The sequence below is a fragment of the Pelobates fuscus genome, chromosome 1, assembly GCF_036172605.1.
Source record: "Pelobates fuscus isolate aPelFus1 chromosome 1, aPelFus1.pri, whole genome shotgun sequence".
Taxonomy (NCBI): Eukaryota; Metazoa; Chordata; class Amphibia; order Anura; family Pelobatidae; genus Pelobates; species Pelobates fuscus.
In genome coordinates this window covers 381,800,860-382,075,787 of record NC_086317.1, presented here as the reverse complement: position 1 = coordinate 382,075,787, position 274,928 = coordinate 381,800,860, and the positions used below count along the sequence as shown (strand labels likewise).

At 41.6% G+C, this 274,928-nt stretch overlaps 3 protein-coding genes across 26 annotated transcripts in view; 1 reads left to right on the top strand and 2 right to left on the bottom strand.

Moving 5' to 3' along the window:
- Positions 1 to 21,439, bottom strand: part of TMBIM6 (transmembrane BAX inhibitor motif containing 6) — a 28,220-nt gene extending 6,781 nt beyond the window's left edge. The window contains exons 1-4 of one of the 4 annotated variants that reach the window (XM_063426044.1): positions 21,305 to 21,439; positions 5,560 to 5,665; positions 3,601 to 3,709; positions 679 to 799 (exon numbers count right to left, since the gene is read on the bottom strand). In XM_063426044.1, the coding sequence (XP_063282114.1) occupies positions 679 to 799; positions 3,601 to 3,709; positions 5,560 to 5,615 (286 nt within the window). In that variant the 5' untranslated portion in view covers positions 5,616 to 5,665; positions 21,305 to 21,439. Of the gene's footprint in view, positions 1 to 678; positions 800 to 3,600; positions 3,710 to 5,559; positions 5,666 to 5,830; positions 5,853 to 21,304 lie in introns of those variants that run through there. The other 3 variants (XM_063426043.1, XM_063426045.1, XM_063426046.1) reach the window with 3 other exon arrangements.
- A 22,231-nt stretch (positions 21,440 to 43,670) lies between these two features.
- LOC134567547 (formin-like protein 3) lies at positions 43,671 to 170,357 on the top strand. 5 transcript variants are annotated; one of them, XR_010084020.1, is made up of 28 exons: positions 43,671 to 43,912; positions 128,722 to 128,805; positions 133,003 to 133,083; positions 133,690 to 133,766; positions 143,172 to 143,255; positions 143,640 to 143,792; positions 144,180 to 144,291; positions 146,453 to 146,529; positions 147,615 to 147,708; positions 150,471 to 150,545; positions 150,970 to 151,080; positions 151,195 to 151,341; positions 152,654 to 152,755; positions 153,398 to 153,680; positions 154,710 to 154,778; positions 154,898 to 155,022; positions 155,289 to 155,491; positions 156,149 to 156,383; positions 156,696 to 156,764; positions 158,798 to 158,878; positions 159,135 to 159,264; positions 160,373 to 160,533; positions 162,579 to 162,680; positions 163,364 to 163,456; positions 165,024 to 165,147; positions 165,320 to 165,439; positions 166,201 to 166,248; positions 167,715 to 167,802. XR_010084020.1 is itself a non-coding variant. In XM_063426039.1 (27 exons), the coding sequence occupies exons 1-26, from the start codon at positions 43,805 to 43,807 to the stop codon at positions 165,409 to 165,411; spliced, it is 3,075 nt and encodes a 1,024-aa protein (XP_063282109.1). In that variant the 5' UTR covers positions 43,671 to 43,804; the 3' UTR covers positions 165,412 to 165,439; positions 167,715 to 167,797. The 5 variants fall into 5 exon arrangements, 2 of the variants coding, with proteins under 2 accessions (XP_063282109.1, XP_063282110.1); XR_010084019.1 differs by having other exon boundaries at positions 151,192 to 151,341; XR_010084021.1 differs by lacking the exon at positions 143,640 to 143,792 and having other exon boundaries at positions 151,192 to 151,341.
- Positions 170,358 to 178,301: 7,944 nt separating this feature from the next.
- LOC134567371 (pre-mRNA-processing factor 40 homolog B-like) lies at positions 178,302 to 272,798 on the bottom strand. 17 transcript variants are annotated; one of them, XM_063426028.1, is made up of 29 exons: positions 272,601 to 272,672; positions 270,990 to 271,070; positions 257,442 to 257,585; positions 251,921 to 251,989; positions 251,088 to 251,118; positions 250,635 to 250,660; positions 244,662 to 244,715; positions 241,348 to 241,458; positions 240,714 to 240,834; positions 230,428 to 230,455; positions 228,803 to 228,991; positions 227,656 to 227,767; positions 227,383 to 227,447; positions 224,859 to 225,023; positions 223,699 to 223,807; positions 221,347 to 221,497; positions 214,349 to 214,482; positions 207,078 to 207,192; positions 201,413 to 201,504; positions 198,055 to 198,171; positions 197,807 to 197,944; positions 194,179 to 194,274; positions 192,192 to 192,353; positions 188,653 to 188,679; positions 186,265 to 186,367; positions 185,997 to 186,058; positions 185,705 to 185,872; positions 183,359 to 183,449; positions 178,579 to 178,666 (listed from the first exon to the last, which is right to left on the bottom strand). In XM_063426028.1, the coding sequence occupies exons 1-28, from the start codon at positions 272,619 to 272,621 to the stop codon at positions 183,396 to 183,398; spliced, it is 2,745 nt and encodes a 914-aa protein (XP_063282098.1). In that variant the 5' UTR covers positions 272,622 to 272,672; the 3' UTR covers positions 178,579 to 178,666; positions 183,359 to 183,395. The 17 variants fall into 17 exon arrangements, with proteins under 17 accessions (XP_063282095.1, XP_063282092.1, XP_063282093.1 ...); XM_063426029.1 differs by having other exon boundaries at positions 178,600 to 178,662; XM_063426025.1 differs by lacking the exons at positions 183,359 to 183,449; positions 272,601 to 272,672 and adding an exon at positions 272,753 to 272,798 and having other exon boundaries at positions 178,302 to 178,666.
- Between the last annotated feature and the right edge of the window lie 2,130 nt (positions 272,799 to 274,928).

Genomic DNA, 274,928 nt, shown 5'->3' with positions numbered 1-274,928 from the left:
ATAGAACACCCGCCGACCTTAAGGCGTTAAAGAAGAACATTCCTTGATGTGTCTGGAATGAACTGGACTTTGATGCAATTTCCTAAAGCTTTAACATTTGAAAAGAAAACAGAGCATCATATGAAGTTACAGGTGATTTTTAATGTTTTATTCAATGGTCTAAATTCCAGAAGTAACAGTTCCCCTTTTAACCCTTATAAGAGTGGGTCTTTTATTAGAATATTTATGACAAATTAAAGAAGAATGCCAATTTGTCTTAAGATTCCACGAGCGCCATCATTTAAGTGAGCCTCAAACGGGAGCAGTCCCTTTCTAACCTAAGATCACTATGCTTTGCACAGCAGCTCATTTTCAACATATGCACACCCAACAATGACAGCCAATTTCATCACAATAAGAATGCACTGCCAGAGAGAGGTGAGTGCTTGCAATCAAGGACCTCCTAAATGGCAGTAAGATGTGGGTGGAATTTTTAAGTTACAACACGGGGTAAATTGATGCATTATGTGTCTCGTATTCCTACGTGTCAGATAAGCAGATTTTTACATTAGCCCAAAAAAGCTAAATGCATCTCATATGGTATTATGGTTTAGTTCACATCCAAGATCAGACAAATGCTAGTTCTGTAGAAACGCAGCAAGCTCAAGCTTTGTAATTTAGGTGAAGGATAATGCTCACCAGAAAAGAATGCAAATCCAGCAAGGATCCCCAGGCGTTTTTTCTCTGTCTCATTGCTGTGAGGAGTACACATGAGCCATATCATCATACCCAATGAGCCTGCAAAGGACAAGAAGCTGCCCTGTAGGAAAGGATATAAAAGATTAGGTCCTTGCCAATTCTGACAATCTACATTAACTTTCTTCTGCCTTCTAAACATTAGTTATATCTTTCAAGCTCAACATTTTCATGTGGCCTTACCACCCAATTGTTGTTTCTTAATTTATTAGACAATCTAATAAACAAACTCTTATTCATTTTCAGGTTTTTACAAAGGACTGATCAGCCTCCAGGAAAATGTTAATCTGCGGTCCCATAATTTTCTAGGGGAAGACTTGTGACTGAGACACAAATTATGGCGCCACCAATTGTCTAGCCTGATCAGTGGTCAGCTGAAAATATACAATCAGCTGGCAACACCATTTTAGAGAGAGAGTCAGTAATAACAGGCTTGTTTTAATAGCTACTAAAGCAACATATACATCAATTATCACAAAGATTTGACTTAGGAACAATTAGTCCACGCAGTGATGCTCACTGCACCATTGAGGACCCACCACAAAAAACTTTTCTCCTGCCATCTGCTTGTCATAAAGCATGGCAACCCTTCTTTACGACTACAACATGCTTTAATAAAAACACTGCATTAAAATGGAGCAATAGCAAAGTGTGCTGCCAGAGTAATGTCACGCCTCTGCAGTGCCTGCACAGTAGCTGTTGTAACAGAGCAGGAGAGCTGCATGTAGGAGGGTTTTTTTAATCACCTTTGTCACTCAGTTGTTGGCATAAAGGTCTATACGGACAACGGCCAGGTGAGGGAAGGGTGAATATTATTAAAAAGAAAAGAAACAGTAAATAATACACTTACTGGCAATTCTGCTGTGTGTGCTTTTATTTTAGTAAAAGTGGTGTATCCTAACCGTTGCCTATCAAAAAAGCAAAATCTAAACTGTTGGTTTATAATACCTTTTGACCCAAATCTAAAAAGTTGTGGACCACACTTATGCAGACTGAGACTTGGCTCTGTCTGAGGAGGAGAAAGCATGCGTGGGATAGGCATAGGCCAGGGGTTCTCAACCTTGTCCTCAAGGACCCCCTACCAGTCCAGGGTTTAGGGATTACCTGGGTGTGTCTAAGGTGTTTTTTTTCCCTTTTTCTAAACACCTTAGACACACCCAGGTAATCCCCAAATACTGGACTGGTAGGGGGTCCTGAGGACTGGGTTGAGAACCCCTGACATAGGCCATCTTAGACTTAAGATAAGTTCAGGGACTAATGAAAGTATTTTGAAAATTGGGCAGACTAGATGGGCCGAATGGTTCTGATCTGCTGTCACATTCCATGTTTCTAGATCCTTTCCTATTTGCGTGCAATGTTTAAAAGCTACATGAACAATCCTGAGAGTAGGTTATAATATCCCCGATTTGTACGTGTCTAAAGACGGTCAACAAGGCAGCCCAGAACCCTTGGTTCTGAGCTGCCTGTGTCCATTGGCACCAAATGCACAAAGGCAACCGAGAACCAAGAGCTCTGAGCTGTCTGACTGACAGTCCTAGCCTTATACAAATCAGGGCTATTATAACCTACTCTCAGGATACAGAGAGGAATGAGAATTATTTAAGCACCATGTATTTTGTAAGGATACAATGTGATAACGGTATTTAGACTAACCTATAAAAAAAAAAGTTTCATTTTACTTTTAAGTAAAACTCCTGCTCCCATTATGAGGGCAGTAGTCCCTTGTCACCTTCTTACCGTACTGGGTTAAATCATTTTCAAATAGTTTATCGTGAAAGGTACATACCGGGTGCTGATTTGTACAGTTACCATTGTCCTCTTGGTCACCACACTAATTTGGAAGGCATGGCTTGGGCATGCGTGGTACAAACTGTTGCTCACAATGGGCAGCCAGATATAGGCTAAGAACATCAGTTGACACACTCAACCGAATACCAGCACCCAAGCCAATAATCCTGATTAGTGCAGCGACTAGGAGGACAGGGGAAGCAGTGAAACAGGGTGCCATGACAACTTTGGTGTTAAACCAATCGAAAAGTTAACCTGTAAGGTAAAAAAATCCAGGGACCCCAGCCCTCATAGACTTCATTAAAATGAAGTTATGGAGTGGAGCGGCACTTTAAGGCCTATTGCTTTAGGCATTCCTTAACTGTTAGGAAAGAAGCAAAAAAATACTAGACCTCGTAAACCGATGATAAACATTCTATTTTTATATATTCAGAGTAGGGTAATTTCCCCTCATGCTAGAGGAACACTATAGGGTCAAGAATACAAAATGTGTATTCCTGACCCTACAGTGTTAAACTATTTAGGTGGCTGCCCCACTCCTTTATTCCCCTTACTTACCCATATTATAGTGTGGAACGGTTCTGCCGGAACTGGCCCTGTCCCTGATCCGCCTCCCTAGCTAACATCATCAGAATTGATCTCAGCCAATCACAATGTTTCCCTTAGCCAAACGACCCCTGGCCAATCAGCATCTCCTCATAGAGATGCATTGAATTAATGCATCTCTATGGGGAAAGTTCAGCCTTTCCATGCAGAGTGTGGAGATACTGAACGGCACCTCCAGTAGCATTCTGAGGAGAGGCCACTGGAGGTGTCCCTAGGCTGAAGTGTAAACACTGCTTTTTTCTCTGACATGGCAGTGTTTACATTTAAAAGCCTGCAGGGACTGACTATACTCACCAGAAAAACTACATTAAGCTGTACTTGTTCTGGTGACCATAGTGTTCCTTTAAGACCAGTATTTTTCCATCCATGACAGACTTAAATAGACATAACAGCTGCATACTGAAATAGAATGCCAGTGTGTGATTATACCCATCTCATAATAGTGCCAATTGTTGCTTTTTGGCTGCTCACCTGTAAGAGTCTGAGCACAACATTTACGTAGGCACCGACAGCTGCCACCAGCATGCAGATAGCAAAGCTAGAGTAGACTCTCTTCAAGTGCTGCTGTGTAGATTGTGAGCTGAAAAACAAGAAACAGACAGTGATTCAGGGGTTATAAACAGGACATTAATGGCTAACCAATAGGAGAGCTATTCTGTGTCTGTAACAGGTTTAGACAATTACATCTGCAAGCAAACAATAGTGACAGTATCATTATAAGAAGTTTTATATATAAACATTACAATAAAGACTAGAAGGATAAAGAAATACTAGCGGAAAGAACGTAAAGACTTTAAAGATGCCGTTTTGCCTGCTTATTTCAGCTGCAGATAGTAGAGTTTAATTTGAAACTGATTGTTCAAGAATAATAATAAAACACAAACGCATATCCACGTTTCCTCATATGTGCGGACCAAGCATAAACATTGATCAATTAGCAAATGAAGACAAAATTTCTATTCAATAATAAATAATTTAACAAGTCAACGGACAGCAGCTCCAAGTGTTTAAGACCGAGAGTTCAAATAGCCATGTTCAAGCCAAGCGGACATGATTTTCTCTAGATTTCCACTATTCAAAGACTACTACAATTGTCTGAATAGGACCAACAGAAAAAAAAAAAAAAAAAAAATGAAATAGAGATAATTAAAATGGACACCCAGCTCATGGTCAGAAAGCAAAATAGAATAAAGAGGAAAAGGAGTGTAAGGAATCACTGAAAGTGTATATGCAGATACACAGTTATGAAACCAGTTCTACAAATGAAAGATTTCCTATGCATATTGTACCAAGAATATACTGCGCGCGTGTATATATCAAAGATGTACAGTATGACCAGCACTCACGGTTTGTGTAGAGTAGATAAAAAGTATAGACTTTATTTAAACATGGTTAAAAATGGCAGCTCGACGTTTCAGTCCTCTTCTAGGACTTTCATCAGGACTGTTCCTGATGAAAGTCCTAGAAGAAGACTGAAACGTCGAGCTGCCATTTTTAACCATGTTTAAATAAAGTCTATACTTTTTATCTACTCTACACAAACCGTGAGTGCTGGTCATACTGTACATATTTGAGATTTAAACCTGCCCTGGATTTCAAAGCTACAGTCAGTGTGCAAGGAACTTGGAATATATATATACACACACATATATATACACACACACATACACACATACATATATACACACATACATATATACACACATACATATATACACACATACATATACACACATACATATACACACATACATATATACACACACATATATACACACACATATATACACACACATATATACACACATACATATACACACATACATATACACACATACATATACACACATACATATACACACATACATATATACACATACATATATACACATACATATATACACATACATATATACACATACACACACACACATAAACCTCAACAGGAATATAAACGAGAGATGCACATTAGACTGGAAAAAAAAAAAAAGTATATGTTTTCAACAGCAGATTTAGTTTATGTTTAACTGTATTAACACACCAAGGTGAATCAGACGGATAACAGACAGATCTTCTGAGAAGTCATATTTTATTACCATACTCAGAGATCAGAAAACTGAATCATCACAAAGAGACTGCCGACATAGGAACACATTATATACAGCACTGGAAGGGTGTGACTAAACCTAAAAAATTCAAATAAATAATAGGAGAGCAGCAAAATTTTGGATAAACTAAAAATGGGTTAATCTGGTAAGCCATGACATGATATCATATCTTCTTACAATTAATGGTAAAGATTTTACAATTGCAATAGTACTTGTCATTTATTTTAACAAAGGAAAAAAAGTGACATGCTTCAAATGTCACAGGTTAATAAGATTAATTGTGCCAAATTGGGAAGACATAAAATAGAAAAGAAACACTCACATGTGAGAGAACTTTAGAAGAGCATTAAAGTTGATATTCCGATCAAGAAAATCCATTTTGGAGAACTCTTCTTAGTTTTGCCGTCAATGAGTGGTCCAAGAATCTGCTGAGAAAGAGGAAAGCGTGATTATACAGCTGGTATTTATTTTAACCAGACTCCTCTACTGCACAACACCAATCGATACTGGTGTACTGGAGATTGTTTGTACATAGCACCAACAAGTACTGAAGATTTGTTATCAACTACATTGAGAATAAAATGTCAACCAACCCTTATTTTGTTCAGATCCAAAATGCCAATTTTTATGGTAGAAAAAAAAAAAAAAAAAAAAAAATCTGCAAAAGCTGTAAAAATGATCTTCCAAATCAGGACTTGGTTTAAAGATCGATTAACAGGCACCTCACTGCTACAAGTGTCACTGTAGAATGATGATTCTCAAGCTTTACTGGGGTTACAAGCGGACTCTCTCACCCCCTGGGACACCCTGATATAGATGGTGCAATTATTGCAGGCTCTTGCAAGGAAATAACAGGCTTTAGTGTTTTCCACAGAGACACGCACGGTGATCTCAGTACGTGGAGTCCCGCCTCTTGAGTCATTAACACCTTTAATGATTCCCCCCCTGGTAACACTAGTGATTATAGATATAGGAGTTCAGGAATGATAAATCTGTTCCGCAAACATATTTACCTTACTCTACCTTAAAATTTATGACATACCATTAGCTGTAAAGAAATTAAAAGTACAATACTTGTTTGACTAACCAGACTAAATCAAGGGAGCTTGAAAGAAGGAAGGAGAGAAAAAAAAAAAAAAAACCCACAACAAAACCTTTCAATTAAGAATGCAGAAATCGCTTTGGCTGTGTGCTAGTGACATCTAAATGTTTAGGGTGATCTACCAATAATTTAAAGGGTCACTAGACGCAGAATGCTGTTCAGTTGTCAGTCAACCAAACTGCAGCCAAATTAAAGCACACTGCAACAAAAACAGAGAATATGATAATGGACAAAAGGTTAGAGAAACTCAGTAGAGTGGTCTTCAGTTGGTCCCTGCTCAGGTCTAAAAAATGTTTTTGCTCACTTGTGCCATTACAAAGAGAACCTATACCAATTGTACATCAGACTTGTCCAATCACATACGGGTAGCCCAGAACCAAAATGCTGGCAAGTCCTCTATGCAGAAATGATACACCATAATTGGCCTTCTTTGGGCATTATCAGAGAGGTGTTACGGATAACCCTTTATGCACAGAGAAGAGCAATTTAATTTTGCGTTTTTCTGAATAGCTAGGTTAAATCAAGTGTCAAAATGCAGATTGCTATACACCCTAGGACAAGCATCTCGAACTCTGGCCCCCACAGATGTTGCTGAACAGAAAACATCCATTATATGGTCATCTACTGCACACAAAGGATTCTGGGAGTCGTAACCCAGCAACACCAATACCTTGATGGAGGATCTACGGTCTACAAATATATACTTTTCTGTAGCAAATTTTGGATAACATAACTGCTATAGTTTTTAACAAAACAATTGTACAATGTTTTGCCTTTCAAGACATAATTCACTACTTAAAATATTAACCCCATAACATTTGTTTGCTGCACTAGTTGAAAAGAAATCACAAGCAAACCTATGAGAAATATTATTTACATATAAGTTTGTGCTATGCATTAAATGACAGTGGAACACACAACGCAAACATGCCTTAGACACAAACGTAAAGAATTTCAGAAAAGGCTCATGAAAGGGTTAAGATAGATCGAGAGATAGAGAATGTAGAAAAATACCAGCACTCCTGGATTTGTAGATATTATAATTCTTTATTGTCACAAGTAGTCAACGTTTCAGTTCCTACCTTGGTGTCCTGATGCAAGTACCAAGGTAAGAACTGAAACGTTGACTACTCGTGACAAAGAATTATCTACAAATCCAGGAGTGCTGGTATTTTTCTACATACAAGTATGACTTGGCACCCGGTATCATTTCACACCAAGCAGGCCATAATACTTGCTTTTACCACAGAAATCTCTATTTAACAGTGCTCTCACTACTGCAAGGGATTCTGGGTAGGCATATGCAAATGAGCTAAAAATATTTTTTGCCTCATAATTCCACGGAGTATGTGTCTGCTGTATACAGCAGCTTTGAAACAACTCAGGAAGAGGTGCAATGCCAGTGAACCACTCATGGACACCTCTTCCTGAGTTGTGTTTCAAAGTTGTTGTATGCAGCAGACACATACTCCAAGGAATTCATGTATAAAGTGGAATTAGGAGGCAAAAAATATATATTTTTTTTAACCAGTTTTTTTTTACTTCAGAGCATGCATACAAATATAGGCAATTGTATACAATTATACATCAATATAAAAAAAAAAAAAAAAAAAAATACAAATGCAAACAGATGCAAGAAAAATGATTATTAAACTGCTTACATAATAGTAGCAAATCTTTAACTATAGCCTCAGTGAACAGGAATGAGAGGACCTTGTGCATCCACTGATTGAGATTGAAACTGCTGCAGTGGACCCCACATTCGAATGTGTGTGAGTGATAGGCTCAGATAACCTAGGCTACAGATGTAGAGCTGAACCAAATCTTTTCCACTTTATCTTTCTGGGACTTGGCCATTTCATAAGCATAATTGCTATAGTGTTGTGTGAGCAGTTCCTACAAAGTAGGGATTACTTGACCCTTCCATTTATGAGCTATAAGACTCTTAGCTGCTAGGATATTATGGATAGTTAGGACTCTATGGGGAAAAGAAATAGTAGAAGGAAGCCATACAGAAATATTGCCACAAAGGCAGGTTCAACTTGCATAGGGAGTTAATCAGTTTCCAAACCAGTGAACAAAAAAAAAAAAAAAAAACCCAAAGGCGGGAACTTTTTTTTTTTTTTTTTTAGAGCGGATGTCGATAATCTGTGAACTTTCAGGCAGATAACTTACCGATGCTCAGTTTAGCTTTAATCTACTATTAACTGAACATGTTTATTATTATTATTATTATTATGTTTGCACATTTTTTTTTATTAAGGTAAATGCACAAAATATACATGCCAGTCAGAATTTTTTTATGTTTTTAAGAATACGTGTGTGTAGTGGATGCAGTGAGAGTATTTGATTAGTGGATGCAGTGCGTGTTTGTTTAGCGTGTATATAATGAATGCAGTGCGTGTTTGTTTAGCGTGTATATAATGAATGCAGAGTGTGAGTTTGTGTAGTGTGTTGGTATTTAATGTGTGTAAAATTTGGGGGGGTGGGAAGAGATTTTTATACATATATACATATATATATATACATATATATACATATACATATACATATACATATACATATACATATACATATACATATACATATACATATACATATACATATACATATACATATACATATACATATACATATATATATATATATATATATATATATATATTTTAACATTTTTATCATTTAGTTTTAGTCCCCCCTCCCTTCTTCTTATCTGGCCAGGGAGGGTGGGATATGGCAGTCCCTGGTGGTCCGGTGGCATGGACTCTGCAAAGGGAGCCATGGTAACTAGTAACACTGACAGCTGCAGGACTCTCAAGATTTATACAGGGGAGTTGAAGGGAGCTACTGGGAAGGCAAGCAAGAGTGTGCTGCGGGCCCCCCAGCCCATGACAACCATCTCGGTTGTCATGCCCTGATGCGGCCCTAGTCTGCATTATCGGTATCTTTATAGCCCGATACTACCAAAAATTCAGAATATTGGTCGATAAGATCGGCCAGACCAATAATAGATGGATCCCTAGTATATATGATGGTCTTCTAATTGGTACATTTAAAGTAACACTATTGTGTCAAAAACACAAACGTGTATTCCTGACCCGATAATGTTAAAACGACCATTTAGGTGGTTTGCCCCCCCCTTAAAATAGAATAAGAATAAAAAATTAAAAAAAAAAGAATTACCTTATTTCCAGTAGCAGGCCCTGCCCCCAATCCACCTCCTTGCTGACACCATAGTTTATGATTTTTAGCCAATCCAATGCTTTCCCATAGCAAAAGCATTGGATTGGCTGAAATCAGCAAGGAGGCCAGGCCAAATGTCAGCATCTCCTCACAGACATGCATTGAATTAATGCATCTCTATGAGGAAAAGTCATTGTCTCCATGCAATGCGTTGAGACGCTGAACGGCAGTCCCAGGAAGCACCCCCAGTGGCCATGCCTGCAGGGAATGATTACACTCACCAGAACAACTAAATTAAGCTGTAGTTGTTCTGATGACTATATAGTGTCCCTTTAAAATATCTTTTAATCCATTAAGCAGGTTGATCCACTCAACACCTGTATTTTATTGTTAAATACATAAAAAAGACTAGAAGTATTAAACAGCGTTTTATGATAAACAAAACCAATTTGAAGGGGGGAGGAAAGAGATAAAACATGATAATACACATGTGAAATAGCAATTATGGGTAGAGTGCTGGCTAACCATCAGATGCCTGGGGAGGGGATCTTACAGAATGAGAAGTGACAAAATGGATGTAGGAAGCCAATTGCCTGACAAAAGAGGCACAACTTTCACCAATAGAAGCATTCAGCTCTTCCATACTTTTATTTTCCTAAATTTGGACAGGATGTCCTTAAAGGAAGATTTGCCTTGAAAATGTGGGTATTACCAATTTAAAAAAAAATATGAACACCAGTTTCTTTTATAGTTTGGTAAAAGGGGTAGAAAACGATTTTTCCTGTGACATCTTAGGTGTGTCAGTATAACACTTATGGATAGTAGAATTTGATGTCTACACCTGTGGCTTGATGGAATGTATAAGACAGTGCCTACAGCTTGGCTGTATCTCCAGCATGTTTTTTTTTTACACAAGCAGGAGTGCAGTACCACCTGGCCACAAATTTATATTGGGATTCTGGCCTGGATAAGCTGAATGAACCATGTTCCCATGGGGTTATGGAAAAGGTGCAATTCCAAGACTAGAAATTGATGAGAAAGATGGACAGACCCACACAGAAAATATTGAATAGTCATGCTGTGTTAATTGTGCAGCTGCAAGCTCTTAGCATATTGAAAGGAACACTCCAAGCACCATAACCATTACAGTGTGCTAGACTTTTGCATTACATCCAATAAAGTTCAATAATCCCCCATTATCAAAAAACAACTATGTAGCTGTATCTATTCCACAGTAAAACAAAGTATTTGACAGCATTTCATCATGTTGACGCACCATAGCTGGATAAGCAATTTACAAACTCATAGCAGGAAGTAATTTAATTTCAGTCGTATAGTATATTTGCCTGGCATTAAAAATACATTTTAGACAGGCCTCATCACCACAAACAGAATATCACACATACAATAATATTGTGTGCAAAGTTGAGATTTCTGTAGGAAAATCAAAACTTATGGCTTGACTGGTGTGTAGATCTGTGTTTAACAATGTAGTGTGTGAAAATAAATTGTCAGAGAGTGTATGCCCAACTGCATTTGATTGCAACATATATACACAATCACTAAGGCTCCCTTACAAGCTGCTTTTCAGTTAATTCTGACCCTTGCTCATTTTTGATATGGTCAAGTGAGTTGCAGAGGAGAGCTCAGTGTCTGGTACGAATAATAATAAAAACAAAGTAAGCACAGATGTCACGTGATGTCATTTACCAACTGGAATCTGGGCCTTTCTAGGTTCAGTGAACTCTGTGGTGGTAAAAAAGCAGAGCAAGGGATCACGCTACATACAGATAATGCATCTTTTAAAGCCAATGACCAACATACAACAAGAGATACAAATAATATAAGGTATATATGGTGCATAGACAATTTCTGATAACTGCAATTTTAATCATCAATCTTTACTGGCATCAAAGTAATAAAATCGATAAAAACATTCCACTATTTTTTCTTCAGAAGAACAAGCAGATAGTAAAATATAGCAGATGTTGGATGATCCCTGCATTTGTAAAGGCTGGTAGGATGTTAAGACACCCAGAGGAGAGATGTTAAAATAACGAAAAAAACAGTCACTTAAAGGGACACCTTTAGCTTAGTGCAGTGGTTCTACTGTATAGATTATAACCCTGCCATGTCAAGGCTCAAGCCCTTGCCATTTAGGAGTTAAAACTATTTGTTTATGCAGCCCAAGTCACACCTCTAGCTGAGACTCACACAGCCTTACTAAACACTTTCTGAAAAAAAAAAAAAAAAAAAAAAAAAAAAAAAAAAGAGGGTCACATCACAGCACGTTTTTTTTTTTTTTTTTAATTCTTTATTTTTGTAGTGCATAAGCTGATAACAGGTTGTTGCGAGGTACCCCAAAGGCATTCCTCCAACGCATAAAAGACACTTGAAACATACAGGTACATGCAGCATCAAGCACAATTTTTATATTTAGAGATTTTGCTTTGAGATGCAGAAGTTATAGGCTTAAGAACTTTCAACTTGTAAATATAGAAGAGATAAAAATAACTGTAAATATATAAAACTGACATTACATCCTCTGCGTGTCTGCGCTATATGATATCGGGTTGCATCTTGAGGATCTATGTTGCGCTACATGTGTGCCAAAGCGCTTTAATCAAAGCTGGCATGAGCTTAGTGTGTGTGGCTTTAGTAGGGATAAATGTGTAGGGGGGTTAGTTTGGCTTTGGTATGGCTTCGCAAGTTTGCCTACGGAGCCAGAGAAATAATTACAGAGCTTAATAAACAGATAAAACTTTCATAAATTCTATAACTGTCAGTTATGACATGAAGAAACTGTTCGTTCAGACTGTGTCAAGCTGGAGGATCCGCCGACCCCGCCAATGCCCGTCTTGGGACAAATGGAGGAATGTCCTCTACTGCCCGCATGCTTCTGTCCCGTGGAGGTAGGGTTCCCGTCGAGACTCCCAATGCTTGAAGGAAGGCAGGAGCGTCTTGGAGTTGCGAGAGTGGGAACTTCTTGCAGTTTTTCTCTGCCACTAGGTGGTGCGGGCCCCGTCTGTACGGGATTTCAGCCTCTCTCAGAAGCTTTGTAGTGGAGCGGAGTGATTGCCTCCAGTGCATGGTAGCTCTTGAAAGGTCCTTGTAAAAGGACAGCTGCGAGCCCTCAAAAGACAGTGAGGGGGATACTCTCGTAGTTTCCAGGACGGCTATCTTGTCAGAGTCCCTTTGAAATTGTAAGAGCACGTCTCTTGGGGCTTCTGGGGGTGCCTTGGCCAAACGGTGGCATCTGTCAGTTGCTGCTTGCTTAACTTGCCTAGGTGGTAGTAATGTGGCCATCATTCGCCGTAAATAGTGAGGCAGTTCCTCTGATGAGATGGATTCGGGTATGCCTCTTATCCGTATATTGCGGGCTCTAGCACTGTCTTCCAGACTTGCCAAACGCTGGCTCATGTCGCTACATTTCTTTTGTATAGCATGAAGTGCAGCATCTGTGCCTGATTGTGCCAAATGTGTGCCCCCTAGCTCCCCTTCCACTGCCTGGACACGGCCTGTCAGTGTGGCGACATCCTCCCTCACTACTGCTATGTCGGCTTAAAACATGGCCTTAAGGTCCTGCAATAAGGCTTTAATGTCTGTCTTAGTTGAGGGGGGCAGCACCCCCAAGTCCCACATACCGTGATTGTGTAGGCAGTGTGGCTGGTAGTGTGGCAGGGAAATCATCCTCCTGTGTGCTCTCAGCTTCCGACGAAGCCGTGGAGTAGGCCGCGGTTGGCGCCATCTTGGGCTGCACGGGGTGTTGCGGCTGCCTGAACAGGCTTCCTATATCTCGGCAACCGGTCCCCGGATCCGCCCGCTGTTTCTTGGAGCGGCGCCCCATTGTCTCCGGACCCTGTGGAGCTCGGCTTGGCGGATTTTGTGCCCAGCGGGTCTGTTTATCCGACGTTCAGGCGGACGGCGGCTCGGAGCTCGCTGAGGATGCGACCGTCTCGCATGGGCGCTGGCTCCGCCCCCATCACAGCATGTTTTAAAGACTACTCCAACCCAAAATAAACAGTTTTACTATATTGTGATACAACACCAGCTAGCAAATCATATCTACCTGCTCACTTTTTTTTTTAGTCTAAGCACTTTCTATTATTGTGAATGATGCTTAGAGCACCCTGAGCCCACTCTTATATCTGAAATAAATTAAAACGACAAAAAATTGCAAAAAAAAAATAAAAAAATTGCTACTGCTATAAGAAGGCTTACCAGAGCCATCCGCAAACTTTGTTCATAAAGTGTGCATACCACAGAAGATACTAAAGCAGAGCCCTCAATTCCTAACACTATAGTTTTCATGTACAGATCTATACAAGTTTTACTTACCCTGTTCCGCGGAGCATGCTCACCTCCCCACCTGCCATATCATCATTGAGCTGCAATGGTCCAATCCAATGTTCTCAATACAGGAGCTTTGGGGACCTGATGAGCAAGCATCGCACACATCCAAGTTTCCTCATTGGGGAAAAAAAAAAAATCCTTGTATGGACTTTGGTGTCAAGTGACCGAGTCAAGCACCTCTAGTGGCGATCAGGAAGACATCCACTAAAGGTAGAGTTAGCCCTGCGATGTAGACATCCAGTTTCCAGTTATCACAGCTGCTGTCAGTTTAATTAGCAGTTCCAACCATCCTATGCGATGACTGCTACTTAGTCTTTAGGGATAAAGTACTTATTACATAAACTGCTGCTGTACAGATAAGTATGGGATATGATCAGTTATCACAGACCAGAATGAGATACTTCTTGTCAGAATGCTTGGGAAAAAAATAAAAAAAAGGCAAGTACCCGTTCGGCAATATTTTTAACACCTTAACCCCTTAAGGACACACAACATGTGTGACACGTCATGATTCCCTTTTATTCCAGAAGTTTGGTCCTTAAGGGGTTAAAGGAACAGTCAAATTATATATATATATATATATATATATATATATATATATATATATATATATATATTCATGGGTGTGTGTCGCCTGCAGATCTATAGCTGTTTAAATTCTTCCCCCTCCCCCCCCCCCCCCTCTTATTTAAGCATTGTGGGCATATACATCAATTGCTGAGATTCATTAATCCAGTGATTCTGTATGTATATGTAATCAGCACATACTTCATGCGGACACTGGACATATAATAGATTGAATTATTTTAGTCAGAAGCCTCTAATGGCTGTCTAAATAACAGCCACTAGGGTGTTGGCATTGAAACAGCCCCTTTTCCAGCTGTGACAGTGCAGTTCTTGAGATCACTTCATTAAGATTAAAAAGTTTCTTGATTGCCCCCTTAAAAAAAAAAAAAAAGAATAAAAAAATACATTAACGCAAGTTTTCCTGCCACACAGCACGTTATCTAAACTTCTGTGAGAAGAATGGTTACTTCTTTGTGGGTAACAATGCCAGCCAATATCGAGACATATTAGTAAAGAGAAACGCACAGCAAAGAATAAACAGAACAGTTCTTTGGCACACAAACCTAGGGGCAGCTACCTTCTCCATTCACGCATGACACATAATATCATCATGTGACATTAGAAGACTTGCATAAGTGCTTGATAGGAGATAGAGATATATATATATATTATATATATATATATATATATATATATATATATATATATATATATATATATATATATATATATATATATATATATATATATATATTTTTTTTTTTAACTGAAAACAATAACACAAAAGAGGCTAAGCTTCTTGGAGGATTAAGGGAATAGAGCGAAACACTGCAATTTTCCCAATGAGCAGAGTATTTACCAATTATTACAACTAATTTAGTTAATCAAAACCAGGCTCAGAAAATATATAAAGGCAGCAGCAGAGGTACCATTAAAAAAGGGCAAATAGCTGTATATGCAGGCAAGTCTCATATGCAGGTGTAACAAGTTGTAGATTGGAAAATGGTGAGCAATATAGTGCGTAGAATTTTAACACTCAATCTAGATGTAACTATTATAACACTTCACACGAAACCGGAACACTCACTAAATAGAAAAATTAAATCATTGCCTTACACTTTAGGCTGAGGCACAAAGCAGTCAGGAAGGGTACTCTCACAATGGTCAACTCGGATACTTTAAAAAGGTGGTGATTTGAAATCTTGCATAAATTGAGAAGAGGGGACAGTTTGTTAACCCCTAAAGAAGATTTTGGAAGATGCCAGTAATGGTGAACCTTCATAGAATTAAAAATAAAATGACACAGATAAGTAAGATTTTTAGGAGCCATGTTTCCTGCAAATCACTTTTAAGAAATGACAAAAGACGTATGCAGACTCTACTTTAACTGATTACCCTAAACAAAAAACAACATCCCCCTGTTAGCAAAAAAAAAAATTACCTGCGATCCCACACCAAAGTCAAATTCTCCTTCAGTCTGATTCTCCTCTAGTGACATCACTGCCCCTTACTGGAGATAGATTATGTCACAAAGGAAGACTTGGGCAGCACATAAGGGGGGTCCATGCCACCAGAAATGGTCATTCTGGTCTGCCAGAGGTGCACTTAAACCCATGGAAGCGATGTGCTATATATCTGTATAGTGTACTATAGTGATGCACTGCATATATACACTCCAGTAAAGTGGTCATTGTTCTTGGAGTAACTTTTTGATATATCTTGCTGAGACAAACCACAAAGCAATAATTTGCATATTGTTATGCGGGTTTAAAAATGTCTTGTTTAACAAAAGTGATAAAAATCACAAGTTTCGGCTATAGATGTCAGGGTACAGGCCACAGAGAACGATGTTGCTAACATCAAACAGGGACTGACAACCATGCAGGACACAATACTGGCACTCCAGACTCAACAGCAAGCACTCTCCCTCCACTATATCGCCCTCGATGACAGGTCAAGGCGAAACCACATAAAAATAAGAGGAGTACCAGACGACGTCTCCTCAGACGAATTACCTCACTACCTGAGACGCCTCGTGGCCACCATCCTGCCACCCACACAGGCCAAGAAATTCAACACGGATGGGATATACCGCCTGCCACCTTCGGGCAGGACAGCCCCAAGCTTGGCCCGAGACGTGATTGTCCGCTGTGCCGCCTCCCAAGACAAAAGAATCCTGATGACCGCTCTCCGGGGCAAGACGCCACTCACATTTGAAGGCGCACAGCTTAACATCTATCAAGACCTCACCAGAGCCACGCTACAATGGCGCAGATCGCTGAACCAAGTCACCAGCACCCTCAGAGAAGCGGGGATAGAATACCACTGGAGGTCACCCAGATTCCTGGTAGTCACTAGACACGGAACTGTCCACAAACTCTCCACACTTGAAGAGTTCCCGACATTCTGCCACGCTTTGGGCATACCCGCACCTAACCAGGCCACTGACAAGTGACCTACTCCTGAGGCCTGACTCCAACAACAGAGACTTTACCACACATGTTTTACGTTGCACAGTTATGACTACACATATTCTGCTGACCTTGAACCACTCCTAGCTCACCTCATCCCCCCCCACTGACAAGAGGGAGCGACCGCTCCAAACCTACGTACCCCCCCCAGACCCCCCTGGGCTCTGGTTATACACTGTGTGCAGAATTATTAGGCAAATGAGTATTTTGACCACATCATCCTCTTTATGCATGTTGTCTTACTCCAAGCTGTATAGGCTCGAAAGCCTACTACCAATTAAGCATATTAGGTGATGTGCATCTCTGTAATGAGAAGGGCTGTGGTCTAATGACATCAACACCCTATATCAGGTGTGCATAATTATTAGGCAACTTCCTTTCCTTTGGCAAAATGGGTCAAAAGAAGGACTTGACAGGCTCAGAAAAGTCAAAAATAGTGAGATATCTTGCAGAGGGATGCAGCACTCTTAAAATTGCAAAGCTTCTGAAGCGTGATCATCGAACAATCAAGCGTTTCATTCAAAATAGTCAACAGGGTCGCAAGAAGCGTGTGGAGAAACCAAGGCGCAAAATAACTGCCCATGAACTGAGAAAAGTCAAGCGTGCAGCTGCCAAGATGCACTTGCCACCAGTTTGGCCATATTTCAGAGCTGCAACATCACTGGAGTGCCCAAAAGCACAAGGTGTGCAATACTCAGAGACATGGCCAAGGTAAGAAAGGCTGAAAAACGACCACCACGGAACAAGACACACAAGCTGAAACGTCAAGACTGGGCCAAGAAATATCTCAAGACTGATTTTTCTAATGTTTTATGGACTGATGAAATGAGAGTGAGTCTTGATGGGCCAGATGGATGGATTGGTAAAGGGCAGAGAGCTCCAGTCCGACTCAGACGCCAGCAAGGTGGAGGTGGAGTACTGGTTTGGGCTGGTATCATCAAAGATGAGCTTGTGGGGCCTTTTCGGGTTGAGGATGGAGTCAAGCTCAACTCCCAGTTTCTGGAAGACACCTTCTTCAAGCAGTGGTACAGGAAGAAGTCTGCATCCTTCAAGAAAACATGATTTTCATGCAGGACAATGCTCCATCACACGCATCCAAGTACTCCACAGCGTGGCTGGCAAGAAAGGGTATAAAAGAAGAAAATCTAATGACATGGCCTCCTTGTTCACCTGATCTGAACCCCATTGAGAACCTGTGGTCCATCATCAAATGTGAGATTTACAAGGAGGGAAAACGGTACACCTCTCTGAACAGTGTCTGGGAGGCTGTGGTTGCTGCTGCACGCAATGTTGATGGTGAACAGATCAAAACACTGACAGAATCCATGGATGGCAGGCTTTTGAGTGTCCTTGCAAAGAAAGGTGGCTATATTGGTCACTGATTTGTTTTTGTTATGTTTTTGAATGTCAGAAATGTATATTTGTGAATGTTGAGATGTTATATTGGTTTCACTGGTAAAAATAAATAATTGGAATGGGTATATATTTGTTTTTTGTTAAGTTGCCTAATAATTATGCACAGTAATAGTCACCTGCACACACAGATATCCCCCTAAAATAGCTATAACTAAAAACAAACTAAAAACTACTTCCAAAAATATTCAGCTTTGATATTAATGAGTTTTTTGGGTTCATTGAGAACATGGTTGTTGTTCAATAATAAAATTAATCCTCAAAAATACAACTTGCCTAATAATTCTGCACTCCCTGTACATAGAAGAAGGCCATAACTCAGAACCCGATAGGGTCACTACACACATACTATGGTTACACACCCATTCTCCCGAGGCAATTCACACACTCACGATAACATACCATTGCGGACCCACACTCTCTAGTACATGATTTTGTTTAAATGCTATTGTTCATGCCGTACTATGTTTTCATGATTATGTTTGATGTACAGTTCAAATATTCTTGACCCGCAAGGGTGTGAAAAAAAAACAAATTTCAATAAAAAGAGATTGACAATAAAATAAGTCTCATGGAAAAATGCAAAAAAAAAAAAAAAAAAAAAAATCACAAGTTTCATTTAAATAAGCATAACAGTAGAAATAAAAATATTGCAATAGAAACAGAAGTAACAAGCACTTGTGAACAGTTGAACTTGACGGACTTTATTATGTTGTTCAACCTGAATTACTTAAGGGTATATTTGCTTAGTAAGCGAGATATTTAGACTACACATTTTCACATTACTTTATTTATTTTTGCTTTATGCAATCATCACAACTTCTATCAAATAATGTCCCCTGACTTAGAGTTCATAAACTTCCATATGGAAGGAGGAATCATCCACTCTCATGCATCTTGGGAAGACTACCAGCACCAACATCCTGAAATGTTGCAGAGTACCTGCCTCTGTTGAACTAATCACTCCAGTAATCATATCAATAACTTTTCAAAATCAGAAAACTGACCATTCCCCATTAACAGTAACTTGTACTAAAATCCCATATACTAATATGAGCCACTATTTGCAAAGTATAACTGTCTATCTATAACAACCCCATCGCTTCGTTTTGTTTTTCTCCTGAATGCAGTGGTGGTCACTTAAAAGCTACTTTACTTGACACTTATGAACTAGAGAAAGTTTGGAATTGTTGCTATGTTTGTTTAATCTTGACTTTCCTTTTTTCTTATTTAGAACACAAACCAGTTCATTTAGAACATTCTGGGAAAAAGATTACCATTAAAATGGTTAATGTGTGTAGTACAGTATGCAGGGACAGAGACTTTAAAAAAGCCTTCAATCCCATTAAGATGGCATACCATACACACACATTACTCCTCGAGTAAATGTAGAAATACAAGTTGCAATTACCGGTCAGGTGACTTTTAAAGGTGACCAGTGTCTTGGTGACTTTCAATCCCCCTCAAGCACTAAAGTAGGGAAAAGTGTCGTTCAAAGGTCACATGCACAAGCTAATATCAGGTCAACACAATAATGTCTACAATCACCTAGTAACAAAATCATGAGGAATGAAGCAGCATGAATGAAGTTTGCCCCTATCATTAGACACCTTATTACAAAGCAGAGATAATCCTTTTTCAAATAAGAAGTCTTGTATAGGTTACGTTTGTAAATAATTTTATGTTTATTTTAACCCCTTAAGGACACATGACATGTGTGACATGTCATGATTCCCTTTTATTCCAGAAGTTTGGTCCTTAAGGGGTTAAGAACTGGTCTTATTTTACCGAGTTGAGTTTAGAGGAGTTAGTGCAAACGCCTAAAACTGACCTTATCAAACGAATAAGAAATTGACTAGTAGTAGCCCTGGGGTTTAATATATCAGTTGCCAGAGCATTCAGTTTCCCCAAGTGAGAAAACATTATAAGTGTGATGATTAAGAAAATACAAAACCTGCATATAGCACCAGACCTCACATGTCAAGACAAACAACCTGTGTTGGATTCACACTTACATCATACACTTTACCCAGGACCTGTTTACAGAAACCAGAGCCATGATGCAATATCACTGTGTACATGACGTCATACAGTAACTCCAGTCTGTATACTCCATGTTATGACGATAGAAGTCATTGTGTAACATGGAGTAACACTCACTGCGGACACAGGAAACCAGCCAGCCAGTCATAAAATCAGGGAGGTCAGCAATATGTATGGGTAGCTATGGAAATCCCTCAATCCGGACCCCTGAGGGCTGCCAGTCAGCAGTTGCCATGGGGGGAACCAGGGGTGTAATTAACCTGACACCCCCATAAATAACCCCATAGAGAGGGGTGGGGGGAGCCAGGGGTGTAATTAACCTGTCACCCCCATAAATAACCCCACGGAGTGAGCTCCTCTCCTGTCACAGCACTGTAACTCTCATCACCCTCAGGCAGGCAGTAAGTCTAATCACCCTCAGGCAGGCGGTCCTATAACTCTAGTCACCCTCAGACAGACAGTAACTCTAATCACCCGCAGGCAGGCGGTGCTGTAACTATAATCACTCTCAGGCAGGCGGTGCTGTAACTCTAATCACCCTCAGGCAGGCGGTGCTGTAACTCTCATCACCCTCAGGCAGGCAGTAAGTCTAATCACCCTCAGGCAGGCGGTCCTATAACTCTAGTCACCCTCAGACAGACAGTAACTCTAATCACCCGCAGGCAGGCGGTGCTGTAACTATAATCACTCTCAGGCAGGCGGTGCTGTAACTCTAATCACCCTCAGGCAGGCGGTGCTGTAACTCTAATCACCCTCAGGCAGGCGGTGCTGGCCGCAGAGACACGCCCCTGGTGAGGCCTATTGTTTTGTTAGAGCCTGCCGGTGGTGACTGTGGTGCTGGCGGCCGTGTAAAGCGATACATTCCCGGTGTAGACCAGGCTGACGTCCTCCCCGCCCCGGCTCTCTGTGTGTGACCCGCCGCTGCCGTTACTGACCTGCCTCTAGCCGCCGTATCGTTGTCTCTCTCCGCGTTCCCTCACAGCTTGTCCCTCCGCTTCCGCCGTACGTGTCACACCACCTAATCTCAGCGAGCGCAGCCCCGCCCACTGCCCGCGCTGATTGGTCCTCGCGGCATATAATCAAAACATCGGCGCGAGCGCGAGTATCGTTACAGTGGAGAGCTTTCAGTGTGTCACTGCGCCCCTAGCGGCTGTCACATTGTGTTCGTACTCCACTCGGCAATCTCCGGAACGCCGATTGCCCTCTCTGCGCCTTCCCTCCAGCATTGAACTCTGCATGCTAAACTCGGCCTGTAACCCCGCCCCGCCTACCACAATACGTAACTCCGCCCTCAGCCCTTGACATATTAACCCCGCCTCCCTAATGCGTAAGCACTAACTCCTCTGTCTCTCTCTGCCCCTCCTCCTCCCACAACCCCGCCCCCATTGGAGAAGCCCCGCCCCCATTGGAGAAGCCCCGCCCCCATTGCTGCGTACGCAGTGTCTGGGTGTCAGCTCTCCACCTCCCTCTTGCAGCACAACCTGTAACTATAGCAACCATTAGTGCCTACTGTGCCGTACCAGGGCCAGATTAAGAGCCCATTGGGCTTGGTGCTGACAATTGTGATGGGCCTAATTACAGAATCTTATCGACAAAAAACACAAACACTTTTATCTCCCAGGCGTCATGTATCTGGTGGAGGTGGTGCTGGAGCGAAACTCACAGAGTATAGCTATCACAAAGCACACACCCTGTGCCAGGGGTTCCCAATTATTTTTTCCCGTGGAACCCTTTGACATAATGCACTAACAACGTGGAACCCCCCTAATTTTTGGCGCCATAGCGCAGATAGTAAACAGATAGTAGTACTTAGGAGCAGGTGTGCTTTTGTGTGTACAGTTGGTGTTTGTATATAATGTTAGCGTTTTGATACAGCGGTGTGCTTGGATGTAGTGTTACCTTGTACATGCGGATGTACATTTGTGTGTAGTATTAGTGTTTGAGTGAAGGGTGTGTTTCAATGTTTGTATGTTAATTTTAAATTTGAATCCAGGGTTTTTGTATGTAATGTTTGTGTTTGCATGTTGTGTTTGTGTTTGATTGCTGGGATGTACGCACATATATGTGTTTTATTGCTGGGAATGACAGCTCCAAACACTACCTGCAATCGGAGCACTCCTACACTCCCTTAACCCCTAACACCCAGTCCTCATTCTCCTTACTTCTGCCCATTCTGCTTTTCTCAAAATACTCATCTGAGCAATATTCTATCTTCCCTTCTCCTTTTCTTTCCTCTCCCTCAGCATCAAAATATCTCCTTTCACCCACTCCCCTCAACAACACAATCACATCCACATTAATACATCTCCGCTACACTCCCCCTTCTCTCATCTCATGCCCTGCACTCATTTTCTATTCTTTCTCTCCTGCTCCAATCTCATCCTAGACCCCGCCCATATAAAACCCATTCACACCTCCTGTCACTATCTCTCCTCCTACTTCTAGCAGCTGGTGACATCTCTCACAACCCAGGGCCCTTCACCTCATCTGCTCACACTAAAACAACTAGAAACCACACAAACCTCATCCATATACCCTGCAGTTTATCCTCCTCCACCAGCGAACCCCAACTCTACCCATAACCTTTACCCCAACCTTCCTCTACCCCTAAGTCTAACCCTACCCTTAAGCCTAAACCTACCCCTAAGCCTACAGGGGCAGGGTTAGGGATTTCCAAAGTCTTGAATTCCCAAAGTCCCGAAATGCCGAAGTTCGGAATTTCGGAACTGACGAACTGAACCAAATTTTTTGCCCATGCACTTCCCTACTTTCCCTACTTGACATTATAGCACCTCCTATATTTAAACGCAGCAATCGTTCCCAATTACAACCCTGGCACACCAAGCTGACTCGATATCTCAAAAAACGTTCCAGAACTGCTGAATGCTGTTGGAGAAAGTCTCACTCTGCACCGAACTTCCTCCATTATAAATGTATGCTGCGCTCCTACACTCTGGCTCTTTCCTCTGCAAAAGTAAATTACTTCAACACCCTCATAAGCACACTGTCCTGCCAACCCAAATGCCTATTTCACACTTCCAATACTCTCCTTCGCCCTGTTGCTCCCCCTCCCCCTACCACCTTGTCCGCCACAAACTTTGCAACTCACCTCGCTGAGAAGATTTCTACAATCAGGGAAGAGATCTTTAACCTCTAACCCTCCCCTTCCAATACATCACCCAACCCCACTCACTCCACTGTTCTATGCTCATTCATACCTACTACAACGGAAGAGGTTTCTGCTATGCTCGGGTCCTCCAGCCCCACCACCCTTGATCCTAGTCCCTAATATCTCATCCGCACACTGTCTCACACATACAAACACACATACACTCTCAGTGACAAAAACACATACACACACACTGACAAGCACACATACACTCTCACTGACAAGCACACACACACACACGCCCACTGACAAACACACATACACTCTCAGTGACAAACACACATACACACACACTCACTGACAAACACACATATAAATTCCTTAACAGACACACACACAATTTATTTCTTTTTTTAAATTTCACTCCACCAAGCCTCCCTACCTTTGGGAGTGCTGGCATGGAGTCTCTATTTCTCTGGGGTCCAGTGGGGCTGCTGGGCTGAGCGGCTGACATGTGGTCTCTGGGGTCCAGTGGGGCTGCTTGGCTGAGCAGCTGGCGTGCGTTCCCTGGGGTCCAGTGGGGCTGAGCAGCTGGCGTGCAGTGCAGCGGCGAGGAAGCAGTGATCTTTCTGCTCACTGCTCAGCTTCCTCATGCGCCTCTTAGTGATGCCGGGGCCGGAGGAACATCATATTCCGGCTCTGGCATCACTGCAGTGCACCCGAGGGAGCTGAGCAGGGGAGAGTGCTCCATCGCCGCCCGTCTCAGTTATCAGCGGCGGTCATTTTGTTTCCCGATATTGCGGTGGAACCCCATTTGTGTTCTCGCGGAAATTGGGAAACGCTGCCTTATGCTAATCTTTCTTTTATCTTTCAAGTAAAGCCATGCCACACATCCCAACTCTCCCGGACGTTCAGGGAGTCTCCCACATTTTAATTGTGTCTCCTGGACGCCTGCGAGGTCTATATAATATCCCGTAACCAACTTTTTTAGAGAGCGCGTTAAATGGTCATTTCTAATAATTAGAAATGACCATTGAACTCTCTCACTATCACGAAAAATTGTTTACCGGGATATTATGCTGCGGCGGCTCCATAAAGGAACCGCACGCACTATCCCATGAGGGAACTCCGCCCCCTAAAGTTTTGCAGTCGAACAGCGTGCCCCCCGGCCACTGCCGCCAGGGATAGGATACCAAGCAGGTACCAACTTCAAGAAGCCCCCTCCCCTGCAATGACAGGTAAAACAGATGGCGGAGGCTCCAATCTTTGTGGTGCAAAGCTGGTGTTCTGGAAGACAGCTAACTGCTACTTGCACAGGAAGGAGGCAAGAAGAGGTATGAAAGGGAGGGGTGTGGAAGATATTGGGGGAAGCTATGAGGGGGTGGGAGATATTGGGGGAAGCTATGAGGGATTGGGAGATATTGAAGGAAGGTATGAGGGGCTGGGAGATATTGAGTGAAGCTATGAGGGGGTGGGAGATATTGAGGGAAGCAATGAGGGGGTGGGAGATATTGAGAGAAGATATAGATGGAATGGGAGGGAGATATTGGGGGACATATGGATGGAATGGAGGGGGGGTTACTGGTGCCCCTATCCCTCCTACTACAGCCTCTATCAGTCCTAGTACAGCCTCTAACCCCTCTTTTAGACCCCATACCCACCACTACAGTCAAAATTCCCTGAATACAGTCCGTACCCCCCACTACAGTCCATATTCCCTGACTACAGTCCATACCCCCCACTAAAGCCCCTTCCCCCAACTGCAGCCATTCACCTACTTTAGTCTTTAACCACCCTACTACAGCCCTTATCCCACACAACATTTCCTAGCCCATATCCTTCTTCACAGCCCCTATCGCCCCACTACCAGTGCCCCTCCCGAGAGTGGGTGGGCAAAGCAGCTGATAATACAGCCCCCTCTCTGAAATTTGTTTTTCCATGTTGAGATGTCTGCCATACCGCCTAACAACAGTGTCCGGTGAAGCAGGCTTTCGGTGGATGGGGTAAAAGAGTGGGCCACTGACCCGAATCATAGAACCAGAATCGTCCAAAGGGGCGAACATGCCAAAAAAGGGGGCGTGTCTGCCCAAAGAACTGGAAGGCCAGCCTGGTGTGAATACATGGTAGGCAGCCAGCCATAATGCAGGCTGGTCAACTAAGGGCATACTATGCAGACAGCATCCTGAGCATGGCATAAATGTGCATGATGCGCTTGCTCAATGCTTTCTAAGGACTGTCCCATCGCCAGGGCCGGAATGGGAAAAAAATTAGTCCCGGGCATTTTTTAATCACAGCGGCCCCCTGAGAAGGGGGCGGGGCCAAAGAGGGTGTGTTTTGTCATGACTCTCAAACTGAGCATGTTGGTTCAATGCACAGAGCCCCGCTGAAGAGCTGTAGCATGAGAAAAAGGCCCTGTATTTGTTCTGCGCAGCGCAAGCAAATTTGATAACATGCTTGCGCTGTGCTTGCTTTTAACTTGTCTCTGGTGTCTCCATAAGTGGGATACCAGAGGACAAAAGGGTCAGGAAAGCGTAATTTTGCATGTGTTTGGAGGCTGCTTGTGGGATTGTGTGTGTATAGAGTGAGCTGATTGTGGTGTGGTATTGTGTAACTAGGTCGACTTCATTCGAGTTTGTGGTGTAATATCTGTGGCTAGGGGCTGTAGATAGTGTGTGTGTATAGGGGATGTAGCGAGTATGTGTATACGGGCTGTAGTGTGTGTGTATATAGGTGATGTAGTGTGTGTAGGGGTTGTAGAGAGTGTGTGTTTACAGAATGTTGTATGTGCTTGCTTACAAGGAATGTAGTGTGTGCATAGGGGATCCAGAGTTTGTATGTCAGGAATGTAGTGTGTGTAGGTGGTCCAGTGTGTGTGTAGGAGATCTAGTGTGTAAAGGACCCAGAATGTGTATAGGAGATTGTGTCTGTGTGTGTTTTTGTGCGTGTGTAGAGGATTCAGAGTGTATATATTATATGTTTGGACATATGTGTGAGGGGCGCAGTGTGTGTGTGTGTAAGAGGAGTGCTGTGTGTGTGAGGGTGTTCTTATCTGCCGTCACATTCTATGTTTCTAATTGTCTTTGTCTGTTAACTCACTGAGGGTTTATTTATATATTATATATATATGTGTGTGTGTGCTGTGTGTGTGTGAGGGTGCAGTGTTGGTGTAAGGGTGTTGTGTGTGTAGGAGGGTGCTGTGTGTGTAGGAGGGTGCTGTGTGTGTGAGAGTGCTGTGTGTGTATGAGGGTGGTGTGTGTGTCTGAGGGTGATGTGTGTGTATGAGGGTGATGTGTGTGTATAAGGGTGCTGTGTGTATAGAGTGCTGTGTGTGTATGAGAGTGCTGTCTGTGTCTGAGGGTGCTGTGTGTGTCTGAGGGTGCTATGTGAGGGTCCCGTGTGTACGAGGTTGGTGTGTGTGTCGGAGGGTGATGTGTGTGTATGAGGGTGATGTGTGTGTATAAGGGTGCTGTGTGTGTAGAGTGCTGTGTGTGTATGAGAGTGCTATGTGTTTGTGAGTGTGCTGTGTGTGTTGAGGGTGATGTGATGTGTGTTTATGGGGTGCTGTTAGTGTGAGTGTGCTCTGTGTGTATGAGGGAGCTGTGTGCAGTGGCGGATCCAGAGCCTGAGCTCGGGAGGGGCACTTGCAGATTATTTAAAGAAATAATCCAGACACAATAACCACTACAGCTCAGTGTAGTGGTTATGGTGTCAATAGTGCCGGGACCCCCTCCCAGAGTAAGTAGTCAAACCGTTTAAGAACAGTTTGACAACTTACTTGAGGTCTGCTGGGAAATAGGGCTGTAGTAGGGCGTAGGAGCAGTGGTGTGTGTGAGTGGTGCAATGTGTAAGGGGTGCAGTGTGTGTGTGAGGGGGACAGTGTGTGAGCAGTGTGTGTGTGTGAAGGTTGTAGTGTGTGAGTGAGGGCGGCAGTGTATATCAGGGATGCAGTGTATATGTGGTACAGTATGTGTGTGTAACAGTTGCAGTGTGTGTGTGAGTATTGCAGTGTATGTGTGAGTGTGGGCAATGTGTGTGTATGGGGCGGCAGTGTATGGGGGCAGTGTGTGTGTGTATGGGGAGCAGTGTGTGTGTATGGGGGTAGTGTATGTATGTAGAGTGTGTGTATGGGGGCAGTATGTGTGTATGGGGGAGCAGTATGTGTGTATGGGGGCAGTATGTGTATGGGGGAAATGTGTGTATGGGGGCAGTGTGTGTGTATGGGGGCAGTGTGTGTATGGGGGCAGTATGTGTATGGGGAGCAGTGTATGTGTATGGGGAGCAGTGTATGTGTATGGGGGGCAGTATGTGTATGGGGGCAGTATGGGGGGCAATGTGTGTGCATGGGACAGTATGGGGGGCAATGTGTGTGTATGTGGGCAGTATGGGGGGCAATGTGTGTGTATAGGGGCAGTATGGGGGCAACGTGTGTATATGGGGGCAGTATGGGGGGCAATGTGTGTATATGGGGGCAGTATGGGGGGCAATGTGTGTATATGGGGGCAGTATGGGGAGCAATGTGTGTGTATGGGGGCAGTATGGGGGGCAATGTGTGTGTATGGGGGCAGTGTATGTGTGTAGAGTGTGTGTATGGGGGGCAGTGTATGTGTGTAGAGTGTGTGTGTGTGTGATAAGGGGAGGGTTTTTTTTTTAATAATAATAATATATATATATTTTTATTTTATGAAAATAAATATTGATGTCCCCCCTCCCTTCTTACCTTTACTGGGAGGAGGGGGGACATTTCTTGATCCCTGGTGGTCCCAGTGGGATTCCCTGGTGGTCTGGTGGGGATTCCCTGGTGGCCCAGTGGGGAGAGTGAACTCTAGCCCATAGCTCCAGGGCTAGAGTTCACTCTCGCGAGATTTGAAGCGTTGCCGTGGTTACCGCGGCAACGCTCCATGCTCGCTAGATGAGGACCTGGAGGAGCTGCAGGCAGAGCTCCCGGGTCCTCTCTCCCTCCCTCTCCTGCCGGCTGCGATCACAGTGCCTGCGGACTGGGGAGGGAGAGCTCTGATCTCCCCTCCGGTCCACAGGCACATTGCAGGGCTGGCAGGGGAGAGGGAGACCGTCGGTTTTCTCCACTGGCTGTGTGTTTGTGAGGGTGCTGTTAGTGTGAGTGTTCTGTGTGTGTGTGAGGGTGCTGTGTGTGTCTGAGGGTGCTGTGTGTTTGTGAAGGTGCTATTACTGTGAGTGTTCTGTGTACGTGTGTGAGGGTGCTTTTAGTGTGAGTGAATATGTTTATTTCAATATGTTTTTATTAAAAAAAAAATGTTTTATATCCCCCCTCCTGGGAGGGGGGGGAGCTGTGCTGCCATGGAGGGGGGCCGTGCTGCCATCCCTGGTGGTCTTAATGGTGAGAGTGAACTCTAGCCTGCAGGGCTAGAGTACACTCTCGCAAGATTTGAGCATTGCCGTGGTAACCGCGGCAACATTCCGACCTCACGAGAGGAACCAGACGGAGCTGCTCGCTAGAGCTCCCCGGGTCCTCTCCTGCCTCTCTCCAGCCGCATATCAGTGCCTGTAGGCAGGTGACGGAGATCTTTGATCTCCCCACCAGCCCATAAAGGCACACAGCAGGGCTGGGGCTCGGATAGCGCCAGCTCTGCATGGGCCGACAGGGGAGATCCTGTGATCTCCCCTGCTGGCCTCGGCCCACGGCCATCGCGGCCCACCAGGCATTTGCACGGTACAGGGACGGACTGGCCCACCGGGATACCGGGAAATTTCCCGGTGGGCCGCCGGCACCTGGGGCCGGACAGAGAGCTGGCTGACCTGCGGCCGCAGGGGGAGCTGGCTGTTTTGGCAGCCGCAGGGGGGAGCTGGCTGTGCTGGCTCTGCTCCCCGCCCGCGCTACTTAATGAGATCGGGGCCGGAATATCCAGTCTCATTAAGCTGCGCGCTGGGGAGCAGAGCCAGCACAGCCAGCTCCCCCCTGCAGCCGCCGGAAGAGCCAGCTCCCCCTGCGGCCGCCAGCACACCTAAACCAGGTGTCTGCCCTGCAAGACCCCTGTCCGGTCGCCCACAAGTAGCTATATTATGTGTCAGTCTGTCAGTGTGTGTATCTATGTCATGGTGTGTGTGTCATGGTGTGTGTCTTTCTGTCATGGTGTGTGTGTCATAGTGTTTGTCTGTCTGTGTGTGCATTTGTCTGTGTAATGGTTTGTGTGTGTCTGTCTGTGTAATGGTTTGTGTGTGTGTGTCTGTCTGTGTCAAGGTGTGTGTGTGTCATGTTCTGTGTGTGTCATGGTGTGTGTCTGTGTCATGGTGTGTGTGTGTGTCTGTCTGTGTCATGGTGTGTGTGTGTGTGTGTGTCTGTCTGTCTCAAGGTGTATGTGTCTGTATCATGTTCTGTCTGTGTCATGGTGTGTGTCTGTGTCAGGCTCTGTCTGTGTCATGGTGTGTGTCTGTCAAGGTAGGTGTATGTCTGTCATGGTGTGTGTGTCTGTCATGGTATGTGTGTGTCTGTCATGGTATGTGTGTGTCTGTCATGGTGTGTGTGTGTCTGTCAAGAAATGTGTGTGTGTGTCAAGGTGTGGGTGTGTCTGTTATGGTATGTGTGTGTCTGTCAAGGTGTGTGTGTGTCTGTGATGGTGTGTGTGTGCCTGTCAAAACGTGTGTGTCTGTCATGGTATGTGTGTGTCTGTCAAGGTGTGTGTGTCAAGGTGTGTGTGTGTCTGTCATCTGTCGTTGTATATGTGTGTGTCTGTGTCTGTCATGGTGTATGTGTGTGTCTGTGTGCATTTAAAAATAGTGTTTTTACTCACCTTTTTTTTCCCCCACGCTGTGCTGCGGGGCTGGCATAGATTTTTTTTCCAGGGCTGCTTTGTATCCCCAGTACGGCCCTGGCCCGGTATGCCCGATGGCCAGTCTGGGCCTGGCACTCGCTGGTCCACTCCTCTTCTAATCTTCTTACTAGCAGGCTGAAGCTCCTGGTATACAGTCTGGGACAGAAAAGGTGTATGTAGTGAGTGTAGAAGAAAGGGAACATGCAACAGTGTTAGAGAGACCGAAGCAGCAAGAGTATTTGCATAGTGCGCAAAGTCAGCTTTACCTTAACTAATTTAATTGTTGGCTAGTCCACACATGTTTTGTTCCCCAATATCCATCTTAAGTAATAAAGCTTCAGCAAGAGCATGTGAAGAGTAGTAAAAAAACAACAACACCTTTTTAATCAATGCGCCTATTCCATGGGCATGGGCCTGGAGCTGCAGCTCTATCAGCCCCTATGTTATTTTGGCCCTGTCAACATATAGGTTGTTTAAATGCACCTGCAATCAGTGTGCACTGTGTTGTACATATGGGTTGTATGAATCCATCAGCAATCAGTGTGTACTATGTCACTTTACACTGTGTGGGTTTAGCACAGTGAGAATTGAAGGTGAATTTAAAATGAATTGCAAATTTAAGGCCAGAGTAGCTAAATGGAAAGCATAGCTGACATAGGGAATATTTCCAGTTTGGCTATTTTTACTTTAAATTTGAAATTCACCTTGGATTCTCACTTTTGTGAATAACTCTAATATGTAATACAATGTTTGTGTTCTGTGTCCATATAAAATGCATTAATATTACATATAAAAATACAGATTCACACACACACACACACACACACACTGACAGACATAGATACATAGACGAACACACTGACAAATAAACAGACACACACATCGACAGACATAAAGATAGACACACACTTGCAGACATACACTTTAGATTTATACATACTGACAAACAGACAGACATACAGATACGCACACACACACACTGACATACAGATGCACACCACACATGAACAGGCATACAGACACACAGATATACAGATACACACACCACACATGGACATACAGACTGACAGACATACAGATACACACTGACAGACACACAGATTTATATATACTGACAGACAAACACACACACACATGCATATACACATGCAGGTCAAAATATACTATTTTATAGCCACCCTCCAGTTCCTACCTTTTGGGTATTGGAGAGTGTCTTCTCTGATGTCCAGTCTGCAGCTTGAGGAGGATAGGAATTAGGGGCTGGCTCTTACAGCCTGCACTCCCTCCTCTCTTGCCTTCTCCGGCTCCCTTCTCTCTCCCCATCTGGCCTCTTCCTCACAGCCACCTGCCACATGGTGACTCGAGGCACACACTTCCTTCCGGGATGCAGGGGCTGATCAAGAACCGAATCTCGGTTGAGGCACTTGGAGATTATTTACAGGGACAATTAAGGCACAATAACTAGTACAGCTCTCTGTAGTGGTTATGGTTCAAGGAGTGCCATGGTGCCCCCTCCCAGAGTAAGGAGTCAAACCGTTTAAGAACAGTTTGACAACTTACCTGGGGTCTGCAGGGATAGAGGCTGTAGTAAGGGATAGGGCAGTAATGGGTGTGCCCAAGGGGTGCAATGTGCATGTGTGAGTGTGTGAGGGGTGCAATGTGTGTGAGGGGTAAAATGAGTGTGAGGGGTATAGTGTGTGTGAGAGATGCAATGTGTGTGAGTGGTGAAGTGTGTGTGAGGGGTCCAGTGTGCGTGTGAGGGGTGCAGTGTCTATGTGTGAGGGATGCAGCGTCTGTGTGTGAAGGGTGCAGTCTCTGTGTGTGAGGGGTGCAGTGTCTGTGTGTGAGAGGTGCAGCGTCTGTGTGTGAAGGGTGCAGCGTCTGTGTGTGAAGGGTGCAGCGTCTGTGTTAGGGGTGCAGTGGGTGTGAAGGGTGCAGTATGTGTGTGTTTTTGAGGGGGACAGTATGTGTGTTTTTGAGAGGGGCGGTATGTGTGTGTGTGAGGGGGCACTGTGTGTGGGTAGCTTAAAGCAATTTTTTTTTTATTAAAAGAATACTAAAACTTTATACCCCACACCCTCCTTACCTTTACTCAGGGAGAGGGGATATTTCTTACAATCCCTGGTGGTTCGGTGGGGAGTGAACTCTAGCCTGCAGCTCCTGAGGCTAGAGTTCACTCTCGTGAGATCCAAAAATTTTGCCATGGTAACTGCGGCAACACTCTGTGCTCGCGAGAGGAGGACCTGGAGGAGCTGCTGGCTGAGCTCCCGGGTCTTCTCCAGCGCTGGCCTGGGAACTAAAAGCAGCCATGGAAAAAAAAATCTATACCGGCGAAATAATGCGTGAAAAAGATAACAATAAACAAAATAAACAAAAGAGCGCCTTTATTTTAACCCCTTAACCCCTTAAGGACTGAGCCAAATGTACACGTTGGGATCAAAACGTAAACAAAAACTTGAATTTGCACCATATGTCTGTTCAGGCGTAAATCGCCTCTTTCATATTATGTGCACCCACACTTATTATATATCATTTTATTCAGGGGAAACATGACTTTCATTTAACATAAAATATTTAGGTATGAAACATAATTTAATATGAAGAAAATATGTGAAAAAATATGAATTCAATTTTTTTTTTTTTAGTTCTACGTGACATTTTAATTTACTTTAGTAATTTTCATTCCTGGGCTACTGTACGGTCTCAAAGGCAACATAACCAACCTGGCGGATTTCAATGTGAAAAAACTGAAACGCAAGCCTTATATTTGACTCTGTAACTTTTGAAAACACCATAAAACCTGTACATGAGGTGTACTGTTATACTCGGGAGACTTCGCTGAACACAAATATTAGTGTTTTAAAACAGTAAAACGTATCACAAGAATTATATCGTCCGTGTAAGTGCCGTTTGTGTGTGAAAATTGCAAAAAATGTCACTTTCACTGACAATATCGTCGTTGTAATACATTTTACTGTTTTAAAACACTAATATTTGTGTTCAGTGAAGTCTTCCGAGCATGTACAGGTTTTATGGTGTCTTGGAAAGTTACAGGATTAAATATACTGCTAGAAAATTAAATTCCCTGAACTTTCAGCCTGGGTTGTCAGGCACGCCCCGCTAATTGTAATTAATAAAATGACCTAATAATGTAAAATTATTACATAAATATATACGTAGAATTATTATATATATATGTGTGTATATATATATATATGCATATAGATATATATGTATAGAATTATTTTGAATTATTTGTATTTATATATAGGTATATATATAGTTATACTTATGTATATAGATATATATATTATTTCGTTCCACATGTATTTTGATATCAATATATATATATTAATTTTAAAATACAGTTAGAACGAATTTACACTTATATATTTTTATTTATTTATTTTTTATAATTTTTTTAATTTTATTTTTTTAACGTATTTACATATTTATTTATTATTATATATAAATATATATATATATATAATAAAAATTATATATATATTTAATCAATATCATTGTACATGTATTTTGATATTAATATATATTTATATTATATATATATATTAATATTAAAATACACTTAGACAGTGTATGTATATTTATGTGTATGTGTAAATATGTATATATATATATATATACTTAGATCATATATATATTAAATATATATATGATCTAAGTATATATCATTTAATTTTACACTGTTTTAAACTGTTTTATTTTTTCCAGGCAGCAGGGAGAGTACGTGTCATTAAAGGCATTCCCCCTGCTGGCAATGCCTTGGACGGCTATGCCGTCCATGTGATCGCGAGTTCCTCGCAAGGACCTTGCGATCACATGGCCCAGTGGGGCCAAAGAGGACGGAGGGGGACTCCTTAGGCTCCCAGGTAAGTCCCCATACCGCGATCGCCGTCGTGGGATCACCGGCGACCGGGTAAGTAGAAAGGACGGTTTGGGCGTTCTATGCCGCCCTCCGGCATTTAGAGCCGGTTCCCTAAGGACGGCTTAGAACGCCCGCCCTCCTTAAGGACTGTGCCAAATGGACACGTTGTGATCAAAACAAACGTAAACAAAAACTTGAATTTGCGCTTTATGTTCAGGCGCAATTCGCCTCTATCATATTATGTGTACCCACACTTATTATATAGCATTTTATTCGGGGCTTTCATTTAACATCAAATAATTAGGTATGAAACATAAGTTCAGAGAAAAGGCAGTGTTTACATTGCTGCCTAGTTACACCTCAAGGTGCCATCACTGAGACGGTCACTAGAGGTGCTTCCTATTTCAGTGCTGTGAACGTCTCCAACAGAGATGCATTGAATCAATGCATCTCTACGAGGAGATGCAGATTGGTGCAGAGTGGCATTTTGTATGTCTGTGGGGAGCATTCAGAGTAGGTGCTTCACACAAGGCAGCGTTTTCTGCTAACCCTGCAGGGACATGCTAAAAAAACTAAAACCACTACATGCTGTAGAAACTATGGGGAAGCATTGGATTAGCTGAGATTGTCAAAATTGATAATCTCAACCATGGAAGCAGGGTCAGCCGTGGCGAGAACAGCGGGGTAATGGAGAAAAGGTAAAATACCTTTTTACGGACGGAGCCAACGGCGTTCAGGAGCAGACGCCATTTCACCCAGCTCCTCGACCATCGCCCGAAAATCGGCCAAAAAACGGCACAATACCGGGCAAGCAGAGCCAAAATTGACACCCTCGTACAGGGGTCACCATTCCGGACCTGTGGATGCCTTTTTTATGCGCGACGGGCGCAAAAATCCGGCGCAAGATACCTCGGGCCTACCGAGCGGGAATCCCGCGGCTGCACGCATCACCTCCTGGGACGGACACTACTGGGACGGAGACTTCTGGGACACGATCCCTCAGAAAGCGGACGAGACCGGGACTACACCAGAACCCCCGATGGGCCGCAAGTCTCAAAAAACCGACTCCGGCCGCTGCAGCCTCCAATCATGATATCAGCCAGATGCTGACCACAACACCCCGCACAAGGGAGCCTACATCCCCCAGACGGGAACCTACACCAGGCCCAGTGGTGGACACTATAACCGAGAAAGGTACTAAGGTAACACCCGACCCAGAACCGCCTGTTACAAAGCGGGACATTCACGACCTTTTGGCACACTTCCAGGACATGTTCTTTGCGGAACTTAACCTGGTGAAAGCTGAAATGCAGGCCATAACAGAACGCCTCCGAGCATCCGAGGAGGATTCTGCAGACACGAAACGAGACATTGCCACACAGGGGGAAGCACTAAAGCAGCTACAAACCTCTCACTCCCAAATCGCAGCTAGACTGGACGCACTGGAAGACAAAAGCAGACAAAACAATGTCAAAATCAGGGGAATAGAGGACACTGTACCAGCTGAAGAACTGCCTCACCTCATCAGGCGACTCATAACAGCTATTCTCCCAACCAAGCACGCTAAACTGTTTGCCCATGACGGACTTTACCGCATCGCGACGCCCCTGCAAACACCAAACTCCCAACCTAGGGACGTTATTTTATGCTGCAGATCCTTTGCGGATAAACAAAGATTGTTACAAGCACTACGGGGGAACACCCCATTCCAGTTTGAGAATCATTCACTAACATTCTATCAAGATCTTAGTAAAGCTACGCTACTGTGGCAGAAAACGATGCGCCCAACCACGCAGCAACTACAAAAGGCTGGCCTCCCTTACCGGTGGACTAACTCAAGAGCACTGATGTGCACGAAAGAAGGCAAAACCCACAAAGCTACAAACCCTTCCGAAGGCCTGCAACTCCTGAGAGACCTAGGCCTGCCAGGGCCGGATCCAGCGACGCAACCCCAAAGGATATGGGACGTTGACATACCTCCTTTTGTCCCCGGAGGGGAACGGGACACTGCCACTTGAAAGAAGCCTCACTTACACCAGGCTTCCCAAACAAGAAGGCTCAATGTTTTGTTTTAAACAGTTACGCTATTTGCGAACACGTTTGCAAACGACTTCAGTAGAAGCCACTTATTTTAAGTTCCAACTGATATTTTATTACACACGATGTCCACTCTACTCGGACACACAACTGCTCCTGACGCTACCATTCACACGACTTCAGCGGCCCTCACACCTGTTAAACCCAATACACACATATGGGTCCGCCTGATACCGACACACACCTGTCCTCCCCCCACATAATACCCAGCGAAGCGAGGGACACATAATCACTAAAGCTTTCTTTCCTAACGTGCCACTGCCCACCCGATACTCACGACCCAATTACACCGCGACTCAGTACACTGACATGGCCGACAGACCATCAATAAGTACAGCGTATAACCTACACAGCATGATCACCTACCTCCTATAGGCTCACACTCACTCAAGATACGACTCAGTACACACTCTAAACTACTCGAGTATAACCGAAGTTACGGTATTCTCAATATGTCCATGCTACTAAGAAAGGACCAAGCTTATTTGATTGTTGCCGGCGATATTGGTGTATATATCATAAAATGTGCAAAACCTAACCCATGCTTATGAAAGTACATAACTTGAACCTAACTGTTAACAACATCACTTTAAAAGAAATGTGCAGTATTATGATGCCAAATTGTGAATATTGATACATACATAATGCGTGCTGATGTGGCACTTTACTCTTGTTTGTTATCTCCATGCACAGAAAAATAAAGAATTAAAAAAAAAAAAAAAATACCTTTTTACTCCATTATGAGAGGGGCGAGTCCCCTAAATAGGTACTCCAGCACTATAGTGTTAGGAAAACATTTTTGTATTCTAAACACTACAGTGTTCCTTTAAGAAACAAAGAGCATAAGGAAAGGAATCCTCAAGAAAAAAATATGGTGGGTCCACTTTAATATGCATATTACTGAGCCGCTGAGAATACTTCAAGGTTAAAGATATTTTGGATACTAAGTGTACAATATGCACATGCATTGAGAAGATGTGAATACTTCATTATTCTGTTCTAGGAATATATTTAATAATTTTATTTTTCTGGGTTATGGTTATGATAATTATACATATATTTTAAATATTGTTTTAGGATTGTTTTGTTCCGACCAGCCCCCGGCCAGCAGTTTCTAAGGGAAGAATTGGCCTGAGTACAGTGGTCCTGTCAATTTAACCATTCAAAGTAAAATATTACCGCTTTGCTAAACACACCTCCAGTGGCTGACAGCAATTCGAGGGGGTTTCTGGTGCACTGACCAAGTAAAACTCTGTCAATTGATCTAGAGGTCCATATGAAAGAATTGATTCAATTCTATCTTATGGGAAGATGGGATGTGCATGTGTCACTCACCGCACTTGTGCATCAGTTCCTCTCTATGAAATTAAATGGTATAACATTAAGATTTAATTAATATATTTAAAACTTGATGACAGTGCTCCTGTAATAAATCTATAATCAATCTATCTATCAGTTTGTCGAGCAAATGTTATTATTAAGAAGTCTGAGAAGTCAAGGTTGTCTGAGGATTAAATAAACTTTTGCCAAAAATGAAAGGGTTACTCCAAGCACCAGGGATTTTAAGTGGGCATGGTGCTTGGAGTCTGTATGTACATAATTTCAATATGAAACTCTGCACATGTGGAGTTGTTGCCGTTGGTGTAGCTCCACCTCCAGCAGTGTCATTGGGGCATTATTAGCTACCCAGAGTTCCCTGCTGTCTAAGGTCAATTCTGTGCAAATTTTCATGCACTGAGACCGGTCAACTGAAGCTCTCAGTCAATGAATAGCAACTGGCTTCTGGCTTCCACAGCTCTGCATAAGCTGGAAACGCATCACCAGGCATAAATTAGTATCAGATTCTGGCAGGGACCCAGGTAAGACGACAAACCGAAAGGGACTCTTGACATCATAACCACTACTGTGGACTGTAGTACTTATGATGCTTGGAATAACCTTATGAGCAGGCTGGGTGATTCAGTAAAATAAGAATTGTTGGAAATTCATTGTGAAGTCAAAGTGAATTTTAAATGTAAGAGTCCTTTGTCCTTAAAGTTAAAATTCACAGTGAATTCACAATTCTCACTTTAGTAATTAGCGCTCTATATCACTCTTTGTCTAGAGCAGGGGTTCCCAACCCAGTCCTCAAGTACCCCCTATCAGTCCAGGATTTAGGGATTACCCTGTTGTGTCTAAAGTGTTTTTTTCCCCTTTTTCTAAAAACACCGTAAACACAGTTGGGCAATCCCTAAATCCTGGACTGTTAGGGGGTACTTGAGGACTGGGTTGGGAACCACTGGTCTAGAGGAACACTATAACTTTAGGAATACAAACCTAATATAGACCTCTGCTTACATCTCTGCATCCCGCAACATCATAGAGAAGCCATGACCTCCTCCTTTATGGTTCAATTCCATGCTCCTTGTAGAGGAGCATTGGGGACCAATGTGCATGTGCTGCAAGTGCCGAGTGCACATTCATGCTTGAATCAATGCTTTGCGTCATGTGACCAATTTTTACTCAAGCCGACAGCCACCAGAGGGGACATAGCTCTGCCATGTAAAAATTGCAGTTTCCAAAAAACTACTATATATTACAGGGTTAAAAGGATAGGCCACTGCACCCATGTCACTTAATTGACAGGGCCGGAATAACCTAAGGGCTAATGGAGCACAAGCTCCAGGCTCATTACCATGGAATAAGCCCATTGATTTGGTTTGTGCAAAGGGAATTAAAGGGGCATTTTAGTCACCAAAGGAACTTTAGCTTAATGAAGCAGTTTTGGTGTACAGATCATGCCAATCCAGTCTCACTGCCTAATTCTCTGACATTAAGGAGTTAAACCACTTTGTTTATGCAACCCTAGTCATACCTCTCTGCATGTGACTTACACAGTTTTCCTAAACACTTCCTGTAAAGAGTAATCTAATGTTTACACTTCCTTAATTGCAAACTCTGTTAAATTTAGAATGTATTATCTCCTGCTCTGTTAATAGTTTACTAGACCCTGCACGATCCTCCTGTAAGTAATATAAGTTCAATATACAGAGCAGAAGATAAAAACTTTTAAAGTCAGTAACATTTGATTGAAAATAAGAAAACATTTATTTTCATGCAGGCTGTGTGAGTTACAGCCAGAGGAGGTGTGGCTAAGACTGCATAAACAGAAACAAAGTAATTTAACTCCTGAATGGCAGAGAATTGAAAAGTGGGACTTCAGAGGCATGATCTCTACACAAAGAATGCTTCTTTAAGTAAAACATGTTTTGGTGACTATAATGGCCTTTTAAGTATGGGAACTTAGGATGGGTGCAGGGAAACAAAACTAGTGTGGACTGGCTGACTATAAATTAATTAACATAAAGCTTACTTTGCAAATGCTACTTTGTTCTCTATAACAGTGTGCCATGTCTGCTTTCTCCTACTCTCACTACAGCCATGATTGTCTCTGTCTGAGACTGCTTTCCAGGAGCTTCTGTCTGCTAGTAAGAAGGAAAGGAGGTAAGTGGACAAGTGAGTACTGGGGGTCACCACCAGGCCCGGACTGGCCATCGGGCACACCGGGCAAATGCCCGGTGGGCCGCGGTGGCCATGGGCCGAGGCCGGCAGGGGAAGGTCCCAGGATCTCCCCTGCCGGTCTATGCAGGGCCGGCACTATCCGAGCGCCGGCCCCGCTGTTTTCAATGAAGGGCCGGTGAGGAGATCAGAGATCTCCCTCACCGGCCCCCTTGGAGAGACATGCGGCTGGGGAGGGAGGTAGAGGACCCGGCGGAGCTCTATCTTGCAGCTCCGCCGGGTTCCTCTCGCGAGATCTGGCGCGTTGCCATGGCAACGACCGGATCTCGCGAGAGTGAACTCTAGCCCTCAGGCTAGAGTTCACTCACCACTGGACCACCAGGGATGGTGTCGGAGTGCCGGTCCCCCCCTCCCACTCACCAGCATGCCGGTCCCCCCTCCCAGGCTAAAGGTAAGAAGGGAGGGGGGGACATAATGCATACTCTTTTATTTTATTTTACCCCCCCAACACTCAATCCCTTCTAACATTCACACACATCATCCACAGCACTATCACACTCGGCACTCTCACACACATCACATTTAGGACTCACACACACATCACACTCAGCACTATCACAAAACACATCATACACAGCACTCTCACACACATCACCCTCAGCACTCACACACATCATCCACAGCACTATCACACTCGGCACTCTCACACACATCACATTTAGGACTCACACACACATCACACTCAGCACTATCACAAAACACATCATACACAGCACTCTCACACACATCACCCTCAGCACTCACACACATCATCCACAGCACTATCACATTCGGCACTCTCACACACATCACATTTAGGACTCACACACACATCACACTCAGCACTATCACAAAACACATCATACACAGCACTCTCACACACATCACACTCAGCACTCACGCACATCATCCACAGGACTATCACACTCGGCACTCTCACACACAGCACTCTCACACACATCACATTTAGGACTCACACACACATCACACTCAGCACTATCACAAAACACATCATACACAGCACTCTCACACACATCACACACAGCACTCTCACACATCATCCACAGCACTATCACACTCGGCACTCTCACACACAGCACCCTCACACACATCACCCTCAGCACTCACACACATCATCCACAGCACTATCACACTCAGCACTCTCACACACATCACACTCAGGACTCATACACATCACACTCAGCACTATCACAAAACACATCATACACAGCACTCTCACACACATCATACACAGCACCCTCATACACAGCACCCTCACACACATCACACACAGCATCCATCATACACACATACTGCACCCCTCACATACACACCGAACCTCCCCAACACACTGCACCACACACATACACAATACTTCCAAATATATATACACACGCACACACACACTACATTCCTGACATACACACTCTGGATACCCTATACACACACTAGATTCCTTGTAAGCAAACACATACTACACCCCTAAACACACACTCTCTACAAACACTACATCACATACACACACACACACACTATAGCCTGTATGCACACACTTGCTACATCCCCTATACACACATTCTTTACAGACCCTAGCCACATATGCATTACATTACACCACAAACACAACACGACTAAAACCGACCTTATTACACAATACCACACCACAATCAGCTCACTCTATACACACACACACACAATCCCACAAGCAGGCTCCAAACACAGCACAATACTCTTTCCTGGCATTTTTGTCTCCTGGTATCAATTTATAGAGACACCAGAGACAAGTTGCAAGGAAACACAGTGCAAGCATGTTATTAAATTTGCTTGAACTGTGCAGAACAAATACAGGGCTTTTTTCTCATGCTAGAGCTCTTTAGCAGAGCTCTGCGCATGGTCTGCCCTGGCCTGCACTTTGAGAAGGGTGCGTGTTTGTCGTTAGTGACGACAAAACACACCCTCTCTGCACCGCCCCTTCTTAGTGGGCCACTGTGATAAAAAAATGCCCGTGTGTGAAGAAGAGGGCCGAGCTGCACTCCGGTCCGCGGTCCCGGCCGGAGTGATAGGAAGGTGCTCAGTGTGCACCTTCCTGTCAGTCCGGCCGGGTACAGGAAACAGAAACTCCTGTTCCGCGCGGAACAGGAGTTTCTGTTTCCTGTACCCGGCCGGACTGACAGGAAGTGCACACTGAGTGTGCACCTTCCTATCACTCCGGCCGGGACCGCGGACCGGAGTGCAGCTCGGCCACCTACAGGGGAGGGGAGGGAGGGAAAAGCTGCTGCAGCCGTCTGAGCGCTCTTTACAGAGCGCTCGGCGGCTGCAGCATTTAAAGGGCCGGCCCGCCGCGGCCGGTCCTAAAAGAATTTCGGCCGGCCTGGGGGGCAATTGCCTCCCTGCCCCCCGGCCCAGCCCGCCCCTGCCTGTATTCTTCTTCATTCCCTCCTCCCCTACTATACCCTTCTTCAGTCCCTTCTTAGTGGGCCACTGTGATAAAAAAATGCCCGGGCCGAATTTTTATCCCAGTCCGGCCCTGGTCACCACAGAACTTTCCCCATAAAGCGTAGAGCAGAAATTCCCAAACTTTTCATGTTGGTGACACACTTTTTAGACATGCATCATTTTGCGACACGGCGGGGGTCGAAAAAGACGTTCTATTTCTTGAACACGTCACTTAAGCTGCGGCCACTTCTTCCTTCCCCCCCTTCTGTGCCCATATTCAGTCCCTGCTCCCCTCCTGTGCCAATTTTCAGTCTCCCTCCCCTCCTGTATTCTTCTTCATTCCCTCCTCCCCTACTATACCCTTCTTCAGTCCCTGCTCCCCTCCTGTGTCAATTTTCAGTCCCCCTCCCCTCCTGTATTCTTCTTCATTCCCTCCTCCCCTACTATGCCCTTCTTCTGTCCCCCCACCCCTCATGTGCCCTTCTTCATTCTCCCCTCCCCTACTGTGACCTTCTTCTGACCCCCTTCCCTTTTTGCCCTTCTTTGTCCCCTCTCCTGTGCCTGCTCGGCTCACCTTACTACCTGTAAAAAGCCAAGTCTGACAGGAAGTGCTCACTGAGAGTACAGAACTGCTTCCTGTCAGACTGGGTAGGGGAAACAGAAGCTTCTCTACCGGGGTCCGCCTGATACATGCAGTGACTGGCAGGAGGGGAGCGCTGTCCAATGAAGTCTGAGTGTGTTGCGCTACACAGTTTGGAAAGCTGTGGCGTAGAGCAAACGCATAATTAGTAGTGTTCTCAGCAAGCTCAGGGCCTGAAACAGCACTGTCTGCATAGTCTAACCTTAGACCTGTCCCTGGGGTCCAGTGGGGCTTCAGTGCAGTGGGCAGCAGAGTTCCTGTGACATGCAGCGAGGGAGCTGTGTTCTCTCTGATCTGCTTCCAGGCTGTCTATTGATGCCAGGAGCCGGAATATGATGCGACCCCTGCAACCATGGTAGATACTCCACTGGTTGTGGGTATGGATTTGGTTGAGACATGAAAGTGAGAGATTAGCATAGGGTATGTGTTTTCTGATAGCTGCATCATGTGAGTTTCGCTCGCACAACCTTCATAAGACACTGAGGAGGTATGACTATTTTACTGTTTTCTGTAAATACGATTCTGTAATTAGGCTCATCATAACTATCAGCACAAGAGCCCAATTGGCTCTTTATCCAGCCCTGTCACATGAGTAGTCTGGTAGACTAATGTCATAGCAGACTGCTGTCCTGGATGCTTCTCAAACTTTTACAATAAGTGCATGTTCTACTACTGCCGGCAGAGGGCGCTGCATGACCTGAATTCCAGAACAGTATTTGCACCAATTAAAGCAGGCAGTCGCTGACGGCGAGCCAATAGGAGCAGTTTTGTGGGCGTGGTTTGGACTGTGCGGCCGGAGTGAATGAAGCGATGCTCAGTGCTGGCTGCTAGGCGGGACTCGCAGCACAAAAGATGTCTCCGGAGCTCGGACTGCGGGACTGACGGGAGTAACGGGGCGCGCACCGTGCGGGGGGAAACCACGAGCGGATTACCGGGGCTCACACCATGGGCAACGCGGAGAGCGTGGGGGGGACCCCGGGGGCCACTCTGTTACCGCTCAAAGTCCCCATGCCGGATCAGGGAGAACTGGAGGAGAGATTCGCTCTGGTTCTGGTGAGTGAGAGAGAAAGGAGGTGGAAACGTTATCTGCGAGTGAGATACCCTGAATACAAGAACTAACTGTGTGATAGAGAGGGGAGGTGGACACGTTATCTGGGAGTGAGATACTGTGTGTGAGAGAGAGAGGAGGTGGAAACTTTTCTGGGAGCAATTAGTCCTACCCTGTATATAATAACCGTGCATAATATCCCTGTGTAAACTGACGGTGTGAGTTACCCTGTATAGGGGCACTAACGGTGTGAGGTACCCTGTATAGGGGCACTAACGGTGTGAGGTACCCTGTATAGGGGCACTAACGGTGTGAGGTACCCTGTATAGGGGCACTAACGGTGTGAGGTACCCTGTATAGGGGCACTAACGGTATGAGGTACCCTGTATAGGGGCACTAACGGTATGAGGTACCCTGTATAGGGGCACTAACTGTGTGAGGTACCCTGTATAGGGGCACTAACGGTATGAGGTACCCTGTATAGGGGCACTAACGGTATGAGGTACCCTGTATAGGGGCACTAACTGTGTGAGGTACCCTGTATAGGGGCACTAACGGTATGAGGTACCCTGTATAGGGGCACCAACTGTGTGAGGTACCCTGTATAGGGGCGCCAACTGTGTGAGGTACCCTGTATAGAGGCACCAACTGTGTGAGGTACCCTGTATAGAGGCACCAACTGTGTGAGGTACCCTGTATAGGGGCGCCAACTGTGTGAGGTACCCTGTATAGGGGCGCCAACTGTGTGAGGTACCCTGTATAGGGGCGCCAACTGTGTGAGGTACCCTGTATAGGGGCGCCAACTGTGTGAGGTACCCTGTATAGGGCGCCAACTGTGTGAGGTACCCTGTATAGGGGTGCCAACTGTGTGAGGTACCCTGTATAGGGGCGCCAACTGTGTGAGGTACCCTGTATAGGGGCGCCAACTGTGTGAGGTACCCTGGATAGGGGCGCCAACTGTGTGAGGTACCCTGTATAGGGGCGCCAACTGTGTGAGGTATCCTGGATAGGGGCGCCAACTGTGTGTGGTACCCTGGATAGGGGCGCCAACTGTGTGTGGTACCCTGGATAGGGGCGCCAACTGTGTGAGGTACCCTGGATAGGGGCGCCAACTGTGTGAGGTACCCTGGATAGGGGCGCCAACTGTGTGAGGTACCCTGGATAGGGGCGCCAACTGTGTGAGGTACCCTGGATAGGGGCGCCAACTGTGTGAGGTACCCTCTAAAATAGCAGTGCGGTACTTCATAAGATGAGGTGACAGTGGTATGGTACTTCATAAGATGAGGTGACAGTGGTATGGTACTTCATAAGATGAGGTGACAGTGGTATGGTACTTCATAAGATGAGGTGACAGTGGTATGGTACTTCATAAGATGAGGTGACAGCGGTATGGTACTTCATAAGATGAGGTGACAGCGGTATGGTACTTCATAAGATGAGGTGACAGCGGTATGGTACTTCATAAGATGAGGTGACAGCGGTATGGTACTTCATAAGATGAGGTGACAGTGGTAATGTACTCTATAAAGTGAATGGTGACATTGCTATGGTACGCCGTAGGGTTAGCGGGCATATTGTGGGGTGTTCCAAAAGATGTTGACAGTGGTGGGTTATTCCATAAGATGAATGTTGACAGTGGTGGGTTATTCCATAAGATGAATGTTGACAGTGGTGGGTTATTCCATAAGATGAATGGTGACAGTGGTGGGTTATTCCATAAGATGAATGGTGACAGTGGTGGGTTATTCCATAAGATGAATGTTGACAGTGGTGGGTTATTCCATAAGATGAATGTTGACAGTGGTGGGTTATTCCATAAGATGAATGGTGACAGTGGTGGGTTATTCCATAAGATGAATGGTGACAGTGGTGGGTTATTCCATAAGATGAATGGTGACAGTGGTGGGTTATTCCATAAGATGAATGGTGACAGTGGTGGGTTATTCCATAAGATGAATGGTGACAGTGGTGGGTTAATCCATAAGATGAATGGTGACAGTGGTGGGTTATTCCATAAGATGAATGGTGACAGTGGTGGGTTATTCCATAAGATGAATGGTGACAGTGGTGGGTTATTCCATAAGATGAATGGTGACAGTGGTGGGTTATTCCATAAGATGAATGGTGACAGTGGTGGGTTATTCCATAAGATGAATGGTGACAGTGGTGGGTTATTCCATAAGATGAATGGTGACAGTGGTGGGTTATTCCATAAGATGAATGGTGACAGTGGTGGGTTATTCCATTAGATGAATGGTGACAGTGGTGGGTTATTCCATCAGATGAATGGTGACAGTGGTGGGTTATTCCATAAGATGAATGGTGACAGTGGTGGGTTATTCCATAAGATGAATGAGGATATTGCATAGTTCATTAATATGTGTGAGGATATCGAGGGGTACTCAAGATGAACAGGGATATTGCGAAATACTCCAGAAGATGAGCAGTGACATTGTGGTTTTTTTTATTGTAAGTGCACTGCCACAAGGGAAGGGTAAAATGTGTTGTGAGTGTTAACCATTGAACGTGTTAATGTATTCTAGGGCTTTATCCCATTTAAAATACAGAGTTCTAAGTTAGATTCACTTTTATAAATTGCAAATCACTAACCTGACCTTACTGAAGTAAAAATGCTAAAATACATATTTACTGCACTTTTATATGATAGTGATTGTTAATATTTCAACATACTTCATGCTTGGGGTTAGGCAAACTGTCTTGAATTGTTTCTTGCATGAAGAAACTATTTTGCTGAATATTGAAGGGCAAAACATGAAGTTTCCTTTTAGAGCAGCTGTAAAGCCTGTATGTATTCACTTTAGAGTTATACATGATGTTCCTGGGGAGAATACAGTTGTATTCATGTTTGGGTTTATTAATCAATGGGCGAATGGTAAATCTAGGCCAAAAAAGTTGATTTGGAAAAATTCTCCAAATTGGCCATGATCACATTTTGACTTATTTAGCCTTCATTTTTCTATTTGCTACAATATTGAGTTTAATAACCCTGTGTATGTCTGTCTTGATTTGTTCCTCTGATATTTCCATTATTTTTGATTTCTAAATTGCCTGTCTAGGAAGTCCTGTAACTAAGCGACAAGACTGGGTTTGTGAAGTTCACTTACGTCCATAGTGTTATACGTTTGTCCCTGTGAAATTTGTAAGAAAGGCTAATCCAGTGAAGATGTCTGTGTGCTGTTGTCCTGTGAATGGTCTTGTTGGTGTTCTATATCTTCATCTTTCAATACAGTGTGTCTGGATTATATTTCCTCCTCTCCCTGTAGGGTCTGTCTGGAGCTTGCAGCATAGTTTTGTCTTTTTGGCTTCAGTTAATGCACTTTTTTTAGGGTCAAGCTTGAATATCTGTTTCCTTTTTTTTCCCTTTTTTTTTTTAATGTGTAGAATTCTCTGTGCAGAATGTTCATAAACTTTACAATTGTAAAAATTGTTTCCATTTTATTTACTTTTTTAGTTGTGGGGCTATATTTTTTTATTTTTTTTTCTCGCTCAACTCTGAAGTCTCTTTGGGATTTGAGGAATTTGCACATAACTCTATAGAGGGGGCGGGTTAGAGAGTTAGGAAACCACTGCAGTACGGAGTAGCTGCTTACAGAGCAAGAGCCATGTCTCTTGTTACAGTTGCTCTGTGTTTGTGTTGCCATCTCGGAGTCGGTACCTGTACTGTTAAATCATCTATCTGTGTGTATACATACAATGTATACATGGGTATAACATTTCTCTTAATATACTACTGCTCTCTGTGGTACAGGTGTTTCCAGGCATCTAAATTTAGCAATGTGCATAGTTATTGTAACCGGAATTCAATGATTTCACAGATTGATGTTGGAGTTTAACCCATTAAGAGCTACAGGAAGATGTGAAATCAACGTTTAATGGTGTATGCTGCTTAAGCACTCATAGAAGGTTACCTGACCTTTCAGTTTGAGTTTCTATATAAGGGATATGCCATCTTTGGGCAGATGTTGTCGACTACATCTCTTCAGATGCTTCTCCCACGATGCTCTTGGAGCATTATAGCTCCTAGAGCATTGTGGGAGATGAAGTCCCCAGCATCTGGAGGCTCCAAGGTTGTCTACTTGGCATGACCAAGATTTTATTTTTATTTTTTTGTGGAGGACAGCAGGATTCAATTCTAATTATGCAATGTTAGCTATACAGACTTAAAATTGGTACCTTTTACAAAGTAAGAAAGGGAAAACACTCTGATACCCCCTAGACCAGGCATAAGCAAACTTCTACACTGCAGATGTTTTGGACTACACCTCCCATTATGCTTTGCCAGCATTATGGGTGTAAGAGCATTATGGGGGATGTAGTCCACAACATCTGGAGTGCGGAAGGTTGCCTATCCCTGCCCTAGACTATTCCGCAAGCTGAAGTGCTTTAGAGGTTTAAGTATTTCTTCAAATAAAAGTGATCCTAAAATAACTGGTTATCTGGGTTACTGGATTCCTGTAACTGTCTATGTAAAGAAGGTTTACTGTTTCACAGAGCTAACGGTCTATAGATGAAGGAAAGAGATGCAGGATTTCAAAGTAATGCTGGTATAATTCAGTTTCTGGTATTGATGGCTAGAGATGCCCCTACCAAGTAAACATAAGTTGGGAATTTTCTTCATGGCTCTTAGTTAGCAATGTTTGACCAACTTGTAAACTAAATATCTTCATGTTTTTGTCTTTGTGTAACCTGACTGTTGTATATGTTGGCCCTTTTTCTTGGTGATGTATAACAAAATATTGAAATAGACTAAGTGGTGGATAAACCAAAACCAGTCAATAGGTGGAGCGCTCAAAGTGAGGTGACTCACCCCCTCTTGGGCTGTATAGATAACCTAGAGGTGGGGATAAAAGAAAAAATGGCAATATCGTGTGATAGGTTTAGATTAATAGTGAGGTGGTATTCAGAAAAATATGGCTCCACTCACATGGTTCTGAGCCTTAACAGGCTGAGAAAGCTAGTAACAAGCAAAATGCATAAGTCACGTGGTGCCTTTGATGTTGCAAGCGCAGAGTTCCGAAAGGAGAAGGATATAGACAGTCTAAGTGGATGGAGACCCCTGCCGCGTTTCCTACATAACCGAACAGCGTGACCTTCTTCTTGTGCAAGGTTCCGTGTTACCCTAAACACGCCTGCTAAAGCGATCTGAGCCTATCCTGTTAAGGCTCAGAACCATGTGAGTGGATCCATATTTTTCTGAATACCACCTCACTATTAATCTAAACCTATCACACGATATTGCCATTTTTTCTTTTATCCCCACCTCTAGGTTATCTATACAGCCCAAGAGGGGGGTGAGTTACCTCAATTTGAGCGCTCCACCTATTGACTGGTGTTGGTTTATCCACCACTTAGTCTATTTCTGTATATACTATATTTGTGCTAAGTTGTGAAGAGGATTGCACATTGGTGGTATCAGCACTACAAATCATTTTAAGCGCCTGAATACACAATAATACTCTTTGCTCCTATAACAAAATATTGTTCGAATAATTAAATGGAACTAGGATTGGTAAATCCTAAATTATCAGATGTATATTTTGAGAAATGTTAATACGCAACAGTTGTGGGCTGCAGGGGAAGAAAGGGGAGGGTGAAGAGCACTGAATACAGGAAAACTGCTCAACAATGGATATTGAACTTAACCAAAACCAAAGTAAATAGGAAAACAAAGGAAATGTGCTGTGAACACCCTGCTAAACCAGTTATAACAATTGAAATTCCACACACTGAAATGAACTGCTCGGGAATATCTACTATAAAGGAGTCTGAGACAACGGTGGCTCTCAGGCTAATCATCTACTCCCAGCATACTGTTTTTGGGCTGTCAATGAGATTTTCCAGGTAGCCCACTTAACATAATAACTATATCCTGCAATGTACTTGAGAGAGAGATTATATATATATATATATATTTTTTTTTCTTCTTTTGTCATTGAGCTTGTTTTGAGGTGTTATCAAACATAATTGAATACAGAAACACATCTCAGGAACTCATTCCCCTGCTGGAATCTATCTTTTTTTTGTGCATTTTTATGTTTATCTATATTAATGCGTATATACATTACAGTATTTTAAAACTGGTCTGTCTAATTAGTGAATCCTTTATTTCCTAGGAGGAAGCTGACATAGTACAGACATGCACTTCTCCTTGTTTGTGGAAATGCAATAAATTGTGAAGATAGGTTTGAATGGAAGAATTCAAGTCCAAGTTAATTATGTTCTTATTTATTTATATAGCGCCAACAAATCCCGCAGCGCTTTACAGTGGGTGGACGAACAAACATGTAGTTGTAACCAGACAAGTTCGACACACAGGAACAGAGGGGATTTTAACTAAGTCCACCTGTTCTTTGAGTGTGATTGTTGCTCAGTGCCAGCAAGAGGAATGTGTGTATTTTGGAGTTATTTAGAGCCTTTGATGGCCAATAGGATGTGTGAATAATTAAGATGGCGTAAGTGTATAAGTATTTATTCAACTTTTCAACAACAAGTGTTTGCAGCACAAGACTCATTCTTTGTATCCTGATTTTAGCAAGTAACATTCAAGGAGCACTATATTGTTGGTGATACAAACATGTATTCCTAACACTGTAGTGCTGGCATACCTATTTCGGGTCCTGGCCCCCTTCAGAGGGGAGATAAAAGGTAGTTCTAAGTACCTTTGCTCCTTCATCGTGGCTGGCCCTGCCTCCTTAGCTGATCAGTCTTGATGATCTCTGTCAATCCAAATATTTTCCATAGGAAAGCATTGGGAGGCTATTGCACGTGCGAGACAAAACGCCACGCTGCACCAATCCGCATTTCCTCATAGAGATTAATTGAATCAGTGCATCTCTATGCAGAGCGCTCTGTGTCTCCAAGTGGAGTGTGGAGACACTGAACTAAAGTCCTGCACACAGTGTAGCACTAAGCTAGGAAGCACCTCTAGTGGACACCTAAAAAAGGCATCGCTTACAGTGCTAAGCCTGCAGGGAAATGCTATACACACCAGAACCACTACATTAAGCTGTAGTGCTTCTGGTGACTATAGTGTCCCTTTCAGTAATATATATGTTTAGAATGGCAGTTTAGTTATAATTTTGGCAAGAATTGTCAGACATTTATATTTTTCATTTGTTACAGGGAACTGCTTAGAATATAATACATTATCAGTTCTAGGGAACAACCGATTATCGGTTTTACCAATATCGGCCGATATTCTGTATTTTCGGCAATATCGGTATCGGCCAATAGAGATACCGATATTGCCGCTAATACCTCTTAGGACCGCCGGGCTCATTACAAGCCCGGCGGTCCTGGAGGGGCCCGCAGCAAGTGCTTACTTACCTTTCCTTCAGCTCCCCAGTGTAAATCTGTGAGTCCCGCAGAGCGTTGCCACGGGTTACCATGGCAACGCTCCGCGCTGGACGCAAACCGCGAGATTTACACTGGGAGCTGGAGGAGCTGAAGGAAAGGTAAGTAAGCACTTGCTGTGGGCCCCCACTGCTCAGTACATACCACTGGACCACCAGGGACTGCTAAAGCCCCCCCCCCCCCCCCCACCCCTGGCCAAGTATGAAACGGGGAGTGGGGACAAAAAAAAAACATATAAGAAACGCCCCCCATTTTACACAAAATACATCCCTTCACAAACACACACACACACACACTGCATTCATTATATACAGAAAAATACAAACACACACTCTGCATTATAAACACACTACACACTCACACACACTGCATTATATATATACACACACACACACACACACACACACACACACTCTGCATTATACACACACACACACTCTGCATTATACACACACACACACTCTGCATTATACACACACACACTCTGCACTATATACAAACACAAACACACACACACACTCTCTGCATTTTATATACACACACACTCTGCATTATATATACATACTCTGCATTATATACACACACTTTGCATTCACCATATATACACACTACACACTCACTGCATTGACTATACATACTACACAAACACACACACACAGCTCCCCTGTCTAAACACACTGCATCCACTACATGTGGCATGTATATTTTGTGCATTTACCTTTAGAAATAGTTTATTTTTTCAAAATGGTAAATGTACAGAATATCAGCAAGGTATCGGCTCTAAAAAAAACAATATCGGTCGATCCCTAATCAGTTCTAATAAAGGCAATTCTAGATTTACAATGAAGTGGAAATCAATCAATAAATTGATTATTTTGTGTATCTGCCCATGGCCAAATTAAAGAAACTGTGCGTGCACGCTCCCTGAAGTAATTCACACCGGACACAAGTTTCAAGTTAATGAAAAACTTGAGGAATGTTTATTAGAGGGGGTGGCATACCCCTTATAAAGCAAAATTACATCATAAGCATTGTCAGAGATAACATTGATTTATACATCAATAATTGGTTAGGGGTTAGGTGGTTGATTCATTGCTCGTCCTACCGGGTGTGATGTCACTGGCATCTTGCGGGTCTCCCCCAGATTCCAGCGCCATCTTGTTAGCGAGGATGTTATTCGATGACTAAGGGAAACTCCCTGGCCCTAGCGGCCATTTTAGGTAAACTAAGTAAATCTTATTATGAAGTTGTAAATGCTGATTAAGAACTATATAAAGTAAATAGACATTTTACTAACTAGAAAAATTAGAGTAATATTTCATGTCCACAACATAGTTATCCTTTATGCCTGTATTATTATATACTATGTCTCGTTACATTGTGACCAACACAATGGTTTACACTGTGCTGCTTCTTACTACACTGCTTTCTAAGATACCTAGAATAACTCTTTAAAATTGGTTATTAGAGCATGGGTCACTTAATTGTTTCAATAAAAATCTGACTCTGCTTAATTTCTGTATAATTTCAAATGGTACAGCCCTTTTATGGGAAACTAACCTGATGTTCGTGTGTGTATATAATCTATGGTTATTCTTGGGACTTCCAGTTGCATCACATATTAGAAAGTTCTATTGCTTGCAATTCTGGATTTTCTAAATTTTGTAATGGGCATGTGACTGTGATCCTGATTGCCTTGGCAACATACTTATACATCGAAAGTATATATTCTCAAAAGCGGAGAGTTCTAAACCACAAAGAGGAAGTTCAAATATGTCATAGGAGTCCAAGGATTTTCTCCAATAACATGTTCAAAAAGAAAGTAAAACTAAACACAAAATGACTTATTCACTAAACAATTATTGAATTCTGAATTTCAAAACTTAAGTTTCCTCCATGCATCATAACCACTAAAGACCACTGTAGTGGTTCTGATGTTAGGAGTACTTTGGTGACAAACCATTTTGCAATGGTTTGCCCTCTTAACTAATCCTGCCAAGCGCAGAGCCTCCAGTAATGCCAGCTAAACATCCAATGGCAGCTAAACACTTGTAACATTTTATTATTATAAACCAACAATTACTCCAATTAACTTAGCCTTATCTTATTTTCGATACACAGTGGTACCTCAGTTTACAAACGCCTCGGTTAACATAATTTTCGGTTTACAAATGAAAATCCATTGAAAATAATGCCTCGGTTTACAAATAGTTTTTCGCAATATAAAGCAAGTTTCCCTAGGATGCATTGCGTCTGGGAGATTTATAGCACCGCCTTCGTGCATGCTGGAGTCTGTGGATAGCATGTGGCGTCGAGTGTGGAGGTGTTGGAGCGGCTTTTGCATCGCGTTTTGGAGCCGTTCTGGGAAAAAAATTTGCAGCGCTTTTGGGACTTTTTGAGTGCATTTCTCAAGCTGTGGAAAGGTAGGGAGCTGAGCTTCGTAGTTTGCATGCCTTTTATTGTGTGTTCTGCATTGTGGGTTGGTTTCCATGCCAGCTCATTTAGACTTTTTTTTTATTTTTTGGGGGGGTTTTCAATGCATTCTTATGGGAAATCGCGTTTCAGTTTACAAATTTTTCGCAATACAAAACGTTTTGGAGAACGCATTAAATTCGTAAACTGAGGTACCGCTGTAGTATCTATTTTTTAAATTGGTATAGCTCTATGCGACTTGTGGGATTCTGTTTTTTTTTTTTATTTATTTTTTTATTTATATATTGATATTATGCTTTGTTCACAATTCTTTGTTGCAGTGGTTATGTAGCTATATGTCTGCTCGTTCATTGGTCATATGATGACTCAGTCATCACAACAATCACAACGCAGTCTGGTTGTTACTGACTGCTCAGGCAGGAGTAGTGCAAGAGTTATTCCAGAGCAATTGGAAGTTGCATAATTATCTTACTTCCCTGAAAGTTAGTCAGTACTATTGGAAGGTAAGACATATTCCTCCTGCATTTGCCAGACACCCCCTTCTGAACCCACAATGAGGGTTATTCTCAGTCTCCCATGGTTGGGTTCAAAATTAGTTCTTGATATCCATGCCAAGGTACCTTTTTAGAGCCCTTTCCATCATATGCATGTAGTGCAAAATGCTAAGACCCTGATGTGGTTAACTAGTAGACTGAGATAAGCTCCACACACAGAGGTAAATGAAGCAGTTAGTCAAAATACAGTATTGTACAGATACTGTCACAGTTTAAATTTGGAAAACTATTTGTTGCTTCCTGTTTAAAAAGCAAAATAGTTAAAATAACGCTGGAGATTGCTTTTATATTTTAGAATTCCTCCTGCATGAATTTTCATACCTAAGATAGTCCTTTCAATCTTCTTATAATGGATCTTACTTAGATCTTTTAGACTTCTCATGACCCATCATATTGAAGTAATGATAGACTATACTCGCCAAGAAGTTCAAATTGGGATCCTTGTAAAATCATCTCTGTCATGTGTAGCATGACTGTTTAGTTTTCACTAAAAACTCTATGCTCTGTAGCCACTTCATCTTTTTGAGATTATTATGCTGTTAGGGTGCCATCCCTAAATTATATTGTTTAATTTTTAAATCCGACAAAATAGGGCTTTAATAGAGCGTGTATCCCTTGTCAGTAAAGATTACATTTATTCAGTCACAGACTTATTCATACCATCAAGTTAATAAGTCATTGTGAGATGGACTTACAGTTGCTGCTGCTAACTGAGAGTGAGTGCTTGCAAGTCCAGAGATTGTCTCTGTTAGGACTGCTGCTCCACATGGCCATGTGCACTCAGGAACTGTCATCACAGTGATGAGGACAGTCTTTGGATTTGCATGTGCTCACTGTCAGGGAGTATTGTCTGCAAATCCCTCCATGTGAGTTCCACTTTAAAGCCCTATTTTGCAAGTTTGAGAAAAGATTTAATCATATTACTGCAGGGATGGTACCTCAGCACCATAACCACTTCAACAAAATGAAGTTCTTATTGGGGCCAAGTGTGTTCCTTTCAATTATTAAATGCATCCAGTGATTGTGCTAGCCATATATGTGGTATTCACTTTACCTTTACAATATGTCCTCCTAAGTCCTTTGATTAAAATAATCTAGAATGTGAATCCTGTTTTATTTTTTCTCAAGTAGCTTATCAGAACTTTACTTATTTCCTGTGCGGGCAATCTCATCCATATCCCCCTTCACCCCACCTTACTTGTCCCAGCTTCCGCACATGACATACTGGATCTTAGTATAGACCGATTCCTGTCACATGAATTCCTCTTTATGTCATCCCTGCCCCCAGGTCATGGAGTTAGTGCTGTAGAGGGTATTTCCCTGAACCCCATGTCATCCCAACATCATACCATCACTGCTGTCACATGCAGGCTTGTTTATCTTTGGAGTGGGACTAAAGCAGTTAACCCTTTATCTGCTTGAATGGCCTACATCATAATGCGGAGGAGTGCGTTGCTGTTTTGCTGTGAAAGCAGAAATTGTGGTTTGCAGAAAAACCCTCAATGATTTATTTCAGCTCAGATTTGAGTATATAATAACCTTATTGAGTAAACAGGGACCAAATAGTCTGTCATGAGAAGGGGTGTGGCCAAGGGTGGGGCTGTTCTGAGAAGTTTTAGTTGATTTACTAATAAAAAACCAAAGTAAAATGAAAACCAAAGAAAAAAGTTTTTTTGCACGCTATCCTTTTCCCTATGCACATTCAAATACCTGGAGGTTTTTTTTTTATCATCACTCCAGTGGCCATTAAAGTGTAAGCTCACCTGCTACATCAAGGCAAAGCATCTTAGGTGAGATTGGGAGTTCGGGCTTAATTTTGTAAGTTTGGAAAATGTAATTTTAGAACAAGGACAATGTATCTTTTTTTGCACAGACTGATTTGCTAAACCCAGTTTAAAGACACATTACGATGAGAACTGCTAATTTACTGTCATACACTCTCACACGGCAATAAAATTAATTTCCTAGAATAAGGCAAGAAGGATAGAAAAGCGGGAAACATTTGTAATCAAAATAGTGACTCTCCATCCTATATAGGGACACTTGGGAGGTATGGTTAAATGCTGGTCATATCTGATCCTTTAAATTGCCAGACTAAACGCCAAGATTGCCATGGGTGAAAGAAAATAACTAGAAGCAAGTTTGAGCTACCAAGCAACCTGGTTAGTTAGTCCTAATAAATGCCAAGGGTCTGTGTAGACTACAAGCAAGTGCACACACGTGGTTTGTCATTACATGGGCAAAGCAAAAAACGGGGCGCAAGATAATACTGAGAACAGGCAGCAGCTGAAATAGCCTGCTCTTCGGTGGGTCCCCGTTCAGTTCGCAAGCTGGTTTTAGCTCATTTTGTGCCTTAACAGAGAGAACATCTCTGAAACATTTCAGACTGGTCCCACCCATACGGGCAGTCCATATCCGAAATGCCAGCAAGTTCCCTCTGCACGAGAGATACAGCAACCCCAGACGATCGTTTCAGCCTTGTTAGGCATCATCAGTGAGGCATAGCTGATATCTCTCTAGGCACATTGGCAAAGCCAGCCAATCACCACCCTCCTAGGTCTATTTAAACTCACTTTAGCTTTTCTACTGTGCTCTGTTGTGGATTGTATTTAGTGATTATCCGTGAGTGCATTTTATTGTTCTATTCATTAGCTTTTCTGACCTTGGCTTGTTTTGGATTATTCTCCATTCTGTTGTCCCTGACCTTTTGGGCTGTCTTCTCATATGTTACATTCTGTCTCCCTGACATTGGCTTGTCTCATACTGCTCTATTTAGCATGTCCAGCCATTCTAAGGTCCGGTAATACGCATTATACTCTTGTATCTATTGACTCTGTGTTTTAACTTCATTTAATCCTGACTCTAACAAATGGAGATCTTTCCTATTACAAAAGCCAGGATTGCCAGGATAGGCAGAATTTTGGCAACCTATGTCCTAAAGTGGTTAATTGATTAGCATAGGGTGCTTCCATTGATACGTGTGGAGATTACTACGTGTACAGATATTTTGGGTGTGAGATTTCAGAAGGAATGTTAAAAGCACCTTTCAGGAAGACTGATGACAACTCTAAACAATCAGTATACCGCGAGACTCGAGGGGCAATGGTGGGTATCGGAACAGCGATGATGTTAAAATAGAATATATTTTTACTGATTTGATCATGTGAGAACATTATGCTCTTTTATATTACTTTAATTTTCTATTGCTTTGTGTGCACATTGCAATAATATGGAGTGGAAAATACTAGCCTTAAAGGGGCAGCTTAATGAAGTTGTTCTGATGTCTATAGCCTATCCCTGCAGGCATTTTAACGTAACTGTTTTTTCAGAGAAAAAGATATGCTTCCTGGGTCAGTGCTGTTCAATGTGCACCACTGACAATGGAGATGCTTATTGGTGCAGCGTGACATTTTGGCATGTCTGCTCCAAAGTCTCCCATTGCTTTCATAAGGCTAGGCTAGAAAACAAGGTGAGTAAATCACCTGATACCTTCCTGACAGGGGGGCCTAAACCTAAACCGTGCTATTAGAGCTATAGTGTCAGGAATACACATTTCTATTCCTGACAATATAGTGTTCCTTTAAGGGTGAATATTTAGATTATTGCCTTGTGCTTTTAAAAGGAATGTTCTATATGTACAATGGATTTGGAACTCTCTTAATTTGAAGAAGGAAAAAAAAAAAAACCCCTACAGATAAATCATGTTCACTCCTTCACCTTTAGGTATTTGAGGGAGTTGGTTTGTGAGTTAAAACTCCTTTTACCATCTGATCAGTTTGTGTAGGAGCTTTCTCATTACTTTCTTCATAAATATGAGTGCCAGATAGGCATGTAGATCATTAAAAGTATTGCTGTTCGTGTGGATTTTTAAATAATAAATAAAAAAAAAAAAAGAAATTCTGAACTCTTACATTGCCCATTTTACAAAGGTATGCATTTGTGTGGCTTCACCAGTGTAAGTTATTTGTAGTGCTCATATCTATGTGGAGTATTAATGCAGTTTGATGTCAAACTGCTCTGTTCTGTTTTATTTACTACCGTGTTTCCCCGAAAATACACCCTACCCCGAAAATAAGCCCTAGCTGAATTTTCGGGGTGGGCTGCAATATAAGCCCTACCCCGAAAATAAGACCTAGGCATTGCACCTTTGCGGCCCGGCGGGACTTCCTTCTTCTATGAGGGGGAGGAGCGTTGCGGGCTGCCAGTCTGCCTTCACGGATCTTCAGCGGAAGGATCCATTTCTGGGCGGTGAGGCACCCAGTGGTCGCACTCGGCGGGCAAGGAAGGCATCTTTGAAATGTGAGTAGATATTTTATGTCTGGGACTGAATTAATTAAAGGGGGTGGTGAATTAATTAAAGGGGGTGGTGAATTAATTAGAGAGGGTGGTGGATTAATTAGAGGGGGTGGTGGATTAATTAGAGGGGGTGGTGTATTAATTAGAGGGGGTGGTGGATTAATTAGAGGGGGTGTTGGATTAATTAGAGGGGGTGGTGGATTAATTAGAGGGGGTGATGGATTAATTAGAGGGGGTGATGGATTAATTAGAGGGGGTGGTGGATTAATTAGAGGGGGTGGTGGATTAATTAGAGGGGGTGGTGGATTAATTAGAGGGGGTGGTGGATTAATTAGAGGGGGTGGTGGATTAATTAGAGGGGGTGGTGGATTAATTAGAGGGGGTGGTGGATTAATTAGAGGGGGTGGTGGATTAATTAGAGGGGGTGGTGGATTAATTAATGGGGGTGGTGGATTAATTAAATGGGGGTGGTGGATTAATTAAATGGGGGTGGTGGATTAATTAAATGGGGGTGGTGGATTAATTAAATGGGGGTGGTGGATTAATTAAATGGGGGTGGTGGATTTATTAAATGGGGGTGGTGGATTTATTAAATGGGGGGTGGATTAATTAAAGGGGGGGTTCAATGTACATACCGGTACCGTAAATAAATAAGCCCTACCCTGAAAATAAGCCCTAGTGTGTTTTTTGTGACTAAAATTAATATAAGACCCGGTCTTATTTTCGGAGAAACACGGTATATTCTGCTGTGCATGTATAGACTTCAGTGTACTGGTTCATGGATTGAAGGATAAAACTTACCAGGAAAGGTTAAATGATCTTAACATGTATAGCTTGGAGGAAAGACGAGACAGGGGGGATATGATAGAAACATTTAAATACATAAAGGGAATCAACACAGTAAAGGAGGAGACTATATTTAAAAGAAGGATAACTACCACAACAAGAGGACATAGTCTTAAATTAGAGGGACAAAGGTTTAAAAATAATATCAGGAAGTATTACTTTACTTAGAGGGTAGTGGAAGCATGAAATAGCCTTCCAGCTGAAGTGGTAGAGGTTAACAGAGTAAAGGAGTTTAAGCATACGTGGGATAGACATAAGGCTATCCTAACTATAAGATAAGGCCAGGGACTAATGAAAGTATTTTTAAAAATTGGGCAGACTAGATGGGCCGAATGGTTTTTATCTGGTGACACATTCTATGTTTCTAAGGGATTAGGAGGAGATTCCCACCAGTGACGGATTAATAAGACGAAACCCCTTGTCGGTATATTTGTGGATATGCCGTATTTATCACTAGTCTATGTTCAATACTATTGGAAAATGGGTAATGATGGAGTTGGTGGGGAAAAATAGAAAAACACTGAATAATATATAACTATATTATAGACTTATAACTGGATATTAATATATTGCATTGCCTATTCTTGTCAAACTGTTAATTGCCATTGTTGGTGTTTCATTTTTCAGTCATATGATAATGTTACTTAAACTAATTATAGACACTGTACCTTGTTAAATTATGTAATTATATTTAAAGAAAAAGGTGAGCTAATACTTGGCCCTGGGAAGGAGGTAATTTAATCATTTGGGCCATTGTGAGAGGCCTCCTGCCCTCTATTGGATCTGGCCCATTGTAATCTGCATCAACAGCAGAATCATTTTGGAAAAAGATTTCTGTAGCCTTTCTGACTCTTGAAAACACATCTTACAATGGGCTATAATTCTAGAACTTAGAATGGAACATGAACTCTCGCTGCCGTAAGTATTATTATAACCTTTTCTTTTCATTGGCATGTGAAATACTTTTATTTGTGCTGCACCAGTCAGTTTCTCATACTGTTTACACTCTGTTGTTGAAGGCATTTTACAACAAAGGGGCTGATTGGTTGGCTGAGTATTGTGAGAGTTTGTACTCCCAGGGTTTAAAATCTGCACTTATTCAACTCTTGTCACTTGTTTAATTGATCAAATATAACTCCGCCATTATGCTATGAGGACATTTCGATTGTTCGACAAGCATGTGCTAGTGTAGTGGAGAAGAAGCACATTCTTGTGGCTTTGTGTATTCATGGAAATAATGCATAAATGATGATTACTTAAAATGAACAGTGTTTTCCACCTCTTAGTCCAAATTTAGAGAATCACTTTTGTCTTATATTGTTTGTCTGTCTGTAATTTTAGTTTCATACCTGAGAGAGCACTAGTGACTTACAGGGAACATTTCAAGAAGGTATTTCTAACGTGTTGCTTGAATAAAATGGTAACTATACAATGCTTCAATGCTAATTTCTCCAAGCCTGGGCTGTAGTGAGGACTGGGCAGTGCCCTCTAACCCCCAATTCTCCGGCTGGCAGAATCACAGTCCCATGAGTCACATTTCACATCCCGAGGATGTGGATGACAAACTGGAAGAACTTTCAACTGGGTTCCTGGCCCACATATTTGCACAATATCCACAGTGGGACCTGATTATAGATCCTCAAATCTGATTATATGCAAAGGGAGAAATTTGACACATGTAAAATGACTTCTAAAATACTTTGATAATTCTCCCCCAATGTACATAGCATCATGTGCTGCGTGTAATTGTAGAGAAAATAGCCGCATTGATATAATTTAATTTTGGTGTTTGCAATGAAAATATTTTATTTAGTTAGATGCATTATAAGTTGCTGCATTAATGGAGTTCAAGATTGGGATACAGGAGAAAATAAGCAATAAATTAAACAAGCATTCGTGTATTATAATTCATACTCACTTTGAAAAGCAATTTTTAATTTTTTTTTACATGGCCCTTCAGTGTGATTTTGTTCTGATCTTCACAAATTTCTGTGGTTTTAACTGTTGCATTCTTGGGATCATGTTGTGGCATTTTTGGTTCCAGCCTACCCTCCCCTTCTGACTAAATTTCTCCTGCAGTTACTCTGGGTAACTGTTGGAAGAATAGTGGACTGTTCTGTTAGCGAATCGTCTGATTCTGTTTGCGAGGGCATTCTAGTATGTGGATCTGTTCAGGCTGTTAGATGACCCATGACGATTCTATACGATTTTGTTAGTATGATGTGAAAAAGAACTCTTGAAGCAACCTTCACTAAATAAGTTCCACTCCATGCCTTTTCAATTCTTTTCTATAATTATTTTTGCAAATGCATTTGTAGACTAATTTTGTCAAGGAGCTAATATATAGCATGGATAACAACTTATTGTAATGATAGAGGATGCAATCTCTGTATCTTTTACTTGTGTGTTTTTTGTTTTTGTTTTTCTTGTGAAGGAATTTTGTCTTACTCTTCTTTACAACGTTGCTTCAGTTTATTGAGGTTTGATGGCTTTTGTTTATGAACCGCTCTCTTAAGGTCCTGCCACAGCATTACAATCCGGTTGAGGTCTGGATTTTGACTTGGCCATTGCAACACTTTGATCCTTTATTTTTTAGCCATTCTGTTGTAGATATGCTGGTGCATTTTTGACTTTATTTTTGTTGGATAAATCATGACATGGTGTAATATGCCATGTCACTGTGTTGTTCATCTGATCTTGTAGTTACCTAATTTTAAGACCTGCTAAGGAACAGATGATTGTCATTATGATTTAATATGTAAAACCATAGAATTCAAATAGGGTGTACTTTATTTTCCCAACGATTATATATCGGTTTACACCTTTGTTAGGATGGAATCCATTGGTTGATGGCATGTTGTGCTTTACATATATCCGTAGAAGAGCCTGGACTGGAGGTGCCTGGGGGACCCAGTAAATGCCAAACCATTCAAATGCAAATGACTACTTACAATGGGATGGAGCTAGTGGACTCCTAGCCCCACAGCCACTACAGCAAGCTGCAGTAGTTATGCTGCTTAGACTGAACTTTTAATCGGTCGTCTGGGTGGTGCAAATATCCCTCACTACTATTGCAAATCAGCTGGAAAACTGTATTTTAGCTGGTTGTATAAAATGTTGAAGGAGTGTTCCCTATCTTATTAAAGGATCACTATAGGGCCAGGAACACAAACATGTATTCCTGACCCTATAGTGTTAAAACCACCATCTCGCCCCCCTGGGCCCCTCATGCCTCCATAAATATAGTAAAAATCTTATTGTATTCAAGCATGAAGCTGTAACTCTGCATGCTGTTTGCCTTAAAAAACAAGCAGTCTGCTGACATCATCAGAAGTGGTAGCCTGATCCAATCACAGTGTTTCCCCATAGGATTGTCTGAGACTGACAAAGAGGCAGATCAAGGGCAGAGCCAGCATGATTCAAACACAGCCCTGGCCAATCCACATCTCCTCATTGAGATGAATTGAATCAATTTATCTCTATGAGGAAAGTTCAGTGTCTGCATGCAGAGGGAGGAGATACTGAATGTTTGGATGCATTTTAGGCAGCCATGACCCAGGAATGATCTCTAAAAGCCATCTGAGGAGTAGCCAGTGAAGTTATCACTAGGCTGTAATGTAAACCCTGCATTTTCTCTGAAAAGACAGTGTTTACAGCAAAAAGCCCGAAGGTAATGATTCTACTCACCAGAACAAATTCAATAAGCTGTAGATGTTCTGGTGACTATAGTGTCCCTTTAACTATGCAACATTGTGTTCTCATAACGAGAAACAGACACATAATTTATAAGTAAACTCACACCCACAGTAATCCCATTATTCCTGAATTTAAAACGTGTTTTCACCATGCAAAGTTAGGGAAAAAAAAATGTGTTAAAATTAATAAAGTACAGAGCTTTGCTTCCTGTGTGGATGTATTAAAGCGGCACTGTCATGCCGAACTTACTTTTCCTCAATCTCTTCCTCTTCTCCCCCTCTCTCAGGATCTGTTCTTCTTTTCTTCCTGTCTTCTTTAGTTTTCTTTAAAATTATAAGACAAAGTGGGGACTCTTTGCCTTATGGAGGATTCCTCCGCTTGACCAGCTCTGACCAGCGGAGGAGCAAAGTGTGCTTCATTTCCGCTGGTCAGAGCAATTTTCCCATGATCCCTAGCTTTCCTCCCTGTTCCCACAATACTTCCTGTCAGTATTGCCGAACGTCCTGTCACTTAGACAGAACGCCGGCAAAACTGCCGAATTGCATCCTAACAGAATGAGAAGAGTTTCTCCATTGGTGTTAGGATGCAATTCGGTACTTTGTTCGTATCGGAATTTCATTCTAATGAATGAAACTCCGATCCTATTCATTGCCGCGGCTGCATCTTGCAGCCGCTTAGTAGATAACTCCCTAATTCCCACGGTATCAGGGAGCTATCTACTAAAAGGCTGAAAGACCTGAATTGGTCTTTCAGCCAAATGTACTAATACTAAGTAAAGATTACTTAGTATTAGTAAATAATATGCCCCTACTCGCTATACCGCGAGTAGGGGCATGTCTAGTAAGCAGTGAGCAGCCTGTGGCTGCTCACTGTAAAAAAAAAAAAAAAAAAAAAACACCTAATACCCCCCCTCCCCCCCGGCCCCCACCCCTGCGCGGTGGGTGGGGGCCCTAATAAAACAATAAGGGGGGGACCTACTGTCCTCCCCCCTGGCCCCCACCCCTGCGCGGTGGGTGGGGGCCCTAATAAAATAATAAGGGGGGGGACCTACTGTCCTCCCCCCCTGGCCCCCACCCCTGCGCTGTGGGTGGGGGCCCTAATAAAATAATAAGGAGGGGACCTACTGTCCTCCCCCCCGGCCCCCACCCCTGCGCGGTGGGTGGGGGCCCTAATAAAATAATTAGGGGGGGGACCTACTGTCCCCCACCCCTGAGCGGTGGGTGGGGGCCCTAAATGAACACCCCCCCCATCAAGGTGACTAGGGGTCCCAAGCCCCTAGTCACCCCCCCCCCCCACCCAAAACATTCTATCCCCTACCTACCCCCTTCACCCTAAAAATAGTGAGGGGGGAATAAAATAACTAACCTGTAAAAAAAAATAAATTAAACTTGCCATTTGACGTCTTCTTTTTTCTAAATTCTTCTTTCTTCAGCCCCCAAAAAAGCCAAACAAAAATCCATCATACCCGTCGCACTTTAAAAAAATAAAAAATAAATTAATCCATGTTCACCCATGGAGGGCACGCCGCGTACTGAGCTCCGCAGGGCGGGTCAAGGCTTATATAGCCTTGCCCCGCCCTGCAATTAGGCTTAGAACACACTGATTGGTTGGTTTAAGCCAATCAGAGTGCTCTGTGTCATTTTACACAGCGTGGGAAAATTCAAAAGAACTTTCCCACGCTGTGTAAAATGACAGATCACTGTGATTGGATGGTTTTCAAGCCATCCAATCACAGTGCTCTGTGTCATTTTACAAGCGTGGGAAAATTCCAAAGAACTTTCCCAAGCTTGTAAAATGACACAGAGCACTGTGATTGGATGGCTTGAAAACCATCCAATCACAGTGATCTGTCATTTTACACAGCGTGGGAAAGTTCTTTTGAATTTTCACACTCTGTGTAAAATGACACAGAGCACTCTGATTGGCTTAAACCAACCAATCAGTGTGTTCTAAGCCTAATTGCAGGGCGGGGCAAGGCTTTATAAGCCTTGACCTGCCCTGCGGAGCTCAGTACGCGGCGTGCCCTCCATGGGTGAACATGGATTAATTTTTTTTTTTTTTTTATGTGCGACGGGTATGATGGATTTTTATTTGGCCTTTTTGGGGGCTGAAGAAAGAAGAATTTAGAAAAAAGAAGACGTCAAATGGGAAGTTTAATTTTTTTTTTTTTTTTTACAGGTTAGTAATTTTATTCCCCCCTCACTATTTTTAGGGTGAGGGGGGTAGGTAGGGGTTAGAATGTTTTGGGGTGGGGGGGTGACTAGGGGCTTGGGACCCCTAGTCACCTTGATGGGGGTGGGGGGGTTCATTTAGGGCCCCCACCCACCGCTCAGGGGTGGGGGCCAGGGGGGGAGGACAGTAGGCCCCCCCCCTTATTGTTTTATTAGGGCCCCCACCCACCGCGCAGGGGTGGGGGCCAGGGGGGGAGGACAGTAGGTCCCCCCCCCATATCTTTATTTAGGGCCCCCACCCACCGCTCAGGTGTGGGGGCCAGGGGGGAGGACAGTAGGTCCCCCCCTTATTATTTTATTAGGGCCACAGGCTGCTCACCGTTTAGTGGACATGCCCCATACTCGCGGTATAGCGAGTAGGGGCATTGGGGAGATTGTAATCTCCCTTGTGCTATTATGGGGGTCATATTGACCCCCATAGAGTGAGGGGGGGACCTGGGGGGCTTATGAAGTGGTGGGGAGCACAGCTCCCCACCGCTTCTGTCTTTACATATTACAAGGAGGGAGCTGCACGCCGGTAGCTCACTCCTTGTAATAAACTGATCGAACAAACGAACACTGATACACAGTGTTAGTTTGTTCATCTGATTTTTTCTATTCATTCATTCGTCTGTCTAATGAATGAATAGATGAAATTCCCGTTCGCATGTCCAGGTGTTTTACTGGGCATGTGCGGGAATCTCACAGTCTGTGTAGTGTGGGTAGATGACGTGTCCCACAGGGACTTCACCTACCCACACAAAGATGGCGGCGCCCTGAATAAAGATCAGGGCAGAAAATACAGATTTAAAAATAGGTAATCTGGCGGGCTTAGGGGCATTTGGGGGTGACTAGGGGGTCAATTGGATGTAGTGGAGGCGGGAGGGGGGTTAATAAAAAAAAAAACGGGATTCGGCATGACAGTGCCGCTTTAAGGGCAATTGTCACACTTATTGGAAAATATAATTCTGGGGTCATTTTCTTAAGCCAGGGGGGAAGGCCGTGGGGGGAAAAAGGCATTTTCTCTATGATGATTATTATTTTTTTATTATTTATATAGCGCCAGCAAATTCCGTAGCGCTGTACAATGGGTGGACTAACAGACATGTAATTGTAACCAGACAACTGGATGCACAGGAACAGAGGTGTTGAGGGCCCTGCTCAATGAGCTTACATGCTAGAGGGAATGGGGTATAGTGACACAAAGGGTATAAGTAGGGGTCATAGGTTGCTAGAAACGTATTCACTGAGAACTTGGGTTATTTTTGACAGTTGCAGGAAAGGAGTCATGGGGTGGGGAAGGATAACCCGCTAACAGTTTAAATGATATTCTTTCCTGAAGAAATGTGTTTTGAAAGATTTTTTTTTTTGAAGCAGTGGAGACTGGGTGAAAGTCTTACGGAGAAGGGAAGGGAGTTCTACAGAAAAGGTGCAGTCTTGGAGGCGAACATCAGATGTGGGAGTACGGACAGAGGATAGACTTAGGTCTTCGGCAGAGCACAGGGGCCTCAACGGGACATACTTGTGTATTAGGGAGGATAGGTAGGTTGGAGCAGCATTATGTAGGGACTTGTAAGCAAGCACTAGAATCTTAAATTGAGCCCTATATCTAACTGGAAGCCAATGTAGGGACTGACAGAGGGGGAGGTGCGGGCAGACAGGAAAATGAACCTCGCCACCGCATTCATTATAGATTGCAGTGGTGCAATCTGGGAACACGTAAGACCACTGAGAAGGGGATTGCAGTAGTCAAGGTGAGAAAGAACAATGGCATGGACCAGCACCTTAGCCGCGTCCTGTTAAATAGGGGCGGATGCACGCTATGTTTTTAAGATGGAAGCGGCATGATTTGGCAATCGACTGAACATGAGGGGTGAAGATGAGGTCGGAGTCAAAGAGAACACCTAGACAGCGAGCCTGCGAGGTAGAGGTGATGGTGGCGCCGTTGACTTGGAGACAGACAGACACAGGAGTAGCACAGAACCTTGGGGAATGCCAGCAGAGAGGGGTTGGGGAGAAGAGGCAGAGCCAGAGACAGAAACACTGAAAAAGCGCAGGGAGAGGTAGGAGGAGCACCAGGAGAGAGCAGTATCTCATAGACCGACATTACGGAGAATGCGAAAAAGCTGTTGATGATAAAGTGTCAAAGGCAGCAGAAAGATCAAGGAGAATTGGGATAGAGTAATGGCTGTGAGATTTAGCAGCGATTAAATCGTTGGATACTTTGGTCACAGCTGTTTTTACAGAGTGACGAGCGCGGAATCCAGAATTAAGTGGGTCAAGCAGAGTTGGATTCGAGGAAGTCTTTCAATCTCGCATACACAACTCTCTCAAAGATCTTGGAGGCAAACTGCAGTAGCGATTTAGGGGAGTAGTTGGATGGGGAGTTTGGCTTTTTCAGAATTTGCGTTATGGTTGCATGCTTGAAGGGTGGCAATATCTATGGAGGCTCTAATGACTTTGCAGGATCCTCTGTAGACATTGATGTTGTACTCATGCGCAAGAGTGCAACACTTTATGCCCACGGCTCTGAGAGACTAAAAACATAGAATGTGCCAGCAGATAAGAACCGTTTGGCCCATCTAATCTGCCCAATAATATAGCTAAACTTGAGCCCTTCCACACCCTAGAAGAACTCAGATGGTCATCCCTAGGAAAGTTCAATAAATGTCATGACATGCCAGTTCTGGATAAATTTCATTGACCGTTGTGCCCTCCGCAGTGACCATAGGAGGGGGAAAGAGGGATGGAAACCTAGGTAAATTGGGAAGCCCACTTAGATGTGTACTTACCTCTGACCTGTATTGCCGGTGTCTCTGGGAGTGTGGTTGACTGTAACCCGAATTTTAACAGGTCTCCTCTAGTCACCTATACATGCATACCTTACAGTCACTCTCAAGTTTGAAATTATTGATCTGCGTATCATTACTGCATATATATGCACGGTTCTTTATTTTAATTATAATTGATTATCTGTTCCCTTTTGTTGTTGTAATTGTTCTCGGAGTGCCTAATCTTACATATGGATCTACACTATTGATAGCTTGGTGGATTTGTTACAATTTGATGCCTATCACACATGGTGGATTTTTTTTTTTTTTTTTTAATTCTTTATTTTTGCATGCACAAAGGATAACAGTCAGCTTACCGCGCCACAACAGCGTTTGGAAGCCGAAACACATCACAGTTAATATACAGTTATGGCATTAAAACAGTGCACAATTTTTTAAGTGAAAATAAGCTTATACGTTGTGAGGCAATATATGAGCATTATATGGTAAAGACATGCAAATTGCCAGTTGGTTAAGCTATGCTGGTATTACATTCTGGTTATGATTTATGAGAAAAGTTAGACCATACATTATGCCGAGAAAATCAGAGTATAAACACGCTAATATTAGATGGGGTTCTACGATTATTATATCACCCTGGCTGGTCTAGAGTCCATAAGTTGTTTTATGCTTTAGGGATTTTCGCCCGGTGGTCTCTAGGCCTTGCTGGTGGTCTTGGGCTTGTGTGTAATCGATGCTCGCTCTGTCAGGTATGAGTGCCTGCTGAGGTAAGGGCCCAGGCAGTGCCCCTCTGGGAGTGTCGCTGAGCTCGTCGTTAATGTCATGAGCAGCCTCCCCAGCCAGCCAGGAGTACCTTCTCCGCATGTTCAGAGGTGAGTGTCCGTTAGGGAGGCTGTTCGGGTGCTGTGTGAGGTGACTGGCTGCCAGGGGGGTCACTGTAAGATCCTCTGTTAGGCCGCCGTGCTACATGGTGTGCGCAGGGTGGGTGTGCAGTTGCTTGTGGGCTGCAGTTTGTGGCGTGGTGTACCTGGGCTCTCTCAGTTCCCTGAGTTCTCCTCTGGAGGCCTTGTTGGTCGCTCTGTACTCCGCCGGGGAGCTGTCTCTGCTGTCGTGCTCGGCGTACGTGGAATCCGCCATTTTGGAGTCACGACCAGGCCCTCGAGCGGCCCTGTCTTCGAGCCCTGGTTGCAAAGCCTCTGGGTGGGGGCCGGGATCACCCCCGCCGGCCCATAGGGGGGGGAACGGGGCCGGGTCCACCCGTGTCTCATCCTCCGGTTCGGCACCATTAGGCAGGATAGAGGGGCAGCGGCCGTCCGCCCCCCTCACCGCCGGCTTGGGCCCCCACTTGATCGTCGAGGGCTTCACCTCCCGGGGACTGAAGCTCCATGAACCAGCCTCTCCCAGGATCCGGTGTCTCCGTGGTTCGGACGACCCGTGCTGTCGGTTAGTTTGGGGTTTTTAACATATTTTAGGTGCTTGTTTGTGGATGGGTAGCAGGTGCTGAACTCGCTTGCGACCGTCCAGCTTGGCGGTCCGGCCCCGCCCCACACATGGTGGATTTTTAAATGTGTATAAACCGATGTTGTCGAAACTTTATACATTGACTTGGTATATTGCATTTTCCTCATGATCTCCAAGTCAATACTGTGACGGATCACCCTGTCCCTAGATTGTAAAACCCTTAATTTCATTCCCCTATGAGTTTGGGACACTGCCTTCTTTTTAGTTTATTTTTAATTTATTGCCCTACCGAACGACCAGACCACCTGTGTGTGGAGTGTGCCCCTCATTAACCTCTATCACCTCTTTAATATCTCGAAAACCACAAGCATTCTAAGCATTTGGCTGGGTGGCCGGCGGCGGCCATATTTAGCCGCAAACACATACAGTGGTATTTGGTCGTCGAGTGCATGGAACTATAATCGGACACTTGATGGCGCAAACACCTCTGGGACTTCCATACCTTCATACGTTCGTCTGGGTTCGTATGAAAAGAGCGGCGTTCAGTAGGATAAGCTCCCGAACCAGATACAGAGACTAAGTATCCATACGAACGCGTACATTCAGTATTTTGACTATTTCATGTATTCCCGAAATAGATCGACCGCACAACCTGATTTCATGGAACTCTTTTGGGCAGGAGCCTTGTGTGCGGTCGGTCAAAATGTGACTTCCATGGAAATCCTGAACCCCTGAACCGATCTGGGTGATCTTTGGATATGTTGGTCCCCCAGAGCTATCAGGGGATATAACTTTAGCAGGGTTTCCATGAGTTTTGAGGGCACTTTGGGGTACTGTTAAAAAGGTATATTTTTTTCTGTGTTTGGAGATAATTGGATTATGTGAGTACAATCCCTGATTCAATTATCTCCCACGCACAGAGGAGGGATTCCATTGTGTATGGCAGTGTCCTGGACCTGAGAGCCAATGTTATTGTATGATTGTCTTTCCTGTAGTCTCCTCTCAGGTCCAGAGGGGAGTGCCCCTTGCATGGGGATTGACATAAAAGGCCGTGTGTGGCTCCATTAAAACTAGTTATCGCACAGCATACAGCCTCGTCTCGTGTTTGTGGGAGTAAGCTATAACCGCTCTCTCTCTTCTGCATGGAGTGCTTAATCACTTGAAAGAGCTGTTCCTGCTCTGCTCTACTGCATCCCTCCCACTAGGGGGAAAATAACATCTCTGGTGGCGAAACCCCTCTTCCCATCGGGGAGGCCACCAGAAATACATCTATCTGAATGCACTGCTAGGAGTTACTCTCTTGCTCTACTATGGTTTTTTTTTTTGGACGGCATATGCCAGTTGACTTGTATCCATGTGTCTGAAACTCTAAGGAAAATAAATTGAGTTCAAAAAAATAAAATGTTAAGATGCAAATGGTTTTATAATTGTATTGATTATTTTAGTGTTTTACAAAGGTAATTCCAATAAAATAAAATAAAAAACGGTTAATTTTGTTCTTTTTGAAACATCTGACCCATTGACCGCATAGACTTTCACCTTTGCAATGTATATGTAGGTGAGGGATTTCTATAGCATGTGATGATCCAACAGGTAATAATAGTAAGCTTTGTGCCAAATGCAGATGTTCAAGATATTGCTTTCACTGTAATAGCTCTCACTATATTATCTTCCCTGCCTTGCCTTAAAGTAAAAGTGTGTAACATCTACAGCGCATAATCGTTTGACTTTCTAAGTTGAGTTCTGTCGGCCATCACTTTCTGCCTCCATTGCAGTCTCCTTTTAGTTGGGAACTCTCTGCTTGAGCTAAGCATGATGAGGTTTAGCTCAGTGGAGCTAACAGAATCCCCTAGCAGGAATGTCTGCCTCTCCTGCTAAACAGTTTGACATGGGGGAGTGGAGGGGGTTAGAATTGTGCCAGAGCACTCCTCTCATTACATCAACATTTAGGGACACAATTTTAGTGTTAAACCAGTCATTGGTTTAACCAGTCATTTTTTTTTTACTTTGAAGAACATTAAAGGGATAAGGCCATGGCGCCTTGACCACTTAATTAAGATAGCGTCCTTTCAATAAAAAGATTTGTTTGGTAAACCAGCCCTTTCTTAAATCCTTACCTGTAGTGTTTTCTCTTCTCCAATAATAGATGCGTGTAATCAAGAGGCACGGCAAATGTTTCTGTGTTGTAGTTTAGGTTAACTTTTTTATTTCGATTCTGGTTGAAGCAGTAGCAGGGATACACAGATCCTTGCACAACACCAAGTGTAGAGGTTCCAAAAAGCCAGATTTTAATGAGCTCTGACTGTCATCTCCCGTACCACTGAAACTGATATTCCAGGGTGGTGTTACAATTGTATAGCGCCAATATATTCCTCACCTTTGTTCAATAGGAGACAAGACAAACATTAAATTCTAACAAAACATGTATGATGTACAGTAACAGTTGATGAAGGGGTCCTTGCCCAAACGATCTCACAACCTAAAGAGAGATATAAACCTACATAAAAATATAGCTTCTACAACTTCTTGCATTTGCGGCTAGCGCTGTGCAGTCCTAAAGCATTCTTTTATAGGAATAGCAAATGTTTCTAGGAGTTTTAATTAAACTACCAGCTTTTTCCTGCTGAAATCAACATCAGAACGTACATCAGTATTTGTAGAAAACGTGGAAACTATGTATGGTAAGCTTACAAAAGAGCAAAGCTATTGGTAAAACAAAAAATTTAGTAAAAGGAACACACATCTATAACCTAACCTACACTTTGTGCAGTGTGTGTCCCACATATTGAGGTTTGGCAAGTAAATCGTTGTTGCAAGTCCCAGAAAGCTCAATAACTTGCATCGTTTTTTTGCCATAATATTGTTTTTTTTTTTTTTTTTTAAACAGGAGCTCTACTTTATGCTAAATCAAATCAATACACTTTTGTGTTAATACATTTAGTTTTAATCAGCCATACCCAATTAGCACTTGTCTAGTTATGATGTACTTGTCAATAATGAACTGATTCATACAAAGAAAATAGCTTGCTTTTATTATTAATCATAATTAAATACCAAATTAGATCACTTTCTTTTTCTCTACAGTTTTACTACTGCAAGTGGGTAATATAATATACTGTGTTTTGGTGTGTGTGTGTGTGTGTGTGTGTACACATGTCCTTTGTAGTCAAAGATTTGTTTGTCTGGTATCTTTAAATAACCACTGTCTAGGTTAAGCTACAAAACCGGTCTAACTCTGGGTTTAAGCATTTTATTTCTTTTAAACCCCTTAAGGACAGGCTATTTTAGGCTGAAGCCTTAAGTCTATCTTCTGTCCGTACTCCCACCTCTGATGCTCGCCTTCAAGATTTCTCGGGGGCTGCACCGTTCCTGTGGAACTCACTTCCCTCCTCCGTTAGATGCTCACCCAGTAGTCTCCACTCTTTCAAAAAAAAAAAAAATCATTAAAAACCCACTTCTTCATAAAAGCGTATCAAATAAACTGTTAATAGCTCCCAACTGATTCTTCTCTTGCAACTGTCATTAGTCTAATACTATCCTTTCCTTTTGTGTCACTTTACCCCACTCCCTCTAGCATGTAAGCTCATTGAGCAGGGCCCTCAACCCCTTTGTTCTGTGTGTCCAATGCATCTGGTTACAACTACATGTTTTGTTCATCCACCCACTGTAAAGCGCTGCAGAATATTTTGGCGCTATATAAATAATAACATAATACAGGTAATTGACTGTGCCATTGAGATTAAATTGTTATGGTCCATGGAGGCCCCTTAAAGTGTTCCTGTTTTTTTCTGAACAACCTTGTTTATAACTCTTATAATTCCCTTATATATTCTGAGCACTTAAGGCTGGAGATCACAAACTGTAGATTCCATTGCGCTACATATCTTAACAAGAGTAGACAATGGGATGCTTATGTGTCAGAATACTACAGAATAGTAAGCTGAACAACATCAAAACAAATGTTTTTTGGCTGCTGGAAGAGGTGTTGGAATCTCAAAATATCTACACTGTATGGAAACACTAAATACTATTTTGTATATTGTACGTATTATTATTTTATGAATTATAATGAATGCCATGTATACTTTGTGTTTTTGTTGCATTCTGTTAACTGGTTAACTGTTTTGTAGTCTAGAATAGAAAAATAACCAGTGGGCAGTAAAATTCTTAATACATTCTAATGTTGGATCCCACGAGTGGGAGGATCTAATCTTACCATGAGTCAATGGATCTTTGTGTTCAGAATCAACCTACAAACTCTGACATTTTGAAGGGATAGTATGTGTATATTTGTGTGTTTCTATGTGTATACACAAACACACACATATAGATATATTGATGAAATTATCATTTTCTAACACTGGAGCTTTTATTTTTTACTCTCTTTCTACACCCCTCCCCCCCCCTCCTCCGTCCACAGCTTCTCACCTCTGTTTTTCGTGGCCCTTGGAAATAGTCACTTATGATGATCTCCATGGCAATCTAATGCTACCCTATCAGGGTTATTTACTAATGTGAGAATTGTTTGGAATGCAAAGTGAATTTTAAATTTAATTTCAAAGTAGTCAGATTGATTGGAAATAGAGCTGACTGGGATATATATATATATTTTTTTTTTTTTTAAATGAATGGTCATGCTCACACACTGTATCATTATGATACATGTATAATCTATTCCTAGACGCAAAGACTAAAGGACCACTCCACACCCCAAAAAGTGCTTTATGGGTGTGGAGTATCCTATTTTAACTCCAGTATCTAAAAGTGACAATTTCTATGAGACATCAGCGCTTTAAAAAAAAAAAAAAAAAAAAGTGTGTTACACACCCCGTGCTGTAAATCAGACGGCCACAGAGATTTGCAGTCACCTTTGCTGTCACTCAGGAGAGCTGACAGAAGTGGCAGGAGTGCTCTTCTTCAGTGCACCTGCCTCCTCCAACAGACCTCCAATCAGCTCACCCAGCTACTTCAAACCTCAGATCAGTCATGCGTGCATGTGTCGGCGCATACACATGAAACTGTGCGTGTGCCTGCACAAGTGCAAGAATTCCAAGGCTTCTCCGTGAGAATTTACCTGTGAAGAGACTGAAAGTCTCTTCCAGGGGATAAAAGGGAAGGACTTGCAAAGGCTGCAGTTAATAATAACTGCAGATTTTGCAAGCTCTTTAAAAATATAACGAATACATGCATGTATATATTTAGGGTATATCTACTAAATGTTGCTCATTTGGGCAGTGGAGTGTCCCTTTAAGGAACCCTGAAACACCTTTTTCTTTTCAGTGAAATTGAGCGATATGACTGTTTTAATAAATCCAAAACTACAGAACTAAACAAAAAAAGTATAATCATTTTGTATAAATGTCTCTTCAAACGGATTTTAGTAGCTGTCCATTTGACTTCCTGTGTATAAATATGTTGGTCTTTCTGAGTACAAAAATATAGAAAGATCTGTTCTGGACCCCAGGGATTAGCCTGTGTAGAAGAGCCTTGAATGTTTTCTTCAGATTTGAGAGGAAGTCTTGGATAGAAGAGGAAATTCCAGCATCCGAGAGAGGAGTCTGTCCCAGATACCGAGCTACATGTGTCACAGGATGACAAGTCTGAATAAAAGCACAAGAAGTGATCACCGGCCTGGAGATTTAACATGTATTATTTATAGATCAAGCGCTGAACTCTTTCTGAGTTGTTTGTTAAGATGTTTAAGTGAGATTAGCCCTATTGTGTCCAGTGTTCAGCTGGTTTCATTGGGAAACTGTAACATGATAAAGATCTCAAGATTGAAAGATTTACACATAAGTTACATATTTTTTTTTTACCTGTGTGTCAATGTATGTCATAAAAATCATGTGAATTATTAATAAATGGAATAGCATGTAGTTGTAAAGTACGGTGCATGTTGGATTTTTATTTTTTTATTTATTTATTTTTTTAATTTTTTTAAAAATAAAATATAAACTGTTTATTTCTTATTTGTTTTGTGTATGGATGATTGTAATAGCCTATACCTTAAGTTATACTTTTAGGCAACTCCACCAGAGAATTCCAAACATTGGAATTACAAATATCTATATAGCGCCAACATAATCCGCAGTGCAGTAAAATAGGTAAACTAAGACAATTCTGACAAAACACTTTTGGCATACGGGATCAGTAGGCAAAGAGTGCCCTGCCCAAAGCGAACTTACATTCTAATTAAATTATAGTAATGAGTTTAACCATCATACAAAATTATGTTACCACTGTCAACACTTCATTTTAAATTTTAAAGACTGTCCGAATCCTACCCAATAGATCCCTATAGATAGAAAGATGACTGGCTCTATGGTTCCTGCTATGATGGATTTTGTTCAGCTTTTGGCAGCGAATAGCAGCTAGAGCAGGCCTATCTGTCTCTAAAGATATACTATGATATGGCATGCAAGTCCTCTAAAACCCAACTTGCCTGGCAGTATACTGGAAAGTCCCCGCAGTTCCCATCAGTTACTGTAGACATGAAAGCAGGTGCTAGAGTTGGAGCTGACTTCAGGCAGGAGGCACTAAGCTCCCTGCCCCCACTATGTGAAAGTCCAGAAAAGCTGGAAGTAACGTTGTGAAACCTCATTGGGCAGAGGATGACCTGCAATTGACTCTCATGATGCTCTGACTGGGATGCAAGGTGTCCACACGTGCGAAGACAGGCTGGTTTGGTGTGCTTTTGAGGACGGGCTGGGTGACTGAGAGTCTGCAGAGCCTTACCAGCTCTCTTTTGCTGTGGCATATAAAAACCTATCGACAAGTAGTAAGCTTCTTAGGACATTCTCATTGATCAAAGCCTTGTAATGTTTTTGTCTCTTGTTTCTTGCATATGTTGTGTTTTATTGCTATTTGTGACAAACGCTCCTTGACCTGGACGTTTGCCACAAATTCATGGAGGAGTGTAGAAGCTGGCCTACCGACTATGGGCCATATACAAATACTCTGTTGGGGAGTTAAATCTCCCCAACCGCCATTAGTACCTTGCCCTGGGTGACCCTGGTTCGGCACTTTCTCTTCATACGAATGGAACTGAAAGCTGGCTCTCTGGCGTCCGTTCGCGTGAACCAAACCCACAAATCGTCCCAGCAGTACTTGGCTGCGACAGCTATGGAACTAATTTTGGCATGAGGACTTCGTGGGTTCCCGGGTCACCTCAGTGGGACTTAGCCGCGAATGTTATGGAACTGTTTTCGGCATGAGGTGACCGTGCGGTTCCTGGACAACTTGGTTTGCGGTTTTGAACCACTTTGAAGTCCGCCAGGAAATCGCTTTTTATAGGGAAGGTGCCTGAGACTAAGAGAAACGAGCGCTACGTAGGAGCCAGCCGGAGCACTCTGTATTGCGGCCGCAGGAGCTCTCGGAAATTGACCGACAAAAGCACCAAACGCCCTGGAACTCTTTTGGGCATCGGACCATGTGTGCGGCCAGGCAGAACTTCCACACCGTGGCGTTTCCCCTACACTGCATGGATCTGAGCGCTATTTGGAGACCTTGGGCACTCAGATCAGGGCTATTTAACGATATATAATTTGTGGGGGTTCCTATTTGTTTTTTATGTATTTTTTTTTTTTTATGTGTGTTTTGATATTTTATGCAGAGTCACTCTGAGTCACATTTTGTGGGAGTGTTCTGGGCGTGTTTTACTGCATCCTTGTTTTATATATAAGTGGGCCATTTGGCCATGATTAAACACATTCATTTCTACCCTTCATCAAGTCTAGGCTGATGTTTAGGGAATTGGGAGCTATAATCACTGCTTCACTGGGGATTTGGGAGAACTACAGCAGATGTTCATAGCCGGAGTATAGGGGATCCGTTGCACTATTAGTTTGCTTTTATGCAATTTTTTTTCTTTCTTACTTACACCCGAGCGAATGCTAACTTATGTGATCATGTTATTTCCTCGCAGCCAACGTGACAAAGCTTAGCATAGTCTTACTCTCTTTTTCTATTTCTGTTGTAAAATTAGGTATTCTCTGTATGCATACATACTATTAATAATGGCTCTGACATGTTGTGTATTGTCTAATCAGGCTGTCGAGCATTTAGCTCAATAAAAAACCCTTGTTTGCCTTCTGTTGATGCCAAATGACATTGTTTGGCTGTGCTCTGGGCCCTTTTTTGTTCTGACTGTAGGTTGCCTCTTTGGGTGAATCAAATACTTCCTTTTATTTTTCCCTACCACTTTAATGCTGGTATCGCCCAGATCAGTCTCTTCTGACATCTCTCCTCCCCTCCTTATTTATCTTTGCTGTCAGCACCCCTACTCCCAAACTTGCTAACTTTGCAACCTCTTGGACTCCAAATCAAGTGCTTTTTATCCTAAAAACCTTGGTTTCACCTGCTTCACCTAAAACCCTTGTTCACACCCTTATTATGTCTTGCCTTGACTCATGCAACCTGCCCCTAATTCTCTGTGCTCTCGTAATGAATGCTGTTGCTAGAATTCTTCTTTAAGTCTCCCCTACTCTTCAGTCTTTTACAAATTACTTAGAAACCTACTTATTAATGGAGGTTTATCAACTAACTTTTTCAGATTTTAATCATGGTTGAGCAGAGCTCTCTCCACCACTTGTTCTTATAAGTAAAACTTTTTAAAATGTTTTTATTTTTTATTTTTTTTTATTTCTCATTAATACACTGTATAGTGGTGCAGAATATGTTGGCGCTCTATAAATAAAGCAAATATGTTTGTTATTATCTTAGACTGTAGTTTTCTATTTATATTAAACTTTATGTAAAAATAAGAAAAATTACTTGTAACCTTCTGTTGGTTACATTGATGACTATATTATCACTTTAAGGGTTGAACTGTGATTTTAATGCTGCATTAGATTTGTAAAAAAAAAAAGTGGCTAATGTCATTCCCTAGACTCACTTCAGTCTATTGCAAATCTTTTCTTCTCCGTCTGGCTATTATCTTTTATTTCTTTAAAAACAAATCTGTTATAAACATCCTCTTTAGAACAATCCAGCATGGAAGCAAAGTTCCTTCCACCGTCTTCAGTATAATTGTGCATGTCGTTTGTGACTTTGTTTTTTCTCTTGGTCATACTGCGTGACTAACTGATATAAAAAAAAATAATGGTCTCTTTTACTGATGATGTGTAAGGGGTGAATTGCAGCTGTGGTTTACAAGGTGTGGTCACTTTACCACTTGGGCTTTTTGGGAAAAGATGGCTCATATGGGTCTGGAAGGACATGTTCCTCATTATTTCTTTTAAAAAATATCTCTAACAGCATTGGCTGTCCTTCTCACAAACAGTTGTATATCTCTGTATGTGGGTTAATGTTCCCTCCACTGATAATGCTGTTGAGGGCGATGACAGGGTGTGCAGGACTGCAGGATACAAAATGTAGCAAACAAAGACCTCTTATGGTGCATTTTAATATTCCTTTGCACGTCCTATCTTACCTGCTCCATACCATTTAAAACATGAGATGCTTAACACGAAATCTAGAACATCTAAAGGTAATATTGCATTTGAATCTGTTGCTCAAGGATTTTTTTTATTCTCTAAAAACTGCTAGAGCTAGTTTTGCTGATTGTCAGAACTTTTTCTTTCATGATGAAATTCTGTATTCAGTCCTGTGCTTTTCTATTTTATGAGCAGTGTTCTTTTAACCCCTTAAGGACCACACTTTTGGAATAAAAGGGAATCATGACGTGTCACACATGTCATGTGTCCTTAAGTGGTTAAAGGATCCCTTTTCTGCCCCCCAAAGTAAAGGTAGACTGCTATTCAATGTTCTTGCAAAACCACTCACCTTTTGTTAGCCATATGGTGATAAACAAGTTACTTAAATAAGCACATTATTTATCTTTTATTTTTTTGCTTGCAATAGCTGATTTTCAACTTATTATACTGGCCTTGCGATACAGTTTGCCAGAAATCAACTTCATACCTCAAGTGGCACTGTCATAGCTGGATCTGTATTTTTTTTTTTTTTAAACCCCTCCCGGCATCCCATACTTTTTTTTTTTTTTTGTCCCCCTAGTCACATCCAAATGGCCCTAGGTCCTCAATTTTTAAAAATTATTTATATCTTGTCCAGATCTAGGTCTTCGGCGCTGCTATCCTAGTGTAGACAGGTGAAGGCCCTACCACATCATCTGCCCAGATTAGATAGCTCTGTAAATTTCCTGCATTGCAGATTTGGGTATTCTCTATTGTCTGAAATGGTGTCGCCCTCCAGCCCCCACCTGTGCCCCGCGAGTAGGGCTTGTAAGCTAAATTGGGAACCTAGTGCCCCCCACCAACGCACCCATTAGCAGCAGGTTGGAGCCCTAAGTGATAGGGTGGGACCTGTTGTCTCCTCCTGGCCCCCACCCATTACAAGCGGGAGGGGGCCCTAGGTGATGGGCGTATTTATTGTTGTCGTCCCCTACCCATTAGAGGTGGGTGGGGACCCTAAGTAATAAGGGAGGGAACCTATTGGCAGCAGGGGAGCCTTAAATGAAAAGGGGGTGATCTGTGTCAGGTCCTCCTTTATTAAATCTTTTTCTTTAGTTTCTCAAGGAACAGCAAGTAGGGGCAGAAGAGAGATTTGAAAATCACTTATATAATATTATTAGTAATTTTTACTTCGTATTAGAGTTGGCTGACCAATTTTGGTCTTTCAGCTTTTTAGTAGATCGCTCCCTAATACTTGTGAGAGTTAATTAGCGATCTACTAAATGGCTTCAAGATGAAGCCGCAGTGTGGCACGGATCAGATTGTAATTTAATTCCCTGAATTAAATTCCGAATTCGAAAATGTATGCCGTTAATTTGTTATAAACGAGAATTCTGTTACATAACATAATGGCATGATTTTCTCATAATTCTCTATTTTTCTCTCTCTGTAGCACAAGAGAAATATGTTGTGAATATGTGTATGTCTATCAATGAGTATTTTACTTCCCAACATTTCAAATTGCTAAAGAGACATTATTTTTAGATGCATGAATGGGGGAGTGACCAGGGGCGAGGCTGTTCTAAGAAATTTTAGGTGACTTACTGATAATTTATGCAAATAAAATACCATATAGTACAAGAACAGTGTATCTTATTTACGCAGACCGATTTCTAAACACATTTATAGTCGTGTAAAAACACAATACTGTGAGTATAATTGCTGTGGAGCTCTATTATACACTCATACACACTAACAATAGGGAACTTCTAGAATAGGGACTGTCCATCCTAAATTGGGACACTTGAAACATATGGAGTATGTATGTATCTGTGTGTGTGTGTTTATATGTATTTGTTATTCATTTTGTGCTCAAGTACGTTATGCAGTTGACACAAACATGTTTCCCCTTGATGATGTTTATTTCAGCACCTTTAAGTCCAATTTCTGAATGTAACAATGTGTATCCTCATAGGATTTAGCAGGAAACGGTGTGCAATCATTTCCCATGGTGTGGGGTCTGAATCTGCTCAAATGTCACTTTTTTGTTTCTGACAGTATATGTGTGCGGAACAATACAAAATAGTTGTGGTTTTAAAACAGTCAGCCTTCCCTTCAGCGCTCAAATTAAAGTCTCAAGTTAACATGATAACCTATAAGTTTTATTTTTAGATCTGTAAGCAGTGTTTCAGCTTCCAAACTAAAGACAAAACCATATTGTAGAAAATACATAAGATCTAAATAACTGTCTGAGTACTCTATATCATCCATCCTTATGTCTAACTTTATTCTTGATAGCTTAGAAGTGGCCCTATTAACAAAAATACTTTATTTCCATCGATACCATTACTTTGAGATTAATTTGTGTAATTATCAGCCGAACTGAACCACAATAAGTAGAATAGGTTCCTGCTATTTTTAAATAAATCTCTGTACAGTACCAAGAGATTAGTTTGAAAATAGCTTCAGTCAAATTGTAACCAAATGGTAACCTTGTCTTATCAGGTTTTTTAATTTTGTGTTTTTAAAAAGACCTGGATGCTTTTTTGCAAAAAACTGAATATTCTAGGATATAATTGACATGCATGTGAATATGTTGTTGATACAAGGATAAATCAGATGTTGTCCCTTTTTGTGTCATAATTGGAAACGGCTACAGATAGTAGGGGGATTTTTGCCTTTCGTTTTGGATCAACAGCATAAAAGAGTGGTTTTTAAGGTTGAACTTTATGGACTTAAAGTTTTTTTACAACCTAGACTTTTCAGTAACTATGTAACCAAATGACCGCTGAATCAAGGTAGGTAGGGGGGGGGTTTAAGATTAGTTTGTTATAAGTTGGCGTTGGGTTAGAGTTTTGTGGGTAATTGCCCTGTTTTGTATCCGGTAAATCTGCCAAATCAGCCAAATGAGGGGCTTTCATTTGCTGGTATAGTGCAAATATAGTTGGAATAACCAAATTTGCCTACTGTGAATGCCTGAATGTATTTCATATAGCAAGCTTTCAGATGAAACAGTCTCCTTTGAAATGATAAATGGCTTGTTTGGTGAGTAGACCTCCTAGTGGCAATACTGACCTAATAATGACTCTTTAATTAGGTCACTTTCAAGACCTTTATCTTTCAGTAACCATGATTTTAACTGAGCCCACAGGGAGTGCATTTTCTGCTATAATACCTAGAAAATACAGAGATTTAAAATGTTCTGGTGCTGTTCACAGTAGTTCAGTCCCAGGTTTATTTTAGGAGTTGGGCTTACGTGCAATAATCGCACTAGCCAGGATTGGCAACCTTCGGCTCTCCAGATGTTGAGCCTACAAGTCTCTTGATGCTTTGTCTGTATTCTGACTGTAAGAGCATCATGGAAGAAGTAGCCAACAACACCTGAAGTGTCAAAAATTGCTCACCCCTGCACTATAGGAATAGAGACTGTTATGTAATGCAATCAACAGTTTGCATTTTGCCAAAGCAAAATAAAGTGTGGGCATCAGAAAAATCCAGACTATACAATGGGTAAAGACACAATATGAGGGTCTATGAAGGGGTTATTGGCAACAGAGTTTAGCAATTGATTTATAGCATCTGCCCATGGAGGCCATGTGGACAAAATTTGAGTCCAGCACAGAATTAAACCATATATAGCCTTGTATTTTTAAAATTAGACCAATGTCTTTTACTTTTCATGAAAAAAACATCAAAGTTGGTTTAACTGTACTAGCATATTATACATCAATGCATTTTTGTGCTGCTTAGAACTCGAGGGATGTTTATAGTCCAGTGCAGGGTTTCACATACGTAATTTTCTGGACCAAGGCACATTTCAGTGACCGAAAACTTGCCAAGGCAAACGTACTTTATTTTACCTTCATTAGCAGCTTATAAATGCCACATTGGCGTGAAGCCTTACTAGAGACATGCAAACCTCTAGCCAAAGTAACTTATTAGTTTTAATTAATTGCCAGATAGGAGTCCCAATTTTACTGCTGAGACATAATATAAAAGCGGCACTGTCACCATCTGGGGACTGTGCAGAATTTGCAAAGACAGCCGTGGTGACATGGCTGTTTGGGGGATCTGGTGGCCGGGGGAAAGGCAGGGGCGCAGGTGAGGTCTATTTACCCGAACCAGTCCCTCACAGTCTCCACCATATTTTCCCGGTGGGTCTTCTTCAGCTTCTGGCTCTTCAGCGCCAGAAACTGACATCACACATGAACTCTCGCGAATGTGTCAGGCTGAGGAAAAATAGAGACAAAGTAGCTCCTTCTTTGTATCAGTATATTTCTTGAGTCGGTTGAAATTTCAGTGAAATTCCAGAACGGTCAATATGAGCATTTAAAAAATAAATAAATAAATAAATCTATCTTTATTAAATACTAATTTTTCGGGGGGAGGGGGTGAACATGCGGCTTTAATAAATGCATTTAACCTATTAGGGCGTTAAAGTCAATGTATTTTGGAACACCTTTATGTCATTGGAAACGCTGGTCTAGCAGCCTTAAGGTATGTATTTTTATTCCATCTTTGTTTTGATTGAAACGCCCTTTGCAGTATAGCTAAACAGTACAGTGAATTATCCAAGAGTCTTTAGAGTAACATTAAACCTTTCATAGCAGTAACTAGGAAGGTTGCATGTGTGACCTATGTTAACCTAAGGATCTGTAATTCGGGTTATTGTAGAGTAGTCCATTGTTGGGTATTCTTCAAAGAGTGCTTTCTACAAACTGTGTCATCTCCTCTTGTTCTTTACTAGTGAACCTGACCTCTAAGCCAACTGTAGGAGTGTGTGAAGAGCTTAATAACCTCTTTATCTGGGCTTGACAAATGCCTGGGAGATTTACAAGACAGTCAGATGAAAGAATCAACCTATTTTCTTTGAGACAAATGATTGGTCATCCATAATACTCTGTCTTGAACGGTCAAAATGTGCTGCCTGCAGTACAGTTTTAGAAACCATGGCTGACGTGTTCTGAGCAAATTATTTATTTTTTTAGTTTTTTATAAAGTACTCAAAATGGTTTTACTTTAATATGACAAATCAAGACATTTCACACTGTAGTGGTTATGGTGCCATGGAGAGTTATTGGTTTGACTGCTTCTACTGGAGGGGTGCAGGGCATTCCTTGCACTACAGTGCTCTGAAGTGGTTATGGTGTCTGTAGTATTCCATTTAATGTGAGAAATATAGTACTTGATGTTACAAAAGGGGCACAAATAAAATATTTGATTGGATTGTAGTGTTGTACAAAATGTTATGTTTATGCACTGCAAAGTTTGGTTCCTTTATTTTAATAAGGGTGTTTTCACTTTTATTACAGCCCTACTTGAAATGCAGTTACATGATTAAAAGCTATTTTTCGGTGATGGTTGATTATTGACAATTAGGCTCTCATGGATTTCATATTGCATGTTTTGCTGAATGTGCACCATGGGAAATAATAGCCTGCAAGAACCTTGGTGATTGAGGTTAGCCATTTCTGTTCTGGGCTAATGGTAATTCCAAAGCATTATCTGTATGTTGAGGAGGATGTCCCAATTGTTTTTGCTGTTTGCTTGACTGAAGTTCTCACAAGTGAAGGCCAAGTTTCAGAAAAGATCTCTAAACTGGGAGCTCTGTAATCATCCATCATAGGCTCTGCCCTGTGTGCTAGCTTCTAAAGCCAGCGTTTAATTAACATTCAAACCTAGCAATTGGGTTCTTTTCCAAAACCATTCGGGAACTATTAGCATCAAAAGTAAGCTCCTACATATGTGTCAGCCTTTAAAAAAAATAAAAAAAATAAAGTGAGATCGGATGTGCCAGAGATGAAAAATAAAAGAGAGAAAAAAAAAAAATGTAAATTTTTAAAATAGTCATGTTGAATTTTGAATCTAAAATATGCTATATTTGTTTTGACCCTTTCAGTACCAACTGAGTGAGCACTGTAGATTTGTATGAACGAATCATACAAGATTTGGTGTCTAATTTGCAAATTATTATTTGCATTCCATAAAATTTTACATTTAACCCAAAGGATCAAAGCACACAGACATGATCTTTGGCTGCTTCTGTCTGACCTTAGACATTAGAATAGGAAAACACATGATCTAATCTAGATTTAAAGATGTAGATTATTAAAGTATGATGATCTATGACAATGATTGCTTTCCCCAGACATAGTATTTTTTTTTTTTTTTTACATTTCAGAAACTACTGCCTGACTAGCAGTTCCATCCATTAGTTTTAATCATTCACCATTCACAGGTATTATGAAGTGAAAACAAAAATACACAGAATTTAAATAAAAAAAATAAATAAAAAATTGGCACTTTATTGGCTTAAAATACTAATTTTACAGAATGTGTTAAGAAGAGACTTTCTAGACTTGTTTAAACTGACACACATCTTAATATCCTTTTTTCACATCAATTGTGTCTAGGAAGGTATCTCTAAAGGCTCATTATAACACAGGTGCATAGCTACCAAAAGTGCACATTTAGAGAAACCTGGTAAGATGTAGGGAATGTTTCAAGACCTGATAAATATATGGATGCTCACTACAGACAAGCTCACTGCACACACATGCTCCCTACAGACAAGCTCACTAACCCAAGCTCACTAGCAGGCACACACACACACACACACGCTCACTCACTAGCACGCGCGCGCACACACACACACACACACACACACAAGCTCACTCACTAGCAGGCGCGTGTGCGCGTGCACACACACAAAAACTCACTCACTAGCAGACACACACACACACACACACAAGCTCACTAACAGGTACACACAGACTCCCTCACTAGCAGATACACACACACACACACACACACACACACAAACTCCCTCACTTGCAGATGCGCGCGCACACACAAACTCCCTCACTTGCAGATGCGCGCGCACACACAAACTCCCTCACTTGCAGATACGCGCGCACACACACTCTCCCTCTCTAGCAGATGCGCGCGCACACGCGCACACACAATCTCATTCACTAGCAGATACACACACAGAAGCTCATTCACTAGCAGATGCGCGCACACACACACACGCTCACTCACTAGCAGGCACATACACACACAAGCTCACACACACAAGCTCACTCACTAGCAGGCACATACACACACACACACACAAGCTCACTCACACACGCGCGCACACACACACACAAGCTCACTCACTAGCACACACACAAAACCTACCTGGCACTGGTAGGTGAAGGTGTCTGGCCTCTTCATTCCAGCGAGGTCAGCAGCTTCCGTCTGGGGGGAGGAGCTTGTGTTCGGGAGATGGGGCTTAAGTGTGGGGGTGGAGCATGCAGCTGTAATTGCTGTACACTGAGCTCCGGCCGCTGGCAGAGTAATTGCGGCCGCACCAGCCCCCATCTCCTCCCTCGTTATGCCACTTGGACTGGCACAGTCCAAGGGGAGAATCATTTAAATTACATGTGCTTGATGATTAGGGCTGTCAGCCCAGCCCCAGGTGCTGCAGCCCACCGGGAAATGTCCCGGTATCCCAGTGGGCCAGTCTGGCCCTGTACAGGTTACTTATGCTTACATGGATTTCCTGTGTAAGCCAAGGCTTAAAATACTAAGTCCTATGCTACTAGCCAGGGTGTAAAGGTTACTTGCCACTGCGAATCTGGAGAGTCCATATCACACTAAATGGGGCTGAATTCCTATTCACTAGGCTAATGTTTCCCTTGCCACTGGCTGTTAGTGAGTGTAAATTTATGTAAGCAATCAAGATTTAACTTATTTTTTACTTAATGTGTTATTTACACAAATGCAGACCTTCCAAGTGTCCCTATTTAGAAGGGACATAATCCATTTTGGACCAGGATCCCTTTGTCCCTCTTTTCTAGGAGTTCCATATTGTTAGTAGGTATGAGTGCATAAAAGAGCTCCACAGCAATAATATTCCCAGTGGGGTCTTTAAACTACAATAAATGTGCTTAGAAATCAGCATGTGCAAATAAGATATTGTAATTGTTCTGAATCATATTTAAGTTGTTTACATTTTTTATTGGTAAGTCACCTAAAATTTCTCAGAACAGGTCTGCTCCTGGCTACACCCCCACTTACACCCCTAAAATTAAAGTGTCCCTTTTTGTCCAATTGAAAAGGTAGACAATATGTAAATGTTTTTTAAATGAACACTTCAAGCACCAAATTCACTACGGTGCCAGGGAGTGCCTTTGTGCCCCTCTTGCCCATTGTAAGTAGTAGCGATGTCAACTGGTCATTTCCGGCAAATCATCGAAGCACTCCGGCTCACTAGCTTCAGTAATCGAGGAAGGCAGGAACCCCTGGTGGACCCGGTGTTAAAACTTAAAGGGACACTTGTGGCAAAACCGACCTCGCCACGTGTCCTTGGAGGGGGCTGCTTGCCCGCCTCTTGCCTTTGGACTATGGACCAGACTTTATGTGAATGTGTTAACCCAGATAGCTATGCCATGGAGCCCATTCGTGTAGTTAAAGACTTCGGCTCCATGGCAATTGAACTGTGTGAATGGGATCTGCGCGCTATTCGGTAGTTTTGTGCGCTCAGATCCCAGCTATCTGGGGGTATGTGAAATGTCTGTGTGTTATGTGTAAAAGGTGAATTTATGTATTTTAAAGTGTTTTACTGTCTTTGTGTCCCCATGTGCTCAATGGAGTCTGCCTGTCCTGGGAGGTAATTGGATTACTTCTCCAGGAGAGAAGGCTCTGTAAAACTGGTCTGAGCTGGAAAGCTAGGGGTTTTAAAAGATACTTTACTAACTTTTGAACCCCTGATCTGATTCATGCCATTTTTTAATATGTTGTTCCCCTGAATGGATTGATTGTGGATATGTATTTTTATGTGAATGTGATGTATGGTTTTGAAGTTATAAATATTGTGTAAAAAGTATATTTTAAACTGTATGAATAATGGGATTATGTGTCACACTAAGGGGAGGGGATGTATGGGTTGCACCCGTGATGTTATTGGATATTTTACACCTCCCCTGTGGGCGGTCTTATGTGTGAGATGGAAATAAAAGCCAGGCTGGATGTGCCAGTCCAGAGTTCCTGTTTTACCCTCAAAGTGAAGTGTCGTCTCATTATTGGGGGAGGATTTATTGCATGCTGTTCCAGTTGACTGCTAGGAGTGTAAGCCTATTCGTAAGGTTCATATTCAACGGTCTACAGCATTCCTATGCTTGAGAAGATTCATATGCTGCATCGGTTCGGTGATTGTGGTGTCTGCCAGAGTGCTTGGAGTCCTCAGGAAGCGCTAGGAGCATCCTTTAATGGAGGTACCCAGTCGGGGTGCCAGGCGATCCGTTACAACACTATATAGTCACCAGAACAACTATAGCTTATTGAATTTGTTCTGGTGTGTAGAATCATTTACCTTCAGGCTTTTTGCTGTAAACTCTGTCTTTTCAGAGAAAATGTAGTGTTTACATTACAGCCTAGGGATATCTTTACTGGCCACTCCTCAGATGGCTGTTTGAGATCATTCCTGGGTCATGGCTGCCTAAAATGCATCCAAACATTCAGTATCTCCTCCCTCTGCATGCAGAGATTCAATTAATCTCTATGAGGATATGCTGATTGGCCTGGGCTGTGTTTGAATCATGCTGGCTCTGCCCCGATCTGCCTCTTTCTCAGTCTCAGGCAATCCTATGGGGAAACACTGTGATTGGATCAGGCTTACAGTTCTGATGATGTCAGCAGACTGCTTGTTTTTCTGAGACAAACGGCATGCAGAGTTACAGCTTCAGGCTTGAATATAGTAAGATATTGCTATAGTTATGGAGGCATGAGTGGCCCAGGGGGGCTAGATGGTGGTTTTAACACAATAGGGTCAAGAATAAAGATAATTTAACCCACTACTTACAGTAGGGAGGTGTCAGGCCATTCCCGTCACCATAACTACTACAGTGACCTGGTGCTTTGAGTGTTCCTTTAAAGGAACACTATAGTCACCTAAATTACTTTAGCTAAATAAAGCAGATTTAGTGTATAGATCATTCCCCTGCAATTTCACTGCTCAATTCACTGTCATTTAGGAGTTAAATCACTTTGTTTCTGTTTATGCAGCCCTAGCCACACCTCCCCTGGCTATGATTGACAGAGCCTGCATGAAAAAAAAAACTGGTTTCACTTTCAAACAGATGTAATTTACCTTAAATAATTGTATCTCAATCTCTAAATTGAACTGTAATCACATACAGGAGGCTCTTGCAGGGTCTAGCAAGCTATTAACATAGCAGGAGATAAGAAAATCTTAATTAAACAGAACTTGCAATAAAGAAAGTCTAAATAGGGCTCTCTTTACAGGAAGTGCAGGGAGGTGTGACTAGGGTTCATAAACAAAGGGATTTAACTCCTAAATGGCAGAGGATTGAGCAGTGAGGCTGCAGGGGCATGTTCTATACACCAAAACTGCTTCATTAAGCTAAAGTTGTTCAGGTGACTAGTGTCCCATGAGCTTAATCTTGCATCTTCCACAAATTATGTCCAGTCTGCTAGGTTAGCTTCAGCTCTCATCAATACCAATTTCTGATTATCTGGGAATTTTAAGTCAACTAATAGCATGAAGATCTCTGGTTGCCCCTGCTGGTTTAAAAACCTTTTATGTTTTCAGAGCTCAGGAAAAGATTGGAGATAACTATCATTAAGCTTTTCTGCTCTGTCCACTGTCTGACTGATCTGCTGGGAGGAACAATTACATTATCAGCTTAGAAATGTCAGTCTCCATTAGTGTAGACAAGTAACACTACTGGAAGTAGGCGATGGGATCTTGAGCTTAAAGGAAAAGTTTATACTATATATATTTTTTTCTTACTATAATTTTATACATGTATTATAATAATAATAATTAGATCCCAGTGAATGCCATGCTGCTGTATAGCAGGGTTTGACTTGAAATTCGGAATATAACTTTGCATGAAGACAGGGCAAATGATTAATTGGCAATAAAATCTCCCCTTCACCGTTACTGTATCACGCGGACATTATTTTGCTGAATTTAAGTCGGAATCTGCAGTCATAAGCAGTCTTCTTTCAAACAAATAGTGGGCACTTAATAAAAGTTATTGCAGTAAAAAGCAAAACAAAAATGGTAATAAATTCTACACTGTGAGAAATGCTTTGGCAAACTCCCAAGGCAAAAGTAAAAACACAAAATAGCTCACAGTGTGTTTTTCCTGGTAAAACCATACCATTAAATGAAACCTGGCATTTTTCACATATTTACAGTGGATTATAAAATAAATTCTGGCACACCTTAGAATTTACTTTGGCCATTTAACTGTGCCAGTGGGCTAGCAAAGTTTCAACAATATATGCCTTAATCAGCCCTGTACCAAGATGTAACCCCTTCCCTTCCAACAACTGCAAAGCTATTAAAAAAAATAAAATACAAAATAATGTACGCAATTCCATTTATAAGCCCTCAGCTCCAGTCTTCAGTTGGCAGACGTGCTACCACACCCTGACACAATCTCTCACTTTACAGGAGCCTATATGGCTCAAAGCCCATTGACTACATTCTAGCAGCTAAGGACACACAGCAAGGCTTACAGATGGGCTGCAATGGCTTGTATAGCGCCTTTTTTTTTTAAGCTAGGCGAGTATGTGGCCATTATGCCCACATCCTGGCATTATTATTTTAACTTCCTGCTATTTTTAGGAAGCATACAAGTGCCGGCGATGCAAATCCAGTTTTGCGAATTAGGCAACATTTATGAACATGAATACAAGTCCTGCGCTCAAACTCCCACTACTCTTGGGCGGCAGCAACTACCATAGTACACATCAGCCTCAATACAGTAAAAACCGAAGATAATTTTTTTTTTTTTTTTTTAAACATGCATGGTTTGCCATACTGTGCTGTTACAGTCTTGCATTTGATTCAAGTCCAAATAATATAAAACAAGTATTTAAAAAAAAAAAACCAACAACAACCTTTAACTCCTTAAGGACCGAGGACAGTTCAGGACCGTCATCGGCATTTTTGCGTTGCCGACCGGTGACGGTCCTGAACCGTCCTAACGGTCCAATTTACTTACCCGATTGCCGTCGTTCCCCCGGCGGCGATCGGCGGTGCTCCCGTTGTGGGGAGACTGCCTGCAGCCCAGACAGTCTCCCCATGGCGGATTAGGACCCCTGTGGCCATGTGATCGCCCAACAGGGCAACCACATGGTCACAATAGGTGTCCATGTGTCTGCCTGCAGGGGGACTGTCTGTGCTGACAGGCAGTCTCCCTGCCAGTGTAAAATCATAAAAAAAATTAGTTAAAGTTAATAAATAATAATAATAATTATATATGTGTGTATATATGATATATAGACGTATATTTTATATATATATATATATAATATAAGTCTATATATAATGTCATACTAAGTGTATTTTTATATTAATATGTACATATATTAATATAAAAACACACTTATAATTAAATTACACACGTGTATATATATAATATATATATAATAACTATATATATTGTATATATATATTATTATAAAATACAAATAAGTAATTTAAATTAAATAAAAAAATGTAAAAATAAAAATAAAAAAAAATATTTTTCTATATGAAATTTTATTCTAACTGTATTTTGATATTAATATATAAATATATATATTTATATCAAAATACACTTAGAATGAAATTGTATATATATCTATGTATATATAAATAAATAAAAAGAATGCGAACTATTCATATGTCCATATACAAAATTACATAAATAATTATATAAATATACACGTAGACTTCAAATATATAAATATGCATATATATTTAAATTCTACATGTGTATTTATGTAATATTTTTACATAATTAAGTAATTTTATTGATTGCAATTTAAGGGACCTGCCTGCCAACCCAGGTCAAAAGTCCAGAGAATTAAATTTGTTAGCACTGTATTTTACCCTGTAACGTTCTACGACACCCTAAAACCTGTACATGGGGGGGTACTGTTTTACTCGGGAGACTTCGCTGAACACAAATATTAGTGATTCAAAACAGTAAATCATATCACAGCGATGATATTGTCAGTGAAAGTGACTTTTTTTTTTTCCCACACACAAACAGCACTTTTACTGATGATATAATTGTTGTGATACATTTTCAAGTTTTGAAACACTAATATTTGTGTTCAGCAAAGTCTCCTGAGTATAACAGTACCCCCCATGTACAGGTTTTATAGCGTTTTAAAAGTTACAGGGTCAAATATATGGGTCAAATATTTTTACATTGAAAATGACCAGGTTGGTTACGTTGCCTTTGAGAGCTTATGGTAGCCGAGGAATGAGAATTACCCCCATGATGGCATACCATTTGCAAAAGAAGACAACCCAATGTATTGCAAATGGTGTATGTCCAGTTTCTTTTAGTAGCCACTTAGTCACAAACACTGGCCAAAATTAGCGTTCAATTTAGTTTTTTACTTTTTTCACACACAAACCAATATAAACGCTAACTTTGGCCAGTGTTTGCGACTAAGTGGCTACTAAAAAAGTCTGGACATACCCCATATTGAATACCTTGGGTTGTCTACTTTAAAAAAAAATATGTACATGTGGGGTGGTATTCAGAGATTTACGACAGATAATAGTGCTACAATGTCACTATTGATACATTTTAAAAATGTATGTTTTGAAACCGCAATATCCTACTTGTACTTATAGCCCTATAACATGCAAAAAAATAGCAAAAAGCATGTAAACACTGGGTATTTTTAAACTCAGGACAACATTTTGAATCTATTTAGCATTTTTTTTCATTCGCTTTTGTAGATGAGTAAAAGATTTTTCACATAAAAGTTGAAAAACATGTATTTTTTTTAATTTTTCATCATATTTTTTCATTTTTTTTTTTAAATTAAATTACATGAGATTATATAAATAATGGTATGTAAAGAAAGCCCCTTTTGTCCTGAAAAAAACCAATATATAATTTGTATGGGAACAGTAAATGAGAGCGGAAAACTACAGCTAAACACAAACACCACAAAAGTGTCAAAAAGATGCCTGATCGCAAAAACAGTCCGGTCCTTAAGGGATTAATTAGTTCTACCACGGGTGACCTAAAGGTAGATCCCTTGATGTTTTAGAACTACAACTCCCATGATGCTTTGCATTATTTAGAATGACAAAGCATCATGGAAGTTGTTTTAAGACATCTGGGGATGTTTTTTTTGGGCACCCAGAGTTACACTTTTCCTACTATAGAATTATACTGAGGTGTTTTAAAAAAAAAAAAAAAAAAAAATGTATTTCTCCCTGCAATACTATCTGCATTGTGTTCAGTTTGTTAGAAGCCTTCTCTTCACCCTTACATTGTGCATCATATAGGAAAGTCAGACTCTCTAGCCTCATTTTTAGATCACAATATCATGAGTTGCCCCCATCATGGGCAGGGTCCGACTGCAGTGATTTGTTTAGGGGCGTTCTTGCTGGATGAGTACAGCTGCTGCAGAGGGCGTTTATCCAGTGTCCTTTTTAATAGGAGGAAAAAACAAATCGCAATCAGAGCAACTGAACTGTATGAGGGGATAGGTTTAGGGATCACAGGATTCTTGGGTGTGGTTATGGACAAGCATATAATTTGTCTCCGGTTTGTTCCAGGCCAAAAAACACAGTATACTTTTCTATTCTTTGACATAAACTTTACATTTTACAAGTACTGACATCAAGTCTGTCAGTTAAAGGAATGCACTCAGCTCCTTAGCAGCCATCAGTGCTTCACTAACAAAACAACAATTGCCAAAATAAAATGGATATACCATATGCAATACATAAGATGGGACCATTCTAGGTGCTGAGGCAAATGTGTGTGTTTTTGGCCAGCAATGCATTTCATGGTTAACTATGTCAATATCTGTTATCAAGATGTCTGTTGCTAAATGTACCAGTGCAAAAAGCATCTCATGTATACTATACATTTGTTACCATTTTGGTAGAAGTGACCAAGTAGGCCTGTACGTTTACATAAATTTAATAGCCTGCAGGTATCATCAATGATTTCTCCATCTGAAGTGCAACTACAAGCACCTCTATGCTCTGTAATTATTTAAAACAAAAATAGTGATGGGTGTGAGGCACGAAGTGTAGAATGAGAAATAACAAAAAAAAAGCGAACAGTGCTAAAATAAACCAATACGATCAGTAAAGTGTCTGAAAGGCAGCAAAACCTAAAAATAAGGTTCTCTCTGAGCCCTATTAACAAATTTAGTACAAACGACAAGGCAAAGAAAGGTTGCAACAAAACAGACCATAAATGTGAAGAAAAAGTCAGAAATATGATGGAATATCCTAAGAAAAACCTAATATTTTGGACTTTTTCGTCACATTTATTATTATTTGTTTTTATGCAACCTTTCTTTGCCTTGTCTTTTGTATTAACAAATTTAGTACAAACGACAAGGCAAAGAAAGGTTGCAACAAAACAGACCATAAATGTGAAGAAAAAGTCAGAAATATGATGGAATATCCTAAGAAAAACCTAATATTTTGGACTTTTTCGTCACATTTATTATTATTTGTTTTTATGCAACCTTTCTTTGCCTTGTCTTTTGTATGAAGTGTATAATGTTAAAAATTGTAAGCTTCTACAACAAATGGATAGCTTCATGTTGGCCACTACTCTTCTATAGTAGATATTTGATTAACAGAACACTATTGCGTTGGAGATACGAACATGTATTCCTAATGCTTAAGTACTAACATTCCTCCAATGATAGAAATAAGAAGAGATTTACATATCCATTAGTTGATGCTGCGTCAGTCTAGTGCACATGCACAACAAATCGCTGAACTGCGCCAATCAGCATCTCTCAAAGAGCTCATTTGAGCCAATGTATCTGTGGGGAGAGTACAGCTTCTATCTGCAGAACGTGGAGAACACTGAACATTGCAGGACCTAACCTATGAATTCCCTCCAGCGGCTTTCTTAATGACCGCCACTACAGGTGATCTTAGGCAGCAGTGTAAACACTGCCTTTCCAAAAAAAAAAAAAAAAGGCTGCGTTTATAATGCTGGAGGAGTTCAGCCTGCAGAGAAAGGCTGCATGCACCAGATCCACTACATTAAAAGAACACTATAGTCACCAAAACAACTTTAGCTTAATTAAGCAGTATTGGTGTATAGATCATGTCCATGTAGGCTCACTGCTCAATTATCTGCCATTTAGGAGTTAAATCAGTTTGTTTATGAACCCTAGTCACACCTCCCTGCATGTGACTTGCACAGCCTTCCTAGACACTTCCTGTAAAGAGTCATCTAAAGTTTATCCTTCCTTTATTGCAAGTTCTGTTTAAGATTTTCTTATCCCCTGCTATGTTAATAGCTTGCTAGACCCTGCAAGAGCCTCCTGTATGTGATCAATGTTCAATTTACAGAGAAAAGATACAATTGTTTAAGGTAAATTACATCTGATTGAAAGTGAAACTAGTTTTTTGTTTTCATGCAGGCTGTCAATCAGAGTCAAGGGAGGTGTGACAAGGGCTGCATAAACCGAAACAAAGTGATTTAACTCCTAAATGGCAGTGAATTGAGCAGTGAAACCTGAGAGACATGATCTATACACTAAAACTGCTTCATTAAGCTTGTTTAGGTGACTATAGTGTTCCTTTAAGCGGTTATGTTTCTGGTGCCTACAGTGTCCCATTATTTCTTGAGCAAAATACAAAAGGCAAATTAATGTACATTTTGTCAAGCATAAACATTGTAGTATGCAAAGAAAAGTGTAAAATCTCGTTACAGAACATCTATAGTAACAAAAATCTAAACAATAAAACGAATACAAATGTGATGTGAATTTGTCTCTTGTCATTTTGTGTAAACTAAGGCTATATAGCTCTCACATAGTTAATTGCCAGGGCTGAGCTTTCTGATCTGCCTTAAAGTGTGTTTTTTTTTTTTGTCTTTCTTTTAATTTGAAGTTTATTTTGAGGCTTGAACACACGCAGGAAAGATGAAAACATGGTCAAAATCTGGGAAATTTTTACAGCAGTTGAAAATAAAAGTGAAAACTTGAAAGGACAGAAAAACAAATCAAAGAGGAAATCTTAAAGGGTCTCTCCAGGCAGCTGAATTTACTCACCTGGTTCCAGCGCCAGGAGCCTCGTGAAGCCGCGCCCCCTATTTCATCAAAATGACGAAATAGGCGGGCGCGAGCAGGGAGCAATCAGACGCTTCCATTTGGAAGCGTCATTGCTCCCTTGTGTGCATGCGCGGCTTCACCACACATGCGCATATACTTCAGAGGGCGGCATTCATGCCGCCCTCTGAAGTCCTGAGCGCACTACCGCGCATGCGCGTGGTGTGCGTGGCCGCGAGCTGAGCTGACTGACAGCTCAGCTTGCGGTCTTTGCCCGCCCCCTGCCTCTGCTGACAGGCTGGAGAGAGAAGGCGCGCACACAGTGCCTTCTCTCTCCTGCACACGTCAGATGTATTTTAATACGTCTGACGTGTACAGGGCCTTTTTAGGGCCCTGCATGATAGGAAGTCCCTCTGGTGGCTGTCTGAGTGACGGCCACTGGAGGTATTCCTATCAATTAATGTAAACACTGTATTTTCTCTGAAAATACAGTGTTTACATTAGATTGCCTGCAGGGAGCTATAGATCATACCTGAACAACTACATTAAGCTGTAGTTGTTCAGGTGACTATAGTGTCCCTTTAAAGGGAATGTGCTGCATAGACTTCCTGTGAAGGTCCAGGTGTAAGTAGATACTTGTGAAGGAGGTAGAGTTGGTATCTGAAGATCCCATTTTTGCATTTTTTTAATAGATGTGTAAAAATCTGGATATTTCAGAATCAAACTACTGTTGGCAGCATTGTAATATTCTTCAGATATACGATGGAAGTGTGAAGTCCACTTTCCCCAGGTCTAACTGTTCAATTGGAATCTATACATCCTGGGTTATTGAAATGTGTGATGCAGATTTTCTAGCAAAATATTTTATGGGTTTCAAGAACACATTTCATTTTTTTTTTTTTTAAATTCTTTATTTTTTTCATGCGAAGAATGTGGTAACATACAATGCCAGTGTAAGACTGACCATTTCAGGAATATAAAATTTGGTATGGCATAAAGGTTGACAGGACATTTTATGTTATATAATGCAAACAATGATTTAAATGTAGCATGGTTTAATTAAATGAACGTGAGGACTAGTGGTTCAGTTGATTGCCATGGGGTAGGGGTTCAGTGCCATCGTGAGTGCGTGGATAGCGCTGAGGCTGGATGATGTGATTCAGTGTTGTTCATGTGTGCGTGGTCGTAGTGCATAGGAGTTGGTTGTGGTAGACCTGTGTTAGTTTAGGTTCCGCTCTAAGACAGTCAGGGTTGTGTGTGGGGCCCTGTTGGGGTAATACCTCTCCAATGCTGTGTGGTTGTGAGAGGGTCTTGTCATCTCTAGTGAGTACGAAAGGTGGGGCGCCGCTCCTGTGTTGCGTGAATCCCTGTACCCTATGGTTATAGGTGTTGAATGGGTTGTTATGCGTCAGTATGGTGCTATGCATGATTAGGAATGCGATCGTTGTGCCTTGCACTCTGTGCCAAAGTCATAACTTGTAAAACATATAATAATCAGTCCCTGGTAAGCGTGGTAATAAAATATAACCTCAACAGAGCTGCAGTTCACAACATTGCTATTAAATGCTACAAACACATAATTTCACTTGACATAGAGTTTTAAGATAGTCCATCAATACCCACCATTTGAGAACAATGTGAGGTCTTGTTTGTATGTATGTATGTATGTATGTGTATATATATATATATATGTGTGTGTGTATGTATATATGTGTGTATATATATATATATATATATATATATATATATATGTTCTTCTATCATGCCTCTAATATCCTTTTTCTCTAGCCTCGGGCAAATATAAAACATAAACTCCTGTTTTTCTTGTTTTTTTTCCCTCCCGCCTCCTTTCTCTTTCTATATCTATAACTTGCCAATTTTCTTCCTACTTTTTTTGTTTTGTTTTTTACAGAAATTTGAAAAAAAATATTTTATGAAGTTTCAGTGCATTTGTATATATATATCTTCTATATATGTTTTATACAACTGTCCTTTCATTGCATTTATGTATTTTGGTTTTATCTTCATAAAAAAAGTAGAAATTGAGAGAAAAATAAAACGGAAATGTTAAGAATCTAATACATTTTTAAAATATATGCTATGGTGGCAACTTTAATAAGCAAAGTTGTTCTTTTTAGGGTTAAGAAGGTGATTTAACTTGATTCTCTCCTCAAAATTGCATTTTTATTTTATTTGTATTTGCTTTACTTTTCTTAGCTATGGTTTCAAATTGTATCATTCTACATACATATGACAGTATATTGCTATCTAAACGGATAAAGAGTGGCGGGCTCTGGAATAATTCAACCATCTAATGTAGATTTATTTGTGACAACAAAGAGAATTTAAGGATTCAGATTTTAATATGGCTAGAGAATATAGAACAAAAAAAATAGCAATTTCAGGTCACTGGGAGGTTAACTAATTCATTGGTTATAGTCTATGTTTCAATCCGTTTCCCAAACTGCTGGGCAGTAGGGCAACACTAAAAACCATGAAATCCCCATTGGATTTTATATTGCAAACAATAAGTGTGTCTTGTCCTTAAGCGCGGAATATTCAAGTGTATTTAGGTTGTCGTTTAGTGAAATCTTCTCTCGAGGATTGGTTTACTCATGGGAATTTGTGTAAGCTGAAGTTGAAAAGTTGTTCAGTGACAGTAGTAAGCGGTAGCAGTATTACATATAGAGTATTGTTGTCCTGGGTTTTTAAAAATTTTATGAAGTTTGTTGAAAATAAAGAGAATATCACTTTAGGCCATTTGTTGGAGTTTGTGAAATATTATAAGTACCAGATGGATTTCATGTCATAAAATGAATTATTCGGAGGTAACCGAAAACATAAATGTTCAATAAGGGGCAGAGCAGGCTTTAATGTGAGTACCCTAAATGAAGCACTGGATATTGAAGTAAATTGATTGAAGAATATTTTTTTTTTAATTTACATGATATAAAATGTAATATATGTGAAATATCCCGTCTGCAAATGGGATTCACCTAACTGGCTAAATTGCAATATACATATGCTAAAGGTTGTAAAATTCTGCAATTAATTAACTAACCAGGGAAATTCAAGTAAGAATAATGAATGGTTCTTTTATTATGGATTTAAGCTACATTACAGTACAGTCTATCTCTGAATACATGTTAGCCTCTTCTGCAAAAGACTATCCTACACCCAATATCTATGGAATATGTAACTTTTCAAACAAAACAAAAGGTTCCCTGTCAAGTGTGGAGTCGAGATAAAAAAATAAATTAAAAATACAATAACTCAGTATTTGCAGCATTTCGTATTTTTGATAGAATCTGTGCACACCTTTTATAAAATAGTGTTGGATTGTAATTCTGGCACATTATGAGCCAAACAAAACAGAATTTGAATTGTAGTTTTGCAACAGCTGGCAATGTATCTTTTTAAAGATCCCTCAACTAGAAGGTTTGGTGGTCCATTCATGCTAGCCCATCTCTGCTGGGAACCTGAAAACTGATGTTATTAACTATTAAGACCCCTCTCTCTCCCCCGTATTGTATACTACTGGCATGTCTACATTCATTGCCATCTAAAAGTCTTTGTCGTCTCCCCCCCCCCCCCCCCCCCCCCTCTAAAACTTTCTGTAGCTCTAACATTATCTCAAAATAGATAAAGGATATTTTACCTATTTTATTCATGTATAATTTTCCCCTCTTTTTAGCTGACTCTAAAGAGATGCTCAGAAATTGGCTTTAGTGGGGAAGAACCTATTGAGTCGATATTGTAGGACTTAAAAGTAAGCGTTCAGATCTGCAGATTTTAAGCTATAAAATGTATATTATATTAAAAGTATTAATGGGAGAATATAATAAGTAAACATATGTTAAGAAACAAAGTTAACATGCCGTTTTGTAATGGGAATTCAAATGGGCAAATCCATTCCCTTTTTTTTTTTTTTAAATTCAGTTCCGATAATGTTTCATTGAAGATAAATGTTTTAAGTGGTGACCCTACCATCAGTGCATATAGTGGAGCGCAATACAGTATAGCACTCCACTATATTCACTGGTGGTAGGATCACCACTTAGTACATTTATCTTCATTGCTTTATTTTTTTGTGCAGTTGGGAAGAAATAATACATTATGTATTAAGTTCCTTATTGACCATAAGCGCAATTTTTGTACACAGAACTTTTTCTACTCCTATAATGTTTCAGCCTTTCCCTGTTCTTCGTGATGACTTTGGCCTGCTTGGTTAATCCTGTGTCTATATTTAGAGAATAACAACTCGTTTTGCATAGGTTGAGTCTACATACAAATACTTCTAAATGTTCCTTGTTGAATGTATTGGCAAAAATATTTACAGTCTATTTATATTTTATTTATCGGAAGCTTAAAATTCCAGTGGTTATTGTCTAATCATTCACAAATGTTCATATATACAAACAAGCTACATGAAATATTTCCATTGTATTCAGTTTGTTTTGAAGGATTTAACAAAACAAAAAATGTTTTTTTATTTTTATTTATTTATTACAAAAGAGTAAATAAGGGATGATGTGTCTTTGCTGGATATAATCCTTCTTGACTACACAGAGGACATAGGCAGTTGAGCAGTCTAAGGGCCATAATTACTACAGCATACTTTTAGCAATGTTAGTGCTAACAAGCAATTGCTGTGGTCCCCTGGTTCTGTGTCAAACTGAATGGTTTGACAGAAACCATGGGCTCCATAGATGCCTGTGGCTCGATCTCTCACTCATCTTATTGCCAATACTAATGCTACACTTAATGTAAGACTGTAGTGTTAAAAACACATTTTAGAGGACTTGCCCCTGCTCAAAGGTATTAAACTTACCTTTACCTTGCCTGTCTCCGCCCATCATCCGCCTCTGTAGCTGAGATAGTCAAAACTGACCATATCAGACACTCCAATGCTTTCCAGCAAAATGCTCCCTGCGCCAATTAAATCAATGCATCTCTGTGAGGAATGTTGATGCTGAATGTCAGTGCTGCACATTGTGCAGCACTGACCAAGGTAGCATCTCTAGTGACCATCTGAGTGACTGATACTAGAGGTGTTGCTAGGCAGGGACAGGCAGTAGAAACTAGAACAACTATATTAAGCTGGAGTTGTTCTGGCGACTATAGTGTCCCTTTAAACATTAGCAATGTTCGTTTTTTCCAAATTTGAAGGCATTGACTGGCTGAAAGCATCAGCTGATAAGTGCCATAAATGTTTTGACGCAGAACCAGGAACCGTTTACCAGGCAATGTGTATGCTATGTAGTATGATTGCACTCTGTCTTTAGAGCAGTTGCACTAATCCTGTGAGATGAGTGGAACTGCTCTTGTGTGGATGTGAGGGATAAAATGCTTGTTTTAAAAAAAACTTGCTGGACATATGAAGCCCTATTGATCACAATGAGACACTACTGATTAAAGTGTTTGACTAGTGTGATTGGTCTTGCCTGCAGCTGCAGACAGCCCAACTGTTACTAAACAGTGTGAGCTTTTAAGGTGGATAATTAAAAAAAAAAATTTTAATTAATTTTTGTATTTTTTTTGCGTATTTTAATGTCTTATCTATATAATGCACTAAAATAGGGGGTTGGTTTTACTTTATTGTAAAATAAAATAATTCACTAGTTTCCCATACCTGTCACACAAGAACAGAATGGGATTGGAATATCCCATTGCTTAATTCCTGTTCATTTGCATGGGGGTTGGGAAGGGGAGAATTATGGCGGGCATTCAAGCTGTCAATAGGAAAGCATTTTTCAATGCCTATCTATGGACGCTCTGCGCGATGGAGGCATAATATGCCTCCAGCGTCGCAGATGTGGTTCTAGTGGCTGTCCGGAAGACAGCCACTAGAGGCTGGCTTAACCCCAAATGTAAACATAGCAGTTCCTCTGAAACTGCTATGTTTGCATCTGAAGGGTTAAAACCTGAGGGACATTGTACCCAGACCACTTCATTGAGCTGAAGTGGTCTGGGTGACTAATAGTGTCCCTTTCAATACCTTTTTGAAAAGAACTTGCATCTGGCATAATGCAAATAATCATGATTTTTATTTATTTATTCATACTTGAACTTCTGGTCCATGGACTGCATGTAAAACAGAAGGGGAAGCTAAATAGCTTAAAGATTTGCCATTCAGTTTTATAGTTGGTGACCTTTTTACTTAAAGACTTGTAAAAGTTTCATCCAGAAGATTACTTAAATTCTGAAAAGGGTTAATTTTATCATGTAAACACCATGCCATACAAGGCAAACTAATAGTGCCTGTATTATTAGCCATATAATTGTAATTGTACATGGAAATCTGGCATAGTATTGCATCAGGGAGATCTAATTAACAGCAAGTGACCTTTCCAGCCAGGCCTGGCATTGTAATTACCACTGGTTATGAGAATACTTTGCTATATTTACATTTACTGTTAAGGGTAATTATCAAATTGGAAGTAAATGGTTTGCCTGGAGTGTTCCATTAAAGTGATTTTCTCAATTTCGGTGGTCTTTGCGTATTTTTCAAAGACTTTAGAAATGGACAGATACAGTGGGGTTCCAATGGTCGCATGTGGAGCCAGAGGAGGTAAGTTTTACTTACCGGTGGCTGCCGCCATGTTCCAAGTCTATTTGGCTCTATGCGCTTCAGCTGCCAGGAGCCACGTCAGTGCTATTCAACATGGAGTTTTAACGAGGATCCACATAGACTGTGGTATGCTCCATAGACCATGCATGTTTTGTGATGGTTGCTGGTATTAGACAAAAGTTGACAGAGGAGCTCTGCCTCTTGTCAACATTTGTCAACCTATTTGTCCAATGATGATTTTGAATTGCGTTGGAATTTCAGTGAAATATATATATATATATATATATATATATTTATTTCACTGAAATTCCAACGCAATTCAAAATCATCAATAAGTTATTTAGTTATTAAAGGGACACTGTAGGCACCCAGATCACTTCAGCTCATTGAAGTGGACTGGGTGCTGTGTCACTTTTGTCACTTAGTGCTGCAATGTAAAACGTTGCAGAGAAACTGCAATGTCTACATTGCAGCTCTAAGTGGCTGTCTGACAGTAGAGGGCTTCCGGAATCGTAACAGACTTTTGGTCCTTTATCAGACGGTGGACGTCCTCACGCTCTGCATGAGGACCTCTAGCGTCAGATTCTTTTCTCCATAGGAAAGCATTGAATCAGTGCTTTCCTATGAGGAGGTCTAATGTTCATGCGGCATTTGGCGCACATGCTCATTAGACCCCACTCGTTGCAGGATGTAAGAGGGGGCAGAGCTTTGCCCAGGCGCTAAGGGACATCGGGGGCTGGGTTCAGGTAAGTAAATAAAGCGTTTTTCTAACCCTTTATTTGCCGGGTAGGAGGGGGTGCGAGGTAGGGGGGAGGCAAAGGTATCGGTAGTGCCAGGAATACAGCTTTGAATTCCTGACACTACAGTATCCCTTTAACCAAGACACTGGTCACAGGTTCCTTGTGAGATCCACGTCAACAGAAAGGAAACAACTGTAGCCAATAATGATGATTCGTCTCAAATGATCATAATTCAGTTTTGATATTTTCCCCAGAGAGGACAAGGGAGGAATGCAGATATATTTTCCTTTATGAAAGAAATAAAGTAAAGATTGTCTCATTTCATACAATGTTGATGCGTCCTACTGGTAGAGGGTAATCTCTCTCTATCAATAAATCATTTTTAGTAGTCTTTACTGTTTGTCATTTGCTTGCAAATATTAAAACACAATTTCTCCAGTTCTTTCACTTGTAGGATTAAAGCAATCCTTAGGAATGCATACAATTATTTATATATTTTCCTTTGAGAACAAAATTATTTAATGCAATCAAAATGAGATCTGCTGCTGTTTGATTTTGTACACATTCGGACAAAAGGTGGGAGTTTTTACATGAGATTTCAATTCTGTACAATAGACATTAATTGTGACACCCTAGAGTTATCCTACAGATCAATACCATTCCATACATTCAATAGTTTACAATTCCTAGGTGTGGTGTTGGGTAGAAGAGTAAGGTAATGGTGACTTTCATTATGTTAAAGGTATCCTGGTAAGGCATTGGTCAAACAGGAGAGACTCTATATTAGAAGTTCCCTGGTTAAACAAATCAAAAGTGCTGGTTAACGTGAATTTGCAGTGTACAGTGTACAATTAGCACATGTGAATCACATCCTGCGAAAAAACCACTGTGCATAGTTTTAGGGAGAAAAAAAAAAAGCAAAATAAGCCTCTTGTTATTCTTAACCTACTTTATAACAAAGGTGGCAGTAGTTTGTAACAAAGTTTAATACACAGATTCAAAATGCTTGCAGGGCTGTAAAGTTCAGAAAGCATAAAGCAAGATGTTGCAGCATTGCACTTTGTGAGTACACTCTTCGCATTTTTGTAAATATTTGGGGGTGTACTCACTTTTGTTGCCAACGGTTTAGACATTAATGGCTGTGTGTTGGGTTATTTTGAGGGGACAGCAAATTGACACTGTTATAGGCTGTACACTTACTACTTTACATTGTAGCAGAGTGTCATTTCTTCAGTGCTGTCACATGAAAAGATACAACAAGGGGGCGGGGCCGGACCGCCATGCTGAGCGGACGCACCGAGGAGTAGCTCCGGAAAAGCTACTCCGTTTTAGCCCTTAAAAACCGGCAAAACTTTTACCTGACAACCGACAGCTGTGCTCCGGTGTAACTTCACAACCCCGGTCCCGAGGAGAGGCTTGCAGCGAGGTTTTAGTCCCTCGGTGGGGTGATCCCCGTCGCACAGGATGGAGCTGCCCAGCTATCCTGCCCACCAGTGGTGCGGCAGAACCGAGAGGCTAGGCGGGTCTGGCCCTGTCTCCCCCCCCCCCCCCCCTCTGGGCCGGCGGGGGTGATCCCGGCCCCCACCCTGTGACCCATAGAAGCGCCTTGGAACCGGCAGGAACCCGCTCTCAAGATGGCGGAGACCGCATGGCGCGCAACGTCGGTCCTAGTCTGATGCCTCACAAACAGATGGCAAACTCTGCCTGAACAAGACCCGGTAAACCATGGAAGAGCATTGATATTCTCAACACCAGAGGGCTCAGCTCAAAGATGAGAAGAGGCAGCAAGGCTTTGGACTATCTTACCACGCAGCTCAGCCTCCCACAGGGGCCCAACAGCTTAATAAACCCAAATTGGGACTCCCACCTCATTCAAGACAGATACCAGCAGGGTGTAGAAATGCCCCAAGAAGCACCCATCGCCTCCTCACTCGGACGCCCAACGGGACTAAAACTATAGCCAAAATCACTAAACCTCCCGTCTCACTGTCACAGGCAACACATCGCACAGACGGGCCATTTAGCACGACGAAGCGGATCCTTGCCCGGCTGACATGGGGTGGACATTTTAAGCGAGCGAAGTAACATTTAAATGTTGATACTGCTTTTATGTCCTGCTTTATATGCTCAAGTTACTCATATCTTAGCACTAGCATGATGTGTAACCATTTACTCACCGCCTAGGCGGAAAAGTGAAGTGTATTACTGTTTGTTGCTCAGCCTAGTAAGAGCTAACTGATGCTATTTTGAACGTGGATTGTATGCTTAAAACTTGTTCCTCAGCTTTGTCTCTCCTCTACCTACCTTTTCAACAAGCACAACCTTCAATAATTTGCTTACTGCTAACGTTGATTGCATGCTTACTTACTATTTAAAAAAGTGCAGCTTAAACCTGTCATGACAATGCCTACGTTGATAAGCCTGGAACTGCTGTCGTGGCACAACAGGCCTGCTTGTAACCCATAATGCACAACAAAAATAAAGAATTAAAATAAAATAGAAAAGATACAACAAAATATTTACAAAAATGTGAGTGGTGTACTCACTTTTGTGAGATACTGTATATGAAAAGAGACAGGATTTGATAAATCCCAGGAGTACTGGAATCCAGAGAATTGTAATGGTTTCTCCTGTTACTTAGCTTGTTGGAGTATTTCACTTTAACATTCTGTAGATGTTTTTCCCCAGGTTTTTTTTCTTTCTCTTTCCTAAAGCCTCCAAAGATTAAACATCCACTAAAGTCACCCATACCACTTAATCTCAATGAAGTGGTCTGGGGACAGCGGGACTGTATGTGTAAACAGTGCTTTTTTTTCTTCTTCACAATGGCAAAGTTTTAGCTTGAAGGGTTAAACACGCCTCTACATTACATGGCAGCTTATAGGAAAGCAGTGGAGCATTAATGCAAACCAATGGTGTCCTCTGGGCCCCAATAATACCAGGTAAGGGCTCCGTGACTGATACTGTTCATCAAAAGTGGTAGTTTCTAAACTGGTAGGTAATTTATTATCCTTATTATATAGTAACGAAGTACCTGGCCAGTAAATATGAGCAACAACATTAAATGCAAGCCTTATGTCTACATGAATGCTTGGAAAGTTTATCAATGCCTTGAGATTTATTCGCTAAACATTTCATTCATAATCAAATATTTATAGCAGTGTATTCTTATTCTATAATGCTGTACATTAAAGGAACACTATAGGGTCAGAAACACAAACCTGTATTCCTGACCCTATAATGTTAAAACCATCATTAAGCCCCCTCCCCCAGTCCCCCTTGCCCTAAAATATTACTTGTATTCAAGTCTGCCGCTGGGTACTGAAAACTGCTGTTGTAGATATGGGCATTGCATAGTGACTATTGTATGCTTCTTACACGACACATCTTTTTTAACTTGATTATTTAGGTGTATATTTTCCTAAACCATTACCAACAGTCTGTGGTTCTTCACCCTTTGGGTACCCCATTAATCCACATCTCTGTTTACAATGTCTGAGCTGAAATGAAGGATGAATAAAAAACACAAAAAAATACGAAATCCAGAATAAGGTAGAGACAGCCGCCAAACCTACACAGAGGGGGCTTGTGATTTCTGAAAACATTGCACCCTCAATGACAGGCCAGCTGGCTCCTGTTAAAGGACTCTGTCTGAAAATAACTCATTGTCTGTAGGCCTGCTACTGCAAAAGGGGCACTTTCCAGGGCTGAGTTTCAAGGGGGTGGGATTTTTAAAGGTGGTTTTGATAATTTGGAATTTGAGACCAGCAGCAGGGCTGTGTGTGTGTATATATGTGTGCTGGGGAGGGAGAGCTGGGCCCGGCAGGGAGCTTACACAGATGTGATCCAGCTTAGCAAGAGTTCAGCCACCTCCCCCATATGCTCCCCTCTGCCCTATTTCTTCCTAAACTAGGAGACTCTGTTAACTTTGACAATCCTCCAGGGGGATCGTTTTAACACGTCAGGTATTGGAGGGATGAGCAAGGGTTAAAATACACATGAAGCAACTAAATGGTTTGTTTTTCATCTGTTTTGCACAGTGGGGAAGATGTCCTCTTTAAAACATTCATAATATTTTGCAGTGGCAAAATTTACTCTGACATTCTTTCAGTTGAGGGCAAAAAAATATATATTTTCTTATAGGGTTTTGCATCCAAATCAGGATTATGTAAAGGAACACTTGAACATTACAAATACACATATTTTAATCTTGGTGTGTTCCTTAGGACGTTTAGATTATGGGCTACAAAAAGGGAAAAGAAAAAGCCATTGGATTCTCTGGTAAACCAGAGCAGAATCCTTTTTCACTAGCCACTCCTCCTGTTCGAAGATCATCCAATTCAATGCTGCACATGCTGCCCAGGTTCATATACTGCAAGGAAAATACTGTTTTAGAAGTATCTAAATGTTTTCTTATATACTGACTTAATAGAATGTTTTACTTTTCTACAAATGTTATTACTAGGCACTTGAAAGGACACTAGTCACCAGAATAACTACAGCTTATTGAATTTGTTCTGGTGAGTAGAATCATTACCTTCAGGCTTTTTGCTGTAAACAGTGTATTTTCAGAGAAAATGCAGTGTTTACATTGCAGCCTAGTGATAACTTCACTGGCCACTCCTCAGAGATCCTGCCTGGGTCATGGCTGCCTAAAATGCATCCAAACATTCAATGTCTCCTCCCTCTGCATGCAGACACTGAACTTTCCTCATAGAGATTTAGTGATTCAATTCATCTCTATGAGGAGATGCTGATTAGCCAGGGCTGTGTTTGAATCATGCTGGCTCTGCCCCTGATCTGCCTCTTTGTCAGTCTCAGCCAATCCTATGTGGAAGCATTGTGATTGGATCAGGCTACCACTTCTGATGATGTCAGCAGGTTGCTTGTTTTTCTGAGTCTAACAACATGCAGAGTTACAGCTTCAGACTTGAATACAGTAAGATTTTTACTATATTTATGGAGGCATGAGGGGCTCAGTGGGGCTAGATGGTGGTTTTAACACTATAGGGTCAGGAATACATGTTTCTGTTCCTGACCCTATAGTGATCCCTTAAGCACTGTATTGAGTGTACCCTTTGAGTGTTGTACAATTTCACAATAATTTGGAATTTGCTCACCATTTAGTAGTAAACTATAATTTATATTGTGAGACTGCCGGGGCAAGGTCTAAGCACCATAACTGATACCGGAGAAACTGACGGAAGCCAAGCACAGAGAGATGGACACAGGTTTCTTCAGGAAGGAAGAGATTCTTTATTGGATCACCGATCGGGACTCAGAGGGACTAGCGTCACCAAAATACAGCAAAGTCTGAGCCCCGGACAATAGTGCAGGCTCCTTATATAGGCATATAACTCCTCCCATATTAAGCTCCACCCGCACATTCTCTTAACCAATCAACACAAATAAGAATTAACTTCCTGTTTGACCGCATGGCTTGTCCAGCACAATGGAGGAGGGGGAATACTATATCCTGTATTCTTGCACATGCTCCGTACACTACTGATCGTATCTTGCCACGTGCAACCAACTGATCGATACGTCAGCATATGCACGTACACATGCCACGTGGTAATCTCGGCCTACTAAATTTATTTTTATCGAGATTCCACCACATTCCCCCCTTTGATGCCTCTTGATATTTTACAATTACTTGAGGCATCACATAACCTTAGTTTTGCTTACACCGCAAGTTACCTTGAACCAGACCAGACTTATCTTATGATGTGAATCTTTTAACACTCATCTTCCTGCATTGGTTCTCCTTGATCTAGAGCCTTATACTTATATATCGCCATTATCTGTGCAGCAGCCTTCCTCTCTGCTATACTTCCTATCAGGCTTTGCACAGACCTAACTACTAAGGGTATAAGACACGGTAGGAGTAGACACAACAGTAAAATCAGTAGGACTCCACCTACCACTGCCTTAAGCCCTCCAAACCACTCATACCAGCTACCAAACCAACTACTTGGATTGTACCCTTTCCATACTTGAGTAGGCACATGCGCTAGTTTAACCATATGGCTAGTAAGCTCAGCTATTGCTTGCCCTTCGTCGTCTATTTGAAGACAGCAATTGCTTAGGTTAAACTTCCCACATACACCTCCCTCTACTGCCAAAAGGTAATCCAAGGCTAATCTATTTTGGTAGACTGCTGTCCTCATCCTGGTGTTATGCTTCGCTAGAAGATTGAGCGCTTGTGATGTCTCATTTGTGATAATCTCAACCACCGCCTGTAATCTTATAATACGGTTGAGCATATAAATAGGGGTTCTATAACCAAAGGTACCATCCTCAGCCCACGTGGCTGGCCCATAATAATCTATAATACGCTGGGGAGGCCATTCATTATCTTCCCAGGTGCCTATCTCTATGGGTCCCCTTTTCTTCCTATGATTCACATCATACACTTTAACACCTAAAGTCTCACCTGTTTCAATCGGTAACAAGAAGAAGGATGGTTTGAGCATACCCAACACACATGCCCCTTCCCAGTCCTGTGGCAGCTCCGAATAGGCTTTCTTACCACAGATCCAGTACAAATTTGCTGGGGCTCTCCAGGTAGATGTGATAGATAGATCAAACCACACATCCTTTAAATTGGCGTATCTAGCAAACGGGTTTGATGGTTCTGAGACATTTGAAGCCGACCACCAAGTTGTATTCTTTGTATCATCATCATAAGCTTTTTGCCCTAGACAAGTTAATTCTCCTACAGAAGTATTATACATTATTCCTTTCCTTGCTATGCAAACATAACCTATGATGGAGGTCTTTAATCTCCACTCAGATTTACCTCTAACACTCATATGATAATCGGCTTGTGTAGATATTAATTGGTCAACTGCCTCAGAACCGGACATTACCTCCTTTGCTTCCCAAGGCCATTGGTCTCCCATGTTAGTACCTCCACACACATAGCAGTTGGTAACATTAAGACTACCGGCAATACTTTCAGCTAGATCAATGAACAGGTTTTTAGCGTTATGGGGGATCTTATTATCTATACTCATCTCTTCATAAAAGGAATGGTATACTTGATGAGTCTGGGAGGATACCGTATCAGTCTCTATTCCTATAAACAATAATGTCCCAGGATCTAAACCCGTCCCGTATATCTGAAACCCAAATAAATTGCCATACTTATCTAGGAACTTGTCGGGGTTATTAATAAGTATATGGACTGGGTTGCATTCCATAGACTTACAATAAGGGCTAGTCGGCAACTTAGTCACTATCATGTCTTTGTCTACTGTCTGTCCCCAAGTCGCCCACCCCACACAAGACCAATATGGGCAAAAGTTATAGTCTTTATTTGGGCATCTAGGACTCACATATTTATTTTTACTACTGGGACAAATATATTTATCATTAGACCCATACGTCCTCTCCCATCTAAGATCCCCACATACATTCCACGGCTTTCTACCACTCGATATCGCTTTGCACGCATCAAATAGCAGAACACCCGAAGAATGTACGGATTCTAACACTGTCTTGTTAATTAGGGTCCCCTGAGGATCTCCATTCCTGAGAGTCAACCAAATTGTACGAGGTTGATACTCCGGACTGAAGCACCTAGGTTCTCCTACTCCTAAATGGCACACACTATAGTCTATATTTAAGTATCTACATCTCGATACATCTCCTTTACACTCGTATTGTGAATGCCAAATTAGGGTTTGGGAAATATGGTTACCTGTTCTCGTAGTCTTAATGCATACCTCACAGCTAGGAGTGTCGGTACCTCTACCTTCCTGAATATAAAAACACATGTAAATAAACACAATCAAAAGCACATCTTTCGCCGTCATCTTCAGTCTTCGTCCGTGCGATGGAACCTCAGCTTCCAGGATGTGAGGGCTGCAGGGAATGGAGTCCTGCTCGTCTTCACAGGTGTCCCTTCGAGACTTTCCTGGCTTATACACTATGTGTTGGTAAGAGGACAGGCTTTATTATGGCCTTCTCACTCACACCTGTAACAATAAAATTTGTAATCCACAATAATTCCTCGTTACTCCGACTGAGTAGTGCGTTTCAACCGGATCTTGCAGGGATTCTCTGGATCTGCTGTAACTTGCCAAGAATCGACTGCTGCTGGTTTAACCCTGGAGTGATGTATCCACGGAGTCACTTCGGCTACTTTTATCGCTGTAGGGGTAGACAAAAGAACAACATAAGGACCTCTCCACTTGGGCCCTAACGGTACATTATTCCACTCTTTAATCCACACTTGGTCTCCTGGATGATAACTATGAACAGGGGGATAAATATTCACAGGTAATCTATCTTGTACCCATTTCTGTACCTCCTCCATAGTCTTACCCAATTCTACAACCTGCTGCCGAGTAATTCCTTCTCCCAACTGACTCAAATCCCCCCTTAAGTTACCAAGTACGGGAGGTGGTCGTCCATACATAATTTCAAAAGGAGAGAGGCCCATCCTTCTGGTAGGGGTACTGCGGATTCGCAATAGAGCTATAGGTAAGAGAACGTTCCACTTAAGTTGGGTTTCCTGACACATTTTAGCCAACTGGTTCTTAATAGTTCTATTCATTCTCTCTACCTTACCAGAACTCTGGGGTCTATATGCAGTATGAAGCCTCCACTTTATACCAAGCATATGAGTCAGTTGTTGTAGGCACTGGTGAACAAAAGCTGGACCATTGTCCGATCCTATAGAACAGGGTAGTCCATATCGAGGTATTATTTCTCGTAGCAGGAATCTTACAACTTCTCCTGCTTTCTCTGTACGAGTAGGACATGCTTCTACCCAGCCTGAATAGGTGCACACAATTACCAGCAGGTAACGATGTCCACCCGATTTAGGCATCACTGTAAAGTCTATTTGTAGATCGGACATGGGGAGTCCCCCCATAAACTGGACTCCTGGTGGCTTTACTGGTCCTTGTCTTGCATTATTCTTAGCACACGTTACACATCTGCGTACAATGGCCTGAGTCAAGTTGGACAATCTTGGTATGTAGAAATGTTTCCTGAGAGATTCTTCAGTACTGTCTCTCCCAGAATGTGTCCCGTTGTGATAATTTTGGACAATTTCTACCGCTAGTGATGCTGGTATGACTATTCTTCCATCTTCTAGCTGATACCACTTGTTCTCCAAATACTTTCCCGGTTCAGTCTTTAACCACTCCTCTTCTTGAGCTGTATAAACTGGAGTCCATTGGGACAGTGGAGTTGGTATTAGAGCAGCTATATGCCCCACATACTCCTGTCTTCCTGATTCAGCAGCACGCTTAGCTGCACTATCTGCCATCCGATTTCCTTTGGTTACATCACCATCTCCTCTCAGATGCGCTCGACAATGTATGATACCGACTTCTTTCGGCTCCCACACTGCTTCCAATAGTTGTAGGATTTCAGCTGCGTACTTGATTTCTTTGCCTTCTGAATTCAGTAGTCCTCTTTCTTTATACAAAGCTCCGTGGGCATGAGTGGTTAAAAACGCATACTTAGAGTCCGTATAGATATTTACTCTTAAACCTTCAGCCAATTGTAACGCTCGTGTTAGTGCTATCAATTCTGCCTTTTGTGCTGATGTTCCTTTCGCCAGTGGCCGAGCTTCTATCACCTTGTCTATTGTTGTTACTGCATATCCTGCATAGCGGATCCCTTCTTTCACATAACTACTGCCGTCGGTGTAATATTGAACATCGGGGTTCTGGATGGGAAAATCACGAAGATCTGGTCTACTTGAAAATACTTCATCCATTACTTCCAAACAATCATGTTGACTTTCAGTAGGTTGTGGCAAAAGGGTAGCTGGATTTAAGGTGTTTACAGTCTCTAAATGCACTCTTGGGTTTTCACACAACATTGCTTGATACTTGGTCATACGGCTGTTACTAAACCAATGATTTCCTTTGTAATCCAACAACGTCTGTACTGCATGTGGGACTCGTACATAAAGTTCTTGACCCAGAGTGAGTTTATCGGCTTCAGCTACTAGCAGGGCGGCTGCAGCTACGGCTCTTAGACAAGGTGGAAGTCCGCTGGCCACTGCATCCAGTTGCTTAGACATGTAGGCAACAGGTCTTTGCCATGATCCCAAGTACTGTGTCAATACTCCCACAGCCATTCTTCTTTGCTCGTGTACATATAAGTAGAATGGTCGTGTGTGATCAGGTAGACCTAATGCTGGGGCACTCATCAAAGCCTTCTTCACATCTTCAAATGCCGTTTGCTGTTCTTGGGTCCATAAGAAGGGGTCGTGCTCTGTACCTTTGATAGCTGCGTACAGAGGTTTTGCTAGTATCGCATAGCTGGGAATCCATATCCTACAGAAGCCTGCTGCCCCCAAGAATTCTCGCACTTGTCTTCTATTCTTGGGTATTGGTATTTGGCAGACAGCTTCTTTTCTCTCTGGCCCCATAATCCTTTGACCTTCAGAGATATGGAATCCCAGATACTTGACAGTTGGCAAACACAACTGAGCCTTCTTTCTGGACACCTTGTATCCTGCCTTCCAGAGAATGTGTAGTAGATCGTGCGTTGCTTGCTGACAGATTTCTTTTGTAACTGCTGCTATCAACAAGTCATCTACATATTGTAACAAGACACACTCTCCTGGGATGGACTCGAAATCCAATAGATCTTGACTTAGGGCTGAACCAAATAGGGTAGGTGAATTTTTAAACCCTTGGGGCAGTCTTGTCCAAGTCATTTGGCGTTTTGAGCCCGTTACAGCGTTCTCCCATTGGAAAGCGAAAATACATTGACTTTCTGCGGCAATTCGGAGGCAAAAGAAGGCATCTTTGAGATCTAAGACTGTGAAGTAAGTAGCCCCGCCCGGAATTAAAGCAAGCAGGTTATATGGATTGGGTACAACTGGATGTATGCTAACAACCGCATCATTGACTGCTCTCAAGTCCTGCACAGGTCGATACTCATCTGTACCGGGCTTTTGAACAGGCAGCAATGGGGTGTTCCAGGGGGAAGTACAGAATTTTAGGATACCATACCGTATGAACTTATCCAGATAGGATTGGATGTTCTTCTTAGCCTTCTGCGGGATGTGGTATTGTCTTAGGCTTACTGGATAAACCCCAAGTTTTAGTTCAATTTTTATAGGTGGAATATTGCGGGCCAGTCCTGGTGGGTTGTTCTCTGCCCAAACTCCTGGTATGTTAAATAATGTCTCATCACTCCTAGGGTTTTGGCTAGTCAACACTGTATAAAGTCGCCACTCTTCTTCCTTTGGTACGGATAAAGTCATAATACCTGAAGGTCCATTAAACTTTAAGGATGTTGTTCCATTTGGTAGGAACGTAATCTGCGCTTGTAATTTTGATAGCATATCACGTCCCAGCAATTGGACTGGACATTCAGGCATATAAAGGAATTGGTGTTTTACTACGTGGCCTCCCAATGTACAGAGTCGACTTTTAAGAACCGGTCTTTCAGCACTTCTTCCAGTTGCTCCTATCACAGTAATAGTCCTTCCAGATGGAGGAGCAACTAGATTAGTCACCACTGAATGTTCAGCACCAGTGTCGATCATGAACGCGCTCCTTTTTCCCCCTATTGATACATCGACCATAGGCTCCGCTCGACCAAGGGGGATGGAGCCCGGTCGGTATCAATAGTCCTCCATGACCGTGTCAGCCAATCCTACGAAGTCCCTACCTTCTCTATCGCGGGACCTTTGCGCTGCTGGAATATACCTGTCTTCCCTAACACTTCCTCTGTTCCCATTACTCCCTCTATAACCATTACTCCCTCCGGGGCCTCCTCTACCTCTCGCTCTGCCTCTAAAGTTTCCATAACCTGTCCTAGGTCTGTCTTTCTCAGACTGTTCCCTTCGCGGACACTCATTTCTCCAATGCCCTTCTTCCCTACAGTAAGCGCACTGATTTCTACTTAGAGGTTCCTCATTCCATCTACTATCGCCTCTATCTGGGCCCCGTCTATCTACGCCTGCGATCGCTACCGCTAGCATATCAGCCTTTTTACGCATCTTGCGCTCTTCCTCTTTCTTACTTTCTGTATCCCTGTTCATATAGACCTTATTTGCTACCTCCATTAGTTGGGTGATGGACATACCTGCAAACCCTTCTAACTTTTGTAGCTTGCGCTTAATATCTCCGTATGCTTGGCTGACAAAGGCGGAGTTAACCATTCGGGAATTGTCTGCGTCTTCCGGATTAAAGGGGGTGTACAAGCGGTACGCCTCCAATAATCGGTCATAAAAGACACTGGGCGCTTCATCGCTTTTCTGAATCACCTCAACTGTCTTCGACATGTTAATGGCTTTCTTTCCTCCGGCTTTCATGCCAGCAATTATAGCGTCTCTATAGGCTCTAAGTTGAACCATATCAGCACCATTTACGTTCCAATCGGGATCAGTGTTGGCATAGTGTGTTGCGGCCCATGCTGCTGGATTAGCTTGGTTCAAAGCACGGGCTCTATCTTCTAATGCTTTAATGGCTGCTTGATTTATTCTTGTCCTTTCCTCAGTTTTAAATAAAGTCATTAGTAACTGCTGGCAATCAGCCCATGTCGGATTGTGCGTCTGTACTATTGAGGTGAACAGATCAGTCATGGCTTGTGGTTTCTCAGTATACGAGGAATTATGGGTCTTCCAGTTTAAAAGGTCGGTAGTGGTAAATGGGACATATACGAAGACTGGGTCAGCGTGTGCCATTTGTCCTGCGGCATCGATATAAGCTGACCCGGGATTTAAGCGAAGAGGCATCTGATAGTGCTTTAATTGTTGGGCACCAGTCAACTGTCGGGTTTGGATGGGGCTACGTAGGGAAGCGTCAGTCATGGGTTCCGGTCGGGGAGAGATAGGGTATGGGGATGTGGGAGGTTGGTTTTGGGAAAAGGTAGTGAATAGAACACTTCGGGCCGAGCTAGATGAAGCTTGACCGGAAGTCTGAAGTGGCGCCAAATCAGGATATTCGTTTTTAATGGGGGTGGGTTCTGGTTCCGGAAGGGGAGATTTAGTACGAGGGGGGGTGGATCCTGTACTGGAGGAGGAAGCGGAAGTGGATGAGGGTAATGAGGGGAGGGGTGCAGGGCTTCCTGCGTTTGCGTCACTTCTTCTTAACGGAAAGTAAGGGGGCGGCAAAGGGATCTCGGACTCAGGGGGCGTGTCCAAAATGGGCCTAACACCAGTCCTAGTGGACGAACAAGTCCTAGCTACCATGAGGCGACACTGCTCCTCGTGGCATGTCTGGAGCCATTTTGGCGAGTCATTTACGGCCTGTCTCCAACAGTCAATATAAGGAAACTGGCCGTAAAGTTCAGGCCTACCTGATACAGCCACGTGTAAGCGCTGTACCAGAGTTGGATCCAAACTGCCACGTGGCGGCCATGCCGCAACCAAAGTAGGCCACTCCCTAGTACACAAAGTGACCAAACGTACAGGAGACATCTTTACCCCAAAATCACAAACTTTGAATCCCTTTTTAAAATTCTTAACCATACATCCTAAGGGATCCGGAATCGTTGACTGCGACGCACCCATATTTAACAATGGAACGTCGTCGACAACGAATACTATACACGCGTACTTATTCAACAGTCACACCCGTTTCCTCTGGCAACAGCACCACGTGGTACGGTTACCAAGTGAAACGTACACAATAACAATAATCACCCAGGGAATTCCCGTACACACACAGCTGTTACACCAGTCACTATATAATCAATATTATGCCCTTTGGCGTAACTATACAGTCACCCACGCTATAATTCTCTATATACGAATTACCCGTCTATAACACACCCCAGTAACATCGTCTTTTACAAATAGCGGTTACAGTACGGTTAGCATAGGTCAAAGCACAAGTTAAGGTCACAATACAATTATTAGTGGTTATGGTGTTAAACATGCAATGGACGACAATGATTAGTACTTATTATACAATGTCAGTAAATATACAGGGTTATGGTACCGTGCACTATAATACAGCAACACACTATTAACACTCTCGCTAGACGGCTGAGCTCGCGCTATCTAACAAGATATACACTTTACTAAAACAATCGTTAACACATTTACAATTCCCAACTAAACTATTGGCCAGTACCTTGAATGGACTACCTAAAAACAATCTACATACGTTTTGGTTAGCCACACTGCCCAATCACCACATATATAGCGAGCTAGAGAACCGAATTTACACAGACGCCTCTTAGTCGCACTATCAAAAGTCTAGTGGGTTCCAAATTTACACGCCTTCCCACTTAGCCCAGATAGGATGAGAACTAGCGAACCGGATTTACACAGACGCCGCTTAGTCTCCCGGTCCCTCCGACCTAGCGAACAAAATATACACCCTAGAACGCTAGTCTAGACAAGACACCGGTGTCCGGCTAGGGCTTATTTTACACCAGAGCGCCCTGCCTGACTAACCAAATCAAACGGTCTGACTAAAGAGCGTTCGATCGAGCGGTGCGCCTTCGCTCCTTCCCTCCGACAGAGGGGGCAGATACAGATTCAAAAACCCCTTTGGGCCTACCGCACAATCGGTATACCCCTAGCGGGTCCTGCCGTCTAAAACAGCAGTTATCTTACCTCCTCGTTCCTGAACCTGAGTTCACACTCATCGACGGGGACACCCCAGCACTTCTCACGTAGAGGCCGATGATCTCCTGGACAACAGACCAGTGGCGCCGAGACGAAGGGAGGTCCACGCAGAAGTTCAGGGGTGCAGCCGTAGAGAACGTGGGCAAAGATAGACCGTCTCACGCCTCTGCCTCTCAGCTACCGTTGAATGATGAGCTTCCCGGCCAATGCACCAAATGATACCGGAGAAACTGACGGAAGCCAAGCACAGAGAGATGGACACAGGTTTCTTCAGGAAGGAAGAGATTCTTTATTGGATCACCGATCGGGACTCAGAGGGACTAGCGTCACCAAAATACAGCAAAGTCTGAGCCCCGGACAATAGTGCAGGCTCCTTATATAGGCATATAACTCCTCCCATATTAAGCTCCACCCGCACATTCTCTTAACCAATCAACACAAATAAGAATTAACTTCCTGTTTGACCGCATGGCTTGTCCAGCACAATGGAGGAGGGGGAATACTATATCCTGTATTCTTGCACATGCTCCGTACACTACTGATCGTATCTTGCCACGTGCAACCAACTGATCGATACGTCAGCATATGCACGTACACATGCCACGTGGTAATCTCGGCCTACTAAATTTATTTTTACCGAGATTCCACCACATAACCACTTCCTCTTAATTAAGTGATTTTGGTCTATAGAGAGTCCTATTAAGTATGGGTAGAGTTTTAAATTACATGTTTGCTTCTAATATTGCAGTTATTGGCAGTCTTTAGGCATTGTATATATGCATAATGCAGCTATATTGGCCAAAACACTGCTTGTATCTTGTTATTTCACAAGCTGTGACCTCACTCTAAGTCATTCCTTTATCGAAGTCATATATAGTTTAAATACTTGAAGAATCTTTAATGCAGCTGCTTGTTTAAATTATGGAAGAAAAGCATCTATTAGGATAATGTGTGTCGGGGTAGGGTAAGTGTAGAAACTATAATCCACTCCAGACTGATTATCTTCACATTCTAATATACTGCATTGGGAATTTATTTTTTTCAGTTTTATCTTCACTAAATTTGATACAGTTTATATCTAGAGGTGTATTTTAACCATGCTTACTACAAAAAATACTGTGTAAAACCTGGAAGGCATTGAGTGCGGATCAATTTACAATTTTCTTCACATTTTCTGGATAACTTGATTTACTACCCCATTAAATATCTGAATCTATTTTACCAAGTTATCTAAACTCTGCTTTGAGTACAACTCACAATGAAATAGTGAATACAGATCTGAATATCTGGTTGGTATATACTGTATAGTAGTGGGAAAACCGAGCATGTTGATCAACTAATAACACTGACACATATGAGTGAACTCTTGTAAGGAATTCAGTGAAGGCCTCCTTTCTAGCACCATCATCTACTGTGTGATATAAAGTTAGCCTGAATGTCTGTTAGTCTCTCATCAATCCCATTACAAAACCCAGCCCCCTGTGTCTCAGGGATGTGCAGCATTCTATAAAAATATGCAGATTATAAACTTGTGCTAGGCTCCCCAATGCCTGATTGTTCACAAGCATCACATATTCAAGTGACCGGAGTTCCTCCTGCAGTTTCCCATCTCCAAATTCTTTGTATAGTGAGTATGTTGGTTCTAGAGGGAATATGTACAATGTGTGAATCAGTAGTTATCACCGACGACTACTATTTGTATCTCGCTTTATAATGGTTATCTGTCCCTCTCTCCTAAGCACAGTTTGAATAGGAAAATTACATAATAACCTGCAAAGCCCAACAAAAAAAAAAACCCCCACAAAAATAAAAAACCTCCCTATAAAAACACAGTATTGCCTATACACTGGGGAGCTGCTATCTCCAGTAAGTGTGTGGGAAGCAGTAAGTTGAAAAGCCACTTATTACAAGTAAGCAAGTTTCTGGGATGCATACACGTTTTTGGGAGTATCCTTGCAATGCACAAAGGAAGGAAGAGGAAAACAGCTTCCAAAAACAGCATTCAGAATATCACAGCTAAAATTGGAGAACAATGAAATAAAACACGGAAAGTCGCAGTTAAATGTGACCGTACGTTGTACTGCCATATTAATCAGCTTGTGTTGTGTAGATTGTCAATACGCATTGTCTCTGTACATTCCTAAGCGTTCATACTATAGTGTACATGTTTATAAATGGCTGCATTGGCGACTAATGCAGTCATGCTTTAATCCATCTTCATGGATTAACAGTTATAACTCATAGACAGTATTTCAGAAATTAATTTGGTTATATGTATACCATCGTTAGCCAGCTACATAATGCTTTCATGGCCACTATGGGATTTCATACCATACGTCACAAAGATAAATTTACATGTGATGAGAATATTTTGCGTGTATTTTTCAGTCTTATCTTTATATTTTTCCTAAAATTATTTATCCTCACCCTTCCCAAGTAGAATCCCACTCCTTAGACATTGTCCCTGTCCCAAGGACTGTCCAAATAAATATTTAATTCAAATCATAGAATGTACCTGTCTGGTGATAACAGCTTACAATGCTTGCGACTAACCACAGTCTTTACCATAAATTTTTTTTTTTTTAATTCTTTATTTTCTGTGCATGTAGTTTGTTGCAAAACATGCTTGTGTTGCCTTTTTAACTTAGGCAAATTGATAAAAGGCATTGACAGTGACTTAGTACAGAGATGATCAATCAGTTTAACACATGAATATTGATAGGAACGAAGAGTAGGCAACAATCCTATTGTGTTTGTCTTTCAGGTAGACAGTCGTGGGAGCTAGCGTGTGTCCGTGTGTTCAGGGAGAGCCTATTAGAGCTGTGTGTGCACCTTTTCTTTTTTTCTGTGAGTCGAGTGTGCCCATGGTGTTGATGCCCATAGGGCGAGTTGGGTGTAGTGAAAATAGGTCGAGTGCGTAGATGGTAGTACGGTCTCAGGAGTGTTTGAATGGCACCTATCCCAGTTGCTTGGGGGGGAGGTATAAGGTGGATTGGTAGTTTTTGTCGCCCATCACATTTTGGGTTGGCGTGTATGCCTCGGTGTGGGCCCTATATTTTTGTCGGTGCCTTAGTGTAGTTTGCATGTCCGGTATGGTATACGTGAAATGTTGAGTAGTGTCGGCCCTTAACCAGAGAGGGTCGTGGGGGGGGGGGGGGGGGAGGGTCGCGTCACAGTCTATGTGGTGGGAGACATTAAACAACTTTGAGTATAGAGAGATTTTTAGAGTGAGTTTAGATAGTAGGAGAACAGCAGGGCATGGAAATCAGCGGTAGACATTTATTCAGGTCCCAGTCTCTTGTCTCTTGTTGCCCCTGGGGTAGAATGGAACAGTTCGCTCTGGGTCCCACGGGTGGGGGGTTGGTGTCGTTCCCGTCTGTGAGGGGTTCTGTGTAAGTCCTATTTTTTGGAGAAGTGCAGGGGCCTCCGAGAGTGAAGTGAGTTTTAGGACCTCCGCTCCGCTGATGACAGCCAGTGTTCTCTGTAGTAACCATCTGTACTCTACGTTTCCTTTCCGCAGTTGTTCCGTGACTTCGCTCAGGGATTTTCTCCAGAGCAGGGTGCTCCTCGTGGAAAAAGGAGAGTTGTGAGGCTTCGAAGTCTAGGGGTGTCTTGTCCCTCATCGCTGCCAGTATGCGACGTTTGTCTGTCATTGAGTGACATCGGACTATGACATCTCTTGAAGCCGTTGCGGGTGCCCTTTTGGCCTTGTTGATGTGGAAATGGCTGTCAAATTCCAGCTTTTTAGCTTGTGTGTGTGGCAGGATTGTTGCCGTGAGCCTCCTCAGGTATTGTGGTAGTTCTGCTGGGCCGATTGTGTCAGGAATTCCCCGAATTTTAATATGTGTGCGTCTGCTGCGATCCTCCATGGCGTCTAGTGTGTTTTGGAGCGCTGTGTTCGCCGTTTGTAAGTGTTTCAGGGTATCCCCCATGCTTTTCACCTCTTGTCTGAGGTCCAGTATGTCCTCTTCAGAGGCTTGTACTCGTGCTGTCACTGCCTGCGTTTCTATGCGCATTAGGTTTATGTCGGCGTCGAACATCTGCTTCATTTCTTGCAGCAGGTGTCTAATATCTTTTTTAGTGGCTGGGGCTGATTCATCCCCTGCTGCTTGTAGGCTGCTGGGGGATTCAGATCGCCTGTCTGCCCTGCTTCCTTGTGGCAGTTGTTCTGAGCCTGTGGAGCCAGTCTCCTGGTCCTGGTCGGCCGCCATTTTGTGACCTGCAGTGCGCTGTAGCAGGTCTCCTATATATTGTGAGTCCCTGGGCGCAGCCTGCTGTGGCTGCTGTGATCGCCTCCCCATTGTGTCGTCGGGTGGTTGGTGGTGGTCGGCCGCCTGTCTGTACCAGTCGTCAAGGCCCAGGAGGGATGCCGCGGGTAAGTGTGATACCGGCGGGAGGGCGAGGTAGGCCAGAGATTTGCGGACTTTTTTTGCGCCAGGATGTGTGTAAAAAGGGCATCGGTGGGTAGCCCTGTGAGCCCTGGTGCCGTGGCTATGGGTCTCGCGGGTCGATGGTCCCCCGTACCTGTGATTACCGGCGGATTATCGGATGGTGCTGTGGAGCCCTGAAGAAAGGCGTCCATTCGGCTCCGCGGTTAAGCTCCGCCCCCTCTTTACCATAATTTTTAAAGAGGAAATCCTGTGAAAACCATTTAAAACCATTTTTCTTTCAGCAATAAATTAACTGTGGTTGAAAATGTGCAGTATAGAAGAAATGTGTGTTCGTTTTTGTATTGAGACAAACTGTATCTGCTACATGGGGGCTTATAATAACGTTGTGCTTTGTTTGGGGTGCACACACTGTGTTTTCACTGTACATCAGAAGGAGTCACTGCCCTGCCCTGTAGGCTTTTTATAAGGGAAAATGTCCAACTGGGGAAGAGGCTTTTATTAGCTTCATGAATGAAAGCACTTCTGAATGCTAAACTACATATTCCACAAAGTGTTGCTGGTATGGGATATGCACAGCATTATTGTTATGTTATTTATATAACGCCAACAAATTCCGCAGCGTTTTACTGTGGGTGGACGAACAAACATGTAGTTGTACCCACACAAGTTGGACACACAGGAACAGAGGGGTTGAGGGCCCTACTCAATGAATTTGCATGCTAGAAGGAGTGGGGTAAAGTGACACAAAAGCTAAGGGTAATATTTGATTAATGACAGTTGCAAGAGAGGAATCAGTCGGGAGCTATTAACAGTTTAATTGATACGCTTATATGAAGAAGTGGGTTTTTAATGATTTTTTTTGAAGGAGTGGAGACTGGGTGAGCATATAATGGAGGAGGCAAATGATTTCCACAGGAACGGTGCAGCCCTCGAGAAGTCTTGAAGGCGAGCATCAGAGGTGGGAGTACGGACAGAAGATAGACGTAAGTCTTCAGCAGAGCGTAAGGGCCTAGACGGGACATACTTGTGTATTAGGGAGGATAGATAGATGGGAGCAGCATTATGTAGAGATTTGAAAGCAAGAACCAGAATTTTAAATTGAGCCCTATATCTTACAGGAAGCCAATGTAGGGACTGACAGAAGGGTGAGGCATGGAAGGTGCGGGCGGACAGGAAGATGAGCCTCACCGCCGCATTCTTTATGGATTGTAACGGGGCACGTTGGGAGCACGTAAGACCACTGAGGAGCGGATTACAGTAGTCAAGGCGAGAAAGGACAGTGGAATGGACCAGCACCATAGTCACATCTGGCGTTAAGTAGGGTCGGATGCGCACAATGTTTTTGAGATGGAAGCGGCAGAATTTGGCGATAGACTGAACATGAGGCGTGAAATAGAAGTCAAATAGGAGTCAAAGAGAGGCAGTATAGATGGAGAACAGTAGGGGACCCAGGACTGAACCTTGGGGGACACCAACAGAGGAGTTGGGGAGAATAAGTAGAGAGAAAAAAAAACCACAGTATTCCCCCCCCCCCCCATCTCCTCCCCCATACATGCAATTAAGCACTTCATTACGCAAGGTGTAAAGCAACGTTTAATGGAGCACATTGCTAACATTTTGACTTCTTAACTGGGGTATGTCTGGTGCTGATACAGGTCTCTCTGCCTGAGTTAGGCCCAGCAGTGCTGGTCTTAGTTCATTGGCTGATTGGTCTCAGCCAAGCTCTGGAGACTTACAAAAGCTCCTGGCAGGAGTCTCTATCTCGCAATACTAGAAAGAGCGAGGCAGGAACCGGCACTCAGCAGACCCAAGGTAACAAGTCAAACCAGCAAACATTTTGACTACTTATACTGGGGATTCACCAGCGCACTCCTGCTTGGAGTGATGATATGACATGACTAGAAACAAACTTACCCTGCTTTAGTCTAAATTCAGCGTTCTCCAAACTCTTGCCCTCTAGATGTTGCTGAACTACAACTCCCACAATTCTCTAGCTATCTAACTCATTCAAAGAATCATGGGAGTTGTAGTTCAGCAACATCTGGAGGGCAAGAGTTTGGATAACCCTGGTGTAAATGACAGGTCTGATCATGGAGAGTCGCTTACGGTGTCAGGTTTTTCCAGGATGCCTTGTTTCTTTCATTAGTGGACTGGTCTGAGATGGGTGGAAGGCTGAAGAAAGTCAGAGGAGTGCCCAATAATGCAATTATTATAATTGTCAAGGGATGCTTGTCCCTTTAAACTGTTAACCCTTTAGGAAATAACAGCCTTTTAATGTTCCCCTTTTTAATGAATCCAGTGTAATTGGGGAACGTAGATGTATAGATGTAATCAATACACTGTGCAGGCAAAAATTGGCAGTGATCACTCAGGGGTAAGGACAGACCGAGAGGCAGACAGGGTGTTTAGGGGGGAAAATGTGACTTATAAAAATGTGCAGAGGGTCAGACAACTATTGCTTACGTTGATGACACAGGAGAAATGAACAGATTTTGTGAGTGTTCTAAATTAATTCTCTAATAAAAATGTTGGTGTATGTCTGTAGTTCATCCCAGTTTAGCCTGACCCTAAACTCTACAATAAGCTTGGGGTTATGGTACTTTGCAAATTTTAGCATTTAATGAGGCACTCAAACAAGTACATAGCTCTTCTTTGAGAGAGAATTTTTATACATAAGTCTGCAAGGTGCATGGTTTATGGGGATGGATTTATTTTCTCCAGTTAGTCAGCACTTTATCTTGTTACTCATTAATTCTTGTGCAGAGACTAACTGAAAAATATAAAACTATAAATATAAAACTTTTGGGTCACTGTCCAAATAACGTTTGTCCGTCTCGTGTGTTGAGAATACGTGACTTCATCTACCTATTAAATAAAATAATAAGGTAGTCTTCCCACAATTCCCTTGCCTGATGTATTTAGGAAGAGCAGTTATATGGCCTTTGATGAGCTGCGCTGAAAGGTGGAGGACATGTTTAACACGTGCATGCCCTGTGGCCGCACTTGATACAAGTGCTTGTATAGCTAGAGAACTTATAGCTGCAATGATATTTGCAAGTTATATGTAATAAGAGGGGCACAAAGGCAGGAGACCTACTTCTACCATGGTCTAAGAAAGTAATGATCATAAGTTGTTTCAAATTCTTAAACATGGTTTCCACATGAAGTTTACATCCACATGGAGATTTTTTTTTTTTTTTTTATAATTCTTTATTTTTGTAGTGCATAGGTTAGTTAACAAGCTCACAATGACATTTTTAAGTGAAAAAATACAGCGAGGTTGAGATTAAGATTGTCGTAAAATGTCAGCAATACAGCACTTTTTTTGTAAATAACATGGAAAAACAGTGATGAAAACTATACAGTGCGTTGGAGTGATAATGAAACAAGTTTTGTTATAGCGATTGCATTTCGTAGGCACTTATATTGATTACCACCAATATTGACAAGCTTAGTCAAAGTAAATAACTATGCTGAGTATCTTGCTTAGTCTCATGCTTGTAGTGGGAAACCGCCTGACCGCTCCTGGTTAACTATACGACCATCCTGGATTCAATTTCTTAGAAAGCCCTTTTAAGTAACTATAGCTACTTTGCCATCTTGAGTATAAGAGATTTAACATGTGGGCAAGTAAAGGGTGTGAGCTAAGCAGCGCGTTTATTATGTTTTTGTGCAGGGTTAGGTAAGGGGATTGGGAGAGCTGTGTGGTACAGTAAGTTGCTTACCCTTTGCACTAAGTGTGGCACATGAAACATCTCAAGAGGCCACCCTCGACATTTAGACGACAACCCCCCACCCCACATTAGCTTATACATTACTGCCCCCCTGACTTGCAGCGTCCGTGTTTGACAAGAGGACACAGCTCAGTCTGGGGTGTTAAGTGCCTCAAAGCTGTTTCTGCCTCAGCCAATGCCCCGCGAGGGGATTTTAGAGTCCCGAGTTGCAGGAATAGGTTTCTCCGACCGGGCCTATGTTCCAGGCGCTGCATCGTGCGGTTTATTGCCGCGGTAGGTGGGGCTGGGAGACTCAGCACCTCGATCTTGCTCCTCCCGTGGTCCAGTGTGCAGATGCCGGCTTCCGGCAGGCTGCGCCGGGAACGGAGAGATGTATTTCTCCCCCGCGGGAGCGGGCCGCAACCCATCTGCTGCAAGTCGTTGTGGGATCTCAGTGATCGCCATTTGAGCCGTCCCCTCTGCTGTATTCTTCTGGGGCGACGCCGAGAATAGGTAGGCAGGCTGCTGTGGCTCGCAGAACCACCCTGGTGGGCCGCGGTTCGGCCACTCTTAGTGGAGGTAGGTCTCCTGTCACGGAGCTTCGCCCCCAGGCGAGGTGAGCGCACCTTCCGATAAGGCTCCTGTCCAGAGCTGGAAAAGGGAGCAAGCACCTCCTCCCTCTCAGCAGGCAGAGCTGGGATGGGGGGTCTGCGTTGCATGCGCCTTCAAAACGCCTGGCAGATCTGATTGAATTTTGCCTCGAAGCGCTCTCTCCACCGCTGGATCTCCGAGTCTTCCCGGTTCTGTAAAGTTTGTGGCACGATCGCCATCTCAGGATCGCCATGCGGTGTGTGGCTTGTGAGGGAAGATCTCTGCTGCAGGTGAGTATGGTTCCCCAGTGGGGACTGGGATATCCCCCGCCGGTCCAGAGGGGGGGGAAGGGGACAGCAGTGCTGTAGGTAAGCTGCTGGCTAGGTTGGGCCCCATGTCAGGGGATCGGCCGCCTCCCCCGGTCACTAGGCCGCAATCCACACCAGGTCTCATCCTCCAAGATTAGTGCTGCTCAATAAGACTGCTCTGATCTGCTGGCTCCCTCTTGTTCCAGCACCTGACCACCGTCTTACAAGGTTTAAAATATCACGGTTAAAGGTGGTAAATGCTGAACTTTTGCTTATCTATGCAAGAGCTCTCAAAAGACACGTCCGGCCATCTTGGCTGTCAGGCCCCACCCCCCCACATGGAGATTTTCATTTTTTTTGCAACAATTTGCAAGTCTTTCAACAAAGAACAATACAATTTTAGTAGATGTTGATTAGGTTGACAAATATATGTAATACCCAAAAAGCAGAAGGATTGGTTTATGCACACAATAGTTTCTGACTTTGACCTTGTATTTATTGATGTTGTACGTAGGATCTGGAGAAGAGTAAAAAAAAATATCCCTGGCCATTTGTTCCATAAACTCTAACCTTTCAGTTGTGGTTGGGGGGAATACAGTAATACTTCCATTAAACTACTGTATAGTTTATTCAAAGGTATAGACGCGTAGTTCCTGTCTTATTAGTTTCCATCTGATTATTTTATAGTAACTTTTCCAGCTGTGGGAAAATCTACCCACACAGACATAGGAAAATCTGCTCCACATATTAAGGATGCAATTTTCAAGAGAATAAGACTTCAATAAACGTCAAACACACAGAAATTGAAAATGTCCAATGAAGCAGAGTGAGGATATTTCAGCATTGCTTTATTTTATTTTTTTAGTACTAAAGAGCCCAATATGCTAGAGCTAAAGGTTGTGCGCTGTGGGTTTTATAGAACTTGTATGTAACCCGGGACTCATGTTCTTCTGATATAATTTTCATTGTGCACATAACATTTTGTTAACCATATTTAAGAATTCTAAATAGTTTGTTTGTTTTAGTGTATAACAGAGCTTCTCTGCAATAAATATCTCATAAATGGGTATACGTTAGTTTGTAAATAAAACAACTTGTTATAAATAGACTTTTAGTTTGATTTTAAGTAGGTCATTTCCATTAATCCATTTTTGGTCCTTTACCCATCTGATGTTATTTTTAATTTATCATTCTGAATTGAATGGAGCATGCAGCTGTTTTAAAATGAAATAGGACTCTGTTGGCCTTTGAGTTTGCTATTGTAATCAATCTATAGCTTTGCTTTTTATTTTCATTGCTATATATATATATATATATATATATATATATATATATATATATATATATATATAATTTTTTTTTACTTTTACTTTTACATGTCATGACATTACAAAGCAAATGGGAGGCAGCACATAATGGGTAAATAACAAAGTCAAGAAATGGTAATCCCCCTAGTACAGGGGTAGGCAATCTTCGGGACTCCACATGTTGTGGACTACAACTCCCATAGTCCTTGTACAGGTTGATCTAAATGAAACATTGCCATGGAACAAAGTTGGTTGGTTACTTTTTATATGGATTACTTGATGAAGTTTAATTTACAATGGTACGTGTTATTTTGGTAATCTTACAGGACAAGATATTGTAATGGACGTGTACTTAGACCCCGTATGGCAATATCATGAGTGTTCACATGTTGAAATGTGTCCTTACGTATCTAAAATATTCCAGCTGCCTTTATGATTTACTGTACCATTTTATATCACTGACTATAGTTTCCGCTTTTTCTGATTTTCAGAGCTCCATGAACCTTCCTCCAGATAAAGCACGACTCCTGCGGCAATATGATAACGAAAAGAAGTGGGATCTTATCTGTGACCAGGTATGGTGCCTGTCCCGATTTATCTTCACAATAGCTACATTTCACTATGGTATCTTATGCAGAATATGTAACTGGGCCACTTACAAAGAGCACAGTTTTGCTAATACATCATTTTTTAACTCCTATCTCCTCTAGAGCTGATCCTTTCCTTCCTTAAGTTTTGTCTAACCATTTTCTTGTAACAATAGTGTGCCCGTTGCTGTTATTAATAGAGCACATCAAGCACCATAACCACTACAGTGTGGTGTCTTGGATGTGATGCCTGGAGTACCCTGATGAAGACTATGATTTCTTAAATAGAGTCCACTTGGAACTGCTCCCCGCTTCCACTACTACTGACAGAGACCTAGAAGCTCCTAAGCAGGAGTTTCCATTAGCTCTGTTGTGCTTAGCTGGCTTATTTTGCCAGGAGTGTCAGCACTCTCAGCCAGTGAGCTACACCATGCACATCTTCTTCCACTTTTTCTCAAGTAGTGGAAGCAGGGAGTGTGGTCATTCTAAAACTGGGACTCCTAAAAATGGAGGGGGCACCATGCTATGGCTTGGAGTATTCCTTTAACCCTTTCTTTGTTGCTAGTATTAGCTCAAAAATGTACCCCTCCTGTGCAGCCAGTAGACACCCATTCAGACTCACCCCCACCATGACACCTAAATCCACAAAATACTAAATCCTAACCCCCCCGCCCCCCCCCCCCCCGCCACTCTCTCCCCATACATCTTCTGTCCCCCTCCCTCCACACATACAGGCATACACACATACAGGCACATACACAGACCGACATACACCTCTACAGAGATTCATACAAACACATATACCTTTCCCTGGGGTCCAGTGGCTCAGCCTGATGGGAGTCAGAGTTCCCACTCTGACTCCTTCCTCCCGCGCGGCTCCCGGTGGTTGCTGGGAAGAAGTGACCGGGGCAGCCACTTCCTCCCAGTTTCTGACATCATCAGAGGGGGCCTGGTCGTGCTGTTAATGTGCTGACCAGGCCCCCTGGAAATACCTAGTATCGGGTGGCCCTAATAGCATGGACCACCCTGTGGGCCCCTTCAATTCGGCCCGACGGTTACACTGCGTGGGCCGGGGCTGCAATACATCATCAGCGGGATCTGGGGTCGCAGGGGTCCGCAGGGCGGCTGGGCCCCCTGGAGTGACGGGCCTGGTCGCAGCTGCGACCACGGTAGTTCCTCCACTGGTTAGAGATGGATTTAACTGTTAGGCGACCAAGGCAGCCACCGAGGCCAGGGCACATACTGTCTTTTAATAAGTGCAAAGAAAATGACCACATAATACAATCATATATCTTATCTGATTGTATGTGTGTGTGTATATATACTGTTCAGAAGTGAGAAAATACCAGTGAATAAAAACATTACTATATAATTGTAGCATAAAGTAAATGATCAAATCCGGGACATATCAGTAAGTCATGCTGATGTTGTCTCAAGAAATCAAAGTACATGATCATTGAGTGAATATTGGTAGAACCTTGGAAACTCGTGACAGAGGTTCACCTGTTCAATTGCTATATGAGAAACTTCATGATTATGTTCATTAAAATGTCTTGCCACTGATGGCCATTGTTCATAATTTCGTACATTGCTCCTAAGTTGAGCTATCCTGATAGTTAGAGGAATCAAGTCCACAGGAGCACTTGATTATGTATATCATGTACTCTGGCAATTAATCAAGCTTTTAATAGCATTTTTCTTGCCGAACCTGGAGTGAAAAAAAATAATAATGATCCTCCTTGATGACACTGTTGAGGTTGACACATGGTCCACACTGAAACATTCCTTCACATTAGATAACCAACTACATTGTGTTACTCATAGCAGCATGTACCAACGTGTCCTTTAGATTTTTAGATGTCTCACCATCTGGGGAGGTGATTTAAGAAGATCACTTATTCTGGCATCAGAGTTCAAAACATGCCAATATTTACAAATAATGTGTCTCACTTATTGTTCATGTACAGAAAAGGTAGTGAGAAAGAGAACTGTATTGGGTTCATTATTCTTCACAACTAATCCTACTCTGGTATCATCCATGAGATGAAAATCTCATCTTTGAATCATGTAGTACAAAAATTCCCAGTCTTAAACAATTCAGATCATCAACTGCTTTATCCATTACATTGTTAAGTTTAAGTCTAAAGACTGTTGGGTCCCCAGAGATTCTACTGTAAATGGTCGTGTTATTCACTTGTCGAAGGACTTACTAGTTGTACACAGATGAAGCCATTATCACTAAGGCACCCCCTTGTCCGTCGGCTTGATGACAATAGATTTATCCCGCCGAGTGTTGTAATGGTATGTACTGACTCCTACCACCATTACCACTTCAAAGCACTAAAGTGGTCATGGTGGTTGGAGTAACCCTTTAATGTTTTACTTTGAAGCGGTCTGTGAAGCACATTATGAAGTTGTTACATTCTATTTACAAACTTTGTTTACAAAATATCAACAGTGCCTGATACTGCCAAAGGAAATATAATACACTAAAATAAGAAATTACCATGTGCTGCCCGTACAGTCTATGTTGTCCTATTGTCAGGGGACTTTATTTAATGTAATTATGAAAATTTACGTTATAATTGCAAATGTCAAGCCAAAGTAGCAGAGCTGGAAAACTAGACCGGTAATTCCCCCCCTCCCCCTCCCCCTTTCAGCTATTTTGGCCCTACTTAAATATCCACAATTCTCAGTTTAATGAATTAGACCTCTTTGTGTTTAGCTTGGCAGTAATATGGGTGGTATTTCCATCTTCTATTGTATTTGGCAAATTTTCTCTTTTGTGACTTCTCCTGCATTATGTTTCTGTGTGATTGTACTCGAAGCATTCACTGCAGGGAGGGGCAGGAGGAAAAAAGAGAAAACACAAAAACTTACCTGACACTTTTAAAAAAAGTGACTCAGATAACCACTTCTGATGATGTCAGCAGACAGCAGGCAGGTCAGAGGCAGACTGGGGCAGAGCCAACAGCAGCAGACTTGAATACAAGTAAGCGTGTACTGTATTTTGGAAGGCAAGAGGGGGCAAGGGAGGCTAGATGGTGGTTTTAACAATACAGGGTCAGGAATATATGTTTGTGTTCCTGACCCTATAGTGTTCCTTTAATCAGATTTGAAAGATGCATAGTTTTTCTTCTAGTGAGGGCCAGGTATATCCAGAGATAGTTGTGATGTTTTCCTAAAAAGCATAAAACACTAACCCAACCCAGGAAAAATGTGCACAGTGAAAATTGAATAGGGAGTGTGTGCACAAACTTACTGTTTCAGTGATCAGAAACTCAAAGATGTGAATAAACTACTGACAGCCACCAGTCTGTAAACGCAGACATGTTCTATATTACATAATTTTACTATAATATGAACATACTCATGAATAGTATTTTACATAATTTATTCTCTGCTTACTTCACGGTGTTTACACAAATTCACAGTAGATGCACATAGTCCCATGCATATACACACAATACATCCAAATAGACGCTACATTCACACACACTGACAATACATATAAAGGTGTTGGAAGGTGTTCGACATTGGCTTATTCCAGAGACATGCTGTGGGTCAAAAACAAAATTCTGTTCACATGCATATCAGCCTGTATAGATAGCAGAAATATAACTAGAAGTACACAGTTTCTAGCAATTTATTAAGAAAAAAATTGCAATATCTGTATCCTTGTATAGATAGTATATAGATGACTTGTCAATAGCTGTTAATTGTTTACCCACGGGTTGGCTGCAAATTGATGGGACCTGGTGGATCAAAACATGTTTGTATGTCCATATTTTCACTTAGCTTGATCTTGATTCAAGCTTTGGTCCAATTGCCATGTATAAACTGTGAAAGGATTATGGACTATGCTGCCCCAGGTAGAGGTGAATTACCGACAAACCAAACCGGCTGCATGTTGAATAAACTGATATGGGCAGGAATCTAAATCTACACAATTTGTGCTTATTTGCATATTGCTTCATAGTATTTTAGGGATATTATCAAAAATACACATTCTTCAAATTGTTGTGGTTAAAGTCATTTTTTTTTTTCAAATCTGCTTATCAATGTATACATAATGCATACCAGACTCACCTTTCACAATGTATACATACTCCTGAAACTGTTACAGAGCTACTTCTTTTGCAGTAATTTTTCAAGTTTTGTTTTTGTATGTTTACCTCCCACTAGGAGCGGTTTCAAGTGAAAAATCCTCCACACACGTACATCATGAAGCTGCAATCATTTTTAGACCCTGGAGTCACACGAAAGGTGATGTCTTGTTCTCTTGCCCCCTTATAGATCTAACTCAGGTCCTTCACATCTAACTCAGGTCCTTCACATCTAACTCAGGTCCTTCATATCTAACTCCTTATCTGGTGGTGGAGAATGTTTGTGCATGAGCTTTAGGACTTAGCCCCTGGCTTGCCAAGATTTTAGGAGCTATTGGTCAAATATTTGAATTTCAACAGCTTGGCTACCCCAGCCTTCGTAATCATGACTAGTGACAAAGAAATAATCCATGTAAATCTAGATTGGTGTCCAGCTACAGTATGACCTTGTTAAACAATAAATAACATTATAGGATGACAGGACCTGTCCAACAGGCCACAGTTTTTTCAGGATCCAGTGCTCACAGCTATCAAGTAGTAGCTACTTTACAACTCCCATGACTCCCATTTAGAATATGCTTTAGCACAGACAGAGCAACAATATTGAGAATTGCAGTTTCAAAGCTGGGGAGCCACCATTTGTCTGCTCCTGATCTAGTGCTTCTAGTTTCTGGGCAGCTGTCTGCTCTGGAATACACCTAAAACTTTTCCTGCCTGTAGTTCTTGAAAGACATGCTAACAAGATCATTTTTAAAACTTGTTTTAGAAGTTTAGAAGACGGGTCCAAGAATCCACCAAAGTGCTGCGTGAGCTGGAAATTTCTCTCCGGACAAATCACATAGGGTGAGTTGCAAAGCTTTTCTGGAAAGCAAATGTCACTCCACAGTTTTGCTTTCTGAGTTGCCTTCTCAAAAAAGACAAATTAAGCTGAACTGGGTATGCCTGACCGTGGCCACTTGAGCGTGCTCAGTATAGCAGATTCTGTTTAAACTAAAGCTGAGTCAGAAAATGTGGAAGTAATGATGATGTCTGGGGAATTTTGTTTCCCTGGTTTATTTTATTTGACAAACCTATGACATATGGCAATTTGTCTGCTCTTCCCATATTTCTATATTTAATGTAGGAACCATATCATGTGTCATATTCTATCACTGCAGGAAATATTACTATTATTATCATCATTACTAATAACATTAAAGAATAGACAAGCACATATGAGCTGCATTGATACTTATTTAACTTGGAAGTTTAAAATACATATTTACATTCTTCATTAGTGTAAATGCAAAGAATGGTACCAGGATGTCAATTTGTGTCCATCTCAGAAAGTATATACAGATAAAAGCAATTCTATAGATGTTTATCACATAAAAAATGGTCATTCTCAAAAAATTACATTCATTGTGATAGTATTCAGCTTCTGGGCTATAGATAAATATCCGACATTTGTTTCCTTTAGTTATCTCAGACTAGTGAACAAACTTCATGGTTTGTGAGATTTATAGACAAAAATGCCACAAAATATATATTTTGATTCTATATGTTTAACAAGGAGTAGTAGGGAACATTGGTAGTTTGGTACTGAACAATTTAGTATCATACCAGTGTCTTGTCCTTCTTAGAAGCAATGGCTGATTGTCTGATGTGTCCGTTGCTGATTCAATCTTGAAATGTATAGAAAATTCTTAGGCTAGTGTTTTTGTTTAATTTGTAATTCAGGATCATGGAGACTGTAATGTATTAACAGGTGAAGGAATACCTGTTGTGTTCACCTGTTAAAACCGCTAACATCTTGAGTAAAAAAATAAAATAAGGTGATAGCGCACAAATGGCAAGTGTAATTCACAATAACAGAAGTAGGCAAGAGGAAACCTATTAATAATTGTTATAACTATTATTGCTACTTCTATTGTTGTTAATTACACTTACCATTTGTGCGCTATCACCTTATTTTTCATCAAGATTTTATGTATGTATAAGTGTTTTTTTTTTTTTTTGTATAAGTGTTTTTATGGCATAACACTTTGTGCTGCACTGGTTATTGGGTAGTATTATTGCACCAAATATCTTTAAACTATTTTTAAGATAAAACCGCTAACATGCTTGGATGGTCTAAGTCTCTGCCAGATATTTCATATCAAACTCTCGGGTGCTTGTTAATTATACAGTCTGGAATCATTAAGCTCTCTGGCAGTAGTATAATTAGCAAGTATTGTATTAAGTGTTGGACAAAATTAGCAAATTTGCACTGTTGAGGGTTATGTGTCTAAAGTGATTTAGGCCAGAGAGTAGAAATCAAATCTGGAAAACAATAGACGTCTCTTGGTGATTGCATTTAATTTTAGAATTACCTTGCAATTTAACATTTACCAGCAAAGTGTAAAATATTGTTGCTGAACAGACGAAATGTATCTATTGTGTTTACTATCTTGGTTACTATAAAAAAAAATTCAAGTGAAAATCAAGCCATAAATCAAAGCAGTTATGCAGGTGTCAGGATATGGCAGATATGTAAGGATACCATAGACCTAGGTACCTTAAATGGCTCCCATATACATTGAATACACCATATATCACAAAGATACATGGCGTATTCAATATAAAATATAGAAAATTACTCCCTTTTCCTCTATTCCATTGCCTCTTCGTGGGTGTTGCCCACCCCCGGGCAGTCCTTCACTCTTCCTCTGCTCCCCTGGTCTCTTTTTTAATTTGTTCTTCTTGGGATGCATCTCCAAGCATGGCGAATGTCGACAGTGATGTTGGCACGCTGGCTTAGTTGCCAGCATCAGAACAAAATAATGTCACATCACTCTATTCCTAATGAAAATAGGATTGCATGTATAACAGCATCACATCTATTCTTTTCATTGCATACTTAGTCAATGCAACTTGATATTATTGTTATTGCATCTCCTTACTTAGACTTGCTCCATGGAGGTGTGGCTAACTTTAAATTCTTTCTTGACAAGCACCACTTGTCCTCCAAGTTCATGCACACTTTGTACAGCTGCAAACTTCTACCCTGTCTCCCTGAAAATAACACATCCCCTGAAAATGAGCCCTACATGTTTTTTTCGGGAAATGCTTGTAATATAAGCCCTACCTTGAAATAAGCCCTAGTTCGCTGATCTATGTTCGGGTTTTTTCCCCCGATCATAGATGTGCAGGTTTCCATGCCCTAGTGAACTGGTCTATGTTCAGGGGAATTCCCCAGAACGTAGACCTGCTTTCTTGCATATGCTTGCTACCGTTTCCCACCCCCAAATAAGACTTCCCCTAAAAATAAGCCCCAGTGCATATTAGGGGGAAAATTTATTATAATACCTGGTCTTATTTTTGGGGAAATACAGTAGTTTTTATTTATTTATTTTTAATGCCTTGTACTTATTTGCACATGATGCTAGGATTCATAAAAGCGCACCAGCTCTCAATAACCTGCATGGTAAGCAGTGCTTATGGCTGACGATAACTTAAAAATGTCCTCCCCATGGAGTAAGAGTAAGTTAGAATATGCAGTGAAAAGAAGTATTGGTTTATGTATGGATTGCAAATGTATACACACAGAGGCTCCAACACATGCAAGAAGATTTATAGACACGTTAATGGAAACATTTTTGTCTTATCAGATTCACCTAAAGGGACTTTGTTCATTTTGAGTAACACCTGGAAAGTTAGGTTTTACACACATGTTCACTACGATATTTATCACTGTACTAGAAAAGGTGTTAATTAGGCAAGTCGATCTTAAAAAAAAAAAAAAAAAAAAAAAAGTTTTACAATAATGACTGAATCACAAATAGTAAAAGTTTGTAAAAACATTTTTATTTAGTGTTTGTTGGGGGAGGAGAGGATTGCAGAGAGCTCTAAAGCTAATGCTTTAAAACAGCAGCAGATTAAATATTTCAATATATACAAAGAAACAAAATGTTTTTAAAGGAAGAGAACACAACAGAACTTTGCTGAGACACAACTTAAAAAAAAAAACCAAAACAAAAAAAACCAAAAACCTGGCAAGCTTTTGGTTGGAAATGGGCTTCAACCTCCGTATACGTCAGCTGAAAGCATCCCCAGAAATAGAGCATGCAGTCAGACAGGAAATGAAGAGGAGGTGGTGGGGGGGAACTGGAGAGCCAGCAGACAGGAAATAGGCGGGCTTCTGGCCTGGGAGAGGAAAAGCCAAAGCCGGCAGCTCTAGTGTCAGATTGAGTCATGAGCCAAAGTCTGTGTGTATGAGCGAGAGGAGCTTCAGAATGCGAGGGCTATATGAACGAAGGCCAGGACTTTAATTCTGAGATTTTGCAGCGGGGAAATGACTAGTTATCTGGTCTAGTTCTGTCCTTCCGTTTTCAAAGCACAGACCTCTCAGTAGGCCTTGTATGAGTCACAGAGCCACGCATTTTTTTTTTTTTAATTCTTTTTCTTAGACATGATATAGACTGAAAAGTCATTTTGTAATACATAGGTTTTGTTCAGTGACATAGCACCTTCATTGCCTTCATAAGGTGATTTCAGTTGGGTAGCATATTTACCTTTGTTTTGTGTACACACACACACACACACACACACACACACCATCCAACACACACACACACACACACACACACACACACACCATCCAACACACACACACACACACACACCATCCAACACACACAATCCAACACACACACACACACACATCATCCAACATATCATCCAGCACACACACACACACACACACCTTTTCCATTTACAAATGGGTATATCCAAATTGCAATAAAAATGTATTTTCATGCATTGTAGAAGTAAAAAAAGAAGCTAAACAAACTCCATGTCATTTGGGGTCTTTAATCACTGTTGTCTTTGTGAATTATATTTTAAAAAATCCAAGTTATCACACTGTGAGTGGGCTTTTCGTCTAAAAAAAAAATTCTATTTGAAAGTTAGGTAAGCGTGATAATGTTCAATCTAACACATTGGCCACATATTTCCATGCCAAATGTCACTCATTATTTTGGTACATTCCATGTATACTTAGTATCATGTATATTTATACCACACGTAGATTTTCTATTAAAATGTCAGTTCTCAAATAAACATTTCGTAAAACCCCCTAAACCTTGATTTAGACACAACGGCATTAAATAATTGTTTTTTTCACGTCCTCTTAATGCATTGTGGAGTATGCAAATAGATACACAGCTTTTACTTTTGTCATTTCCAGGCCACATTTGCAGGATCAATTTGAAGTGGCTTGCTGTTTTATAACACAGTTTAGGATTTGATTGAATTATTGTCCATCCACCGACTGCGTAGTTCTGCTTTTTGCCGCTGATCACCCTGGTCTAAGAACACCCGTTTTTAGAATTGTGCTTTACTATTGGTAAACTATCGGTAATATATATGTGGTAACCTTAAATGGACAATGATAAGCATATTCACTAAATGTAGCATTAAAGATGCATCAATAGTAAGGAGAGCAAATAATAATTTAAAGCCAATATGTATATTAGCGACAATAAGGCATTCAGAAACAACATGAAGATATTGAAGCATAATAAAGCACGGCCCATGTTGTGCTCCACTCGTGTATTCCCATGTGTAGTTTATCTTGTTAAACTTGATTATGACAATTTTATTAATGACACAGAGGCTCGTACTATGCTATCTTTTTCTTTATTTTCCCTCAGCAGCAAAGAGAAAAAAAATATAAACTTGAATGCAATATCAATAAAAAGAATAAACATATCAAATCTGCCTAGGAACAGGGCAGCCAATCAGGATACAGGAAACGGTCTATAAAAGGTCTGAGCTAACAATCCATTTCCGCTTTCTTTGCTGCTCCCTCAGACCAGCAAAGTATATTTAGTTTCATCCTGTTGATTTATGGTTTTGATTATTTAAAGTTCTGATTTCTATTATTTATATACTTTGTTTTGAGTTTGCTTTTTGTGAATGACTGTGGGTTTCTCCCCACTGCTTTGTGTTTGTTGGCTCGGGCCGTATCTCCCTGCCCATGCTGTGTCCTTTGGGGAGCACAGGCTCAGGATTGTGTTTACCTCCTCCCTCATTCCCTCCACAGACACGGTTATCCCTTGCTGACCCGATACCGGGTCCGTCTTGCAGTGCGTTGGCTGATCTTCCGGCAGCACAGGTGTTTTGCCACGAGCGATCCCCACGCTCACCGGCCATTGGGGGGGACGAAGCTTGCCCTCCTTTAGCTCGCTCTTTTCGTGGAAGCGCGCAAAGATGGCCGACGGGGGTTCCCCGTGACACGGCTCCACTCTCCTCTCCTACCTTATATGTGTATTGTGTTTTGTTGGGGTTACTCAAACTCTGTGGTTCATGTCCCTGCTCTTCCCCTTTTTTATCAATATTTTTACAAATTTCATTCTTTGGGGTCTGAGACCTGTGGCACACTCCATTACCTCCCTGTGTGTTTAGATTTCAGGCCTGGGGCCTACTCTACCTGATTGGATTTAGCTTCATATTAGTCCTACACTGCAGGCTTACTGCTACTGCTTCATAAGTCCCTGTGGGGTTATTGATTTACTCTGTACGCCCTTACCATACTCACTGATGCTAACACGTGGAACTGAGCCTGCGGGCCTGAATTACCCCTATACTGACCCCTTACTGCCTTTCTACAGTAGAAGTCACAGGCCTATGCCCTCTCAGGTATCCCAAACCTTCCCACCTCCCCCAACTCGACAGACTCCATTCAAGGGCTTTGGCCTCTGCTATGTCCCCCTCATTTCCCCCAGCCACTAACACAGGCCTTTTTTACATTACCAGGGCTCACCGCCTGCGCTTCCAACCTGCGCTGTACTGGCGGCCCCGATTCCCTGTACGGCATAGGAGTAATATAGGTACACAGCCTCTCTACCACTGACTCAGGTTACACCTGATATGATTGACTCGCCTCTGGCAGTCCCAGATGGCGCATTACCACCACGCAAGAGAGCCACTGACAATGTAAAATTGGGCAGAATATGGAAACGGGCGCAAACCGGGGATAATGGGTCAGATTCCAACTAGAGTGGGGAACAAGATCTGTTACCTCTGATTATGCCCCCCTACGAGGAGGGCGACTCCAAACAGGAAGTGGGTTCTGGGGTATCATCTTCTCAGCCCCTCATGGCCACGTGTGGTCCTATCTCTCTGTCGCTGGTGGATGGTACCCGGTTTCCGCATGGTCACCCCTGTTCGACCCGGACAACCTGTCACCTCCAGTCCTCCTCTAGACCACATGATGTTGAATGTTGAATATATGACTGCGTATGCATACCCCCTCTCCAGGGACAGCCGCAGCAAGTTACGGGCGGGATGCCCAGGACATCTGTCCCAGACGTGGTGTGCATGACGCTGGAGGTTGATTCTTGGATCATTCTATGTCTGGCACGACTGGTTGGAGACCCAGGAAAGGGCTGGAGTTTTCCCTGCATAATTGTCAAGACAGGATCCTGGTCATTTTGGGGCTGGATTCCAAGCTGCTTGCGCTTCTAGCATCCGCTAAGGCAGAGGAAGCCCCACTTGATGCAGAGATTTGTCACCTAGGCAACGCATGAAATAGAGTAGCCTATGGACCTGAGGCCCAGAGGGCAAAGGAAAGTCCCTATGGGTCTGTGTAATATAAAAATTACAATTTATTATGATACAAGTACAACATATACACGAAACCATGCCACATATAATCTCAAAAAGGAGAAAATTGGTGGACCATATGGACCTGAATGGGTGTATCGGATGCAGGAGGCTACTCAAATAAATCAAGATATGTTATGCAGCCCATAAATTGCATAAGCTGATCCAGCCCCTTAGGAATGGAGAGCAATAATCCTTGTTGAATCCTAGGCAACGCAATCACAGAGCCGCCCATGAAACGCTGCAAGGCGATTTTATTGAGGGTTGGCCCAAAACTGGTCAATTTGGTGGTTTAGGAACCTGGTATCCAAAAGGCGAGGACATCCGCCCGGTGATAAATCTGCGAAACCTCAACTCCTTCTTACAATATCAGCACCTCAAAATGAAGGGCATTCACTGCTTCCGGGATCTGCTACAACGGAGTGATTGAATGGTCAAACTGGACCTCATGGATGCATACTTGATTATCCCCATAGCAGTGGAGCACAGGGATCTGTTGCACTTCACATGGAGAAGGCAGCGATGGAAATGTATTTGTCTTTCGTTCGGATTTTCTTGGTTCCCTGGTGTTTCACAACAATCATGAAGCCGGTGGTGACCTTCCTCAGGGCTGCGGAGTTTGGTTGATTGTCTGCCTGCTCGACGTCCTGCTCATATCCGGTATATCACCACACTCAATGTCAGACAACCCACCGCGAGGGCTGGTTGGAATAATACTCCCCTCCGTGTCATTAATAAAATCATGACTTTACGTCATGTTAATCGTAAAATGTTGGAATTGAGCAATCTGTGCAACAAAACTTAGCGCAACAAAACCTCCAGGCATCCCTTTTGAGTTTCTACTATGTGTTTTTTTTTTTTTAAATTAGTTTTATGTTTATTTTATTTATTTAAGAAGGTTTTAATCAATTTGCTAATCCAAAATATGAGTGCATATCTATTGAGATCTTTCTAGCATTCAGTGTTGGAAAAATTCATAGCCTTTAATAGGTCAGGATATCTTTCAGTCAAAGTATTTTGTTTCTTACACATCCGGCAAAGACTTCTCTTTTGCTTTGAAAACTATACAACCAAATACTTTGCTTGATTGATATGTTTCACCAGTATGATATCATCTACAGAATGCAACACTGACTGTTTTAGTTGCACCACTTTGGAAATACAAACATGATAGAGACTTTGGACAGTGAATACAACTGTCTATGCCAGTATAGCTACCCTTGCCCATAGTTAGCAGGTATAAATGTTCATACTGAGCAGTGTCTAATAGACTTCTGAATGAGGCCTGGTCTGACTCCTGAGACAATGTATACGGTTACCACCAAGGTGAGTAATATAGTCTCCCGAACGCTGGCAGCAGTACATGGTCGTCAACAGCATGAAAATGTTTTCGGATACGCGATCCCGCGAACACCCGGAAAACTGGTACTGCTGCCCATCCAACTTCCCTAAACAGTTATGAGAACGGCGTTCAGGAGGCCTGAACTACCAAACAGGGGGAGCATTTACTCCCTAACAGCCAGGTGATGGATTCATCGGTGTTCATGCAAGACCCTCCTTCCCCCCCAAAAAAAAATGACCGGTCGTTGCCTTGTTTTCTCTGGAACTGTTTTAGGGCATCTCATGGCCAACCGGTCAAAACTTCATTCGAATGGCATTCCCGAGCCACCGAAAGTGATATGACTTTCATGGGGTTCCGAAGTTATAAAAATTTATTTTTAGGGTGCTTTAGAATATTGTATATTTTTCTTTACTTGAGAGATAATCAATAATTACGTGAGAAAAAGCTATATCTCACTCAGGCACAGAGGATCCTGGGAAGAAAAGCCCTCTGTTATGGGAGACCCCATGTAGGGGTCTGTGCATAAAAGCCATGTGTGGCCAAAATCAAATCAGTTGATTCCCATTACCTGAAAGAGAACTTAGTGTGAACCATTTCAGCAATAAACACACAAGTGTTCTATGTGTGCCTGTAGGAAGTTAAAAGCATGTCTCACCCGTAACCTCTGTAAGGGCTTTTTTATAACTCTACTTTTTACATTGTGGGGAAACAGAATGAGCCATTGTTACATTTAGATTTTGTGTTATTCTTATTTCTCCTTGTTAAAAGGAAGTGTCGGGTTAGCACATTATATAATGTACCTTTTGGCTCTAGGTGTCTTGTGCTTTCTGTCCTATGTCACTGTACATTAGATTTAATTTTAAGGAGAGCTACTGCAATAGGCAACTGTCATCAGTGCTTAATACCTTGTGAATCAGCCTGTGGCACTATCCAGTCTACCTAGGTGTAAACGGTGGCTTCCATGTTTTCCATGTATCTACTACTTATATGTATAGCTAAGGAAATTTTTCATTCAATACTCATTTTTTTTTATTTTTTAAATAATACACTACATCTTTGAACAGGCCACCAGTGATTCTGATTAAACTTTTCATTTACAGCAGCTGGAGCTAAATGATATGTGAACACCACATAAAACGTACTCTGTTTATGCTGCGCAAAGGGTGACAAGTACATTATTTTTATGATTTAACAACAGCTGGAGTGTGAAAAATTGCCTTTCACTCTCTAGATTCCTCAGCCTCTCCTCCATGTAATTGACTCTTATATTTTCTCTGCAGGTGGGTGCGGGAGTTTTTAAACGACGACAACAAAGGACTTGATGTGCTTGTGGAATATCTGTCTTTTGCCCAATGTGCGGTTATGTGAGTAGTGCTTCAGACATTGTATCGGTGCTATGTGTAGGGTGCAACTGGGGGCAAAGCCTCAAGATTCCAGAATGACCTGTTAAATGATAGTAAATAGTGAGACATGCACACTCTGAATCCTACAGTGGCTCTCCACTCAAACGTGTTGTGTCTTACCCCATCCTGGTGCTGAAAGAAAAAGCATGTACTTCAAATAATTTTTCACCCCATCCCAATGCTGCCTTGCCTTGTGTAGCAGATCCTATGTATTTTGGTTCCTAACTGCTGCAGCTGTTTTGCATTCCCATCCTGTATACTGTTTTTCCACTGCCTTAGTGCCATGCTTTATCTGCTTCTTTCTCCCCCAGCCGCTGAAGCTTTTTATGTATCCCTCTGATGTAGGTTTGATTTTGAGGGCCTGGAAAACGGGGAGGATGGCTTGGTTGAAAAGTCCAAACCCTGGAGCAGATCCATCGAGGATCTGCAGCACCCCAACGCCCTGCCTGCCCCTTTCGCCAACGGCCTCGCTCGCTCTGCCCGCCAGTCTGTGCTCCGGTATGTATTTGTTTGTCAGCTCCTTGCCAATCCTTCCTGCAGCAGGCCTACCCATGGTACCATGTTTGGAACCCCCCTTTTCTTCCTGAAAAGGTATTTGATTAATTGATGTAGTTTATATTATTTACCTTACAATCTTGAAAGCTATATGAGAGGAATCCTAAATGTAAAAAAAATAAAAATAAGGGTTAGAAAGTTTTTCTTTTGAAAATGGCGACAACTCCTGGGCAAAACAGAACAGTTTCCCTCATTGTAAAGAATAATAATTGCATATGACCTCATTTGCCATCATGTTGAGCCTTGAAACATTTGAAAAAGTGAGAAACTTGGTGCAGACAGACTTTCCATCTTGTCTTCTAACTCTGTGAATCCACTTTCTCTTTATAGCAGTTACAACACGTTACCCGGCAAAAAGGCTTTGAAGAACTCGCGGATTGTCAGCCAGAAGGACGATGTCCACGTGTGCATTCTTTGCCTTCGGGCAATCATGAACTATCAGGTGACGAAAGATAGATACGCGATCTACTGCCCAGATGTCATATTAATGTCACCAATATGTCAAAGCTTTGCATTTGATCTCTTGGATTTATTATTAAATAAAGAAAAAATGATGATCTAAACATTTTGAATAAGCGGGAAAATGCTATCTTGAGACTTTTTTTGTTTTTGAAAGCGAACACCCTAAGGAAGCACCTCTCTCTTTATTTAATTTAATAACTTGAACCTAATAGTAAATGGGTATTTAAGACCATTTTACAGAAATTTTTTACCGTAAAATAGATATATAAAAAATTTGATGAATGCAGTAGTTCTCAAAAAAAGAACATAAGTATGGTCTGGAAAGCAGTATTGACAATTACTTGAAATAATTTTCAATTCTAGACCTTCCTATAATATACCCAAAATTGGCCTCGCTAAAGAACTGCTTATATTAATGTTTTCATGGCTTATTCTGGTCTTAATCACAGGTCGGGTTTTGTGGAGGAAATTAAAAGATAAAGAAAGTCTGCAAAAGAGGATATATCTACTTAGTGACACAACCTCATTTTACTTGCTTTGCAGTTAAGGACACGTGCACTTCTTTAAAGGGACTTTTCAGTACCAGGAAAACATATTAGTTTTCCTGGCACTGGGTCAGGCTCCGCCTACTCTCCTCCCCCCGCCCATGTCAGCCGGTGGGAGAGACCTAATGTGCATGCGCGGCAATTGCTTTCCTATGGGGATTTTGGCAACGCTGGAGGTCCTCACATAGCATGAGCACATCCATCGTCGCTTAAAACACTTTTCGTGTTCTAAGAACACGGAAGTCCCTCTAGTGGCTGTCTGATAGAAAGCCACTAGAGGTGGAGTTAACCCTGCAAGATAATGATTGCAGTTTATAAAAACTGCAATAATTACACTTGCAGGGTTAAAGGTAGTGGGAGTTGGCACTCAGACCACTCCAATGGGAAGAAGTGGTCTGGGTTCCTGGAATGTCCCTTTAATTTCCATTTTCCATTTGCTGAGCTATAAATCCTGGGTTAACTCGCATACATACTTGTTTTTTCCGATGTTACAGGGGCATATTGGATACATATTCAAACTTGGAATTATGACAAAATGATAGTTAAATATCTGAATCTCTGTCTCATTTAGGAGCATTTTAGCAGACCTCTGTTCAAATTACCAAATATATGCATACTATTTATAACAGTAGATATTCTGGGGTATTTTTCTACATTTTGTTACGTGCTCATTGCAATTTAGCTGCGTATTTTGTAAACGTGATATGTGCTACTATAATTTAAGATAAAACAAAACCGCTTAATTGTGCTCGGCTATATTTGTTGAGTATATATTTATTAATTTGTATACCGTTGCCATCTTTTTAGGAAGTTGGGGATCTAACCATTTTTGTTACTTATACAATGTCTGAAAGAATTTTATTTATAGTATATTAGTATATTATTTATAGTATATAAGTATATTATTTATTTACTTATTTATAAAATACTTTACCAGGATGGATGCATTGAGATTTCTCTCGTTTTCAAGTATGTCCTGGTGTTGGTCCATGTTGCACGCTTGGGTGTTACAGCAGCACACACATTTAAATTACTCAATAAATTCATACCATTTGGAAATATAGATACCATGGGGTCTCATATATAACTTTTTTTGAGCTTTATCAAAGGGCCATATTTTCACCTTGACGAGACAACAACGTCAGAAGTAATATAGAGGGAGCATAGAGAAATAATTTTTTTTTTTTTGGGGTGTGGGGGGTGGGACGACCTTATCCCCTTAAGGACTCATGACGTTGATTTGAATGCTGCTCTTTTACATCTGACTCTGCATCCTTAAGGGTGTGTCAAGACTGGGAAAGTTAGATTTGTTAATCAGGGAGTCTAGAAAAGAACTCTAGCCAATGGTACAAGCAACTATGTTTAACTACTTCCACAACAATCCGACCTTAATCAATACGTAGTCTTCCATTTCACAGCACTGTTTAAAATAATGTAGAACGCTAGGTACAGCTGGCTGTCATGATAACAGATGCACAATGAATGAGATGCACCAAGGTGTGGACATCTGATGAATTATTTTGTAGTATGAGACCAAAACTGTTGTGTAAACATACCTTCTTTGTATGTATTTAATTTTATATCTCTTTTCTTTAGTATGGCTTCAACCTTGTTATGTCTCATCCCCACGCTGTAAATGAAATCGCTCTCAGCTTGAACAACAAGAATCTTCGGTAATTATTTGTACTTCACTTATATCCGGCTAACACTGCATGAATGTGGTGTACTGCTGCTGGCATACATCAGGTTACCGTTAAATGCCAAAGTTGTTTCCATTGGAGTGTTCTCGTGTTGTTTGATTTGTACATCTCTGCGAACCCTGGTTATTTAGATCAGTTTCTCAACCTGCAGTCTTTTATTCTGTATGAGGTAAATTGAAGAGAAGGATGGTATTTCAATACCAGTTGTTGGTTTTTATTTTTTATTTTCAGATCGAAATGTTTATTTCAGGGTTATAACAATTTTAGATGTATCAAGCATTGAAATTAAATGTATGTTTTGTGTTCTTGTGTAAAAGACAGAAATTAGTGGGTATTTGTTGTATAAATTTATATTAGCCGCCTTGGTTTGAATAAATGTACCACTAGAGAAGGTACTTATTTGGCATGAAGTTAAGAAATAATGAATCAAATGGTCTTAATTTAAATTAAAATCATTTTACTTAGATTAACAAGACCCCTGTCCTTCAACAGCTCTTGCAGATGTTTGTAAATCCTATAACATCCTAGTTGTTTGGTTTACACCTGTTATGTAATGGGAAGTTTACAGCATAGAAATGGTATGCATAGTGATTGGTAGGTTTTATTCTCTATTTATTTATTTTTTTTGCACCTTCTTTATAGGGAGGTTATCACCTGTAATGAAATAGCCTTGGTTGAGGACCCTCAACCAATACCTTTTGCATGAATTATGCGGACTCCAGCATATTTGTGATGATGCCCAAACAGACCTTTTCACTGTATTTTCGGCATGTAAAATTGTTTGCTCTCTACAGTACAGACGCTATCTGCTTTCAAAGTACATATCATGAGATAAACAAATCCTATGTCCAGTTCTGAATCGACTTACTAAGTGTCTGTCTACATCTTCAAGTATCAATGGATAATACTGTAATTAACATAACTATACCTGCAAATTAACCCCTTAAATGTCACTTAACATAGTCAAAGAGTACAAGAAAGTACAAAGTGTACTTTTACACACTTGGAAGATGTTTGTAAATTCTAGGCCAATACTATATTTGTCTCTCAATTCTTAGGACCAAAGCCCTGGTGCTGGAACTACTTGCTGCTGTGTGCCTCGTCCGAGGTGGTCATGAAATCATCCTGTCTGCCTTTGATAACTTCAAAGAGGTATTGTGGAAATAGTAACATTACCCTGAAATGTATTTTACCATGAATAATTTGTTAGAATTGGACAGATTGTTCCAGATGTCCACCTTGTTCCAACATTTGCTTTATCGGCACCTACATTAGAAGTATATCAACAATAATGCTTAGTCCTGCAGTTAATGTTGGTTGTGTTCCAGTATTGGATTTTAATCTTCTTTTCCATGGAATCTCATGACATTATAAGGACTTAATATTACTATTCTCATTTTGTTCTACCTGGTAGCTTCAATACTGTTCTGGATCACATGCCCTGTTCAAGTATTTAGCATGATTTGGTACAAGAGGATCAAAAAATTCCTTGGTTGTTTTGACTATAGCACACTTTAATGAAAAAATTACTAATCATCTAGAACAACCTATCTCCTTTGTGTATGTTTTGCATACATTGTATCGGCTAGGGATTTAAGGCTTGCTCTAACCTAAACTTAATTTTCAAGACTAGTTCTTCGAAGCAACAGAATACATCTACACTTGCTTTCCTGTGACATCCGTTAAAGGAACACTATAGGGTGAGGAACACAAACATGTATTCCACAACCTATACTTTTAAAATCACTATTCCCTCCCACCCCATATATAGTAAAATCTTACCTTTATTCCAGTGTGCTGACCCTTCACCTGATCTGACTCCTTGGCTGACATCATCAGAAGTGACAATCTAAGCCAACCACAATGCTTTCCAATAGGAAAGCATTGGATTGGCTGAGATTGTCAGTAATGTAAACACTGCCTTTTCTCTGAAAACACAGGGTTTACTGCTTGCAGGGACTGACTACTAACCAGTACAACTACAAGAGGAATTTAGGTGGGCACATACATTTAAATACTGAAGACACAATGTGAAATCTTCATGTGAGCTAAGACTGAACTAATAGTTTAGTTATTTAGGTTATTTCCTCTGCTGAATAGTTTACAGTTTCTCTGGACATGTCACTTGGCTGCCACCAAAAGCAGGCTCTGGCACGGTGTCAAAAATCTTCCATTTGGAACCACAGGCCAGCGGTCCTCATTTCCTCCTTAAATAGAGTCTTAAAAAAGGGAAATTAACAATTCTGGTTGCAATGTGCCTTGTTGGCAATACTCTGCCAACTGTATTATCTGGAAACAATTCAGATGTGAACAGTGTGATATTAAAATCTACAATAAAGCTGAGTATGCTTCATATTTAGCAGCTAATTGAAACAAGACCGATACGCCTTCTTTTTGTTAATCCACGGAGCCAGGGTAGCACATATTTAAAAAAGTAATGGTGGCCATGCCTACTGTTTCAGTATAACACTGTTTTTCTCAAGATTCCTCTGTTTTGACTCTTAGAAAACACAAAATATCCATTTGAGTAATAAATATACTTGAAAGGCAACAATTTTCAGAAACCCTTGCGATAAGCTTTGCCTCATTCATTACAGTGAATGACAATACTGACATACTTATAGGGATAGAATATGGATATTTTCTATGGACCACACCAATTAAATTTTTTATGTTAAACTACAGAAAAATATTGAGAATGCGGATGTTTCTTTCATTGCCCAAAGGCAAGCGGGAACAACAGGACAAGTATCACAGCTACAGGTTTAATATCAGGCACTGCTTTAACACCTGGACACAAAATGATTAACAAACGCTTACGAATATTAAGATCAGGGGAATAGCCAAGCTGTGGATGATAATGAATTGCCACATTTTATCCAACTCCTACTGGCGACCATTCTGCCACAATAGCAGGCTAAATTGACACATTTTGACGGCTGTTACCTCCGTCTGAAATCAGAAAGAGGGCCGTAGATGTCCCCAGGGATGTACTGATGCGCTTTTAATTATTTAAACATAAGAAGATGGTGACACAGGCATTGAAATAAAAAACACGCCTTTACGTTGAGTCCTCAAACCTCCCATTCTTGCAGGTCTCTAGTTTAATGACAATCCTTCCAAGCTGTCACAAAGAAGCTCTGTGGTGCCCCTTTTCAATGTGAACAGACTCACACTCGGCCACTAAAGATGGTAGCCTGTATGAACTTTCCTCCATGGCAAACTATTTATTTCTCATGTTACTGGGCTTGGCTTCGATGTCTGGTACAGCTCTGCAAGCCTCTTGATTGTGGGAGATATCCACTGAAGTCCCTTTTGTACCCTGCATTGCCACAGACATGGGATGAGATGGTTTATTGTTACTGCCTATGTTTATTTTGCCGTTTCTTATTTAAAAAAAAAAAAAAAAAAAAAAAAAAAAGGCTTGTATGGCAATTCCTACTTGTGGTTCACTCACTATGCAGAATGTTCCCATCCTATAATTTGATTGATTTACTACAATGCTGCTGCCAAAAGGGCACCTTATTTTTCTTGTACACCCGCCCGCCCCTCAAGGTTATGGAGCATTGTCAACAGCTTAAACACAAGTAATACTAGATATTCTGTTAAGTTTGCAGAATGGCTTATATGCTCAAGATTACTTATTTTCCATCGGTTTACTTCGTGGTTTTTTTTTTTTTTGTTTGTTTTTTTAAACTATAAAAATGGGCACGGTATATCTTTTATGCCCACGAAAAAAAAGAATGTAATAAATTAAAAGTTATCAGGATTCTATTTATTATAGAGGACCTGTATCTTGATGAGTACACAGATATGATATATTTTAACCATTTTGGGATGTTTGGTGGGTTTGTACTTTTTTTGAAGAGATTAGTTAGGCTTTGATTACATTTCTAAAATTGGTTGTATTTCAGGTCTGCAAGGAGAAGCATCGCTTTGAAAAGCTAATGGAGTATTTCCGGAATGAAGACACCAACATCGACTTCCTGGTAAGACAGAAAAAAAAATAGGTGATTCCAAATTAGTCTCAAATTAAAGAAATCCATTTGATTAAAAAAAAAAAAAAAAAAAAAAAAGCCAATAAGGATTCAACTCCTGTTACTATGGTATGGTACTTTAATACTCTGTAGGTATTGATGCTTCTGGCACTGTGTTCTATAATTTGCATAATGTGTTTTCAATTTATGGTAAATTGAACACTTCTTAATATAAATAACTTTGAGGGGAAAAAAAGCCAACAATTATAAAATACATTTTACTTAAATATTTTCTTTAACCAATAATATAAGGGCAGCCCTTGCTATTTACCATGTGTAGATTATTCACTAGCTCTACATGTAGATTTGATACTGTTTCTCATGTCTGTCTGAGAAAGGATTGTGAGGTCTATAACTAGGTTCTTGCTTCGTCTAGGTTGCTTGCATGCAGTTCATTAACATCGTTGTGCACTCTGTGGAAGACATGAATTTTCGAGTTCATCTACAGTTTGAATTCACAAAGTTGGGCCTTGAAGAGTTCTTGGAGGTAATTCTTATTTCAGTCTTTACAATAGGAAGGCTGGATCTTCTTTCTGATGTTCAGTGGCATTCTCCCCATGGTCAAGACCCCAGTTTTGATCTTTCTGTCTCTTCACAGAAGTCCAAGCACACGGAGAGCGAGAAATTACAAGTGCAGATTCAGGCCTATCTGGACAATGTGTTTGATGTTGGAGGATTGCTTGAGGATGCCGAGACCAAGAATGTCGCATTGGAGAAGGTTGAGGAATTGGAAGAGCATTTATCTCATGTGAGTTTCTAACTTTGAACACACACTAGAAGAGGTCATCTTTATTTTTTTACTATTGTTATTTAGAACCTGGCATTGGAGTATGTAGGAAATGGTCATAAAATCTATTCAATATGTTGTTACTGCTACATATAATATGGTATAAATAATGTCACACCTCGTTGATTGGAGTAATGTTTACAAGACTAAAATTTAATGTAACAAGCTTGTCTACAGTTTCTGTTGTGAAGTGGCACAGGATAATTCTTGACACCATACCCAATGCAAGGAATGTAAGCTGTTATGTTATATGGAGTGTCTTTTTAAACACAATATATAATGATATCAGGGCACCTTCAATTGATACAAACGTATAATTTGTTTTTTAAAGCAGGCTGCGTAAAAACACCCATCTCAACTGTAAAACAAACAACAAATGTGGGTATTCAATATTGTTTGTATGTATTCATCTATATTGCCTATGTCATGCCGGACTATCCCAGTTTTGGTGGTCCTAATTTAAATTATTTATTTGTTTTTGTGAAAAAGTCCATCTTGCTTGCTTAATTTTCACTGATATTCTGTTAAAATATGCTATGCACACTAATACTGGGCCAATAATGTAAAGCAAATTATTTAAATAAATAAATTGGATCAGAATTTTAAAAACCAGCAACCCATTGCGGACTTTTAGTTAAGAGTTTTGACCTTGTAAAATCTTAGAAGTGTCTGTTCCTAATACTAAAATAAATCATGACTAAAGCTCCGAGTGATCCATAAAATATTTCAACAGATATTGTATGATTACAGTGTGCATTAGTTAGGATTATTCTATCTCTCACATTACAGTTTGGATGTAAAGTTCCGTTATAGTTCAGCATTGTCCAGACTAACAGCTCACATTTAACAACACAGCTAGGCTTGTCATATTATTATTATTATGCAAAAGGTGCTGATTTAGACAGTATAAAAGGCATAACCAATTACAGAAATGTGTTCTGCATATTGCTGAGTAGGGTGATGTAAAAGAAATAACCGTTTTACTTTAGGTTTATATTCTTTAGGGAAGTCCCCAAAACCACATATCACAATAAATGTCGTTACATGTAGATATCTTAAATTTCCCTTTTGGATAATTAGGTAATTTCATTGGGGATTTTTCGGGTACTACTGGTAAATGCCATTGCAGGGTGATCCTTGTTTCAGTTTTGGTTTGCAATCATTATCCAAACTCCTTGTTTGCTGTGAAACACACATTTTACTTTCTGGGAAATACTATTGAAGTGACATTTAGATTGCATTATTTAGACTATGTTCTTCTGCTTGTCCACAGATGACAGAAAAACTGCTGGACCTGGAGAATGAGAACATGATGAGGGTAGCAGAGCTGGAGAAGACCCTTCTGCAAAGAGAGAAGGATCTAGTTATGATGAAGGTGGGTAGAGAGTAGGAGGACATTCTAATCATGCTTTCTTCTTACAGCTATACATGCTTTCACTGCACTGCATTCACTTGTAGCAGCTCAGCTTAGTGTGTCACTGATTTTATTTCTAAAAAGGTAACAATATTAAGGGACAAAAAATGTATATACTCCCTTAGAGTTACTTGGCAGATATTTCTGTTTCAGGATGTCCATGGCCTACGTTTCCCTTCTTTTTTTTATGGATAGTCCCGAACCATGACTGCAAGTTTATATATGCAGTCACATATTTTCTCTAAAAATATTTTCACAATGCACATTTTCTCTGTAAGATTTTTTTTTTTTTAGTTACAGTGTCTCATTGTTCTGTGGAAACGCTGCCTCCTACCGGTCACTGGTGGAACTGTGACACATACAGAATTTCCCTGATTTGAGCATAGATGTTTGCCTGCTTGTCTTTTCCCAGCAGCAAACCAATGTTTAGATTTATAAAGGACCAGTGTATTCCGCAGATCTGTGCAATAAGGTATTACTGCTCCCAGTAGTATGTCACCCTATACATGTACCAGGTCTTTCTTTAACATTAAGTTAATATAAATTCACTTATGGGAGTAAAAGAATGTCAATACATTTTGTCTGGATTATCTACCCTTTCAGGAAACCTATGAAAACACCAGTCACCAGGTAAACACGCTCCGAAAGCTCATCAAAGAGAAAGACGAGGCATTCCAGCACCTCCGGCAGCTAGAGCAAGCCAACGCCTTTCATCTGCATAAACAAGGGCCCGCTGGCACCGTCCCTGCAACTCTCATTGCCCCCAGCGCAGAAATCCCCATGGCTTCTGAATTTCCACCTGCCCCAGCTCCTGTTATGGCACCACCCCCACCACCACCACCTCCCCCGCCTCCACCACCGCCTCCACCACCACCTCCAATGCCAAGTGAGACAATATTTGTGGTAGTGCCACTCCTGTTACTGTTCATAGTGTTTAAGGCTCTCCATTTACTGTTTTTGTCCAAATGTAAATCTTTTTAACACGGAGATAATCATTATAAGATTCCCCAATGTTTTATTATTGAATAGCAGAAGTAGGGAAGTTTGAAACATTTGAAATTGATTGACGCAAGCCTTTTCTGTTTTTGTTTTTTCCTTCAGCTTAAGTAACAATGTCTATATATATATATATATATATATATATATATATATATATATCATTTTTTTTAGATTTTTTTTTTTTGCAGTGCATATATTAGGTACAAACAGGCTTGACAATGTCACTATATTAAAGGGACCACTCGAGTACTATAAGCACCTACTTTGCTTGCATTATGTTACTTTCAGCTGCAGCCACATGCAAAAATCTGTGTGGCAATAAGCGCTACCTTTCAATCATCACATCCAATTCGTACCAACCTTTCTAGGTGATCTGTTCGTGAGAACTTCTTTGCTGTAGCTGTTCACATGCATGGCATGACTATCTTTATTCATGAGAGAACCTGAATGGAGCTGTTTTGCATGCAAATAGAAGTTGTGAGCAATTCATGTCTTTTCATTGTTGACTAGTAAACGCTGAACTAGATATCCAGCGGCCCGGGGTGTGCTAAACATTTCCATTAAAAACAAAGGAAAAGGGCCATTTCCTGGTCACAGGAGAAGCTGCATATCTGCAGCAAACAAGGAAATACATTGGCGAGCTACCTAGGGATTCTACACATTCTTGTTGGCTCATTAAAGGAGCCAACAATTCAATGCAAATAGATATAAATAAAGAATACGAAGACAGCCCTGGGTGAGTGTACAAATGGACTGGTTCAATAAAAACGAGATTATATGTATGTGATGTGCAGAGTGATGCTAGAGGGGCAGAGAAAATAATTCATAATAAAAAACATTTTATTTCCAGCTCATCAGTTTTCTGAGATTAAAAACACACTTATAAATTCTAATATATTTTTCTTTCTATTAACAGGCAAATGTCCTCCACCACCTCCTTTACCGTCCTCCTCACCATCTGTTATTCTCACCATGGGCTTATCAGGTAAACATATGATTATATGAGTGGGATTTTGGCACATAAAATGGAGAGCTGCATTACAAGGAAATTGTTAGTCCTAAACATCTTGTTTACCAGCAGTGTATTTTTGTTTAATTTTTTAGCGATACGGATAAAGAAGCCCATTAAAACAAAATTCCGTCTACCAGTTTTTAACTGGACAGCTCTGAAGCCCAATCAGATCAATGGGACTGTTTTCAGTGACCTGGATGATGAGCGTATATTGCAGGTAAGGGGGATGGGGGGAGGATGCTCATATATCGATTCATGGTATATCAGTGCCCAGTGGAATTGTTCCAAATTTTTCTCAGCCATTGTTGTATTAAATGTGTGTGCCTGTATAGAAAAGTGATATTGACATGAATTTGATGCAATAATTTTTTTTTTTCTTCTTTTTAAAAAGATAACTGTATTATAACTTGATGTCACCTGGACACTTTTTGGCTGAGTCTCAAAACAAACACTTGGCTTTTTATTTTGTTTTCTGTACTGCAGGACCTTGATATGGATAAGTTTGAAGAATTGTTCAAGACCAAAGCTCAGGGGGCTGCTATTGATCTGACATGCTCAAAAAACAAAACATCTCAGAAAAGTGTCAGCAAAGTGACTCTTTTGGAGGCAAACAGAGCTAAGAACCTTGCTATTACTCTGAGGAAAGCAGGCCGGGCCACGGAGGAGATTTGCAAAGCCATCCAAACGTAGGTTTAATAAGCACAGTATTTTGAAAGGAAAATCCAAAGTTAAAATAAGATTTCTATTTCTACAGATAGATAAATGAGTAAATATTCTGTAACAATAGAATGACACAAAGTACATGGTACATACAATACGTAATTATTACTTAATAATAATTATTTCATCCAGTACATGCATAAATACATTGCCAGCACGAAGACTTGCTGCCCTCCTGTTGTTCCACTGAATTATTCAGGCACATGAGTTTATTGACTAAACACCAGATTGTGGCTATCTGACAAGTTGACTGCAAAATATAGGCCAAAATAGAAAATCTTGATTTTGTTTTTCTTTTTCTTTAAAGCTAATTTGGTACATAAACACTTTAACAGTGGTACCCAACCCAGTGCTTCAAAGCATACCAACCAGATTGTGTCATTGCCCCCCCATCTGATTCTGAACAGAATTTAGATATGCCTAAAAGCTGGATAGCTGGTGTGACTGGGAACCACTGCCCTAATATAGCAGTGTAATACAATGAAATACTGTATAGTGTAGGCAATTATGGAAAACCAGGAGACTGTGTGTAGAGACCTGCTTGTTTCCTCTAATTGCCATGACACCCCTGCTCTAAAGTGTTGTACCATTTAATTATAAGATTATTTGTCTCTTTGGTAAAGGTTTGACTTAAAAACACTACCTGTGGATTTCGTGGAGTGCTTGGTGCGTTTCCTGCCAACAGAGGCTGAGGTGAAGCTACTGCGGCAGTATGAGAGAGAGCGCAAGCCACTAGATGACCTATCTGATGAGGACCGATTCATGATGCACTTCAGTAAAGTGGAGCGACTGTCCCAGAGGATGTCAATTATGACTTTCCTGGGTAACTTCAATGAGAACCTGCAGCTGCTCACACCGGTAAGAATCATAAACCTAGCAGAATTCAATGCTTTATCCACCAAGATCATGGAGTTTACATTCTAACATCGCATTCTAAAATCTTATATAGCTAGTTCTCCACCATCAAACCAAATCATCAGAAGACCATTAACTTTATCCACATTATTTCTAGTTCTTGATAGGGTCCCAGTTACTCCTTGACCATACCTAAAGTAAGACTCTGCGGGTTATCTAGACATTGTCACAAGCATTTGTTTAATGTTAATCATTGCCACTTGTTACCAAGAGTTCATATTATTGTCTCACATTTTCTGCTTTATGTAATTTCAGCAACTAAATGCCGTCATTGCAGCCTCTGCTTCAGTGAAGTCTTCTCCAAAATTGAAACAAATGCTTGAGGTAAGTGAAGAGAATAAGAATGGGGATAGTGATCTAGGATAGGATCTCTCTGTGTGACATGTGAGGAAAAGTGCAGCACGAGCACATGACTATCAACACTTTCAATAGTTATCAGGGTGTTGAAAGGAACACTATAGTGTTGGACTGCATGTTTAGCTCCCCGACCTCCCTCAGATTGGAGATAAAAGGTCGATTTACTTACCTTTTCTTCATTACCGAACCGACTGGCCCTGCCTCCATGGCTGAGATGATTAGTGTTGACAATCTTAGCCAATGCAATGCTTTCCCATAGGAAAGCATTGGGAGGCTATTCAGCATGCGCAGCAAAATGCCATGCTGTGCCAATGCGTATATTCTCATAGAGATAGATGCATTGAATCAGTGCATCTCTTTGGGGAGTGTTTAGCAACTTCATGCAGAGCATCTGAGCAGGGGCATACCTGGAGCATTTGGCATCCTGGTCAGATTCTATATTTGGCACCCCCGGCTTAAAATCTAAAACAAAAAACAAAAAAACGCACATTTTTACTATTTATTTGGCACCGAGCCGTGTTTGTATTTTTTTAATGTATTTAGCACTGAGCAGTATTTGTATATTTTTAATGCAAGCACGTTTTTGTATGGAGTATCTGTGAGTAAATGTGCGGGTGTGTTTGCACGTATTGGCATTTGAATGCAGGAGTGCATTTTTCTGTAGTGTGGTTTTTGAATATGGTGGTGTTTTTATGTACTGTTGACATTTGAATGCAGGGTTGTATTTGTGTGTAGTGTAGGCGAAATGCTGAGATGCATGCGCATATATACACATATACTCACATGTACACACACTGGAACACATAAACAGACACATGGGTAGATACATGCTGTTACATAGAAACAGTCATACACAGATACTGACACACACATACAGGCACACACACACAGGCACACACACACACACACACACACACACACACACACAAACATACAGACACATTGATACAAACACACACACACAGATTACACACATACCAACACACGTACAGATACACAGACATACAGATTCACACATGTATAAGTGTGTTTGTATAGTAAATGCAGTGTGTGTTTGTATAGTAAATGCAGTGTGTGTTTGTATAGTAAATGCAGTGTGTGTTTGTATAGTAAATGCAGTGTGTGTTTGTATAGTAAATGCAGTGTGTGTTTGTATAGTAAATGCAGTGTGTGTGTGTTTGTATAGTGAATGCAGTGTGAGTCCTTGTATAATGGGTGATGGTGAGAGGGAGTGGGGGGGGGGGTGAGAGGGAGTGGGGAGGGAGGTGATGGTGAGAGGGCGGGGGAGGGGAGACGGATTAAATACCTTAATTCCCTGGTGGTCTGGTGGGCTCTCTGGTGGTACGGTGGCCATAATATCTGGTCTGCAGCTCCACAGAGCTGCAGACCATGAATCTCGTGAGACCCAGTCCGAGCTTTGCCGTGGTAACCCTTGGCAACGCTCTGATCAGCTCTCGCGAGACACATGGTCTGCACACTGCGGAGCTGCAGACCAGTGTCTGCGATGGGCGCAGGAGGGGCATCTCACCCGGCGGCATATCGAGCAAGCCGCTGTGCCCACTCCTGGTGTTGGGTCCTCTGGAACAGTCTTCCCTGGGCACCCCCCTAGTGAGTGGCACGCGGGGCGGACACCCCCCAGTACGCCACTGTGTCTGAGTGACTGCTAGGCAGCAATGTAAACACTGCCTTTTCTCTGAGGCTACAGACACCAGAACCACTACATTAAGCTGTGATGGTTCTGGTGACTATAGTGTCCCTTTAAATCATTACTCAGGCTATAGTTGTACACAACACCGGATCAGCCCTGGTTGGCTGCTCAGACAGCCTGCCGTCCTGACACCAATGCATGCTGGGATGACATGCTTCACTTCTTGGCAGATACTTTGTGTCGTGTCGCTTGTCATCACCCAATATCACATTTGCCAAAGTTGGACGATAACACTAAAATATAAAAGGATCATAATAAATTAAATATATAACATAGGCATGTTTCTTTCCAGGTCATCCTCGCACTGGGCAACTACATGAATAGCAGCAGAAGAGGATCTGTATATGGATTCAAACTACAGAGCTTGGATCTAGTAAGTCAGTTTCTTTCACAAGTACATTGTGTTGTGTTATGTTAATGTTTGGTTTCAGTGAAATAATGTGCAATTAAACCTCTTCCTGTGGGAATTTGTTGCTTTGTTCTTATGGTTTGTAGGAACACATTGATCTGTGTTACTGAGGCCATATCTTCATTCTGCGTTTAAATAGTTGGAGCAGCAGGATTTTTGGTTGAACACAACTTGTGTATTTTTCTTTCTGTACTAATGATTGTGAGATGTTTTTCTTCAGCTTCAAGACACTAAGTCAACAGACCGAAAACTGACACTTTTAAACTACATAGCGATTATTGCCAAGGAGAAATATCCTGAAGTGGCGACCTTCTGGACTGAGCTTCACTTTGTGGAGAAGGCAGCAGCAGGTGAGATTTTTTTCTTACATCTTGGGCATATTATTTATCAATGTATTTATTTCTTTCTTTTTTAATTCTTTGTTTCATTGAGGTAAATAGAATAACAATACAAGAATTCAAGGATTAAACATACAATGTACAATTAGTGTATAGCAATTCACAAACGATACATAATTTTTTGTATTTTAAGAACAGGCAGAAGCTGGCTCAACTGACATGCCTACATTAATATCTGGTGTTTTGATTGGAAAGGGAAAGTCAGACATGTGGATTACGACAAAACAAGCTTAATAAACATGTTATTTACTGCCTACTAGATGCATCATCAGCATTAGCGTAAACAGGCTAACAAGCGGAACTAGCAGGTGATTTAACCTCTGGCATCCTTAAAATTAAATATATATATATAAAAGGTGGAAATAATAGCGCAGTCTGGGCCACTTGCTACTCAGTATTGCCTTTAAACATGCTATAAAGCTAGGGAGAAGTAAGGTCACTGGAGCTGAGTGAACCGATTCATTAGTTCATAACACAAAATAAACTTAATAAAGAGAAATCACGTTGCAGGAGGTAAGTATGGTAGACAGCGTCCGCTTTAATCAGGGAGGAATCAGATACAAAGCTGTGTGCTGAGGTAGGATCAGCCGACTCCTAGAGGTGGAAACTTCTGAGTGAATGCGAGAAAGTCTTGTGGTGTGGTAACATGGGCAGGAGGGTTTGGCTGGTGGCTGGCATATCCACGCCCAAACAAGGCCCTCTTCTGGCCCCAGGCTTGTGTGAGTGCCTGCATCAATAGTCCTCAGGTTCCGGACTTCTCAGACACCTTGTCCTTTCCCTGTCCGTGGTAGATGGGGGATCTGGTTGGAGCAGACCGCTGGCGGCGTGCCATGCTCCTTACACAAGGTCGATGCAGTATCAATTAATTTTTTGGCCTATATGGCCTGTTTTTTTTTTTTTTGTTTTTTTTTTAATATATATTTGTCTTGCCACCTACATCATTTTTGCATGGTCACAAATCTAAAATATCTACATTTTATTTCCTGGCTCTTTGCTGTTTATACTTTGTTACCTATCTGTATGCAAGATCATTTAACTAATCAATCTGGTTATTGTACAGTGTCACTAGAAAATGTGTTACTGGATGTCAAGGAGCTGGGGAGAGGAATGGACCTGATACGTAAGGAGAGCAGTCACCATGACAACAGTGTCCTCAGAAACTTTGTTAGTGGAAATGAAGGGAAATTAGATAAGTTGCAAAAGGACGCTAAGACTGCTGAGGTAGGTAGACTTTTCTGGTTGAAAATAAGTTCTGTCAATATATGTGAATGGGAATCCAAATGCACTGGTTTTTTTTATACTTGTTAAAACTAAATTAAATATTAAGAAGAAAACCAATTTATTGCTGCTTTCCTAAATTCCTCAAAATTAACCATTTCAGAAAGACAAAATAGAATCATAAATCAAAACACATTAAAACCGTAGCCATTACAGCTGGTAGGGAACCCCTTGCCAATATATATATATATATTATTCCAACAATTGGTTAAAATGTGTCCGTGTCACAAGTCAGTTTTTCATTTTTAGAAGTGAATGTAAGTAACTTTATCAGCTAGAGAGATCCTTTGTGCTTTGCCAAGAAAATACATTTTTAGCAATCAAAATTGAATAAAGTACCAGGAAGCTTTTTTTCTTAGTAAGCTTAATAAATATCAATCCACCCATCCTATCATCCGTCTTTACATTCACAACTACACTAGGATTGAGGTCACGCTAATACAAAGACTTTACAGTATGGCAAGGGGAAAAAATCTTTATACTGTAAAACTCCATAGTTTGAGATTTATTGAGTACATCAATGTTTTAGGCCAGTATCCCTGGACTTTTGTAAGACAACATGTTTATGCTTTAAGTTGTACAAACATGCACAAACCACCAAACTAATTATCCCTTAACCTTCGCAAGCAAATATACAAATACCCCTCCTTCCAAAAAAATAAAATAAAACCAGGAATGGAATATGTGCCAAAAATGTATATATCTGGATATATTTATACACTGATCAACCACAACATTAAAATCACTGACCGATAAAGTGAATAACATTCATTATATCGTTACAATGGCACCTGTCAATGGGTGGGATATATTAGGCAGCAAGTGAACAATCAGTTCTTGAATTTCTTGTGTTGGAAGCAGGAAAATTTAGCAAGCGAAAAGAACTGCGTGACAAGGGCTAAATAGTGATGGCTAGAAAACTGGGTCAGATCATCTCCAAAAAGGCAAGTCTTGGGGGTGTCCCTGGTATGCAATGGTTAGTACTTACCAAATGTGTTGCAAGAAAGGACAACTGGTGAACCAGCGTCGGAGTCCTCGGCGTCCAAGACTCATTGATGCACGCAGGGAATGCAGGTTAGCCAGTCTGGTCCGATCACACAGAAGAACTACTGGAGCTCAAATTGCTGAAAATGCAATGCTGGCCAGGATAAAAAGGTGCCAAAAAACACAGTGCATCACAGTTTGCTGTGCAACTGCAGACCAGTCAGAGAGCACATGATGATCACTGTCCACTGCAGTGAGCATCAAAACTGGACTATGGAGCAATGGAAACAGGTTGCCATGTCTGATGAATCACATTTTCTTTTAGAGCAGGTGGAGGTGGATGGTCAGTTGCGTCCTTTATCCAGGGATGGCAGCACATTATGGGAAGAAGGATCTAGGCAATGTTCTGCTGGGAAACCTTGGGTCCTGGCATTCTTGAGGATGTTATTTTTACCACTTACACTACTTCATGGCAATGGAGTTCCCTGATGGCAGTCGCCTCTTTCAGCAGGATAATGCACCCAAACTGCAAAAATTGTTCAGCAATGGTTGGAGAAACATGACGAAGAGTTTAAGGTGTTGCCTTGGTCTCCAAATTCCCTAAATCTCAATCTGATTGATTATCTGTGGGAGGTACTGGAACAACAAATCCGATCCGTGGAGACCCCACCTCGCTACTTGCAGGACTTAAAAGAATCTGCTGCTAATGTTCGATACTACAGGGTCTTGTGGAGTACATGCTTCAACACATCGGTGCTGTTTTGGCTGCACAATATTAGGCAGGTTGTTTTTATGTTGTGGCTGATTAATAATATATCGCTCAGCAATACAGGAACATATAATGAAAGTAGATATATCACTTTCCATCTTTTATTATATGGCATGTCTTAACATCTGAGCGAAGTCCTCTGTTTATCTCCTTTCACCCTCCCCTTTTCCCAGGCTCAGATGTAATTCACTGTGCTGTCAGAACTGAACTGTATCTCTTGATCTCTCCTCTGCAGGAAGCATATGCAGCTGTGGTGCATTATTTTGGAGAAAATCCAAAGACAACGCCTCCTTCTGTTTTCTTTCCAGTATTTGCCCGTTTCATCAAATCATACAAGGTAGAAAAACCAAAGACTGATGGTTATATAAATGGGTTGTGTGTGGCTGTGTACTGTTAGTCTGTCTTTGGAATCCAAAGAACAGGCCCTTTCCTGCAATTGTTTGAACAGGAAAAGGCCCTTAGTCAGGGTGTGGCCACTTAACGAGAGAAGACATAACATTCTGCATGTCCTGCAACAGGGAACAGGCTGCTCTCTTAGGGTTCTAAGCACCATATAACTCCTGCCTTCTTACCCTTTCTAGGCTGTGTTTTGTAACTGTACAGACTATCCAGTGGTTGTTTTGTTACTCATGTTTACAGGCAGTTTTTGCCCATTCGATATCAAGAGTTTGGTGCAAGCCCTAAAAAACGTCATCCCAGGTTTATAGTTTTGTAATTTTGATATGAATTATTTTTGACGTACTGCCTGATGTTTGACACCTTGAAGCCTTTATCAGTATTGCACACTTTACTTTGTTTTCTTGCCCACCTTTTATTTGTAATACATCAGCTAGTGTTTCTAAAAGCTTCTGGACACATTCTCTCTGAAATTACCAGAAGCTCTGGTACAAAACTAGTGGCAGCACAAAAGCTTGTTCGTTAAGCTGGGCAGGCTTTCTGTTTTGATGCCATGAGTTGGTATTGTTTTGGTGTGATTAGGAAAAAAGGCATCATGCAAATATTTTTTTTTTCTCCACCCAGGAAGCCGAGCAAGAGAATGAGATGCGCAAAAAACAGGAAGAAGTTCTCAGAGAAAAAATGCTTGCTCAAGAAGCAAAGAAGTTGGATCCAAAGGTATTCTTACTTTTAATTTACATGAAGGTGTATTGTTTAAAAAGGAAACTATAGTGCCAGAAAAACAAAGTTTTTTTCCTGGTGCTATAGCTCCCTATAGTTTCCACCCCCCCCTCCCCCCCCCCCCCTTGCGATCTCCACCGCCCGTGGTGCAGAAGGGGTTAAAAACCCCTTCTGTCACTTACCTGTTCCAGCGCCCATGTCGCTCTGCGCTGGTTTAGTGGCCTAACCACCCGTAAGTCCCTCTAGTGGCTGTCTAGAGGTGGAGTTAATCCTGCATTGTAATTATTTCAGTTTATAATTACAATGCAGGGCTAAGGGGCCTGGGGAAGTGCACCCAGACCCCTTCAATGAACTGAACATATGTGCCTATAGTGTCTCTCTAATGCTACTGTCAGGCCATTGAAACATGCTGTATTATGGATGGAGACCGGTATTTTGAGGTGTACTTTGTGCCAGGACATGACCTACTTTTGGCTTTTCTGCCATAAAGGAAGATGCTTTTCTTACACTGTTTGGCATTTTATTGTGCTTGTTCTTTACTTTATTGACATTTCCCTGAATGGTGAGCGGAAATACTGTTTTGTAGACCACCAGACATGCATCATTTGGAAAAGAGAGAGAACACTTCTCAGGGTTCAATTCATTGCAGCTTATTCTGAAGCCTTCGGTTAAAGCAAAAATGTATCTGTTTGACTCTGTGGTATGGATCATGGTCCCTAATACAGAGTACTGAGCAAGCTCCAGGTGTATGGTTCGTAGCAAACATTGCCTAATGCGTTGGGGCTGGTCTGTCTAGATGTCAGTCAATTTCTTGTTTTGTAAAAAGATTTACAGAGCATAAAGAGATTGCTCCCTGAACAGGGGTAGTTGTCCTCCCTTCTCTTACTTTATATAAGCTAATCATTTCAGACACTGTTGGTATGATTTCCATCTAAAAACATCTAGAACCTGTTCTTTATTAAATGCGAGATTTGCGGTTCCCATATACTGCCAACTCACTCAAACACAGAAACAACAATTTTAATTCCTGAAAAAAAGCAATTGGTCCATGAAGTCTGCCTATTTCTTTTTTTCTCATTTTATTAACAATTTCCAACCTAGATCCCACCAGCAGCTTTGTGTCTCCTTGCCACAGATATTTTTGTTTTCTTAACTGTGACATAGTTCCTCAAGGGACTAAATAACAATATAAATAATAAAATAAAAAAATCCTTCTTCAACCACAGTATGATATTGCCTTTTTCTTTTTTGCACATGGTCTCATCCTATTCTCAAAAGTGAAATATTTGATTTCATGGTTATTGTGGAGTTAATTGAGAATTCAAAGTGAATTTTAACTTCAAAGGCAAACTGGAAACATTCTCTATCATGGGTTTAGTTCAGCTTCACTGACCTTAAATCTGACATTCACCTTAAATTCCCATTGATTCCTACATTAATAAGTAACCCTGTAAGTGAAAAAGGATTTGGTCGGACAATAATCATGCTCTGAGCTTTATATGGTGTGAACATGTTTGTGTTTTGTAACTAGCCCTTACACCATGCTTTTCTCCCCCTGCCAAAGTCTCCCGTCCAGAAAAACAAGAGACAACAGCAAGATTTGATTGCTGAGTTACGCCGGCGGCAGGCGAAAGATCACCACCCGGTGTATGAAGGAAAGGATGGGGCCATTGAGGACATAATCACAGGTGAGCTTATGTGCTTTGAAATAATAAGCAATACATTAATTTGCAATTCTCCCTTTTAATGCATAAAGGTTTTTTTCCCCATGCTGGGCCTCTTACCCCAGAAATTTGTGTGACCGTGTCCGTAATCTTACTGTGTACATCTCTCTCTCTCTGTTCCCCCCCATGGATGCAGTCCTGAAGAGCGTCCCCTTCACAGCCAGGACAGCCAAGCGAGGCTCTCGCTTCTTCTGTGACACATCCCTATTTGAGGATTCAAACTGTTAAGCCCAATATCTTTTAAAACTATGGAAAGGTACATGGATTCTTGCAATGCATGCACTGACTCTTCTCACAGCTGTAGCAAGGTTTCTCATGTAGGACGCTAGAGTGCATGCTCTTATTCATTGGAGAGGTTTGCCCCTTAATTCATCCCTATATTTACCCTGTAATTACTAATGCTTTCACTGTGTCTGACTGCATGACACACGTTTTATATAGATGTAATGATTTTAGATTCATTGAGGCATGCACAAATAAACTCCAGGTGAGATGGCCTATAAGAAATTCCCATTTGCACCCAACTAAATTATTTCAGAACCAAATAATTCCAAGGGGTGCAAAGAGGTATTAACGGTTTAATATGGAGAAAATGTTTCATGAAATTGCAATTTTGCTCCATTTGATAGCCCAGGATCTTTATTGAGCTTTTTTTTCCCTTTGGTGATAATATGGTCTAAATTTAAGCTGCCATGTTCTACAAATGGGTGCCAGGAGCCATCTTACCTGTTTAATTGTGTGCGTCTCTATGGATTATCTTCCAGCATCTCTGCCATTTAACTAGTTAACTGCTGGAGAGTGCATGACCTGTCGGAATGCAAAGCATGACCATCTTCAGTCTTCCTTTCATAGTAAATTGTAATAGGTTCTGTGGATTCTGGGACACAGGATTCAAATACAGGATACATGCAGATTATGCTTGGTCATCACGCATATATAGACTTTGAATGAGGACCTGGGTCGTCTTAAAATCTATTCCTATGTGTGTTACATGTGAATTTTCATTTTATCTCTCAGATTAGCACCCAAGAAGAGTCATCTCTAGTTTCCCATCCCTTGCAGAGGGTAAGACACTGCCCAGAAACGGCTGTTAAATGCACCCAGAGCTTGGCTAATGCAGACTATGCTGCTTGTGCTTAAAAAGAGGTCTTTCTCTTTTATAACAAGCCTCTGCTTACATCATGAAATACAGAGGTTAGGCCATATGCAGATCTTGTGGGACAACAGCAAAGGGTCTTCCTGTACTGCTTTTGCACTTATTTGCTGCTATGATTTTTGTAGCATAACAATTGGTTAAGTACCACAGTTTGAAAATCTTGAAATAGTAACTCTAGATTCACTTGGAAAATATAAGCAAGGTCTGAGGTTTTTAGCTCAGGGCTGGCTAACCTCTACCCTCCAACTGTCCTTGGGCAAGTCCACATATTGTTTTATATCATCGGTAGTAAGAATGGCTGTAGGGCAAGGTGTGGACATGGTGAACAACCTAAGTGCATTTGATAAGGTGTTGCCTTCTATTTAATGCCGTATTTTATTTAAATCCCTTTTTTAAAAAAAAGATTTTGCTGTACCCTCAGCCACATTTAGCCTTCCCTTATTACAATACCTTTTTCTGACTAGCCTCAACTTCAGTGTAGTACACAGCTCAGCCAATTAAATATTCGTGTGAGCTGAGCTGCTGACTTAACCCTGGATTTACCCCCTGGATTTTACCCATTGAGCTGTTCTTGAATGGTTTAACCCCAAGTGTTGCTTCCAGCACTGGTTATCCAGTTCCCACAGTGGCACCCTGCTTCTGAAATTGAGTTTCAGGAAGCACAGAGTACTGCTGGACAGGGTCGCCACTGATTGACTTGAGCAGTCAACATTTGCTTTGAGCCGAATAGTAACTCCCCAAAAAACAATGTACCAGTTTAACCCCTTCAGGTAAGAAAGTGCCCAGGGTGACAGTAGTGTTCTTTTACATTTCAGAAATATTAATAATAATAATTTTAATATCCCTTCGATCTGAATAGCAGGACATAAAAAGTACAGCCCTGTAATGCTGCAGGAGAAAAAGCATTTAATTAATCAATCAAGAACAATCACATAAATTCCACCTACTGCTTAGCAAAATTTCCATGTACTGCCCATGTAATCATAAAGATGCATGTGCAAGAAAACCATGTGAATTTGGCTAGTTACACCTGCCTACTTACATCCGATGAGGGAGATTGTATAGTCTTTTCACACCCAGTGCTTGAATATAATGTAAAAAACAAACAAACAACAAGGACTGGGCACCGGCATAAGGTCCAGGGCAGGTTTCATGGATAAAAACAATGTTTGTGCTCAGTGTGAGCCTTTATCAAGCTAATAGAACGTGTCCTGGTTCACACAACCTCTCAATGGTAAAAGGTTCCTGGTAAGATTAGTACATCGATTTATAGCCAATCATAAATACACTTGCTGCTTCTGTCGCATTGCTTTCCACTGCCAGTGCTTCTACTTCTTTCACTAAAACACTTTGATTTATTTATTTATTATTTCAGACCTCCGCAAGCAGCCCTTCAGGCGTGCAGATGCAGTACTCCGGAATGCCTGGCGACGCATCTAGTGCCTTTATGGCATGGCGTCCTATGGAACTTTTCTGTGTTTCATCATTGCCCCATTTTGGCTGTTACCATTAGGATGGACTGAGTGGATCTCAGCACAGACATCATTCCACAGCACGTTTCAAGGGAATTGAACATGCCAGGACACTTCAAAAGTGCCTTAAAGCTACAGTATTACAGAACTATTTTTAATTTCTTTTATTATTTATATATTTTTTTACCATTTTACTGTAAATATTTTTGTAATGTTCTCTCGACCAATCGTTTTTGGCCTCTGTGGAGGTACTGTTGGTTGCAAAAATTGAAGAGGAAAAAAAAGGAAGTGCCTTGTAAGTGTTTATAAAGTTTGTTGTTTTTTTATGTAGTTGGGTAGTCAGAACTCTAATATAGTCTAAGGTTAACACTTTCCATTATGGAAAGTGCTGATAATGCAACAGTGAAACTTTTTCAGCAGAGAAAGAGTTAACATAGTGAGACCTGTTTCTCTGTCTCTCTTAAATTAAACATTGTCGAGTGTTGACAGGGAAGGGATGGGTCCAGAGAGATTAAAAGAAGCCATATGCTATGGAAGCAAGGTGATTGCAGGATATGTGCCGGTACTGAGCTGTACCAGATGTGATAAGTGTAAACTCACGTGCATTTTCTTTTTAAAAGGACTTTGAAACATTGTACATAAGGCTGTGATTTAGTAGCGTATAGCCACAATGTCCCATCCTTTGTATATGCGTATTTTGCAAAAATATGGCAAGCCCATTTTGGCCATCTGTGACTGATATTCATTCTAGTTATGGGCATGTAAAACATGGAGCGCTTTGCATGTACAGTTTTCTAGGGCTGTATGGCACAGTGCATTTAAGAAGTCTATTTTTGACTGGCTAGCAGTTTGAACTCTAAGGAGATCTGCATTTCTCTGCAAGGAAAGGTTTAAACCTTTTGTCTTAAGCTTTTATCCTGTCTATCAGTACAGTCATTGTTATATGCAGAGTTGGTCTCAGTATAGCAGCCCGGAGTTTAGTAGAATAGTTTGAGCTAATGTGCAATATCACTTAGTATATTGAGCCAACGCTTGTCAAGAATGCTGCCACGTTTACACTCCTTCAAAACTTTTTCATGTTGGTAATTTATTTATTTCAAAACAAGTGTGTATATATATATCAAGGATGGCTAATTAATGACCAGTTCCATCTCAAGCAGCAATTCCAAAAAGCTGCAGAGTGTTTTAGAGATATTGCTCCTTGAGCAGACATTCCAGTTAGACACACAACTTACCCCACTCCCAGTTAGTACGACCCATGCAATCTGTGCACATGCTTCCAGTGAAAACAGGATCTCAGATTTTACTCTTTCACCAGAAGCCTATATTACTATTCATTTCAGATCTCTGTTTACTAATAAAGTGCCAAATAAGACCAAATTCTGCAGTACCTTCCCCGACCGATCCATATTGGTAATAACTAGCGAATGTTACCAGAAACCCCAGATATGTGGTGTGATTTGTAAGACTGTGTATGTCAAATTGACCTGCACCTTTGTTTTTACTGCTGGTTAAATGAGTTGTAATATTTAACTTAAGACGTGGACAGATTTACTCCTCACTACAGGAAACCGGCTTAGTACTGGCAGTAGTTAGGTGTGCTGTTCATACTGTTTTTATGCTTTTTATTTTTTTTAAACAAATATGGAGACAAAGGGTGAGCACCCCTGTTACCAGCCAGGTGACCTTATTTAAGAGTATAAGTTGCAAGCCTTCTCAGCTTGTAACTTTCACCCCAGTGCCTTTACTACTTGTGAATATGACCTCACTCCTTGTTCTTACTTTAAAACTAGACCAAAACACAATGCAACTATGGATTACCGTTTGTATTCTTGTATGCAATGCAAATAATTACCTGTGCTTTCATTTATTTACTTCCCCCTAAACCAGTCCCTCTATCATGTGCAGTCATGCACCTTATTCACTATTCGTTTAAAAAATACACTACAATATCATCCATTTAGTTGGGTAAAATCTTTGATTCCAGCAGCAGTTCCCCTATACTGGCCTTTTGGATTTTTAAAAGACAACTTTGTTTTTATTTGTAATAATTTTATGTCTCTGTATTTTTTTAATCACTTATATTTAACAGACGTTCATCTGGCCCAAACTGCTGCAAACCCTGACATTGTTACTTATTATGGTTAAGCAACATGCCAGGCTGGCACAAGATGCCACATATTGTGGACACAGTATTAATGGCTTTATTGTTTGACACAGAATCAGATGTCTGTCTCTTGGGTATGCTTCATTTTTTTTCTTTCAATTTATCTATTCCAGTTTATCAGCCAGTTTAACGTGTAATTATTCCATTGTATCATTCATGTATGAAACAATAACTTGTGCATGTAAAACACATTCCTACCCTCCAACAATGCCACGGTAAACTCACTGCACATCCTATTTGCACCGCGGTGACTTGTATTATCGCTGGCATTGGAGGAGGTAACGTGCCTTTTCTCAGTGTATTAATCTTGTACAGTATATTATTATTTTTTAATCGAAAGAAGCCAGTACTTGTTTGCTACAGGTCATGCTTTCAGATTGTCAGAAAAAAAGGCTTTCGGCTCTGAACCTTTTCATGTTTTTGTAACAATAAACTTGGAAGGAGCTTATGGTGCTGTCTGGGTGTCCTTTGTCTCTTTTCCGGGATGGCTTGCGGAAGTGGGATTTTTTTGTTTTGGGATGAAGAGGAAATACCTCATGAAGTATAAATGGAATCTTTATCTACACATACATACTACTGCTAATGATGATTTTTAGCAGGTTTTGTCACAAATCTTTCCAACTCAGCTGTTGGAATTATTAGAGGGGGAGGGAAGAGAGTTGTTTCTAAACTTTTTGGGTGATAAGGGAGGTCTGTGTAGGGGAACCCTGGGAAGAGTAGAAGGTAAAATACAGTCATAACACGTGTGTATATATAGTTGTGCTTACAGCATGATATAGGTGGAGATTCGAAGGACATTTGCAAGACCCTGACTGATTAAAATAAAATTAACCCAACTATTCAAACTCCTTACTAAATTAGCACAAAGAAAGAAAGGACCACACTTAGAGTGGCGCATAAACAGAGAGTCCCAGTATAAAAAAGGAAATACTGATCACTTACATAAAACAAATAATACAACTGATGAAAAATAGGACAAAACATATATAGCACAATCCTCATGTGGAGAGGGTATTATATAATGTATTAGGATAATGATGACCTAAAAGTCAAGAGACGTAGAAAGCATACACAGCAAGCTTGTGATTGCACACTCATATCCTGCATGTCAACGATCATAATTCACCGTAAACCACCATCCTTATGTTTTACATGAGTTTTCAAGCAATATCGTAAGGTGTAACATATATAAGATCCCACATACTTAACCACAGAAGTAATGTTTTAAAGGGTTGCGTCAACTTTTTATCGTTCCGGTTTCTTTATTTATAGTGCCCTTTTGAGCACTGGTTAATAGCCCCCTTATTACTGCCTAAAACTTTTTATTGTAAATATAAAATTTGCATTGCATAATAAGCTGCAATCCATGATAACATGCAGTGCTGGGTGAAGATCTTCCATATCAGACACCTGGCTGTGTCACTCAGTTCCTCTCTATGGTCCAGTCAAATGCTTCTCACTTCAAAAATCAGAAGTGATCATAGTGTTTGGAGTAACCCTTTAAGAATACTAGAGGAATGGAAAATACCATGAGGAGCTTGTTAGCTGCAAATATTTGAAAGGAAACACGCATATTTTAATTTTGTACCTAATACTATTGGTGTTCCTTGTTCATAGCATTTCAATCTTTCCTTACATTCTGCTTTTGTCTTCTAGCCAATTATTTATGCATTGTACAATCTTAAACTGCACAACTGGGATTACAGTATTAACATTTGGCACAGTAGAGCTATACTGAAATCTTAACAAACAGTACATTTTAAGGGCAAACATTTTTTATTTTTTTTTTTTGCGTAATCTAGCTCAACTTGCAGCTAAATCCACTTCCTTTAACCCAGCAAATACTTTGTTGGCGCTTGTTGTTGGCTAAACTTATTCTATAGTCACCAGAACAACTTTAGCTTAATGATGCCGTTTTGCTGTATATATCATTCCCCTGCAGACTCACTCCTCAATTCTTGGCTATTTAGGAGTTAAATCACTTTGTTTAAACCACCCTAGACACCCCTCCCTGCATGTGACTTGCACAGCCTTCCAAAACACTTCCTGCAAGGAGTCAGCTAATGTTTACACTTCCTTTATTTTAAATTCTGTTTAACTTAGAATTTCTCATCTCCTGCTCTGTTAATAGCTTGCTAGACCCAGCAGAAGCCTCTTGTATGTAATTAAAGTTCAATTTGCAAATCAGGAGATAAAAACTTTAAAAGTTAGTTACATCGGATTGAAAATGAAACTATTTTGTTTTCATTCAGGTTGTGTCAATCACAGCCAGGGGAGGTGTGGCTAGGGCTGCATAAACAGAAACAACGTGGAAAATGTATTCATACTTACCGTAATTTTCTTTACCTGGCTATTATTCATGGCAGCGTATACACATGGGTTAGCTCCTCCCCTTACAGCCGATAGGACAGGAATAAAACAAAACCTTTAAAAGGCGTATCCCTGCATAGGTCCCTCAGTCAGTAACAAGCTCCTACAGAAGAAGCAAAACCAACACTGGGTGGGTAGTATATGCTGCCATGAATAATAGCCAGGAAAAGAAAATTACGGTAAGTATGAATACATTTTCCACTTTCCTGGCTAATCATGGCAGCATATACACATGGGAATACCCAAGCTTACCAGGGAGGGACAGAAACATACATAATCAAATAATCAGAACAATTCAACAGAGTTACTGACGTGATTTCCAAATTGCGCCTCATTGATTGCTTCAATGTCCAATATGTAATGCAGGACAAACTAGTTCAAAGAGGTCCAAATGCCAAATTTAAAAAATGTTAGCAGAGACCATTGCTATGGAAGCACACGATGCTGCAACTGCACTAGTGGAGAGTGCCCCCGAAATCCTTTGGTACAGGAAGAGAATGGCATTGAAAAGCTTTCAGCTTAGGCAGGATTTCTGGTGCTAAATGCAAGACAACCATATCCTGTTGAAGTTCAGTGAATGGGGTACACTGGATCAAGCCTGGAGTTTACACATTCACCTTGCTGAGGTACCTGCCACCAGCAACAGCACCGTCTGCGCTAACATCATGGAACCTCCTGGTAGATGTTCGAATGATTGTTTAGTCAGAGCCTGTAAGACCAGTGGTAGGTAACAAATGGACTTCAACACCCTCAGTGAAGGCTTGCGTTTAATTACTGCTTACATGAAGCAAAGCACCAGAGGCTCCAATATTCAATGGGTACCCTGCAGTACAAGTAGAGAATGACATTGATAAGCCTTCACCTTAGGCAGGATTTCTGATGCTAAATGGAAGACAACCATATCCTGTTGAAAATCAGTGAATGGAGGTAAACAGGATCAAGCATGGAGTTCACATTCACACATTCACCTTGCCGAGGTACCAGTCACCAGCAACAGAACTTTCTGTGCCGACACCATGGAAGCTCCTGCTAGAGGTTCGAATGGTGGTTTAGTCAGAGCCTGTAAGACCAGAGGTAGGTCACATATGGACTTCAACACCCTCCGTGCAGGCTTGAAATGAATTGCTTCTTACATGAAGCAAAGCACCAGGGAGTTCCAATGCACAATGGGTACCCATCCATGTGGAAAGTGCCAATCTGTGCTCCTCTAGAGTGTTATAATTCAGACCATATCAAGGCCTGAATGAGGAGTAATTCCAAACTCTATTCTTGAGACCAACAGACAAATGCATGCCAAGTTTGTAATCTGTAAAGTATTTGTAGGACTGTAAGAGGATCTTAATGGCCGTCTCAGGGATGCCTATACTTCTAGACACCAGCCTCAACACGAGAGCTTAAGGATCTTGGTGTATCAAGGGACCTTGTAAATTGGTCTGGGCGTACTGGAATATCCCTTAGGAGGTTCCAGATTCATCTTACTCATCATAAGAGTTTAGAGTCTACTTGGCCTTCCACTGTCTCTTTTGAATTTCCTTTAGGAACATTGAAGACAGGACAAATATGTACATCAGACTGAAATTCCAAATTTGAGTGAGTGTATCCTGACCTTCAGCATTCTGGTCCTAAAAACAAGAAAAAAATCTTCTGGATCTGGTAGTTCCGAGAAGTGGCCATCAGAGCTACATGGGGTATCAGCCAAATCTGAGTCAACCCTGAGGATATGTCTGGACTAAGTTGTCATACCACCTTGACCACCATTACTTGGCTCAGGTAATCAGCAATTGTATTCTGCGCCCCTGGTTGTTCTCCTGTGCCCTGCTCATCATGGGCTGTAATTGCTTTATCAATAAGTGGCTGTGAGACCCACCTTGACGATTGATATAGGATACATTTGCATTGATATTTGAGCACTTGTTCTTCAGTAACCTTCCGAAGTGAAGAAGAGCCCTGAAAATGACACATTCCATGAACTTGGATGGAAATATTGTTCCTTACCTTATGCATAGACCTTGCGTAACATGGTCCAGACAACGTGTATCCAATCCTTGAAAACTGGAATCTGAGCTTACAATTGCCCAATGAAACCCAGAGACATATTCTCTCCTTCAGCTACCAGGTAAGGTGCAACTCCACTGATGGTGACATAGTCAGTGGCTGGCTCCAATTCATCTTTCTCTTGTTGAACTGAGATAGGAAGGACCCTTGCGGAATCCTGAGGTGCCATGGAGCCCATCTGACAAGTCTGATGGTGGAAGCCAGGATTCCTAGTAGTTGCATCTACTTTCCAAGCGAAAATGAAGAAACTGGAAGAGAAAACTTCCACCATCTGTGGAACTGTTCCTGGGATAGGGGAAAGCAGAGTATATAATACTCCACCCAGAAAAGTCATCCTCTGAGCTGGAGTGAGACTGCGCTTTTTGGTATTCGTCAAGCAGCCAAACTTCAGGCTGAAAGAACTCTATCCCTCTGTGCGCCTGCCTTCTGTGGGTCTGAGGCTACCAGTAGTAAATCATTCAGATAATGGAACCAGGTGGTGTTCTGGACTCTCAATATCACTATTAGCACCCATAAGGTTCTTGGGACTGCAGTGAGGCCAAATGATAGGGCACGGATTGGAAGTTCTCTTCTACGATAATGCTGAAGACCTAGGCTAATTGGAATGATAATAAGCATCCTTGAGATATATAAAGATAAGGAACTAATGAAAGTATTTTAGAAAATTGGGCAGACTGGATGGGCCGAATGGTTCTTATCTGCCGTCACATTCTATGTTTCTATGTTTGTCCTTCCAAATTGCTGGGGATATGGATCTGATTGACTCCATTCCGAAGGCTCTGTCATTCTGCCTATTGTTGGCCCTTCTTAGGTCCAGTATAGACTTCCATGTACCTTTACTTTTAGCATCAGAGGACAGGCGAACATAGTCCCAGGAACCGCTCTTGTTAAGGGACCTAAGAAATCACATCTTGGTCCAGGTTTCATACATACTCCTTCTGTGCTATACCTTTGAGTTATCTGTCTGAATTCTCTTGTTGGTATAGAGACTCCTGTGTCTGAAGAAAAATTCCAGTCTATATCCATCTGGACTATTGATACCACCCAAGTCTCCAGAATGTGACGAGCCCAGGTATGTCTGATCAGAAGAAATAAGGCTCCTAGTGCTGGAGGATAGACAAGTTCATTGCTGAAGAGCAAAATGACTGCTTCATAGCTCTATTAGAACCTTGAAAGGCAGATTACCAACTGCCACGAGTTACCTCTGGAGTATACCTTGCAGGGTCAGTAATTCCATGTATTTCAGAAATGCTGGTCACTGGAGGTTCTCCTGTCTGACCCTGAGGAGCCGGATTCTTGGATCTTCAGTCCTGATGTACAAATACCTTGCAGCCCTCAGCTGCCTTGTAATGGATTCATCAAAAGCTTTCCCAACTGCTGTAGATAAAGCCATTTGTTCAAGAAATATCCTAGTTACATTTAAGGAAGCTTCTGTGAAGAAGTGACTTGTAACCTGAAGACTCCAGACTGCATTTTCAATCTTGGCTCTTAATATCTTTATCCACAGTAGCATTTAGATCTTTAAACACACTTTTCATGGTTCTAGAAACAGCAGTGAAAACTACAGCTGGATGACAACCTGCATCAGCAGGCGTATCAATTTGGACAGGTCTGTGTCCACTTTTGATCCATAGGCTTGCGTAAAATAAAGCCGAGTTGTCAAGCGGTAGCATCATCCCACCTGTGATGTGTCTGCACCGGAATAGGTGATGCTGAAGCAGCCACCTTATGGAGACAGAGCATAAATGTTTTCTTACACTGCTTTATTATCAGAACCAAAACATGATGTAGATTTAGAAAATACCTTGTAACTTTCCTTTGTAAGCTATGCCAGCATCCTGTGGTTGTGCAGCTATAGGTGAAGCTGAAGAAGTTACCTTCTGAAGATAGGCAATGCCCAACAGTTTCCTACCACTAAATTTCCATCACCATCAGAACATGGTTAAGTCAATATCTTGCAACTTCCTTTGTAAGCTCTGCCAGCATGTCCTGTGGCTGTGCAGCTATAGGTGAAGCTGAAGAGGTTACCTTCTGAAGACAGGCAATGCATAACAGTTTTCCTACCACTGCATTTCCATCACAATCAGAACATGGCGAAGTATTAAAGTACAAAAGGGCACTGTCAAATTATATAACCCTGAAAACAGTCAAACAGATTTAAACTGGAAACAGCACTTACCCCTGTCTGGAGAACTTGTAAATACTTTAAAAATAAGTTTGGGATGTTTACAGTAATTTTCCCTCCATTTTAGGTACTTACTGGCAATTGCCCTAATCCAAGATGGCTGCCACAATCTGCATTCCCATAATGCAAATCATCGGTATTGGGCCTTTAAGACACAAACTGCACATGCGCAGGCGTCTTCCAAGTGTATTTGCTAGCTAGAGACCGGGGAGAGAGCTCGGTCTGTAGCATGGCCCCTGAACACCAAGGAACCGGGAATAAATCACCGGGACCGACGGGAAGCATAAAGTAAAAGTGCATGCAAGGTGATAAATAGGCAACAAGGTGCAAAAAATAACCAAAGTTAAAGGCATCTTAGTAAAAAAAGGCATCACAGCATAAGGCAGTAAAGGCACAGCTGTATAATGCATCACAGTTTAAATGCCTTACAGCATAAGGCACAGCTGCATATTGCATCACAGTTTAAATGCATTACAGCATAAGGCACAGCTGCATATTGCATCACAGTTTAAATGCATTACAGCATAAGGCACAGCTGCATATTGCATCACAGTTTAAATGCATTACAGCATAAGGCACAGCTGCATATTGCACCCCAAGTTTAAAGGAATCAGAGTGTAAAAGTACCACAGTATATAAACACCACAGTAAACAGGCACCATAGCAAAAACAAATAAAATACTGAAGAGAAAAAAAACCTACATGTCCATGAGTAAAGGGAGCAAACATGCTCACATCCTAAGGGCTGTAGGACAGGAAAAAGACTGAGGGACCTATGCAGGGATACGCCTTTTAAAGGTTTTGTTTTATTTCTGTCCTATCGGCTTTAAGGGGAGGAGCTAACGCATGTGTATATGCTGCCATGATTAGCCAGGAAAAGTGATTTAACTTCTAAATGGCAGTGAATTTAGCAGTAAAACTACAGAGGCATGATCTATACACCCAAACTGCTTCATTAAGCTAAAGTTGTTTCGGTGACGATAGTGTCCCTTTAAGTACAAATCTATCTCATAGGGTGTTTTCATTGATATTTAGAGATTTTTATAAAATAAATCCTACATTTTAGGGCTTTATTAGTTCAAGTACCATTTTTAAGTATTCATTTTTGTGTGTGCATTAAAATGGTGACCTACCATATCATGTTGTAGACTACATATTTCATCAGGTTCAATCAATCACTGACTGGAGGTACATTCCATATAATCTGTTCAGCAAGTAGTAGCCTCAAAATCTCATTAGATCACATATCTATTTTAACTTTTACCAGCCTCAGCCAGGATTTCACTGAGCATGATAGGAGCTGTAGTTCGGCAGGAGCAGGCTAGTGTATGCATTGTTTGATGGAACATACATTTCTTACAGAGTGGCTTGTGCTTTTAATTTTTCCCTGTGGCCTTTGCATACCTCCCAACATTAGGAGATATCCATTTGGTGGACACCATGGAACTATAGCGGGACAGGGCCCCGAAATCGGGAGTGCCTTTTTTTGAGTATTTGTTAATTCAAGAGCTTCAGTTTGAGCTAACACAGATCCTATCTCTTTATCTGGCATATTCAGAAATGGAGGAGAGGGAGCACCCAACTTGGACAATTAATTAACATGAACAGAGCTTAAAACCAATCATAAATGAAGGGTGACTTAAGAAGCAGGGATATTATGTTCTAATGTACAGTAAGCAGTATCCCAGTTCAGAGACCAGTAATGAGAGAGAGTTTATTTTTTAATTATTTTTTTTAATAAATAGCTTTCACTTTACAATGTGTTTCACTGCTCAGAAGCTGGAAATCTACTTAGCAGAATCCCCACAGAAAGGAACAATTTAGCAGATTTACATAACCGCGTCTATGATTGTCCAGTTTTTGGAAACAATCAATATGTGCACCTTTATAGCAAAGCCTGCTCACTGAAATTGTGTCCTCTTACATCGTATAAAAGAAAGATCTTCACACCACACGTCACTCATCTGTCTAAAAGAAACGCCTATCTACTGGTCATCATCCAACTGCTGGAGTAATGTTCTTCTTCTCTTCTCCAGCTCCCCTTCGCTGAGTTCACTCTCTGATGTGTCCCAGCCTGTCTAAAGCAAGAACAAAGAATGAAAAGCAAAAATTGAGTCATTTTCTTTGTTGTTGGGGGAAGAAAATAATTAAATTACAAAGAGCTTTAAAAAAAATAACAATGCAATGTACATTGAGAATGGTGGAGCAGTTATGCCTCAACTTGCAATATTCAAAGTGTTCCTTACTCTAACTGTAACTAAAGGTCACGTTAGAATCCCTTATCTCCAGTTTGTGGACAGCTAGATTACTTAGTGCTAATCTCAGTAATCTAAAGATTCATGCTGCTATTTCAACCTCACCTGGACCGGCAATAGGTTCACATGTATGAGTTACTCAAGATGGGGCAAATGTCACCATGACAAATCCAGAAAGACTTATTGTACGGATTTATCTAGGTTGAAGTGTTATCCTCAATTCATTTGCAAGCATGTTGAAAATCATCTTAAGCCTTAAACAGTAATTTTGGGTTAAAGGTAATTCTCCATAAAACAATTCATGGTATGGAATAATTTAGCATAAAGAATACAATGCCCTGAACTCACCTTTTAAGATATTATGTTTTATTTGTGGATTATTTTATGTATTAAGGCTTTAAGGTGCCCTGCAACCAGATGGTAATGTGGTCACGATGTAAGTGTAGAAAGCAGTGTATGTGTTGGGCCTTTATAAATAATCTAATACTGATAATACTCTGTCACTGTAAATCTTCTAATATGTGAAGACACAAAGCTCTCCAAAATGATTACAGTCAATAAGAAACAAATTATATTTTAGACCTACTAGCTATTTGCAAAGTTTTATTGTTTATTCTGTAACTACATTTTCCCCCTCACTCCATTGTATCAGGCATTAATACTCCACTCCGCTACACCTCTAATTCTACAATCGTATTCACAAGGACTGGCAGCCATCCATTTTAAAGAAACCCCCCCCCCCCCCCCCACTATCTGTCCTTTTTTCTATGCTTGCTTTCATCAACTTGATAATAAGACTCCATAGAATATCACTCCCCCCTACCAAAGCTTAGTACGTTTTGGCATTGCATAGTGTAACAATGACTAACTTCTGCACAGCCAATATAATGGACCAGGAACCTAGCTTACATTAACACTAGTTTGTCACACTATGGTGATGTTGCAAATTCAGTCTTTTTTAGCTGAAACCTTGCGAATGTGCGACAAACTACCTTTGATGTAAACTGGGTGCTTGGTCCTTGATATGCAATCTGACTGAGTGCAGTTTAGTTTGCTACCTGACAGGTAGCATTTTGGGGCATGTGCGATATCTTTAAATGTACAGTAACTGCTACACTGTTATTTAGAACAGAATCACTAATGCAACTGTCATAGTTTGAATTAAGTTCAGTTAGAATTTAACTAGTGTACTTACTTGTTTATCCAATTCTATATGTATAGATTATGCAATATGTCTACTTTCATTTGAACTTCATCAAGCATTTTATAGCATACAAAAGTCTGAACTTTCATTTAACAAATGTTTCTTTTCCGGTCTCCGTTCATATTATATGCTTAATCTATTACACAGAGCTTGTTATAGTAGTACTATTGGAAAAAAAAAAATGTATCCTCTAAATTTCAAACATAAGAAACTGCAGATCATATCATCTCGACATTACCAACTCCCATAACTTTTACATACAGATTTTAAGCTGTGTGCCATTTTATATTTTTGCCTTGAATGGAATCTAAATCGGTTTTAAAAAAATATATATTATTCTATTTACCAAGAAAATGGCTATAAAACATATTTTGGTTTATCCAAAATACATTCCTTTTTATTTTTTTATTTTATTGTCCTGGTAAGTGGAATTATTTTACTTTACGGAAGGTCATCCAGGGCTCAGCCAGAATGTTAATCACTTTCCAGTACATAAGCATTCCTTTTTCTCAATTTAGAAAAAATTGCCTGACCTTAGCACGTCAATATTAAGAATATTTCTGATTGGCTACTTGCAAGGCATGGTTGTAATGACATAAAATCAATATTATGATTTATTTTTTTTAAAAGATCATTATGAACCATGGTCAATGAAATTTGACTTTATAAACTATTTATGAAGAGGAGAGAGAAATCTGACGATATCTGAATACTGTCGGTACAATAATGAACCCTCATTATTGTACCGACAGTATTCAGATATCGTCACTTTCATCTCTGCTTTCCCCCAGAACCTCGGGCTGAAACTCTATCCCAAAAGCTTTTCCAACTTATCTCGGTACCTGCATACTATTGCTTACTCTGGCTGACTGTTAGTCAGTTATAAGCATCGGCAGGCAGTATTATACCGATTATACTAATCATTTTATCCTGGCTGTGCAATAGCCATTTAGAACTACTGGGGAGTACTGGGGTTTAACATACCGATCAGGGTATAGCGGAAGCGTTATATCGACCATGGTATTCATCCACTCGGTTAATCTACAGTATATACGTTATTTTCGCCATTAATCTGTTTGTTATATTTCTGCTTCACTCGCACTCTTTCTTTACTATTATTAGTGCCCTTGAAGGCACTATTCTGATTCTTTTTACCTTTATCCTTGCCTTGATAATCATTCAATTTACTACTCTGTGATCCCGCGACCACGGGCTGCCAGTGCACTTTAGGATATTATCCGTGCACTAGCTCAGATAGCTCAGTACGGCACCAATTAGGTACTTAGGTTATTTCTCTAAACTGATTAATTGTACAGGTGTACCTACATAGAATCAACTGTTACGCTATATTTTGTCAATTTTCAATGACATATGTACACTGTGATGTATCCACTTTTTCAGCAATCGATAGTATGATACATTTGTTTTGGAATATCTAACGAATAGACCTGTTTATACATGTGTAACAAATTCCAGTAGCCAAACATTAGAAAATTATCCTCACTCACTCTATTGACAATTTTTGCTACTTGTAAGGCACTTAGTCTGAGGATATAAGACCACACACTATTGTGTTTCACAGTGTGTGGATCTAGAGAACATGGATCCACTTCTTTTGTTTCTTCTGTGCTCTATACTGGAGTGATTAGCTCTGCTACCAATGTTGGATTCTGGAAATTGGCACCATCTTAACTGCTCCAGATTATCCACTTATCTTTTTGCAATTGTGAATTTACTTTGGAATTCATTATTTTATGTTATATGTTTTTTGTCCTTCCTCTCTTCCCCTATCCCCTATATATACACCTTATACATTATATGTTGGTTATTTGATCTGTCTATGCTAGACAGTCATTATAAACGATATTAGAGTGCTAGAGGTAGTCTATTTTAGGAACGTCTTTTGATATATATTAAAGTATCTTTCAGATTTTTTATTGTAGGGACAGATTTCTCTCTCCTCTTCATTTCTATCACTTAGGGTTACCCCCGGTCTGTTTCCTTTATATTCGATAATCTTTTTTTCATTATAAACTATTTAGTTGCAAAGTAATAGTTGTGGTTTCTTCTTAAATGAATCCATCAAAATAAGTGGGTATAACTTTATACACCTGTTATCACATAGTCTGTGCGGTTTATACAAGGAACAGCAGTGTTCATTTCGTCGACTAAAAACATTTATCAGATTTAGTTGATTAAAATATTGGAGAATTATTTGCCTAAAACAATTCATATGACTAAAATACAACAAAAAGTTAAATGGCTTTTTAGTCAAAAGATTATAACTAAAACTAAATTTAAATTTGCCACCAACATTAACACTGGCTAGTAAGACACATGGGGAGGGAGGAGAGGAAATGAGACACATGGGTGATTGGGGGGGAGGTGGGGAATGAGATGAGTGAAGGAGCTGGCGAGAGTAATTGAAACACGTGGGGGGCTGGGGCAATGAGACACATGGGGGGGGGATGAGATTTATGAAGGGGCTGGGTGGGACACCAAGCGACATACAGGTTATGGAGGAGACAAGTTGCTAAAGGTAATAAACACACAAATGAGGCTGTGGAAAGAAAGAGACACACAGAAGGGCTGGGAGCCGTGGCAAAAAAGACAAACAGTGGCTTGGGTGAGGAGACACCCAGATGGGCTGGGAGGACACAAAGGGGGTCTGGGGAATGGATAAATGAGACAGACTGGGGCTTGGGAGAGAGACACAGAGGGGCTGGGGAAGGGGCAAAAGAGACAGGTAGAGGATTTAACTAAATCCATTAGATTCTAATTGTGCCGACTAAAACTAAAATGGCTTTTTGTTAACCAAAAGACTAAAACTAAATTGAAATTTGCTGCCAAAATTAGCACTGCTGAACAGTACATGTGTGAAGAACTGACAAACGAAATCCCAATGTGTAGACCAAAATACCAAAGTAGGACAATTTCTCCTATACTTTTTTTGTTGGCCTAAATTTGGCAACTCTTGCTTTAGGGCTTCAGAGGTATTCCGGTATTGGACCCTCTACCAAAGGTTTAATGGCAGTTGCAGTTCTCTCACAGTTAAAAATCTGAAAATACTGGACCTCCACATGAAAAAAACTATTGAAAAATTAGTTTTATTCTCTAAATTTCAAACACAAGAATCGGCAGATCATATAATCTCGACATTCACCAGCAAAATGGCATCAGAATATTTCTATTATTTTACAAACATTATACCTAGAATAAATAAATAGATACACAATTGATGGAAGGACCGGGTACATACAGCTACTAGAAAATGAACCTTTTTATTTAGACAATAACTGTAATTAGAGTACCTCAAGGTTCAGTCCTGATCCCAGTCCTTTTTATTTATTAATGATCTTGAGATGGGTATCGAAAGCAATGTCTCAATTTTTGCAGGTGACACTAAAATATGCAAGGTAATAAAGTCAGATCATGGGGCTTTCCATCTACAAAATATCTGGATACAATATGGGGCTGGGTTAGGAAAGAACATATGTAATAATCATTGTATATATTTTAGAGTGCTAAGCATTAGAGGGTAAATTAAGGCTGATTATCCATTTAAAGGGCTCTCATGCCATGTCTACTTTAACATACATGGGGCATTAGAATATTAAATAAGTGTTTCTAATAAACAGGAAGGCTGAGCCTCTAGGTGGAGACTGATGTTGTGGGAGGGGCTAAGCAGCCTATAAATACACAGGCCTCCCATTCCTCTGGGCTGTTACTGCCTGGTTCAGCCCACCCACCCACTGCTCCCTGTATCAAGCCATTCAATTTTGGTAGGCCCTCTTTTTACAGACCTACCCGAACGTCGGTACCGGCACACCACAACCGACTTACACCACCATCACTATAACTCGGCTTATTGTCCCTGACCACAACTAAAGCTTCATCCTGTAAGCAGAAGTGGTCCATAGTTAACCCTAATGAAGACAGTGTGCTTAATAATCCTGCCGCACATTAAATGATCATTTACAGTGTCACAAATTTATTGGCCCTATTCCAGGTTCCATGACTTTCAATATCTGGTTTGCTATAATGTAAACACTAACAAGATAGTAATATGAAAATGAACTGGAGTAATTATAGTCAGGATGGTAAATTCATTCTAGATTAGAGACAGGAGAAAGAGCCTGATTCACTTTTTGTTATTATTTACCGTTCGATGCTCACAAATTATAACAGTGGGTGATCAGGTGTAAGCATTTTCCTCCTGTCCAACATTAACTTGTATTTACTTAGATTATCTCAGTAGACATTTAAAGCAGGTCAGAGCCAAAAGATGGTGTTTCCTTCATTGATGGTTCCTATCAAATTCTGCTTTTATATGACAGAGGTGAAACATGTTTTTATGGATTTCAATTTCCTACAATGTATTGGGTGGTACATGAGTAGTGTTTCCGCACATTAAGTACAAATCAAGGAAAGCCCACTCAAATTCATCATGAAGTTTCCTTTGGAATCCTTTCTGGTCTTTGTCACTGATTTGCTCAAACAGCCCGTGTATTTTACATGTTAATAAGCAGCACCATTCATACACCTCCCAACATCACATCGAAATAATAGCTGTCCAGGGATAAGATTTAGCTGCAAAGTATTGTTAAGCTTGATACCTTAGTCATAACACCATGTTTTAACCAGCAATACAAGAATATTTACCTCTCTTTACTGGCATCATTAGAGCCAAGTTCATGTCCATGCGTGCCATCGTAGATGTGCAACATTTAAAAGAACACTATAGTCACCTAAACAACTTTAGCTTAATGAAGCAGTTTTAGTGTATAGATCATGCCTCTCACTTTGTTTCTGTTTATGCAGCCCTTGCCACACCTCCCCTGGCTCTGATTGACACAGACTGCACAAAACAGATGGTTTCACTTTCAATCAGATGTAATTTATCTTAAACAATGTGATCTCTTGCTCTGTAAATTGCATTTTAATCACATACAGGAGGCTCTTGCAGGTTCTATAGCAGGGGATAAGAAAATCTAAATTAAACAGAACTTGCAACAAGGGAATGATAAATATTAGATGACTCTTTACAGGAAGTGTTTAGGAAGGCTGTGCAAGTCACATGCAGGGAGGTGTGACTAGGGTTCATAAACAAAGTGATTTAACTCCTAAATGGCCGAGAATTGAGCAGTGAGACTGCAGGGGCATGATCTATACACTAAAACTGCTTCATTAAGCTAAAGTTGTTTTGGTGACTATAGTTTCTCTTTAAGGATTATATTGCATGCTAATATATGCCATGAAGAATCTAAATAAGGTCCAGCACTTTTTAAAATAATCCTTCTCTTGTGTCCTTACAAGTCATAACATACTGACGCTATTTGCCAAAGGCTAATAACGACCCACACACAGGGTCAAAGCATTGCAGCTTTTGAGAACATGGGGAAAATAGTGCTGAATTGCTGCTTTCCTGGGCTGGTGATCTCTTGCACTATTTTACAATTCCTATAATGAGGCGGATGTTAGCAGATATTAAAAAGGGATATAAACATAGACTGTGATATGACCCGGTAATCTGAGACCTGTCACCCAGTGTACTAGGAGTCCTATTGCCAATTATGTGTAGTAATACCCCACCTGTCTATCTAGAAGTTTTGCCACCTATTGATTTGCAATTACCATGTATGGAATCCCTCACTTACTTTCTCTTTCCGTGTGCTCTGCTTCTGTGATTTGCGCCGATTGTCTGTGAGCTCTGTTTCTTGATTGTGATCTCTCTCTTTTGCTCTCTCTTTCAGCTGATCACTTTCTTGCTCCCTTTCTCTCCTGCTTCTCTCCTTATCCCTCTCCGTTTCACTCTCAGGACTGTTCTATTGTTAAAAACATAACCAAAAAAAAAAAAACCCACCCCCTAATAATTATTACCTTTGGATTTATACATTCCATTGATCTGCTAGCAGTCCTTAACAATAGCTTCTGCCTCTCTAGACTCACCGATTTGTGCCTCTTTTTCTTAGTCTTCTTTTTCTGTCTCTTGGATTTCTTGGAACTATGTTCTGAACATAAATACAAGGGGGACTATTAATGGATAACCCCTTCAGCAACATGTATTCTAAAGACTCTGCAATGAGTCTTGTGACACACTGCTTTACACATTAATATTACACAAAGGAAATGTATACAGATTGTTATGTGTCCCATTAAACAACATGTAATTGCTTAGACACAGTGTGATCGCATACAGAGCTACCAAGATTCTAACCTGAATCCGCAGAGGACGATATTTCAGATCCAGACTCAGAGTGATTCCTTTTCTTTCTTTTTTGTGCTCGATGATGATGATTTTCATCTTCTGTCTCTGATTCCTAAGCAGACAACAAGCAGAAAAGAATAAACAAAATATGAACTATGAAATATGAGAGTTTTAAACCTAAAGTGTCAACCGTCAAGATATAATGAACTCAAAGGTTACTGGAAATTATGGGCCTGTATGGAAATATTAATTAGATCAGCTTTTTAGCTTTCTAGTTCAGCTTTTTAGTTTGGCAGTTTTGGCCTAGAATTTTAAAATCATCATGAATCCCTGACAGTTCACATTTTATTGAATAACTCTGCACTTGTACAAGATTTGGTTCTAAAAAGGTTACCCTGTAATATAAAAATCATGAGTAATCTAAAAAGCAAAGCATTGTTACTGAATGCAAAATGTTAATTAAAGGGACATTATAGTCACCTGAACAACTTCAGCTTAATGAGGTTGTTCAGGTGAGAACTATAGCTCCCTGCAGCCTCTCTCATGTAAACACTGTATTTTTTGAGAAAATACAGTGTTTACATTGAAAGCTAGGAACACCTCCAGTTGCAGTCACTCAGAGTGAACCAGAGGGACTTCGCAGTTGATGGAGGCATAATATGCCTCCATCCACTCAGATCTGCTGTCAGCAGAGCACAGGGCAGCACTGTGCACAGCATCCTGTGATTCAGTATCTCCTCCCTCTGCATGCAGACACTGAACTTTCCTCATAGAGATTCATTGATTCAATTCATCTCTATGAGGAGATGCTGATTGGCCAGGGCTGTGTTTGAATCATGCTGGCTCTGCTCCTAATCTGCCACTTTGTCAGTCTCAGCCAATCCTATGGGGAAGCATTGTGATTGGTTCAGGCTACCACTTCTGATGATGTCAGCAGACTGCTTGTTTTTCTGAGTCTAACAGCATGCAGATTTACAGCTTCAGGCTTGAATACAGTAAGATTTTTACTATATTTATGGAGGCATGAGGGGTCCAGGGTGGCTAGATGGTGGTGTTAACACTATAGGGTCAGAAATACATGTTTGTGTTCCTGACCCTATAGTGATCCTTTAAAACAAAGGGGCTATCTAAGCAGCATATTCACTACAAATGATGTAGTGGTTGTAGTGCCATGAGTCTGATGTAAATGGTGCAACAACAACAACAAAAAACTGATATAGCTTAATGCAGAATGAGAATGTTTGATTTTACGTGGAGGATCCAGGTAAGTTTCAAATCATTTAAAAACAGTTAGTCTCGAAAACATGGGAAATTGCCAGGGGATTTCACTAAGCCGTGCTGTAATGTTTATATCAAACTTAAAGGAACAATATCACCATAGTGTTCTACTTAGATTCAGGGGCACTCCTAAATGAAAATTTCAAAAATGTAAAAAAGGGTTTTACTTGCCTATTTTTCCAGAGACTGACTCTGCTTAGCCACCTGCCTAGCCTATGGTGACATTGTCCCCGTCATCGTCATCTCACCCAATCCATTTCTTCTCAAAGAGAAGCATTAATAACGAGAAGTCCAATCAAATGCTTCTCGTATGGAAGCATTGAATCCAATCCTGTGATAAGATTTTGAGGACGTTTAACATCTTAATGCAATGTGAGAGGACGTTCAACATCACATAACAGAGATTGACTCGTTCGCTGTAAAGGAAGGGTCCCTAGTGGTTGTCAGGAAGAAAGCCACTGGAGGTGTGTTTAGCCCTGCAATTAAAACATTGCTGTATCTACAAAACAGCACTGCAGGAACAAAAGAGACAAGACCACTGCACCCACACCACTTCATTGAGATGAAGTAGTAGGGTGCTTATATTAGTCCTGTAATGCTAAGGCATAGTGAGTATGGTTGTAGCCAAAGGAATTTGAGGATTCAAGGCACGGGTGGAAGTTGGCACTCCACAGGATGCAAAGAAACATTGCAAAAAGCATATTTTAGAAGGGCAAATCAGTTACAGCTGTGTTGGTAAACAGTGACACTTGAAAAAGCATGTAGGGTTAACTTTAACAACTAGTGTACACACATTTCATCTCGAGAAAATGACAGGAGTAAAAATAAACAGCAGCAAAGTATAACTCAGTAGCTCTCTAACCCTGGATCAGGACCTAGATTTGGGTACCTATTTCATTATAGTGGGTCCCACACTTGTAGGATTGGGCCATCATATTCATCAAGCCACAGTCAAGCACCCAAAATAATTAGTATATGGTTAGACTATTCCCAACGTCACAGACGCCTGAGTTGCATCGGGAGGCAGTGCTGCTAAGGTGGTTTGCAAAATGATTTTGACTCATCACACAACAGAATGTTCATTGAGCACAGTTTAGAATTAAAGAATTGGTCACCAACCTTTTGCCGTATATGTATTTTGAGTTCCTGTAAAAAAGGTTAAATTATGTTACACAGAGAGATAATTTTATGGACTATAATTATAGAAACACTTTGAGGTTAATAAAGTGACTAACTCTTTAAATTGCCCAAAATGGCAAATAACAAATATAGTTTCCAGGGCCCGCACTCAGTGGTCTTGTGAATTATTCTGTTCACTAAATCTATTTATTAAAAAGTGTTAGTTACATCAATGTTTAAATTGCAATCTTTGCCATTTTCAGGGAATTTTTTGTATACTTTTTGTAGCTATACAAGGCTTGAAAATAGGAGTGATTATCAGTTATCTATAACGGGACTTTTCCAAATAAAGGTACCCATTCCGAAAAAATCCCAAATTCCAATTTAAATCTGTTTTACAGATTGATGCACTTGTTTAAAATCAGAGCTGGGGAATAAGTTGGCGCTATATAAATTACAATAATAATAAAAACAATAACTAATATTCAGATACACTTGTTCACAGGTTCTCAACCTGTGGTATGTGTACCCCAGGATGTATGTGCATTACAAGAAGGGGTTATGCCAAGGGTTCTACACTAAGGCAGAGTGGACATCTGTACCTACTCTGCCCAAATATGCTATGTCTGTAAGGGAGGATGAAGGCCTTTGGCAAGGGAACGCTGATGTCTGTGCTCTTCCAGGAGTGCCCCCAAGCGCCCAGCGGTGATCCTGGAAGCCGGGTAATGACATCACTACGGCCCCGGCATCACTAAAAAGCATGCGAGGGAGCAGTGCTGGAAGAGTACAAAGATGACAGCAGCCACACTAGACCCCAGGTTTTTATCATTGTCATTTAATGTTGCTGACCAATATTTCATGTACACAGGTATTCATTTTTTGTGTGTTAGAATTTGGTTGCGAAACTTTTCAATTGTATACAACACATGGCTACTCTACCCTCCCTTTTTCCTTTGCTCCTACCGGCTGTAAATAGCTTCATATAACTGTTCTATCTCCATCTCTGTTCTTCAGGCTTCATTTCACACTCCCAGAACCAACAATACCGAAGCTCTGCATTTTTCCTCAGCACTACCCACCCAGGTTTCGCCTAAATATATAGCATGGTCCTCCAGCTGTTTGAGATTCTCACTCTATTACCTCTTCATTCCCTTTACATTTCACCAATAGCTGCAACTCTCTGTGAACTTATTTTAGCCATTACTACCAGACTTTCCCTGCTACCTCGTGTTTCAAATCCCCTTTGTATCCTTTAGATTGTAAGCTCACGGGCCATCTAGCTAAGCACTTTTTATAAAAGAGCTCCAATGGCTAGATATAAGCTTACGGGCGGGGCCCTCTCTACCTTTTGTATTTGTCTGTGTATATTGTACGTTTCTCCACTAATTGTACAGCGCTGTAGCGCTGTTGGCGCTTTATAAATACCAGTAATAACTAAATAAAGGATCACTTTCAACCTTTCTAAATGTAGGGAGGCTGGGTGGACTTAAATAAAATAATTAAAAAAAACATAATATAAAAAATAATTTGTGAGTGTGTTTGTTTCTCCGGTGACGACTTCTTCATTTGAATCCACACATTATTTTATCTAAGTCTCATGGAGAAGGATTTACTTTCATTGGATTTTTACGTTTGAAGAAGCTAGTGGCTTTTGTTTATTATTATTTGAAGGGAATTTTGCCATTAGTATCTCTGATACACGTCTTTTCATTTGGGTGGACAGGTTATCCCAAGAGCTATTGTCCATAGTGTAGCTGCTAAAATGCTATATCCACCCCTTTCTCTTGTCAGTATTTATGCCAGATTCTGCATACGCCTTGGCATGTAGTGCCCTGTCTTTTTGTTTTCAACCTTGAAAAGCATTAATGTATCTTTTTATTGTCAACTTAGAAAACTATTAATACAAATTTTGAAACTGAAATTACCAACACATCCACTGCCTCCAGACTTCTCTGCAAAACTGGATCTAACTGTTTCTAACAGCCCATAAGTATTGGGAATATAATGACATACATTACATTGCTTTCATAGTCTACTATCTTGATATCTGTTTACAAATAAACAAATGAATAAAAAAACCTTAACATCATCAGAAGAAACACTGACTCAACAACTTTCCAACCATCACGTCAAACCTTATTAATTAACTCCCAACAACCTGCTCTTTTGACCTTGAAAAGATTGATTCAAACCACTGAATCAAGTGAACCCAGACAAGATTCAGCCATTTTGCAGACGTTGTCAAATCAAAACAACAACCCACCACAGTGCTGAAAAACTGTCAAGAAATCCTTTTTACTTTCATTATTTGTTGCTGCAGTTAACTCTCGTACCTTATTAATGTTTGATTCCAGCTCAACTATTAACATGAACTATTCCACCTATTTAACTTATCGTATGACTTCCATGTCCCACTACCCAAATCGGTTCTCCTATAGTCATCAGTAATATCTTTCTTCTAACTTACCTAATTGTAACTGTATGATATTCACAGTTCAGCAAACTGTTATCTTTATGATTATTAGAGCTTATTCTTTATTTATCAAAGATGTGTAGAACAGAAACAAAAGAGGTAAACTTGATAAACAGAAAACAAACATTTAAAACATATAAAAAAGGAAAAAGTCAGTTTAATTTAAATACATAATCCCCAAAACATTGCATCATGATCTGGCAAATTTTATCACAGTGAATGTCTATAAAGATTGAGGAACCGACATAACAAAGTATTTTATTATGTCTTAAACGCCACTCCAGTCATACCCTGGGACCCAAATGCACTCAAGTTATTTTGGTGCCTAGAGTCTAACTAAAGTGTCTTTTAAGTCCATTTTGTATTTTGGCCTCATATTCATGTTTTGTTTGTTTTTACATTGAAATGTCATTAGATTTGCTTTAAAAAAAAGCAGAAAATAGTGCACCTTTAGTCATATTCCCTATTTTCACAAATCAGTTTCCTTATTGGATATATTCTGAGTAAGTACTCCGCTAAGCCACTGAGAGATCATCGTGAGCCGAGCTACGGACGTCACTTTGCCCTACAGTCAATTACTGTATTTTTATTGTTTGTACCCTTTCCTCTTAGCACGGCTTTGAAATACTACACAGATAAGAAGACAGTGATTGGCTGTGGGCGTGGAGTCAGCCGGTCAGCTCACAGGAATCTCTCATTGGCTGAGCATGTACTTCCTTCGAATAACAAAATTGCTCTGTAAACACAGGGAGCGAGGCTAAAGGTACATGTTTAGGCTTCAGAAAGCTGCAAACCTTTTTAAAGAGATTTCTTTGAACAGGAGAAAAACACAGCGTGAAGCTAACAATATATGCCCTGAGTGTTCCTTTATGCTGTGTGAAAGGACCTAATTTGTCTGCATCGATCATCAGATCAGTGAGAAAGAGATACAAAAAGATTAAAAGTAGAATTTAGATTTTATACATCAAAGACTATGGGCTTGTGTAGCTTTTTAACGGTGCTGAATATAACATGTATATTAATAGGAAATGAGAAAACAACTAATTTGACCACATGATTAGCTGACCTTCTCTCCAGCAGGATTTTCCCAGCCTGTAAACGTGTCTGGGACCTTCTTCTTCAATCTGTCTGCAGGGCTTGGTGACTGCGAATGAGACCTCTTTCTGTGGTGTTTCTTGGACTTTTTTGAGTGCTTTTTACTCTTTGAGTGATGATGCTGAAATTCATTCTAAAAACAAAAGAGTTACAGTTGTCAATGACCGCTAGTGGCATAAACAAGAAATCAATACAAAGGTGGTAGGAATAACACTGAGGAATAGTTTTATAACTAGAACAGGGCAACCGTTGCCAACATTGTAGCTGTAAAAGCATTGTGGGAGATGTAGTCCACAACATCTGGTGCACTGAAAGATGCTTCCCCTAAACTAGAATATATAAGTTCATAATGTGTCCAGGCCACACCCACACAACAAAGCATTCATTAAAAAGGTAAGGGCATGTGAAATGGTAATTCATTGATTATGGACTATCACACAAGCTTCCTCAGTATATGTTCATGTGTTTACTATAACAGTGCACTGTGTGTGGATGTGAGATGCATCATCAAAAAGGAAAATGATTTATGAATTGTTGGGTGGCCATGTGATATCTTCCCATTTCGGACTATTAGAGGATGGCTGGGCGGATTTTCATGGCGGTAAAATACAAGGACTTCCTCTATTTATGCATTTTATAAATCAACAGCTATACCTAGATATAGATAGCTAGATTGAGACATTGCATTTGGAAAGTAAACAAAAACCTTCAAAATGTGACTTTTTCATAGAGCGTAAAACATGCTGTTGAATTGATGGAAGGTTTGGTTGGATCTGAGGTGGATGCTGCTGATCCAAACACAGGGTATGCATGGATTGAGGGTGAATCCTGATGAAGTGGTTTGATGTCAGCTGGGTGCTGCTAAATCTGAGGGAGGGTATGGCTGGATTTGAGGTATGTGTTAATGAATCAGAAACAGGGGGTGGCTGGATCTGACATTGGTGCTGATGAACTGGAGTGTGGTTGGCTCTGAGGTAGGTGCAGTTAAATTAGAGGCAGGGTGTGGTTGGTTTTCAGGTGAGCGCTGAATTGGAGGCAGGGCATTGGTGGATTGCAGGCAGAATAGACAACTTTCTTTTCCTATCAAAAATGAGCTTACAAAGCAACAAAGCTTGTCCTAGGTCAATACAATGAATTCAGTCATCACCATGATTTTTATCTGTTGTTTTATTATTTAAGGCACCAAGTAACAACCACTGCACCATCTATTACAGAATAAAGCACTTTGCATTTTGTAATTAAAAGCAACACATTTCTGTTAAATATATGGTTTTAGGTAAGTAACTCCGGGCCTTTCCCTAGTCTAAAGCCCTACCTGTAACTTCACCTTCTCTGCCAATGGGTTAACTCCTGCACACACTGACAGACTAGTGCTTCTCTTTAGCAGTATCATGGTTAGAAAAGGGGCCAGTTAATGTCTAGTTATCCGTTTCCACCATCTGACCATCAACTCACTATGTTCTATTAAGTTCACCCACTGGTAACGAATGCAATGAATGGATTCTCTACCATGTTCAACAGCAGCATAGTAGCAACTGTTCAAATCTCAGATCTTTTCACAATATATTGCAACATGATTTACAAAGTCTACCTAGCAAATCTTCCTCCCAAGACTTTGCAGCTAATCACTAAACCAGGTAATAGTAGACATGGTTTAGGATCCAAAGCTGCTGTTTAACACACCATTCTCTATTACCAACACTAGACATATTTCTTTTTTTGGTATTCTAAGTCAGCGTGTCAAATAGGTCACAGTGCTCAATGAACCAGCTGGATAAATAGTAAAGATTTTGTAGCCCTCCAAAATTGTGACTGTGAAAAGTCCTGTATTCACTTCTAATTAGCATCAAGGACACTTGTAGTCTTTCTGTGTCAGGCTAATCATTTGTGATATCTGTAAATGAAGGACATTGCAGCATGCAAACAAAGGAAGTACTCACAAGATAACACAGCCATACCTCAAGAACCTGAAGATACTCTTTATAGAGACGGATACGTTCTGATTCCACAGTAATTTGATCAAATGCACTGTCCCCAACGAAACGCTCTCTTACCTGCGGGAACACAGGGGGAGCCTTATTTACACCACAGATCAATAATAAAGTTGGTAGACAGGACCAGACTATCGTCTTTATTTCATATTAGAAAAACTGTACTGTATTATAAACTTTGTCAGGTCTGTCATACTTTTATCGTGCGTACTGTGTGCTGATTTGCAAACAAAACAACAAAAACCCTGAAATCTGGCACCGCACTGTCACCATTTATGACCTGTAGCTGTCAAAAGCCTCTCCTGATTATATTCACTGTAAAAGCCAACTGTAATGGTCTGAGAACAAGCCAGTGACATAAACCATGATCATGTGACAAAGAAATGAAGAGCGCCCCCACTGTTCTCCATTCCGTTTTTTTATTTGACCACTATGTTTCCCTGTGATCACATACAGCAGTATGGTGATACAGATCCGTACTATATTTCTATCCTAACGGATTGGTTTGTGTTTTAATTAGAGCAATGTTTTTTTTAGGTTTTAGCAGGGAAAAATAATGAAAGGAAATGTATTGCTTGGCAGTTTGGTAACAAATGAGTAAGGAAGTAAGTAATTTGGTTTGTAAATTAGCTTGTGATACAGATTTTGCAGTACGCCTGCAGCATTTCAGGTTAGGCCCCTTACCAATTTTCACACCATGGATGTTATGTATAAAACGTGTCTGTCCTGAAAAATGTGGCAAACATGGAAAAGGGGCAGAATCACAAATGCAATGTGCCTGCTGGTTCCATTGGTTTTCACGGTGACTGTCCCACTTTTAGTACTTTACGTCATCTTTTTTGTTTTTGTTTTTATACATAACCTACCATGTGTAAAAATTAGAAGCCAACCAAAACAATTTATCTACTGTATCAATGAGTGTGAACATAAGCAGGCGTGAATTTCAGCCATACAAATATCTACGATGGACAGAGATGGATAATTTTAAAATCTTTAACCTCAATAACTGTTTAGATAAATAACCTATAAATTGTAACTCAAAAATGGGAGAGGTACCAACAAGAAACCAAAGAATATTCCCTGAGAAAATTCAACTATGATGGTGCTGTCATAAAGTCGAGGCCAGTCGAAATTACATAGACTACAAAGATTAACCCCTTAAGGACACATGACATGTGTGACATGTCATGATTCCCTTTTATTCCAGAAGTTTGGTCCTTAAGGGGTTAATAAACTGGTTTTAGAGAATTCTAAAAAAGCCTCTGCCAGATTTTCCTTAGCTCAACACCCGTGTCCAAATATAAAATGGCCTGAGATTTACAAACTACAAATTTACTTCAATATAGAAAATTGGGATTGGAGGGGATCAGATCCTAAAGAAACATCTTTTACTTCCTCACTGATCACTTCTACTTCTACAGGCCTACTTGATCAACCTAGATGGAGTTAATTCATACCCTGGCGTTCTCCAAGGTTCACCAGTGCCTTCACAGTATTTGTGGCAAATTGCTTGTACTATATGACATCTTGAGCATCCTTTGATTGTATCATCAACTATTATCCTCGAATTGTAGAATGTTTATCTCCGTCATGCATACAATAGTGAATCGTCTCCCTTATTTTGGTTGCCTTCTTCCTCCTAGTTTTTTTTTGGTTCCCTTTTTCTCTACCCCCTTTTAGCGTCAAAAGGCATTCACAGGGTAGTGTTTTCCGTGTGCTTTGTATGTATGTATTTCACATTACCTATGATTAAGTCTCAATACTGCATGGGAAGAAACATCTAAGATTGTTTATGTACGATTTCTGTGATTTTTAAGAAAGAAGTGGGGGAGCCACAAACTCTATTATCTCCCCTGCTTAGGATTAATAAGATTGTAGGCATTCTTAAGAATACCACCATTATATTTGACTTGATTTTGGACAGGTGAGCTTACACTTTAATGGTAATTGTACTGAAAACCGCTGTTCTTTAAAATGTACATAGGGATTTGGGTGAGTGCACAGATAGCTTCTTTCCTTTGGTTCTCTTTTTATATTTGAACTGATAAATAGCACAGCCATTGCTAATGCCTAAGAGTAGTGCTGCTTTAAACAAGGGGGAAGAATGGGAAAGAAACAAAAAAGGAGAAAAAAAACCAAACAAGGAAGGCGCCATCCTGGGAACTAATTTCTCAGGTGTTGTCCCATATAGAACTGAACTCCAATCTTAACCCAGCATTGAAATCGGAATAGAGGCATGCTAGTGATGCGAGTTTCTTAACTGGCACCACTGAAGGGAGACAAGTTCTCTGGACCATTAAATAAAGGGCATTTCATGCTGAAAGGCCGATTTGCTGGCCCATGGCCATGACCTGAATGCAAGGAGTGCAGTTTGCGCAGCAAGAGCATGTCTAATGATGAGCTTCATGGTGTCCTCAAATTCAGAAAAATATGGAACAAACCTGGAATGGCAGGATAGAACCCAAAAAACTGAGACTGTCCTGCCAAACACAGGAATATTTGGAGGTATGTTAACATACACTAATTAATTAAATGTAATGTCCTTTTATCAACTTCTTCCATTGATGTGAGCAAGGGGTATGTCCTGGCACACTGTGATGCAAGCTTATTTTTTTAATTTTGCATTTAAGTAAAATATAGCTGTAAATTAATTAAGAAATTAATCACATGTATTTTGTTTTTCTTGAACAAGCAAACTTATAAATATTTTTTTTCACGTAACCTTTTTAACATGACAAACAGAGCATGTGATCTTCCATGAAAAGGTAAATTATATTATTACAAACTAGTCCTATGATCTGATTAAATAAAAACATAGACATTTATAATAGCAGTCATCAGTGATGACAATCTGCCCTTCCAGTCTGGCGAAAATTGGCACATGCATGGTGGCTGCTGCAAATGTGCCAATCAAATGCAGCAATCGCCCAATAGAATGCTTCTCGTAGGGAAGCACTGGCTAATGCTTCCATCTAGAAGCTCTACAATTCCACTTGTTTGAATGGAGTAAGTCATTAAACCCTAATAGATATCAGCTTTACAACAGACAACCAAGCATACCCCCAGAACAGCCTTCAATATGTACCACTGGCAATCAGTTATTGGGGGTACCAGCTTGTTCACAACAGCTACGGATACTGTAAATTATGTCAATGTATATCTTCAATATAAAACTTTATTTTTCTCCGTAGATCACATACATATATTTATATACACAGAGATAATGGATTTACAAGGGTTTATAGCTGAATTTATGTGGGCCTATAGTATGAACGAAGAAATAAAATAATGGGAAAGATAACAGACTTCCAAGATATGCAATTGCCACCACACCATATCCAGTGCCCAGCCAGGAGGTCTGCTATAATCTCTTTCTCCTATTTAAGTCTAGACTGAAACAGATAATTATTCATTCGGACAGCTGAAAGCATCGCAGTATAAGGCAAGAACTCTTATTGTTTATTGCAAGTGATCTCAATTCAGGTCAGGAGATAAATAATAAAGCCACGGGCTCATCTCTGGTGTATTATTAAATAACTGCTATAAATCATTAAATAACACCATTATCAATAGGAAAAAAATAAATCAACCTTACATCATCCCAGGTGCAATCCAGTTCCAGAGGGGGTGCAGCCTGCTTCAACATGCTTTTAAACGCAGCTTCCTTCCTTCGAAATTTTCGGGCTTCCTCCTTCCCCCTTTCACGTTCTCGAGCCTCAGCTTTCTCCAACAACTAGGCCAAATCAAACAGTGGTATAAATCCTCTGTCATGGTTAAGCCCACATCGTGTATCCTGCTCCAACTCATCATTCTCACATTTGGCAGCTGCCCAGTGTCACTTACGCTATTAAACGTTAACTTTATGTTTCCTGCATCTAACGTAGCCGCCCGCTTGTCAAAACTGATGATGTGGGCAAAGTCTTCGAACGTAGTGTTCACCTCAACACTGAAGTTCCGATCCTGTAAAAGGGAAGCATTACCCTCTTTGACAAACACTAGAAAACAAATAAGTAAAATGTTTTAAACAGGAAACACCACGGCTAAAATGAACATTAGGGAAATGTAGTGCACAAGATCTATGGTGATGTAGCCATAGCCACCACATCTACATCATATAAAATGTTAATGCAAGAAGATTCAAAAGACACAGAGGTTCCATAAAATATCCCAGGGAGATCTGAAGTGTGTGTTTGAAAAAAAAAACTATTTAGAAAAGGAGAGGAGGAGAACAAAGAACAAATAGGTATAAGGGGAAAATTGGAATAAAAGAATAAATGCTAAGGAGTCTATACACATAGGATGATTCAATTCTCCTTGATAATGCACTGGCTCTGTATCGGGCGGGGGTAGCAAATCGTGTGTAATCCAGCACCCCCCCACAAGAATCCCAGATAGATGTGCCTGAGCATACAATCAATGACCTTCATCCAGTTCCCTAATAGCACAAGACTTGAACTCTCCCTCTGCTACTTTAATGTTATAAAAAAGCATATTATTTTAAACCAATTAGATTTTCTGTGAGGAAAGGACAGACAAAAGAAATGGCAGTTTTCAATTAAATTGTAACTTATTTTAAGCACCATATTGAGCATTTAACATAATTAGAAAAAACTGAAGCAGTGCACTGGATAACCAACGTATTAACCAATGTTGCCATATGAACCACAATTGTTCCTTTGTTTCAGGATCTTTGAACACATTTTCCCATCCAGTAAAATTATTTTTGTAATCACTAGTTAATGTCGAATGTTCAGCAGGGACAGTTAAAAATAATACATGACTCCGGTTCAGAGCTCCTGCGACTACGGACGGACTTCTGAGGTTACCAACTGACTAAGTGGCATCAACGGCACACGGAGACCGGGATCAAACGCAGTAAAGCATCCTGATCACACCGGTACCGGTCCTCCACCGAAGCGCCACGGAAAACCTCCATCCGATCATGAGGCCTAATTCTGAGCAAAGCCTGCGGACTGGGGGAGGCGGCCGATTCCCTGGTACGGGACGTGCTCCGGAACAGAAGCCTACTGCAGCCCTGCTACCCCCCCTTGTGGACCGGCGGGGGTCATCCCGGTCCCCGCTGGGGACGGTTACCCCCACGCTAATAACCGTACAAGCGGCGAAATTAACTACTACGCGGAACTCACGAGACTCGGCCAAGATGGCGGCGCAACCGCGGCCTAAGACCAAACAACTACGCCTCACACCTCCCAAGCATACAGGGGACTTCGTGGACCTCATGCGCACCCATCTATGGGCAAAGCTTAAGGCCCGGAGACAATCCTACCGGTTGGCGATGAAAAAGGTGTTGGCGTGGATCCGTCCGACCACTCGGCACACCCTACTATTGTGCCCTCCTCCTAACTCCAGAGCAACCTCTAAACTAAGCAGGAACCGAAGCTCTATCACGCGGGAAACCGCTGAAACGCCTGCAAAATCTTGTGGCCCCACGCCACTGAGGGTGCCAATCCCTCGCTCAGCGATTGCGGAAACCGGCAACCAGCACAGCACAAAACCCCACGCTGACAACCACAAAGCCCAAAGTGAAGCAGTACCAGTCGCAGCGAAGCTGATCCCAGGGAGGCAAAGCTGTCGGGAAGCCCGCACACGGCCCAATGGGGAGGGATCCCAGAAATCACTTACTGGCAGACGGAACAGACAGAGAGCCCAGCCATGACCCATCGGAGGAAAAACCCTGAAGGGGTACTTACCCTGCCGCAAAGGTACACCCGGCACCCAAGAGGCTCATACACGCTGCCAGCGGCTCAGCAGAGCAGGCATCGGCTGAACACAGAGATCTCTGCAGACTGAGGCCTAGACAAACTACAAACTGAGGCCTAAGCACCAACACAGACTCTCAGTGCACCCGGCTATATTGCCCTACTGACTCTCTTGGACTAATCCCTTCTACATTTTTTTTTTAGGATGAGCAGAACAATCTACACGAGACTCTCACATTAAGTATCATAATGTCACTATGCCCTCTCACACCCTCTGGTTGTATCCCTAGACAGCTTGCTACTGGCCATTCCCGTGCCAACTAGCCGGCATGCATGGCAACCTATCATTCATATATGTTCCTCTTTGGATATATACTTAAATGCAACAATCTTATAATATGCTTGAGTGGTCTGGCATGCTCATCTTTAACCATAAGCATGTCAATGCCATGTTTTACTGCTTACTAAAATTTATAATCTACTGTAATTGAGATGGCATAACTCTGTTTTCAACATGTTTGCTGAGTTACACACAACAGTGGAATGTTAGATTAATATGTATAGTTGTGCCTGCAACAACAATTTAGATAAACATAACATGTAAACTGTAATGCACTAGCTATTCAGCGACTAGGGCCTGCTCCTCCTACTGTTAACACAGTTAGATCAACCATGTCCCTATGTCTTTGAAGAAATATATCTTGCCTCGTACGCTATCCTAGAAAATGTTCCAGCCTGCTCATATAACTAGCGTGGTAAACTAATAATAATTGAGCAATCTCTTGCTCGTAGCGGCATGTATATTGTTTTACACTGTAGAATGTTCTATAGACGACTCGTATTAGCCTGAACCACAATGCAACTAACTCAGTATGTCCCAATAGGTTCAACTCAGCCTGTAGTTAGACCTGTCTGTATGCCCTCTTAAAACTGTGCCTGACCCTAGCGACCCAATATTCAGCTGCCCTAATCATTAACATATATGTGCAAGTCATGAATACCGTTGTCCAGTTAATTTTCCCCTACTATTATTTAACACTCTATGTCCACTCACAAGCACAAGTCATGTTCCCAGCATATGTTTCTTTTGTATCTGTTTCTCCATGACATGCCAAATGTTACCATAGTTACAATCAAACGTAATCCTGAACTACTGTTTTCTAATAATATAAAAAATGTGCCTATATATCTAATGCCATAACATGTCATACCAATGTTTACCTACTCTACCGGATGTCGCTGTTGTGGCACACGCCGGCTGTTTGTTCAATCTGTGCACAACCAAAATAAAGAATTAAAAAAAAACAATCTGCCTTTTGGTGATGATATGAATGAAAAAGTGGGTACTTCATATTTTAGAGGTTTGAAAAGTTTTCCTTTCATATAATAAATCTCCATGTGATCAGTCTGTTGCATTTGCTGTTACTGTCCATTGCCATTTGTCTATATATGAGTTAATGTTATCTCCATAGACTGCTCACCTTCAAAATGTCTTTAATAATCTTCTTCTCATCATGAAAACGAGCCTTTAAATCTTCCACGTAGAACTTGAACAAGTCTAGTGGAGTGGAACCTATTTGTGGGACAAATAAAAAAATAAGACATTGCTTAGTCTGCCCTTTGAGTCCAATTTTTTTCAGTTATTTAATACATGATGTGATTGCCTTTAATCCCCTCCCTTCAGCTCCCTTCTCTCCTGCTAGACATCAGCACCTTACCCCCAGGGAACGGAATGACTAGTTCGATTTACCATGTTTGCGGGATGTGGGTATTTCATTTTTATTTGAAATGTTGGCAAACAAGCCTTAATTAATCCAGATCACTACACATAATATGCCTTGCCTGGTTTTGTCATAACAATCTGTTATCTCGGGCAGCAAAGTATCTGAGTCTCGACAGGCAACTCAGACCATCTCTCATATGTTTTTTAGGGCTTTAAGTTATTATGAGTCATTTTGATACCCGGCTGTTGTTTAGGGGTTGTTGTTTTTTTTGGAGGGGGGAGCTGATTGTTTACCACAAACTTTGCAATCTTTACCGCATTTGCTTTTGTTCTTCTTTTGTTTGTTTGTTTTTTTACGTTTACATAATGTAATTGTATTTTTTAGAAATGAAAAATAAAAAAAATCAAACAAAATAAAGAATTTTAAAAAATGAAAAAAAAATCTCTTTGTCGGAAATCTGATTTCCACGGCTGAATTTAGGAAACACGTCAGCTAAATCGTACTAATGGAAATACAAGATAATCCAAACTACTAAGCAATATCACAAAGCAACAGTTCTCACACAAACGGTCTTTAAATTGGCAGTCTTAGCACCATAATCACAGACATAGTCTGCTGCAACAGTTATGATGCCAGCATGTCAATGGAGACATCCTACAGCTAGCTTGAAAACAGTAAGACACAAACTGGGGATTCACAGTAGAATATAGCACACTCAGCCAACAAATTCTGTATGAAACGATATTGCTTTACGTGAAACTGTCTTAAAAAGAGACATAGACAGTAGGGGACAGTTCCAGAGCCGTGATGGCACCATAACCAGTACAACAGGCTGTACAGTTTATGGTGCCCCTTTAAGAAAGAATTAAAGTTTATTTTTGCTCCAAGTCAGATCAAACAGGAGATTTTAACTAAAGCATCACATCAGGAAGGCACTTTGATGGAACTAAAGGCAATTAGACAGAAAGGTATCAGTCAATATAATCACTTCAACTTTACCATATAACATAACGCCACCAGATTACACAACTTCAACTAAAGTAAAAATAAGATTTACAACAATCTTATTGTCGGGCGGACCGCCTGCAAGACACAGTGACATTATCAGTGAGCTCCGGGCCGCCGACTGTTTTAAAGGCCTTGCTGGTGCTCTGTCGATATAAATGACTCTAAGTTGGACTGCAGATTATGTGGTGCTGCTCCAAGAAGCACCATGCGGGTACCGGGACCAGTTTCTGCGAAAGTAGGAGTTTGCTATGGCAGCCACAACAACCTGCACCCTCAAAGATGGGGCCGGCTAGGCCCTACTCATCAGTTTTGTTGGAGGCTGAGAGTGTACAGGGGAGGACTTTGCTGCCGCCTTGCAAGTTCTGCTGCCATCAGGTATGGAGGATAGTGTCCCCGCAACCAGGTCTGATATCAAAGAGGATTCAGTTGTCTGTACCCCCTTGTTCGTCTCCCGAATGAGTGGTGTGTGGTTCCCTTGTTATGCCCCAGCAAACACCGACCTCCCCTGGCTGTTAACCACAAATTAACAACTTGACACCTTTGCTTGAGTGCTTTCCTGGGTGGCCATTTTTTCTCCCGAACGCAGGCAGTGGTACCTGGTCGAACTCCTGGATCTGTTTTCAGCCTTGCGTCTCCGCGAACCAGGGCAAAGATGGTACTGCTGCCCGCCCCACTTCCCGACCAACTAGATGAACAGCGTTTGGGAGATAGGATCTACGGAACAGTAGGAGCATTCCCTCCATAGCAGCCAGAGAGAGCGTTCATCTGTGTTCGCACATGAACCCCCAAAACCCGCCGTCCATCCTGCTCAATCCTCTGAAACGGTTTTGGGCTATCACCTCGTGGCTGGTCGGTCAAAAAGTTATTAGAACATACCTTTCGTTCTACTGAACCGATCTGAGAACTTTTTGCATATGTTGTGCGCTCAGATCGGGGCTATTCGGGAATATGATTTATGTGGGGTTCCTATATTCTTTTCTGGTATTTTTTGAATGCTGTAAAATATGTATGTACGTTTCTGTGTTTGAGAGATAATTGAGTTATACTAATTTGAGCTCTGTTATCTCCCAAACACAGAGGATCTTGGGAAGAAACCCCTGTGTTCTTGCTATGAAAACCCCATGCTAGGGGCCAGTGTATAAAAGCCGTGTGTGGCAGGTTAAACTTGTACTCCCAGAACTGTGTGTCGCCCAGTTACTGGGGCTATTTACTTGGCAATATCTTGTTCCTGGTTCTACTCTTGGTGATCCAGCAGAGGAAAGTCCCTGTCAGGACTAGGGCTCCACTAAAGGGCACAATCGGCTACAGACGCTGCGTTTAACACCCTGCAGGAGAAATGTGGGAACTTGGACCTATGAGTAGCGCGACTGGAATATAGTGTATAATATAGGGCTTGAGAGTGTCTAAACTATCTGTTTAACTTAGATAAACATATTGTTTTTTTTTTTATTTGTTTTAGCTGTATGCACCCTCAAACTTTTTTTTTTTTATAATTCTTTATTTTTGCCGTGCATTCGTCAATCACAGGCATGCATATGGTACCCCAACGGCAATCCATATGCAGGTTTCAGGACATTAGTTACAGTGGGGGTGAGATAAACAGTGCACTTTTTTTTTTTTATATACAGACGTTTTGACATCAGGTTGGATATAAACATGGCTTAGGAATAACTTGCTCATACTTGCAATATGACATGCTGAAACAATTATACATGTAACTACGATAAACATAGAATGATCACTCGGTTGCCTATAGAGAAAATTGCAGGTCTCTCGTGATACATAGGAGGATAAGAGAAGAAAAAAAAAAGAAGAAAAAAAGAACCAGAAATATATAGAAACACTTAGGAACATTCTGCTTTATAACATTAGTATATTAGCTCAGGCTTGTTAAGCTAGGCAATCGTAGGACTAGTTTGGTCTCGTCTAAGGTGAATTATCGATTGAGCAATAACATAACATCAGGTCAGATACTCCCGCTTTGCACCCACTCAGCATATAAGAGCTAAACGCCAGGCTATGCAAGTATATCTATCCGCTATATCAACTAAGGATAGCTCTAATTGCAGGTTGGTTAGTCGAGTGAAGTAGGTACGGTAAACAATAAGATTAAAACCCAGATAAAGACATGCTACTCATATTCGTGATCCATGATTCATTAATGCGCTCTAGGAAAGATAGGTAGTATATGGGCTAGCAGATTAATGATAAAAGAGGCCGAAACGCAACTGGTCTGCGTAGCCTGTCCAGAGGTTTAGCAAGGAACTGGGTCAATAGCTAGACATTAGGATCATGTTAAATCGACTTATATATCATACTACTCATAGGCACATAGTGATCATGGGCACAAATTGATTAGACAGTGGTACATATTCAACGTTGTATATCTCTCTGGGGGTTGTGCTCTGCATCTTGAGTTTGTCCTGAGTGTCTCTGGGCTCTGCTCGTGTTGTGAGCGGCTGCTTCCTGTGCCGGTCAGCCGACTCCTCTTGCGGGCCAAGCTGGGGATGTCTCCGCTCTGCATCTTCCTAACGGTGCAGGATTCCAATGTGGATCAGATCCCATCAGGTAGCTTGGAGTTTTGCAGCAGTGGTACAGTGACCAATCTGATCCCCCTGTCCCACTTCGTGTTGGAGGGGAGCAGCTCCAATCGAGCCCTCCGGCGAGGTGTCTCATAGAAGGGGCTGTATGCGTGTGGGAGGGTTGATGTGGAAGTAACCCTGGGATGAGTCCCTGTGAGGGATTTAGGCGACTCACCCGTGGTAGAGTATAGGGTTGCTTTGGATGTCGGCCTCGCTGCATCCTGAAGGCCGCTCTGGAGTCACGGAGAGGGTTTCCCTGTAAGCTGCGCCGAGTGGCCGGTCGAAGCCATGCTGTCACCTCTCTCATGGCCATCTTGTACCGCTGTCTCTGGGTCTTAAGTCTTGCCCACAGGTAGTTACTCAGACTCTGTATATACTCCATCGCGTGCTTAGGCGGTTTAAGTATTGTATGCTTGGGCCTGGGCTGCGTCTCTGCCGCCATTTTGGCTGGGCCTAGTAGATCCCGTTTGGTCGACTGCTTGTTCATCCCCATGTGGGGTTTGCCAACTTGCTAGTTGCTTGGTCTGCCGCTTTTACCGGGATATCCCTCACCGGCAAGGGGGGGTGATCGGGGTCTTGAGCGCTGCAGTAAATTCCCGCTGGTCCGTCGGCGGGGAGGTCGGCCGCCTCTCCCACGCCAGTACGCCCGTGTAGGCCGCAGTACAGTGTCCGCTACAGAGTGCCTCTCTGAGTCCGGTGGACCGGCCGGTAAGTCCCCGGGTGCCACCGCTGCTCTGCTGTGTCAGATTAAGGGGCTCAGTGTGAGATAAAGATAAGAAAACGCTTTGTAGTCGGAATTTCTCACGGAGCTCCTGTATAGTGCGACCGGTCTGCTCAGCGGTCAGGCCCCGCCCCACCCTCAAACTTTTATCTCCTTTGGCTCCATAAGTTATGCTTTACACTGCCTACCCAGCTGAATTTCCCCCCACTTATCTACTACTTGTGCAGGTTTTCCAGTAGATTGTCCCACCTTTTACAGCATAGCTGTAAGGGGACCTGTAATTGTTGCCCAGGCTGGAGTCGTCCTCCATGTGGAGGGAGACTGTCCTCATGTTTCTCCCTCTCTCCTCAGCCGTACCGCCCATTTTTATGACGTGGCACGTGCGTGCCGACGTCATGAAGGCGATGAAATCACAGCCCGCTAAGGCGTTCGAATTCAGACAGTTTTGGGGGCATGGTTACAAAATTAAAGAGAATAATATAAAAATGCATTCTTTGTGTATTTCTGGTTATTTGATCTCGGCTAATCCTGTGTCTCAGCTTTGGTATGTTGCTTCCCTCATTTCTGGTTTCCCGGACTATTCTCTGCCTATCAAATGCAAAGCCGGCCACTCAAAGGACCAGTATACATTTACTTCTAATATCATTTACACTCTGCGTGTTGGGTCACTTAGAAATTGTGACAATAGCACATGGCACGCCTGGTACATAGCATGGATTCTCACATGATTGCCTGTTGACGAAGTACTATTAGAGTTTGAAAACACTTTTGTTCTCTATATCTTAATATCTTCCAATACAAAATCACAGTTCATGTGTATGTTCATCTGGTAGTCAAGCACTTTTTGGTCTTTGACTTTTGTGCCCTGTGTTACAATTTATACCAGACAATGCCAAAAGGTGCCTTTGTATCACTTCATACGTGAACTGAACAAAATAAAGAATTTCAACAAAAAAACAATATCTTATTGTCAAATGAATTTGCCAGCTTCCATATGAAAGTGGGTTTTTTTTTCTGTTTTGTGCCAAAAAATTAGGTTACTGTACTGTGAGGAGATTAGATGGACACACATTTAAAATGTTAAAATTAGATATCAGAACATAAGACTCACCGGTCTGTCCCAGCATATTGGAAAAACGAGAATCTGTGCTGACGGAAGGGTAGAGTTCCATCCAGGTGGACATAGAGTGTAGCTGGCCAGTCTCATGAAGCTCATCTAAAAACACCTGAAAAAGGTATATTACACAAATAAAATTGTGAAATTTAAAGGGGAAAATCACACGCAACCTGTTTTAACCTATTTTTCCATGTGATTCTCTATTTTCCAATACAAGTATAATATATACAGTATAGTATATAACATTCAGCAGTTAACATAACAATCCAGGACATATAACGATATGGAAGAAGAGAAAAAATATATTTATTCTTCCCTTTATAAATGCTATTTTTGCCATTCAAGTTAACACTCTCTAATAAGACATTCTTTAAACCCCTTAGTGACCAGACCATTTTCTAATTTTCTTACCGTTTGGGACCAGGGCTGTTTTTACATTTCTGCGGTGTTTGTGTTTAGCTGTAATTTTCCTCTTACTCATTTATTGTACCCACACATATTATATACCGTTTTTCTCATCGTTAAATGGTCTTTCTAAAGATACCATTATTTTCATCATATCATATAATTTACTATAAAAAAAATAATCAAATATGATGAAAAAAAAAAAAAACACACCTTTTCTAACTTTGACCCCCAAAATCTGTTACGCATCTACAACCGCCAAAAAAAACTGTGCTAAAGAGTTTCTAAATTTTGCCCTGAGTTTAGAAATACCCAATGTTAACATATTCTTTATTTTGGAAAGTTATAGCACTTTGCTATTTCCAAACAATTCTTTTTTTCAAAATTAACGCAAGTTACATTGTAACACTGATATCTATCAGGAATCCCTGAATAACCCTTCACATGTATATATTTATTTTTTTAGTTTAAATTCTTTATTTTATTTGTGCATAGTGGGAACAACCGTTTGCACTGCCACAACAGCTGGTTCAGACAAATACGTAAACATCTTAAAACATTGGTACGGCATCAAAAACAATGCACATTTTTTGTTTTTTGAGAGTCAAGACACACGGATTACAAGCACGATATTTTAGTTTGCGCAGGCGTAGTTATTTAGATCATTCTTTAAACTGTTTAACGAGATATACATTTATATTTTTGCTAGAACATGCATCTCTAACTGCCATTGATACATCTATGATAACACATCCACTCAGTACAACCTGCTGATAGTGCTAGTAATACTTAAAGGCTATTGGTCTGAGTAGATTAACCTGTGTTTCCAGGATGTGTTCAGTATAGGTGCTATTAAGTTAAGAAGGAGAGGCTGTGCTACCCAGCTGATAGTGAGTCTGATCTAGGCACAGTTATGTTCTTGGAGTTTGAGCATAGGGAGGGGGGGCTGTCTGTCTGTGATCTAGTTGGTATGCTAAGGTACTTGCTAGTGGACAGATGAGGTTCTAGTGTCTAATAGCTACCCCCAGCTCCCTAGAGTAGGTTCAGAAACAGGCTACTTAAAGGTCACATATAAAGCAGCTATACCCAGGGTATTAATTATGTAGCCTGTGGTCTTTTCACAGAAATGAGGGTTAACAGGCTTATGGGCCATCGCCGTAGTGCTAGCGAGCCTGTTGGTTGAGTGGGCGTTGCTGTCAGTAATGTGGCGTGTAGTTGTGTCGTCTTTAACATGTATATATTTTTTAAAAGAAGACAACCTTAAACTTGGGGTATTTTGACTCTTTTCATGCAATCATTTTACCATAAATCTATGCCAATAAAAATAAATAAAAAAAAAATTGGGGATTTTCTTTGACACACATAGCAATTTAAGAATACATGTACTGAGAACTTTAGGGTTACTGCCAAAGAACACCCCGATATGTGTTCAGTAACATCTCCTGAGTACAGTGATACCTCCCCATATATAGGTGTGTCGGGTTCTTTGGGGGCTAAAATAACTTATTTGGAGGGTGCGCATTCCAGTTTTCCAACTTGGAATTTTCACAGCTGGTCATCATGCACCCATGTCCTATTTGGGACATTTTTGAAGCCGGCCAATGTAATTTACCCCATCAAACCATATATTTTTGAAAAGTATACACCCTAGGGTATTTCACATGGTAATATTTTTAAACTTTCCATGCACTAATTCCACCACCAATCTTTGTCAAATTTTTGGGTAGTCATTTTTTGTGTTATTTTACTCTCACATTGTACTTTAGGCATGGATTTTTAGTTCCTGTTATGTGTTACTGATAAAGAACACCCCAATATGTGTTCAGCAACATCTCCTGAGTACAACAGTGCCCCCTATGTACAGGTTTTATGGGTTTTTGCAAACTTACAGGGATCAAATGTAGGGCTTTCCCCTTTTCCATGTTTGCACATTGAAATTTGACAGATTGGTTTGCTGGGCCTATGTTGCCTTTGAGACCATATGGCAGCCCAGGAATGAATTAACCCCATCGTGGCATACCATTTGTAAAAGTAGAAAACCCACAGTATTCAAAATGGGGTATGTCCAATCTTCTTTAGTAGCCACTTAGTCACAAACCCAGGCCAAAATTAGAGTTTATATTTTTCTTTTTGCATTTTTCACACATAAACTGCCATTTCACCGATGATATCAGTATAATACATTTTACTGCTCTAAAACACTCATATTTGTGTAGAGTAATGTCTCACTAGTACAACAGTACCCCCTCAAGTACAGGTTTTAGGGTGATTTGGAAAGTTACAGGGTCAAACATAAGTTTGCCAATTTCTGTTTTTGTAAATTGCTATTTGCCAGACTGGCTATGTTGCCTTTGAGACGGTATGGCAGCCCAGAAATGAAAATTAACACCATCATGATATACCATTTGAAAAAGTAGACAACCCAAAGTATTTAAATTGGGGTATGCCCAGTCTCTTGTAGTAGCCACTGAGCCATAAACGCGTGCCAAATTTAGCGTTCATATTTGTTTTTTGCATTTTTTTTACACAAAAACTGCACTTTTTCTGGTGATTTCATCGTCGTGATAAATGTTACTGTTTTAAACACTCTTATTTGTGCTCAGCGAAGTCTCCCGAGTATAACAATACCCCCCATGTACAAGTTTTATGGTGTTTTGGAAAGGGTCAATATAAGGCTTGCACAATTCACTTTGCCAGATTGGTTTGCTGGGTCTATGTTGCCTTTTGAGACCATATGGCAGGGCTTGACAAATTTGCTTGGAATTCAGGAGCCAGCTAGAAAAGTTAGGAGCAAGAGAAATCAATGCCAAAAAAACAATTCTTAAAGGGACACTATAGTCACCAGAACCACTACAGCTTAATGCAGTTGTTCTGAAGTCTATGTCCTGTCCCTGAATGCTTTTCAATGTAAACACTGGCTTTTCAGACAAAAGGCAGTGTTTACATTGCTGCCTGGTAACACCTCTAGCGACAGTCACTCAGATGGCCTCTACAGGTGCTTCCTGGGTCAGTGCTTCACAGTGTGCAGCACCTACGTTAATATTCCCTATAGAGATGCATTGATTCAGTGTACTACTATGAGAAGTTAAATTGGCGCTGTGGCATTTTGCTGTGCATGCGCAATAGTCTTCTAATGCTTTCCTATGGGGAAGCATTGGATTGGCTGAGATGGTCAAGATTGCTAATCTCAGCCGTGAAGGTGGGGCCAGCCGCAGCGTCATCAGAACATAGTGGGGGGAAAAGGTGAGGAAACACACACAGACATACAGACACACAAACACACTCACTCACATACAGACAGACACACACACACACACACAAACACTCACTGACATACAGACACACACAAACACACTCAATCACAAGTAATTACTTTATTTAAATCCACCCAGTCTCCTTACTTCTGGAGAGCTGGAGTGGATAGGCTTTACCTGGGGTCCAGTGGGGCTGCTGTCATCAACCTACTCAGCTCCCTCTCGCGCACTGTTTAGTGAGCCAGGGGCCGGAGTGACGTCATACCCCGGCTCTTGGCCTCACTACAAGCCGTGTGAGGGAGCAGGGAGATGAAAGCTCCCTCGCCGCGGAATTAGGTCATCCATCCGCCCGCCTCCCTCTGCTCTTCATTACCCAGCCGCCTACTCTGTCAGCCGTCCGCCTCCCTCAGCTCTCCATGAACCGGTATAACAATACCCCCTATGTAAAGGTTTTATGGTGTTTTGGAAAGTTACGTGGTAAAATATAGGGTGTGCCAATTAAATTCTCTGGACTGTCTTCCTGGGTTGTCAAGCAGGACCTTAAAATTATAATTAATAAAATCAAATAATTATGTAGTTAATAGTTAAATATATATGTAGAATGTGTGTGTGTATAAATAAATAAATATATATATATATATATATATATATATATATATATGCACACACACACACACTTTTATTTCTTATATATGTACAATATATTGTAAAATAATTAAAGCATTTTATAATATATTATGCATATATATGATTTTATTTTACGTGTATTTTGAGATATATGTGTTTTATTTTTTTTACTTTTTAGCAGCCTGGAGGACTGCCTGACAGCTCAGACAGTCCCCCTGCTGACAGCTCCATAGACTCCTATTGCGACCATGTGATCATGCAAATCGCTGGTCCAGGTAAGTCCAGGGTTCCTTAACAACCGTTTTTTGTCAGACGTACCTAGTACGTCCACGGTCGTTAAGGGGATATATGTATTTATAACATCATTCTAAATGTATTTTGATTAAAATATATATGTATATTAATATCAAAATACAGTTAGAACAAATTGAAACCGGTATATCATTTTTAAAAAAAAATTATTTCATTATTTTTTTCAGATGATTATATATATATATATATATATATTACATCATTCTAAGTGTATTTTAATATTAATATATATAAAATTAATATTAAAATACACTTTTAATAATGGTGTTTATGTGCATGTAAAAGTACTTAGATATATATATATATATATATATATATATATATAACCTAAGTACTATTTATGTACTTTATAAACTTTTATTTAACTTTTACTAACTTTTTAAACTTGTTTCAGGCACATGGGGGACTGTCTGAAAGCTCAGGCAGGCCCCCTGCAGGTACTGCACAAGCCGGCTATTCCGGCCATGTGATCGCGAGGCCTCCGTGATTACATGGCTCGGGTGGGCCGGATCGGGTAGTGGGGGTCTTTCTGAGCTCCCAGGCAGACCCAAGGATCGTGATTGCCGGTGGGAGATAGCCAGAGATCAGGTAAGTTTCGATTTACTAAATGACATACCAGGTACGCCCGCGGCCGTTAACAACCGTTTTTGTTGGACGTACCTGGTATGTAAAGGGGTTAAAGACAGTTGCACATTTAAAAAGTTAATAAGAGTGCATACATTACTTGGATATAACATTGGTAATAAAGTAAGTGGAGCCGAATAGAATGTCTTAGACAAATCAATTAGGTAATAGGGTCTCACAGATGAAAGGGGGCTCTGAGATGCATTGAATATTAAAGAGACACTAAGAGCACCAAAACAATTTTAGTTTTATGGAGTGGTTTTGGTGTATAGATCATGCCTGTGTTGTCTCAGAGCTCAATTTTCTACCATTTAGGAGTTAAATTACTTTATACAGCCCTAGTCTTACCTGCCCTGCACGTGACCTACACTGTATCTGTATACATTTCCTTTAAATAGAGATCTAATGTTTAAACTCTCTTAGTTGCACAGTCTGTTCAATTTAAAAAGTGTCTAAAGTAAACACACTGTGCTGTAAGATCTGATTGAAATTACTTTTTTTTCATGTATGCTGTGTGAGTCACAGCCAGGTAAACTGTGGCTAGGGATGCTCTTAAATAGCAAATAATTGAGTAGTAAGTGTTCAGGGGCACAATCTTTACACCAATACCATTTTGTTAAGTTTAGTGCCATAGTATTCCTTAAGTTTATAAATGTGTCAAGGTGGCTAGAACTCCCTAGATTGTGTGTCAGGAGTCCCTAGTAAAAATATTAAAGCTCCAAAAAGCACATTGGTGCCCCCTACTAGACAGGCATTTGTAGGCAGGTGCATAATCTAGCCCTAGCTTCCCACTTCCTGTATAGGCTCAGATGTTAAAAACCTGTTTAGATTGAATACATTTACTTACCTCTTCACCCTTTATTAAATTTAGCATGCTCCTACACTAAAATCTAAACAATTAGTCTTACATCTGACTACACAGATAATTCCTCACCTTTAATGACGATTTGACACTTTCAACTGAATCAAGGACAACACAAGTAAAAAAAAAAAAAGAATTTAAATGCCCAAAGATGCAGAACATTAAAATCATCCCCTAGAAAAAAAATGGCTGCATTTTTGGCTTGGCAAACTTTACTGAGGGAATCTTGCAATTCAAAACAATTCAGGGCTGCTAGGATTCAGCCTAAAGTTACTTTAAGGTAGGAGTCAAACTGTAAGTATAGCCAACGGTAATTATTTTCAATTGAGCTATTCTGGCCTTAAATTAAAAATTCACTATGGATTCCCAACAATTCTCACTTTAGTAAATATCCCAGAATAGTAATATAAGGATGTACCACTTCTTTTTAAAAATTCTAGTAGATCCAGCAGTGGTAAATTCTACTCCCCATACATCAATAAAACTATTGAGAGATACCTCTAAGCTCACACATTAAATTAGCCATGTCCCTCGCCACAATTTCAGGTGGAATTAACATATCACTAAAATACTGAAAGACAGTATAGAGAAAAATACATTTCTATCTTGATGAAGTGAGAAGAGAAAATGTTGCATGTTTCTGTACTGTATTTGCTTAGGTTCCTTTGGTTACAACAGTAGTGCAGATCAAAGCGTTATTTAAAGCCAAATTGGAATAGAGTCCAGATTTAAACAGCTGTTCTCCAATAATTACACTAAACAAAGGAACATCCAAGTGTAACATCCAAGGTCGAGCTTTCTTCTCTCCTTCCACTTCTAACCCCATTTATGAGTTTGTATGCCTGTCCTCTGAATCACAGGAGTTTGGCTCATGACCACTATTGTGACTTGGTGATAACGCCATCTGCTGGCATTTTCTTGCTAGTTCAAAAATACAGATCTCATGTTCAATAATCAGAGAACTACACCATGCTATTTCCATGGTACTGCCATTTGAACACAGGTCGTTTTGCAACAACCTTATTCCACTCCCTGTGACTGTATGTGGCCAAATAATACAATCTACCTAAATTATTTTGTGTTTAACACCAAGATAAGCACTAGTAATCTCATTGTGTACGTAGGATCTCCAGCTAAGCATTGTACACAGAGAACGGGATTTTAACATATGTACACAATACCTGAAAAGATTCTCTATTCTTGCGCTGTTGGCGTCTCTCCAAAATTCTGTTCTTCTCCTTCTCTTCTGCCTCATCTTTTTCTAGTGCACGGATATGTTCCTCAAAGCATATCAGTGCATCCTCCTTGTCCATATCTCAAAAGAGAAAAAAAAGAAAAACTAAATAAAATCAAATAGAAATTATATGTTTTTATTATATATTTATTCCTACGGGATCACCAATCTATTACATTGAATTATTTCTGTTTCCATTAAAAACTACTTCACCAAATATCAACCTTCAATGAAATATATTCAAAAGCAATTACTCCCAAGCTGACAAAGCGATATAATTGGAAAAACTCAATGGAACTTGAAATATAGATGAAAATCAACGGCCAATGGCTTTTTGGTATGCAGCATGCTTTAGGATGGTATTTTCCTGTTTTGCATCCAAACTCGTGTTTGTGTAAGCTTGCCTCAAATTATATCAAATTATATTAAGTTAAAAGATACTATCTCATAACTTTAAAGAGTCATTGTAAACACTACAACCTATTCTGAGACAATGTGTTTTAATTTGGAGTGTGTTACTTCATACCCCCAAGCTGTCAATCAATACAGGAATGTAAGTAGTCTTCCTAACAATAAATATTATAAATGTCATGAGTATGGAACTTGGAGTTCTGCCAACCTTTGTGTAGAGCCATGTTTACCAGACAGGGACCAGGCTCTGTGGAAATGGGTAGAAGCAAATATTCCTGAACGTTTTGACTTTTTGAAGAAGTGCCCAAATACTCAATGAATATTTTTTTTTTAAAATTGATACCTTTATATCTTTATTTAAAATTCCCTCAAGTTCCTTCTGGGAGTTCTATCAAACACTCTACAACCATAATCCAGGTCACTGAGAAGCAAACGAGAGCCACTCCAGACAATGAAATGCCTTTTTTGCTTCCCTTTCACTGCCCCCATCCCAACAGAAGATAGGGAATCTTTAGAAGCAGAAGTGACAGAAGAGAAGATGAATCCAGCCATAGCTTCTATGAGGGGAAGGGGGTGGGCTCCAGGCCTAGCTACTACAAAACATTTAGAGACCTATTGGTCCCACACCTCCTAGTGGTATTTAATGCAAACAGTCAGGGGAGTATCTTGCCTCCTGCTATGACACTAGCCAATGTAATTATTTTAGTAAAGGGGAGGAAAGACCCCACACAATTGTGCAACTATCGGCTGATATCCTTGATCAATGTTGATACAAAAATAGTGGCAAGTGATTGTAGCTCTTACCTAGAGAGCTGGGAATGTCAAATAGCCTTCTATCTTTCATTAGACACAGATAAGGTGTTTGAAAGGATGGAATGGTCATTCCAGTTCAGACTCCTGGAATACTGGGATTTTCCAGCCTCATTCATCAGCACGATAAAGGCCCTATATACAGGACTAAAGGCCCAGTTGATGTTGCTGGGCTCTTCTAGGTCTCCTTTTCAGATACACAATGGAACAAGGCAGGGGTGTCCTCTTTCCTATGTCCCTAGAACCAATGCTATACCTATCAGGAAATCAATTTATATGTGGGGATTTCAGGTGCAGGAAAGATGTAAAGTAGCGTAATATGCCGATATATTCATTTCTGTTGTGGACCCAATGGAGTCCCCATCTCTGCACACCTTTAACATTTCGGATCCCATACAGGGTATAGCATTAACTACACCAAGTTGTGTGCTGTGCCCTTCCATGTGCCAGTGGCGGACATAGAGACACTCAACATCAGATATGGCTTACAATACATTAACATCTTCCGCTATCTAGAGGTTCAGGTGTCAGTCAAGGACACCTCACTCTAGGACACCCTTGATCAAATCCCTTGAGAGGTAACGCAAAGGCTGGAACAACAAGCCTATTTCCTGGATAGGCAAAATTGTATCAAAATGAACGTTCTTCCACAAATATTATCCTTATTCCAGGTCATCCCAATTCAAGTGAGATGGGAGGAGTTAGAGGGGTTACAAAGAGTCACAGATGCTGTCAATAGGAAAAAATGTTCAACAAAAGTTACTTTTTTGCATTTGGTAAATAAATCTACCGAACACTGACAACCTCCTGGCTCATTAAGTTCAAAGAAAACCACAGACTTAAGTGCTCTCCCTGTTTGGCCGCAATTCGTATAACCGAACACCACATGCTGGAGAAAACGCCGGCCATCTTGTCGCTATAAAAGAGGCAGCGGGACTTGGTCATTGAGTGTCTGGAACTCGGACACTTGACCCCACAAACACTGGTCAACTTCACGAACGCCTGCTTCTTTTCTTAGACAAGTCAGGAGAGCGCTCTTTGGTAGGTTTGTTCCCGCGAACAACGTGAACAAACCCTACCTATTAGCCAGGGGAACCATTCGTTGTTTTGTTCGTTTTGGTACTCCTGAAATTGACCGACTGCTACCTCAGAAACTATGGTCAAAACTTTACCCTGGTGGCGATTCGGCTGTGTTAGCGCTATTTGGACAACTTGGGTGTTCAGATCCAGGCTATCCAGAGATATGACATTTATGGGGGTTCCTATCAGTTTTATGTGTATTATTATTTATTTTCAATATTTTGAATTTTATGCAGAGTCATGGTGTACTCCTAAATTGCATAAAAGCCAGGCATCTGGCCTGAATAAAATCATTCCTGTTGTACCCTTCATCTAGTCTAGGCTGATGTTTGGGTATGTGACTGACAAAACGCTGGATTTACTTGTATGCTTTACTTTGATTGTTGGGACTTACGAATCAACGCTCCAAACAGCAGGCTCAGTGAATGGCTCAGCTTTTACGAAACGCTGAAACGAACCATGTTGAACATCTGGGTGTCTAGAAAACTAAAGACCGGCTAACCCAGACTTTCTTCTTGCCAGGGATAACCCGGGACTGCAGGATTATTAAGACATGTGACACTTGCCAAAAGACAAGGAAGAGGGGTAACCACCCGAAAGCCAAACTGCATACTTTGCCCATAATAGAGGTACCCTTCCACCTGGTAGCGGTAGACTTGATAGGCCTCCTCAGTAAGCCCAGTACCTCAGGAAAGAGCTATATCCTCACGGTAGTAGATTATGCTACCAGGTATCCGGAGGCTGTAGCCCTTTCTAATATAGAAGCAGAGACTGTGGCAGAGGCTCTAGTGAAAATTTTTACTAGGGTAGGCTTTCCTAGGGAGATTCTATCTGACCAGGGGACACAGTTTACAGCAACTGTGACCCAACAGCTATGGCAGAGTTGCGGAGTAAAACCCCTATTCAGCTCTCCCTACCACCCACAGACACACGGACGTGAACGTTTTATTGGCACGCTAAAGCAAATGCTTAAGACGTTCACAGCCTCCTGTCAGCAGTGGGAAAGGTTCCTTCCCCATCTCCTGTTTGCCTACCGCGAAGTGCCCCAGACGTCTACCGAGTTTTCCCCCTTCAAACTCCTGTACGGGTTAAAAGTACAGGGACCCCTAGACCTCATACGGCTCTGAGCGCGGCACCTGTTTTGGCTGCCCCCAACCATACTAAAAAGTTTCTTGTCCACACAGATGTCTCCATGTTTGGTCTGGGAGCTGTGCTAAGTCAAGTTGGGGACGATGGAATGGAGCACCCAGTGGCATATCTCAGCTGGAAAATATTACCCAGGGAAGTCAGCTATCCCACTGTGGAAAAAGAATGTTTGGCTCTTGTATGGGCATTAAAGAAATTGCAGCCCCATCTCTATGGTCGTCCCTTCACTTTGATGATAGACCACAACCCCCTCATATGGCTAAACAGAGTTGCTGGAGATAACCCCCGTTTGCTACAGGGTCTAGGAGGGTATGTCGCACCATGGAACTAGGGGGGAGCAATGTAACAAAGCTTCATATTTTGTTCCCCAAAGGTTATTTCTCTGCATTCGGTAAATAAATCTACCTAACACCGACCACCCCCTGGCTCATTAAGTTCAAAGAAAACCACAGACTTAAATGCTCTCCCTGTGTGGCTGCCATTTGTATAACCAAACTCCACATGCTGGAGAAAACACAGGCCATCTTGTCGCACGAAAAGAGGCAGCGGGACTTTAATAGTCGAGTGTCTGGAACTCCAACTCGGACAGTCGACCCCACGAACACAGGTCAACTCCACGAACACCTGCTTCTTTTCTTATACAAGTAAGGAGAGGTTTGTTCGGTAGGTTTGTTCCCACGAACAAGGCGAACAAACCCTAACTATGAGCCAGGGGAACCATTCGTTGTTTTGTTTGGTTTGGAACTCCCGAAATTCCGTCACAACTTTACCAATGGGGGTATTCGGCTGTCTTCGTGGGATCTAAGCGCTATTTGGACAACTTGGGCGCTCAGATCAAGGCTATCCGGGGATATGACATTTATGGAGGTTCCTTTCGGTTTTATGTGTATTATTATATATTTTCAATATTTTGTATTTTATGCAGAGTCATGGTGACTCGGGATTTTGTGGGCATTTTGTTTGGGTTTTTGTGGGCGTGTATATTGTACTCCTAAATTGCATAAAAGCCGGTCATCTGGCCTGAATAAAATTATTCCTGTTGTACCCTTCATCTAGTCTAGGCTGCGAACTGCTGGATTTACTTGTATGCTGTACTTTGATTCTTGGGAACGTACGAATCAGCGCTCCGGACTGCGAGCTATAATCACCGAGTACCTAGCAGTTCGAGAGGATACGAACGGGTAGCCGAAATACCAGCGTTCGTTACACAGGAGACGTAGGTTAGCCCGAGATACGATTTATAGGCCCAGGACAGCGGGAAGGACGCATATCAAATCTCCTCATGTATAACTATGCAGCCTGAGCGGCATATTTAAAAATGTGGTGAAATAAAAATATATTATGGGGGGCGGGGCCTGACCGCCGACGGGATCAGACATGCTCTGTCTGAGCTCCCGCTCCAGGGCCCGAAAATCGGAGCAAACTGGAGGTCAACCACAGACTAAGAGCCACAACGGTGACTACTCCGACCCTCACCCGAGGGGGCATGCGGGGATAAAGCCCAAGACCCTGCCCGGCACCGACAGAAACCCGACAAGGGCCCAGAGCCCGCTGTAGCTTGAGCCGGGACGAGACGGCCGCTCTCCCGGGTCTCCTGTCGGCGTCTCGTTCCCCCCCCCCCCTGGACCGGGGGGGTCATCCCGGTCTGCAAGGGCACCACATACCACCCTAAGCTGGGTCCACACAACCACTCTGGCGAGTGAAATCCACTGGGCAAAGCTCCACAAGATGGCCGCCGCACGCCAACCATGTGCGCAAACTACCTGCCTGATCGAACTGATCGAGACCACCATGGCAGCGGACTACACTGGGCAGATCAAGTACTGCAACATTCAGGTCCTGTTGTGGCAGAGAGACTTCTCTAAAGAATGCTCCGTTCATGTCTGACTCAACTGTCTGCAAAGCACCTAATTAAAGATGGAGGGGTATTTCGTCGTCAACTGGAACTGCTGTGAGTCAAGCTTTCGCAATTCTGTCATGAGAAACGTGGGATCTTCAGAGATATGATCAAGCAACACAACATGATGATTGCAGCTCAGAGGCCACATCATAGGGACACTGCGCAATACCGAGTGTCTCCAACAGCGACCGAGCAGCAGAAGCTGAAGAGGCTGGTGGCAGCCAAATCACAGCGGTAATCAGAGGAGAGTACCCTAAGACAAGAAGCCTCACTCACTCCCCCTAACGCCGGCACACAGATGGGAGCGACGGCTGCACGACACTTGAGCATACTGCTCCAGCCCTTCCTAGCCTCCACCCAAGATGATATGACCCAGCAACAGGAGATAACAAAGGCTTGACGGGCACGGACTGGCCTGGGGACTACACCTATCGGGGGGCATTGCAGCCCCTTGCCCAGCCGCGAACACTCTACCAGTAGTCCCTGCAGCCCTCACCACCCGGGGTCATCCACTGTGCCAGGGATTACAATCACCTGGCACTCCAGATCTAAAACACCCAATGAGCGGGTGAATCATCTTAGTTTTAATTTCTTTTTTATTATAAGCATGTGTAACCACTTGAGCGTCATTGTTGAAGCCAGTTATTTAGCCAAAGCATGACTAGCCTGTCTATATAGCTAATGTTGTATATATGCATAATCTTGTGTTGACCATAGCCTAGCTTAAACACTGACCAAGCTTTATTACCATACAAACCTACTCTTAACAATCGAAACTAAACTGCATATAATATAAAAATGTGCCTGTTAATCTCTTGCCCCGCATGTTTAGCGAGGAATTTGCCTGAGGACTGCTCTCGGGGCACCTCATGCCTGCTTGTGAAATCTTTACGCACTGCAAAAATAAAGAATTAAAAAAAATATATATATATATATATATATTATGGTGAGCCAATAACCTAATAAGATATATACATAAAAATACATATTCTAATCAACCTTAACATATACATATTTATTACACAAACGTAAAACTAATAAGATTTATACATAAAATATATATTCAAATCAACCTTAGCATATACATATTTATTACACAAACTATTCCAGTTTGATGGGCTCTGACATCCCCTCCTTCATCATGTGGCTTACAAAACCACACAGGGCACAAATCCATACACAATGCCTGGCGATATTGAATTGTCTTAGAAATTGTGACAGAATCAGGACCCAAGTTTCTCTAGCCTTGGACTCCATCCCATTGGCTCCGGTACGACGCAATAAACTTTTCCCACTGGAAATGCGACCTGAAGAGTTTGGAATTATTGAACATGCAGTTATTCAGAAATATATCCATTTATGGGAAAGAGAGGAAACCATCAACTTTTGAGAATTGCAACAGGCACACCACAAAACCACAAAATCTCTTTGCCATCAACTCTACACTGAGTCATCAAAACAATGTTGTAGTATAAAGATAAAAGAGTAATCAATGTAAATCTCTCTGGATAAGGGTGCTATATAACAATCATTAAATATATAAATATTAAATATATCAAATGTACATATGACCTTTCTATATCTAATGTTGAACTTACTCTGAAGTTCTTCATCTTCTGCAAACATTGGATTATCCATGAGGTATTGTTGGGCCTCTGACCACGTGGTCTGAAAGCTTACATTGGTCATGTTATACAGAATGTTCTTCAGAGCCTGCACATTCCGTTTTCTCAACTGCTTTGCTTGTTCCTAAAACAAAAGCAAGTTTCCAGTTATTTATTTTATGCTACGGTTTTTAAATCAAGACTTGCAAATATTCCATGAGTTACTCTGACGAGGAGACATAAAAAGAAAAATGGAAACATCTGTATTATCCTATAATAGAACAAAATCAAATCCTCTTTGTACTCTCGGGGTTTTCAATTGTCCACTTTTTGTGCTCTTCTACTGTGTAAAACAGTAAGATCTTCCACAGATTGTAGTGGATGGCATTGGGCTGTCCTAAAAATTGCATGTATGTCTATGCGTTCGGCTGAATTGTAACCTGTATATGTGAAGTGTATGTAGCATTCGTCTGATTGTTCGGTAAAATTACTCCAGTTATTATGCGAGTGAAACTACCGAACAACCAGGAGTAAGTGTGCCTCCAATTACTGTTAGCAACAATGTTGCAAACGGTTAATTAGCGGTTTGTGTAGTGGGTTCTTTGTTCTCTGGGTGGCCGCCATTCGGGAGACGAACACGTGGCGGCGGCCATTTTAAACTCCCAAACAGCGATGTTTTGCCGTCGAATGTCTGGAACCCAAATCTGACACTCGGTTAGGCATACACCGCTGAGACCTCCACACTGCTGCCAATTCGTATACAAACTACCGAACGGCTACCCGTTCGGTAGACAGAACCACACGAACAAGGGTATTCATTCGAATCCTCTCCAGTCTCCATAGCCCAAGCCATTCGTGCAGTTTATTCCCTTTTTCTGTGACCGACCGCAGGGCCAAAACGCATGGAACCAATTTCGGCTGTTCCTTCCAGCGCGGTCGGTCTTTTTATTACTTCCACAAATTTCCCGAACCCCTGGTCTGATCTGGGTGATTTTTGGATATGTCACTCACCCAGATCAGGGCTACCAGGGGATGTAATATTTAAAGGTGTACCCCTATGTTTAGGGGTACATCCAGAAACCAAGGGAATTTGTGTCCTGTATAATGGGATTATGAGTCAGGCTAAGGGGAGGAGATGTGTGGGCGGCTACTCAGGTATGATTGGATACTGTACTAATGATTGTAAATCCCTCCCTTGCATGGGAGAATGCTTTATAAGGAAGTTGTGTGAATTAAAAGTCAGTTCTGCTCCTGATGCTGTGTGTCGTCCAGTCATTGGGATCTGTATGGGAATATCCGTGGATTACTTTGCTTGCTGGGATTATTATTCTATGGTATTTTATTGCTTGTTCCTGAGCCTTACTGGGATCTTTAGTGGAGTTAACCTGTGAAAGACCAGCAATCCGCTACACAGATGATCTTGCACATGAGCAAGGTGATGCCATAGGCAACTACCGTGAATTGCCCTTGAAGATGCCGTCTGCTATCAGTTATACCACACAACTACTGTTTAGAAATGGCAAGGCAACTAAAAATTCATATTTCAGTTTCACAGTGTTTTGTCTTTCCCTTGGACATACAAAGTGCAAAAGCAGCCCTTGCTTGTTATAATACGAGAATTTCTCTTAAACCAGAACACAAAACAATGTCATCAAACCGGTGGTTACCAACAATCTTTGGACCAAGATACACTTTAATAAGACAACATTATTTATTTAAAATGTATTTTTACTACTTTAATGTAGTGGTTCTGTTGGTTTAAGTGACCGTTTAAATTTCACATTAACATATTCCCTCTTTTGCAGATTTTACTACAGAAGCAGCAGATCCTACTTCAAACAAAATATTTTTAGGGAATATCGTGTTAAATATCTTAAAATGATTAACAGTTTAATACAATTAATATGTTTGGGATGCTTTACCAAGGCAAAAGAGGTGGTATTTTTAGGGAAAGGGCTAAATAAGTAGCAGTTACCATGGAAACCAACGCAGATACTTCAGGATCAGCATTGAAAATACAGCCTTTTCTAAAAAAAAAAAGGCAGTGTTTATATTGCTTGCTAGGTAACCCTCAGACCCTTCCTAGTGAACTGAGCCAATGAGTCTCTAAAAAAGATGCTGACTGGTGCAATTGTCCTACATGCATACTAGCCACCCAATGCTGCCCCATGAGAAAGCATTGAATTAGCCGAGATTATTTTCAATGATGATGATTATAGCCAGGGCTATAATTATCATTATAGGCAAAATAGTCCGGGGGACAAAATAGTAAGAGAAATAGTCTAGCGTTGGGAATACATGTTTGTATTTCAAAATGTCATTTTGTACTCTTTAATTCCTCATTACCTTCTCTTTTTTTGCTAAGAAGAAAAGCACATCATCATAAATCTCCTTGCGATCTCGTTCTGGAACAATGGACCACACTTCTTGTTCACCAAACATCTGCTCTGCTTTTCTGCAAAACAAAGGATTTTCCATTACATTTTTTACTGTTTACCATATTAAATGTAAAAAATACAGAATTAATGAATGAACCACTAAATCATTTAGCTATCATGTTAACTATCTGAAACATGGGACACACTCAAAATTATATCAGTCCCTTCCACACGACTCTGGGTCCCCCTAGGAGAGACTAATATTATATGTTATCTGAAACATGGGGCAATTCAGCTTCACTGTTCTAAATGATGCCACCCATCCCATGTGTTCCCTATTAAGGGTTAATAAGTATATAGGGGTGTATATAAAAAATACCCCTCTCTGTCTCATTAGAGATATCTTTGCCAGAAGCTCAAGGAAGCAGGCTGAAGGGTCAGTGTTAGGACCCGCTTAGGGGGGTCTGCCTTGACGTTGGCAGGCGGGCATTCCTTCCAATGGCCATTGGAGCAACTAAATGACCTCCATTTGTCTAAATATACATGGGGATTAAGGAGAGAGCGCAGGTAACTTTTTCTTTTCTTTGGTTTTTACTATATATTGGGGCTGATGTGTACTGTAGTCCTTGCTGCCGGCCCAGTAGTAATGGGAGTGAGCGCAGGACTTATCTTTTTGTATTTGTATTCACTGTTCTAAAGTTGGCATCCAAGCCAACCAATAAACACTTATAGCACCAAAACCACAATATTTTAATGGTTTTGGTAAATTAACGATGCCGCCTTTCATTCAATGTGAAACCAGCCATTTCTGATAAATTCCAGTGTTTACATTTGGCTGAAAATACATCACTAGATATATTTATTCTTAAAAGTTAGAGTGTTCTTTTACCTGTTCATCAAGATGTACATAGACCCTGGGAATAATCCCCCCTTCTCAGTAGCCATTCACATTAACTGCGTTCTCCAGTGCAATATAAATTTAACACCAAAACTGACTCCGTCTGACACGTTCGATTATCAAACTGGAGACTAAGGAGTTCCATTCACTCGTTAGGAGAATGCACCTACAGATTGGGTTGCACACATTATGGTCATAATACAGTGATCTGCTGCACATGAAGAAAGCACCTGTAACGAGTAGTTGAAGTCATCCTCTCATGCTGCTCCAGGAAGCGCTGAAGCTTCTCTTTTGCCTCCTTGGCCCTGAGCCTTGCTTCCTCTTTCTCCTCTTTTTCTCGTTGGGCTTTGTATGCATTGAAAGCTTGCTTCTTCTCACTCAGCTTTGGAAGTGCACTTGGAAGAAAAAGAGAGACACCAAAGATTTCAATGAAATAAGGATATCAAGGCACTGGAAAAAGTACAGCGACAAGCTACAAAAAGGAATGGAGCATTTTAGTTATGAAGAAAGGTTAAATAATGTTAATCTCTTCAGTTTGGAAAAACGGCGCCTCAAAGGGGATATGATAACATCATACAAATATATTTGGGGTCAATACAAACCACTATCTGGAAATCTATTCATAAACAGAGCTATACATAGGACACGAGGTCACACATTTAGGCTGGAAAAGAGGAGATTTAATCTAAGGCAAAGAAAAGTTGTTTTTTACAGTAAGAGCAATAAGGATATGGAATTTTCTGAGAGGTGTTTTTATCAGAGTCCATACAGATGTTTAAACAGCAATTGGATAAATACTTGCAAAAACATAACATACAGAGATACAATTTGTAATTAGTGGGGTAAATAGCTGCTTGATCCAAGGAGACAACTGACTGCTATTTTGGGGTCAAGAAGGAATTTTTTCCTAGTTAGTTGTAAAATTGGAAGCGCTCCAGGCAGGGTTTTTTGCATTTTTTTGGGATCAACAGCAAAAACATATGTGAGAAAGGCTGAACTTGATGGACGCAAGTCTCTTTTCAGCTATGTAACTATGTAATTATGTAAATCGGAAAAGGACAAAAATGACTTTGGCTAAGGAAAGTCTTGAGAGAGAAAGAGCTTAAAGGCAGAAAAACACAATTCTTCTGGTGAGGGGACAACAATTATAATAATAATAATAACAACAAAACATATATTATGTTATAACATTAACACACACATATACATTATATATATATATATATATATATATATATATATACACACATACAGTCAGAAAACGGATAAATATAATTGTTGCTGCTGGTTCGAGATAGCTAAGACAAAGCCTGCATGAAACACTCAAGTTCTCAAGATGCAATTTTCACAATATTTTCCTGGACATGCATCCATGCTACGTGTGCTGCCCTTCAGTATTTAGAATTTATATGATGCAGGACTTTTGATAAAAGGGACACAGTAGGCACCCAGACCACTTTACCTAATTGAAGTAGTCTGGGTGACCCTTTTGCACTTAGTGCTGTAATGTAAAACATTGCAGTTCCAGAGAAATTTCAATGTTTACCTTGCAGCTCTAAGTCTGCCCTCTGTGACTGTCTACCAGACAGCCACTAGGGGCACTTCCATAGTCCAAACTGACTTTTGGTCCGTTATCTGACACTGGACGTCCTCACGGACCTCCAGCGTCAGGTTTTCCCCATAGGAAAGCATTGAATAATGCTTTCCTATGGGGAGGTCTAATGCGCGTGAGGCCATTGCAACGCATATGCATAAGGTCTCCCCGCTGGCTGACGTAGGTGGGGAAGGAGTGTGTGCGCGGAGCCTGACCAAGCACCGAGGGACATCGGCGCTGGATTCAGGTTTTAACCCCTTCAGCGACATGGGATTGGGACAGGAGGGAGGGGGGCGCTGTAGGATTCTACATTGCCAGGAAAACAGCTTTGTTTTCCTGGCACTGGAGAATCCCTTTAATAACTTGACCAGCAATATTTAAATGTAATTACTACAGGGTATCTATTTTCCTTCGCTGCCCATCAATATGTGATATGTAATAAATAATACACCCAGGAAGCATGATGAATCTTGTATCACTGAGAGTCAGAAACCCCGTCTAGACATACAACAGATGAGAATCAGAAGTCCAAGTTTAATTGTTTCTACATGGTTAGTCTAGATAAAATTAGACAATATTTTAATGTACATTTAGATAATGCATTAAAAAATATTGGTTTTATATAGAAGTGTTTAATTCTGGTGTTTGCTGACAAATCATATCCCCAAACTCTCCTGTGACTTATGTCAGTTTATATAAAGCCCAGGTTCATTGTTTAATGAATTGGGCAATGTTTTAGTATTTTCTAAGCAACAGACCACATTTGCACGGTCAGCGGCTTGGCGCTCTCTCTTCTAGGAATAGAGAGAGGGGTTTTCCTATTGTATAGACACTGGCAACCAGGAACTAAAGTGTGTTTTGAAAGTGGTCTAAAGGTGTAAAATGGATGGACCAAAGGAATGTGCCAATGCAACACTTTCACACATATATGCAAATCGTTGCCACTATAGCCCATTCTCAGACATGAGACTGGACTCGGGGTACTCTAAGCAAAATTCATTTTGCTGTGATGTGTTGTTCTATGGTGCTTAGTAAAATCCTATAAGTACATCTTTTTCCATATATTTAAAAGTTGTTGTTTTTTTTTCTTCACTCCACATTCCGGTGTTTATGGAAGCAAGATAATTTACATTTAGAAACTGCATGTAGATAATCCTTACCTGTATCTTGGATCATTAATAATCATTTTCATTGCTTGCTCCCAGGATGCGTTGGATGGAACACCCTGCAAATCACATGTAGGAGTATAAGTAAAGTCAACTGTCAGACATTTTAATACAATATGAGTAATGTTCCTGTATAGATAATAACTGTCAAGGATGCAGCCTATTCACAAAATATCAGTCTGCACTGATGAACACCAATTCTGACTGATGTATTTGCAACACAACGCTATGCATGTATTCCATTTAAGTACTCGGTCAGTCATCTACCTTATCCTTGAGTAACTCTTTAAAGAACTGTTTTGCTTCTTCCTTTGTGCTCCAATTATAAATTCTCTTTTCCGGTTCTACCTTCCCACCATCATCTGTTTGGTTTGGATCACTGCGAAAATGACAAAATAAACACAACTCTAAAGTAATGGTAACACCAACCAAACCACAAGACCTTTAGACAAATAGAAAAATAGGACTCTGTCTACAATAATAACACGGATAAACTCATTAATATAACACTTGGTCCACCAAAAAAAAATGAAAGGATGAAGGGGGGGTGGGGGGGGGGAAAGGGGATTTTCATATCTCCTCCAGTTCAAGTAATGTTTAAATGCTACATAATGATAAAGGTCCAGGGAAGGACAACGTTCAATGAAATACATGTTACATATATATCTTACTAGTGCAGATTGAGACTGTCTGACATACAAGTGAGCAATACATAAAGTAAACATGTATATAGACTCTTAGCAAAGTTAACAATGCCTTTTTGGTGAAAAAGGCTTAATAAAGACTATTCAGAGAGTCAAAATGTTAAAAGGTCCACCATCTCTATTCATTATTCCTGATTAATATTTCTATGGTATTTCTTACTTGTACTCTTTAGCAATTGAGGGAACCCTTGCAGGCTACAACCATATCCTTTCAGCAGTGTGCATATTTCCTTAATAGTGTTGTTGCTTTTCTGTAAAATAGCAGTGTTTATATTGCACCATAAGGACACCTCTAGTGGCTGTCACTCAAACAGCCACTACAGGTGCTTTCTATTAGGGTCGTGCAATCTTTAGTGAGCATGAAGACAACAAATGCTGCCCAAAGGGATGCATCAGGATAATGCAACTCTATGAAGAGATGCAGAATGGCGCGTTGCACATGTGCAGTAGGCCTCCAGTGCTTCTCTACGGAGACGCATTGGATTGGTTGAGATCATAAGTAAAGAGGATTAGCCACAAGCGGTGTGGCAGTCAAAGCGAGATAGAAGGTGATATTTCATTTTTGCGGGCTGAGGGGTGTGAATTTAAATAGTCTTGTTTGTTTTTCTGATGTTAGGATGCTCCTTTATTGTGCACATTTATAGTTTCATATCGTCACCATTGCGGAATATACTACATAAAGCATGACTGGTTTACATCCTCAGACTTACCTATTAATTACATCTGTCTGATACATTACTGAATCAACTTGGGGAGCTTCTATTTCAGCCGTGTCAGTTGGTTCTGGTATACTGGGCTGCAAAACAGTGATCTCCTCCGTTGGTGTCATCTCTGCGTCCGAGGAAGCTGCAGTTGAAGGACTGGAGATAAGAGATGATTGGTTTTCACGTTCAGCACTGCTAAAAAAAAAGACAAAACAGATTTGAGGTCACAACGTCCTTATAATCTCATCTAAAAGTAATGTGTTAATTCAGTAGAGGCACATGTAAAGAAAATGTAAAAATATACAATAAAATAAGCATAGGGCATATAATTCAGTAAAGAATGTTTGCACCAATGCAAACTAAATTGTGAATCAATAGCAAATTAACAACAGAATTTGCTAAATTATATGCAGAAATAGCAAACATTTAGCTAAGAATTTAAATGCCATAAAATTAGCTTAATTTTTACATTATATTAAAAAACAATTTGACCAATAAGTTTAATGAACATTATAACAATTGTTGCCATTACATATTGATGGGTCACTCTAAACACCATTACAACTTTGAGTGATCTTCAAAACTGTGCATGCAGAAGCTGCAAACATTTCTTGGATTAAACTTTCCTCCTTCGCAAGAAATAGCTGTGCCATGAAAACAGTGAACTGGACTGTGTGTAATCTGACAGCAGTAACAGTTTACCTGCTATCAGTTAACAAAGCAGTTCCAATCATCCGGTGTGATGATTGGAACTGCTCCTGGGGGAAAAACTACTTGCACCATACACCCTTGCTGGACAGAGATTTATGAGATAAAAATAGACCAACATAAGACACTCTTGATTGAATAATTTCTTCTGCTAAGGGAGGGTTGTTAGGCAGCTTTGCTAAACTATGCATTTACAGGAAAACTTGATGGTATATTTTTTATTTTAGAATGTAATTATTTTAGATTGCAGATTTCATGCATTATCTATACAACTTCCTTAAAAGCAACACTGTCACCCCATCCCCCATACACAAAAATAAGTATTTCATAAAGATAGAATCTTTTCTAAATACTCATACTGACTATGTTACAATTTCGCTGAAATCACAACTCAGTCAAGAATATACTGAGACAAAGTAGGGACAGAGGACCGAGCAACAGCCGTCTAGAAGTGTCAATATCCCCCAGTGGTCACCAGTGACAGCTACAGGAAATTGGGTCTGCCTATAGAGGATCCCGCGGTCTCGCAGGATCCTCCATTGACCTCAATGCTGTAAACTCGTACATACGCGAGAGTACAGCAGTGAGGTTAGTTCCTGGCGGGTAGAAAGTGACGGAGCCTGCGAGGGACAGGTTCTGGTAAGTACTCACCTTCCCCCTCCCGAGTCAATGGACCACCATTGGTGGTCTTTGCAAATTCTGCAAAGTCCCCAGACAGTAACAATGCTGCTCTAAACTGTTCCATCAATAGTATATGTTCTGTTTTAAGAAATGGTTGTGCTGTGTACACTAATGTTACAGAAAATCAAAGATATAAAGTTTATATACATTAGCAGCATCCTTTACACAGAATGGATTCTTAGTATCATCTATTTATCTTCATTTCAGTCTTCCTATGTAATGATCCTTTATCTGTGACTTACCCAGCTTCTTCTTCTTGTTTTATCAAAACTGTAAAGAGAAAAAAAAAAGGCTAGCTCCAGAGTCCAGTGAATTAGCTGCGACAATTCAGACATTTCACATACCCTGTGGTTTGAATATGGTGCAAACCTGATAACAGACATTTAGCATATTATGTGCAAAAGTAGAGGATAAATATAATAATATAATAAACAGTGATTTTAATTTATTTTTTTATTTATACATTTTTTTTGTAAAATGCAGATAACAAAGCAACAGAGTACATCGGGTAATAAAGCACCAATATACGTCAAGTAACAAGCAACAATATGCGTCAAAGGCTTGAACGCCTACCCAGGGTGGGTGAGCAAGCTTGTAAAGGTTTAACACAGTAACATAAAGAGGTTATGACATCAGTTATCTGGTTAGAGTGAGTAGACAATTGTTAACATCAATGGTAAAAATGTCTAAAGGCATATCATGGCGTAGTCTATCTTCTTACTTGTCTAGGTTGTGTCTCATTTCTAGTGTGTGGACTCGTTGTTAGTCGATGTGAGCTAGTGGCCTTCAGTTTCAATTCTGATATGGCTGAGTATTTTTGGGTGCGTGTAGTGCAAGTAGTGTGTGGTGATGGGTATTGGAGTGGTCTGAGAATATGTGTGTTAATGTCTCAGGGTTTTGGAGCTTGGGAACGGAGGAATAGAGACCATGGTTTCCAAATCTTAGAGTATGTTTGGAAGTTTTTTGATTTTGCGTAGGTTATTTCTTCCATTTGTCTGGTATTTTCCACCCTCCCTATCCATTCTCTGACCGTGGGGATTCGTGTTTGCTTCCAGTATACGGGGATCAGCTGTGAAGCCGCCATAGTCAGAAAGGTGAATAGGCTCCGTTGCTCTTTCTTTAAGCCTGGGGGAGGTAGGAGAAAAATGTAGTGTTGGGAGAGCAGCGGGATTTTACTACCGATAATTGTTTGGGTGAGTATTCTCTTCCAAAATTTGGTTATCTCGGGGCATTGCCACCAGATATGAGAGTGGTGCGCTGCTTTTTGTTGGCATCTCCAACATTCATCCGCGTGAGTATTGTGTATCTTATGTATTTTTTCGGGTGTGTAGTGCCAGCGTGAGATTCGTTTAAAGTTACTTTCTTGTGCGCTAGTAGAGGTAGTTGCCTTATGGGCGACTTGAAATATAGTTTTCCAGTCTTGGGGAGAGAATTCTACATGCAGTTCGTCTGCCCATTTTACTGTCCATTCTGGGAGGTTCGGGTCCTGTATCTCCCCGACGAGTCTGTACATTGTGGAGAGTGTTTTTTTTTTAGTGGAGGGGTGGATTTTAATTTATTTTTTATTTGGGCAATGGCAATGGAGTGTCCCCCTACATCACTGAGCCATGATTTAGAATCAGGTGAGAAATTTTATTAGGCCTGCATGACCATTCTAAAGGTTTCCATAGTGACTAATACATAATCTGCAGTTTGCAAAGAACTGTTTTTTAGATATAAAATGTGGTAAAAACATGCAATTGGTAGCTCAGAATCAAAATTGTTGAAATAATAAATAAAATCTGAATCTATACAAAGCAACAGATAATGTTCAAAGGGGAAATTTAATTAAGCAAACTTTCTACGCACAGAGATGGTTATTATCAAAACAGTTAAACTTGGTGAATTGAAAGCTAAATTGTAAAATTCAGGCTAAAAGGTAACAGCTAAGCTGTTACTATAGTGGAGAAAGAGAATTCAGCTATGTTCACCTAAATTTTGCAATTCGGTATTTAATTCACAATTTGCTGTTTCCTGGGGAAAAAAAAGCCTACACTCTAATATATACCCATCTGTTGATTAGAGAATAAATTCAGTAAAGGTAAATAAATTAAATGGAAACACCCTGTTATTGCGATTTAATAGATGAACTGACACATCCCAGGATTTAAATATTATCAGAGTTATTCACTATAGTGATAATTCAAAGTGAATTTTAAAATCAAGGTAAAACTAGCAAAACTGAGAAAATTCTCCAAGTCATGTATGCTTCCAGTTTGGCTACTTTGGCCTTAAATTTAAACATCTCTTTGAATTTTTACTTATATTTGCATTGCTTACATTTAGCACATTTATTTTTGTGAAGTCTGTAAAATAAAGTTAAATGTAAAAGCAAATCTATATTGGTGCTGAACACCTTCATATTGGCTCCCTGACAAACACAGCTAAATATTTTGCACTTTTCTGGCACTGAACAAAGTGGCACTCCTCATTTGCATTTTGTGCCCTAGCTGCGCCTGGTCAGAACTGGATTGAGATGTCTCATAATAAATCTTAACAATACATTTTAACAGAAAATGAAACATCACAAAAATAAAAATAAAAAAAAGGTAAAACTAGATATAGCTGAATTTCCAGCGACATGATGGTTTTGCTTTAAGCAAAAATGAACAAAGATATAAGAACACTGAGAAAAGGTAAAATCTTAATGACTTGCCCTTTGACTCGTTCCTACATAGTTACATAGTTACATAGTTACATAGCTGAAAAGAGACAAGTTCAGCCTTCCTCACATACGGTATGTTTTTTGCTGTTGATCCAAAAGAAGGCAAAAAAAAAAACAGTTTGAAGCACTTCCAATTTTGCAACAAGCTAGGAAAAAAATCCTTCTTGACCCCAGAATGGCAGTCAGATTTATCCTTGGATTAAGCAGTTATTACCCTACCTATTCCTATTCAGGTCTCAAATAAGGGCTCACCTTGTCCATTACAGACACAATGATGGCCTGTGTCAAATCTGACTGGTTTCACCCATAAAGGGTGATTCAGAACCAAAAATCTGGCAGACTCTCACCCTAAGCAAATGCACTGAACCAAAACCATAGGGTATGAGAACACCCTTTAGTTAGTCCAATCTTAGGTCTCAAACAAGCTTTTGCTTATATGAAAGGCAAGTTATTAAAGGAACACTATAGTCACCTAAATTACTTTAGCTAAATAAAGCAGTTTTAGTGTATAGATCATTCCCCTGCAATTTCACTGCTCAATTCACTGTCATTTAGGAGTTAAATCACTTTGTTTCTGTTTATGCAGCCCTAGCCACACCTCCCCTGGCTATGATTGGCAGAGCCTGCATGAAAAAAAATGGTTTCACTTTCAAACAGATGTAATTTACCCTAAATAATTGTATCTCAATCTCTAAATTGAACTTTAATCACATTCAGGAGGCTCTTGCAGGGTCTAGCAAGCTATTAACATAGCAGGGGATAAGAAAATCTTAATTAAACAGAACTTGCAATAAAGAAAGCCTAAATAGGGCTCTCTTTACAGGAAGTGTTTGTAACGGATCACCTGGCACCCCGACTGGGTACCTCCGTTAATGGATGCTCCTAGCGCTTCCTGAGGACTCCAAGCACTCTAGCCGACACCACAATCACCGAATCAGAGAAGCATATGAATCCTCTCAAGCCTCTGAATGCTGTAGACAGTTGAATAGGAACCAAACAAATAGGTTTGCACTCCTAGCAGTCAAACTGGAACAGCATGCAATAAATCCTTCCCCCAATAATGAGACGACACTTCACTTTGAGGGTAAAACAGGAACTCTCGACTGGCTCATCCAGCCTGGCTTTTATTACACTTGTACACTTACAGGCCACACCCAGGGGGAGGCATAAAATAACCAATCACATACATGGTTCAGCCCACACATCCCCTCCCCTCAGATAACAGTAAACCCAATTATACGGTACACATTTTTAGCCAGGTTCTGGATGTACCCCAAAAACAGGGGGTACACCTTTAAATCATACTGCCGCTGGGGAGGGAGGACGCTGCTCTCCTCTCCCTGCCTTTCACACTGCCTTCCCGGCATATCACTCTGCTGCTGGGGGGCAGGAACAACTACCTTTCTCTGCTGGAGGGGAAAACCGACTGCCTCCCCTTCCAATACCTTGGCTTGCTGTTGGGAGACAGGACAGACGGTACCTATCCCCGGTGGTGAAGATGCCGAGACTACGGTCCCATCTACATTGTTGTGGGGCTTAACATCTCCCCTTCGTGGGCTAGGCTGCCGCTGGGGAGAGGGGATAACAGGCTCCTCTCCCTGAACCGTAGACTGCCGCTGGGGAGGAAGGACGCCACCTTCAGCTCTCTTTTTGTCCAAATCTGCTAGGCGCTGCAGGAGCTCTGCCGTTGATTTCCTTATGAACAGCACAATTTTCTCAGAGGGCTTGGGTCCAAAGAAAGCCATCCGTATGGCAATCTCTCTGTCCAACCGCTCCTGAGTGTAGCCAGGCGCCATGCTTGCTCTGCTGAAGTTGCTTCTTTTGTAGATAGGGGCGCTGTACGGGTACTAGCGTTGCCCTCACTTTGTAATCCAAACGACCTGTGTCTCCGAGCTGCTTTACCTCGCACTAGGACGCCATCCCACCGCTGCCACCAATGTAACGGATCGCCTGGCACCCCGACTGGGTACCTCCGTTAATGGATGCTCCTGGCGCTTCCTGAGGACTCCAAGCACTCTAGCCGACACCACAATCACCGAATCAGAGAAGCATATGAATCCTCTCAAGCCTCTGAATGCTGTAGACAGTTGAATAGGAACCATACAAATAGGTTTGCACTCCTAGCAGTCAAACTGGAACAGAATGCAATAAATCCTTCCCCCAATAATGAGACGACACTTCACTTTGAGGGTAAAACAGGAACTCTCGACTGGCTCATCCAGCCTGGCTTTTATTACACTTGTACACTTACAGGCCACACCCAGGGGGAGGCATAAAATAACCAATCACATACATGGTTCAGCCCACACATCCCCTCCCCTCAGATAACAGTAAACCCAATTATACGGTACACATTTTTAGCAAGGTTCTGGATGTACCCCAAAAACAGGGGATGCTGGATAGCCCTTATTCAGGGGGACAACATATCCAAAAATCAGTTCATTCGGATAAACGGTTCGGGAGATATGGGGTTCCAAAGATTTGACCGACCGCATGGGTAAAGTATCCGAAAACAGTTCCATGCATTTTGGCCCTGCGGTCGGTCACAGACAAGGGAATGAAAACAGACGAATTGCCTGTGTTATAGAGCCTGGAGAGGGTTTGAATGAATTCCCTTGTTTGTGGGTTCTTTCTACCGAACGGCGGGCAATTTGGTAGTTTCTATACGAATTTCTGGAAGTATGGAGGTCTCAGCGGTGTTTGCCTAGTCGAGTGTCCGATTTTAGTTCCAGACACTCGACGGCAAAACACCGCTGTTCGGGAGTTTAAGATGGCCGCCGCCACGTGTTCGTTTCCCGAATGGCGGCCACCCAGAGGACACAGAATACATTACATAGATTGCCAATTACCCGTTTGCAACATTGTTGCAACCGGTAATTGGAGGCACACTTATTCCTGGGTGGTCTGGTTGTTCGGTAGTTTCACTCAATATACTGAATGGAGTGATTCTACCGAACAATCAGAGGAATGCTGCATACATATCCCAGGTTAACTCAACATATAAATACATATGTAATATTAAAGGCAGTATACTGTAATATGCTCCACAGTCTTAAAGGGACAGTAGTCCCAAAATGTCCACAGATGATTTTAAAAGGGCCAGCAGCATCAATATAAAGTACAACATGCCCAAATATAGTTCTTTAAACGTACCAATTTTCCAGGGGCCATAGTCAGCCGGTAGGAGGCAGGCAGCCAGGCCCCTCCAATGTCCAGTGGCGAGGCGGGTTCCGCCACAGTGTTTATGGAAGGCTGTGCAAGTCACATGCAGGGAGGTGTGACTAGGGTTCATAAACAAAGGGATTTAACTCCTAAATGGCAGAGGATTGAGCAGTGAGGCTGCAGGGGCATGTTCTATACACCAAAACTGCTTCATTAAGCTAAAGTTGTTCAGATGACTATAGTGTCCCTTTAAGTTTTTACCCTTCAGTGTCTTCATTTCTTTGGTTTGTTTTTGCTTCAATGCATTTGCTTAAGGTCTCCCCAAGTTTAACCCCTTAAGGACACATGACGTGTGACATGTCATGATTCCCTTTTATTACAGAAGTTTGGTCCTTAAGGGGTTAAATAGTAATCCAGGCATGGACCCTGTGCTCATTGTGCCTAGACTAGATAGATATCAGATATACCTTACGGATGGTCTTGGGTTTCAGTACAAGTTTGCTGGCTTTTTGGATCTGGCCGCCTTCTGGGTGTAATCATTGTGATATGACTCAGATCCAAGTACTCGCTATAATGGCACACATGAGCCAAAGCTTCTTTGAGTCCTGAGTGGAGACTTACCGAAAGTAAATCTATGAAGTTTTTTCCACATTCACAGTGTTCTCACATTGGTTTGTTTTTGTTGCACTATTTAGATTACTTACCTTCCTGTACAAAAAAGAGTTACTTAACTCTTATTTAACGACAAGAGGGTCTCTTCAGTGCATCTCTGCTGCACACCTGGGAGACCATCATTAGTGACGATCTCCTGACCATTATGTGAGGCGAGGTGTGCGCACAGCAATTGCTGCTCTAGAACGGCAATGCTTCTCATGATAAGTATTGAATCCAGTGCTTCTCTATGAGAAACCTCACATCCACTTCAGCAACCTGAAGTGTTTCACATGCTTGGAGTGTTCTTTAAATGTAATAAATTATTTTTAGGCAATTGTTTGACCTACTGTTTACTACTACAATGAGGAAGCTGCTTAGAACAAGATCAGAATATGTTTCATTGTTTTCTTTCAAAGTCCTTTTTGAACACATATAATGCAGTTTCTCAAATTTATCAAGATGTGCCCGGGACCAAAATGTTGATAGATCATGCTTTCATAATTTTCTTTATCTCCTTCCATGTATACATGGGTTTCATGTAGTTTTGCATGATAAACAGGGTGCATTATTATTTTAAAATATGTATTTTAATAAAATGATTTTAGAGGAAAATATATAGACAGTTTTCTTTTTAAGATACATTATAGTCCCGAAGTTATTTGAGGCCTTAATCTGACTGTTATTCTGCCAATATATGTACATACCATTAAGACTTATAATTTAAGTTGTTCTCAAAATATAAATTTATTAACCTGGACAAAGTTTACTTTGCAATAATTCCATCATTATCCATCTTTCTAATGGTATATAGTAAAATCAGTTCTAATACAACTGTTACACTAACCTGAAAGTTCACTCTAAATATGAAATATTCATGTGGCTGTAAATATTAAAGATTAGAACAATCAAAAAGAATGAGTCTTTACATGTAAAAAATATTATTTAAATCAAGTCTTACTGACAAGTAATTTAAATTGTGATTTAAATTCTACTTAATTAAAATCAAATCCATGATTTGAAAACAATATTATACCATGAACTATAAAAATATATGATAATAGCTGACATTTCCTTTGTTTTAATTTCTCTATTGGAATAAACAGAACCCTATTCTGGTACAATGAAAAAGTAGACTTCAGTTTTCTGATTAGTTAAATTCTCACGTTTGGTTTCTTATAGTGAATCTCATAACTTTTTTTTTTTTTTTTATTCTTTATTTTATTTGATAACAGGCAAGCCTGTGTTGCCACAACAACGGTCACAAGCTTAATATAATCATATATTGACATACATGGCAAATGGAAAGTCAGCAGTTTTCTAATATTAATAAACAAATGGTTGATCTTATATAGTATGCGTGGCATAACAGTACATGCTATTATCAAAGTAAGACAAAATTGAGTTAATGCATGTCTATCTGTTACAGTTGGTATGTAGCATGAGAACTCTTCAGCTGATTGTCTGATGTTTACATGAACGTTAACATGATATTTGCTAAGACTATCAATTTGCTCTAAACAGTGCTGTACAGCACCTACCATAAAAACCTGTACCATAAAAACTTAAAATAAAACAACAAAAAAAACATTAATTCAAATCAAGGGCAAGGTTTACTTGATGTTGCTTAAGTTTAACGGTAAGCTATAAAGCAGGTATGCTATATGCATTGTGAGTAGCTATGATTGCACGCTTAGTAAGATGCAGGTTTCACAAGTCGGGGCGGCCCTCGATGTGAGTGCGCAGGTGGCAGGCCGATAGCCTGTGAGATATGTGCAGGGGGTAGCAGGCTGGTGTGGATAGCTAATTGGTGAGATTGCAGTAAGGGGGGGAGGGGTGAATTTCCCTGGATGTGTGTGAGTGGATCAGGAGTAAGGGGACCCCCTGTGCTTGCGGCCTAATTGTTGCACATGTATAGCACTGTGCTCGGCGTCGGATTGGGCCCCAGTTGCTGGGGCAAGTGTCGCTATGTGCGGGAGGTATGTGTGGCTCCGCCGCCCAAGTGGCCTGGGTGGTCACGGTGGCAGGGGGGGATTTGTGTTTGGTTGGACGTTATCCAGCGGCCACCGGGTGACCTAAGAGTGTGTGAGTGTAAGTGCCTCTGCGACCAGGGTGCAGCCTGATTGTGTCATCAAAAACATAAACATATATTCAAACCGTATATACAAACTTCCTACAGCAATAGGGCAAAATTATGAGAGATTGATGCAGCTCAGCCGGCCCGTTAGGGACGCTCAGGTAGTGTCTACTGTCTGTTCTGCGTGGGTTGAGCCTCTTGGAACGAAAGTCTCGGAGTTGGCTGGGTTCCACTCGTGTGGTCTGGAGGGTCTGTTCGGTTGCTGCAGAGAGTCCGGTGGAAAGCCCAAGGTAACGAGGCGTGTCTTCGCCTCCTGCAGGTCCGCTATGAGGTATGTGTTTTCTCCCTGAAGCACCTGGAGCTTGTGGGGCGAGCGCCCTTGGTATTTAATATTATGTGTGCGGAGTAGGGTGGTGAAAGGCCTCAGGGTTGAGCACCATGCTATAGTCCCTCTGGATAGGTCCGTGTAGAACGATAGGGCCATGTCCTCAAAGGGGTATGGTGTGTTTCCCCTGATGGCGGGCATAACTGCTACTTTATTCTGTCGGTTTTGAAATTTGACAATTAAGTCCCTGGGTGCCGCTGATGGAGCTGTCAGTGGTTTGGAGATTCTGAACATGCCGTCCAGACTTACTCCCTTGGCCTGCTTCGGCTGGAGTATTTTGCTTATAAGGCGCCTCATGAGGTGAGGAGTTTCCGATTCTGGGATTGACTCTACTATGCCTCTAATCTTTATGTTGTGGGCCCGGCGGGCAATGCCGCCATTTTCTGCTCCACCTTCAGGTGCTGTTGTTGCAGCGTTTTCACCTCCTGCTGGAGTGTGGTCACCGACCTCGAGTGGTTGCGGGAGTCTTGCTCCACAGTACCCATGCGGTTCGTTAGGCCTTGGATGTCTTTCCTCATGTCTGCCACATACGCCTGGATATTCCGGCGAAGCTCCGCCAGCAGCTACCTCATTTCTGCCTTCGTGACTGGGGCCGGCTCCGGATGCGATCTAGGCTGCACTGCCACCTGTGCTGCGGGCAAGCATGTCTCCTCAGGCTCCGAGAGTCGCTCGTCTGAGTCGTCGAAGTCATCAAGGTAGGCATCCATGTTGGGCTCCAGAGCGCCATGTGCTCGCCGCCATAGGTCCCCTATGCTGGTGCCCGGCCGGGGCAGAACTTGTTTTGGCTTTTTGTTTTTTCTGCCCATTGATGCTTTGTCTGCTACAGTGGATCAGTTTTGGTTGCCTTTTGGGGGGTAAAATAGTGGTTTTGTGTGCCGTTTGGGCAGTTAAATCTTGGAGATCTCAGAAGATGCGACCAGTCGTTTCGGCAGTTGGCTCCGCCCCCTCATAACTTTTTTCATGATTACTAAAAATGTTGATGTGGTTTCTATTGTAAATGATATTCAAAATCGTGCAAATCTGGGGGTGGGACCTGACCGCCAGGATGGCCGGACATGCTCCCCAACAGCTCTGACACAAGGGGACCAAAAACAATCAAAGCCTCTTGTTGAGTCCTGAGGCGGAAAGACAAGGCACTATGATTACCACAGAAAAGGACTCTACGCCAAAGTTTCCATGCGGTGTGGGCTGACAGAGCCTAAAGGACACAATGCTACCTGGCACCACATAGTTATATCACTCCTTGCCTGCACCAACTACTCTAATTTAGTACCCAGCGGTACATCTAAGTTGTATAACATGCTTTCTAACATATTCTTTATCTGTTTCTCCTCTGACTATCTCTCATGTTTATAAAATCATAAAATTGTGCTGGACCAATCTTTTACCCCAAATGCAATGTGATGCTATGCCTGAGGAATGCCGTTGGGGTACCTCAAGCCTGTTTGTATTAATCTTAAGCACTGCAAAAATACAAAATAAAAAAAAATAATTTAAAAAAAAATTTGCAAATCCCACCAGGAAACCCTAGGTATCAGGTTGTTTTTACCTTCTATCTCCTCCAAATCTTTGGGTTTCATCCAACGTGACTCCTTGGTCTGGGAGTTATAGTAGTAAGATTTGCCTGTGTCTGATTTAAACTCTTTCCACGAACACTGGGATAGAAGAAGCTGTAAAGAGAATCAACAGGAGAATAAGAGAAGCAGACTACAGTCTGAGCCACGGACTTGCTGATTTATTCATTTTTAACGACTGTCCCACTTTTACAACTTTGCACCACGTTTCTCAACACAGCAATTTACCCCAATGTGTTCTAGTTTAGTATTTACTATCATATTTAAAGCACTCAACACCCACCAGATCCAAAGTGCTACATTGCATCACTGAACAGATTTGTTTGGCAAATATGAAGTTGTATCGTATGCACATCTACAGGAATACAAATAATCTAGTTGCTAGACTCAAATGCATTAACTAACTTAAAACCTTTCGATTTATCTCGGTTTAACTTTAAGTATATCCTTAACGGTAGTGATTTATTGTACATATATGAGCCAGGTTTGATAATATGTTAACAATGAACATTGCCAAGAAGGGGAGTTGGTTACCCATTATAATAGCTATCTGCATTATCTTTATGTTAAACATGTTAAATTCAGGCAGCGTTGGCAAAGTCTTTTTACCTCTGTTTTAGATTTCAGATCATCTGGTTTCTCCCATGTGGACTGCTTGGTGTCAGTGTTGTAATAATAGGTTCGTCCATCTGGTGCCTTGTGCTCGGTCCAGAGGGACTTCTGTAAAAACAAGCACACTGGTCTTAAAATGGTATGGAAAACGAGTTTAAAATTTAAGGCCAGAGTAGCTGAAAAAGCATAGAATTTTTGCCAGTTCGGCTAATGTCACCTTACATTTGAAATTAACTTGGAACTCGCACTTTAGTAAATAAACGTTTACGTGTGTATCACAGCAGGGGTGCTCATTTAACTGGTTTTTGTTGTTGTTGTTTTTTTCTGATAAACAACCACCAAGAATCCATATTTCCCAAGTGAAAACTTATTTATTTGTTTTTATCTGAAACTCATACAATAAAAAAATGTAAAATGCTTAATTTCTGAAAATATACAGGTATTAAAGTACCCAGATCTTGTGATGTATGACCTATGGGGTACAAGTTACATAGGACGAGGCTCCCTGCTCTGCAGCATGATTTCCAAACCAGTCAGCCTTGATGTCCCAAAGGGAGGGTGGCGTGTTCACAAGGAGACAGACAGTGATTTACAATTACATGCTCAGTAATAACAGGGCACCTTCTCCAAATCCTAGCAACCAGTGCACCGAACTGTCTCTTACCTTACGGCACTGATCTCATTTACTATCAAACCGTGTCAATAGTTCAGGGAGAATGGGCTATTATCCAGTATTGATAAATAACAAAAAGGGTTGTTTTTTCTTTGTTTAGGAGGGTATATAGTAAAACAAATAGTAAGGTATAGAGATCAACCAGCATTATAAGATCTTCACAAATTTAACACAGGGAAATAGGAAGCTTCAGCCAAACCATGTATTTAGAAAACATAGCCTTTCCTACACTTTTTGCTAAAATTGCTATAAGGCTGCAAATTGCAATTCATAAGTATCTGGACAATACTAAGTTGTTATAGTTTTAGCTACGGATAATATATTTTTAAATAAATAGGATTCGATTCACATCATCAGCCTTAGTTTGATGATATTTTAATCCACAAACTGCATATTACTTACATCTCTTTTTATACATAATGCCTCTATTTTAGGCTACCACAAGAAACTAGATTAAATAATGACCAAATTATTTTTGTTTTATATTAAAGTATTAGAAAGTAGTTTCAAATACATTCATTTGATAACTTTGTGAAGCCTGCATCAGAATGGTATGCATACAGAAACGTATATTACATGGTGCGGCCATGACAGCCCTTTATGGCAATCGTTTACAGTCCATTTTCACTTTTAATCTTGTCTTTACAAAGTAAAGCACATGCTCAGCTGGGATAAGGTTGGATAATACACATTTTAGAAAAGAAAAAAAAAAGACTCCAAGGTTGTTCTTAATATACCACACAATTAATATGCCCCATTTCATTAACATATCCTATACTGCCAATAAAATGATGAGGGGTGGAGAGAATTTGTGGATCCCAGTGTGGTGTCTGTGTCACCATGACAACCTGAATTTTTCAAGCTCTGCACAGGCACATGTATCAACCTATTAGTATTTATCTGTGAATCTTCATTTTTTGTGAACAGAACTTGGAATTCAACACCAGCAACTTGTTCACACCTTACATTTTAATCTGTTCTGTATGTTTTGTTGCTAAGTAATGTTAAAAGGGCAGTCTGGGGGCGCGGAGCTTGACCGCCAAGAGGATAAGCCGCACATATCCAGAGAGCTCTGAGACAAAAGCTCATAAATAAGCTATTTTTGCAGCCTTGTTGCCCATATTTGAAGACTCTTACCTGTCTGAGTCGGAGCAATAATATTGTGGGCTTAAGTGGAGTGCATCCAGCGGCTGCGTCAGTCGTGCTTGGCAGATGTGGAGGGCAGGTGGCCTACAACTTGCTGGTGAGGGGGATACGGCTGATCCTGCCACCGACTACCTCTATTCCTGCGGCTCCAAGGGTCTCCTCATGTTGTCACTCCTCCCCCCTGCCGGTGGGAGTTATCACTGCATATATACCTGGGGCTACAGTGGATGCCTATCAGCATCCACAGTCAAGCTACATATATCGTGTATGTTGCAAAATGGCATATGCCATGTGCTCCCCCAAATCCCGAGAAACATTTTCTCCTTTCCTGGAAAGATTAGACAAGCTGTTGCTGGATTTCTGGTCCAAACTCGAGGGCCGACTAGTGGCATCTGAAGGTGAGCCGCAGATCCCTAACAAGCCTGTGTCCTTGATGCCAGGAAGCCCTCACAGTCAGACGGAGGTACACGCATTATATGGGCTGCAGGGGCTGAACAAGTCGGAAAGACCAAGGACGATCCGGTTGAGATGCATTCGTCACCTGTACCGACCCCAGTCTTGCAGAGGGAAACCTAGTCCTACTTTCTTCCAGCCGACTGGAGATTTTGTGGCAGAAACATCAGTGCAGCAGCATGCAACACTTCCAGCATGCACTTCCCTACCTGGGAACCCCTCTCCCTATGGGTCAAACTCCTATGGATCGCCCCACAAGTTGCAGGACTGTGCGTTACCATCCCAGGGTATAGGGTGACCAGACCTTACTAAATGGGCCTCGACCTTCAAGCACTCCAACCACTTAGGGCATTTCACTGTAGCTCCCAAAAATCTGCTTATGATTTGCCTTAATGCATGTGTTTTGAATGTTTTTTTTTTTCTATGCCTAACATGCTATTTCATTGTGGCCTATTTCAAACATGTTTACACAAAACAAAAATTAGGTATGAATACATTTTCGACTGAAGCCATCATATTCTTTACTCAATGTCATAAAATTGTAAACGTGTTAAGAAAGCCAATACCTCAATAAAATAAAGAAGTTAAAAAATAAAAAAAAGAGCAGTCTGAGGGATACTATAGCCGGTTGTAATAGTTATGGTGCCTAGAATCCTCAGGCACCCTCCTACAGTAAGGAGTCAAACTATTTAAAATTGACCTGGATCCCGTTGGAGCTGTCGTGCCTTACAATCTTTGAGATTTTGATAAAGAGTACGTTTCTTTTCAGGTTTAGAAATATACATTTTGTCCAACATTGCAAGGTATTCATTGGCAGAGTGTCAGCTGACACTGTCAGCAAATGAATGATGTCCAATTGGGGATAAAAATAATATTTCTAAAGTGGAATGGGAACTTATAAGAGGAATGTGACATCATATCTGCGGACAGTTTGATCAACTTGTCTCCCATATATAAAATGTTTGAGAGCACACATGATAGTCACATGTTATTAGAGATAGAAAACATCTGCGGAAATTTTATAAGATCAATAATGAACCTTTTTGGTGGTATCCTGAGCTTGCGTGCTGTCATCTGCAGCAATCTTCGGTATCTATTGACAAAAATAAAAAAGATTCAATAAAGGATAGACTCACCTAATTGTCAAGTGACAAAGATCAGCACCATTTTGGCCAGAAAGATGTCTTAAGGGGCATCTGTGTACTAAAACAGTAGTCCTAAATAGGATTAACGCATTATACTAATGGATATAATATTACTGGGAATCAGATCAAATAAACAGGCACTGATTTTACCATCTTCCATGCAAGGGGCAAATGTCAATACCAATTAATGGATAATAAACTGAATTAGCAAACTGGACTTTGGACTCTCTAAGCCCCATAACCACTACAGTTTACTGTAGTGATTGTGGTAAAAGGATGCACTCAATGATATATGTTTTAGTTTAAAAGTGCAGCAATGTTTTCTAAATTTTCTCCTCTGCAAGTGATCCCATTCAGAGCCAAATTCTCTTACACTGCATCTGATTTCCCATTTTAAAGGCAGCCAGCCACATCAGTTATGTACAAAAGAGATCTGAGAAGAGTTGTACAATCCAGGTCATAAGATTTATTAGAACCTCTTTTGGGTTCTTCCAATTATGATTTGCCAGTATTCAGTCCCTATCTATTATTTTATGAAGGTTCTCATAGTCCACTGTGAGAAATAAAAAGATTTGGGACTTTTACTATAGGTATTAATACTTAATGAAACCTCAATGGCACTGTATTCACTAAAGTGGGAGCTTCTAATTGTTTTTATTTTTGCCATAAATGAGAAGCAGCCAGTAAATCAGTCCACACAAGTCCTGCAGACAGGAGACAATGCTTACTGTACACTTTTGTACAGAACATCCAAAATATTTTTTAGATTACCGGTATCTTTCTCTTCCTAAGCCAATGAAGAGTATGATGAAAAGAAGCAGATAGTTTCGGCATTTGTGCATCAAGCAGGACCAAGATAATGTTTGTCTGATGCTCACATGCATTCATTATTGCACCTTAGCTGCTGAATAGTTCTTTAGACATGCAGATTTTCTGTCACACATGACTTCGTGTCACTTTAAAAATCATTTTAAAATGGGGGGGTGGAGTTGACTAGCGACTTGAGCAGACGTGCCTAGCTGAAGCTTGGTACTATCGAGCGGATTAAACATAGCTAAACTGGTGTTAGAGCATTTTATACTCGCAAAATCCCAATGGGGAAACAGGCAAAGAGAAACAAACACTTAAAAAGCCCCGGATCCCGAAATATCAGAGTATACATGCATGGAGGCCCACGGCGTGCAACATCCAAAATGGCGAACCCACAAGTAGAGGAATCATTCTCCGAGGAAGAACCCTCTCTGGATACACTAGATGATATCCCTACAGCCGGAGGCCTCTTGTCCTCAGACGAGGATGATCAATCCCCAGCTACCAAGAGTGATATTAAAGCGCTCCTGTGCAACATATGCAAGATGTTCCAAACTGACATCTCCATCCTGAGAGAAGAAATACATACCCTAACAGAACGAATCAAGGCCACAGAGGAAGAGGCAACATACCTCAAAGACAGTCATGCCTCAACTATCATGGAACAGAAGCGGCAAGCGGAAACTCAAGCAGCAATGGCACAAAAGTTAGCAGATGAGGAAGATCGCAGCCGATGTAGGAATATAAAAATCCAGGGTATCCCCGATACGGTGGTCCAGACGGAGATACTACAGTTCCTGAGACGTCTCTTTCAAAACCTGCTACTTCACAAGCAGGCTAAAATCCTAATCATAGATAATCTTTACAGAATACACACTAAATCCCAGCCATCACATCAGACCTCAAAAAAACGAACTGTAAAATTTGTCACGCACCTGGACAAAATGGCAGTTATGGCGGCGGTCCGAAATTCACCTACTCTGGTCTTTGAACAACACTCGTTGGCATTCTACTCAGACCTGTCCAGACCACCATGCTGTGGAGACAATCGCTACGTCCTATTACAAGCACCTTGCAGGATAAAAATATTCCTTACCGGTGGGGAACACCAAGAGCCCTTCAAGTCATAAAGGATGGGACAGTCCACAAGCTCTATTCGAGAGCAGAAGGGCCAAATGTTCTTGCCACCCTGGGTATTGCCATAAAAGATGACCCGACACCTGACAGGCAACAGAGACATTCCTGGAACGTTGCAAACATCATCCCCTTTGAACCAGCCGCAGGGCCCTCCACCAGAACAACTAACCCTGCCGATTAAACCAACAGAACTGTCCCCACATTGCATTGCTGCTGGGAGTCTCGCTCTCCATGTGAAATAATCTTGCATGATTCAAATAAGTTTTATAACTTCTAAGTTTCTTTTGGCTCCTTAATAATTTATCATTTGTTAGTTTTAATAGATAGTACTATACCAAACTTTGTTGCTGTCCTCCGGGATATTCCTCCAGATACCCACCCACGATTAGTTGGGGTGACCAATGTGACTGCCAACCCGGCTACGAAACAAGAGCATTCTACAACCACCACCCGACGATAAGTCTCATGAACCTAACACTGTCAGTTTAGTAGTAGTTGGTTTTAGGTCTCCTTTCAATACGACTTTTCTTTTCTTTTGATCACTGTGATTTGTAAAGCCTTCTAAACAGGGCACCACTATCCTCTGCAGGGGGAGAGTAAGTAGACATACAGACCAGTAGCTCCGACCCATAGGGCAACCACAGATTAAGAGCATTCTGATTTTCCCTATGCCACAAACTGATTATTAACCTGGAGATGTTGTCACAGTTGTTTTTAAGTTCACTTTCGTAACGCCTTTGAATTAGAATTTAATTTTAGTATCAGAGTAAGGCAAAACAGCTACCATATACTCAGACACTAAGAAATATGCACCTAGATGGGAGCAGTTGCTGAGAGGCTAGCAAGCCAGACCATAAGTATAGATATGCCTATCCCTCAGAGTATGACCAGCGATACCCAAGCACACGATCATATGAGGGCTTTTACCCAGTTGAGCTACCTAACTATTACTGGTACTAACCAGAATGGCACTACGCCTGTTTATAAATTTGCATATACCCTCAGGTTTCAGCCCCCCACCTAAAATAGAACGTGTTATTCCCGCTGACACTGGTACATGGTTAGATAACTCTGATGCACAGTTTAAGGGGCTGACTCCCCTACTGTACACCTATAAACCACCAGTGCCCTGCGTAATTCTTATAACAACTTTTAAGCAAATGGTTTCAAATAGGCACATCCACTGATGACCGATTTATACTTATTGCATAATTTACTTCTGTGGACCAGATAAACTACTTTAAAACGCCTTCAAACATAAATAACCGAGACAAAACGGATCCCCAGGCAACCCGAGCCGAGATGGGCAGAAAAATAAAGAAACAAAAACCGGACAAACCGAAGCCAGGCTCCAGCATCGGAGACTTATGGAGGCAGGAACATGGCGCCTCTATACCCAAGATGGCCGCCTACATGGGTGAGAGCTCCGATTTCTCGGACGACCAGCTCATGGAGCCCGAGGACTTTCACAGGCCATCCCTACAAGAGCCCAGCCAGAGACTGGTAACAACGAATACCAAACCGGACTCCGCACCGGTGACCAAGGCGGACATGCAGGAGCTACTAGCAGGCCTGCGGAGAGACCTCCAAGGGGACATGGCGGCCTTCCGCAAAGACTTGCAGGGCCTACACGGTCGGATGGGTATGGTGGAAAAAGACTCCCACGACACAAAGGCACAAATTACTCACCTGCTACAGGAGATCCAAACACTCCACAGAAACCACGCAGCCACGGAACTGAGATTCGCGGCAATAGAAGACTACAGGCGCAGCAACAATCTTAAGCTCAGAGGCCTTGCTGAAGAGATCCCGGACGCAGAAATACCGCACTGCGTGAGGAGGCTGTTGGCGGCAATACTCGCACCTAAACAGGCGAAGGGGGCGATGATTGCAGATGTGTTCCACATCCCGAAACCTTCAAAGGCACCCACCACGGCCCCACGGGACCTAATTGTCCGTTTTAACACTAAGCAAGACAAGGCTGCAGTACTGGGGGCACTCAAGGGAAAAAAAACCTACAACTTCGAGCACTCGAATCTCACCCTTTTCGCCGACTTATCGGGAAGCACCTTGGGGTGGCGCAGGACACTGCAGCCCTTCACTTCAATACTCAGAGCCAAGGACATCCCCTATCGTTGGCGGGGATCTCATGTTCTAACGGTCCTCCAGGCCGGCAACACATACCCTATCCGGGATCTCGAAGGAGCAGCGGCCATCTTGGAGACTCTGGGCCTTCCACGGGACGCACTCACAACCGGAGCAGCGAACGCCACAGCCCCGACACACAAGTGGGACCTGGCAGGAGCAGCCCCATTTGTGCCACGAAGACCCCACGACGAAAATTATAAGGCAGCCACTACCTAAACCCTGTACATTTACTCCAGTAGGAGGCCTCCTACCAACTTACTCATACAAAACCCAACCAGTTCCTGCTTAATTAAGGCGACAAAATCCCAAGCACCTAAGACTCTCTGCTAGCACACAATGTTAGCGGTTTTTGCATCATCTGGTGCCCCGTTGGCGACCTATGGCAAGTTGCTGATTAACAGACCTATTATCCAGAGCATTATATGCGCTTCCGTGGACTAGTAAGACGCTAACACTTTGCTCGCAGAACTGCTTACGCTGCCATACATGTCACTGTGCCTTCGCATAACCTCTATAAATGGGTACCACTACCGTGCCCCCATATTACCCATCGCACAGCAATAACGCCATAGGAAATCACAATACATACTTCTCACGTGTCCCCTAGCTCACAGCTCCGCTACACAGTGCGGGGACATGCCCGTAAGATATCTATGTCCATAAACATTTCATTTTAACTTTACCATTATATTTATACACTTTTCATCCCGCTGATGCTTACGTTTACTGGCTCTACATTTTAGGAAACCTTCTTTATCCTCTCCATTATGAGAGTAAATCTGAACAGGCAATTGTTTCTGGCCTTACGTTGCACTCAGACATGAACATCTAGTCTCTCGTAGCAATAAGGTTACTCAATAAGAGCCGCATGTATGTATATAACAGGACAGACTTCATTTATTTTTATTTTTTTTTATTTTTTTTTCACTGTGTTGGATGCAGGACGGCTCTTTATCGTCATAGCCATCTACCCTCGCCTTAGGGTCCTGACCAAACTACCGTTCCTTGCAGCCAACATCATTACTGTGTCACACAAGGTTAAATTTTGTAATAATGCATGTAAACTCACTCTGGCAACGCACCTGCTTACGCTCAAAGTTAATCATATAAGTTACTTTTTCTTTGTTACACCTAGCAAGCCTTCACAGGCATAACCCCTTAACTTTTCACCATTGCCTACCATGTATACTACTTATTGCTAAGCATACTATATTGGTTCAGACAGAATTGTTAAAATCCTAAATATAAAAATGTGCATGTATTACGGCCACTGTTTTCCATGTATACAACGTGTGCGCTGTTGTGGCGCTTGACCTAACCATGTACCTACCTGCACAACAAAAATAAAGAATTTAAATATAATTTACTTCTGTGTTTCTTCTCCACAACAAAAATAAAGAATTAAAAAAATAATAATAATAAATACACCTTCTAAAATTTCTAGCCAGATTGTTACCATATGTGGAGATGAATAGTCATCCCAATGTATTTATTTTAGTTAACCTTCTCTGATCTTACGGCTATGACATGAACATAGTGGTAAAAATAAAAAAAAATTGCAATAGAATACACACTTGGATAAAAAAAAAATATATATATATTTTGTTAAATACATCCATTACTCCACACATTTATTAGATGTTTCATTATAACAACACCTATATACATATATATAGCTACCTGTAGATAAACTTGCCATCCACTGTGGATGGAAAGTTCACACTAAAAGTCTTTACAGAGCAAAATATTCAGAAAGCATTGTAGATACTCACAGTGGTAGCTGGCTGAGTCACTGAGGCTGAAAAACATCAGGAAATACATACAAATATAAAAAAACAAATAGTAATAAAAACAAAGTTCAGAATGAGCAAAGCAATGGAAATAAGGGAAAGCAGGGAAAATCCCTATCATCACACCAATGGCACATTAACCCTTTCTTAACAGAGTACAAAGTTATTTATTTATTTACGCAAAATGTTTTAAACCAGGAAGAAAACATTGGAACGTCACTGGTTTTAAGAATAACTCTGTGAACAAAGGGTGTTTTACCAACTACTTCAAGGAGAGGGTTAAAGAACACATCAACAGGGTGCAAAACTAAACTAAACACAAATGAAAGGAGAAAAACACCCACATCACAAACTACAAATATTCACTGTGCTAAACTACAGGTTATCCTTTACTACTGCGGCCCTACCACACTCCCGCCATACCGGGATACTCACAGCTCACAGACTCTGCTCCTGGAGCAGCCGCCTGCCAAGAGAAAAATCAAAGTATTATTCATATTCTGGGGCACATGCTTGCGAGGATCAGAGAAAGGAGTGTCCGTAACACCACTTTAACACAGGTTAACAGCCGGGAACGGTCAATTCACACTATAAATTACAGTCAGTTGATTATGTCAACAGCACATACTGCCTTAATGTTTATCAGGTTGCTCCTGGCGAAATTACTCCTGGTAAAAAAAATGATAAACACATTGGGACTGGCCTGATCTGCACGTCAGAACTTGACAATTCTTCAGAGAAAAGAAAGCTCTAAAAATGATTATTCTGGTAACAAAGTATATGAGTTCTTTTTACATGCTTAGTATCTTTTCCCTGGTTCGTCAAAAATAAAAGCATAAATAAAGACAGGTCATCTACTAAATGTATCTGTGTTGGGGTCAAATCCTGCAAACGTTTGTGTTCCCCTGTTAAACATCTGTGTCCCTCCTATTTCGGGAATATAGATACTGTCATGGAATCTTTGCAATTTATCTTGAAGAATAGGATGGCTTATTGAAAGAGATCACATCCTACTAAGGGCCCTGCTATATTGTCATATAACCAATACATTGAATTAGTATTTATATTTTCCATTATCTGGTTTGGCCAAGAGTTTTATATGTTATTTTGCCAGTGAATGGCCCATATGTGTTACATGAAGGTAGCACACTTGTCACCAGACAGCACAAGTAAAAGGAGAAACACAGGACAAGCAGAAAGCACTGGATAACAAGTTACAACGCTGTACATATTTCATCAAAGAGCTTAACGTCATAGAAGCTACTCACTGTTGTAGTGCTGGTTGTTACGGCTGGAAGCATCATGGTGGGCATTAAGGGAGGCACCAGGGTTGGAAGCTTGACAAAAAAAGGCAATAGTATTTAATAGGAAATAATATTTTTGTTAAAGAAATGAAAACAAGTGACTGTAGTACAGGTACTTTTATCACATGCCAATCATCTTCTGTTGACTATTTGACACATCTACTAACTTGTACATTTATATTTACTATAACCATGTAATCCATGCTAGATATAACGCCAAGTTCCCATTCTATTAGTGGGAAACAAAAACATAACTCAAAATGTGAGTCAGGATCTGTGCCTGAAGAAGTGAGAGTTATTGTAAATTAATGCTTTGTGATGGTCCATATTAGCATGTTAAATAAGATGCCATTTTTGCAACTCAAAGGAACACTTCAAGCACCATAACAGCTACAGCTTAGTGTAGTTGCCACAATGACAGACGTGCCCTGGCTCTTTCCCAGCATAATTTGTCAAACTGTGTTTGCACTTTAGTGGGTCTGTGAGAAGCTGCACGCATACTCCTCCCACACTAGGATAAGATCTCCAATTAGAAGAGTCTCATTCTAGTGTATGTGGTCTGGTCTTATCCCACAAATGCTTGTGTACGCATTTTATTCACTCACCACATCACAGTTTAGTGAACCAGGATAAGGTTAGGATCTAAGATATGGGTCTCATTCAACACATTTTTTTGTCCCCATAGGCTTTCCGTAATGAGTATACTGCAACAAACAGATTAACCGATTTGCATTTCAGCTTTGTGGTCGCGCATGGCTCTAATCTTTCTGCTTAGAAAAGCAAGATATTCTTTTTGGCCGCGGGGACGTTCAGTAGCCACAGCCATCGCTAGTGCGATGTCGTCACTCGACCCTACCTTTCTAATTATAATATTATTTACATGTAGCACTGGTGTGTATACATGGTTTCTTTTATATATATATATATATATATATATATATATATATATATATATATATATATATATATATATATACACACGCACACAGAGGTGTAACTAGAAACCACAGGCCCCCGGTGAAAAAATTGCCCTGGGGCCCCCCCATACATCTCCCTCCTACCCCACACGTCCCCACTCCCCCCACACATGCAGTCAAACAGATACACACACAGAGACCCATACATACAGACACATGTAGAGACACACACACATACACTCATATACACACACACACACTCAGACAAACTTAAAGTTACAGACACACATATACACATTCAGACACACACACACACACACTTACAGACACACACAAATTATTAATATTAAATGTCCACCAAGTCTCCCTACCTGGAGAGCTGGCGTGGATCTGTCCCTGAGGTCCAGTGGGGCTTCAGTGCACCTCTTGGACCCCCCTTTGACAGGGGGAACACTGAAGGAGCGGCATCTAGGCGGCCCACGGTCGCAGGGGTTGTGGCTTCGGCCGGGCCCCCCTGCAGTGAGGGGCCCAGTCGCAGCTGCGACCCCTGCGACCGTGGTGGGTACACCACTGTGTATATATACATACATACATACATACATACACACACACACACACACACACACATATACATATACATAAATACTCCATGCCATGTGTAAATAATATTTTATATTATATTATAGGCTGAAACATTGGGGCTGTGGTCTCCACTCTCTCTACCATTAAATTTAAGATAACACTTGTAGGTTTATAGCATTTGCACCACTAACAATTTTGTTAGTATGAATATTTTTATTGTGTATATTTGGATAGGTCATTGTACACATTGGTGATATTATACTGATATCCAATATTAATATAATACATTATTAGTGCCAACTTTGCTATTTTGTACCAATAAATATTTTTGCATAATGACTTTGTTGTGCTGTGGTTTATTCTATACTCCATACTGTTATATGTTAGAATCTTAGCAGACTGTGGCTTGCTGTTGGGCTTTTCAATTTTTAAAGAAAGCCTGGAATTCAACTGCAGGTTCAACTCTTTCTCAAGTCACTAAAGTTAATCTTTCAACAAGCTTTTGATGGTATTTAATAGAAACTGAAATAGGAGACTGTATCTTTAAGATCTCTTAAAATAAACTCTCACTTTAGGAATTTTAGAAAGGTATAATTTCACTTTAAAGGGACACTATAGTCACCTGAACAACTACAGCTTAATGTAGTTGTTCAGGTATGATCTATAGCTCCCTGCAGGCAATCTGATGTAAACACTGTATTTTCAGAGAAAATACAGTGTTTACATTGATTGATAGGAATACCTCCAGTGGCCGTCACTCAGACGGCCACCAGAGGGACTTCCTATCATGCAGGGCCCTAACGTGACGTGTGCAGGAGAGAGAAGGCACTGTGTGCGCGCCTTCTCTCTCCAGCCTGTCAGCAGAGGAGGGGGGCGGGCAAAGACCGCGAGCTGAGCTGTCAGTCAGCTCAGCTCGCGGCCGCTTACACCGCGCGCATGCGCGGTAGTGTGCTCAGGACTTCAGAGGGCGGCATGAATGCCGCCCTCTGAAGTATGTGCGCAAGTGCGGCGAAGCCGCGCATGCGCACAAGGGAGCAATGACGCTTCCAAATGGAAGCGTCTGATTGCTCCCTGCTCGCGCCCATCTATTTCGTCATTTTGACGAAATAGGGGGCGCGGCTTCACGAGGCTCCCGGCGCTGGAACCAGGTGAGTAAAAGACTCTGCCTGGAGAGTCCCTTTAAATATTTTCTGAGGTTGTGCTGAAAACTTTTACATTGTTTTATTTTGTATTTTTGCAGTGCATAAAGACATTACACACACGCTTGAGGTGCCCCAACAGCACTCCTTATGCCAATCATCCCGCATAACAATTGGGGCAGTGAGAGAAACATGCACATTTTTTGTATAATAAGTACAATAAGTACAGGCTAAGTAGTATACATCCAGGTTAATTTTTAAAAGAGAGTAACTAAGTTAAGCATAGATATGTTAATAAAAGTAGGATGCAGTTACAGATATGTGGGAGTCAGTGCCCTACAGGCTGATCATGCATTTCTAAACGGTTGATTGTGATTAGATTGTTTACGGAAAAAAGTATCTAGACATACTGATAGGCTAGTATTCCTGGTATAATAACATATAGGTTAAACTCATGTCGTTGCTAGCTGTTGCTACAGAATTACACATATCTAAGATAAGATAACGATTTTAACCACTGGTATCAGCCCTCCATGCTCCCCCCTATATTACGCATGTATTAAGAGTAGTGAGGAAAGCATGAAAAACAAACAATAAATGGAGCATATAACTTAAACAGGTCGCTCAGGGAGTAGTGAACCCGGCAAATGGTGACAGTCATCTTGTAATCTAGCCTTTCACGTTCTATGGGCCCGTCACTCCGGGCATCCAATCCATGGATTTTTACCTGATTCCCTGGCTTGGTAAGGCTCGAAGGGTACAGCTAAGTCCAACAGAGATAGTCCTGTTACGGCCCACGTGTGAGGTGTTTCTCCGCTCCTGGTCCTGTACGGAGCCAGTTGCATATGGATCAGGGCAAAGTACAGAGATGGCAGCACGTTGGGAGCGAGCTTAGTCCTCCCTCTAGCCCCAGGCCGGTATGAAGGCAGACATCTTCGGTCCACAGACCCGGTATCCTCGATGGTCCGAGTCCCTCTCAGGACAGGAGTGGCGGGGGGAACTGATGTTCTGCCACCATCCATGGCGGTAGTCCCTCTGTCGGTGTGGGCGATTTCTCTGGGTCAAACCCTTGGTGGCCCTCGGCCCGGGTAGGCCATTAGTAGGAGATACAGACTTGTGTGGTACAGCTAGGCCCAAGGGATTCCTCCGCGCTCTCCGGCTCTCACCTCTCCAATCTGCTACCCGAATTCAGGGCAGCAACAGATTGGCGGTTCTCCAGAGCCTCCCAGAATCGTTGGAAGTGCTTGTCTAGCTGCTGTAGGAATTGCTCCACGAAGCTAGGGGCCAGTCCAAGCTGCACACGTGCTCCCTTTCTTGGCCAGGACGCCGTTGCCATCTTAAGTCGTTTTTCAAAATGTGGCTAGGCCCTGGGTCAGATTAGGAGGTAATTACCATGTCAGTTGGTCTAGGCAGTCCAGTGGGGACCAGGATGACCCCCATCGGTCCAGAGGGGGTAGGAGAGTATCAGGACGATTGAGCTATCGGAGAGCTGGAAGAGCATCTGCCTCTCCCCAGCTCTGATGCAGCAGGCCACAGCAGTGGATCTCCGACTCCCGGTGAGTAGCCGATTTGGTATAGTACCAAGCTGTGTCGTTGATGCCAGCTGAGCTTGGTAGTGCCCGTCAGTGGGTTAAATCGCTGGTTTGCTGGGGTTAAGCACTCCAAATCTGCTTATTTTGCAGGAGCTAGGGACCCACACACCTGCTCCGCTTGGCGGCTAGACTCCGCCCCCCAAAACTTGATTATTTTGATTAGGTGGATCTTGAATTTAAACAGCTTGAATTGGTATGCAGAAAGTTGGAACAATTTGATAATATGAAATGTCACTTTAACTTCTTCATGACAAAGGAATTTGATTGGAAAGGATTCACAAATACAAACAGTCTCTTTAAATAGGATGAAGGAGTAGATAATAACCTTAGTGTCTTTACTGATGAGATGAGTGACCTTAGTAGATCTGTAGTATAATAGGGTCACTTTAAATGAAATTAATATATGCAACAAGTTATCAAATAAAGTCCTTTGTTTCAGGAAAAAAAGAGTTTCCACAATTTCATAAGAATATTGAGGAATTAGAAATAAAAGCATTAAAAAGAAATTCAGTTAATTCCACTTGGGGAATATTTACATAAGGTCTGATTCTGATATAATTTCTTTTACCTTGTAGGAGAAGTATAATCTTTTAGCAATTGAGTTAGTCTTGAGGTCCAAGGTCAGCAGTGGAGCGGATTGGCAGATCATCTGACTAAATAGGCGGGTGTCTGATGTCAGACGCTGAGGTGGGGAGATCAGCGAAACCCAGAAGCACGGCAAGGGGATTACCGATCGCGGTATGAACCTTGCAGTTCAAGTCAAATGCAAATAGACCGGAAGTCCTGGGACAAGTTTTCTATATCTCAGCTGGTTAGAGCAGTGGTAATATCACACCTTAAAACGGGTAAATTACAAGTTAGTGGCCCTGGGCAAAGCACCTATGGATATACCCTGCTTAAAATCCTCACAGATTGTAAGCTTATTTGAGCAGGACCTTCTCCACCTCGAAATATCCCCTTCCTATAATTATAAAGTGCTGTGGAATATGTTATTGTTTGTTGACAATTTACGTTCAGGCATCAAAAGGCGTAACAATGATGCAGATTTTTCTGTTGCAGGAAGCAACATTACGTCACAATTTGCGGCCTCGGCAATCTGTTCATTTATGAGGTGGCATATGGGGTAACTGTAAAGCGCAGCAGGGGAGCTAGATTAGGGTAACAAAGGGCACGACTGCTTGCTTTAAATGACAGCAGGCTAGGCTAAGACCATTACTAATCTATTTTGCAGGAACCTAAGGGAATTTACTCCTACCTGAGCAATAGGCGGTGGACCTGCCAAAGGAGGGATCATGGGTGGCAACATTGCGTGTGGAATTGGAGGCATAGCCGGAGGGCGTTGTCCAATTGGTGGCAGTCCAATTGGAGGGAAGGGAGGTGGAAGTCCTGGTGGCGGCATCTGTAATATAATAAAAGAAAATTGGTCAGTCTCTAGATAGTAAATATATTCCCATTCATAAATGGCTCATTAATGTAAATGTACATCTGGGATAATCAGTACGGAGTATAACATAGTTTACAAATAAATGACATTGATGTATTTATGGATAGGCCAAATAAGCTTGGGTGGCATATTTTGAGTGATGGCTGTATCTCATTGCAGTGAACTATAGAAAGCTACTAGGCAGCCAGCAGTTAGTGCTCTTCCCAGCACCTAGTCGCTGTAGAGAGACAGTAAAATAAACTTTTTTGCCTACCAGCAGCAAGGTACAGGCAGAAAGTTACAGGATGTCAGACAATATCCTGGCTATCAACTGCAAGTCAACTTGAGTTACATGGAGGAGGAGAAGGAAGTACCACTCCTCTCGTTCCCTAGACACCAGGGGCATCAATACGTCAGTGTTGTATGTTACCTGTTCCTGCCTTTTCACTGCTCATAAAGGCAAAGAGCCGCAGGGAATGAATAGGGGGTTTATTTTATTACCAAGAGAGAATGTGCCAAGATGTCTATGTGTAGTTATCTGCTCAAGTGTCAGTGTAATTGTATTTACTTGTTAAAAGTGTGTGTGTGTGTGTGTGTGTGTGCGCGTGCGTGTCATCCGTGTCTGGTTTAGGGTTGCAATATTTTCCTGGACAAATATTATTTTATTATATTGTAGGGTGGTGGATGAAATGTGCTGACATTAATGTGTAGAGTTAAGACCCTACAGAATGACTTCTCCATTAAGATATATTCTATATACTACAGAGCAACAATATTTATGAGTTGCAACATGTAGACTTCACATGCGTCCATGAAAACATGGTGGACATGGCAATCCTAGCCTAGCCTAGTTATGTGAATTTATGCATGAGTAGTAAATTATACATGCATTAATGTGTGTGTGTGTGTGTGTATGTACATGTAAATATATATATATATATATTTATCACTGGAATTTATAAAGTGCCAACAAATTCTGCAGCGCTGTACAGTTAGTGGAGAACGTACAATATACACAGACAAATACAAGAGGTAGAGAGAGCCCTACCCATAAGCTGCTATATAGCCATTGAAGCTCTTTTATACAAAGTTCTTAGCTAAATAGCCCGTGAGCTTACAGTCTAATTGATACATACACACACACACGTGTATATATATATATACATACTCACAGTCATAGAAAAAAAAAAAAAAAGTACACCCTCTTTGGATTCTATGGTTTTACATATCAGGACATAACAATCATCTGTTCCTTAGCAGGTCTTAAAATTAGGTAAATACAACCGCAGATGAACAACAACACATGACATATTACACAGTGTCATGATGTATTTAACAAATATAAAGTCAAAATGGAGAAGCCACTTGTGTAAAACTAAGTACACCTTATGATTCAATAGCTTGTAGAACTACCTTTAGCAGCAATAACTTGAAGTAATCGTTATATCAGTCTCCCACTTTGTTGTGGAGGAATTTTGACCTATTCTTCTTTACAATGTTGCTTCAGTTCATTGAGGTTTCATGGCATTTGATTATGCATACTTCTCTTAAGGTCCAGCCACAGCATTTTAATCGGGTAGAGGTCCGGTCTTCAACTCCATTGCAACACCTTGATTCTTTTCTTTTTCAGACATTCTGTTGTAGATTTAGCGGTGGTGCTTGGAATCATTATCCTGTTGTATGACCGATATTCGGCCAAGCTTTAGCTGTCGGAAAGATGGCCTCACATTTGGCTTTAGAATACTTTAGTATGCGAGGAATGCACGGTTGACTGAATGACTACAGGGATCCCAGATTCTGGGGCTGCAAAACAAGCCCAAATCATCACCCCTCCACCACTGTATTTGACAATTGGTATGAGGTGTTTGTGCCAAACGTGGTGCTGTGCACTAAACATGGTGCTGTGCACTATGGCCAAACATCTCCACTTTGGACTCTTCTGTCCAAAGGGTATTGTTCCAGAAGTCTTGTGGTGTGTTAAGATGCAACTCTGCAAACCGAAGTTCTGCTGTCATGTTCGTTTTAGAGAGAAGAGGCTTTCTCTTGGCAACTATTCAAAACAAACCATACTTGTTAAGTTTTTTTTCTAATTGTACTGTCATAAACTTTAATATTTAACATACTAACGGAGTCATGTAGTGTCTGTGATGTAACTCTTGGGTAATTTGAAATTTCTCTGAGTGTTGCACGGTCTGTCCTTTGGGGTGAATTTGCTGGGACATCCAAACTGTCTTGAATGTTTTCCACTTCTGAATAATCTTTCTCACAGTAGCATGATGGACTTTAATTTGCTTGAAAATGCCCTTTTTACTCTACCCAGTTTGATGAGCAGCAACAATTGCTACTCTAAGATCATTGATGATGTCTTTCTTCCTTGGCATGGTGTTAAAGGGACACTCCACTACCCATATACAACATAAATTAAAAAAATCACTGTTCAATAGATATACCCCAAATGAAAACATAGATGCATTTAATTATGCATATTTTCATTGTTTTTTTTTCTAAAAAAATTGCTTGCAAAAGTTCTCTTGTCTGCAGCCTTTGCAAACCCTCTCCTTCTAACCCTGCCTAGAATTTCTGTGGCTGTCCAATCACAAACATCCCAATGAAGCTCAATTAGAAGACTTTGCAAAGCAGGTGCTCTGGACAATTGTCTGCCTCTTGAGTTTAGCTCCACTGAGCTAAGGAAACCAGGAAGTAACAGGACAGGTTGTCTGTTTGAAAGCCAAGGGGGTGTAACCAGATTAATATATGTGTAAATTTCTATTGCAATCTGCACTTTTTTCAAAATGAAAAAAGAGGACCCACTCTTCACACATAAAGCTTTTCAGCAAGCTAAAGTGCTATAGTTGAATGAAGTGTTCCTTTAACACACACCTGAATGGGCCAGACCAACAAACTGCTAAAACTTGGGCTTTTATAGAGGTGGTCAAACTTGCTGATAATTAAAGGGATACTATAGTCACCCAGACCACTTCAGCTCAATGAAGTGGTCTGGGTGCCAGGTCCCTCAGGTTTTAACCCTTCACATGTAAACATAACAGTTTCAGAGAAACTGCTATGTTTACATTTGGGGTTAATCCAGCCTCTAGTGGCTGTCTTCTGGACAGCCACTAGAGGCGCATCTGCGACACTGGAGGCAAATTTCGCCTCCATCGCGCAGAGCGTCCATAGGAAAGCATTGAGAAATGCTTTCCTATGGACACTTTGAATGCAATTATAGTTGTTTTCCTGACACTATAGTGATCCTTTAATTAATCAAGGGCATTTCATTAGCAGCACCTGTCTGCTAGCTAGCCTCTTAATTGCTATAGAAGCAGTAAGGGTGTACTTAGTTTTACACACGTGGCTTCTCCATTTTGGCTTTATTTCTGTTAAATAAATAATGACAAGTGTTGTTGTTCATCTGAGGTTGTATTTACCTAATTTTAAGACCTGCTAAAGAACAGATTATTATTATTATTATGTCCTAAAATGTAAAACCATAGAATTGAGAGAGAGAGAGGGAGAGGGAGAGGGAGAGGGAGAGGGAGAGGGAGAGGGAGAGGGAGAGGGAGAGGGAGAGGGAGAGGGAGAGGGAGAGGGAGAGGGAGAGAGAGGGAGAGAGGGAGAGAGGGAGAGAGGGAGAGGGAGAGAGGGAGAGGGAGAGGGAGAGGGAGAGGGAGAGGGAGAGGGAGAGGAGAGAGAGCATATATATATATATATATATTTATTTATTTTTTTCTGTGTGTCCTGGGAATGTGTGACTTTAGCATGTATTTTATTCCCCCACATTGCACACATGCATATGAACTAATGTACACTACACATTATTACATTGTTTATTGACCATGAATGTTCACCCTTCCATCAGGTCTTTAATCATAAATATACAATCCAAAATACAGCTCTGAAAACAGCCACAATAACTATTGCTATAAACAGTCTGTCTCACAATCATGCTTCTCAAAGACAACACACACTTCAGATTTGCATTAGCAGCACAAAAAGGCAGTTGAACAACGACCACAGTAAAAAATAAAATAATTTGATGACATTTCATTTAAAGTAACCCTGTCGGGGGCGTGGCTTGGAAGCCGTCGGAGATGGACGCTTAACTTCGGAGCTCCGACCCGCGCAGCATTATAAGCAGCACTAAACGCAGCAATACTCTCCCGATGGGGCGCACCAAACGGGCAGACACCCACCAGACCCCCAGGAGACCGCTGAACAGCCCGCACGCCGGTTCCCTGGACGGCTACTTACAAACACCGAGCAGCCAGCCACGCGGAGCACAAGGCCCCAAGATGGCCGACAGCCAGCACTCACCGCCGGAGACGGAACCCCATGCCCTATCCCTAGCGGACATAAGAGCAGATATCAGGGCCCTTACTGCAACCATGAAGGACGACCTCAAAAGCACCTCAGACACGCTCCATGAAGCAATTAGAGCGGAGGTCGCCATTTTGGGAAGCGAACTGGCAGCACATGGCAGCCGCATTCAGACCCTGGAGGCCTCAGAACAGGCAATGTCTAGCCGCATAGAGGCTAACAACCTAGCAATTACCCGACAGGGGACTATCCTGCTGCACCTTAGAAGACAAGCCGAGGACCTGGATAACAGAGGGCGCAGATCTAATATACGAGTGCGCAACCTCCCTGAATCCAACGGAGAAGAAGACGTAGAGGCTGTACTTACCGCTCTCTTCAAAGGTATATTAGGCCCAGATGCACCACAACACATCCACTTCGACAGAGCTCACAGGGCCACAAGACCGAGAAACGTCGACAATTCCCCAAGAGACATTATTTGCTGCCTGCGTGAATTTAAACTAAAAGAACTAATAATGTCCAAGGCCCGCTCCAAACAGTCCTGGCCGTTTCAAGGCTCGGAAGTGGCCCTCTACCAGGACCTGTCACCCCTCACTCTTGAGGCCCGCAAGGCACTCCGGCCGGTAACCCAACTTCTGAGGAGCCGCAACATCCCCTATAAGTGGGGCTTCCCCTTTAGCTTACTGGCCCGCCAAGATAACGAATGGATCCCGGTCCGGTGGCCTGAAGAAGTGCCGATATTCCTGAGGCGACTAGGCCTGCCGCCCACGGAGGTTGAAGACTGGATCCTGCGTCCGACAGAACCACGCCCTGGCCCGATGGCACAAAGACTTGCACGACGCCGCAGAGAAGACTCGCCGCACAGACCGCCAGCGCACCGGCCACGCAACCCGGCCCAGCAGGCTGACTAACGGTTTGGCACTAAGGCGGACGTTTTGACATCTCCCCCGGCTGGTAGGACCGAGGCATCCCTGTGACTGAGATCGTAACAGCTAAGTACATTTATATTATTGCTCTGACACGTATTGACTTTGACCCGGGACTAATGACTTTAATCGCCTAAACCACACACTAGTGATGATGGCATAGACTGAATCCATGAGGACTGACGCCACCCACCCGACGCCATCTCCCCTACCTGACGAGGTCAGGAGTGCCTACGCACCACTGGGACATTGACAACTTGGCTCTATTGTTTAGAGAGGGAGGGATCCTAGACGCTCCTTGGGAGGGGGGGAGAGAGTTGGGAAATGGGACCTTGCCGCTTTATACTGTAGTGCCGCAACACCCGAACCACCGCTAACCCAAGGACACAGCCTGATGCTACTCCAGGCTCTACTAGAGGACTGGGAATGTGGGGGAGGGGGATCAGGGTAATGTTGAATGTTGGAGGGGGGAAAATGCTTGTGGCGGGTGGGCGAGGGTGGGAGAGGATGAAAATGCATATTGATGGGACAGGTAGATGTACGATATAGGGCCCACCGAGCACTGTACTCAACACAGGAAGGTCACGAGGTCACCGGATAGGACAGGTACCATAGATGGAGTGACCATACCCAGTGACGCCCCGGACACACACCCTGGACCTAGCCTAGACGCCTCAGCCAACCCCACTCTTAACGCAGATTATCCCACACTCTAGACCGCACTCGCACTGCAGAGACAGGCACCCAAGAATCACGCCCACTATCACCGACCGACGCCTGGACGGCACGTCCCCACCACCAAGACGGCGACGAATTATAACGACCTGGGCTTAGCCTCACTTAACTTGACTGACTCTGACTCACCCGATGCCACTCGAGAGCCGACTGGTTATGAGCCCCAGCGGAACCCGGACCACCAGACGGGGGGGACTCTACAGACGCAATTTTAGATAGTGCTGATATAGACCCGGAGGGAGAGTACATAACCGCCAGTAACAACAGCAACAAAGTGCACACAAGACGCTATGCTTTCAGCGGGACAGGTCATCCACCTGAGACTTCCAGACACACCCTTGCACCACTTCGACCTGGCATAGGCCACGACCCGAACTAAGCCCGTGTAAACCAGAACCACTGAGGGGGCCACAGCCGCGGCCACTCCGGTATATACCGTGTAGTGGTACGGCTCTGGACACCCACCCAGTTACACGGGACCTCATTATATACAGGAGGGTACACCAACACCCACCACATAAGTTGGTATACACACACACGGACACACCCCACATAACAGCCGCGCACACACTCTCACCACCACACTAATCACCCACACACACTTCAGGGGACAACCAACACAAGTAGGCACACAAGCACCTACGGAGACACACCCCACAAACGGCTTACGTCTGTGACGCGGTGTCACGAGGGACTTCATACCCACAGCGCTCTAACTCATCGCTGGACGCCCCGGGGGGTGCTCACCTGGCCCCCCGCCCCCCCCCCCCCTTTTTTTTTTTCTTTTCCTGCCTCTCTCTCTCCTCTTTGTGCCCTCCCTCCTTTCCTTTGCTCCAGCTCTCTCACCCCGCCGCCCTACGGCAGTTGATCCGGCAGGCCCCGGCCCCGTTCCCGCACACAAGAGGTGAAGACCCCTGGCTGGAGGTAGGGATTAGACCGCACGCAGCTGACCGACGAGTGAGACACGGCAATGGCCTACTCCCCGGCACCCCTGATCATTACGACTCAGAACTGCAGGGGCCTTAACACCCCTGAAAAGAGATCGCACCTCTTAAGAACCCTCAAGAGACACCACGTTTCGTTCGCTCTCCTGCAGGAGACGCACCTGAGAGAGGAGGCAAACTCGCTACTCAAAAACCGACATTACCCACTAAATTACTATAGCAATCACCCCACAATGCGAAAAACAGGGACAGCTATCCTGATCGCAGCTAACCTCCAGTTCGTGCCCACGGACCACCAGTCGGACGGTAACGGCAGATACGTCTTCGTCAAAGGAATCCTAGCGGGAAGGACGTATACAATAGCAAACATCTACACCCCGAACTCAGGACAAGCCAGCTTCCTCCGTAGGACATTGAGAAAGTTAGCCAATTTCACAGAGGGAGTACTGATAATGGGAGGCGACCTAAATGTCCCACTAGACCCTCTGGTCGATACATCCATGGGACGGAGTTGTGTCCCCGACTCGGCCCTGCAAACTATTCGAAGATCCCTCAGAACACTTCGCCTGACAGACGCATGGAGGGCACTCCATCCTGCGGACCGGGACTACACCTATTACTCCACGCTACACCATAGATATTCCCGGATCGACTACATATGCATACAGCAGGAAGGACTCACATTCCTCCGAAAGGCAAGCATCCATTCGACTCCCTGGTCGGACCACAGTGAAGTGAGGGTGGAACTAGAGTCACCTCTATATCGCCCGGCTAGGATGACTTGGAGACTCAACGACACCTTACTCCAAGATATACCGTCGAGAACATTGATAGCCGACCACATTCGTCGATACTTCGAAGAGAACTCCACAGAAGACGTTTCAGACATGACCATTTGGGAGGCGCACAAAAGTGTTCTGAGGGGCCACCTCATCAGATTGGCCACACAAAAAAAGAAGGAGGCAGGCGCACAGATTAAAGACCTCACCAAGCAGATAGCGGACCTGGAACAGTTACATAAAAGAACCCAACACGACCCAACTTACCGTGAGCTGACCCTGAAAAGAAAACAACTCACAGACACCCTGGAACGCAACCACATGAGACAGGTGCAACGCTCAAAAGCATTCTTTTACACGCACGCTAACAAGGGGGGCAAACTTCTCGCTCAGATGCTCAGGGGCCCGCAGAAACAGGCGCAAGTTCACACCCTGCGCACTAGACAGGGTAAGCTTACACAATTCCCAGATGACATTGCAAACGAATTCCGGATGTACTACTCACAACTATACAACATCCCTGACACAGATGGTGACACCAACACCGCACAGAAGAGAATCGAAACCACGAGATACCTACAAGGGTTCAATCCGGACGCCCTCACCCCGGAAGAAGCGGATGGACTTGAAGCACCTATCACTGAAGGTGAACTTAAGCTGGCCCTAAAATCGGCCAAAAACGGTAAGACGCCGGGCCCGGACGGGTTCCCGGTGGAATACTACAGAAAGTTTAGCGACGACCTACTTCCAAGATTGGTGAAGGCCCTCAACAACCTACGTGATGGAGCTCCCTTTCACAAGGAGTCCCTGGCAGCGACGATCACAGTGATACCTAAACCGGGGAAGAACACGGAACAGGTGGGTAACTACCGCCCAATCTCCCTCATCAACACCGACATAAAACTCTTCTCGAAGATCCTCTCCCTCCGTCTGCAGGCCTTCATGCCTAGACTGGTCCACCCTGATCAGACAGGCTTCATCCCGGGCAGGGAAGCCAGAGATAGTACGCTCCGGCTCTTCATGCTACAACACCTGGCGAAACACCAGAAGAAAAAGCTACTGTTACTATCCACGGATGCGGAAAAAGCATTCGACAGGGTGGACTGGCACTTCATGATGGAGACGCTGAGGAGGGTCGGTGTTGGGGAGGGAATGATGACCTGGATCCAGACGCTGTACCATCAACCAAATGCCAGAGTCAGAGTAAATGGAGCCCTCACGGACAGTTTCGAGATTCGAAACGGAACCAGGCAAGGGTGTCCACTCTCGCCACTCTTGTTCGCGCTCACCCTGGAACCGTTCCTTGATAAAATCCGCAACAACCCCCGGATCCTGGGCCTTACACATAAGACACAGGAACACAAAGTAGCCGCCTACGCGGACGATATGCTGTTCTTCTTAGCCGAACCCCTTGAGTCGCTCCCACTACTCATGAGTGAATTCCGGACATATGGAGCACTATCGGGACTTAAGCTCAACCAGCCTAAATGCGAGGTCTTGAATGTGACGGTCAGGGGAGAGGAATGCGCCACCCTGCAACACCGGTATCCGTTCCACTGGTGCACGGAATATATGACATATCTCGGGCTCCGGGTTACACCTGAAGCTAGAGATATATATGCGCAAAACTACGCACCCCTCCTGACAGACATCCTCAACGACCTTAAGAGATGGAACTTCAACCATATCTCCTGGCAAGGTCGTATAGCAGTCATTAAAATGAACATCCTACCGAGGATATTATACAAGTTCCACACCATACCTCGCACAATCCCACCGGTATTCTTTAAAACCCTCCGTTCGGCGTTCCTCAGATATATTTGGAAGGGAGAGAGAGCCAGGATCAAACACGACACACTTAGCCTTCCCAAACCGTGGGGAGGACTGGCCCTGCCGAACCTCCACAAGTATTACCAAGCCACGATTCTACAACGCATCAGGGAATTGCACTTGGCGTCCCCTCAAAAACGGTGGACCTCCTTAGGCCGGGAACTGGCGAACAACCACCTACACCTCTTCCTATGGTACAAGGAAGTGGACGCCAAGAAGGACCTCGGGGAGGACTCGCCAATCACCCAGACCCTTAAGACGTGGACCCGACTGAGACAAACTTCCTACATCTCACCTACCCCGAGCCCCCTGATCCCCATTGCCCATAACACATACATTGGCGATGGAATACCGCCACCAGCATGGCCGCTATCGAACCACGACGGGTTCATACCGCTACATATGGCGGTCACAGACAGGGGGATGAAGACGCTACAGGACCTATCGGAAGTAGAGAGACCCACGTTGATGCACCAATTTCATTATGCCCAACTCAAACACTTCTATTACAACTTGCCGCATAGAAATAGACTGCACAGAGACCTATCGTGGTTTGAACAATTATGCTTCCAGACACCCGAGGCGGAGGGAACAGTCTCCACAATGTACCAGCGACTGGCGACAGGCGAGAGGGAGAGGAAAGATACCTTCAAGAGGCGCTGGGAAGACGCACTAGACAAAGAATACACAGAAAGTCAATGGGAGCAAATACTATTACTACAACATAAGAGCTCCTCTAGCTCACAATACCAGGAGACGAACTACAAATTACTATCCCACTGGTACCGCACCCCATCTCTGTTACACCGAATCAGCCCGGAAATTCCAAACACATGCTGGAGATGCGGGACCGAGACCGGGACCCTCCAGCATATCTGGTGGGACTGCGACGGTATTAAGCCATACTGGGTGAATGTTGGGGACGAAATACAAAAGATACTGGGCGATCCTCCAAACCTGACGGCAGACCTAGCCTTACTGCACCACTCAGATAAATCACTCTCAGTTTACAAAAAATCGATCCTTCGACACCTCTTGAACGCGGCGAAGACACTGATACCACTGCTCTGGAAGAAGACACACCCGCCGACGATCGAACAATGGAGACGTAAAGTGGATGATATTCAAAAAGCCGAATCCGCAATAGCAAACCTGCTAGGCAAACAAGAAAAGCACGCGGAACAATGGGGACCCTGGTTCTTCTACCGCTCGCGAAATGCAGATGACGACTAAGAGGGATGTGGGAGTACGGGACCTGGGCTTGCCTGACACGACCTCCCTATTTCCACACTGATCTGCCAATTCCTCACCCAGGGGCCGGGGGACAGGTGGGCAGGGACCCCGGTGGGACCCGAGCGGGGGACTCACCACGGTTGGGAGCGATTATTTGAGGGACGGGGATGAGGGAACGCCATCAGCGCACAGAGTAACCAGCCTTGCATGCAATGCGCGTAGGGAGATAGCCACTATCTTATAACATAGAATACATATGCACTAGTAATCGATACTACACGGGAGAGACTGACACCACACTGAGCCACACAGGAGGGGGCAGGCGGATGGGGGGACGAGGAAAGATGCTCATAGAACACACACCACACCTACCACCACACGCACATACCAGCACCTATGACCACCAGAATAGGCACCCACACACACACCTGAAACAAGATTAGCCCAGAGATGACTCCCCAGGCACTGGGTACCTTAGCAGACAGATGGACAGCGGGAACATACTGACTATGAACCACAGTGAAAGCATGACCCGACAGCTACCACCTAGACAGCTGGCACAGATAGGGGAACAAGGGGACCATAGACGCTACTCTAGCCCTGATCCATGCACTGGATACCCTGGTACCAGCAGAACACGAGAACGCACCACTGGTGAGACATACCAACTTCCTAACGCAGAGACACTTCATGGCACCACATAATGCCCGCTGACGGCTAACGGGGAGGGGGGGGGGGGGGGGCGGACGCCTCTTGCACCCCAGGGAACACATGGTAATAAGACCATGACAGCTAACCCCTGACCCCGCCTAGTGGTAATCTACGTCCTGTATTGCTACTCCCACCACGATTGCAACCTGAAACCTACCCACCCAAGCTCAAGTAGGGATGTATTGACCCATACCCGAAGTGCTGGACCCACCCTTCAAGCCCCGAACCACGTCATACGCCTAACACCATTAGACCCATGTGTAAGCTATGGCTGGATAGACCGCTAAACTGACACCCAGAGCTTATACCTCTCGACATATATCCTTCTGAAAAGCAAGGGATACTACACTCATTTGCCCCACTTGACACTTCCAAAGGTTCTCCACGGGAAGTGAGTGGCTGCCCACGGGGGGCGGGGGGTGGGGGGGGGGTTGACAGGGGGGGGGTATGGAGGGAAAGAAAACAGAGAACAGAATGTTAATATGTTGGCAGTTAGAAACGAGATGCTCATGTTAAGAGGCGACCTGCGTGTCGCTTTAATTGAAATGATTACTTACAGTTCTTACATACTATCGCTGTTATACTGATAGCCGGGACCTGCGTGTCCCAACTGATGTTTACTTACAGTTGACTGATTGAACTTAACTCCCCAATAAACACATATTTACAAAAAAAATAAAGTAACCCTGTCAGGTGTAGTTAAGAGGTAATATTTTGTGCAATAGATTGACACGTCGTGCAAGCAGAAAACATCAAGATGTGTAGATTAAAATATATATTTACACAAGGTATGTGCCTTCCAAAGACAGCAGTCACAGTTTAAAGAAAAAATTAATGAGTTATTAATACAAACTTGTATTTCTAACGCTGTAGAGTACTAGTTGCAGATTAGTTTTAGCCGTCCTCTTAGAGGAGCATTGGAAATTGTTGCACATGCACTGTAAGCACCATGCGTGCATGCAATTACTTTTTACAGGAAAGCATTTAATTAATTGCTTTCCTATGAGCTGCAACTACTTTAACATTGCTCCGTTTTTACATTTACTATTTTTACTTCCCTACCTGATTTGTTAACTCTTTCCCTACCCTTCCCAGCTCAGAGCATGCGCACGTGTACTCTGAGCTGGTAAAATGGATCAAATTAAATGCTTCTCTATAAGAAGCATTTTATTGGACCTAGCAAGGGCAGCAGAGACAACGGAGGAGGCGTAAGGAGCCTCGCCCAGCACTGGATTCCAAATAAGTTTATTCTACTTTTAAAAAGGTTTTGAGCAAAAAAATAGGGGTGGACATGATTGATAGGGCCCGATAGGGCCTTATAAGTTAGAAAATCTAAGGGGCAAAAAGAATCACAGTAAATCCTCCTCTCCTACTCTAGTAATTAAATTGCATCTGCTTATCTTTACCACGCGAATCCCTTTGTCCACTCTTTTTTTATGCTGTTGATACTGTGATATTTTGATTTCACCTGTCAAACTAAAATTGTATGTACACATTTACTAGATATTTGGCTGTAAAAAAAAAATACTAACGATAATGTATGCTTTGAGGTTTCTTCTTCATTTTCATTTTAAAATACAAAACAACTTAATTTGTGTTCTATTTTTCCAGCCACCCATGTGTCTACAGAGCATTTAGGAGATGGAAATGTTGTTGAACGAATCCCATGTAAATTACTTTCTGTCTTCTGCCCAAATTTTAAAAGGGAAATAGCACTGCATTTGCCAATATACACGCACACGATACCCAAAGTGATAGCCTGATGTACAAAAATATTCACAGAAACTACTAGGGTAAAGGGACCTTAAAATGCATGAGAGCCAATAGGAAAACAGTTTTCATCTGCCAGTGCAAATACTCCTTAAGAGTCTTAAAGAGTCAATGTAAACACCTACAGCAAACACTTACAAAAGGTGGAGGCATCAAGGGAGGAGCAGTAGGGAATGGAGCCGCCTGCCCAGGTGGAGCTGTTCCTGGCTCTGGTGCTGACTGAAAGAAAGATAATTCTCTTTATAATCGGGCAGATTATATGAAACCCATATTTCTTCAAATGCATTGCCTTTACTAATTTGTTTTCAATATCCAAAATGCCTTTAAATACAAAGTGTTCAAACCACTGAATCTGCATGCAGTTAATTCTTTTAAAAAGGAATATTTGTAAGCCAACAAAACTACAATTGCAAAAAATAAAAATGTTGTCTTATATGGCAAATTACATTTTATTTCCCATTAATGCATACAAGTGCATAAAAAACTGCTGGAAGATCCAATTGCTTATAAAGCTTTAGTTTGTATTGCTTTGTAATACAGGCCCTCCTTAAAGTGAACTGATCACCTACTTAATTTCTCACCATACCGATTGCTCCTCTCAAATGCTTTTTATAATTCCAATTCATCGATTTATTTTACCTTTTTTATGTAAGTAGAATATGACCGCGTATTTAGTATCTTAGTATGCATGCAGAATTTGCAACAAAAGTGAAACGGGGCACTTTTAAAGAGGTGAAATAACACCAGTCATAACTTTAATAATTACAAAATGATTGGTTTGAAAAATAACACACAGTATAGTATGTTTCTCAAATTAGTTTAATAAGACTAATCATAAAAGATGTCAGATCCACTTTAAAGCAAAAATAGAACATGCAGCGTGCAAAGGAAAGCAGACCCCAATAGGATGTGAAAAACACTAATAGAATGTCCAATAACTCTTAGTATAAACAGTTTACTCAATTGGGTTTCAAGATGCTCATTGATATAGAAAATTAAATCTTATTCTAAAACATACAAAAGAATGATTCTAAGAAGTTGTCCCAGGCAAATATAGACATCATGTAAAACACAAAAGTATGCAACATTGCAGGCTCCCTGTGTAAACAAATGCTATTCACTCTTCCACTATACTAACATTTACATACTGTGTTATAATACAATTAATATTCCTATATACAGTAATTTAAAAAAAGGACCAAAGCCTGGCTTGTAATCTAATTTACACAAGACACACTCAGTGTGGCCAGCAAATACTTAATGTCAAGTGCCCATGTCTTGACCAATTGCTACCCACTGTGCCACTGGCTTACCATATTTGTCCAGCCCTGTTACATTGCAGCCCTGCCTCTCTGTAGAATAAATTGCGCTGGGATACAGACAGATTATCCCCATTGTTCACCTTATCTGTCAGGTTACCATCCATACAGAGAACAATGATCTATAGCAGGGGTAGGCAGCCTTCAGCACTCCAGATGTTGTGGACTACATCTCCCATAATGCTCTTATAGCCATAATGCTGGCACAGCATCATGGGAGGTGTAGTCCTAAACATCTGGAGTGCTGAAGGTTGCCAACCCCTGATCTATAGGGTCACCTTCTAAGCCCCCAGTCCATAATAAATACATTGTTGTCTCTCTGAGTCCAGCTTCCAGCCTGGTACATTATCCCTGCAGCCACAGACAGCCCAGCATACAGATATACCCCATGTCTCAGCCCTTGCCCCCCAGCACACCATAACCACTGTACCAGCCATACTGTGAGCTGCATCACTCAGCACAGCGCCGTCACACCATGCACTGCTCTGCCATACAGACTGCGTACAGCCCTCAATATCTGTGCATCCCCCACCGCCCCCCTCCCCTCGGACCCCGGGACCGGGATAAACAAAGCTCCGCTACCATCCCTGCTCCAGCCGGAGAGTCACCAAAGCCAGGCCCTCCTGTAACAAGCTGCGCTCTGATTGGCTGAGGCAGGAGGCGGGGCTAGTGTGTAACCCTTTCAGTGCCAGAGCCTGAGGCCATCTGGCTGCCCTCTGATGGAATGGAGCCAGCAGCATGTCTCTCTCAGCCTGGAAACCAATTCACTGCTAATCCTTCCTTAACCTCCTTCACTAGTGCTGGCTGAGGGAGGGTGCAATGCCAGTATGCCACCCCAGACACTGCTTGAATTAGATGTGAAATGGAGCAGATCAAGTCACATAATAACCCTTATTGATTATGGGATCTGCTAGGATGTGTGCAAGAAACATCAGATGTAAATACAAAGAGTCTATGGTGGATAACAATGTAACCTTGTTCATATGATGCTCTGTTATCTGTCAAATGTAGGTTACTTAGAGAGGTATGCTAATTGCAGTTCAGTTTACCCACAGCCAGGGCACACACTGCAAAAAGAAAAATGTTGTTTAAAGGGTTACATCAACCCTTATAACAATGCTACAAGTAACTAATAAAATAAAGTTTTACTTACCTGAAATACCAAAGCTCCTGCTTTCCCTGCCCCCCTTGACATCACACCTGGAGTTATAAGGTCCAATAAAAGGCATCATCTATGGAGAATAACACAGGATCCTCCATATAACTCGTTGTACTCTCTCATATGTTTGAGAGTACAATTTTGATGTGGGTTCCCGATAGATGAAGCACCAAGAGCTGAAGAGGACCAGCAGGAAGACCATGGAGGTGGCGGAGAGGGACAAGTTCAGGTAAATAAAACTCACCTTCCCTTGCATCCTCGCGGCACCGAGACACCAAGCGAAGCAGTCACCATTGGAGGTTTCTGCAAAGTATGCAAAGGCCCAGAAGGTGACTGTGACGGTAGTCACCATCAGTGGGAGCAGAAGGACACTTTACAATGGTACCTAAATGGTTCCTATGTCTCAGTCACCCTGTGCCCATTATAGGTGCAGGGTGTTTAAAATGTGTGTGTGTATACTGTTAAATGTTTTGCCTGCTCTCCTGTACTGCTGAATATTGCTACCAACTTGGTGGATTTGGCTATGGAGCCTGGTAGCACCCTCTGTTGGTAGCAAGAGCAATATGCACTACCTGAATAGCAAGGCTGGTTAATTTGCATATTCAGGTAGATTTCCATATTGCTATTTCTGCAGGCAGGAGAGATATTTTGTGCTGGTCATTGTCTTCCCCATCCCTTCATAAATATGTCATCATGCTATTATAATTTCCTGTATATTTTGTGACGTGTTTTGGTTATTTGAATTTTTTTTTATGTTTGTCACAGCAATGTTTATGTAATGATCATATGGACTAGTCCCAAGTAAAAAAATATTGCATGTTATTTGCTATTAGAATTTGTGTCTTGGGGGCGGAACTTCCGGTCGGACGGAGCGGTCGCATGTTGTAAGTGCTCCGTGATCGGAACGGCCTGTTAAGCGGCAAAACACCGGCAAAAGAGCCCGAAACGACCTGCAAAGGTACCCAACGGCAGGACACCCGGCAGCACACAGGATGGCACCCCCGAAATCACAGAGGGCCTCGGATTTCTTCCGACAGGGTAAAGGCGGCAAACAACGCATGGAGCAAGATGGCGGCGGCTCCCACTCACCATCTCATACCTCAGAGGCAGGATCAGACACAGACTCGAGGCCAGCAACCGCTGAGGGCCTCTCTGTGTCGGAAAAACGCCTGGCGTCCATGCTGCAAGACTTGCGCACCTCTATGAAAGCTGACTTCCAAGCTGCAGTCTCTGACATGAGAAAAGACATCCATGAAGTGGGGTCGCGAGTCAATGCACTGGAAGAAAAAACGGACGAGCTCTGCCATGCAAATGATTCCATTGTGGAGAAAATACAAAAAATGGAAGCCGACAACAAGCGCCTTATGGAAAAACTGGCAGATCTGGAGGACCGCTCCCGCCGCAACAATATCCGCGTGCGGGGGGTGCCTGAGACAGTAACACAAGAGGAGTTGCCAGCTTACCTCCAGCGACTTTTCCAGGCAATCCAGCCAAACCTAGAACCGGCGGACCTCCGCCTAGATCGGGCACATCGAGTGCCAAAACCTCAAAACCTTGCACACGACGTCCCAAGGGACATAGTGACAAGACTGCATTACT

What these genes read in the sequence shown, in the direction of transcription:
- LOC134567547 (XM_063426039.1), top strand. Translation starts at nt 43,805, where the DNA reads ATGGGCAACGCGGAGAGCGTGGGGGGGACCCCGGGGGCCACTCTGTTA. An exon ending in TGGAAGAGCATTTATCTCAT is followed by an intron (nt 151,342 to 152,653) that starts GTGAGTTTCTAA and finishes GCTTGTCCACAG; the next exon opens with ATGACAGAAAAACTGCTGGA. An exon ending in AACTACAGAGCTTGGATCTA is followed by an intron (nt 158,879 to 159,134) that starts GTAAGTCAGTTT and finishes GTTTTTCTTCAG; the next exon opens with CTTCAAGACACTAAGTCAAC.
- LOC134567371 (XM_063426022.1), bottom strand. Translation starts at nt 272,621, where the DNA reads ATGCAGCTCACAGTATGGCTG. An exon ending in AAGAGTTACTCAAGGATAAG is followed by an intron (nt 227,448 to 227,655) that starts GTAGATGACTGA and finishes TGTGATTTGCAG; the next exon opens with GGTGTTCCATCCAACGCATC. An exon ending in AGTATCTTCAGGTTCTTGAG is followed by an intron (nt 192,354 to 194,178) that starts GTATGGCTGTGT and finishes TTTTGTTTTTAG; the next exon opens with AATGAATTTCAGCATCATCA.